At 39.6% G+C, this 288,358-nt stretch overlaps 3 protein-coding genes, 1 long non-coding RNA gene, 1 other non-coding gene and 1 pseudogene across 12 annotated transcripts; 4 read left to right on the top strand and 2 right to left on the bottom strand.

The window, feature by feature from the left end:
• The first annotated feature begins 17,803 nt into the window (after positions 1-17,803).
• TRNAG-CCC (transfer RNA glycine (anticodon CCC)) lies at positions 17,804-17,876 on the top strand. Its single transcript has one exon. It is a non-coding gene; the product is annotated as a tRNA-Gly (tRNA).
• Positions 17,877-57,302: 39,426 nt separating this feature from the next.
• Positions 57,303-193,939, bottom strand: ANAPC10 (anaphase promoting complex subunit 10). 8 transcript variants are annotated; one of them, XM_060400994.1, is made up of 5 exons: positions 193,871-193,939; positions 192,299-192,425; positions 171,462-171,552; positions 155,880-156,000; positions 57,303-59,692 (listed from the first exon to the last, which is right to left on the bottom strand). In XM_060400994.1, the coding sequence occupies exons 2-5, from the start codon at positions 192,411-192,413 to the stop codon at positions 59,660-59,662; spliced, it is 360 nt and encodes a 119-aa protein (XP_060256977.1). In that variant the 5' UTR covers positions 192,414-192,425; positions 193,871-193,939; the 3' UTR covers positions 57,303-59,659. The 8 variants fall into 8 exon arrangements, with proteins under 8 accessions (XP_060256977.1, XP_011952812.1, XP_004017272.1 ...); XM_012097422.5 differs by lacking the exon at positions 57,303-59,692 and adding an exon at positions 101,257-106,323 and having other exon boundaries at positions 193,565-193,939; XM_004017223.6 differs by lacking the exon at positions 57,303-59,692 and adding an exon at positions 101,257-106,323.
• LOC114108935 (U6 spliceosomal RNA) lies at positions 191,426-191,525 on the top strand (annotated as a pseudogene).
• A 140-nt stretch (positions 193,940-194,079) lies between the features above and the next one.
• ABCE1 (ATP binding cassette subfamily E member 1) lies at positions 194,080-224,688 on the top strand. Its single transcript, XM_004017222.5, has 18 exons — positions 194,080-194,203; positions 200,491-200,624; positions 203,054-203,139; positions 205,485-205,582; positions 206,581-206,698; positions 207,045-207,182; positions 207,345-207,414; positions 207,625-207,721; positions 208,576-208,665; positions 213,075-213,196; positions 216,177-216,398; positions 217,546-217,605; positions 217,703-217,761; positions 219,421-219,531; positions 219,614-219,756; positions 219,877-219,999; positions 221,480-221,591; positions 223,045-224,688. Exons 2-18 carry the CDS (start codon positions 200,522-200,524, stop codon positions 223,090-223,092), a joined length of 1,800 nt encoding a protein of 599 aa, XP_004017271.1. The 5' UTR covers positions 194,080-194,203; positions 200,491-200,521; the 3' UTR covers positions 223,093-224,688.
• A 3,140-nt stretch (positions 224,689-227,828) lies between these two features.
• On the bottom strand, positions 227,829-270,729 carry OTUD4 (OTU deubiquitinase 4). The gene is made up of 21 exons (XM_027956254.3): positions 270,034-270,729; positions 265,784-265,867; positions 263,297-263,347; positions 258,401-258,447; positions 257,811-257,883; positions 256,667-256,748; positions 254,722-254,854; positions 251,555-251,612; positions 251,193-251,310; positions 251,033-251,097; positions 247,561-247,655; positions 246,408-246,508; positions 246,119-246,305; positions 240,815-240,977; positions 238,747-238,870; positions 238,389-238,444; positions 237,601-237,681; positions 236,592-236,730; positions 235,773-236,033; positions 234,494-234,534; positions 227,829-232,829 (listed from the first exon to the last, which is right to left on the bottom strand). Exons 1-21 carry the CDS (start codon positions 270,190-270,192, stop codon positions 231,624-231,626), a joined length of 3,324 nt encoding a protein of 1,107 aa, XP_027812055.2. The 5' UTR covers positions 270,193-270,729; the 3' UTR covers positions 227,829-231,623.
• LOC114108785 (uncharacterized) lies at positions 238,864-245,526 on the top strand. Its single transcript, XR_003585506.3, has 2 exons — positions 238,864-239,549; positions 241,595-245,526. It is a non-coding gene; the product is annotated as an uncharacterized LOC114108785 (long non-coding RNA).
• Positions 270,730-288,358: the final 17,629 nt, after the last annotated feature.

The following is a 288,358-nucleotide window of genomic DNA, read 5'->3' as shown; positions in this document are numbered from 1 at the left end:
TTCCTTGGATCACTCAGGAACTCTCTCCAGAATGTGCTGTTGATTAGTCTCAAGCCCATTTTTATACCTGTATTATATACGTATCTCTTAGTACTGATTTCCTCTCTTTGTACTTGGCATGAAATTATCATTCTTTATGAATCCTTCTGCGGCTTGCTTTCTATGGAAAAACACTATCCTTCTAAGATACATTCCTATTCATCCATCTAGTTCCAGTTCATTCCACTTAACAGTTGAATAGGATGATTATATGAATAAACCAGTTTACTTAATTAGACATATGTCTTTCAGGGAATGCTCAGGGGTTTCCTTCTTCCTGCTTTTTTAAAATGAGAGCATCGAAAGTTTTCAATAAATGTAAGCTATTATTGCACCTCTTGTTTTTCATTCACTACCTTGGTGAACAATATCTATTCTATGCTCCTTCTGTGTGCTTCCTTTAATTCAGTTATCTTAGAAGGCTTAAAACTACATTACCTAGACTTGGGAACTTCCCTGGTGGTCCTGTGGTTAAGAATCCACCTTCCAGTGCAGGGGATGTGGGTGTGATCGCTGGTCAGGGAACTAAGATCTCACATGCCATGAGCAACTAAGCCTGGGTGCCACAACTAGGGAGCCCGTACGCTCCTCAGCCTGGGTGCCACAACTAGAGAGAGCCCATGGGCCGTAATGAAGACCGAGCACAGCCAAAATGAATAAATCACAATTTTAAAAAATTTACCAGGCTGCCTCATAGCACGAGATCCACATATGATTAGGTCTGGCCAATCAAACGCAACCGTGAAAGGAGTTCAACATGATAGTAAGACAGACTCCGTATGCCTGCCATTTCTGCTGCTGCTGATAAGTGTGGTCGTGGAGGTACTGGGTTTTCTCACACAGTGATGGAAGGGGTCCTAATGTCCAGTTACTCATGAGGTTTGAGAGGCAGGGTGTCATGTATCCGTTTTGTCAGTGTGAATCACGGCAGCTCTGCGTGGGTCTGGAACTGGCAGCGGCAGCAACTGCTTCCTGATGACGTGATCAGGTTCTGATTGTGGCAGTTTCTTGCTCAGCGGGTTGGATGGTTTGGGTTTATGGCCCAGTCGTCTCTTCTCTACTGTAGCTTTGGATGTCATACCTAAAAGTTCAACCAAGGGTCTATTTTTTCATCCTACTAATGATTTTACTCAATACTCTATCATCAGAGATGGATTTATGTGTTTTTTATAAAAACTGCAGAAGCAAGATATTTTAACGACTATAAATTAAAGCTACCGTCTCTTTCCACTCAAACTTCCCCTCAGTTGCACTTGCTTCCAGGGTTGATGGTGTGGCGTTAGGCATTTTGGGGTCTAGTTAAGAAAAAACTGAGTTAGGTGTACATTTAGATGAAGAGGCACAGTTCTGTGTTTACGATGTCTCCTAATGCCCAGTGTGTGATCTCATCTGGCTTTGTGATATGAGAAGACAGATCCAAAGATCATACCGCAGTCTGAACACGCCTGTACGTTCTGCTGAGTGGCAGAAGAGCAGCAAAGTTTAAAACTTGACAGAGCCCGAGGCCAGTCCATAGAAAACTTCCAAATCTTACAGTTCATATAAAAAAATGAGATATTTGACAGTGGTTTTCTCAGTTTTCTAAACAATTTGGCAATAGTTCTAAAACTTTACACAGCATTATCAATAATGAGTTGTAAAGATGAAAGGAATTTTCTAAACTATCAATAAAACAAAACTCCAGTTACAACAAAAAGACTAAAATACCTTATTCTCTTTATAAAAGTGATCCTACAAAATTACTATCAAATAGAGCACTATTTACAATAACCAAGATAGTTATCTTATAAAGCTTAAAACTATGTTACCTAGGCATAACCAAGACACAGAAAATAACCCAAGGGCCTATCAACAGATGATTGGCTTAAGAAGATGTGTTATACATATACAATGGAATATTACTCAGCCTTAAAAAAGAATGAAATATTGCCATTTGGAACAACATGGATGGACCTGAGAATATTATAATCAGTAAAGTAAGTCAGATAGAAAAAGACAAATATTATATGTCACTCATATGTGGAATCTAAAAATAATACAAATGAATCTACATACAAAATGGAAAGAGACCCACAGACGTGGAAAACAAACTTATGGTTGTGAAAGTGAAAGTGTTAGTCACTCAGTCGTGTCCAGCTCTTTGCAACTCCATGGACTGTAGCCCCCCAGGCTCCTCTGTCCATGGAACTGTCCAGGAGAGAATACTGGAGTGGGTATCGATTCTCTTCTCCAGAGGAGAAAGGGAAAGGATAAGTTAGGAGTATGAGATTAACAGATACAAACTACTGTACATAAAATATATAAAAAATAGCACTATACAGGGAACTATATTCAATTAGCTTATAATCATCTATAATGGAAAATCATCTGAAGAAACATACTCATAACTGAACCACGTTGCTGTACACTTGAAACTAACACAAAATTGCATGTCAGCTATACTCCAATAAAAACAAACTCATTAAATTTCAAAAAGTAAAACAAACAGATAAATACCTAGAGAATTATGAGGATGGATTCTGAGAGTGATGGTTGAGGCTGAATATAGATGCACTCACCAGAGACTCTGGATTCAGTGCTCTCCTCCTCAGAGCTGGAAGTAGTCTGAAGTGCTCACTTACCTAGTTAACTGAACCTGAACTCAACAGTGGCCTACACTAAATAAAGCTAGTTACTAGAAATTTCTTGATGTAAGGTAGAGGAAAGTTTTCAGAGACTTTGGGAGGTAGGGAAGTCGGAGAAAGCTTAACATGCCTGCATTCATATCTGTGGGCCTTGAAAGTGCTCAGAGGACCTCTCTTTACCAAAACATTGGCAATCATCACAGCCTTAGTTTTTGCAGGTTGGGGATCAAGGCAGTGATATTTCTTCAGAGACAGACATCGACAGTGACAGTGAAGTCACTCAGTTGTGTCCGACTCTTTGTGACCCCGTGGATTGTAGCCCACCAGGCTCCTCCATCCATGGGATTTTCCAGGCAAGAGTACTGGAGTGGGGTGCCATTGCCTTCTTCAGGAGATCTTCCCAACCCAGGGATTGAACCCGGGTCTCCTGCACTGTAGACAGATGCTTTACCATCTGCGCCACCAGGGAAGTCACTCAGAAATAGAACCCAAGTTAAATAAGGACAAAGCCAACCCAGGGTAGCAAAGACCAGCAGGTAACAACTAGAGATAAGGAATGGACTCATTACATAGAAAGCAAGGGTTTGATGATAGAACAGTTTGCTCTAGTCTCCATACCACTCAACAGAGTCCCAAAGCCTCTTTGACTGATAAATGGAGGCCTGGCTTGAATCAAAATGATAGAGAATGAAGGGTGCTGGCCCAGTTCCAAGACGTGAGAACCAGAGTCCCATGAATGAGGAAGCCAGGATCACCTGAAGAAGAAAAGCTGAGAGCTGAGACATGGCCATAAGCCATATTATAAATGCCAGCTAGGCTGCCCCCAAAGACCTGTTGATATTTACTATCATAATTGTGCCCTGGGAAAAGGGAACTATCTAGATTTTTATCTAAAGACTTATTGGGCTCTGACTCCAAGTAAATGCTAATCCCTGAGGTCCAGTATTGCTCCTGTGGTCAACTATTAAGAAGGGGGACTTACTGTGGTCAAGCGATACACGGAACTTTGATCCAAGTTGATCTCACACTGAGCCCAGTGTGTTCTTGAACACATCTTGTAGTTATATCTCCATACCTATATGCAGACATGAGGAAAAAAAAAAAAAACTAGAAGAATCCTCACATAGCTTTCTGACTTCTGGAGTTATGGCTATTATATATGGAGAAAAAAGTGTGTTAGTCACTAAGTCATGTCTGACTCTTTGTGGCCCTATGGACTGCAGCCTGTCAGACTCTTCTGTCCATGGAATTCTCCAGGCAAAAATACTGGAGTGGGTAGCCATTTGCTTCTCCAGGAGATCTTCCTGGCCCAGGGACTGAACCCAGGCCTCCTGCATGGCAGGTGGATTTTTTAACCATCTGAGCCACCAGGGAAGCCCATTATATGTGGCAGAAAAGCCAAATGGAAACTTCCAGAACTACCAGTCCTTTCCACAATAGCAAACCAAAGGTAATACAAATTCTCTAAGAAGAATCACAGAAATTAGTGATTATGTATAATTAATTCACATTCTGCCAATCAGATGAACTCAAGATTTGGGACACAAAAGGGAAGCAGAGCCTGCCTGTCTGTGCTCGGTATTCTCTACTGGCAAGCATGATCATGCCACGTGTGCTGGCTGCATCCCAGGGGCCAGTCATGAGCTTTGCAGGTGTCGAGAGCCGGGCAAGGTATCTGTTCTGTTGTGTGGATCACAGCAGACACAGCATTGATCTGGATCCAGCAGAAATAGCAGTAACTTTCTGACTGTGATGATTTCCTGAGTATGACAGTGACAACTTACTGACTCTGACAGCAGTGACAAGATTCTGGAGCCAGAGGTGTCTTGACCATATACGAGGTGGCCGCTCCTTTGCTGACCCAATTCCATGATTTGGGGGAGTCATTTCTGAAAGCCCAGCCTAGAGTTTTTAGCCTTCGTGAAAATTCTAAAGTCATTAAATAACTTCTAATAAACGCGTCTGCTTTATAGTTAGAATAGATTCTGTTCCTTGAAAATGAACCTTGATTGATACAGACCACACACATGTCAGTTTATCTACAGTATATACCCAGGAGTCTACTAACTGGGTCATGGCATATACCGTCAGCCCTCCATATCCATGGGTTCCACATCTGTGGATTCAAATAATCGCAGATTGAAAATATCATCCCTCCATTCCAGAAAGTTCCAAAAAGCAAAAGTTGAATTTGTCACACACCAGCAACTACTACATAGCTCAAGCTCTGTATTAACAACTATTTACACTGCATTGGGTATTACAAGTAATCTAGAGGTGATTTAAAGTATACAGGAGGATGTGTAAAGGTTTGGTGCAAATGCTATGTCATTTTATATAAGGGACTTGAGTGTCCACAGATTTTGGTACCTGCTGGGTCCTGGAACTAGTCTCCCCATAACTGAGGGACAACTGTATACATTTTAAACTGTACTAGATATTACCTGGGGAGAAGGCAATGGCAACCCACTCCAGTACTCTTGCCTGGCAAATCCTATGGATGGAGGAGCCTGGTAGGCCGCAGTCCATGGGGTCACTAGGAGTCGGACACAACTGAGCGACTTCACTTTCATTTTTCACTTTCTGTGGTCGCACAGAGTCGGACACGACTGAAGCGACTTAGCAGCAGCAGTGGATATTACCTGGAGAAGGACATGGCACCCCACTCCAGTACTCTTGCCTGGAAAATCCCATGGATGGAGGGGCCTGGTAAGCTACAGTCCATGGGGTCGTGAAGAGTCGGACACGACTGAGAGACTTCACTTTCACTTTTCACTTTCATGCATTGAAGAAGGAAATGGCAACCCACTCCAGTATTCTTGCCTAGAGAATCCCAGGGTCAGGGGAGCCTGGTGGGCTGCTGTCTATAGGGTCGCACAGAATCGGACACGACTGAAGTGACTTAGCAGCAGCGGCAGCAGATATTACCAGTTTAAACCATATAAGGTTGTCCCTCAGTTCTGGAGAAAGAAACTACTGGACTTCCGAGGTGGTGCTAGTTAAAGAACCTGCCTGCCCATGCAAGAGACACAGGAAGAGGGCATGGCAACCCACTCCAGTATTCTTGCTGGAGAATCCCATGGACAGAGGAGTCTGGCGGGCTATAGTCCACAGGAACAAATTCAGTGAATCTGCTCATTTTTGTGTTGAATTGCTTATTTCTTTATTGATTTATGTGAGTTCTTTATATAGTAAGGCTACTAAATCTTGGCTATGGCAAATATCTTCTATCTAGTGGCATGCCTTTTCATTTCACTGAAGTTATTTTTGCTAGACAACAAAGTTTCACATTAGATGTATTAAGCTTTTCCTTCACTATTCACGCTTCTTTGTCTTATCTAAGAAATCTTTTCTTACATGTCATAAAGATATTTGTCTATGTGTTCTTTTAAGGTCTTGAACTTTTTCATCCTTACCTCTGTGACTGGTCTGGAATTTACTTCTGTAGATCTAAGAGACAGAAATGTGATTTTATGTCTTGCATGTGGACAACTGACTATTCTGGAACTGTCTGCTAAATGGTCCATTCTTCCTGCACCAATTGTTATGCTGCTTCTGTCCTATTCCAGGATTCTAGATACTCACAGGACTCTTTCTGGGTCCTCTAGCTTTTGATTGCTTACTTTTCTATATTTGCAGCAGCAACCCATTGTCTTCATTTTTATAAGCCTTGTTATCTGGTAGGGTAAGTTTCACAGGATGTTCTTAAAAATTGTTTTGGCTATTCTAATGCACAAGAAGCTATAGTTGTCGACTACAGAAATGAAAGAAACTATAAAGTATCACATGACTGACTATTTAACAAATAAAATGCTGTCTTTTAGATTCTGTCAATATGTTTTTCCCTGACTAAATTTATTGTATTAAGTTTTTGACCTTCAGCTTAAATAACTTTCGTTCATATTGGTTAACAAGCAATAATTACACATCATTCATCAAGTAGATCAGAGGATACTGAAAGTCATTTTTTTAAACTTAGTTTTTCACAACCATACCATTCTACCTCCAATAAAAAGCCATATTACAAAATGACCCTTTCAATCTCTTTATCTCTGAGTATACTAATTTCCTTCAGTCCTGAAAGATGTATGTGCACTTGTCTATATTATTTATCTTTTGATTTGCTTTACCTCCAGGGAAACTATTGTAAGAGGAAGCCTGTTTCTCACTTAAATTGAAGAATGATCCCTCTTCATACAAAGCCCTCCATAGAAGAACTTCCCTACCAGTCCAGTGCTTGAGATTCCATGATTCTCCTACAGGGGCTTGGGTTTAATTCCTGGTCAGGCAACTAAGATCCCATATGCCAAGAGGTCAAAAAGTTCAAAAAATTAAAAATAAAAATAAGTAAATAAATTGGGTCAGGATATTTTTTTTTAAGACTATTTAAAAACAGCAACAACAAAGCACTCCATAGAACTGACTCAATTAGCACTCATAACATCCATATGAGAAAGGATCATATCTGAGTTTATGTTACACAGCTTCACAGCGGGCTTGGTCACCAGAAAGACTAAGAGATAACGGTCAGCCCCAGTCACCAATCTTTTTCAGAAGTGGTGGATGGAGCAGGCCTGGGAATTAAGGCCCTATAAAAACTCTTGAATGAAGAGATTTGATGAGCTTCCGGGTTGGCAAAACTCAGCTCCACAGGGACAGACGCTCCTGAACTCAGGGCCCTTTTAGACTTCGCCAGTGGACCCCTTCATCCGGTCATGCCTCTGTTTCTTTTGTAATAAAATGGGACATGCATGTGCGCTAAGTTGCTTTAGTCATTTCCAACCCTTTGCAACCCTGTGGACTGTAGCCCACCAGGCTAATTCTGTCCATGGGATTCTCCAGGGAAGAATACTGGAGTGGATTGTCATTTCCTTCTCCAAGGGATCTTCCTGACCCAGGGATAAAACTGGTGTCTCTTAAGTCTCCTGCATTAGCAAACTGGTTCTTTTCCACTAGCACCACCTGGAAAACCCAAATATATGTTTATTGGAGTTTTGTGAGCCATTGTATCATATCGCTAAGCCTGAGGAAGGGATCATGGAAACCCCAGATTTGTAGCCATGTCAGACAAAAGTTGTAGGTACCCTGGGGACCCACCAACTGTGCCTGGGTGTCTGAAATAGACATGGTCTAGTTGGACTGAGCCCTTAACTTATGAAGTTTGTGTAAATTCTGGGCAGAGTCATAACTGAGTTAAGTTGTGGGACATCCAGTAGATTTCACCTGAAAATTGAGTTGCATTGCTTTTTGTTTTAATTTTTATAATATTCATTTTTATTATTTATCTGGCTATGCCAGGTCTCAGTTGTGTCATGTGAGAGCTTTAGCTGCAGCATGAGAACTCTTAGCTGCATTAAGTGGGATCTAGTTCCCTGAGCAGTGATTGAACCCCAGGCCCCTGCATTGGGAGCATGGAGTCTTTGCCCCTCAACCACCAGGGAAGTCCCTGAGTTGTACTGTTATGGGGAGGAAAATCCCACACATCAAAAGTGATCTATTTTGACACAGAGAATAGACTTATAGACACAGGGTGGGTGGGGTGGGGGTTGGTGGAGGAAGGAGAGGGTGAGATGTATGGAGAGAACAACATGGAAACTTACATTACCATATGTAAAATAGATAGCCAATGGAAATGTGCTGTGTGACTCAGAGAACTCAAACAGGGGGTCTGTAACAACCTAGAGGGGTGAGATGGGGGGGGGACATGGGAGAGAGGTTCAAGAGAGAGGGGACATATGTATCCCTATGGCTGACTCATGCTGATATTTGGCAGAAAACAACAAAATTCTGTAAAGCAATTATCCTTCAATTAAGATAAATAAATAAAATCAGATTAAAAAGTGATCTGTTTGAGATGGGAGAGGAACAGTGATTTTCCAGAAGTAGGTACTATTATTTCATGTCCATTATTCAGAAGAGGAAAAGAAGAATACAAAGGAGAAGGGCAAGAGCTATAAAGGAGAAGGAAATGGTAACCCACTCCAGTATTCTTGCCTGGAAAATTCCATGGACAGAGGAGCCTGGCGTACTACAGTCCACGGGGTTGCAAAAAAATGGGCACAACTCAGCGACTAAACCACCACCACAAAGAGCTGTAAGAATAGTTAACAAAAGGACACGACCTAATCTGGAGGGAATGGACAGGGAGTTAGAAAAGGTTACACTGAAGAGAAATATTTAAACTGAAACCTGAAAGATGAGTAGGGTTTAGTTCCATGAAAGTCTTTTTTTCCCATCTTTTTTGAGAAGAGTGTGGGATTAGTGGAAAGAACCTTCTAGGAAAAGGGTAAATGCAAGAGTACAGTGGTGCCTTTGAGGAAGCCACGGCAGCTGGAACTCAGACAGAAGGCAGAGTGTGGTGTGAGCTGAGCGGGGGGCCTGGTAGCCCAGGTCAGCCTGGACGTGGGGGCCCCACGAAGGGATTTGGACTTGATCCTTCACCTCCACAGGGTTTTAAGCCAGGAGTGACATGAACAATTTGTGGTTTTTAAAAGGGGTGTTGAATACAGCCAAGTAGGCACAATACTAAAGTTTCATTAAGAAAGGAAAATTTGTAGTAAAAATTGCCCTAAATAATTACCTTTATTAAAATTTTCCTGAGAGGCTACAAATGTATCATCAAGTTTTACCTTCCACATGGAATCAGAATAACAGAATAAAGAGCACAGCCTTAAAAGAATTCATATCAGACTTTCGTCCCATCTGTTCAAATCTCTCACTGCATGATTCAAGGCAAGTTATGCCACTGTTAGGGGTCTCAGTTTCCTCATCAGTGAAATGGGAATAGTATTTACTCATAGGCTTTGGTTAACAGCATTTCTCTACCAATAGCAGCCCTCTAAGACTCAAGAAATTTAATTAAATGTGGTCCAACTCTTCAGCCTGTGACCATTAAAACCCCTTTCTATAACTTCCTATAATGTCCCATGGCCATAGTTGTCTCTCCTTTGATATTTCTACACCCATCAGGCAACTCCAGAATATCCCTTGCAGGTTCACCAAGTTTTCTCACCATAACATTGCATCAGTTTCACAAATGTATTTGAGATTTCGAGGGAAGGGCTAATAGACCACACTGAGCCCCAGGGTTTCCCACCTCACCAGTTCCACCTCCTGTCTGCCTCTTTACTTTGTCTCCTTTTTTCTCTGGTTCAACCATGACCTAAAAAAACCATCCCTCTACTTGTTCAGAGGCGTTCTGTCCCATCTACATCCTCCCACTGTCTTACTTGCCAGTCACTTGAGTATTATTCTAGAAAGACAGATTCTTAAGAGAATTTCTGGTAAATGACATTTTTTTCATGAACTACATGAAATTTTAAAATGACTAAGTATTGATGGTGGGCTTCCCTGGTGGGTCAGATGGTAAAAAAAAATCTTCCTGCAATACAGGATAACTGGGTTGGGAAGATCCTTTGGAGAAGGGAATGGCTACCCACTCTAGAATTCTTGCCTGGAGAATTCCATTGACAGAGGGTCACAAAGTCAGACACGACTGAATGCCTTCAAACAAGCTTACTTTACATAGACGGTAGCTGCTGTTATCAATATCTTTATTATGATTATTCATTGGTGCAGATATTCTGTTTCTTAATATATAATAAAATATGCCTTTAACTCTTTATTTAGGCTCTGGAGCCATCAGAGTCTCTCTGATTTGGATGACTGCACTAGCTAGCTTCTCTGCTTAAACAAGGAACCTCAGGACTCTCCTGGTGGTCCAGTGATTAGGACTCTGTGCTTCCACTGCAGGGGGCACAGGGTTCAACCCCTGGTTGGGGAACTAAGACTCCACAAGCTGTGCAACTCGACCAAAAAAAAAAGAAACTCAATTGATAATGGTTTATTTTCTCATTGACATTTCATGGGGACTCCAGGTCCACTGCAGCTGTGTTTCTGGCAGAGGGTAGGCAATGGCCCTGCTCCATGTGTCTTCACCTTCTGGAACCTTGATTAAAGAAGCAGCCCCTTACATCAGAAATGCCAGTCTCACAGCAGAAGGGAAAGAAGTTCAGAATAAAACACACAATGGCTCTTAAGCCTTCTGCTCAAATGTGACGTATAGGATGCTCACTCACATCCCACTGGCTGAAGAATTCCCGTTGCTAAGCTCAGTGTCAATGAGATAAAGTGGAGACTGAACACACAAGTGGATAATGGCCAGACCTACGCAATAAAACCCTGACCTCCAACCTCGGCAGCAACCAGCCCAGGAAGCCAAACCACAACATCTGTAGCAATCAGCTCCACATGGTCAGTGCTTGGTCAATGACTGCCAGATTTTTTTGCCCCTGCTTCCAACTCAGGATTGACCAGAGAAGCCAAATATCCTCCCAAACCAATCACACAACATTCCCCGTTTCCAGCGAGCCTGCCTCCAGGGTCTCTGTGCCAGCAACCTCAATCAGTATACCTGAAGCCTTCCTTTTCTTTCACTGTAAAATAGCTCTCCCGCTCCCCTGCCTGCCTTTGACTCTCTGCCAAAGGCAAGTGATGGAGGCTGACTGCCTTGCTATGTAGCAGCCTCTGAATAAATAGCCTCTGTTTGTTCTCCTTTGGGTGGTCTTTGCTTGTTTCCACAAAGTTCACCCCTCCTATGGTGGCAGGGAGGACGGGGAGGGTTCCTGCAAATCACATGGCAATGAGTGAAGGTGAATGAATCATCTTCTTTAAGGAAAAGTGAGAGTAACTAGAGAGGGGACAATGGCATAGTCTACCTTAGTCCACCCTCTGGGTCATGGAGAGTTGCTCTCGTCCTCCACACATGTGCAATTCTATCCAATAGCACTCAAAAAGTCCAGGCTCTCCTAATTGTCTCTATTCCAAAGCCTCTTGGATGAAAGTGAAAGTGGAGAGTGAAAAAGTTGGCTTAAAGCTCAACATTCAGAAAACGAAGATCATGGCATCCAGGCCCATCACTTCATGGGAAATAGATGGGGAAACAGTGGAAACAGTGTCAGACTTTATTTTGGGGGGCTCCAAAATCACTGCAGATGGTGATTGCAGCCATGAAATTAAAAGACGCTTACTCCTTGGAAGGAAAGTTATGACCAACCTAGATAGCATATTCAAAAGCAGAGACATTACTTTGCCAACTAAGGTCCGTCTAGTCAAGGCTATGGTCTTTCCTGTGGTCATGTATGGATGTGAGAGTTGGACTGTGAAGAAGGCTGAGCGCTGAAGAATTGATGCTTTTGAACTGTGGTGTTGGAGAAGACTCTTGAGAGTCCCTTGGACTGCAAGGAGATCCAACCAGTCCATTCTGAAGGAGATTAGCCCTGGGATTTCTTTGGAAGGAATGATGCTAAAGCTGAAACTCCAGTACTTTGGCCACCCCATGCAAAGAGTTGATTCATTGGAAAAGACTCTGATGCTGGGAGGGATTGGGGGCAGGAGGAGAAGGGGAGGACAGAGGATGAGATGGCTGGCTGGCATCCCTGACTCGATGGACCTGAGTCTGAGTGAACTCCGGGAGTTGGTGATGGACAGGGAGGCCTGGCGTGCTGCGATTCACGGAGTCGCAAAGAGTCGGACACGACTGAGCGACTGAACTGAGTCTCTCTTCAGAGACATGGACTAAACCACAAATTACAAACACAAGACATAGTAGTATCTCAGAAATATGATAACAGAAAGAAACACCCTTCAGAAAGAAAGGGAGATATGTTCACTTACCAATAACAATGCTAACCTCCAGGGCAAAATGTTGCAAAGGCCTCCTTCTCAGTGGAGAGTAAGTGCTCCTGGACCCAGCACGAGTTCTACTTCCTACCAGTCATTCTCAGGTCCGTGTCCTCCATGACTCTTGCCTCTGCCCTCCCAGAGGAGCTTCTTTTGTTATTATCCTCCCTGACCTCATCTGCAGAGGCCACTGGACAGTATCCCCTCCTTTGTGGTTGAGCACTGCTAAGGACACTCGCTAAAATGGTGAAGAAGACTTTATTGAGGACCACTTCGATTGTTGCTGAGACTCCTGACGTCGAGACTCCAGAAATAGGGGCGAGAAATTGGCCTCGGCTTGCAGACAGCAAGCACAAGTAGGGATTTACTGTCAGTGAGCAGAATGAGGGGGTCAGCGGGTGGAAAGTTACTAAGAGGAAGACATCAAGGCAAGAGGTACTTGCGAAAACAAGGTAACATGGTTCTTGCTGAAGGCAAGCCAGGGTGATCAGATATCAAGGGTGGGAGATGAGTGATTGTTTGACCCAGATATTGAGGGTGATTCCTCCCCAAAATGGAAGGAATTCTTGCTAGAGTGGAGGTAGGAGGGGGAACTAGTCAAAAAGAGGGCTCCTGAGGGTCTTTGTCAGCATCCTTCTCAGCCTGCTTTCTGCCTGTAGATATTTAGGGACCCAAAGGTTTGCGTTTATGTCTTGAACAGTCTTTTCTTTTTTTCTTCTAATTCAAGCTGGTAGCTCTTTTGACGATCTCTTTATCTCCCTCTCTCCCCCCCCCCTCACACTGCACATACACAAAATATTCTCCGCTTTATACCTATTTGATTCCAGTTAGATCCCTGTGCCACACCCACAGTTTTTTTTCAAGACAGTTCTCCCCACCTTCCCTTACAGGCAGTTTAAGATTGTTGGTCTTTTATCAGATAAGCATGCCCTTCTCTCTTTTCTCTGATCCACTCTGTCCAGTTGAGACAATTTCTTTGCAGGAGGGGGATGCCATAATATATTTAGAGATTTAACAAGGGATGTGGTCATCATGACCTTCGACCAAGATTAAGTTTTAATTGATTGCTGTCACTCCCAGAACTCAAAGCATTTCTAAATTTTATCCTTTACTGGTTAATGGAAGAAATGGTTATCTATTTCAACCCTGCAAATCTCAACACTGCTAAATTCTCTTTTCCCTCTCATCCCAGCTTACATAACTCTTTTCTGAGTTCACTTCTTTCGTTATTTGTCTAATCTAATCTATCTAATAGTAATTACCGCACTTCAGGGACATTCTGTTTTACCACATCTTAACCGAAAGTCATTCAGTTGTATTTCTGCCTTCAAATGATTGTGGATGGGCAATACACCTGATAGTCACCACTCCATATCATATTGGGTAGGCCAATGAGTTCATTCAGGTTTTTCCATATGATGTGACAGAAAACCCCAAAAGAACATTTTGGCCAATCCAGTAGATTGCCATTCTCCCCCATCTTTAATTAAAGTTTTCTTGCCATACGTTGACCAAAAGCCAATGCCACTTCTAGTAAGATTTTCGTTAGGACAGCTTTGCTATAATAACAAATGACCCATCAAATCTCTGTGACGTATCAAATAAAGGCTTTTTTTGGCACCAGTGTTAGATGTAGGCTGCAGGTAGGTTGCATGTCTGCTCCACAGGACTTCTCATCCTCAGATCCAGGCTAGGGAAGCAGCCCTTATAAAGGACATGTCCTCCTCAGTGGCACAGGGAAGCAAATCCGTGGCATAGGTAAGACTGTGTTGTAAATATAAATGCCAACTATTTATATCTGAGCACATCTGCCAAAGGATGTCACATGGCCAAACCCAATACCAATGCGACAAGGAAGAAGACTTCTTTTTTTCTAATTAATACTTTTTGGCTGCATGGGGTCTTTGTTGCTTAGTGTGGGCTTTCTCTAGCTGCAGTGACTGGGCGCTGGTCTCTGTTGTGTAAAGAGCTTCTCATTGCCGTGGCTTCTCTTATTGTGGAGCATGGGCTCTTGGCTCTTGGCCTTCAGTAGTTGTGGCTCAAGGGCTTAGTTGCTTCTCCATGTGTGGAATTTTCTGGGACCAGGGATCGAACCCATATCCCCTGTATTGGCAGGCAGATTCTTACCCACTGCAACACCAGGGAAGGCTGGAAGAATATTTCTTAACCAGTGGGAACTGCAGGGTAAAAATGTACAATCTTTTCATAAGGAAAGGAGACTAAACAATTGGAGAAATATTAAATAATAAAATTGACCACATTGGTAAAGAATAGAATTTGTGAGAACTGTGCCTTTTCTCAAAGCATAAGAATTAATGAAAGAGTTTTTAAAAAATCATCACTAACATTCTGATAAGGAGAAGGATGCTTACGTATTTACTTCTTTGGCTACCCCAGCTCTTAGTCACGGCATATGCGATCTAGTTCCCGAACCGGAGATCGAATGTAGGCCCTCTGCCGCAGGAGGACAGAACCTCAGCCACTGGACTACCAGGGAAGTCCTTCCTTTTGCTCTTGATTGCTTTGTCTTCACTCCTTCTCTAGTCATCCATAAAGTGTAATATGTTGCATGGAATAAAAGAAAAACTGTTCCCCATCAGCTCTGCCCATTTTGCATTCCTAAGACAACCAGACCAGGGGACACTTAGTGGCAACGGAAAGGTAATATTATAGAGTCCACATTTCAGGGACATAAGCCTATTCCTTCTTCCTGCAACTGATTAACTTTCATCAGCAGACTAGGCCAATTCCTGGAATGGCATGCACAGAGCAAGCCCATGGCTACCCTTCCAAAATAAGAGTTCTCAAAGTATAATCGTAACCTACCTACACATCAGCAGCCCCATGTCCATCGCCTATGTTAGTCTTTTCCTAGGGTCCAATTTGGGGGGCAGACTCAACTTTCTTGAACAGGGCAGCTGTTCGTTTATATGTGCCTTTGTGCCAAAGAGGGAAGAAAGGTGTCTTCTCAAGGTGGACCAATTAGAAAAAGAGCCATTAAAAAAAAAAAAAAAAGTCCCTCATTCCCATCTGGCGAATTAGTAAAAGATGCCCCTGTGGGAGAGCCCATGGCTTAACTGAAGAAAGTACCTTTGTGGGATGAAAAAAAATGCACCCCTGGCTCCCGGCAAACGCAGGGCTCAGCCAGGGTTCCGGCTTGGCAAGTGCAACGTGGCTTTGACGGCAGCCCCCACTCACCTCCTGGACCAGGCACCTTTGTTCAAGCGCACAAGAACACAATTATGAGTGACAGCCCTGCATTTGACATTAAGCATGGGATGCAAAACCCTCATGTAAAACTTGTCCAAATGAATATTTTCCCCCAATAAATTTCATTCTCAGCTGCTGCAGACCAGCGTTGAGTGGTTTAATTAAACTCCCCACTGACATGAGCTGGTCACTTGCATCCATTCTCTATTGAGAAAGGAGCCTTAGGTAACTTAGTGGTGTGGGCACAATAAGACCTTTCTCTTCCATAGAGGTAATATGTCATGTTTAGTGCCCTCTAATGGAGTTATTTATACGCTTCCTTAATACAGAAACAAGCTGGTGAGCTGGGGATTTTAGGTTTTCTTTCTTTCCCCTCTCTTTCATTATCGTTTTGCATTTTCTTCCCCTTTCTGGTCCGATCCTCCACATTCAGCTCTTCCCCCTTTTCTTGCCAATTGCCAGTAACAGTATACTTGAAAATGTTCGCAGGATTTTCTCCAGACACCTGCTGTCAAGGACCACGTGTAGGCTTGTCCAGTAAACTGCCTCTCATTAGAGAGATTTGCCATATGCTATTATAAAGAAGTCATTCTTCAGCCACTTTGCTTCACACAGCATCATTCTCAGTGCTGCAAATGTACAGATTATTTCATGTTTCACAACACTCACAAATGGAGTTTTAACAACAAAAGATCAACAAACTCAGACTATTTACTTTTGGGAGAAGCCAGTGTCAAAGCATTGCAGCAGCCTGAACTGTAACGTGAGTTCTAATTTTTCACATTTGAACAGTATCCACTCTAGCGATGTGTGTGTTCAAAGTGCAGAAAGAGTGGCTGGTGACTTGTTTTTCTTAAAATATACCTCCGCACAGTAGAAGCAGTCATGAATAATCTAGGGCCACTCATCAGGAGCCACACAAAGTACGTAAAATGGAAAATAAAAGTAAATAAATCGATGTTTTAAAAAGCTGCTTGGTTCTCAGATTTATCAGTGTAATGTGAAAATTTATTTTTAAAATAATATCTTTAGGGGGAAAACTTTGTTAACGTTCAAGAAATTCATCTATTCATCAAGCAGATGAGAATCATTGTGCTTGGTTATTTCAGTGTCACCAAACTGAGTTTCTACAGCTTTAATAAGATCGTTAGGTATTTGAGCTGCACTGTGATCCTCTTGAGGATTCAAAGAGCAAGTTATGTAGGGATGTGTGCTCCCTAGGCCTTGTCCTTCTCAACTTTATTTGGTGTGAAGATAAAAAAAAAAAAAAAGAAAGATGTTTTCAATTATTAGTAACAGAGATCTCAAACCAGACTAGGCAGAATACTACAGAATAGAAATTAGTTCACATATAAAAAGGCCCAGGAGTCAGGAGGGTTGTGAGGTTGGTTAAGTGAGTGGCTAATGATAGTATCAGTTCACTCCATCTCTCCACTGTTGTTGGCTTTATTCTCAAGCTGGTTGCAAGATGATTTCAGCAGTTTCGGAGCTTGCACCTTCATAAAATACAGAGGACAGACTTTTCTCTCCAATGGATCTCTCCTAGGAGTAAGAAAATGTGTCCAAGAGGCTCCCCTGGGAGCTTCTAGATCTCATTTCCAAGTCACAACCGGCCAAAGGAACAGGATTACCCTTCAGTGGACAAGACCCACTGCTGGAGCTGGGGAGGCATCAGTTATCCCCAAGCATGTAGCTCCATGGTATCAGGGGTAATACTTTCACAAAATTGCATTTTGATAGAAAATAAGGAAGAACATGGATGCTGAATAAGGAACCAATACAATCCTCTCTGAGAGCTAAATCTGCAAATAGCTTAATTAATCTTAGTAAAAGTGAAATCTTGATTATAAAAACAAAAAGCTCTATCTTCTCAAGAGATTGTCTAGTTTCTTCATGAGGTTTAATATTAAGAAGAAAAAGAAAAGAAAAGAAGAATCCTATACATTTTTGGGGGTGTACTTTTGGAGCCCATCAACCTCAAAACTAGGAAATTTCTCACTCACTATCTTCACAGTAGATATTTTGGCTCCTTTTAATTGCTGGATACTCACCACAGAGAAAACTAAGTGGATTTATGGTCAATATGAAGACACTGAGAGTCTAAAAAGTTGCGAATCTTCTCAAAAGATAAGGGAAACATTTCTAGCATATTATTATACATGATTTTTTTGGACCCTATATTTATAGAGCCACAAACTTTTGGATCAATGTGCAAATATTCTACAAATTTTTAAAATAGTCTGGGGACTTTCCTGGTGGTCCAGTGGTTAAGACTTTGTGCTCCCAATGCAGGGGGCCCAGGTTCAATCCCTGGTCAGGGAATTAGATTCCACATGCTGCAACTAAAGATCCCACATACTGTAACAAAAATCAAAGACCCTGAGTGCTACAACTAAGACCCAGCACAGCCAAGTAAATAAACACATATTTTTAAAAAATAGTCTAACATCTTGCTTCTCAAAATATATCCCTTGGACTAGTAGCATCAGTCATCTGGGAGCCTATTTGAAATGCAAAAATCTCAGGCCCATCCCCAAACCTACAAAATCCACATTTTAACAAGATTCCCGGGAGATTCGTGAGCACATTAAAGTTTGAGAAGCACTAACCCCAGGTTGGGCCTGGAGTGGAAGCTACAGTTGTCTCTCTACTAGTGTAAAAGGGGTTTTGTTGAGAGAATTTCCTTTAAGAATCTTTTATTCCTAAAGGAGGTTAAAGCACTATGTGTAGATTGGGGCTCAGATTTGAAGGCTTGAGACAAACCCTCCCTTAGAGGGAAAAATGGAAGAGAGTCCAAAAAGGAGAGAGAGGTGTTGAAAAGGGCCGAAGAGAAACAAGAATATTTACGGATGTCAAGGGAAGGGAATGCTTCCAAACAGACTGTCCTGAAAATTATAGAGAAGTTAGGAAGGGGACATTAAGAACTGATGATTAGATGATTATTTGTGACTATAAGAATGCAATACTGTCGGGTGGTGGGACAGGAATTGGACATTATGGAGACAAACTAGGCAAAGTAATAGTAATGAGGAGGTAGTTGTTTAGCTCCAGAATCAGATTGTCCAGGTTTGAATATGGATTTCAACCTTTAAAAACACTGCAACTTTGGGCATATTGTTTAATCCTCTGTCCAATAAAATAAGGATGATAGGGACTTCTCTGGTGGGTCAGAGGTTAAGAACCCACCTTCCGTTGCAGGGGGTTCTGGTTCGATTTCTGCTCGGGGAACTAAAATCCCACATGCTGTCAAAGGGCAACTAAGTCTGTGCCACAACTACTGAACCCAGGCTCTGGAGCCTTTATGCCATAGTTACAGAGAAGCCTGTGCACCGCGACCAAGATCCTGCGTGCACAACGGACACCCAGTGCAGCCCAAAATAAAAACAGAGCAAACAGTTTTAAATACTTGTGTGCGAAAGTCGCTCTGTCATGTTTGACTCTTTGTGACCCCGTGGACTGCAGCACGTCAGCCTTCCCTGTCCTTCACCATCTCCCGGAGTTGCTTAGACTCATGGCCATTGAGTCAGAGATGCCATCCAACCCTCTCGCCCTCTGTCGTCCCCTTCTCCTCCTGCCTTCAATCTTTCCCAGCATCAGGGTGCTTGCCAGGCTCCTCTGTCCATGGAATTCTCCAGGCAAGAATACTGGAGTGGGTAGCCATTCCCTCCTCCAGGGGATCTTCCCAACCCAGGGATAGAACCCAGGTCTCCCACATGGCAGGTGGATTCTTTACCATCTGAGTCACTAGAGAAGCCCAAAAATACTGTGCTACCAGGGAAGCCCGTTTAAAAAAACATAAGGATAATGTAAAAACGTCTACATCTTAAGTTGCTATAAAGACAGAGTAAAGACCTTGTCACAGAGTAAGTGTTCAATAAATATTAGCTATTACTAAAATTATGAAAAAAAATAAAGTTTGAGAAGCCCTCCTATAAGGTATATACAATCACTCTCTTGACTGCTGGTGCCTAGAGGACACAAACCCAGAATGTGAAATCTAGCAACTACAAGGTACTGTAATTCTCATCATTTCAGCTTTGAACTTGAGGAACCAAGAAATGAATATCATGGACTCAGACAACAAACTCTTGTTCATTTCTAATCTCTGTTCCATTAATCCGAGTATCAAGATTCCATTTAAACTCATGGACTTATAAGCAGGCCAGAAAAAATGTCTGATCCTTTCTTCTGATCATATGAAAGTCTAGACATTTGGACATGGGTTTAATGGTATACTGTGGGAAGACTCAAGATCAGAACTTGCTTGGAGTCATTTATATAAACGCTGGCACTATTTCCACCAAAATATGGACTCAGGGCAATATGGAGGCCAACACATGGCTGGTGCCCAGTAAATAGCCCCCTGTTAATTTTTTAAAATGATAATAAGGCTAAAGTTACAGACTGAAGTTTGTTCCTATGGTTTGATCATTTGGACAAGTACAGTATGTTCAGTTCAGAGGCTTATCTACCCCACAGTTAGCACACTCCCCTTCTTGGCATTTCTCTCATTTCCTCGAAAAGCCTTTTCTAGAGAAACTTTAGATCAGAAGCCAAAGAAAATGCAGCTCAATTTGCCCTGCTCCCCATGGAGCTCCCAATGACTGAAGGCTTTCATTCCCTTCTCTCCCACATTAATCCTGGCTGTGCCTTCGCCACCCAGTGTTGCCCTAGGTTTCACGGCGAGAAAGCAGTGGATTTGCTGGGCTGGTCTAGACAAAGTTAGCAGGCTGCTGCTTCGTTTTCATGGGCATTTGTTTTGCTTTTCCTTTACAACACTTTTAAAAAATAATTGTATTTGTCTATTTATTATGGGGCTGTGCTGGGTCTTCACTGCTGCGTGGATTTTCCTCTAATTGCGGAGAGTCGGGGTTACCCTTTAGTTGTGGTGTGCAGGCTTCTCGTTGCCGTTGCTTCTCTTGGGGAGCACGGGCTCCAGGGCACGGGGGCTGAGTAGCTGTGGCACATGGGCTTAGCTGCTCTGCAGCACATAGAATCTTCCCCCATCAGGGATCGAACCCATGTCTCCTGCATTGGCAGGTGGATTCTTTACCACTGAGCTACTAGAGAGCCCTGCTTTCTTTTTTTGATGCTCTAGCTGTTTTATTTTACTGCACCCTCTTGATGAAAAATATAACAAAACATGCATAAAGGTATGGTCAAGTCTACAAGTGTAAGGTCCACGAACATGTCATCCCCCACATCTCACCCTCTTCCGCCCCTTTGCCCTTCATCTGTTCTTTGTCAATGTTTCCTCCCACATCATGCCGGTTTAGGATATTTCACTTCTCTCCTATCTTCAGGCCTATCCCTACTGCAGGTCCTCTGAACATACGACCCTGTCTGCTGCTTCACAGAGACATCTGAGGCTGCTAGGTGAGAATTATTTGGGTTCCGACCACCCACTCCAATTTCTGCACATCCTTATTTCACTTCCTTTCTCCGGTTTCTTTGTAGCCTATTTTTGACTCTTCCTTCTACCTCTATTCTTGACCTCTTCTGTAGTAGGCTGTATGACAGTCACCTAAAAAGAAATTTCATGTCCTGCTCTGTGGAAGTGTAAATACTACCTTATTTGAAAAAAAAAAAGGGGGGGTCTTTAAAGATCTAATTAAGTTAGGGTCTTAAGACAAGGAGATCATTCTGGATGATCCAAGCTGCCCCAAATTCAATAACAAGTGTCCTTGTAGGATGTGTAACGAACAGAAGAGGAGAAGACACAAACGCATAGAGGAGATAGTGATGTGAAGATGCTGGTAAAGACTAAAGGGATGAGGCCACAGTCAAGGAGTGCCAAGGAAAGCCAGCCTTCTCCAGAAGCTACCAGAGACAAGCTGGGGGGACTCCTCTGGTGGTACAGTGGATAAGAATCCACCTGTCACTGCAGGGGACACGGGCTTGAGCCCTGGTTCACTGCTGTGGAGCAACTACGCCCATGTGCCACAGCTACTGAGCCTGCTCTCTAGAGCTCACAAGCCATAAGTATGGAGTCCAGGCCCCTGCAGCCTGTGCTCCGCAACAAGAAACAGCCACCAAAAAGAGAAGTCCACCCAGGGCACCTCCAAAAGGAAGAGACAGGAAGTAAGAAAAGGGTCAAGTCAAGAGGGATTGTTATGATGATTCCTTGCGGGTTGGCCTGCTCCTGTATCTTGGGAGTGTCTGTTTAGTAAAAAATCTGTCTACTTGAGCTGTACCGTGTCTGCTGTTTTAAACCCTTTTTGTCCATTGTTCCAAATTTTTGTTGCACTGAGACAAGAACCAAGGGCGAGAAATAAACTGACCTGACACTTAACCAGGAAAATGAAGATAATTTCCCCCTCATGGGCTCAGACTGGGCAGCTTTGATTGGAGGGTGTTTTCATGCAGAGTTCCTCATCTCTGACAGACTGAGACAGGCCTGAGACCTGGGTGGGACCCTTTGCTGCGGCACTGCAAAGCTTGCACATAGACACACCTTCCCTTGAGATACAAAATTCAAAAAAGCCATATGGGGCTAAAAATAAATGCGTGCATGCACTGGGGTAGTCCTGTACCAAAAGATACAAAATGACAAAAAATAAAATAAAAACCATTTCTGCCCTTTCTGAAGAGCTAGGAGCAAAAAACTGGGTGTTAGGAGCAAAAGCAGGGTACTGCTCATGCCGCCCTGAACAGAACACCACAAAAGCGGTGGGCAAACCACCTAAGCCACCTCTCCAGACCAACGTCTGGTCACACCCCTACCCTCACCCCACACAAAGAATGAGCTTGCTCCCCCTACCCTGCTGGAGAGCAAGCAAGGGAACACGTTGCTTATTTTCACTCTCTCCTGCAGCTGGCACAGGGGCCCCCGTAAAGCCTTGCTTGAATCATTCATCTGGCCTCTAGTGAATTTCTATGGATTGGGGATGGCCAAGGACCCTGGTCAGTATCAAGACCACTGAATACTTGGTGCTCACTGGGGGGTTCCATATGGTCCCTAAGACTCGGGGAATACAAGGAGGATTCAAACATGAGGCTCATTCTCCTGCTGAGCCATGAGTAAAAGCAACTGTCTCACTTGGTCTGGTTCACAGTTTCCTTCCCAGCTGCATTTACAGGAGTGTGGCCAGACAGCTTAGCAGTGGCGTTAGTCGCTGTCACTTTAGAGATTGCTTGGCCTCATGCTAATTATTTGCCTAGACAGGGAAGGAAATGGCCATGATACTGAATTTAAAAAGCTTGGCATTGGGTTAGCAGAGGCTGGAACTGGAAATGTTTGGGCAGAGTATCCATCTGAGGGCCTCAAAGGGAGACTGGCCAAGAGCAGAGGCAGCAGAACTTAGAGATCACCAGGTACTTCAGTCACTGAGGAAGACGTCCATTCTTTGTCTCGAAATGCACACTTCCTGCCGTCCCAGTGGAGGCTCTTGTGATGGAACAAGGTGTACCATTTGTGTTGGCAGAGGCAAAGACCCAGGATCAACCAGCAGATAAACAAAAATGATCTTTCTCTTGAATTAAGTTAAGGCACTATTTGCCATCCCCCACCAAAACCCCAGAATCATTCCTTTTTTTTTTATATTGCAGGATTTTAATTTTAATTTTAATTGATTAATTTTTTGAGGCTAATTACTTTACAGTATTGTAGGGGTTTTGCTATACATTGACATGAATCTGCCACAGGTGTACATGTGTTCCCCAGCATGAACCCCCCTCCCTCCTCTCTCCTCATCCCATCCCTCTGGGTCATCCCAGTGCACCTCCCACATCACACTGATGACCCAGTTCCGTCAATTCTAGCTCTGTAACATGTCCCACATATGGCCCTTCGTCTTTTTATTTTTGCCACCTGGCACGTGAGATCTTCCCCTATCAGGGATCGAACCAGTGCCCCCTGTAGTGGAAGCATGGAGCCCTAACCATTGGGCCTTCAGGGAAGTCTGATATCTTTATCCTCCATTTTATGGCTTTAGTTCAAGCCATCATCACTTTGTACCAGACTCTTATTAGAGTTACCTAACCCGTTTCTCTCCTCAAGTCTTGCTTTCCTCCATTCATTATCCGCTTTGCTATGAAACTGATCACATCAGCCCCACACCTAAAACTCTTTGGGGATTCCTATCTGTATCTGTATCAGCACAGAGACAAACTCTGTGCTGAAATATGGCAGATGAAGCCCAATACAATCTAGCATCTACCTATCTCCCATCTTATGTCTTTCCCCTCCTACTGTACCACCAAGGACTCCAAGATTGAATCATCTCCAAACTCCCAACTGTGTAAACTGTACACAATTCAATCATAGCCTTGATAGACTTTATTATATTTAAGAGTTTCCATGTTTATTTCCCCATTCCCCAGCACTAGATTATTAAATTATTAAAGAAAGAAGCTCTCTTCTTTCAGTACCTTGCACAGTGCTGAACACAGAGGAAGCACTCAAAAGAAAAAAAAAAAAAAGGAAACCATGGTCCCATTACTTCATGGGAAATAGATGGGAAAACAGTGGAAACAGTGTCAGACTTTATTTTGGGGGCTCCAAAATCACTGCAGATGGTGATTGCAGCCATGAACTTAAAAGACGCTTACTCCTTGGAAGAAAAGTTATGACCAACCTAGATAGCATATTCAAAAGCAGAGAAATTACTTTGCCGACCAAGGTTATGGTTTTTCCTGTAGTCATGTATGGATGTGAGAGTTGGACTGTGAAGAAGGCTGAGCGCTGAAGAACTGATGCTTTTGAACTGTGGTGTTGGAGAAGACTCTTGAGAGTCCCTTGAACTGCAAGGAGATCCAACCAGTCCATTCTGAAGGAGATCAGCCCTGGGATTTCTTTGGAAGGAATGATGCTAAAGCTGAAACTCCAGTACTTTGGCCACCTCATGCGAAGAGTTGACTCACTGGAAAAGACTCTGATGCTGGGAGGGATTGGGGGCAGGAGGAGAAGGGGACGACAGAGGATGAGATGGCTGGATGGCATCACGGACTCAATGGATGTGAGTCTGAGTGAACTCTGGGAGTTGGTGATGGACAGGGAGGCCTGGCGTGCTGCGATTCATGGGGTCGCAAAGAGTTGGACACGACTGAGTGACTGAACTGAACTGAACTGAACTGCTAAATATGTCAATGAATGAGTGGATAAAAATGTGAATCCTCTTTACTGTCTTAGAGCCTTGTGGGGCATGCTGGAATGAACCAAGCACCTCTTCCTAATGCACCAAATGTACACAAAGGGAAGTCATTTAAAACATTTTACATTAAAGTAAGTAAGGACTTGTTATGAATCATAGTATAAATGTTGCATTAATATTGGAGGTAAAGTATTCAAAGAAAATTTGAATATGATTTGGATCAGTTTGGGCTGGACTTCCTCAGGGCAGATGAATTCAGAGTTCATGGTAATGTACCACTGAAGGAACTTTAGTGTAAGATTTCAGAACTCATGTTAGAGGATTGTATGCATTGTAAGTAATAAAATGGAACTCATGATATAGATAATACTAGCTGCAAAGCTGGGAATCTGCAAAAGAGAAGGGCATCACCTCAGCCAGAAAGACGAAGGTCTGGATTTGTTTCCAAAATAGACTCCAATAGATTCCAAGACAGTTCTTTACACCAAGCTTCCCTGGTGGCTCAGATGGTAAACAATCTGCCTGCAATGCAGGTTACTTGGGTTTGATCCCTGGGTCAGAAACATCCCCTAGAGAAGGGAATGCCTACCAGCTTCAGTACTCTTGCCTAGAGAATTCATGGACAGAGGAGCCTGGCAGGCTACAGTCCATGGGGGTCTTAAAGAGTCTGACACGACTGAGTGACTAACACTTTCACTTTTCACTTTTTTCATGTATGTATGTATATATATATATACACACACACATATATACATATAAACATATTCACCATAGAATTCTTTTAACTATAAAATTCTATGGATTTAATGTATAGCTCAAATTACAACCATATGATCCCCTAACTTTTCCTAAACACTAACATTTTTATATCCCTGATTTCAGACCAAGTTCAGAAAGTCAGTGATGACAATTCAGAGAACCAAGTTTGTTTCGGGGACTCCAGTGTTGCCTGCATTCTTGCTTTTAAGCTGTAGATAATCATCAAACAAACTAAGGAAAAAGTTGAGCCCTAAAGTTTCTGAAAAGCCTAAGCTGAAACAGATTAAGTAAAATTTTTAAATAGTTGAGCATGTCTGTATGACACAAAATACTTTTAAGAAAAAATTTTTTGAGGTTCATCTATTGCAGAATCTTTTTAAAAAGTTCTTTTTGCTATAAGAAAAAATTATCCAAACAAGTTTAGCTCCATGAGATCAATTGTATATTCTCTCCCTGCTAGCTTAGAATTCATTCAGAGATCAATTTATGCATGAGTGGATGTGCATATATTTTCTGTATGTGTCAGTATTTATGAATATCTAGCAAGTAGCATTGCTGCTTTTATGACACTTCTTCAACCATTAGTAAATAACTAAGTGGCCACAAGAGTTCAAGAACAAAACCAATCCAAAAACAGAGGGTGGAGGCAGCCGAAAAATTTTAAGTTGCTCAGAACACTATCTTGGGTTGATGCAAGAGGAAAATCTGAGAACATTTTCTTAAAAAGAAAAAAAAATGAAAGGAAACAGAGCATGCAACTTCAGCGCTCAACTTGTGCCTAATCTCTTTGTGTGGGATTTTTTCATTCCAACACGTACCTCCCAGGACAAGCACAACAGCAGTCCCTAAATCATGTTCATCTTCTGAAGATGATATTGTAATAAACACAGCCTTCCTTAAGGAGACATGTGGGTCAGGGCAAAACAGAGTGTGTATCTCCCATCTTGCAGATCTGAAATGTTTATACAGATAATATCTAGTGGAAATTGACACTGATGGCACCTTGCTGAAGAAAAGAAAGGATGCAGATGGAACCGAAGAACACGTGACTTGGGGAATCTGGAAGGAATAAAGGGACCTTCTGTAACTGCTGCATGCTGTATAGATTTTACGTGTGGTTTATTCCCTTTTTCACTGGGTAGCAGGCACCTACCTTGCCCACTGAGAAAATTCTGGTACCAGGCCCTCACGGCATCAATATATGAACCCATCGAACGTCAAGTTCCTGTCAGAGCAATGTGCGAAACATATTTTGTGGCAAATATGGCATGTGAAGGACCCCTCAGATTTCTCATTCTATTCCATTCAACTTGTTGGGTGACACAATCTCATAGAATCAGGGTACTTTCCTGGAGATCCAGTGGTTAAGACTCCACACTGCCAATGCAGATGGGCAAGGGTTTCATTCCTGGTCAAGGAACTAAGATCCCACATGCCACACAGCGTGGCCAAAAATGAAAATAATTTTAAAAGTGCTGTTGTTGCAACCCCATGGACTGTAGCCTGCCAGGCTCCTTTGTCTACAGGATTCTCCAGGCAAGAATCCTGGAGTGGGTTGCCATTCCCTTCTCCAGGGAGTCTTCCCAACCCAGGGGTCAAACCCCAGTCTCCTGCATTGCAGGCAGATTCTTTACCATCTGAGCCACCAGGGAAGCCTTCTCTTTATCTTTTTTAATGATTTTCCAAGTATTTCAGAGCCAAAAAGAAGGGAACAAAACTTTGACTATTGTGCTTTCCCTTAGAGGAGGGACAAAGCACTGATGGAAACCTCCATTCCCGGCCACTAGGTGTTTACAGCAGCCCTTCTGTAGTCACTGGAAATCCTCTCTATGTGGTCTGAATTTGAAGCTTTAAGCTGTAAGTGCTGGAGAAAACACAGCTCTTTTCTCAATAAAATGGCCTGTTATTCTGTGGAAAGAAAGGAGGTGTTTCTCTGAGCCCACCATTACACCTGCTATGCTTTACTGAAATACAAGCCATCCCGCCCGCCCCTCCCCCCACCGCTCCCTACTCACACCTGGGCACTGGCTAGTGAAAACACACTGGCTTGGGTGTGGGGGAAGGGTTAAAATAAAACCATCTTGGTTCCTGAATAAATAATTCTTGCCAATATCTATGGTTTACTGTGGATAATTGAATTTGGGTCTAATTCTATGCTCAAAGTATCCAAACACTTGCACTTTAATTGACACACACCAAAAAAAAATTTTTTTTAAGATATTTGGCAAGGCATTTTGTTTTTAACATTAGCGCAATGCAGCCTAACAGTGTTCTTACTGTAGTCCTGCCCGAAAGTGATCACTTTTCTGTACTTTTCCTATGACAAATTTATTTTCCCTATATGCTTTTGTTGGCTAGCAGCTCTGGCATGACTTGACTGACAATGAGCCAGAAGATCTGAGTTTGAGGAAAATGCACGGCTCTCAAGGTTTGGCACATGGTAGATAAGTGCAGAGCAAATGCTCCGCATTCAGGCGGAGCCTGTGTGTTGGCCTCATCAGCCCACCAAGGACAACACAGACATCAGTTAGAAAATAATATAATACTCCTCAACCTTCAGGACAGGAATCCAGTAAAATAAAATTTAAAAAATTAGCTTTTCAATGTTAAAACAATTGGACAATTGCTAAAGCTTCCATCAGCTTTATTAACTAAGCAACAGGTCATTATGTTACCAGTTTTATTGACTTCACATGATTGCTGTCCTATCCGAGAGTTGACAAAGGTCCCTTCTGATGATTTACCTTTTTTCTGTGAAGTAGGAGGGGATCAGCTTAGAATGAGGATCCAAGTGACAAGGGATGAAAGAGCATCCTACACCATCAATTATGAAGGTATTTTAATAGCAAATTCATCAAAGAATTTATGTAACAAATGTAATCTGCAGTGGCAATCTGATTAAGCAGAGAATTAGCATTTGAAATTCATCTTTTAACCTAATTATATATCTCTAGCATTTAATTATAAGCAATGCACAAAAGACTTCAGTACTACACAATCAATGATATCAAAGATATATCACCTAGAGAAAAGACCCAAAGATTTCCAGTCCAATTGACAGAAGGTGCATGGGCATGCACACCTGTACTCACGAAATGTTTCTTTTTCTTGTTTGTCGTTTTATTCCCATTCTAATCAAAAGTTGTCTTCATCAGAATCCAAATAGTTTCATGTAACAGGTGAATGTGATTAAGTCTATCACTAAGTCAATAAGGAAGGCAATGATTTATAAAACATTTCTGGACCACAGCTGTCTGAGAACTGCTAAATGCTAAAAGTTCTTCCTATAACAACAAAAATACACGCCAAATTTTACACAAAATTTCAGAGCATTCATAGGCCTCCATGTTGCATCAGTTGGCTATGACTGACGGCATAACACACCAACCTAAAAGTAATAGCTTAAGACCACACAATTTACCTGAAAAGTCTTTGATGACAGTTTAGGCTGGATTCAGCTGAGGGATTTCTCTAGTCTTACGTGGGTTCCCTTCTACACTCTGGTGAGCCACAGGTCAATGATGGGTGTCACTTATGCTTCTGGGTGGTGGCTCTTAGAGGCAAGGACACCTTGGCCCCATTTCATACAGTTTATCATCCTCAAGCAAGCTGCTTGGACTTATTCTCATAGTGGAGACAGGTGGCCAAGAGAGAGTTGAAATAATAAAGGCCTAATTTCATAACTGTTACTACTGCTTCATTCTATTGATCAAAGCAAGTCACAAAGCCATCCCAGATTCAGAGGACTGAAGTAAGATGTTATAAAATCATATTGCAAAGGATATCACTACAAAAAGGGATACAAAATTGAGACCAATTTTTTCATCAGTTTATCACACCAATCATGAATATAGGTTAATAATTTTCTTCAACAAAAATGAAATAATAGGGGTTAAAAGAAAAAAGCAAGAGAATATTTTTATTGTGACATATGAGTGCACAAATGAAAAACTGACATTCCAGAAAATGAAGTCCAGAGCCAATCGAATACCATTTTCCTAGGGACAAGCAAGAAACCATCAATGCTTTTCCTTTCTGAAAGATAATATTTTAGAAAATAAATATACTCCACATAGCTTAAGTTCTCATTTTGGCATCAAAATAGAATACCATGGATTTTGCATATATTTAGCAGGTAAAGTTAGGAATATTGGTGGACTAGAAGAGGAAAGTGATATAGTTCAGTTCAATCGCTTCTGTCGTTCCCTTCTCCTCCTGCCTTCAATCTTTCCCAGCATCAGGGTCTCTTCTAACGACTCAGTTCCTTGCATCAGGTGGCCAAAGTATTGGAGTTTCAGCTTCAGCATCAGTCTTTTCAATGAATATTCAGGACTGGTTTCCTTCAGGATGGACTGGTTGGATCTCCTTGCAGTCCAGGGACTCTCAAGAGTCTTCTCCAACAACACAGTTCAAAAGTATCAATTCTTCAGCACTCAGCTTTCTTTACAGTCCAACTCTCACATCCATATATGACTACTGGAAAACCATAGCTTTGACTAGACAGACCTTTGCTGGCAAAATAATGTCTCTGTTCTTTAATATGTTGTCTAGGTTGGTCATAACTTTCCTTCCAAGGAGCAAGTGTCTTTTAAATTCATGGCTACAGTCACCATCTGCAGTGATTTTTGGAACCCCAAAACAATAGTCTGTCACTGTTTCCATCGTTTCCGCAACTATTTGCCATGAAATGATGGCACCAGATGCCATGATCTTAGTTTTCTGAATGCTGAGTTTTAAGCCAACATTTTCACTCTGCTCTTTCACTTTCATCAAGAGGCTCTTTAGTTGTTCTTCACTTTCTGCCATAAGGGTGGTGTCATCTGCATATCTGAGGTGATTGATATTTCTCCTGGCAGTTTTGACTCCAGCTTATGCTTCATCGAGTCCATCATTTCTCATGATGTACTCTGCATATAAGCTAAATAAGCAGGGTGACAATACACAGCCTTGACATACTCCTTTCCCTATTTGGAACCAGTCTGTTCCATGTCCAGTTTTAAATGTTGCTTCTTGACCCGCATACAGAATTCTCAGGAGGCAGGTCATGTGTTCTGGTATTCCATCTCTTTCAGAATTTTCCACAGTTTATTGTGATCCAGACAGGTAAAGGCTTTGGCATAGTCAATAAAGAGAAGTAGATGTTTTCCTGGAACTCTCTTGCTTTTTCGATGATCCAGCGGATGTTGGCAATGTGATCTCTGGTTCATCGGCCTTTTCTAAATCCAGCTTGGAGAGGGAGGGAAAGATGGCGGAGGAATAGGACGGGAAGACCACTTTCTCCGTCACAAATTCCTCAAAAGAACATTTCAACGCCAAGCAAACTCCACAAAACAACTTCTGTAGGCTGGCAGAGGACATCAGGCAACCAGAAAAGCAGACCACTGTCTTCAAAAACAGGTAGGAAAAAATATAAAAGACGAGAAAGGAGACAAAGGAGGTGGGGAGGGAGCTCCGTCCCGGGAAGGGAAGCCCGTCCCGGGAAGGGAATTTGAAGAAGAGAGGTTTCCAAACACCAGGAAACAGTCTCCCTGCCGAGTCTGTGGCGAGCCTTGGAAACACAGAGGGCAACATAACAGGACAGAAAAATAGATAAATAATTAAAACCAACAGATTACAAGCCCAACAGTAACTCCCCCAGCGGAAAAGCAGCACAGACGCCTGCATCCGCCATTGGGAAGTGGGGGCAGGGCAGGGACGCGCGGGAGGCGCGGGCTGCAGAGCTTTGCAAGAATCGGGCAGGAACGCCCCACGCGCAACCAGAACGATCTAACTTGGGCTAGCAAACCAGACTGTGGGATAGCTACCACGCGAAAAGCTCGAACATAAGACACCGCCAGGACCGAGCACAGAACAAAGGACGGAGCGGAAAAAGCCGGCTGCAGACCATTCCCCGCCGGGGACAGGCAGCCAGAGCCGTAAGGACTGGAAAGGGGCAATTGCAGACCCGGAGAGACTACTTACCTAACTGCAAGCAGGCTTCTTTGCTAAGACTTCTGGGGGTGCTGGACAGTCACAATCTGCCTCACGGGGTGCACCAGTGGTCCACCCAGAAAGCTGAGCAGCAGCAGCAGAAAAGGTGACAAGCCGTGGCGATCGTGCTCGCCAAACTCCTGAGCTACTCGGACCTGGGAAGGGCACAAAGCGCAGTCCCAGCCGCATTTGTGCCTCTGAGGGCTGCCTGAGCGCCGAACCTGAGCGGCTTGGACCGGGGAAGTGCACACAGCCTAGGGCCGGCCCCAGACGGTTCCCGGCTGAGCATCGTAGAGCCAGAGCGGTTTGTGCGCCACGAGAAAGGACAGGTCAAGCGGGGCTGAGATACTGGGTGCACACGATGGTGCTATTTGTTTGCAGCATCCCCCCTCCCCACAGCGCGACTGAACTAGTGAGCCTAAAAAACCAGCAAACAGAAGAAGTTAAACAGAGGGAACCACCTTGGAAGTGATCCCACATGGCCCATAACATCAGAGAAGGGCTAGATATATTTTTGACTATTTTTAAAATCATTCCTTTTTTTTTTTTTTTTTGCTTTTTTGTTTTTTGTTTTTCTTTTTTCTTTTTTTTTCAAACTTTTTTTTAATAGTTAAGTCTTCTATTTCTCCTCTAATTTTTATTTCTATAACCTATTATTACTATTTTTAAAAGAAAAAGACTTTTTTTTTTTTTTAAGGCAAACACCATATATAGTCTTTGGATGGTTGTTGGTGTTTTTTGTTTGTTTGTTTGTTTTTTAATAATTCTTTTTTTTTTCTTTCTCCCTTTTTCCTTCTGCTTTTCTTTAATATTGTATCTTTGAAAATCCAACCTCTACTCTAGATTTTTAATCTTTGCTCTTAGGTTTTTGTTGTCAATTTTGTACATTTAAAAACCCAAACTTCACTACCCAAGTTTACCTGAGAGCAAGATTACTGGCTTGACCACTCTCTCCTCCTCTGGACTCTCCTTTTTCTCCACCAAGTGGCCTCTGTCTCTTTTCTCCCCATCTCTTCTCTATCCAACTCTGAATCTCTGTGTGTTCCAGACAGTGGAGAACACCTAAGGAACTGGTTACTGGCAGGATTTGTCTCTCTCCTACTCATTCCTCTCTCTTATCCTCCTGGTCACCTCTGTCTACTTCCTCCCTCTCCTCTGCCCCATACAACTCTGTAAATACCTCTGAGCGGTCCAGACTATAGAGAGCACATAAGGAAGTGACTACTGGCTAGCTTGCTCTCTCCTCTTTTGATCTCACCGCATCTCATTCCAGTTACCTCTAACTACCCCCTCCATCTTCTCTTCTCCTTGTAACTCAGTGAACCTCTCTGAGTATCCCTCAATGTGGAGAAACTTTTCATCTTTAACCTAGATGTTTTATCATCGGTGCTGTATAGATGGAGAAGTCTAGAGGCTACTGTAAAAATAAAACTGAAAACCAGAAGCAGGAGGCTTAAATCCAAAGCCTGAAAACATTAGAGAACTCTTGAATCCAGGGAATATTAAGCAATAGGAGCTCATCAAATGCCTTCATACCTACACTGAAACCAAGCTCCACCCAAGGGCCAACAAGTTCCAAAACAAGACATACCACGCAAATTCTCCAGCAACACAGGAACACTCCCCTGAGCTTCAATATACAGGCAGCTCAAAATTATCCCCAAACCGTTGATGTCTCATAACCCATTACTGGTCACTCCACTGCACTCCAGAGAGAAGAAACCCAGCTCCACCCACCAAAACTCCAACACAAGCCTCCCTAAGCAGGAAACCTTGACAAGCCACTGATAGAACCCCACCCAAAGTGAGGAAGCTCCATAATAAAGAGAACTCCACAAACTACCAGAATATAAAAAGGCCACCCCAAACACAGCAATATAACCAAGATGAAGAGACAGAGGAATACTCAGCAGGTAAAGGAACAGGAGAGTTGCCCACCAAACCAAACAAAAGAGGAAGAAGTAGGGAATCTACCGGAGAAGGAATTCCGAATATTGATAGTGAAAATGATCCAAAATCTTGAAATCAAAATGGAATCACAGATAAATAGCCTAGAGACAAGGATTGAGAAGATGCAAGAAAGGTTTAACAAGGACCTAGAAGAAATAAAAAAGAGTCAAAATATAATGAATAATGCAATAAATGAGATCAGAAACACTCTGGAGGCAACAAATAGTAGAATAACAGAGGCAGAAGATAGGATTAGTGAAATAGAAGATAGAATGGTAGAAATAAATGAATCAGAGAGGAAACAAGAAAAATGAATTAAAAGAAATGAGGACAATCTCAGAGACCTCCAGGACAATATGAAACGCTCCAACATTCGAATTATAGGAGTCCCAGAAGAAGAAGACAGAAAGAAAGATCATGAGAAAATCCTTGAGGAGATAATAGTTGAAAACTTCCCTAAAATGGGGAAGGAAATAATCACCCAAGTCCAAGAAACACAGAGAGTTCCAAATAGGATAAACCCAAGGTGAAACACCCCAAGACACAGATTAATCAAATTAACAAAGATCAAACACAAAGAACAAATATTAAAAGCAGCAAGGGAAAAACAACAAATAACACACAAGGGGATTCCCATAAGGATAACAGCTGATCTTTCAATAGAAACTCTTCAGGCCAGGAGGGAATGGCAAGACATACTTAAAGTGATGAAAGACAATAACCTACAGCCCAGATTACTGTACCCAGCAAGGATCTCATTCAAATACGAAGGAGAAATCAAAAGCTTTACAGACAAGCAAAAGCTGAGAGAATTCAGCACCACCAAACCAGCTCTCCAACAAATTCTGAAGGATATTCTCTAGACAGGAAACACGAAAGGGTGTATAAACCTGAACCCAAAACAATAAAGTAAATGGTAACGGGATCATACATATCAATAACTACCTTAAACGTAAATGGGTTGAACGCCCCAACCAAAAGACAAAGACTGGCCAAATGGATACAAAAATAAGACCCCTCTATATGCTGCTTACAAGAGACCCACCTCAAAACAAGGGACACATACAGACTGAAAGTGAAGGGCTGGAAAAGATATACCACGCAAATAGAGACCAAAAGAAAGCAGGAGTGGCAATACTCATATCCGATAAAATAGACTTTAAAACAAAGGCTGTGAAAAGAGACAAAGAAGGCCACTACATAATGATCAAAGGATCAATCCAAGAAGAAGATATAACAATTATAAATATATATGCACCCAATATAGGAGCACCGCAATATGTAAGACAAATGCTAACAAGTATGAAAGGGGAAATCAACAATAACACAATAATAGTGGGAGACTTTAATACCCCACTCACACCTATGGACAGATCAACTCAACAGAAAATTAACAAAGAAACGCAAACTTTAAATGATACATTAGATCAGTTAGACCTAATTGATATCTATAGGACATTTCACCCCAAAACAATGAATTTCACCTTTTTTCAAGTGCTCATGGAACCTTCTCCAGGATAGATCACATCCTGGGCCATAAATCTAAACTTGATAAATTCAAAAAAATCGAAATCATCCCAAGCATCTTTTCTGACCATAATGCATTAAGATTAGAGCTCAATTACAGGAGAAAAACTATTAAAAATTCCAACATATGGAGGTTGAACAACACACTTCTGAATAACCAACAAATCACAGAAGAAATCAAAAAGAAATCAAAATATGCATAGAAACTAATGAAAATGAAAACACAACAACCCAAAACCTGTGGGACACTATAAAAGCAGTGCTAAGAGGAAAGTTCATAGCAATACAGGCATACCTCAAGAAACAAGAAAAAGTCAAATAAATAACCTAACTCTACACCTAAAGCAACTAGAAAAGGAAGAGTTGGAGAACCCCAGAGTTAGTAGAAGGAAAGAAATCTTAAAAATTAGGGCAGAAATAAATGCAAAAGAAACAAAAGAGACCATAGCAAAAATCAACAAAGCCAAAAGCTGGTTCTTTGAAAGGATAAATAAAATTGACAAACCATTAGCCAGACTCATCAAGAAGCAAAGAGAGAAAAATCAAATCAATAAAATTAGAAATGAAAATGGAGAGATCACAACAGACAACACAGAAATACAAAGGATCATACGAGACTACTATCAGCAGTTGTATGCCAATAAAATGGACAATGTGGAAGAAATGGACAAATTCTTAGAATAGTACAATTTTCCAAAACTGAACCAGGAAGAAATAGAAAATCTTAACAGACCCATCACAAGCACGGAAATTGAAACTATAATCAGAAATCCTCCAGCAAACAAAAGCCCAGGTCCAGACGGCTTCACAGCTGAATTCTACCAAAAATTTCAAGAAGAGCTAACACCTATCCTCCTCAAACTCTTCCAGAAAATTGCAGAGGAAGGTAAACTTCCAAACTCATTCTATGAGGCCACCATTACCCTAATACCAAAACCTGACAAAGATGTCACAAAAAAAGAAAACTACAGGCCAATATCACTGATGAACATAGATGCAAAAATCCTCAACAAAATTCTAGCAATCAGAATCCAACAACACATTAAAAAGATCATACACCGTGACCAAGTGGGCTTTATCCCAGGGATGCAAGGATTCTTCAATATCCGCAAATCAATCAATGTAATTCACCACATTAACAAATTGAAAAATAAAAACCATATGATTATCTCAATAGATGCGGAGAAGGCCTTTGACAAAATTCAACATCCATTTATGATAAAAACTCTCCAGAAAGCAGGAATAGAAGGAACATACCTCAACATAATAAAAGCTATATATGACAAACCCACAGCAAACATTATCCTCAATGGTGAAAAATTGAAAGCATTTCCCTAAAGTCAGGAACAAGACAAGGGTGTCCACTTTCACCGCTACTATTCAACATAGTTCTGGAAGTTTTGGCCACAGCAATCAGAGCAGAAAAAGAAATAAAAGGAATCCAAACTGGAAAAGAAGTAAAACTCTCACTGTTTGCAGATGACATGATCCTCTACATGGAAAACCCTAAAGACTCCACCAGAAAATTACTAGAGCTCATCAATGAATATAGTAAAGTTGCAGGATATAAAATCAACACACAGAAATCCCTTGCATTCCTATACACGAATAATGAGAAAGTAGAAAAGAAATTAAGGAAACAATTCCATTCACCATTGCAATGAAAAGAATAAAATACCTAGGAATATATCTACCTAAAGAAACTAAAGACCTATATATAGAAAACTATAAAACACTGATGAAAGAAATCAAAGAGGACACTAATAGATGGAGAAATATACCATGTTCATGGATCGGAAGAATCAATATAGTGAAAATGAGTATACTACCCAAAGCAATTTACAAATTCAATGCAATCCCTATCAAGCTACCAGCCACATTTTTCACAGAACTAGAACAAATAATTTCAAGATTTGTATGGAAATACAAAAAACCTCGAATAGCCAAAGCAATCTTGAGAAAGAAGAATGGAACTGGAGGAATCAACTTGCCTGACTTCAGGCTCTACTACAAAGCCACAGTCATCAAGACAGTATGGTACTGGCACAAAGACAGACATATAGATCAATGGAACAAAATAGAAAGCCCAGAGATAAATCCACACACCTATGGACACCTTATCTTTGACAAAGGAGGCAAGAATATACAATGGAGTAAAGACAATCTCTTTAACAAGTGGTGCTGGGAAAACTGGTCAACCACTTGTAAAAGAATGAAACTAGATCACTTTCTAACACTGCACACAAAAATAAACTCAAAATGGATTAAAGATCTAAATATAAGACCAGAAAACATAAAACTCCTAGAGGAGAACATAGGCAAAACACTCTCAGACATAAATCACAGCAGGATCCTCTATGATCCACCTCCCAGAATTCTGGAAATAAAAGCAAAAATAAACAAATGGGATCTAATTAAAATTAAAAGCTTCTGCACAACAAAGGAAAATATAAGCAAGGTGAAAAGACAGCCTTCTGAATGGGAGAAAATAATAGGAAATGAAGCAACTGACAAAAACTAATCTCAAAAATATACAAGCAACTTATGCAGCTCAATTCCAGAAAATAAACGACCCAATCAAAAAATGGGCCAAAGAACTAAATAGACATTTCTCCAAAGAAGACATACGGATGGCTAACAAACACATGAAAAGATGCTCAACATCACTCATTATTAGAGAAATGCAAATCAAAACCACAATGAGGTACCACTTCACACCAGTCAGAATGTCTGCGATCCAAAAATCTGCAAGCAATAAATCCTGGAGAGGGTGTGGAGAAAGGGAACCCTCCTACACTGTTGGTGGGAATGCAAACTAGTACAGCCACTATGGAGAACAGTGTGGAGATTCCTTAAAAATTGCAAATAGAACTACCTTATGACCCAGCAATCCCACCGCTGGGCATACACACCAAGGAAACCAGAATTGAAAGAGACACATGTACCCCAATGTTCATTGCAGCACTGTTTATAATAGCCAGGACATGGAAACAACCTAGATGTCCATCAGCAGATGAATGGATAAGAAAGCTGTGGTACATATACACAATGGAGTATTACTCAGCCGTTAAAAAGAATTCATTTGAATCAGTTCTGATGAGATGGATGAAACTAGAGCCGATTATACAGAGTGAAGTAAGCCAGAAAGAAAAACACCAATACAGTATACTAACACATATATATGGAATATAGGAAGATGGCAATGACGACCCTGTATGCAAGACAGGAAAAAAGACACAGATGTGTATAACGGACTTTTGGACTCAGAGGGAGAGGGAGAGGGTGGGATGATTTGGGAGAATGGCATTCTAACATGTATAGTATCATGTACGAATTGAATCGCCAGTCTATGTCTGACGCAGGATACAGCATGCTTGGGGCTGGTGCATGGGGATGACCCAGAGAGATGTTATGGGGAGGGAGGTGGGAGGGGGTTCATGTTTGGGAACGCATGTAAGAAATAAAGATTTTAAAATTTAAAAAATAAAAGACTAAAAAAATAAAAAATAAAATAAAATAAATCCAGCTTGAACATCTGGAAGTTCACAGTTCATGTACTGTTGAAGCCTGGTTTGGAGAATTTTGAGCATTACTTTGCTAGTGTGTGAAATGAGTGCAATTGTATGGTAGTTTGAGCATTCTTTGGCATTGCCTTTCTTTGGGATTGGAATGAAAACGGACCTTTTCCAGTCCTGTGGCCACTGCTGAGTTTTTCCAAATTTGCTGGCATACTGAGTGCAGCAGCATCTTTTAGCATTTGAAATAGCTCAACTAGAATTCCATCACTTCCACTAGCTTTGTTCATAGTGATGCTTCCTAAGGCATTCACATTCCAGGATGTTTGGCTCTAGTTGAGTGATCACACCATCGTGATTATCTGGGTCATGAAGATCTTGTTTGTATAGTTCTTCTGTGTATTCTTGCCACCTCTTCTTAACATTGTCTGCTTCTGTTCGGTCCATACCATTTCTGTCCTTTATTGAGCCCATCTTTGCATGAAATGTTCCCTTGGTATCTCTAATTTTCCTGAAGAGATATCTAATCTTTCCTATTCTATTGCTTTCCTCCATTTCTTTGCATTGATCACTGAGGAAGGCTTTCTTATCTCTTTGCTATTCTTTGAACTCTCCATTCAAACGGGTATATCTTTCCTTTTCCCCTTTGCCTTTCACTTCTCTTCTTTTGACAGCTATTTGTAAGGCCTCCTCAGACAGCCATTTAGCTTTTTTGCATTTCTTTTTCTTAGGGATGGTCTTAATCCCTGCCTCCTGTCCAATCTCATGAACCTCCGTCCATAGTTCATCAGGCACTCTGTCTATCAGATCTAATCTTTTGAATCTATTTGTCACTTCCACTGTATAATTGTAAGGGATTTGATTTAGGTCATACCTGAATGGCCTAGTGGTTTTCCCTACTTTCTTCAATTTAAGTCTGAATTTGGCAATAAGGAGTTCATGATCTGAGCCACAGTCAGCTCCTGGTCTTGTTTTTGCTGACTGTATAGAGCTTCTCCATCTTTGGCTGCAAAGAATATAATCAATCTGATTTCGGTGTTGACCCCTGATGATGTCCATGTGTAGAGTCTTCTCTTGTGTTGTTGGAAGAGGGTGTTTGCTATGACCAGTGTGTTCTCTTGGCAAAACTCTGTTAGTTTTTGCCCTGCTTTATTCTGTACTCCAGAGCCAAATTTGCCTGTTACTCCAGGTGTTTCTTGACTTCCTACTTTTGCATTCCAGTCCCCTATCATGAAAAGGACATCTTTTTTGGGTGTTAGTTCTAGAAGGTCTTGTAGGTCTTCATAGAACCATTCAACTTCAGCTTCTTCAGCATTACTGGTCAAGGCATAGGCTTGGATTATTGTGACATTGAATGGTTTGCCTTGGAAAGGAACAGAGATCATTCTGTCGTTTTTGAGATTGCATCCAAGTACTGCATTTTGGATTCTTTTGTGGACTATGATGGCTACTTTTCTTTTTTTCACTTCTTTTGAGGGATTCTTACCCACAGAAGTAGATACAATGATCATCTAAGTTAAATTCACCCATTCCTGTCCATTTTCATTCACTGGTTGCTGAAGTGTCGATGTTCACTCTTCCCATCTCGTGGTTGACCACTTCCAATTTGCCTTGATTCATGGACCTAATTCCAGTTTCCTATGCAATATTGCTCTTTACAGCATGAGACTTTACTAAACGTTATTCTAAATGTTTGTGTCAGTTTTTATGCCCAACTCTATGGAAATCGTAAAGGAATTTACATTTTTCCATGGAAGATGGATCCTATAGCAAATAACAAAAACATCTTCTACTAAACCAGAATCCTAGAAAGCAGTACTTCCATAAAGCACGGGAAAACCTTAGGACAAAAATTCCAAACAGGAAATATTGAACTCATAACATACTCTGAGTCTGTGACAATTGATCCAGTGATTGCTATAGCATCATGAAAAAGTCAGTTGTTGGGGTTTCCCTGGTCGCTCTGTGGTAAAGAATCTGCCTGCCAGTGCACAGACATGGGTTTGATCCCTCATCCAGGAAGATCCCACATGCCACAGAGCAACTAAGCCATGTGCCACAACTACTGAGCCTGCGTTCTAGAACCCAAGCGCTGCAACTACTAACGCCCCTGAGCCTAGAGCCTGTGCTCCACGACAAGCCACCGGAATGAGGAACTCACACACAACTAGAGAGTAGCCCCTCTCCCTACAACTAGAGGAAAGTCCATGCAGCAGTGAAGATCCAAGACCGCCACAAATAAACAAATGTTTTAGAAAATTGGCTATCAATATGTTGAGTGTAATCTTATTTTTACCCCCTAGAAAGAATAGCCAAAAAAGAACTGACGATAGGAAATTTAGTATATAATTGAGAATAATTGATTGGATTTAGCAAATTGTGAGTTCTTTATTCAGATGCATTGAGTTTACATCAGACTTTGCCATTACCAAATGCTGCTGCTGCTGCTAAAAAATCATCCAATGATCTCAATTATTCTGTATATTATTGATAAATTATATGCAGAGTCAATTCAAAGCATCATGCTTGATTATTGATAGATTCTTTGATTTACTCCTTAATCTCTGTAGGACCACTGCTTATTTTACATCTTCCCTTGTCTGCAAAGTGTAGGATAATAATTTTGAGGTAGTTATCCATTTTGGGGTTTAATTTTTTTAATTACTAAATAAAGATGAGCAAGATTAGTCTCTGCTTTCAACTTAAAATAAACTGGTATAAAAACGATTCTGCCCATCTACAAGCAAATATGAAGATTATTTATTATCTATGATCTAATTCTTTATTCCCTTAAAGAACAGCCAGCATAGTCTAGTCATATATAACAAGATATGGTAGGATGAAGGCAAGAGTTCTAAAGCCAGAGATAAAGAAAGAATGAATTAGAAAATAAGGAATGAGAAAAGAAAAAAGACGTAGAAAGAAAAGAGAGCATCACTATTGTGAATAAGTGAAAGAGAATGTTTATTTCCTTGGGATTTAAACAGTGGTTATATAGTGTCTACCTTCTTTTCTCACTAGGCATGACAATTAAAACTACTGGCATAAAATAGCATAATGTGGTATTATTTTATTCTCATAGAGAAATAGGAGAATAAATTAATGCCAACTTGAAAGTCAGCATCATGTCAAGCAACAGTGTTTTAGCTGATACTCCATTAGAAAAAACCATCTATGTCTCCATAAAGAAATATCCACTCAAAAATGATGTGACAATTTTTAGATATTCCCATTGCCAGTAGACACTTGGGAGGAAAAAACAAATAGTCATGAGCTGTGGACACTAACTATATTTACATAAATCACAGGTGGTCTATATTCAGTGTCTCCTCCTCAATTTATTTCTGATGAAAGAGGAGAACTCTCTATCAAGACTGAATCATTTGTATTTCCCCAATCATGCCTTCTTTCATTCCCCTCCTATAACCTGGAATATCTTTCCCACTTTTTCTCCAGAGCAATTCCTAATTCTGAATTTAGAGATCACTCTGAGAAGCACTCTCTGGCACCACCTCTCCTGCACATTCCTCTAATAGAATACAAGCATATATCACCACATACAATACACTGCAATACAGATAACTGTTCACTTGTCTCCTTCACACGTTGTGTCTGTGTGCTTAGTCGTGTCCAACTCTTTGTGACCACATGGACTACAGCCCGCCAGTCTCCTCTGTCCATGGAATTTTCCAGGCAAGAATCCTGGCGCGGGTTGTCATGTCTTTCCCCAGCAGACCTTTCTGACCTAAGGATCAAACCCATGTCTCTTGCATCTCCTGCAATGGCAGATGCATTCTTTTACCTCTAGCACCTCTCTCCTTCACTCCACTCCTTGAGCCTGTCTCTCTGCTATGTGAAACCAAGGTCCCTACTGTTTTCCTCACTGTGTTCTTAATGCCTGGTGCACAGTGAGTAATCAGTAATTGTTAGTTGACTAAATAGGTCAATGGACAATAAACAAGTGAAGGAAGAATGGGAGGGATGGAAGCAGGCTGGGAGAAAAGATGATTGACAATGCTTGAAAAGTGAGAGCCTTAGTGCTCGGTCATGTCTGATTCTGCGATCCCACGAACTGTAGCCTCCAGGCTCCTCTGTCAATGGAATTCTCCAGGCAAGATTACTGGAGTGGGTTGCCATGCCCTTCTCCAGGGGATCTTCCTGACCCAGGGGATTGAACCTGCATCTCTCATGTCTCCTGCATTGACAGCTGATTCCTTGCCACTGCACCACCTACCACATAGGTTTTCTTGTCTATAAGAGAAGCGCCACTCCTCACCATCTGTGACTTATAAAAATGTGTTTATCGCCTGATGTTGACCATCCTCAGTATACCCCATTTTCAAAGAATAGCGCAGACTGTACAGTGCCCTCCTCTGTAATTCAAGAAAGATTCCACTCACTCACTAGCAAGCAACCAATGTGACTGTGTGAAAAAGAAGCTCTGAGAGACAATCAAATGGAGTAAGTTCAGATGTAATCTTTCCTGATTTTGATAGGGCATTCTGATTGTTTCACAAAACAAAGTTAAAGACATTTAGAAAAGTAGGCTAGGGGCCATGTCATATTAAAGAAATGAATGACTGATTTGGGGGTCACATTCAAAGGGCAATTACTAGTGATACATTATCAATTTGGAGAACACTTCCAAGTTGTGCTTCACAGGGATAATCCCTACATTTCTTATCTTTACTAATGTTCGAAATTTTTAAACATTGAATATATAAAATTGTTTGTATTCTGTTAAAGATAAGTTTCAAATGACTTTGATGAGATGGGTAAATTTCTTATACAATGAGGTGAAAATGAAGACAAAATGTGTATGCTTAGAAAGTAAAATAAATCATTCATACGCAGAATAAAGCATAGTTGACAGGTAAACTTGACAGGTATTAAGGACAAAACACCTGGGAGTGAGTCAAGACTAGATTTGATCACAAGCAGAATGAGTTAGCAATACAATGCCCTAAACCAGTTGTGCTCAACGAGAGATGGTTTTATCACACAAGACGCATTTGGCAGTTTGTCTGGAGACATTTTTGACTGTCATGATTGAGGAGGGTGCTACTGGCATCTAGTGGATAGAAACCAGGGGAACTACTACATATCCTACACACAACAAAAGCTGTCCACAACAGAGAATTGTCTGGTCCAAACTTTCAGTGGAACTGAAATTGAGAAGCAAATAAGTAAAAACATTATGTGATATAAGGATGTATTAAAATGAATAACACTAGGAATTTAAAATTCCCCTCAATAATATTCTGTACCAAATCCTTATCAGAATATTGGGTTCTGTTTAGGATGTTACCATTTAGAAAGTATAGCCGTGAAGGATTAGAAATAGTATCATGACTGCCCAAGGCTTGCACTTCTGCTGGTGCAAGGCACATTAGGCTGTTACCCTCTCTCACCTATTAGAATATCTGGAAATAATTCATGTTGTCTGTTTTGAAGCTCAGTTCTATGTCTTGGGTTAGAATCAAGAAAATCTAAGATTCTCGGATTAAAAAATGCCCATTAATACACCGTCTGATAAACAGACTGAAAAAGAAAACTGAATGAAATTTAAGTTGAATGTTTTAGAGAATTAAGCCAGTTCTCAACTATGTACTAAAAGAAAATCTCTAAAAGTTAAAACACATAGAAAAAAATATCAGCTATACTGAAAATATAAATACCACAAAATTCTAAGTGAATGAGCCAAAAGTCTTACATTACCAACATCAAACTATCCCCAAAGCTTAACATGTTTTAATAATATGCATTTTATAGTTAGAAATGTGGTTTAAAAAAAAATTGAAGAGTGAGGGATTCCAGAGCAAAAGAAACAAATCACTTTAGAGTAGACAACGGTTAGAAAAGGGATAAGGTGCTGGAAATAAAGTTAAAAGTGATCATTTTAAAAAGTGGGAAACGACAAGCAAGTTTTTGTGGTGAGAAAAGTTTATTTTCTTGAAGCCACATTGAACAAAATGACACAGTGGAACCGTTTTGTGTGGTCCTGTTCATATTTCCATTGGATCGGCACTGTGCTGATTCTAGTATATGCTTTGCAGCCAAATATGACAAAATGTGACTTTAAGCAAAAATGTGTATAAAATATTGTTTATTGTTTGAATTTCAAAACAAGAATTACATTCAGAATAAGAACTACATGCTAGCTAACATTATAATCCATACCCTAAGAATGTATGTCCATAGCTTCAAGTCTAAACATTTTCTAAATTTTCTTTAAGGGAAAAGTTGAACTTAATATATTATTTAATTCATTAACCTGCTCAATATCACAAAATGCACTAAATTCTAGTTTGATGCTATATCATTCAAAAACTAAAAGGGCATAATTTTTATCATTGTCATTAATATGAGTTGGAAATGAAGAAAATGTAAGAAGGCTTCAGATAAGTATTTTTTACCTCATAGCCAGTGGTTTCAAACTCTTCCACAACAAAATCTTTTCCCAGAGATACCAACACAAAATTAAAAATCTTCCTTTGCGTTTTCTTACCTAGGCAGTGGGGCAAGTGTCAACTCTTGAATAATTAGGAATTAACCACAGTTGACATTTTCTAAATCAATGCCTTTCTCAATTCTGAAAAAGTCCCTGCTTTATCTCTTCATATATGGGAATTTCTAGTTCTCTCTATTCCTCTCATATTTTCTGGAGCTCCTCGTGAAGCAAACATCTGATCTCATTTTAACTTTTAAGTTAAAACTATATTAATTTTAAATTAGAATTCATCTTTCAACCCCTCTTTCTTACTCTTTTCTTCTTGCCTTTTCTCCCGTTTTCCCCCTCTGTGCTGCATTATTGTCACCTTCTCAGATCAGTCTTTCAGTTCACGAACTCTTTCTTCAGTTGGGTCTAGCATACAGTTTAATGTATCCATTGAATTTTGCATTTTGAATATCTATAGTTTTCATTGCTAGAAGCTCTGTTATTTTTCAAATCTACCTTTTCTTATCGATAATATCTTTTTTACATTTTATGTTCCTTCTTTTATGCCCTTAATTATTTAATTTTCTGTAAAATATTAGTTGGTGATTCTTTTTTAATTTTCTTACCATTTAAATCATGGAAAAACAAAAGTCCAGTCAATTTGTGGATTTTATTGATTTGGGACATTGCCCCCTCGCTTCAAATAAAGTACACGCTTTTTTTTTATTTATTTGAGTACTCGCTGAACAAAATAGTACAACCAAACAAAATTAAATAACTGAGTTGTAAATTTATAAAAGAAAACATGCAGATGCTAGGAACGAGGAAGGAACTTGAAGAGTGGTGTTATGGGTTGAATTGTGCCTTCCCCAAAACTCATACACTGAAGTCCTAGCCCACAGTACCTCAAAATACAATCTGATTTGGAATTGGTTTCTCTGAAAATGCAACTATTTGAGTTAGGATAGGAGTAGGGCAAGCCTCTAATCCAATATAGCTGGTATCTTTATAAAACCAAGAAGTTTAGACACAGACACACACGTGTAAAAGACATCATGTGAAGATGCAGGCAGAGGTTAGGGTGATGTTCTTACATGCTAAACAACATCAAAGATAGCCAACAAAGCACCAGAAGCTGGGTGAGAAGCACAGAACAGATTTTCTTTCCAGGCCCTTAGAAAAAACTAAGCCTGCTGACACCTTGATCTCAGACTTCTAACCTCTAGAACTACGAGACAATACATTTTCACTGTTTAAGTCACTCAGTCTGGGGTACTGTGTTACAGCAGCCCCATCAAACTAATGAAAGCGGTAAGCTGAAGCAAAAAAAAAATGAGGTTCACTAAGTAATGAGGACAGTGATAAGCCTTACTATCTAAGAGCTAGAGTGTCAAACCAGAGAAAGAAAAGGAATTCAAGGCTAGACTTTTATCCCAGGAGGTAAAACAGAACTGCATACATAAGATCAGGGATCCAAGACTGCTCCTAGTAACTAAAAAAAAAAAAAAAAAAAAAAAGACTAGACAAAATCTACTAACTGAGCTGTGGAAATAAAAGTGTATGTACCTAAAGCTCTGGGCAGAAAAAGAGTCTCCATATAAGATCTTATCATCTACAAATGGAGATAATCTTACTTGCTTCTTTCAAATGGATGTCTTTTATTTCTTTGTCTCGCCTAATTTCTCTTGATAAGATTTTCAGTACTATACTGAATTGTTTTTGCTCAGTTGCTAAGTCATGTCCAACTCTTTGGGACCCAGTGGACTGTAGCATTCCAGGCTTCCCTGTCCTTCACCATCTCCCGGAGTTTGTTCAAACTCATGTCCATTGAGTTGATGATGCCATCCAACCATCTCATCCTCTGTCACCCTCTCCTCCTCCTGCCATCAGTCTTTCCTAACATCACGGTCTTTTCCAATGAGTCAGCTCTACGCATCAGGTGGCCAAAGTATTGGAGCATCAGTTTCAGCATCAGTCCTGCCAGTGAATATTCAGGGTCAATTTCATTTAGGATTGACTGGTTGGATCTCCTTGCAGTCCAAGGGACTCTCAAGAATCTTCTCCAGCACTACAGTTCAAAAGCATCAATTCTTCAGTGCTCAGCCTTCTTTATGGACCAACTCTCACATCCATACATGACTACTGGAAAAACCATAGCTTTGACTTTTGACTATATGGATCTTTGTCAGCAAAGTGATGTCTCTGCTTTTCAGACATCGAACAGACGTAGCAAAGCAGGAATGCTTACTGTTTTCCTGATCTCTAGAGGAAAACCATCCAGCCTTTCATGACTGAGAATGTTTGCTGTGGGGTTTTTCATATATTTATATTATTTTTATTATGTTTTTTGGGTAGTCTCCTTTTGTTACTAGTTTGTTGAATGGTTTCATCATGAAAGGGTATTGAATTTTGTCAGTTGCTTTTTCTGCATCAATTGAGATGATCATATGGATTTTCTTCCCCTTCATTCTGTTAATGTGGTATATTACATTGATTTTCATATCTTAAATTATTCTTGTACTTCAGAAATAATCCGACTTGGTGACAGTGTATAATCCTTTTAATATGCTATTGAATTCAGTTTCTTAGTATATTGTTGACAATTTTTGCAGCAGCATTCATAAGATATTGGTCTACTTTCCTTTTTTTTTTGTAGTTTCTTTTTTCTGGCTTTGTTATCAGGGTAATGGTAGCTTCATAGAATGAATTATGAAGTATTTCCTTCTCATCAATTTTTGGAAAAGTTTGAGGATGATATTAATTCTTATTTAAATGTTTGGTAGAATTCATCTGTGTAGTCACCAACTCCAGGGATTCCCTTGTTAGGAAATTTTTGATTAGTGATTCAATTTCATTACGAGTTACAGGTCTATTCAGATTTCCTAATCCTCCATGGTTCAGTCTTGGTAGGTTTTGTGTTTCTAAGAATTTGTTCATTTCATTTAAATTATCTAATTTGTTGGCATACAATCACTTAACAGTACTCTCTTATAATCCTTTTAATTCTAAGAAAGTCATTAGCTATGTTCCCACTTTCAATTCTGATTTTAGTAATTTGACTCTTCTCTCTTATTTTCTTAGTCAGTCTAGCTAACAGTTTGTACATTTTGTTGATCATTTTGAAGAATCAACTTTTTGTTCTGTTTTGTTTTTTGCTTTTAATGAGAACATTTATTGAAACATTTTATTTGAATGTATCACACCCATTTTCATACCCATTTCCACACTATAGATAACTTTTTGTTTTGTTGATTTTCTTTATTGCTTTTCTATTCTCAATTTCATTTATCTCTGCTCTACTTCGTATTACTTCCTTCCTTCTTCTAACTTTGGGTTTAGTTTATTCTTCTTTTTCTAGTTTCATAAGTTGTAAAATTGTTTATTTGATTTATAATTTTTTTGGTTTTTTAATGTAAGTGTTTATAACCATAATTTTCCCCCTTAGCACAATTTTCACAGCATTCCATAAATGGCATGCTGTGCTTTCATTTTGATTTGTCTCTGTCTTAGTGAGCTTGGGATGTTGTAACAGAAAATCATTGACTGGGTGGCTTAAGCAAAAAAAAAAATTTATTTTCTCACAGTTTTGGGGAGTGATCAAGTACCTGCAGAGCTGGTATCTGGTAAGAACTTTCCCTTTGGGTTTTATCCTTACTATGTGCTAATATGAACTCTTCTTATGCATGTGGAGAGAGGGAGAGAGAGAGAGAGAGACATAGAGAGAGAGACAGGAAGAACTCTCTGATATCTCTTTTTATAAGGCACTAATCCTATTGGATCATGACACTGCCTTCTTACCTCATTTAACCTTAGTTCTTCCCTAGAGGCCCAGTCTCCAAATATAGTCACACCAGGGTTAGGGCTTCAACATATGAATTTTGAGAGGACATAAACCTCGTCCATAACATTATGCCCTCAAAATTCATGTCCTCCTCACATGCAAAATACATTTATTCCATTTCAACAGCCCCAAAAGTCTTAACACCAAATTCTAAAGTTTAAACTCCAAAGCCTTATCTGAAAATTATCTAAATCATATATGGGTGAAACTCCAGGTACAATGTGTACTGAGGCAAAATTCCTGTCCAACTATAAACCAGACAGGTCATGTTCCTCCAAAATGAAACTGGTGGGACAGGCATAGAATAGACATTCTCATTCCAAAAGAGAAAAGCTGGAAGGAAGAAAGGGGTGATAGCTCCCAAGCAAGTTCAAAATCTAGCAAGGCAAATTCCATTAGATCTTAAGGCCCAGTTATAACCCTATTTTGTCTTATGCTCTGCCTTCTGGACCCACTGTGATGGTTGACCCACCTTCTGGACTCACTGGGGCAGGGACCCCAACTCCACAGCTCTACTGGGCAAGAGTCATGCCCTTGCAGTTCTGCCAGGCAGGAACTTGTCCCCACACCTCTGCTGGGAAGAGGCTGTCTGGCCCACTGAAACTGAGGCTCTGACCCTGATAATCTCTGAATTACCTTCTGAAACATTCTTCCCTTTTCTTGAAGAATAGCACATGTTCACAGCCAAACAGCCATACTGTCCTTTCCTGTAAAATCCAAGAATTCCAAAAGCCTTCCTTCATTTAGTTCACCCCTTCCACTTCCATTCAAACTGGTAGTGTTTCTGCTCTTATAATCCCATAATCTTTTCACTGAGTTACAGTCTAACCACACTCTTGGTGTTCTCTTTACAACATGCTTTCTTGTTTTTTGCAATATGAAAAGGCTAAGAATTTTCCAGATCTTTAAGTTCTGGTTCTTTTTTGTTGAACAATCCCTTCTTTAATTCATAGCTCTCCTCTTGCATTTTACTGTAAGCAGTCAAGAGGCCCTGGTTTCACTTTCAACATTATGCTTAGAAATCTCCTCAGCTAAATATCCAATTTCATCATTCACAACTTCCATGTTCCACAAAATACTAGAACACAAGTCAGTCAAACTTCTTTGCCATTTTATAACAAGGATCTCCTTTCTTCCAATTTCCAATAACCTGTTTTTCATTTCCATCTAAGATCACCCTGGAATGGCCTTTAACATCTATATTTCTATCAACATTCTCTTTATGATTATTTATGTATTCCCTACGAAGGTGGAGGCTCTCCTCTTTGCTTTAAGATTCCTCAGCAGAACACATTTAACATCAATATTTCTACCAACAGCCCCTTCATGGCAATCGAGGCTTATTTCTCTTTAGCATGTATCCCCAAATCTTCCAGCCTCTACCCTTTACCCAGTTCCAAAGCCACTTCTATATTTTCAGGTATTTTTTTTTTACAGCAGCAACCTACTTCATGGTACCAAAATCTGTTTGCTAGGGCAGCTGTTAACAAAATATCACAGACTCTGTGGCTCAAATAACAATAATTTATTTTCTCACAATTCTGGAAGCTGGAAGGATAAAAGTGAGAGCTCTCTTCCTGGTTTACACCTTCTCAGCATGTCCTCACATGGCCTTTCTCTGATGAGTGAAGAAAGAGAGGAAGACAGAACTCTCTAGTGTTTCTTCTTATAAGGATACTAATTCTATCAGCTCAAGGCCCCACACTTACTACATCATTTAACCATAATTACTTCCTAAAATTCTCATCTCAAAATACAGACACATTGGTGCTTGAATTTTCAATATATGGATTTGAGGGGGACACAAACATTCAGTCTATAATAGTCACTAGAAGACAAACACACACACACACAAAATGTGGTTAACTCAGTCTTATCCAACTCATTGTAACTCCATGGACTAAAGCCCACCAGGGTCCTCTGTTCATGGAATTCTCCAGGCAAGAATACTGGAGTGGGGGAGGGGGTTCAGAATGGGAGACACATGTACATCCAAGGCTGATTCATGTCAATGTATGGCAAAAACCACCACGATATTGTAAAGTAATTATCCTCCAATTAAAATAAGTAACTTAAAATAAAAAGAAATAAAAAATATTATAATACTGCATAATACATTATTATCAATACAAATGGTACCAAAATTTATCATCATTAAAAAAAAAAAGAATACTGGAGTGGGTTGTCATTTGCTTATTGTCCCAGTGATCAAACCCAAGCCTCCTGCATTGCAGGTGGATTCTTTACCATCTGAGCTACCAGGGAAACCCATAATAATAGGCTCTAAGCACTTTTCATTCAAATCCCAAAGAAAGGCAATGCCAAAGAATGCTCAAACTACCGCACCATTGCACTCATCTCACACGCGCGTAAAGTAATGCTCAAAATCCTCCAACCCAGGCTTCAGCAATACGTGAACCGTGAACCCCCAGATGTTCAAGCTGGTTTTAGAAAAGGCAGAGGAACCAGAGATCAAATTGCCAACATCCACTGGATCATGGAAAAAGCAAGAGAGTTCCAGAAAAACATCTATTTCTGCTTGATTGACTATGCCAAAGCCTTTGACTGTGTGGATCACAATAAACTGTGGAAAATTCTGAAAGAGATGGGAATACAGACCACCTGACCTGCCTCTTGAGAAACCTATATGCAGGTCAGGAAGCAACAGTTAGAACTGGACATGGAACAACAGACTGGTTCCAAATAGGAAAAGGAGTACGTCAAGGCTGTATATTGTCACCCTGCTTATTTAACTTATATGCAGAGTACATCATGAGAAACGCTGGGCTGAAAGAAGCACCAGCTGGAATCAAGATTGCCAGGAGAAATCTCAATAACCTCAGATATGCAGATGACACCACCCTTATGGCAGAAAGTGAAGAGGAACTAAAAAGCCTCTTGATGAAAGTGAAAGTGGAAAGTGAAAAAGTTGGCTTAAAGCTCAACATTCAGAAAACAAATATCATGGCATCTGGTCCCATAACTTCATGGGAAATAGATGGGGAAACAGTGGAAACAGTGTCAGACTTTATTTTGGGGGGCTCCAAAATTGCTGCAGATTGTGACTGCAGCCATGAAATTAAAAGATGCTTACTCCTTGGAAGACAAGTTATGACCAACCTAGATAGCATATTCAAAAGCAGAGACATTACTTTGCCAACAAAGGTCCGTCTAGTCAAGGCTATGGTTTTTCCAGTGGTCCTGTATGGTGGATGTGAGAGTTGGGCCATGAAGAAGGCTGAGCGCCGAAGAATTGATGCTGATGCTTTTGAACTGTGGTGTTGGAGAAGACTCTTAAGAGTCCCTTGGACTGCAAGGAGATCCAACCAGTCCATTCTGAAGAAGATCAGCCCTGGGATTTCTTTGGAAGGAATGATGCCAAGGCTGAAACTCCAGTACTTTGGCCACCTCATGCGAAGAGTTGACTCATTGGAAAAGACTCTGATGCTGGGAGGGATTGGGGGCAGGAGGAGAAGGGGACGACAGAGGATGAGATGGCTGGATGGCATCACCGACTAGATGGACGTGAGTCTTCATGAACTCCGGGAGTTGGTGATGGACAGGGAGGCCTGGCATGCCGCGATTCATGGGGTTGCCAAGAGTCAGACACGACTGAGCAACTGAACTGAACTGAACTGAAGCACTTTCTAATTTCCCTTGTGATTATTTTCTTTAATCCAGTAGTTGTTTAATTTCCACAAATTTGTGAATTTTTCAGTTTTTCTTGTTATTGATTTTTAACTTCATTATACTGTGGTCAGAGAAGATACTTTGTGTTGTTGTTTTTGTTCAGTTGCCCAGTCATGTTCAATTCTTTGCGACTCCATAGATTGTAGCATACCAAACTTCCCTGTCCTTCGTCATCTCCTGGATTTTGCTCAAACTCATGTCCGTTGAGTCAATGACACCATCCAACCATCCATCCTCTGTCGTGCTCGTCTCCTCCTGTGTTCAATCTTTCCCAGCATCAGGGTCTTTTCTAATGAGTCAGCTCTTCACATCAAGTGGCCAAAGTATTGGAGCTTCAGCTTCAGCACCAGTCCTTCCAATGAATATTGAGGGTTAATTTCCTTTAGGACTGACTGGTTTGGTCTCTTGCAGTCCAAGGGACTCCTAAGAGTCTTCTCCAGCACCACAGTTTGAATGCATCAGTTCTTTAGCACTCAGCCTTTTTTATGGTCTAGCTCTCATGTCCATACATGACTACTGGAAAAACCATAGCTTTGACTATGTGGACCTTTGTAGGCAAAATAATTTTTCTGTTTTTTAATATGCTGTCTAGGTTTGCCATTGCTTTTCTTCCAAGGGAGCAAGTGTTTTTTTTAATTTCATGGCTGAATTCACTGTCCACAGTGATTTTGGAGCCCAGGAAAATAAAGTCAGCCACTGTTTCCATTGTTTCCCCATCTATTTGCCATGAAGTGATGGGACCAGATCCCATGATCTTCGTTTTTTTAATGTTGAGCTTTAAGCCAGCTTTTTCACTCTCTCCTTTCACCTTCATCAGGAGGCTCTTTAATTCCTCTTTGCACCATAAGGGTAGTGTCATCTGCATATCTGAGGTTATTGATATTTCTCCCCTCAACCTTCATTCCAACTTGTGCTTTGTCCAGCCTGGCATTTTGTGTGATGTACTCTGCATATATGTTAAATAAGCAGGGTGACAATATACAGCCTTGCTGTATTCCTTTCCCAGTTTTTAACCAGTGCATTTTTCCATGTTCAGTTCTAACTGTTGCCTCTTGATCTGCATACAGGTTTCTCAGGAGGCAGGTAGAGTGGTCTTATATTCCCATCTCTTTAAGAATTTTCCAGTTTGTTGTGATCCACCCAGTCAAAGGCTTTAGCGAAGTCAATGAAGCAGAAGTAAAGGTTTTTCTGGAATTCTGTTTGTTTGTTTTGATCCAATAGATGTTGGCAATTTGATCTCTGGTTCCTCTTCCTTTTCTAAATCCAGCTTGTACATCTGGAAGTTCTTGGTTCACATACTATTGAACCCTAGCTTGAAGGATTTTGAGCATTACTTTGCTAGCATGTCAAATGAGTGCAAGATAATTGTATGATATCTTTATCTTTAGATCTATTGAGATTTCATTTGTGATGTAACATCTGTCCATTCTGGAGAATACTCATCTCAAATTCACTTGACAAGAATGTGCATTTCATTGTTATTAAATAGAGGGTCCTGTATTACACCTATTATTATGGCTTACTGCATTGTTTAAGTCCTCTATTTCCTTAGTGTCTGGTTGTTCTATACAGTGTTGAGAGTTAAATATCTTTGGCCACCTGATGGCAATGAGCCAACTTATTGGAAAAGACTCTGATGATGGGCAAGATTGAAGGCAAAAGGAGAAGGGGGCGGCAGAGGATGAGATGGTCAGATGGCATCACTGACTCAATGACATGAATTTGAGCAAAATCCAGGAGATAGTGGAGGACAGAGTAGCCTGGCATGCTGCAGTCCATGAGGTTGCAAAGAGTCAGACATGACTTAGAGATTGAAAAACAACATTGTTGTCTCTAACTGTTATTGTAGAAAATGTCTCTCTTCAATTCTGTCAATTTTTGCCTCATATATTTTGATGGTCCATTATTGGGTGCATAAGTATTTATAATGGTAATATCTTATTGATGTACTGAATCTTTTATTAATATACAATGTCTTCATTTGTCTTTTATACCTTTTTGATTTAAAGTCAATTTTGTCTAATATTAATATAGCCACCCCTGTTAAATTTTGATTAGTATTTGCATGGAATAACTTTTTCCATCCTTTCATTTTCAACCTATTTGTGTCTTTGGATCTAAAATGAGTTTCTTGTCAACAGCAATTAGTTGGCTCTGTTTATTAACACATTCTTCCAATCTCTGTCTTTTGATTGGAGAGTTTAATCAATTTACATTTAAAGTCTTTGTTGATAAGAGGGACTCACTTCTGTCATTTTGCTATTTGTTTTCTATATGCTCTATAGCTTTCTTGTCCCTCATTTCCTGCATTACAGTCTCTTTTGTAAAAATTTAGCTAATTCTTCTATAGTGAAATGCTTTCATTCTTTTATAATTTCCTTTTATGCATATTCTATACGTATTTTCTTTGTGGTTATCATGATAATTACACTTGACATCCTAAAGTTATAATACTCTAATTTGAATTCATACTGACTTAACTCCAAAAACATTAAAAAACTCTGCTCATTTATAGGTATGTCCCCACTTCTTTCAGTTATTGGTGTCACAAAATTTTATCTTTGTATACTGTGTGTCCAAAACTTAAACTAATAATTTGTTTTTTGAATGCATTAGCCTCTAGAAATTATGTAGAAAACAAAATGTGAAGTTACAGACAAAAGTTACAATACTTTTACACCAAGAAAATTTTAAAATGTACTAGCCTCTTAAATCATGAGGAAAACAAAAAAATAAAAAATAAAAGGAATCATAGACTATCGTTCAGTTCAGTTCAGTCGCTCAGTCGTGTCCGACTCTTTGCGACCCCATGAATTGCAGCACGCCAGGCCTCCCTGTCCATCACCAGCTCCTGGAGTTTACCCAAACTCATGTCCATTGAGTCGGTGATACCATCTAACCATCTCATACTCTGTCGTCCCCTTCTCCTCCTGCCTTCAATCTTTCCCAATATCAAGGTCTTTTCAAATGAGTCAGCTCTTCACACCAGGTGGCCAAAATATTGAAGTTTCAGCTTCAACATCAGTCCTTCCAATGAACACCCAGGACTGATTTCCTTTAGGATGGACTGGTTGGATCTCCTTGCAGACTATTGTTACAGTAATGCTAACTTTAACAAATATTGATATGCTTACCTTTACTAAGATCTCTATTTCTTCATAAAGTTTCAAGCTATTGTCTAGTATCTTTTTGTTTCAACATGCAGGACTCCCTTTAGGATTTCTTGCAAGGCAGGTCTCCTGGCAAAGAAATAGCTCAGATTTTGGGAATGTCTTAATTTCTCTTTCACTTTTCAAGGACAGTTTTGCTGGATATAGGATTCTTGGTTGACAAATTCTTTCTTTTAACACTTGAAAATATACCCCCTTTGCTTTCCTGCCTCCAAATTTTCCAGTAATAAAACTGCTGATAATCTTATTGAGGACACTTTGTGTGTTACCAATTGCTTTCCTCTTGTTGCATTTAAGATTCTCTTTGTCTTTGACTTTTGACTGTTTCTTAAAATGTATGTATCAGTGTGAACCTCTTTCAATCCATGCTAGTTGAATTTCATCAACCTTAGATATTTATCTTCTGTCTTTCACCAAGTTTTAGAGATTTCTGGCCTTTATTTCTTCAAATACTCTCTCCTTCCCTTTTGCTTTTCTCCTTGTTGTACTCCCACAATGTGTAAGTTGTTCCACATGATGATATCCCACAGGTCCCTTAGGATCCGTTCACTTTTCTTGAACTTTCTTATTTTTTTTCCTGTTCCTCAGACTTGATAATTCCCATTTTCTTATTTTCAAGTTTGCTGACTCTTCCTTCTGCCTGTTCAAATATGACTTTGAATTCTTCCAGTGAATTTTTCATTTCAGTTACTGTACTTTTCAACTCTAGAATTTCTTTGGGGCATCTTTTTAAATTTTCTCTTTATTGGCATTTGCATTTTGTTCATACCTTGTTCTTATGATTTTGCCCACATCTTTCTTTAGTTCTTTATTATTATAGCAGTTGTTTTAAAATCTTTGTCCAGTATATCTTTCTTGTCTATCTCAATGATAGTTTCTGTTTATTTCTTTCCTTTGATTGGCCAATATGTCCCTGTTTCTTTATATTTCTTGAGATTTTATTTTGTTGAAAATGGATATTTGAATCTAATAATGTGGTTCTTTCAAAATTAGATTCTCCTCCTTTCTAAAGGGTCTGCTTGTTTTAGTTTTTGTCTTATTTTGATTAAGCTTGCCCTGAAGTGTAAACTTATGGTCTTTGCAGGGCTTTTCTGAGCCTGTGCCTTTCCCTAGGCATGTGTAATGACTTTCTAATTTCCCTGGATATGCAGTTCAGTTTGAATGTGGTTTTCTTCTATGTCTGACTTCAAAAGAGGAAAAAGAAAAATGAAGGAGGGAAAAAAAAGGAAGGTGCCAACTCATTACCTTCCCTGGAATTCACTTGAACCAGAGGCAGAAAGGCTTTCAACATTGGAGAGGGGTGGTACAAATAATTGTTGTCTGTGTGCCTCTGTGTCTGAACTTCCATGATCAGGCAATCAGAAGCAATCAGAACACATCTTCAATACTTAGAGCACAGAGTCCTCAATGCCTACCTTTGCTCTTGCAAACTGCATTCAAGCTGCTCCAAGATCAAGTACACAGCTGCCTACCTTGGCTGGTGCTTTGGAGAGGGAGGAGCCGCTACAGTGCTAACAGTTGAAATCAATTAAAATTAACTTCAGTTTACTGTCCAAGCCTTTCCCTGGAAGCTGCAAGCTTTCTATAGACTCCAGATTACAAAATAATTGCATCTTCTAGTGCAGTTGTTTTCTAGGTGAGAGGACAGATTTCTGGTGCTTTCTACTCTGCCATCTTCCCAGAATCCCCCTCCTCAGTTAAATGGTTTTTAAAAATACAGAGTCTGCAAATATCAACATTGCTGTAACTGAGGTGTTTTCTTTCTTTTAAAGTAAAAAAAAGAAAAAAGAAAAAGTTAACATGACCACCTGTTTTTACTTGGAAGAAATTCTAGAGTGCAAATGTATTTATATGGAATAGTGCTTCATGACATCATCAAAAAACCATGATCTGACTTCACGTGATTCCTATAAACATACAAATATTATTCCTAATGTTGCCAAGATTCTGTGATTCAAAATGTGGAGTGAAAGGGGAGAGAAATTAGATCTTTATGAGAAACTTACATGCATATGAAATCTGGACTCAGAGAGCTGACATTCATGCTACACCTTGGAAAACAAATAGAATGTGATTTATCCATTCACTCCTTTACTCATTCATTCATTCATTCATTCAGGGAATATTTATTGCATGCCATTATGTCCCAAGCACTGTCCTAGACAGTAAAAATATACAACAGTGAACAAAAAGACAAAGTCCATTTCTCATAAATCTTACATTCTGACAGACACAAAAATAGTAAACACAAAAAATGTTATACATCATTTTCAAAGGCAGGGATCTTAAAGCAGGGAAAGGGAATTAGAAGTGTCAAGGTGGGGAAAAGTGCTGCTATTTCTTCTGCAATGTTGGAAGCCCTCACAGTAGTAAATAATCTAATACAGTTGAATTATAGTTAATTCAGTCAGTAGTCAAGCCTTCCTTTCAATCAGTTAATATGCAACACCCAAATTAGCCTAACTTTCTCCACCTGGAGATTCTTTTGATCTTTTTTTCTTATTAAATTAAAGTGTACCAAAATGCTGTGCTTGTTGCTTAGTGGATCAGGCAGTGTGATGTACAAAAACCTGAATAAATACCCCTCCACCCCGACTCAGAGGTGTATGCAATTATTAGAGTGATTCTTTAAAGAACTTGTTAAAATGCCAAAATAGTGCCACAGAAAACACGTCAAATAAAGATTGAAGTTTTCTTTATGAAAAAAAAAAGTGTTTAACGAGGGTTTATGGGGTTTTATAAAAACACCTTAACACCTTACAGACCTAAAGGGGAAAAAGCTCTATTTAAGTATCATGCACCAAGAGCAGACCACCCAATGCTGATGACTAGGAGCCTCAAACAGACCCATCCTTGGGAGCCTGTGTGGAGACCCTAATTTTATGGTCATTTTAATTGTATTTGGGTTATTACCTCATGCCCCAGCAAACACCTACAGTATTTAATAAAAATGAGCATAGAACACTGTTCTAGTTAAAGTACGTATTAACCAAAATCATAAACTAAGTATGCTTTGCCATAAATTAACTGGGTGTTTAGTGTTTCTTTGCCTTTAAGTTATATTTGTTTTTTTATAACATGGTAGGCTTCACTATGTACCAAATCAACGTTAATTGATTTAGCATTTGACACAATCTCCTATCTCTAGCTCATAAGCCACAAACACACCTGTCCTGCATACTATAAAGTGATAAATACAGTTAATCAACCCTCCATATATAAAAAGAATGACTATAAAAATCACTGGGAAAAAATTTTAATTCAAAAAAGTTTTAACATAAAAAATAAAAAGTTAATCACTGGGACTGAAAAATCAAACAAATCTTTTTTTTTTTTTTTAAGAATAGGGTTGGGGGAAACTTCATTTTTCATTTGTCTAGAGTCTAGTTGTAGTGGTACTACTTACATCAAAGTTGATTCTCATTCAGAGAGTTGTGGTCTTCCTCTGTAGAACAAAATGAAGTACCTTGAAAACCTGAATGCCTTCATTTTACATTTGTCTAGAGTCTAGAAAATGGATTCTTAATAATTTTTTGCTTCAGTTTTCTGCAGAAAGTAAATTATCAGATGAAGACAACGTAGACAATACAGAACTGATGTTCTCTACCACCTCCACTGGCTAAATATTTCAGCAAAACTGCTTCAAATACTAATTTGTAGGTTCTTCTATATCCTTACCTGGTCATCCCATAATCCATTAAATTTAGATCTGTGCGTTCCTTGCCCTGAACCATCACACCAAAGGAGTTCTTCAGTTCAGTTCAGTTCATTCCCTCAGTTGTGTCAGACTCTTTGCGACCCCATGAACCACAGCACACCACGCCTCCCTGTCCATTACCAACCCCCAGAGTCCACCCAAACCCACGTCCATTGAGTCAATGATGCCATCCAACCATCTCACCCTCTGTCGTCCCCTTCTCTTCCTGCCCTCAATCTTTTCCAGCATCAGGGTCTTTTCCAGTGAGTCAGTTCTTCACATCAGTTGGCCAAAATATTGGGGTTTCAGCTTCAGCAGCAGTCCTTCCAATGGATATTCAGGACTGATTTCCTTTAGGATTGACTGGCTGGATCTCCTTGCAGTCCAAGGGACTCTCAAGAGTCTTCTCCAACACCACAGTTCAAAAGCATCAATTCTTCAGTGCTCAGCCTTCTTTATAGTCCAACTCTCACATCCATACGTGACTGCTGGAAAAACCATAGCCTTGATTAGACAGACCTTTGTCGACAAAGTAATGTCTCTGCTTTTTAATATTCTGACTAGATTGGTCATAACTTTCCTTCCAAGGAGTAAGCATCTTAATTTCATGGCTGCAATCACCACCTGCAGTGATTTTGGAGCCCAGAAAAATAAAGTCAGCCACTGTTTCCACTGTTTCCTCATCCATTTGCCATGAAGTGATGGGACAGGATGTAGTTCTTAAGTATTCCCAAATCTCCTAATTGACAAAAACTGCTAGTCTTTTTTCAGTCAAAAGTGATTTGACTTCTCTGTAACTTCTACTTTATAAGGTAGAGCACTTTTTCCTCCATGAAACCCTTTCCAACTTGGGTTTCCACACAATCACCATCCTGGATCTCATCCTCCAGGGTTTTAGATCCTTCTCAGTTTCCTTTGCAGACTTCTTTTTCTCTGATCATCTTTTAATTACAGATGAGCCTATAACATCCTGGACATTCTTCTCTTTTCATTCTGCAAACACTCCTTGAGTGATTCTGTAAATCTTATTAGTCTACTGACTATACAGTTACTTTCAAATTGAATGTGTGATGTCTTCCTCCTCCTCCAAGAAAAATCTATGCCTCCCCCAGTGTTCCTAGTCTCAGTAAGAACAGATATCACCTGCCAGGTGCTGGCGCCAGAAATCAAAATGTCAGAATTCTCTCTTTCCTTTACCTTCCATGTAGAGTTACCCGATTTAGCAATTAAAAATACAGGACACTCAACTGAATTTTAATTTCAGTAAGCAATGAAGGGACTTCCCTGGTGGTCCAGAGGTTAAGACTGCCTTGTCTTGCAGGGGGTGAGGGTCCTATCCCTGGTTGGAGAGCTAAGATCCCACGTGCCTCATGGCCAAAACAAACAAAACATAAAACAGAAGCAATACTGTAACAAATTCAATAAAGACTTTAAAAATGATCCACATCAAAAAATATTTTTAAAAAACAAGCAATGAATAATTTTGTTTTGTTGTTGATGTTCAGTCACTCAATCGTGTCCGACTCTGCAACCCCATGGACTGCAGCATGAGAGGCTTCCCTGTCCCTCAACATCTCCTAAAGTTAAATTTTTGTATTAATATTTCCCAAATAATTAAATGTAACTGTATTTGGCAATCCTATCTCTATATCTGGGTTTCCCAGGTGACACTAGTGGCAAAGAATCCACCTACCAAAGCAGGAGATGCAAGATACGCAGGTCTGATTCCTGGGTTAAGAAGATCCCCTGGAGAAGGAAATGGCTACCCACTCCAGTATTCTTGCCTGAAGAATCCCATGCACAGAGAAGCCTGTTGGGCTACAGTCTATGGGTCACAAAGAGTCAGACACAACTGAGCACAGCACAGCACCTCTAAATCTAATCAAACATTTAGCTCCTAAATATTTCTCAAATCTTTTCATGTCCCCTTATTTCCCATCACTTTCATCCTAGATTTAGCCACCATTGTCTCTTGCTTCGGAGAAGGCACTGGCACCCCACTCTAGTACTCTTGCCTGGAAAATCCCATGGATGGAGGAGCCTGGTAGGCTGCAGTCCATGGGGTCGCTAAGAGTCGGACACAACTGAGTGACTTGACTTTCACGTTTCACTTTCATGCATTGGAGAAGGAAATGGCAACCCACTCCAGTGTTCTTGCCTGGAGAATCCCAGGGACAGCAGAGCCAGGTGGGCTGCCGTCTATGGGGTCGCACAGAGTCGGACACGACTGAAGTGACTTAGCAGTAGCAGTAGTCTCTTGCTTAGATCTCTAACATAACCTCTCAAACAGACTCCCTGAATGCTCCACGACCCCGTAAAATCTACTCTCTACACACCAGAGAAAATTTCTAAAAGACATGAATTATATATCATGACGACATATCCTTATTTCCTCTCAACAAATTCCTTATTATTAACACCTCAATATTCGCCTCTGTCTACCCCCTCCAGCCTACTTTTTAGTTCTCCTATTGAGTTTATTACATTTTGGCCACAATTATCTTATTTCAATGCTTCAGACTCTTTTAGAATCTTCCTGCCTTCACACAGACAATTTCCACTGCCCCAGCTTTATAGACCACTGATAACATAATTTTTAAAGAAATTTACTGAGGTGAAATTGACATAGGACAAAATTAACCATTTTAAAATGATTAATTCAGTGGTATTAAGTACATTCACACTGTTGTACAAGCGCTACCTCTGTATCGTTCTAGAATATCTCCATCGCACCATCGTAAAAGCCTTTAGGGAAATCCCTGGTAGACCCGTGGTAGGGCTCCATGCTTTCACTCTGTGCTGTCAGTTTTTGGTTGGGAAACTAAGATCTGCAAGCCCCTGAAAAAAAAGTCAAAGTAAAGCCCTTTACTCAGTAAGCAGTTTCTCTTCCCTGTTCTCCTCAACTCCCAGCATCCATCAACCTGCTCTCTGTCTCTGTGTATTTGCATATTTCAGACATTTCATGTAAATATAATAGAACCATACAATATGTGGCCTTTAGGGTCTGGTTTCTCTCATTTAACATAATGTTGTGGAGGTTCATTAATTTCGTGGTAAGTATCGGTTCTTCATTCCCTTTTGTTGATAAACAATATTCCATTGTACATATATACTACAACTTGTTTATTCATTCATTTGTCAGTGAACATCTGGGCTATTTCCATCTTTTGGATATTGTGAATAATACAGCCTGAATGTGCTTGTACGTGCACTTGTTCGAACACCTGTTTTTTGCTACTTTGGGGTATACATCTAAGCATGGAATTTCAAGTCATATGGTAACTCTGTAGCTTAACTACTAACTTTTTGAAGAACCACTAAACGGTTTTCCACAGCAGCTGAACTATTTTACATTCCTATCAGCAATGAATGAGGGTTCCAATTTCTTCATATCCTCATCAACTCTTTTTAAAAATTTTTTATTGAAGGGTAATTGCTTTACAGAATTTTGTTGTTTTCTGTCAAACCTCAACCTGAATCAGCCATCAGTATATATATATTCCCTCTCTTTTGAACTTCCCTCCCATCTCCCTCCCCATCCCAACCCTCTAAGTTGATACAGAGCCCCTGTTTGAGTTTCTTAGCCATACAGCAAATTCCCGTTGGCTATCTATTTTACATATGGTAATGTAAGTTTCCATCTTACTCTTTCCATGCATCTCACCCTCTCCTCCCCTCTCCCCATGTCCATAAGTCTCTTCCCTATGTCTGTTTCCCCATTGCTGCCCTGTAAATAAATTCTTCAGTACCATTTTTCTAGATTCTGTATATATGCATTAGAATATGATATCTATCTTTTTCTTTCTGACTTACTTCACTCTGTATAATAGGTTCTAGTTTCATCCATCTCATTAGAACTGACTCAAATGCATTCCTTTTTATGGCTGAGTAATATTCCATTGTGTATATGTACCAAAACTTCATTATCCATTCATCTGTTTATGGACATCTAGGTTGCTTCCATGTTCTAGCTATTATAGATAGTGCTGTAATGAACAATGGGATATATGTGTCTCTTTCAATTTTGGTTTCCGCAGGGTATATGCCTAGGAATGGGATTGCTGGGTCATATGGTGATTTTATTCTTAGTGTTTTAAGGAATCTCCATACTGTCTTCCCTAGTGGCTGTATCAATTTACATTCCCACCAACAGTGCAAGAGTGTTCCATTTTCTCCACACCCTCTCTAGCATTTATTGTTTGTAGACTTTTGACTCATCAATTCTTGTTATTATCTAATATTTTGATTATACCCTTTGCATATGCTAGTTGGTCATTTGTATATTTGTTTTACTGATATTGTTTTAAACTGGGCTGTCTGTCTTTCTGTTGTGGAGCTGTAAGAGCTCTTTATATATTCTGGATACTAAACCCTCATGAGATAAATATTTTGCAAATACTTTCTCCCATTCTGTAGGCTGTCTTTTCACTTTCTTGATAATGCCCTTTGATATACAAAAGTTTTTAATTTTCATGAAGTCTGCTTATTTTTTTTCTTTTGTTGCTTGTGCTTTTGGTGTCATATCTAAGAATCAATTGTCAAATCCCCGGCCATGAAGATTTATTCCTACATTTTCTTCAAAGAATGAAACATTTTCTTCACCTAGAACCAGACATCCTGGAATGGGAAGTAAAGTGGGTCTTAAAGAAGCATCACTATGAACAAAGCTAGTGGAGGTGATGGAATTCCAGTTGAGCTCTTTCAAATCCTAAAAGATGATGCTGTGAAAGTACTGCACTCAGTATGCCAACAAATTTGGAAAACTTAGCAGTGGCCACAGGACTGGAAAAGGTCCGCTTTTATTCTAATCCCAAAGAAAGGCAATGCCAAAGAATGCTCAAACTAACTCACAATTGCACTCATCTCACACACTAGCAAAGTAATGCTCAAAATTCTCCAAACCAGGCTTCAACAGTATGTGAACTGCGAAATTCCAGATGTTCAAGTTAGATTTAGAAAAGGCAGAAGAACCAGAGATCAAATTGCCAACATCCATTAGATCATCAAAAAAGCAAGAGAGTTCCAGAAAAACTTCTGCTTTATTGACTGTGCCAAAGCCTTTGACTGTGTGGATCACAACAAACTGTGGAAAATTCTTCAAGGGATGGGAACACAAGACCACCTGACCTGCCTCCTGAGAAATCTGCATGCAGGTCAAGAAGCAACTGTTAGAACTGAACATGGAACAACAGACTGGTTCCAAATAGGAAAAGGAGTACGTCAAGGCTGTATATTGTCACCCTGCTTATTTAACTTCTATGCAGAGTACATCATGAGAAACGCTGGACTGGATGAAGCATAAGCTGGAATCAAGATTGCCGGGAGAAATCTCAATAACCTCAGATATGCAGATGACACCACCCTTATGGCAGAAAGTGAAGAAGAACTAAAGAGCCTCTTGAAAATGAAAGAGGAGAGTGAAAAAGCTGGCTTAAAGCTCAACATTCAGAAAACGAAGATCATGGCATCTGGTCCCATCACTTTATGGGAATAGATGGGGAAACAGTGGAAACAGTTACAGACTGTATTTTGTTGGTGCAGATGGTGTCACTGCAGATGGTGACTGAAGCTATTAAATTAAAAGACACTTGCTCCTTGGAAGAAAAGTTATGACCTACCTAGTCAGCATATTAAAAGCAGAGACATTACTTTGTCAACAAGGGTCTATCTAGTCAAAGCTATGGTTTTTCCAGTAGTCATGTACGGATGTGAGAGATGGACTACAAAGAAAACTGAGCACAGAAAAATTGATGCTTTTGAACTGCGGTGTTGGAGAAGACTCTTGAGAGTCCCTTGGACTGCAAGGAGATCCAACCAGTCAATCCTAAAGGAGATCAGTACCGAATATTCATTGGAAGGACTGGTGCTGAAGCTGAAGCTCCAATATTTTGGCCAACTGATGTGAAGAACTGACTCACTGGAAAAGATCTTGATGCTGGGAAATGTTGAAGGTGGGAGGAGAAGGGGACAACAGAGGATGAGATGGTTGGATGGTATCATCGACTTGATGGGCATGAATTTGAGCAAGCTCCAGGAGCTGGTGATGGACAGGGAATCCTGGCATGCTGCAGTTCATGGGATCACAAAGAGTCAGACACGACTGAGCAACTGAACTGAATTGAATTTTTCTTCAAAGAGTTTTACAAGCATTTAACTTATATTCATGTCATTGGTCCATTTTGAGTTAATTTTTATATACGGTGTGAGGTAAAAGTCCAATTTGATTCTTTTGCATGTGAATATTCAGTTGTCCCAGAATTGTAACAGAATTTTTTTCTGTCTTTTCCCCCATCTCTTCTTACCTCTCCTGTCCAGCCACTCTATGTATATCTTTTAAGGCTTAGCTTACCTTCCTTGGATACCTGCTCCCTCCCTCTCAGAGTAAGTAAGGTTCCGTATTAAATGCCCACATTGCACTGTGTCTTTAACTTCTGCCCTCTCTGCTACATTGTAAGTTTCAGATGATAAAGGTTTATGTCAGTCTGATTCACCAAATGTCAAATGTCACCTCTTCTATAAATACGTACAGGATTCTGTAGCTACTTATTCACTCTTTTTTTTTTTTTTTTTTTTACTTATTCACTCTTGGATAACATCCTGAAGCTAGTTCCGTAACAGTACTCAGCATAGTGCATTACAGTTCATTGTTACAGGTCTGGTCCTACACTAGGCTATAAACTCTTCAATGACAGGGAACAACCATCTTCTTTTTTCTTTAGTGCCTTAGACAGCGCCAGATACAGAATAGAAACCCAACAAGTATTTGTTAAATTAATCAATGAATGAATATGTAGGCAGTGAAAAAAACATGAGTCAAATTAATAATTCTTTTCTTGTATTCCCATAAGTGTAAGGACCTGAAAGTTGCCTTAGAAGGATGTAGTAGCTGTTCGGGTCTCCATCATATCCACCAGGCCACTTGTGGCTCTGCCCTTCACACTTCTGTTCAAGTATATAGAAATTAAATTCCTAGGTCAATGAGCCAGTGAGACAAGCCAATTAACAGACTTCTTTTTAAATTTTCTAGATGCAAGGCACTGTGCTGGGTATTATACGACAAAGAAAAGGAACATAGGGCATGATCTTTGTCCTTACAATCCAGATTAGTGTACAAGAAACGAAAATGAAATAATGAATTATACAACAATTAGTGGATAATATAAAAATAGTCTATAACTAAGTACGAATTATCTAACACTTTAAAGCTATACATGGAATGGAATTCAGAAATAAATAAGCTTTATTTATCTAAGAAATCTTTATTGCATACCTATTATTGTAACATGGTCTGTTGTAGATATTGGGAATCTAGACACGAAGAAGGCTTCCCTGTCTTAGTCAAAAACTCTTTTGAGTATCTGAATAAAATTATGCTCCTCTCTCTAGGAAAGTGCTCACACCTTACACATACAATCATACATATTCACGATGATATTGTGAACAATATCATGAGACCAGGAGTCAAGAATGTCTCACCTGGAGGATCTCTCTAGGAAACAGAAAATTACTGAAACCTAAAATAAATTATGCTTATCAGTTTTTCTTTTTTTTAATGTACTTTATTATATCCATGTGTTTAAAAATAAAAGATTAGAAAACAGGCCTCTTAGTGTGTATCTCAGAAAAAATTTAATGAACTCAGATTCCTACATCTTCCCATACACAGAAAAGCACTAAAATCATTAACTAGAGATGTTTGTTCCTTCTGAGTGGCAGTAATCTCTTACTGAGATATATGCCTGACTGCATTGCAATGTGGGAAACCTGGGTTCAATCCCTGGGTCAGGAAGATCCCCTGGAAAAGGGGATAGATAGCTACCCACTCCAGTATTCTTGCTTGGAGAATCCCATGGACAAGGAACCTGGCAGGCTACAGTCCATGGGGTCGCAGAGTCCGACATGACTGAGGCATTAACACTTTCACTCACTTATGTCTGACTGCATGTATTCCCTAGCCGAAAATCATCTAGAAGCTGGCTTTCCTTCTAAGTCTCAGGTGGTTAGTCTAAAACTAAGTGGTTTCCTCAGAGCTATTGAGAGACTGTCTCTTTGGCTACTGTCCACTAAAAGACCCTAAATAAAACTTAAGCTCCCAACTCTCACATTGCGCATTTTTCTTTAAGCTGACATAGCCATTTAGTCAGGAGCACAGTTTAACAGCCTGGACTTGGGATTGGCATCTGAAGCGAGGGGTAGTGTTGTACGTCAGAGCACTTGATTTGTGGGGTCTCTGCTAACTTCAGGTAGTTAGCATTATAATTGAATTATAACACATCCAGTTGGGTGTCCAGACAGATAGAGAATTGCTTGGGGTGGAAAACCCACAGATCTGGTGTCAGAGCATCTCTGTGAATAGAGAAAACAGTTTTCCTTTAATAGGTTAACGGTTATACTAACATATTATTCTTTATATCAACACTATGCTATTCATTTCTTTTTTTTTAAGGAATGAACTATTTTTTAAAATTTTTATTTATGTATTTGTCCGTGCCTGGTCTAAGTTGTGGCAAGTGGGGTTTTGTTTTGTTTTGTTTTTCAGTTGCCACATGCAGAACTCCTAGTTGCAGCATGTGTCATCTAGTTCCCTTACCAGGGATCGAACCTGGGCCTCCCTACATTGGGAGTGTGGAGTCTTAGCCACCGGACCACCGGCGAAGTCCCTCATTTTTAATAGAGTTGGCTACTCTATTGGCTGTCAATTAAATAGATTAATAGATTTAATAGATTAACATCTATTAAATGTTTCATACAACATTTCTAGAAAAATTGTCTTTTCAAATAATTTTTAAGTACATCCCTGACAATGGGGATCTTTGAGTGACTAATGTTATCCTGTGGTGATGACCTCAGACCTATATATAAAATGCCCTGAAATAATATTAAATATTTTGTGAAGTAGGCCATAGATGATACAAGTAAAGTTTAAGAAAAATCTACTGGTGAGACAGAAAGATTGGAAAGGAGGAGGGTCATGGTTAGGTAATGAGAAAGGATAAGGATTTGCATTCTGGTTGGCAGCAAGGATGCAAGGGAGATATTGAAGAAATTCACATTTTAAAGTTCAGGATTTGGCATTTGAAAAAATAAGGAAGGAGGCACAGATGCTAGTTATCATGGAAAACAGTCACATCTTGATAAAAATAAAGAAATTGAGAAGGACATATGATGAACTCAGTTTTGGCCCTGTTGAACTTTAAGTAGTGACAGAACATTTGGAGATAGGAGGCTGGAGCTCAGAAAAGAGATTCAAGCTGGAGGCACATTTGGGTGTCATCAGCAAAATGTTAATTGCTGAAATCAGTAGAATGTATGCTCTCATTGATGGAAAAATTGCAACAATGAAAGTAAGAGAAACAGGGGCTGCAGGGGTAGAAAGACTAGAAATACTTTTATGCCCAATTATTTATGGATGTGACCACTTTGGTTTAAAAATTACAGCAGGCAACTTTGGTAATGATAACCGTCTCTTCACCGTCTCCCGTCTCCGGGAATGTATCACAGCTATAGCAATGAGGTCCAGCGGCCATGCTGCAACAGGACCCTGCACCTTGGTCACTGATCAAGAGAACATAAAACCTAAACAAAAATATTCTCTTTCTCTCCATCTCTCTCTCTTTCCCTCCATCTCTCTCTCTCTTTCCCTCATCGCCCCCTAACTCTCACATGCGTACATTTAAAACTTACATAGTCAGTGCTAGTGGCTCAGTTGTGCCCGATTCTTTGTGACCCCAAAGCCCACCAGGCTCCTCTGTCCATGGAATTCTCCAGGCAAGAGTACTGTTGTGGGTCAGTTCAGTCAGTTCAGTTGCTCAGTCGTGTTCGACTGTTTGCAACCCCATGAATCGCAGCACGCCAGGCCTCCCTGTCCATCACCAACTCCCAGAGTTCACTCAGACTCACATCCATCGAGTCGGTGATGCCATCCAGCCATCTCATCCTCTGTCGTCCCCTTTTCCTCCTGCCCCCAATCCCTCCCAGCATCAGAGTCTTTTCCAATGAGTCAACTCTTCACATGAAGTGGCCAAAGTACTGGAGTTTCAGCTTTAGCATCATTCCTTCCAAGGAACCCCTGGGCTGATCTCCTTCAGAATGGACAGGTTGGATCTCCTTGCAGTCCAAGGAACTCTCAAGACTCTTCTCCAACACCACAGTTCAAAAGCATCAATTCTTCGGCACTCAGCTTTCTTCACAGTCCAACTCTCACATCCATACATGACCACTGGAAAACCATAGCCTTGACTAGACGGATCTTAGTCGGCAAAGTAATGTCTGCTTTTGAATACGCTTTCTAGGTTGGTCATAACTTGTCTTCCAAGGAGTGTCTTTTAATTTCATGGCTGCAGTCACCATCTGCAGTGATTTTGGAGCCCCCCCACAATAAAGTCTGACACTGTTTCCACTGTTTCCCCATCTATTTCCCATGAAGTGATGGGCCCGGATACCATGATCTTCGTTTTCTGAATGTTGAGCTTTAAGCCAACTTTTTCACTCTCCACTTTCACTTTCATCAAGAGGCTCTTTAGTTCCTCTTCACTTTCTGCCATAAGGGTGGTGTCATCTGCATATCTGAGGTTATTGAGATTTCTCCCGGCAATCTTGATTCCAGCTTGTGCTTCTTCCAGCTCAGCGTTTCTCATGATGTACTCTGCATAGAAGTTAAATAAGCAGGGTGACAATATACAGCCTTGATGTACTCCTTTTCCTATGTGGAACCAGTCTGTTGTTCCATGTCCAGTTCTAACTATTGCTTCCTGACCTGCATATAGGTTTCTCAAGAGGCAGGTTAGGTGGTCTGGTATTCCCATCTCTTTCAGAATTTTCCACAGTTTATTGTGATCCACAAAGTCAAAGGCTTCAACTATAATTTAGCCAAATTTAATTTATTGGTTGACCAGAGTACGGAGTGCTTTTGCCGGCAGTAGCATTATAGGCTGTATATTGTCACCCTGCTTATATAACTTATATGCAGAGTACATCATAAGAAACGCTGGACTGGAGGAAACACAAGCTGGAATCAAGGTTGTGGGGAGAAATATCAATAACCTCAGATATGCAGATGACACCACCCTTACGGCAGAAAGTGAAGAGGAACTAAAAAGCCTATTGATGAAAGTGAAAGCGGAGAGTGAAAAAGTTGGCTTAAAGCTCAACATTCAGAAAACGAAGATCATGGTATCTGGGCCCATCACTTCATGGGAAATAGATGGGAAACAGTGGAAACAGTGTCAGACTTTATTTTATGGGGGCTCCAAAATCACTGCAGATGGTGATTGCAGCCATGAAATTAAAAGACACTTACTCCTTGGAAGAAAAATTATGACCAACCTAGATAGCATATTCAAAAGCAGAGACATTACTTTGCCGACTAAGGTCCGTCTAGTCAAGGCTATGGTTTTCCAGTGGTCATGTATGGATGTGAGAGTTGGACTGTGAAGAAGGCTGAGTGCCAAAGAATTAATGCTTTTGAACTGCGGTGTTGGAGAAGAGTCTTGAGAGTCCCTTGGACTGCAAGGAGATCCAACCAGTCCATTCTGAAGGAGATCAGCCCTGGGATTTCTTTGGAAGGAATGATGCTAAAGCTGAAACTCCAGTACTTTGGCCACCTCATGCGAAGAGTTGACTCATTGGAAAAGACTCTGATGCTGGGAGGGATTGGGGGCAGGAGGAGAAGGGATGACAGAGGATGAGATGGCTGGATGGCATCACCGACTCGATGGATGTGAGTCTGAGTTAACTCCGGGACTTGGTGATGGACAGTGAGGCCTGGCGTGCTGTGATTCATGGGGTCGCAAAGAGTCGGACACGACTGAGTGACTGAACTGAACTGAACTGAGCATTATGACAATTATTCTGAGAATCATAAAATATTAGGCAAAAAAACTTTAAAATCTCAAAATAGGAATTCAAATTCATTAATCATGTATCTAGTGTATACTTAACAGTAAGTACTGTACTAGTTGTGGAGTACAAGGATGATTAAAGCATGGTCTTACTCATGGAAGAATATTGTGGGTAGCCTTTCTCTTCTCAGGGGATCTTGCCGACCTAGGGATTGGACCCAGGTCTCCTGCACTGCAGGCAGATTCTTTACCATCTGAGCCACCAGGAAAGCCCAAAACTTTTGTAAAGCCACTGAAACTGGGCATCAGGCTTATGGGAGAGCTCCCCAACAGGGTCAACCAAGTTCCACTTCTAATGTCCTTTAGCAGCTTAATCTCTAAGGTTTGGTTTTCAGTACACCTGTCTCTTTCTAACAAATACTATCACACCTGTTTCTGCTTTAATGTACTTGGAGTCAGTTTCCATTGCTATTAACAAAAGACTCATGTAATACCATTGTCTTAATCTGTTCAGGATGCTATGACAAAATAACAGATATCAACAACAGAAGTGTATCTCTCATCAATCTGGAGGCTGGATAGTCTAAGATCAAGGTGCAAGGAGATTTGGTATTTGGTGAAGACCCACTTCCTGATTCACAGATGGAAGGCTCAACCCTGGTGACTTAATCATCTCCCAAAGACCCTCCTCCAAGCCCCATCACACCGGGGTTTAGGTCTCAACCTATGAAGTTGGTGGGGTCAGACACCATAGCAACCACGGATATTTAATGATCATTCCTCCAGGGCTACTCAAGCTTTAGCGTGGATATGAATCACCCAGGCCCATGGTTAGAGGTAGGTTCTGATTCATAAGGCCTGGGGTGGAGCCCAGGAATCTGCATTAAGGCTGGCAGACACACTTGAAGTAGCAAGGCATCACATAACACTATCTCTGGCAAAGCAGACAAGCCATACACACAGGAAATAAATAATTCAGGGTATCACTATACCGCAGAAAGTACCCTGGAGTGTCTTTAGCCTTGTTTCTGTTTAAACCTGCTGTGTTTAAACTTGCAAATCACTCAATCAAATTGGACCTCGGTTTCTGCATCTGTGGGAGAGTGACAGGATGACTATCACATCCCTCGCAACTCTTAGATTCTCTCCATGATTAGGGTTATAATTAATTATACAAACAGGGAGAAGATCAGTTTAGACAACTGTCCATTATATTTGTGTACTAAGAAAAGTTATTTCCAATAAAAAATAGATGCTCAGTAATTTCAAAAATGTGTGCAAAATATTGCATGGAAAAACAATAATACTACATACAATATTATCTTCATTTGTTATATATGTGTGTATACACCCATACGTAGAAAAGCCTGAAAGTATTTGAATTCATTGTTCATTATAAATTTTCCTTTTTTTTTCCTGTACTTTCTATCAACAGGTATATTTTTTATATAAGAAACCCCAAGTCTATGACAGATCATGCTCATCCTTGCCAATCCCCGAGGGTCCCGACACTACCCAGCTGCTCCCCATCTCAGCTGGGAATTGCTCAGCTGGTCCACATGTCAGAGGCTTCCATCTCATGAGTGCGCAGAATCTGGAAGCAGTTTGTCCAGTGCTCCTGGAGGTGAATTGAGACTCCTGGGAATGAGCTACCATTTGATCTCACTGGCCTTCTGCCCAGCTTCTGGTTTTCACCCTAGCTCCCTGCTGGGATAGGAGCCCAGCCTTGAACTTCAGCCAGAAAAGCTGTAGCCCTCACTCTGCCTAATTCTTGCTAGCCCAGGAGGCAGACGCTGCCAGGGGTACCACCACCACTACCATCCCAACCTCCCCAGACATTGGACTGTCCGCTTAGCCCAGGGAGACCTCCCAAGACTGCAGCTCAGATAACAGCTCAGATAACAGTAAAATCTCCCCCAGGCCTGGGACATTAGCCTGCCAAAAGTCGTTTACAAATGACTCCTTTACATTCAGAAGTAGTCTGGAAACAGAGCAACCCACTTTGCAGGTCAATTCACTGTATGGAAGAAATAGCAGCTCTAGTTTAAGAGTGGAAATGTACATGCTATTCAGTCATCTTGCGATCACCCACTATATCTGTTACCTATGCTTACATTATGGATGAATTGTGATCCTATAGCATTTGGGGGACTTGGTTTCCTCATCTGTAAAGTGACTGGACAATCCTTCAATTAAAATTGTTGATAAATTTCTTTACCAAGCAATCATATTCACTTTTCGGACCCATTTTGTTTCTCCCGTGGCATTCATACTGCTAAGTATTTTAAGGTTAGTTGCGCACGTGTGTTTTTCTTCTGCGAGCTCCTTGAAGGCAGAGATTTTGTTTTACTTGGTCTGTGCTTCTTGCAGAGGTATTAGCTCACAGTGGGCCTCAGTAAGCACTGACTGGACTACAGTTATTACTGTATAATAATAACTAAGTCACAATACCCCCAAATACTCTGCTCTTGAGCAAAATAAGTTTTCCTTATAGTTCTTAACAGTTCCTTACACAGGGAAAATGTCATCTTAAGATATGATTTGTCATTTTCAACTTTATCAGGGAAACTTTCAGCTCTTTTGGCTCTTTAATAGTTGGGAAATGGAGGTGGGGAGGGGAAGCCATTATATTTAATGGATTAATATAATCCAGCTTCTGCAAAAAAGCTCTAGGGCAGTTTGCAACACACCCAAATAGGCAGAAATTGGCAAGTTTTGCATTATGGATGCCTAGAAGCTCTGATGCTACTTCTCCATGGAGAGAACAAGCCTACAAGACTCTGGGTGATGAGGAAAGGACATAGGTACCAGAGAGAGCACCCGAATGTCTAGATAAACAATAAAAGTGTCAGGCTAGTGGCAGGACTTGAGCTAGGCTGGAGTACAAATTTGCTTCAGAGATTCCTTGGGTCACTTGAACATATTATAAAATATGTAACTATTAGTGTCCCTTCTTAACCCTAGTTGATAAACAGGGGTAAGAGTCTAGCTTTGAGAGTCTAGCAGAAAAGACTAAATGATAATTTTAGAAAAAGGTAAATTCAAGACTCCCACAGAGGTATAAAAATAAACATGTGTTAAAGATTTTTTAACAAATTATATAATATGAAAGAACCAGACAGATGTTATAACCATTCAAAGGAAAAATCTAAACACAAATTTATAAGGAGTAAACTAGTCCTGAGTTTATAGGGCCAAAACTAGCTTTTCCATGTGGGAGAGGAAATAAAATCACTAGTAGAATAAACATAACACACATCTATCAGTTACCTAAAACTTACAGGGACTCTTAAAACAGCTCCATGACAACAAACCAGGCTAGAAACAGATTATTTGGAAAGGTAGGCTACAGGTGATACACAATTTTCCATTAAAATAGACTTTTTTTCTACAGTATTTACTTGATCTTTCTAACCTAACAGATATTTCAGCCATGCGTTGGCGATTGAATCATTGTCATTTCATAACTGAATTCTCTCCTGGTATCTGAGACACCACTAATCCACAGTGCTCGCTAAAAAAAGCCCCATTTTTACATCAGAGATCCCTGTGTGATAGAACTGACCTTATGTTTTCGAAATTTTTGACAACCTGATCAAAAATTTGAATGCAGAAATGGGACCTGGGTTTTCCTTATAATCAAGGCCAAATTATTTTCTCAAAAAAGTAACCATGGGGACTTCCCTGGCAGTCCAGCAGCTTCTAAGCATCCATAAGCCAAAACTTGCCAATTCCTGCCTATTTGGGTATGTTGCAAACTGCCCTAAAGCTTTTTTGCAGAAGCTGGATTATATTAATCCATTAAATATAATGGCTTCCCCTCCCCACCTCCATTTCCCAACTATTAAAGAGCCAAAAGAGCTGAAATTTTCCCTGATAAAGTTGAAAATGACAAATCATATCTTAAGATGACATTTTCCCGGTGTAAAGAACTGTTAAGAACTATAAAGAAAACTTATTTTACTCTGCCTTCCAGGGCAGGGGATGCAGGTTTGATCCCTGGTCAGGGAACAAGGATCCCGCATGCTGGGGGGCGGTGAGGGGCAGCACGGGGGGAGGGTGGTTAGCCCATATGCGGCAACTAAGACCCGAGGCAGTGAAATAAACAAATATTTCTTTAAAGAAAGTATTGTTGACTCTGCTCATATCCTGAGATGAGTACTCAGTCGAGACCCTAGGGTTCTGTGCCATAAACATGAAAGATAATTTGGGCCTGAGACATTCTGAAGCCTGGTGTTACCAGTCACCGAGCTTCATTCTTGGCAATAATTCCTTTAGGAACAGCATCATCCCTCTGACTGCTCAGAGTGTTTCCACAGGTTGAGAGCCAGTCTCGGTGGTGTCTGTGCTCTTCTGTGTCAGTCACCCCATCGGCAGAGCCTTCTCCAGCACCACAGTTCAAAAGCATCAATTTTTTGTTGCTCAGACTTCTTTTTTTTAAATTGGAGGCTAATTACTTTATAATATTGCAGTGGGTTTTGCCATACATTCACATGAATCAGCCATGGGTGTACATGTGTTCCCCATCCTGAATCCCCTCCCACCTTCCTCCCCATCCCATCCCTCAGGGTCATCCCAGTGCACCAGCCCTGAGCGCCCTGTCTCATGCATCGAGCCTGGACTGGCGATCTGTTTCACATATGATAATATACATGTTTCAATGCTATTCTCTCAAATCATCCCACCCTCTCTCCCACAGAGTCCAAAACTCTGTTCTTTACATCTGTGTCTCTTTTGCTGTTTCACATATAGAGTCATTGTTACCATCTTTCTAAATTCCATATATGTATGTTAATATACTGTATTGGTGTTTTTCTTTCTGACTTACTTCACTCTGTATAATAGGCTCGTTTCATCCACCTCATTAGAACTGATTCAAATGCATTCTCTTTATAGTTGAGTAATACTCCATTGTGTATTTGTATCACAGCTTTCTTATCCAGTCATCTGCTGATGGACATCTATGTTGCTTCCATGTCCTGGCTATTATAAACAGTGCTGCGATGAACATTGGGGTACACGTGGCTCTTTCAATTCTGGTTTCCTCAGTGTGTATGCCCAGCAGTGGGATTGCTGGGTCATATGGCAGTTCTATTTCCAGTTTTTAAGGAATCTCCACACTGTTCTTCATAATGGCTGTACTAGTTTGCATTCCCACCAAGAGTGTGAGAGGGTTCCCTTTTCTCCACACCCTCTCCAGCATTTATTGTTTGTAGACTTTTTGATAGCAGCCATTCTGACTGGTGTGAGATGGTACCTCACTGTGGTTTTGATTTGCATTTCTCTGATAATGAGTGATGTTGAGCATCTTTCCATGTGTTTATTAGCCATCTGTATGTCTTCTTTGGAGAGATGTCTGTTTAGTTCTTAGGCCCATTTTTTGATTGGGTCATTTATTTTTCCGGAATTGAGCTGCATGAGCTGCTTATATATTTTTGAGATTAATTCTTGGTCAGTTGCTTCATTTGCTATTATTTTCTCCCATTCTGAAGGCTGTCTTTTCACCTTGCTTATAGTTTCCTTCTTTATGGTATAATTCTCACATCCATACGACTACTGGAAAAACCATAGCTTTGATTATATGGACCTTTGTTAGCAAAGTGATGTCTCTACCTCTTAATATGCTCTTGAGAATTCCTTGTTTTACAAGGAGATCAAACCAGTGAATCCTAAAGGAAGTCAAGCCTGAATGTTCATTAGAAGGACTGATGCTGAAGCTCCCAGGCTTTAGCCACCTGATTCGTAGAGCCAACTGATTGGAAAAGACCCTGATGCTGGGAAAGATTGATGGCAAAAGTAGAAGGGGGAGGTAGGGGATGAGACAGTTGGATGGGATCACTGACTCAATGGACATGAATCTGAGCAAACTCCGGGAGATTAGAGGAGGATAGAAGAAGCCTGGTGTGCTGCAATCCATGAGGTCACAAAGAGTCGGACATAACTCAGCGACCAAACAACAACAAATTAGTAGAGCAATGGTTTCTCCCTGTGAGTTAGGCCCTAGAGGCAAAGGCAAAAACGGGGTGGGTAGCTGAGCCCTTTCCTCCTGAGGCTCTCTCCCATGACACACATGCACAGTGAGTTACCCCTTGGCCGTCCTCCGGCGCCACCCTGGTGGTCTCTCCTATCTTGACCCAGGCTCTGCGCTGTCTTTGTTCACTTCTCTGAACTTGTTCTGGGGGTGTGTTTCTTCTTTTGGTTTTATCCCCTCAGCTCCCTCCCAGAACCCTACTCCATTCCCTGCTACCCCAGGCCACTCCCTCTTCTCAGGAATGCTTCTCTTATCTCTATTTCTGTCAAGACAGCTGGCAGTTTTATTCAGAATCAGAAGACTCCTGTAATCTTGAGCAAGCAGCAGGCTGGGAGGAGGGATTAGGATCCCCTTGGCTAAGCCGGGAGGAGGGGAGGTTCCTACCAAGCAGCCACTCTTAAAAACTACCAGTTGGCTGCCTTGACCATAAAAGCAGTTCAGCCTAGCCTTTGGTGAATGTCTGCTTTTTTTTTTTTTTTTTTTTTAATAGAATTGTGTCTGCATGGACCCACCCGGGTAGGTTGGCTGCAAAATATACATTCCAATAGCTGAATGAGTTGACCTGTTGTATGGGGTTACTTAGTATTGTTCATTTAAATACTGGAGAATGTCTGTCAAATACAATGGTTTTCCTTGTAGCACAGCTGATGTTAAACTGTTCTGACAGTAAGTAGGCAACAACAGGTTCTGCAGCTTCTAAAGGAAAATCCTAGTTTGTGTTAATAAAACCATGTCATCAGCCTGGATAGGGACGCATACTTCATTGTTTCTTATGCTTTGCAGCATCCACCCTGTTTATTTAACAGCAGTATCAAGTTATACAGAAGTGAGCTATGATGCCAAATAAGGATACTACCCTGTTTTATACATTTAGAATTGGAATTTTATGCTCCTCAGAGGAAACTCAGAAGGGACACCAGGATTATAGAGCTTAATTCACAGATTCATCCAAAAGATATTCTTTGAGTGCATCACTGTTTTATAAACTGGAGGCATAAAGATGAGTAAGACATGGTCTGTGTCCTGGGACAACTTAAGATACAGTGGAGAAGAGAGTGCAAATGAATATTATATAGTTTTACAGGACTGACAGGGCTATCAGCCACTGTTGTATTCCTGATGCCTAGGATCCCTAGAAATGTGTGCACTTGAATAGAAATGAAATTCAGTGGTGGTATTATGGCATGGTATTATGGAAGCTCTAACAAGGGATCTGATCAGAAAATAAAATAACCATAAAATGTCGCTTATTGGTTTTTATTTCTGATATTTTAAAAATTGAAATAATAAAACTAACAAACAAATAAAATGCAAAAACATCATTCAAAATCCCATGACTTCATTATTCTTAACTATTATATTTCTGAATAATAAATACCTGAAACCTGCTCATTTTTCAGATAAAATATATCCTGAGAGCTAATTAGGGAAAAAGGGGTTTGCCTAAGAGCGATGGCTTTTGTTTGGTTTGGTTGTTTCAACTGTAAGTGATAGTAAGAATTACTAGATCCGAACTTGGGGCTTCCCCGGTGGCTCAGCTGGTAAAGAACATGCCTGCAATGCACGAGACTTGGGTTCAGTCCTTGGGTTGGGAAGATCCCCTTGAGAAGGAAATGGCAACCCACTCCAGTACTCTTGCCTGGAGAATCCCATGGACAGAGGAGCCTGGAGGGCTGCAGTCCATGGGGTCGCAAAGAGTCAGACAGGACTTAGTGACTGAACAACAACAGTAACTTGGTGAATGAGTTGAATCTGTAGAATACATAGTGATCATTACATGATGAGGCAGACAGCTTCTTACATGACTGGATATTAGCACCACAAGAGCTCCTTTCAAGAGGCTCTCCGTGGACACTTTTCCTACATCCACATCCATTATTGGTTCTGTCAATTTAGCCTAAAGTCATTCACTGGAGTCAATCATAACCACCCCTTCCTCTCAACAAAGACAAGAGAGCTATAAAATTATCTGCAGTTAATAAGTCCACGTGTCTTTCCAGGTGAGCCATTTGAAAGACTGTTCTACAAAATTTGCAGGATGTATCTGACTCTCAGAAGACTTTCTTGAACCACAGAAAATATTAAAGATCAATGTGAAAATGCAGATTTTTAATTTTCTTTAAATATCAAAAGGAATGAGTATAAACCTTTTTTAAAAAGCGTCTCTCCTCAGGATTAGCACCCCAAAATTCAACACCAAATTTTTCTCTATCTTACCTCAGTCTCTGACTTTGCCAAGTCATCTCTTTGTTTCTAAGTTTTCACACCTAATACATTATATCAATCACTAGAAGGTGATGAAAACCAAATTGTGACTAAGGATTAGAGAGGATAAATAAATTCATAGTTTTCAGAAAAGAATAAGCCACAGATGCCAAACTCCTTTATGACAAAAAGGCAACACGAAAATTGTGCCTTCACAGTTCTGATCTATGATTTCTTCACCTCTAAAATGAAGAGTTGAGTTAAATATCTCTTGAGTCCAATGTGGTCTAAAATTCTTCTATCATGTTATTCTATTATTGTAAGGATTATGTCAAGAAAAGAAATAAAATAGCAGAGAACAAAACAGTACGTCTAGGGACTTCCCTGGTGGTCCAGTGGTTAAGACTTTCCCTTCCAGCACTGGGGGTGCGGGTTCAATCCCTGGTCAGGGAGTTAAGATCCCTCAGGCCTTGTAGCCAAAAATCCAAAAAAACATAACAGAAGCAATACGGTAACAAATTCAATAAAGATTTTAAAAATGGTCCACATAAAAAACAACAACAACAAAAAGTACATTCACAGTAAAATCTCTAAAATCCTTCAAATTTAGCTTCTTCAATAAGAAAGCGAAATCTCAAAAAGGCTTAGTTGGTGGTGAAAAGGCTAAAGCCTTTAGCCTGACTCAGGCCCAAGGTCAAGGAATTAATGTAGTCAGAACCACAACAAAGTAGACATTTAGAGTAGTTTGGAAAGGAATTTGCTATTGTATCCACTTTGGTTTTATTCAAAGCCACAGAAAAATTACTTCAGAGCAATGTTTACACTGTGTTTAATAATGAAATATCAACATAGATACAGCACTAGGCATTCCTCTAGGCTATTCATATGCTTGCTTCTTGGGTGGCTGAAGGCCCTCAGCTTCCAGTGTCTTTGAGGTGTGTGTTAATGGCTTAGTACAATGAAGTATCTTAATGGCACATTTACTGAGGCTCTTAATCTACTCCTTGAGGGTGAAGAGATCAAGTGCATCCCTGTTAAAGCAAGAGGCTTGCTAGAGGTGGCAGAATGGCTGCTGCAGCCTGGGATCCATAGACTCACCCTGTGGCTTGATGATAACCTCAACTTGTCAAAGTTATAACTTGTCACTCCCGCATTTTGAGTTAGAACCAAGATGTTTCATCAATACCTGTCAATCCACACCCAGCAAAGAAAGCAATACAGTGTCAAGCGAAGGATTTAATTTAACGAGCTGGCCATAAAGCTGTCATGGGTTGTTTTTCCTTAGCCTCCCTTCTTTCACCACTTCTCAAGCCAAATCCAACCAAATACACAGGGTTCAACAGAATCGCTCTGAGTTGAAAGAAACCCCCACAGACTTCTACCCATCTGTATAACCTACTAGAGAACTGGCTGGCCAATAGGGCTCCAGCTTCTTTGACTGTTAAGAGATTAAACTAAATAGTGCCTAGAGCTAACATTCTATAATTCTCTCTCTTTTTTTTCCCTTTGGGTAACTAGTAGCTTGAAGAACCCTGAGTAAAGCTGAATTTTCAACTTTTGCCTCAAGGAAATTTGACTTGACTATTTTTGAAATAAAATCTCGACGGTACAAAAAAGTTGAAGGTATCTATTTTAGCTTTATTTCTTAAGGTGGTATTTAAAGAAGGAAACAAGAAATGGCTGCTATTTAAAGAAGTGGTCATATAGAAAAAAAGAATAAAAGTTATAACTGAAAATGAAAACTGTTCTCAATGAAATAAGGCCACGTATGAGTGCATCTTTTTAATGTAGGTATAAATATAATGCCTGTGTCCCTATGTTAGAAATGGGCTTACAAAGAAGGGGCCCCTGTAAGGGAACTGCTTTCTTTCTTTTTCCTTTCTTTACTTTCTCATATATATTTTTTTTAGTACAGTTGATTAACAATGTTGTATTTGCTTTAGGTATATAGCAAAATCATTCCATTATACATATACATGTATCTGTCCTTTTTCAAATTATTTTCCCATTCAGGTTATCACAGAATATTGAGCAGAGTTCCTTGTGCTATATGGTAGGTCTTTGTTGGTTACCTAGTATAAATATAACAGTCAAAATAATGTTAATTTCAAACTCCCAGTCTATCCCAATCCATCTAGAGGGGTAGTATACAAGAAAGTTGGTTTTATAAAAAGGGTCTAATGTGGAGATAGAATGGGTTTAAAGAGTGGAATCTGTAACCAAGTTGAGTAACTTAACTTTTAAGCTGCAAAGGACAGTGAAGTTAAGCTAAGTCGTACAGAAGCAATTGAATGCCTTCTCCATGAAATGGCCTACTCTTCAGTTGCAGTAGGATTAAACTAGTTATTTCAAAGTTTCTTCAACTCTCCTTTTTCAGTGATTCCTGGAACTTTCAAAGACTTGCCCAAATGAAACACATGCCCAGTTTGAAGGCAAATCTACCACAGAAAAAGCCTCCTTTCACACCCAGATCTATCTCACCTCAGACAGTTTATGCAAGATTCTGGCCTTTCAGATTTCTGAGATCAAATTTTCATTTCAACTACTCCACCTCCTAGAAATACCTAATGGACTATTAAAGAATTGGCAATGAGTAAAAGAAATATTTCATAACTAGTATTTGTATTTTGGTCAGAAAAATTCACAGGTTATTTTAATTCCCAGCTATAGAGCAGTTGGGACTAGAATTTTTTTTTTCCTTTAAATCTAGCTTTTCCCTAAACTTCCTGCAAATCATTAAAAATGTATCCCCAGTTGGGACTACAGTTAATTAACGGTGCTTTGCAAAATCCATCTGTAAAGATTCAGTATAAAATACATTTCCCATTTTGCTTGGTTTTGTCGCTAAGTTGTGTCCGACTCTTGCGACCTCATGGACTGTAGCCTGCCAGGTTCCTCTGTCCATGGGATTCTCCAGGCAAGAATATTGGAGTGGGTTGCCATTTCCTTCTCCAGGGGATCTTCCCAACCCAGGAATCGAACCTGGGTCTCCTGCATTACAGGCAGATTCTTCACCAACTGAACTACTAGGGAAGCCCTCCCACTTTGCTTGTGATCCTAAATGATTTGATGCCTTTGCTTAGGCTAATCTGGACCTAATTCTCATAAAAATAAACATAATGGTGTTAAGAGTTCACCACCTTTGGGTATCACGGTTGCATTCTTGGAGCTAACACTGCTCTGCGTAATGACACAGGAATATCAAGAACACCAAAGATCTGGAAAGAAGCACCAGAAGTGAGCTCAGCCCCACATAACTCCCACTAATGAAGCTGCTGACGCCTTATAATTCTGAACTAAGAATCTCCCTCTGTATCATGTTGAAATAGTCTTTGAAGCTGTCATTTATTATATGCTTACCATTCAGCAGGAATCAGTTAAATGCTTGTTTAGTGATGAAGGGTCCCCTTACCCCATTCATACTTGGTCTTGTACTTCTGAGACCCAGAACATATACAGAAAAAGAAAGCAAAGTCAGTTAACGGAGGTAGACTGTTATCAACTACTGATCGTCCCTCAAACAACCCTTATAGTTCCAATGATTCCATAAAGTTTCAAAAAATCAGTATTAGAGATGGGCTTCCAGGTGGTGTTAATGGTAAAGAACCCATCTGCCAATGCAGAAGATGCAAGAGATGCAGGTTTGACCCCTGGGTTGGGAAGATCCCCTGGAGGAGGGCATGGCAACGCATTCCAGTATTCTTGCCTGGAGAATCCCATGGACAGAGCAGCCTGGCAGACAGAGGGCCCTATACGGTCTATAGGATAGGGTCTAAAGAGTTGAACACGACTGAGCATGCACACACACATGCATGAAAACCCAAGGATCTATATTTAAATGGAAGTCTTTCATTGGCAGTTGGTCAAGGAATAAGTTGAAATAAGGAAAAAGTGCTAGATGAACAGTCAGAAGACCTAGGTCATTTACTACCTGCAGTTCCAGCTTCCTCTGTATTATGGGGTGACCTACCTTATCTACCTGACAAATTTGCTTTAAACATCTACATGAGGCAATGGGCATAAAATTCTTTGTAAACAATAAAGGACCTTATAAAATATTTGAATAATTCACTTCCTGTGTACAGAAAATGGAATAAATTTTTAAAAGAAATTTTTATTAAAGATTTTCAAAAGAACTGCAAAAGATTCCTCATAAAATTTTGTACTCTTCTTATTGGAAACATAAGGGAAGAGGGTAGTGAAGGAGCAGCTGCCCAAGAAATTAAATAGAGCTCAAAATGTAGCTTCAGGGAGCACCCTGAAAATACCTGAATCTTTCTAAGAAAGTTTGGAGAAAAGAGATTAGTTTTCCACAAGACGTAATTTTAATTTAATTACAGATTTCTAAAACTGCAAAACAGTAAAATATTCATGCAAGCAGAACTATTTATTGGTCACCCCAGGGCACTTGTCCTTAGACTGGCCCCTTCTCACATTTACAATGTTGTTGGACACCTGTGAAATTCTGAAGGCTAAAGAAAACATCTGCTCACACCCCTAAATCATGCTTCTGGGTCCTATGAGCCAATGTTATTATTAACTTGTTAATAATTATTATATTATTGCAGCAGGATTTAGCTTAGATCACATATAGATGCCAGTGGTAAACTGGATAGAGGAAGCCTTATTGTAATTGAGATTATACTTACTCGTTTATGATTTATTGCTAATCTAATGAAGGGCCCCTAAATGTCTAAGTGCCCCCAAGCCCAGAATTATGGAAACAGGCCAACATAATTAAACACAAGCCCCAGTCAGAAATAGAAATAAAATTTCAAGATGAAATTTGGAGATATGTGAATTTCTCTAAGAAAACTTGAGGGAAAGCAATCCCTTGCTCTTTACAAGGCTCCATTAAAATGAAATCACTTGATTTCAAAGTTGTAAGTTCACAAACTAGCCATGCAAGCATCTTCTCTAAGTCACAGAGAGAAATATAAGTGAATAATTTTTTCTGCATTGGATCAATTTTTTCTCCTGCCTCTCTCTCGGTCCCTCCATTCTCCCTTCTTTCTTTTGCCTTTTCTGAAAAGCAATGAGTTTAATCTCCAAAGAAATAGGATGTTTCCTGTAGCCTAGGCAATTCATTATATTCTTTATCTTTGTGTCCCAATCCTGCACACACCCCTCTCCCTTAACATTAGTGATGTGGGGAGGGTTTTATTTGGTTAGGTCAAAGGTGAGAATCCCAGGACAATATTGTCCTTTTAATAGTCTTTGGTATGACAGAAAACATAGAACCAGAGGCTACATATCTATCTTATCCACACATACCATCAGAAGCAATAGATATTCTACCATGGTCAGAGGCAGCTTATTTTTACAAGTATTCTACCCTCCAGCCACTCTTGTATCCTGATGAACCAGCCTGCTTTCCACTGCTCATCCATCCTGTCTTTTCCTGTTTCACATTTTACTGTTTGTAAATAGAAATCAGTTAAATCCTGCATTTTATAACAGCTACATCAATCTTTCTGATGCTCTAGTAATATTAAGTTACTGCTTTGTGGTATTCAGAGACCCTGATGCTGGAAAGGATTGAAGGCAAAAAGAGAAGAGGGTGGCAGAGGACGAGATGATTAGATAGCATTACCGACTCAATGGACATGATTCAGAGCAACCTCTGGGAGATAAGTGAAGGACAGGGAAGCCTGGTGTGCTACAGTCCTTGGGGTCTCAAAGTGTTGGACATGACTTAGCGACTGAACAACAATAAATCCAAACTAGAGGATATAATATAGAACAATGGAATCTCCCCCCACCTCTGTTTCTAACATACATACACACACACACACACACACACACACACACACACATGCACACGCATGCATGCTAAGTCATTTCAGTCATGTCCAACTCTTTGCAATCCTGGAGACTACAGCCCACCAGGCTCCTCTGTCCATGGGATTCTCCAGGCAAGAATACTAGAGTGGGTTGCCATCTCCTCCTCCAGGGAATCTTCCTGATCCAGGGATCGAACCCACATCTCTTAAGTCTCCTGCATAGGTAGGCAGGGTCTTTCCCACTAGTGCCACCTGGGCTGCATCACCTGTTATATACGTATATGTGTATATATACATATATGACAGAGAGAAGACAGCTCCTTCATAATTACTTAGAATATTCAACTTAGTTCTAGTAATTATGAAATCTTGTCAAGCTAATCAATCTGTTTCCCTCATTCTAAAAAGGGGATAATGATAAGATATAGTGGGGATTAACTACAATAATACATCAAGAATGTTTTATAATAACCACTAGCAGAAAGAAGGAGAAGGCAATGGCGACCCACTCCAGTACTTTTGCCTGGGAAATCCCATGGACGGAGGAGCCTGGTAGGCTGCAGTCCATGAGGTCGCTAGAGTCAGGCACGACTGAGCGACTTCACTTTCACTTTTCACTTCCATGCATTGGGGAAAGAAATGGCAACCCACTCCAGTGTTCTTGCCTGGAGAATCCCAGGGATGGGGGAGCCTGGAGGGCTGCCGTCTATGGGGTCGCACAAAGTTGGACACGACTGAAGCGACTTGGCAGTAGCAGTAGCAGCAGCACAAAGAAGGAGAAGGCAATGGCACCCCACTCCAGTATTCTTGCCTGGAAAATCCCATGGACGGAGGAGCCTGGTAGGATGCAGTCCATGGGGTCGCCAACTTTTCCCTTTCATGCATTGGAGAAGGAAATGGCAACCCACTCCAGGGTTCTTGCCTGGAGAATCCCAGGGGCAGGGGAGCCTCATGGGCTGCCGTCTCTGGGGTCGCACAGAGTCAGACATGACTGAAGTGACTTAGCAGCAGCAGCAGCAGCAGAAAGAAAGTGCTCAGTGATTATTAAGTTTTTTATTTTTTGGCCATGCTGAACAGCTTGAATGATCTTAGTTCCCTGACCAGGGATTGAACTGGTGTCCCCTGCAGTGGAAGCACAGAGCCCTAACCTCTAGTCCACCAGGGGAGCCCCAAATGTTAACTATTTTTAATGCTGTGAGGACAAGAGGGAGTCTATACAAGGAGTCAAGTCGAGCACCCAGCCTAAGTAAACAAGCGAAAGAATCTGGGCCCTCTATAAGCCAACCCTTCCTTCCTCTTTGCCTATTCCAAGATTAAGAGATATGCGTGAACAAGATCACTAAACAGTAATGCTTGTAACCAGCATGAACAAAGAACGTCCACAGAATATTTGGTTGCAGAAACATTTAATAGGGACTTTTTAACACAAAAGAGGATTCAGATATATCTTGCTGCTATTCTGGATAATCTAGAATTATTCCCCACGTTGGAAATAGCATGATCACTGGGTAGGTTAAAATTTATGGTCAGTCATGCGACATTTTTAACAGGCAGGAGGAAAGAGAGTCTAATATGGAAATGACTAAAGCTTAGCAGTAGTTGAAGTAACTTACTCCTTTCTTTATCTCATTAGGATGGAAAACTATCTTTTCGCTTGACAAACAGGCATGACAATGACAAACGCCCTGGGTATCTTCCATTAAATGAAATAAAATACACAGTACAACTTCATTATGGTGACAATCTCTTTCATACTCATTCCTATGATGAAGTGTCTCAGATATATACTTTTAAAATTATAAAGAACATAATAAGCCTCTGGGTATACACTACGCAGCTTAAGTAATAAAACGTTACAAACATAACTGAAGGCCTAACGATCTCGTTTCTCAGTTCCTCTTTCCCCTGCACCCCAACGTACTCACCACACCGAATTTGGCATTATTTATTCATGTGGGATGTATTTTCAGGGTTACTTTCTCAGACCTAGATAAAAGAGCTGTGCTTTTATCAGCCTTCAGAGTGAGTAAGTCTCCTTGTGCCTCTGAGTTGAATTTACGACGTGGCAAAGGTCTAGGAGTATCAGAATCAGGTACTATTTTTTAAATTAAATCAAAAGAGGGAAAATATGTCATTTTAAGGCCACTCCAACTGTGGAAAGTCAATGATATTGATAAAAAACTTTGTAGATGTGGAAAGAATTCAAGATTTGAGTTTCAGCAATATGGCAGACTATACATTAAAAACCCTCCTGCTAGATCAACTGGAAGTGCTGGAAAAATTTGCATAAACTTAAAAAAAATGCACAGCTAAGCTCATATATTATAAAAGAAAAATATCCAGGTGCCACGAATAATGAAGCTACTTCAAACTGGACTGGCAATGAGGTTACCCTGTGCTTGCCTCAGAGGGGAGTGGTGAGGAACAGTTGCAATCTAGGACTTCGGTTTTTAAAGGAAAGCAAAGGATAGATAACTTGGCTCCTGAAAATAGAGAACTGAAACTAAGATCCCCACATAAAACTGGAAGGTCTAAGCACTCAGTTGAAGGGAAGAATTCTGCCCACACACCAAAAGAAGGCAACAGACAATAGGGAAACCCGTTTTCCTGGGCTTGGGCTCTGAGTGGGTAAAATAAATCTCATAAGAATTCAGAATATGGTCTTGCACAACAGAGGGTTGAATTTATATCACGTGTCATCTAGGAAGCCAGAAGCCATATACATATGTTGTTGTAGCTTAGTCCTCAGTCGTGTCCGACTCTGAGACCCTATGGACTGCAGTCCACCGGGCTCCTCTGTCCATGCGATTCTCCAGGCAAGAATACTGGAGTGGGTTGCCATGCCCTCCTCCAGGGTACCTTCCCGCCCCAGGGACTGAACCTGCCTCTCCCGTGTATCCTGCACTGGCAGGCAGGTTCTTTACCAGTGAGCCATGAGGGAACCATATATATAACAGGCAGATTCAGTAGCCAAATAACAGATTAAAACTGAAGACATTAACACAATAGAAATAGCTGATAGAGACTACTAAAGAATTATGACTAAAAGAATTATCACATAACTAATTCGTCCAAGTGAAAAAGTAAAAGTGTTAGTTGCTCAGTTGTGTCTGACTCTTTGTGACCCCATGGACTACAGCCCAGCAGGCTACTCTGTCCATGGAATTCACCAGGCAAGAATACTGGAGTGGGTTGCCATTACCTTCTCCGGAGGATCTTCCTGACCCAGGGTCCACACTGCAGGCAGATTCTTTACAGTCTGAGCCACCAGGGAAGCCCAATTAGTCTAAATCTCCTCCAAATTTTGATAACTACTACAAATTCTGCATTCCTTAACATATAATGAAAAGTGGATGAGCAGCTGTTAAGGGAAAGATTAATAAGTGCATTTTGAGAAAAGGTCAGAGCAAAACCAGAAATTCAGTTCAGTTCAGTTGCTCAGTTGTATCCGACTCTGTACGACCCCATGGACTGCAGCACGCCAGGCTTCCCTGTCCATCACCAACTCCTGGAGCTTACTCAAACTCATGTCCATTGCGTCGGTGATGCCATCCAACCATCTCTGTCGTGCCCTTCTCTTCCCACCTTCAATCTTTCCCAGCATCAGGGTCTTTACCAACAAGTAGGTTCTTCACATCAGGTGGCCAAAATATTGGAGCTCCACCTTCAGCATCAGTCCTTCCAATGAATATTCAGGACTGATTTCCTTTAGGATAGACTGCTTGGATCTCCCTGCAGTCCTAGGGACTCTCAAGAGTCTTCTCCAACACCACAGTTCAAAAGTATCAACTCTTCGGCGCTCAGCTTTCTTTATAGTCCAGTTCTCACATCCTTACATGACTACTGGAAAAACCATAGCTTTGACTAGATGGACTTCTGTTGGTGAAGTAATGTCTTTGCTTTTTAATATGTTGTCTAGGTTGGTCATAGCTTTTCTTCCAAGAAGCAAGCGTCTTTTAATTTCATGGCTGCAGTCACCATCTGCAGTGATTCTGGAGCCCCCCAAAATAAAGTCTCTTACTGTTTCCATTGTTTCACCATCTATTTGCCATGAATTGATGGAACCAGATGCCATGATGTTAATTTTTTGAATGTTGAGTTTTAAGCCAGCCTGGTGGCTCGGTCGGTAAAGCATCTGTCTACGATGAGGGAGACCTGGGTTTGATCCCTGAGTCGGGAAGAATCCCTGGAGAAGGAAATAGCAACCCACTCCAGTACTCTTGCCTAGAAAATCCCATGGACGGAGGAGCCTGATGTCCATGGGGTTGTAAAGAGTTGGACACTACTGAGTGATTTCACTTTCACTTTTTCACTCTCCTCTTTCATTTTCAAGAGGCTCTTTAGTTCCTCTTCAGTTCAGTTCAGTTCAGTTCAGTCGCTCAGTTGTGTCCGACTCTTTGTGACCCCATGAATTGCAGCATGCCAGGCCTTCCTGTCCACCACCAACTCCCGGAGTTCACTCAGACTCACGTCCATTGAGTCAGTGATGCCATCCAGCCATCTCATCCTCAGTCGTCCCCTTCTCCTCCTGCCCTCAATCCCTCCCAGCATCAGAGTCTTTTTCCAGTGAGTCAACTCTTCGCATGAGGTGGCCAAAGTACTGGAGCTTCAGCTTTAGCATCATTCCTTCCAAAGAAATCCCAGGTTGATCTCCTTCAGAATGGACTGGTTGGATCTCCTTGCAGTCCAAGGGACTCTCAAGAGTCTTCTCCAACACAACAGTTCAAACGCATCAATTCTTTGGCACTCAGCCTTCTTCACGGTCCAACTCTCACATCCATACATGACCACAGGAAAAACCATAGCCTTGACTAGATGGACCTTAGTCGGCAAAGTAATGAATGTCTCTGCTTTTGAATATGCTATCTAGGTTGGTCATAACTTGTCTTCCAAGGAGTAAGTGTCTTTTAATTTCATGGCTGCAGTCACCATCTGCAGTGATTTTGAAGCCCCCCAAAATAACGTCTGACACTGTTTCTACTGTTTCCCCATCTATTTCCCATGAAGTGATGGGACCAGATGCCATGATCTTCGTTTTCTGAATGTTGAGCTTTAAGCCAACTTTTTCACTCTGCTCTTTCACTTTCATCAAGAGGCTTTTTAGTTCCTCTTCACTTTCTGCCATAAGGGTGGTGTCATCTGCATATCTGAGGTTATTGAGATTTCTCCTAGCAATCTTGATTCCAGCTTGTGTTTCTTCCAGTCCAGCGTTTCTCATGATGTACTCTGCATAGAAGTTAAATAAGCAGGGTGACAATATACAGCCTTGACGTACTCCTTTTCCTATTCGGAACCAGTCTGTTGTTCCATGTCCAGTTCTAACTGTTGCTTCCTGACCTGCATATAGGTTTCTGAAGAGGCAGGTTAGGTGGTCTGGTATTCCCATCTCTTTCAGAATTTTCCAGTTTATTGTGATCCACACTTTCTGCCATAAGGGTGGGGTCATCTGCATATTTGAGGTTATTGATATTTCTCCCAGCAATCTTGATTCCAGCTTGTGTTTCATCCAACCCAGCATTTTGCATGATATACTCCGCATAGAAGTTAAGTGAGCAGGGTGACAATACACCACCTTGACCTACTCCTTTCCCAATTTGGAACCAGTCCATTGTTCCATGTCCAGTTCTGACTGTTGCTTCTTGACCTGCATACAGGCTTCTCAGGAGGCAGGTAAAGTGGTCTGGTATATAAAGAACTAAATTTTTACCACTGAATTATTTTGAAACCATGTAATAATATACAGTTGTGAAAGCACTTGAGTTAACTACTGCAGGGAAAATGGCCTCCTCTTGGAAATGTGTAAATTGAGGCTCTTTGTTCAAAAGTACTTGAAAAATACAGAGCAAGCAACCACCTATACAGGATCTGGAGAATATAATCTATAAATCAGAACTAACATGGTAGTTTGAAAGTTGGGAGAGGTAGTGAAGGAAAGTGTTATACTCTCCTTTAAAATTTTCCCTATATATAACTATTTTTAATGCTTATAAATTAATGATTAATATATTCACCATTTTTTCCTTGCCTAATTTATTCTTCTGAGGTCCTCATATAATAGACACCTATATAAATATCTCAGCATGATATCAATATGTTTAAATCAATGTCTACACTTCAAATTTCTGCCTAGCCACATTTAAAACAGACAATGAATCTTGTCTGTTTTATATTTCCAGTCATTTCCTGTCACTTCCTATTTTGGTCTCTCATCACAGTACTCCTGGGTTTCTCATTTAGTAATCAAATATTTGACTGTAGGCTTATCATTTATTAAGCACCCTTGTTATAGACACTATGTTATTTTAAAGCATACAGAACCTATCTTTATTACCTCCAGTGCTTCCTGCTCCAGTTGAATCTTACCGATTTAATCCTCATAAAACATGTACCTATCTATTCAATATTCAAAATGTACCTATCTATATAAAACATGTACCTATCTATTCTACACTCACCTATCTGTTCAAAATTCGTCAGTTGTTTCCCTGAAGGAAGATACAGGTCAAACTTCCTACTTGCATTGTTTGGGCTGCAATTCATGGGGTCACAAAGAGTCGGACACGACTGAGTGACTGAGCTGATCTTTCAAATAAGCCATATAGATTTTTTCCTACCAGAGAGTCAAAGTGTATGAAAAAAAATATATTTACAAAAAACATAAGAAATATAAGGATATGAAATGACAGAAAGAAAAGGAATGGAAAAAGACATAACATTTAAATACGAATCAAAGGAAAACAAGCATAGCTTTATTAAATCAGACAAAGCAGACTTTATGGCAAAAAAAAAAAAAAGACTAGAGACAAAGAAGTACACTTTATAATACATGGTTTGATTGTTCAGAGAGAAATAATAATTCTAAGTGTGTATGTACTTAGTAACAGAGCCTCAAAATATATAAAGATAAAATTGACAGGATTACTAGAAAGAGTAGGCAAGTCCACAATCACGTGGAAGATTTTCATACAACTTTCTTATTAATCAATAGAATTAGCAGACAAAATAATCAGAATATATAATATTGGACAACACAATTAATAAACTTGACCAAATATATATATATATGGGACATATATGATATATATGGAGCACTATATATATATATATGTATACATATATATATATATATACATAATTTGTATGAAACATGAATAAAAATTTGAGCACATGCTGGGCTATTAAAGCAAGTTTCACCAAACTTCAAAAAATGTTTTCCTTTCACAGAGTGACTGTGCTAGAAATGAATGATAAAAGAATATTTTGAAAATTACCATATATTTGGACAGAAAATTAAGCAACGTACTTCTAAATAAATGATGGGTCAAAGAGAAACCTTTTTACAAATGTTAGAAAATATTCTAACTGAAGATAAGGGATATGTATTAAAACATATTAAACCAACCAGAACTGTGCAAGTCCAAAGAAAATAGAAGAAAATAATAAAAAGCAGAAATTAATAAAATAGAACAAATATACATAATAGAGAGGATAAAACTAAAATTTAAGTCTTAGAAAAGACTAACAGAACTGATAAGTTTCTACTGAGGCTGACAAGAAGAAAATTGAGACGCCACAAATGACAAAGTCAGGAATGATGAGGGATCTACCACCACAGATCCTGCAGACATTCTAAATATCATAAAATGACACTATGAATAACTTAGCCCAATAAATTTGAAAATATAGATAAAAGGATAAATTCCCAATAAGATACAAATTAGCAAAACTTACACAAAAAGAAGTACAAAAATCTGAATAGTTCTCCATCTATTTAAAATTAAAAATCAAACCTATAATTATGCCTTCACAGTGAATTTTATAAAGCATTTAAGAAATCATTAGTCTTATACAAACTCTTCCAAAAAACAGAAAAATTTAAAAACTTTCCCATTTGTTTTATGAAACCAAAAACATGACAAGGACAGTACAAAGAAAGGAATATCACAGGTCAACTCACTCATGATGAAAAAGTCTTAAACTAATTTTTAGCAAACCCAGTGATTCACATGTAGGATTTATCCCAAGAAAGATGATTACTTTAACATTCAAAAATCATCCAATATAATTCAACATACTATAAAATAGAGGAAAAAAATCGCAAGGTTATTTCAATAGGTGCAAGGAAAGCATCTTATACATTCAATATTCATTCATGATTTAAAAATAAAAGAATTATCAAACTAGAAATACAAGGGACTAACATTGATTTTATCAATATTAAGTATTTCTAAAAAAAAAAAAAAAAACCTAAGCAAACATACGAAACAGAGAAATCTTGAAAGCTTTGCCATTGGGACTGGAAACAAGATAAGAATGACTGCTCTCAATGTTTTCAATTTAATATCTCAGACTTCAATACACCACAGGAGGATGCAGCTAGTATAAAAAGGAAATAAAATAAGTAAAAGTATAAGAAAAAGAAAAGAAATAAAATAGCCATCACTTAGAAATGTAAAAAGAATCTACAGAAAATTCTAATTAGAGGTAAGTAACAAATTTGGTAGATATAAAGTGAAAATAAAAAATTAATTTTACTATTTACCAAAATAAAAATTTTAAAAGTATCATCCATAATATCATCAAAAATATCAAATTCTTAGAAGTAAATCTACAAAACATGTACAAGATGTCTCCCTAAAAATGTATAAAACATCATCGAAAGAAATTAAAGACTCAAATAGATGGGAGTTTTTAGTGACTTAGAAGACAATATGGTAAAAGCATGTTGTTGCTGTTGTTCAGTCACTAAGTCATGTCTGACCCTTCGTGATCCCATGAAGTGCAGCATAAATTATCAAACTGATCTATAGATTCATAGCAATCCCAAGAAAAATTCTATCCAGTTTGTGTTTGTGTCCACACATGCACGCATGTACCCTGATAAGGTGAATTCAAAATGTATATAATAATAATAATGAAAAATGTCAAGAATACTTGAGAGAGTGTTAAGAAGGAACAGACTGAACTTGATATACCTATACCTGATATCAAACTGTGTTACAAATCAACAGTGATAAGACAGAATGTTTTTGGTACAAGAGACAAACTGTATTGTGTAGGGAACGCAAAAACATACCATACACATATAGACACTTGATTTGAAATAAAGGTGACATTGTACAGCAACAGGAAATTATGATCTTCAGTGAATGGTGCTGGGTCAATGTATACGAAAAAAAAACCCTGAAATTTAACTCTTATCATCTAAGATGGATTGTACACTTAAGTCTGCACAACAAAGCAAATAAAGCTTTTAGAAGATAATATAAGAAAATATCTGTACAATTCTCAGGTTTGAAAAGCCTTCTTACTGCACAAAAATCACTAACCGTCATGGAAAAGATTAATAAATTGGTTTATATTAAAAGTAAGAATTTCTGTTCATTAAGAGATCCCATCTTTAAGAGAATGAAAAAGGCAATAGAGTAGAGGACGGATGCAACACTGATAACTGTCAAAGCATTTATAACCAGAATATGTGAAGCACTTTTATAAATCAACAAGGAAAACAAGATAGAATTTGTAAGTGAACAAAAGACTAGAACACTTCACAAAAGACATTATCCAAATTGACAACATATGAAAAGTGGCTTGATCTCATTAACTACTACGAACAGAAAATTAAAACTATAATAAGACAACACTACATTCATCAACGTGGCTAAAATTTAAAAGACCAGCAATACTACATTGGTGAGTATATGGAGAAGCAGGGACTCATGGCCTGCTGTTGACATGTGAATGATTACACGCACTTTGGAAAATGATGAAGCATTATCTATAAACAATGAGCATACATGTACCCTTTGTGTGAGGTATACGGCTCTTATATACATACGTAACAGGAATACACATGTGATAAGAGTCAAAAGACAAGTAGCAGAATTTCATAACAGCATTATTTGTAATAGCTTCAAATGGGAAAACACAATAACAAACATCAGTAGAATGAGTAAATAAATTATTGTAGATTCCTACAAGAGGCGCTTCCTTAGTAGCTCAGCAGTAAAGAATCTGCCAGTGCAAGAGATGTGGGCTTGATCCCTGGGTCGCGAAGAGCCCCTGGAAAAGGAAATGGCAACCCATTCCAGTATTCTTGCCTGGGAAATCCTATGGAAAGAGAGGCCTAGCAAGCTACAGTCCATGGGGTCACAAAGCAGTTGGATACAACTTAGAGACTAAACAAAAACAATATTTCTACAATAGAATACTAGATATATAGCGGCAAAAATGAACAGACTACAGCTATAAGATACAGTAATACGAATATATATTACAAAAAATCATGCTGAGTAAAAGGAAACCAACACAAAAGAAAATATACTGCACACTGTATATACTAATACATATGGATATTACATTAGGGGTAGAGGTCAATCTTAGAGGGAAGGAAGGGAACAGTGGTTGAGATGGCACATGAAGAGGGCTTCCAAGGAGGTATTTTAGCCTTTGGCATGGACATGGGTGTCCACTTTGACCTAATTCATTGAGCCAGTGTTTGGTGCATTTCACTGTATATACATTATGCTACACACACACACACACACACACACACACACACACACAACTAAAAAGGGAAAAAGCTGATAAAATCTTTAGCCAAAGATTACACAGATAGGGTTTAGGTGCTCATATAATTCCTACATTACTGAGTTACTTCCTTTTAGCTTGCAAATAATAGAAAACTTCACACACATTAAAAATTTCTTGTATTCACTAGCTATACAAAGCGGAGAAGGCAATGGCACCCCACTCTAGTACTCTTGCCTGGAAAATCCCATGGACGGAGGAGCCTGGTGGGCTGCAGTCCCTGGGGTCGCTAAGAGTAGGACACAACTGAGCGACTTCACTTTCACTTTTCACTTTCATGCATTGGAGAAGGAAATGGCAACCCACTCCAGTGTGCTTGCCTCGAGAATCCCAGGGACAGAGGAGCCTAGTAGGAGGCCATCTATGGGGTCGCACAGAGCCAGACACGACTGAAGCAACTTAGCAGCAGCAGCAGCTAATACAAAGAGCATATGCAAAATTGTTTCTATTATTTAAATCAAGAAACTGTGCTTACACTATACCATTCTTCATATCACTAGTATATTTCATGATATAAATCTTAAAAGATATTTCATATCTTTAAAAGTGATTATAGCATGAATGGGTTTCCCTGGTAGCTCAGGCAGTAAAGAATCTGCCTGCAATGCAGGAGATCCAGGTTTGATCCCTGGGTCTGGAAGATCCCCTGGAGAAGGGGACAGCAACCCACTCTAGTATTCCTGCCTGGAGAATTCCATGGACAGAGGAGCCTGGTGGGCTACAGTCCATGGGGTTGCAAAGAGTCAGACACGACTGAGTGATTAACACACACACATAGTATGAATAATACTGCTTCAAAGACTTCTTCATTTCTAAGTCTTTATTTTTGAATCTAAAAGTAATTAGATGTAAGACAAGCACAAATTGGACCCAAAGGACTCAGGTTGTATTTCTACTAAATGATGACTTTGTTTAAACACATAACACATCCAAAAACCTAAATATTTTTATAATGGCCATTTGAGAGCCTTATTTGGAGCTGTGTATAATTTCTGATAGTTTTGCTTTTAAGTGGATTTTTCTAAGAATTCTCTTTATTATCTAAATCTCTGGAAGGAAAGGAGAGAACCTGGAACAATGAATCCAAATTGAGTGGACATTCCTGTGGTTCCACAAGACTCATCCACTGAGCAATTCCCTTTGGAAAAGCACAAATTTCCACCCTACTGTTCATCCCAGGAAAACTTCTGATAGTCTTCTTCAAGGTCCAATCTTAATTAAGACAAGTGTTAAACAAATCTTTTGATCTACATAAAATTAGTTTAAAAAACAGTTTAGTTCCATAGTCTCCTTCACAACTTACAATGGTGGTAGGTGTTAGGCTACCATATTGCATCTTTTCTCTTCCAAAGTTTTAATAAAAATATAGCATTTGGAAACGACATGGAGAAAAGGGAACCCTCTTGTTCTGTTGGTGGGAATGTACACTGAAACAGTTACTATGAAGAAGAGTATGGTGATTCCTTAAAAAACTAGGAATAAGACTACCATATGACCAAATAATGCCAGTACTGGGCATATAATACACTGAGAAAAACATAATTGAAAGAGTTGTATGCACCTCAGTGTTCACTGCAGCACTTTTTACAATAGCTAGGACATGGAAGCAGAGAAGGCAGTGGCACCCCACTCTAGCACTCTTGCCTGGAAAATCCCATGGGCGGAGGAGCCTGGCAGGCTGCAGTCCATGCGGTTGCTAGGAGTCAGACACAACTGAGCGACTTCACTTTCACTTTTCATTTTCATGCATTGGAGAAGGAAATGGCAACCCACTTGTGTTCTTGCCTGGAGAATCCCAGGGACGGGGGAGCCTGGTGGGCTGCCGTCTCTGGGGTTGCACAGAGTCGGACACGGCTGAAGCAACTTAGCAGCAGCAGCAGTAGCAGGACATGGAAGATGCTTCATCCATTGACAGACGAACAGATAAATTGTGGTACATATACACAATGGAGTATTACTCAGCTATAAAAAGAATGCATTTGAGTCAGTCCTAACGAGGTAGATGAACCTAGAGCTACTGTAGAGAGAGAAAGTAAAGACAAATACTGCATATTAAAGCACGTGTATGGAATCTAGAAAGACAAAACTGATGAACCTATTGTTGCAGGGCAGCAGTGGAGATGCAGACATAGGGCACAGACTTGTGGGCACAGTGGGGGAAGGGGAGGGTGGGATGAACGGAGGCAGCATGGAAACATGCATGTTACTATATGCAGAACAGATAGCCAGCAGGAGTTTGCTGTGTGACACAGGGAGCTCAACCCAGTGCTCTGGAATGAGGCGGGAGATAGGAGGCAAGTTCAAGAGGGAGGAGACAGATGCATACCTGTGACTGGTTCAGGTTGATGTACGGCAGAAACCAGCATATTTTTAAAGCAATTATCCACCAATACATTTTTCAAAAAATAATATAGCATTAAGTATAATAGGAATATAAGGGTATAAAACTAGTTACCCATACCTAACAGGGTAAGATTTAACTTTCACTCCATTCTCCCCTACCTTTCTTTCATCCTAAATTAACACGTCACTAAAATTAAAAACCCTGCTTACTGTAATCTGAATATAATCTCCTCATTCCTCCACAAATGCATAGTTTTCCATGCCTAAAATGCCCTCTCATTTATCTCTACTTAAAACTGCATGCTGTTCTGGAACCAGAGTGTAAATTTAGAAACACTTCCTCCCTACTCCTGATGACTCCCAACTGAAAGGAAACTTGGTTCCTTTACTCTGAGCCACTCTCCACCCCAATACTCCATCCCTGAGGAGGCAAACATTTGATTTGTAAATATAGGAAAAATAAAATTCCATCCTCCTTCTAGGGAGCCAGTTATGACCTTAATCTTAACGATCCATTATTAGAAAAGCCCCAATTAGCTAAGACTTAAAAACACATCCATGAATCTGTGGTCTGTCAAGAAAGAAGGTGATACTCTGACCTTTACCTTCACTATTTCTCAACGCGTACATAAGCTGGCAAGAGGGCCTCTTTAGATACCCTATGAGCATGAATTTCTCTTTCATAAGAACCTTACTGACTACCTGGGCATTGGTGCTATTTATCCTTATTAAAAAGATACTTATCTGTTTAACTCAATACTACCTTCCTTTAAGTATGCATGAGTGTCTGTTCCTAGCTATCATCAGCTAGATTATAAATTCTTTCTAAATAGGAAATATGTTTTCTACTTACTTAAATTCTACACAGGATATAAGGAATATAATTGTACATGTTGTTTGAAAAAAGATAATTTTTCTCTTGGAAACTATTACTATATGCAGTACAATTGACCACAGCATTGTAGAGTCAACATCTTTTTTATTTAATAGGGATAAGTAATCAAGTATTCTTAATAACAAAAAAATGACAGTTGATTATTTCCGTCTAAATAAATCTTTATAAAATGTGTTGCATGCTTGCCAACCTTAGTAAATGTTATATGTCAAACTGTATTTCTCTCTCTTCGTTGGCACAGTGTTACTAAAATGATCAGCTTTGTTATAAGGGATAGTCTAGGACAGTGACTATTATTCAATTGATTAAAACAGAGAAAATGTACCCAAAAAAGAATACAACATTTCTGTTAAAAAATTAATCTTCATCATGAAATTCCAAAGGGGCAAGAACAAACAAACAGAAGTGGCTAAAAGCAGCTAAGGAGTTCAGAACTAGAATCAGCAGGAAGAGTGGGTCTAGGAGACTGGCTTAGAACTAGTTAGACAGGGTAAGAGAACACTGAAGCTTCCTGTTTAGTGTGATACTCATTTCCTACCAATGGGAATGCACATGTGTATTAAAGTACAGGGCTGTGAGCATCTATTCCAGTTTGCAAGATTAGAAAGTTTTATCTGGTACCTTTTCTTTTTTTGTTAAGACTGAATTGACCTAGAAAGATGTGAATGAGGTGAAACTGAAAGTGATAATTCATGTGGAGAAAGAATCTTCAGGGTTTACAGTTACTGAGTATAGAAAGATGAAGGAGAAGATTCAAAAGTACAACCAAATACCAGCCTAGCAGTTGAAGATTTCAAGAAAGAAATGAATTTTGTTCCAAATAGCCCAGATGATGGGCAAAAAATGAAAGAAGACTTCTGAAGAATAAGTTCCTTGCATCTCTTATCAGTTACTGAATGTTACCTTAAGAAATAAAAGTTTTAAAATAAACATTAAAATCCCTTTCCTTTGTCTTGATAGACACCTGAGTGTGTTATAAGTTAACAGCTGTTGTAACTTAACGGCTTGTAATCATCCTTCTCTTTACTAAGCCTACAGTCAGTCTATTTCGTTTTGTCTTCACATCCATTTAACCTGTGATTTTCATGAATTTTAACAGCTGAAAAACAAACAGCTGGCTGAACGCTCTACTTCAGTCTTTTGAATACTTTGCTTTTTGGTAAGCGATCAGCATTTTGATACTGCTGTAGTAATAACAGGAAATGATCTGTTAAAATCTGGATCTCCAGCTATAGATGAATGCCAGGGTAAAGAGGAGAGCCAGTCTCAGAATAAAGTCTATAAAAATAGTTGGGGGAGTTACTTCTAGGACCACAGGGAGAGAATCATAATTTGCTCTCAACATTGGAAAAGTAAATGCCCAGTGGAAAAACATCTTATGATGATCACTGAATTCCATCAGTGGAAAGTTTACAGCCACAAGTGCAATAATTAAAACAACTGAGATGGTAAATACTAGAGCTTCAGTGATACATGATGTGAAATATCATTTCCTGAAATATTAATTCACTCAGAAAAAGATTTCATAAGCAGGTAGATTACCTTTAAATTGGTGTAATTTTGCTTATGTTGGCAAAATAGTCAATCGGTTCTATTAACCAGAAAGGACAAGAGAAAATAAACAACCATGGTAGGATTAGCCATAGAAAAAAGGGAGGGTACTTACACATAAAACTAAAATATAGACTGGTTAATATTACTAAAGAATGATTTCAACTTTTCATATAATATTGCCATGGATTATAGACATTTTCTTGAATTTATAGTGGGGGGAGTCCTAATTAATTAGCCTTTGGATATGTCCTGTTAATAGAATAAGTCATTATTGTGGATAATTAATAAAGTAATCCCTGAGGCTTTTGTTGTTGTTGTCTTCTCTCTAACGCTTTCTAGACACCACTGCACAGAGGCAGGCTCAACTAAATGGCGGATCATGAAGCAGAGAGAGCCTCCTTGTAGATGGCTGGTAAACAGCCTTGCACAGTGAACATTTCCAAACACCATACCCCAGGGAGTCACAGCAGAAGTGAGGAAAGCCAAACAACGTGGGCAAAAGAAGGTAATCTTGGTTTAAAAGATCCACAAAGCAAAAGTGTCTCCAAATAACCACAACTGCAAAGTATTATTTCCCCTAATGCTTTACCATATTCTGCAACTCGTCATTTTAAAAAGTAACTGATAAAACAAGCTAGTAACCAAGAAATCAATTAAAAATGGCATATAAGAAGACATTAAGAATTTAAAGCAAAATTTTCTAACACTAGAAACACATCAAATATCTGTATCTGAGTCAAAACTTTATACTCATAAAAATTTGTAACTAGTAGTCATAATAACAAAAAGAACAGAGCCATGGAGTCAAAAATTACTTTTCAAGACTGGCCTGTGTTTTAATCATTGGAAGCTTTCAAACGTACGAAACATCACTGGATTCCTTACATACACATCATCTGTTTCAAATTAATCATTGTTATTCATGTAAAAACGACGATAGCTTGGATTTGAGAATAAGCTTGGAAAGTGAGGAAGCTGGCTGATGTTACAAACAGTCTTTCTTTCCGGAATTCCACCTCCTTCACAGTGCCTTCTCCAACTTTACCTCTAACTTCTGAACAGGACGTCAACTCTCTTTTCTACAGAGTGATCTTACCGCTCTAAATTCTGACCTGGTTATCAGAGACCTATTATTTCCCTCAGTAGACTAAAAGCAACTGGAAAGCAAAGTCTGCATCAGAGTTACTTTGGTTTTATTATTACATCTAATTCAACACTCAATACACGTTAGTGTTTTCATAAGTTGGGTGTTTACTACTCTTCAATGAACTGTTGTATTTCATAATTCCACAGTTTTATGGAGTGTTTCTTGTGACAATATTTCCTCAGGTGATAAACTGATTTAAAGTGTCCAATACTTTGATTACATGTAAAATGAAAACATTTAAATCTCACAACTGCAGTTTTATCAATACTCAAAAATGTATACTGACTACAGATGGACCCATGAATTTGCTGTCACTGTTTTAACTGTTAAAATGGATTTTCAATGCTAGTTTTATATTCTCAGATTTTATACAGTAAGAAATATAACTACATTGAGTTTAGCATTTTGGGTGATTCCTATGTGAAACAGGTAGAATAAGCTATTTTTTTAAAGTAAGCTTTATTAAGGCATTTTAAATGTGTAACTTGGCAAATTTTGCTGTATGTACATAGCTGTGAAACCAGTACCACAGTCAAGATAATGAACATTTCTGTCATCCGCTCAAGTAATTCATCCCTCTGACTTCTCTCTATACCCCATCTGAGAATCACTGATATGCTTTCTATCACTTGATGAGTATGTGCTGCTGCTGCTGCTAAGTCACTTCAGTCGGGTCTGACTCTGTGTGACCCCACAGATGGCAGCCTACCAGGTTCCCCCATCCCTGGGATTCTCCAGTCAAGAACACTGGAGTGGGTTGCCATTACCTTCTCCAATGCATGAAAGTGAAAAGTGAAAGTGAAGTCGCTCAGTCGTGTCTGACTCTTAGTGACCCCATGGACTGCAGCCCACCAGGCTCCTCCGTCCATGGGATTCTCTAGGCAAGAGTACTGGAGTGGGGTGCCATTGCCTTCTCCAGAGTATGTGCTAGAATTAAAAAAAAATGGAATCATACAGACTGTAGTCATTTTAGTGGCTTCTTTCAGCATAATTATTTGGAAATTTATCCACGTTGTTGTGTATTAATTAACTTCATTTATTTGTATTACTGAGTAGTATTCTATTACATGGATTTACCACAATTTGTTTATACCCTCTCCTGTTAAACAACATATGCTTTGCTTCCAATTTTTAGGTACTACAAATAAAACTGCTATGAACACTCATGTGCAAGTCTTTGTATAGACATACACTTTCTTTTTTCTTTGGTAAATACCTGTAAGAGGAATGATTGGTCATATAGTATGTATCTGTTAAACTTAAAAAAAAAATTACCAAATTCCTTATCAACGTGTTTATATATCAATTACATCCTTATCAGCAATCTGACATGAGGTCCAGTTCCTCCATACCTTTACTAACACTTGCAATTGTCTTTTTAATCACAGACATTCTAGTGGCTATGAAATGGTATCTCATTAAGATTTCAATTTGCATTTCACTAACATCCAATGAAGTTGAACATCTTTTCATATGCTTATTTTCCAATCATATGTCTTCTTTGGTGAAATGTTGGCTTAATCTTTTGTTCACTTTAACTGGATTTTTTTCTTCCTATTCAGTTATAAGAGTTCTTTATATATTCTAGATACAAATCTTTTATTGGATATATAATTTACACTTTCAAAAGAGAAATAAAACTGCTTCAGGTAATTATGCATTGCTATCCTTAAAATAAGGGGACCCATTACCTCCATAATCTTCCACTACCAAGTTATCCTATGCCTAATGATGTAGTCAGCCAGCTGGCTTATGGAAAACAGGGAAAGGGAACAGAAGCAGAAAACGTACTGATTTTCCCAACAATCTCCTTCAGTTCAGTTCAGTCGCTCAGTCGTGTCCGACTCTTTGCGACCCCATGAATCGCAGCACGCCAGGCCTCCCTGTCCGTCACCAACTCCTGGAGTTCACCCAAACTCAAGCCCATCAAGTCAGTGATGCCATCCCGCCATCTCATCCTCTGTCGTCCCCTTCTCCTCCTGCCCCCAATCCCTCCCAGCATCAAGAGTCTTTTCCAGTGAGTCAACTCCTCGCATGAGGTGGCCAAAGTATTGGAGTTTCAGCTTCAGCATCAGTCCTTCCAATGAAAACCCAGGACTGATCTCCTTCAGAATGGACTGGTTGGTTTTCCTTGCAGTCCAAGGGACTCTCAAGAGTCTTCTTCAACACCACAGTTCAAAAGCATCAATTCTTTGGCACTCAGCTTTCTTCACAGTCCAACTCTCACATCCATACATGACCACAGGAAAAACCATAACCTTGACTAGATGGACCTTTGTTGGCAAAGTAATGTCTCTGCTTTTGAATATGCTATCTAGGTTGGTCATAACTTTCCTTCCAAGGAGTAAGCGTCTTTTAATTTCATGGCTGCAATCACCATCTGCAGTGATTTTGGAGCCCCCAAAATAAAGTCTGACAGTGTTTCCACCGTTTCCCCATCCATTTCCCATGAAGTGATGGGACCAGATGCCATGATCTTTGTTTTCTGAATGTTGAGCTTTAAGCCAACTTTTTCACTCTCCACTTTCACTTTCATCAAGAGGCTTTTTAGTTCCTCTTCACTCTCTGCCATAAGGGTGGTGTCATCTGCATATTCGAGGTTATTGATATTTCTCCTGGCAATGTTAATCCCTACTACTTTTAGGAGTTTCTTTACAAGCTATTAGGATAGTAGGAAATAACAGACTGCATCTGATAAATTATAATTATTACTATTAAAACCTCCTGTACCTTTTATTAGATTTCTCTATATCTTAGATGAAGACCTTGTGTTTACATGAACGTTTTCCTTATCAGACTAACACAGAACATCTAATACAGTGCCAACTATATATTACTCTTCTTACTTCCTTGATTAGCTCCTGTTTTAAAACTCCTATCCATGTTTTTCTTCAGCTGTCTCTTCTTTCCCTCCCAGTACCTCACATCTGTATTCAGGATTAATTTGCTGATCTCAAATGAGTTTTGGTTACAGACTTCTTGCTGACCATATAGTCACCTACCATGCTTCTTACTCTAATGAGAAAATGAAAATAACAAACTCTTTGTGGAACTCATAGAAGAAGAGCTGAGATTCTGCTGAGTGAAAAATATGAAACCTTCATTTTTTATAGAATCCACATAAATCAGTGGCCACAATAAATCAAATCTGCCACAATAAAATCAAACACATAATTATTTTTTAAACTTTGCTAACTTAAGACTTCAGTCTACCCAGTAATGCAAGAACCTCTGAGGAATCTTTCCCAAATAAGGGCCAATAAGGGGTGGGAATTCCCTGGTGGTCTAGTGGTTAGGACTCCATGCTTTCACTGCCAAGGGTCCAGGTTTGAGCCCTGACTGGGGAACTAAGAGCTCACAAGCATGTAGCACAGCCAAAAAAAAGAAAAACAATTAGCCAATATAGGGAAGTTCTGTCTCCCCCAAAGTAAGAGATATGGGGCAGCAAGTAGCGTTGGGGAAGACATACAGAATCAAATGGATTCATGTTAAACCATGGAAAGAAAACTCATTTAAGCACCTTTAAATATTTTTATATGTAAAGAATAATTTCATATATTTTAAAAAATTTTGTGAGCTACATTATCCCTTAGGGAATGGGACTTCAGTGTCAGACACAAATTTGAAATTAACTATCCTATAAGCACCATCAGAACTAGGATAAACAGTAGATTATAGTAGCAATCTGATACAATATTAGGATATAGACAACTTGGGTTAAAAATATTTCATGAAAGTACAACAATTATGATACAATTAATAACACTCCCCAAATCAGAGTGGCTCTCATAAGACACTGAATGCTAAGCTTATTTTGACAGGTTTCTAAAAGGCCTAGTATTGGGACTTCTCCAGTGGTCCAGGGGTTAAGAATCTGCCTTGCAATGCAGAGGCTCACAGGTTCGATCCCTGGCTGGGGACCTAAGATCCCACATGCTGTGGAACAACTAAACCCATGTCACAACTAGAGTCCGTGTGCCACAAAGGAAGATCCTGTGTGCTGCAACTAAGACTCGAACCAACCAAATAAACAAATTTAAAAAAAAAAATTTTTAAGGCCTAGCATTAATATAAGACATTCCTCTGGATAGAAAAAACTAATAATAATTTTGACTTATTAAAGATAATACCTATAGATAAAACATAGTTTTTTTCCCCAAACATGCAATACATCATTACTCTAATGCATGATCACTATATAAAATAATTACCTAGTTAGTAAAAATACTTGTATATACCTTAAAATTTTTCAGTTCAATTGATTTTCTTTTGGTATAAGGAAAATTAAATCATTGGTTCATTTTTAATAATTATAAAATATGTGAGCCTTATTATATGTTAAAGAAAATAAAGATATTATGACCCAAAATGTATTTATTAAAGTTACAATAAAATACTTTTCAATGTATACCAAATTGCAAAATAATTAGTTTATTTTTCAATAAAGATAACCAGATTTAATATGTACTGATAAGATGTTTAATGACTTTTGTTCTAAGGTCACCTTATTGAGCGATACATCATGAAATCAATAGTTGTACATCTAGGAAATTTACCAATGGAGCTCTCTTCCACTGGTGTGTATATTTTAATCTGTCTCATGTGGGTATCTCTTCCATTTTGGTGATTGGCTAGAACAGCAATCTGTATCATGAAAGTGCGAGTTGGCTTCTTGTGATTATCAGTTAAGGGAACGTGAATCCAGCCACTTGGTTCCACCAATTCAAGTTGCTGTCAAGAAAAGAAGAGTCAGATTATGTTTTCACCCAACAAACATAATTTATTACAACAAATGCATTCTAAAGTTGACTTATAATTAACATTTTTCTCACTGAGAACATGACAATATAATAAACTATCAGTTATTTGGCACTTCTGGCATGGTCCACGGTTTTACAGTTGTTATGCACCTATATGTACCATCTTAGAAGACAAAATAAAAACAGAATTATTTGAAATTCAGTATTTAATGAAACTTGTATAACATACAAGTTTAGATTTAGACATGTATAGATGTATAGGGTCAATGGAAAACCATAGTGATACAAGTAAGAAAAGACTGATTATGCTTCTGGTATATTTTATTTTAAGAACCATGCCTAATATATCCAAACTCACCTAACAATAAATCAGATTCTATATAAACTACAAGAATATCAAAAGAAAATTAGTCATTGCATAAGCATCAGACAAAGCTTTTTTTCTTGGAAAACAGTAAGTCATTTATCTAGTATGAATGACAACCTAAACCTAAAATCTAGATTTTTAAAATGTTTTCCAGATAAACTTAAAAAAATTTTCATTTTATTTTAACCAAGAGTCTAAGCTATCCTTCTGTAACAAGAGAAAAAAAATCATAATTCAAAAAATTAACCTAAATTTTAAAAAGTTTTCCTAAATTTATGAAATAGTTTTTATAAGATAAACACTAATTTTTAAATTATCTTAGTTATTGAATGGGCTTCCCTGTGGCTCAGCAGGTAAAGAATCTCCCTGCAATGTGGGAGACCTGGGTTCCATCCCTGGGTTGAATACACATGAAAGATACGCATTACAGATAATACATGATATTATTACAGATAGTATATTAATCCATCTCAATAGCAATGAATATCAATGAAACTCAATCCAGATTCCATGAGTTACTCTAGGAAAACTATTAAGTGAACACCACTGTCCCTTTTTTCCTTCTCTCCCTTCTTTTCTTTCTTCTCTGTTTCTTTCTTTCGTCTTTCATTTTTTATGAAGCAGGGTGAGCAGACAAAAGGAGAGTTGGGCAAGAGACAGAGAATTGGCATCTTAAAAAAGGTAGTCATTTTTAAGATGGAATAACTTCTTTCTTTTAATTTTAAAATATAAGAATAAATGAATCCCTACCCTTCATGGTATTTTCAGTCACTTTCTATAAACTTCCATTAGCAGTAATTTAAAATAGCTGAGTCAGAAATAAGATATACCTGGTTTCTATGACTTACCTTTTAATTACTCAGGCAGTAAATATTGTATACTTATGATAAAAGTACAGTTAAGCACAAAAAAACATAACTAAGGCCTTATTTCAAATCTTTCAATAGAGCTTTAGAGGCAGACAAAGACAAACAGCCTTTTGGTTTCATTCAGTTTTTCACGTATAAGTAAAGGGACTGGACAAGTTTTCATCCAATGCCCCTTTTAGCTCTGACATCCGATGATTCTAAATAAAAGGAGAAAGATGTGGTAGGAAGAATAATGGGTCCCTAGGGATGTCCATGCCCTTCCCCAACTTCCCTGAATATGTTAACTGCCATGGCAAAATGACTTTGCAGATGTGATTACGTTACAGACCTGGGGATGGAAGATTGTCCTGGATGACCTGGGTAGGTGAACCTAATCGCAGGGTCATTATAAGGGGAAGGCCAAGACAGGCTGAAAAGGAGATGTGGTGACGCAAGCAAACACTGAGTAAGGCAACCAAAAGCCAAGGAATGTGGGCAGCCTCCAAAGGATGGAACAGGCAATGAACAGCTCTCCCTCGCAATCTCCAGAAAAGAACCCACCTTGCTGACACCTGATTTTAATCCATTAGGTCCATTCTGCACTTCCTTTTTTTTTTTTTTAATTATTATAACTAGGCTCACAACTTTATTAATCAAAATAGGAACCGTTACAATCAACACATTTTTGCCAATGAGAAATAAGTTTGCTTATTCCTATACAAAGAAAAAAAAATCATGCTTTGGGGTTTGACGAACTCTTGGAAAGCATTTTCTGTGTCCTGTTGGTTGTGGAAGCATTTTCCCTTCCAAAAGTAGTTGAGATGCTTGACCAGAGGTCAGTGAATATGGTGGATAAGGCAAAACTTTGTAGCTCAATTCATTCAACTTTTGAAGCATTGGTTATATGATGTGCAGTCAAGCATTGTTGTGGAAAAGAACCGGGCCCTTTCTGTTGACCAATGCAGGCTGTAGGTATTGCCATTTTCAGAGCATCTCATCAATTTGCTGAGCGTACTTCTCAGACATAATGGTTTCGCCAGGATTCAAAAAGCTGTAGTGCATCAGACCAGCAGTAGGCCACCAAACAGTGACCGTGATCCTTTTTTGGGTGCAAGTTTAGCTTTGGGAAGTGCTCTGGAGCTTCTTCTCGGTCCAATTACTGAACTGGTCACCGCTGGTTATATAAAATTCACTTTCCATCGCACATCATAGTCGGATCGAGAAATGGTTCATTGCTGTTGTGTAGAAAAAGAGAACACTTCAAAAACAATAATTTTTTGATTTGGGATCAGTTCTTCAGGCATTCACTTATCGAGCTTTCTCACTTTTTCAATTTGCTTCTAAGGCCAAAGGAGGACAGAATGGTCAACGTGGAGTTCTTGTACAACTTCTCATGTAGCTGTACGAGGATAAGCTTCAATGATGCTCTCAGTTGGCCATTGTCAACTTCTGACAGCTGGCCACTGAGCTCATCCTCAAGGCTCTTGTCTCCTTTGCAAAACTTTTTGACCACCACTGCTCTGTTTCTGGGCCAAACGTGTTGTTGATGTTGAAGTTGTCTTCGATGCTTTATGACTCATTCCCGAGCCATCTCGCTCCTTTATTGGCAGCCTGTTGAATCTGAACTCTCTTGAGGGTGACATGGTAAACAGCTCCTTCCTCTACCTCTTCACCCCAGTCCTGAATCGAGCTCAGTTTAGCTTGCCAAAGCAATTTCATTCTCAGTTTTCTCTCCGGTGTGTGGACGCGGCATGATGCGCCTCGCTCCCAGGTGAACGCGATCCCCGCGCGTCTCCGCCATGGCGTCTCCAAGCCCCAGCCCATTCTGCACTTCTGACCTTCAGAACTGTAAGATAATAACCGTGTGTTTTAAGCCACTAAGTGTGTGGCTATATGCTATAGCAACAATAGGAAACTACTATAATGGATACCCACAGGAGTTCAGAGGAGGGGAAAAGCACTCCCGGCTAGAATAATCTATTTTCCAGGTAAGTATGCAATAATGAATCTCAATAATGACAAAAAAGTAGAACTAAGATTCTGTTCAACTCCTTACTGTTGTTGTTTAGTTACTAAGTTGGGTTCAACACTGTGACCCCATGGACTTAGCTCGCCAGGTTTTCCTATCTTTCACCATCTCCTGGAGTCTGCTCTCACATCCATTGAGTTGGTGATGCCAACTACCTACCTATCCTCTGTCACCTCCTTCTTCTCCTGCCCTCAATCTTTCCCAGCATCAGGGCCTTTTCCAAGGAGTTGGCTATTCACATCAGGTGGTCAAAGTATGGGAGCTTTAGCATCAATCCTTCGAATCAATATTAAGGGTTGATTTCCTTTAAGGTAGACTTTTGATCTCATTGCTGTCGAAGGGCCTTCAAGAGTCTTCTCTATCACCACAATTCAAAAGCATCAATTCTTTGGCTCTCAGCCATCTTTATGGCCCAACTCTCACATCTGTACATGACTACTGGAAACAACACAGCTTTGACCATATGAACCTTTGCTGGCAAAGTGATGTCTCTGCTTTTAATACCCTGTCTAGGTTTGTCATAGCTTTTCTTCCAAGGAGCAAGTGTCTTTTGATTTCATGGTTGCAGTCACCATCCACAGTGGTTTTCAAGCCCAGGAAAATAAAATCTGTCGTTGCTTCCACTTTTCCCCCTTCTATTTGCCATGAAGTGATGGGACCAGATACCATGATCTTCGTTTTTCAAATGTTGGGTTTTAAGTCAGCTTTTTCACTCTCCTCTTTAACCTTCATCAAGAGGTTCTTGAGCTCCTCTTCACTTTCTGCCATAAGGGTGGTATCATTTGCATATCTGAGGTTACTGATATTTCTCCCATCAACCTTGATTCCAGCTTGTGATTCATCCAGCCTGGCATTTCACATGATGTACTCTGCATATAAGCTAAATAAGCAGGAGGACAATATACAGCCTTGACATTTTCCTTTCCCAATTTTGAGCCAGTCTGTTGTTCTATGTATGGTTCTAACTGTTGTTTCTTGACCTGCCTACAAGTCTCTTGGGGGACAGGGAAGGTGGTCTGATATTCTCATCTCTTTAAGAATTTTCCACAGTTTGTCATGATTCACACAGTCAAAGACTTTAGCAGAGTCAATGAAGCAGACGTTTTTCCGAATTTCCTTGCCTTTCTATGAGCCAACAAATGTTAGCAATTTGATCTCTGGTTCCTCTGCCTTTTCTAAACCCAGCTTGTACATTTGGAAGTTCTTGCTTCACATACTGTTACAGCCTAGCTGGAAGGATTTTTAGCATTACTTGCTAGTATGTGAAATGAACACAATGGTACCCAATGGTACACAAAAGTCTGAACATTTTTTGGCATTGCCCTTCTTTGGGATTGGAATGAAAACTGACCTTTTCCAGTCCTGTGGCCACTGCTGAGTTCTCCAAATTTGCTGACATGTTGAGACATACTGAATGCAGCACTTTAATAGCATCATGTTTTGAATAAATTTAACCAAATTAATTATCTATCTACTTCTACTTCTGATAGACTCAATGCTATTACTGGAGTATTTTTTAAATGCTTCAATGTAATGGAAGTTATACTAAGATTCTGTAGTGTATAATTTGGGGCATGATAGTACAGAATTGTAAACACAGTAAATTATTCAATAAATATTATTAGTATATTATTTCTTCAAAACATAAGAAAATTACTGATCTCAGTCACTAAAAGTATATTACAAAGTATGTATAGCTATTAACATCTCTCAAATAGCTTCACAATCAACTACATTGCCTGAGAATAATAAAAAACTCATGTATCGACTTCAGTTCTATTGTCTCCTGTTTAAACTTCTCAGTCATCTCGAAAGAGTTATTACTCTGATCCTGCCATATTTTAACTTATTTCATGGATTAAACAAAAACATGTGTAGTAGATATAATTTTAATGCCTTTTTTATAACAATAATTAAAAGACTAACATAGTTTAAGTGAAAAATATTTACACTATTGTTTGTATTTTTAAATAGAAAATTAATAAAAGATAAAATTCTGCCAATTTAACTTTCTTCTTTTCCCCATTTCTGATTTTGATGTCAATAAATAAAATTTCCATGACCATTAAAATGTAAATTTTTCTATATTCCTGCTCATTCTTTCTTCTTACCAACTCCCCTTTTGGCTCTTTTTCCATATATACCCTCATTTAACATTTTTTACTGGCTAGATACCCCCAATTCTGCTAACTATAGATGTAGGGCAGGGGTTGGCAAACTTCTCTTATGAAGAGTTTCTCTCAAGTGATCTCTCAGCCTGGCTCCAAGATCTTCTGCTTCCTATCAGTAACCTCTAAGTCACTAGCTCTACTCTGGCTCCGATTTATTTCAGGATATCCTCTAAGGATATGTTGATTTAAAGGATTAACTCCACCATAAACAAAGCTTACCTTAAAAAGGAAAAAAAAATAATTTGTTAATGAAAATCACATCAAATATCAAATACAAAGCTGCTCATATGTCGTTTCCTATTGCTAATCACAAATCCCTGGAAAATAAATGAGAGAAGGAACAATGACTTGAAAGTTGCTTCAAGAAAGTGGCCCTCTGCTCTCCTCTCTCACCACCTTGTGCTCCTTCATTAACCACAGCTGTGAGTTGATAAAATTCTACAGACTCTCAATATGAGAACTGTTGTACATGAAGCAGCAGATTCCGGCATTTTAACCATCCTTTCATTTCGGAAGGAATACAACCAGTTAACTGCAATGATGACCTACTTGTAGAGAAAGAAAGTCTAACAGGATCCAAAAGAAACTTCAGAAGTTCCAAATTTGTTGAAAGTAAGGATACCACAAAGGCAGCTTAACAAGAAAGACAGAAGCCAACTAAAAGAGCTCACTATGGAAAGCAAGCTCTTTGACCCTAGTGAAGAAGGTGACCCCACCTAAGAAAGTCACCCTGAGGTCAAAATCAGTCACTCTGCTACAGAGGGTCAAGACATTAATTCTGGACTTGTAAGTCGGCAAGAGTTTTTATATAGAGACATTTCCTCCAGAAAGAGTTCCTGGAGAGTCAAGCTTACACAGTTTTTAACGGTTTAAATCTTAAAGTTACCTGTTTGAAAAAAAAAAGAGGCATAACAAAGATAAGAACTAGATAGACTGTTCTACTAATCTACAGGAACAATTCTGAATTAAATTTGAAGTGAATGTCAAAAACAATAATTTCACCAAAAGGCCAAAATGGTGAAGAAGTGTTAAGAAATTGCAGAAAATCTCTGGAGGACAAGAACAAGTTAGCCACACTTAAGTATCACTGAAAAGAAAAACCGATAAGGTAAGTACTAGGGATGCAATGTATACCATGATGACTATAGCTAACACTGCTATACGATACCTTGGAAAGTTGTTAAAAGAGTAGGTCCTAAGAGTTCTCATCACAAGGAAAATTTTTTTTCTTCTTTTCATTATCAGACAATTCAGTTCAGTTCATTTCAGTCGCTCAGTTGTGTCCAACTCTTTGTGACCCCCATGAACTGCAGCATGCCAGGCCTCCCTGTCCATTACCAACTCCGGGAGTTCACCCAAACCCATTGAGTCAGTGATGCCATCCAACCATCTCATCTTCTGTCGTCCCCTTCTCCTCCTGCCTCCAATCTTTCCCAGCATTAGGGTCTTTTTGAATGAATCAACTCTTCGCATCAGGTGGCCAAAGTATTGGAGTTTCAGCTTCAACATCAGTCCTTCCAATGAACACCCAGGACTGATCTCCTTTAGGATGGACTGGTTGGATCTCCTTGAAGTCTAAGGGACTCTCAAGAGTCTTCTCCAACACCACAAGTCAAAAGCATCAATTTTTCAGCGCTCAGCCTTCTTCACAGTCCAACTCTCACATCCATACACGACCACTGGAAAACCATAGCCTTGACTAAATGGACTTTTCTTGACAAAGTAATGTCTCTGCTTTTGAATATGCTATCTAGGTTGGTCATAACTTTCCTTCCAAGGAGTAAGCATCTTTTAATTTCATGGCTGTACTCACCATCTGCAGTGATTTTGGAGCATCAAAAAAATAGAGTCAGCTGCTGTTTCCCCATCTATTTGCCATGAAGTGATGGGACTGGATGCCATGATCTTTGTTTTCTGAATGTTGAGCTTTAAGCCAACTTTTTCACTCTCCTCTTTCACTTTCATCAAGAGGCTCTTTAGTTCTTCTTCACTTTCTGCCATAAGGGTGGTGTCATCTGCATATCTGAGGTGATTGGTATTTCTCCCAGCAATCTTGATTCCAGCTTGTGCTTCCTCCAGCCCAGCATTTCCCATGATGTACTCTGCATAGAAGTTAAATAAGCAGGGTGACAATATACAGCCTTGACATACTCCTTTTCCTATTTGGAACCAGTCTGTTGTTCCATGTCCAGTTCTAACTGTTGCTTCCTGACCTGCATATAGGTTTCTGAAGAGGCATGTCAGGTGGTCTGGTATTCCCATCTCTTTCAGAATTTTCCACATTTTGTTGTGATCCACACAGTCAAAGGCTTTGGCATAGTCAATAAAGCAGAAATAGATGTTTTTCTGGAACTCTCTTGCTTTTTTGATGATCCAGCATCTCTTCAAATCATCATTTTAGAGTTGTCAGAGAACCACTAAAACAAAGAGGACTATAGGAGGCCACAGTCTGGGGAGGGGAGAACCTCAGGGAGGTAACTTGTCTTTCTGTACTCACCTGAAGCATGGGGGTGTTTGCCGATTCTAGGACAAGGTGAGATGTTACAAATCATAGTTTTGCCTAAATAGAGAGGTGCTTCTTGAAACACATGGAACTATGACTAGTGTGGTCTTTCAGAGAAGACACGCTTAGAAACCTCAAGATCTTTAAGCACACGCCCTATTTTCCCTTCAAAATATCTGCTAAATTGTGAAGTTATTTAGAACAGGAGGGTGAACGGATAAGCAAAGGGTCTCTCAGAAGAAAAGCAGAGTGTCTGGCAATCTCTGAGGGCTGAGAACTACATTTTAAACAACACAGGTGAATTAATTTCATTTTAGTATCATTTCAACATGTGATCTATGTAAAGTTACTGAGCTATTTTACATACTTTTTTTGGTACCAAATCACTAAAATCTGACATTTTACACTTATACCATACATATCTCAATTAAGATTAGCCGAAAGCCACATGTGGCTAAACAGCACAGATCTAGAGTCTAGCCTAGCAATGAATCAAAAAATCATTACTATTATTAACCAAGCTAAGAAGAGGGAAAGATGAATAAATGAAATGATAATTTCATCTGAGAATTAGAATATACTTTTAAAATAGAAATGGTAGAGCTGAAAATAAAATATCTGAAATTAAGAATTTATCAGATTGACTCAACAGATTATACATATATATAATATATATATACACACACATATATCAGAAGACAAAGTTGACAGGCTCCTTGAAGAATACAACTTATCAAAAATAACAAAAAGAAGACATCGAAAATCTGAATAGAACTATATCTATTTAAAAAATTGCCTTGTAATTTAAAATCCACTGCAAAACTCCAGATCCAGATGGCATTACCATTCAATTCTTCCAAATATTTAATGAAGAAATGGTATCAACTCTGTACAAATGCTTAGAGAATAGAAAAGGGAGGGATATTTTTTAAAAAATTTAATGAGGCCAGAACAACTTTGGTTCCAACAAGTTGTTCCGGCCTCATAAAACATTATAAAAATATCCCTCCCTTAAGAAAAAAAAATTATAGACCACTTTTTCTTATGAAACATAAGAAGATCTAAAACAAGAGAGTAGCAAGTCCAACCAAGTGGAGTTTAGCACAGGTACACAAAGTTGGATTATCACTTAAAAATTAATCAATGTAATTGACTTTTATTAAGGAAGGTTATGACCAACCTAGATAGCATATTGAAAAGCAGAGACATTACTTTGCCAACAAAGGTCCGTCTAGTCAAGGCTATGGTTTTTCCAGTGGTCATGTATGGATGTGAGAGTTGGACTGTGAAGAAGGCTGAGCATTGAAGAATTGATGCTTTTGAACTGTGGTGTTGGAGAAGACTCTTGAGAGTTCCTTGGACTGCAAGGATATCCAATCAATCCATCCTAAAGGAAATCAGTCCTGAGTGTTCACTGGAAGGACTGATGCTGAGGCTGAAACTCCAATACTTTGGCCACCTCATGCGAAGAGTTGACTCATTGGAAAAGATCCTGATGCTGGGAGGGATTGGAGGCAGGAGGAGAAGGGGAGCACAGAGGATGAGATGGCTGGATGGCATCACCAACTCGATGAGCATGAGTTTGGGTGAACTCCGGGAGTTGGTGATAGACAGGGAGGCCTGGCGTGCTGCAATTCATGCGGTCGCAAAGAGTCGGACACGACTGAGCGACTGAACTGAACTGAACTGAATAGAAAAAAGAGAGAAACTCATATAATCATTGTCAGACACAAAAAAGGTATTTGACAAATTCAACATCCATTTATGACTTTAACTTTTAGCAAATAGGAACAGATTACAGTCTCTTTAATATGAAAGGGAATCTTTCAAACAAATAACCTACCCTCATCATATAGAATGGAGAAATATTAAAATCTTTTCCAAAGAGATTATAAAAAGACAATCATCCACTATGACCCCTTCTATTCAACATTGTACTGGAGGTCATGAACAGCACAATAATGCAAGGAAAATGGAAGGGAACAGAGGAGGGAGGGACAGAAGGAAAGGGAGAAGATGAATAGGTTTGGAAGGGAAGAAAAAATAATATTACTTGTAAATTATATGACTATACATCTAGAAAATTAAGAAAGAATCTATAAACTATTAGAATTAATAAGAAAGTTTAATTAGCAAGGCCACTGGATACAAGGTCAACCTAAGTGATAACCGCAGCAGTACAGATTTCGTGCAAAGACAGACTAACAACCCAAGAGATCAGAGTTGAGGAATAAACCCACAAATTAACAAGACATCTGATTTTTGTCAAAGATGACACTCACTGGTGCAGTAGGGAAAAGATGAACAAAAAGAAGAAACAGAGGGTTTAAAATCCATCACAAAACTATGTATATTTTTGTTATATATAGGTTTGTTATTTATATAAGTTTCTTTAAGCAATGATGCTGGATGAACTGGATTTCCATTTTGAGGGAAAAATAATAATCTTGATTTCTTCACTTCGCACCATAAACAAAAAATCAGTTCCAGACGAATTTGAATTTAAATGTCAAAGTCAGAAACTAAAGCTTCCAAAAGAAAATATCTTTGTAACTCTGGATTAGGTAAAATTTTCTTAAACAGGACACAAAAAGCATCAATCAACAAATAGTGGTCAACTATTTCAGAATTAAGAACTTCTGTTCATCAAAAGATATAATCAAGAGCGTGGAGAAAACAAGTCACAGATTGGGAAATATGCCTATGCCTATGTGTAGAAAAGGAATCCTATCTTAACTATTTAAAGAACTACTACAAATCAAAGAGATATACACCCAACAGAAATGCATACATATATTCAACAGTGTGTATATGAAAATATTCACAGGAGCCCCAGCTAGCCAAACCACCCAAATACATAACAACAGTCAAATGAATAAGTTGGAGTACATTCACAAAACATAATGTTCTACAGGAATGAAAATGAACAATCTGTAGCTACCCAAATATACAGATGACTCTTACAAACATGCTGAATAAAACAGACAGACAAACAAAGTTAGCCACTCAGTCGCATTTGCCTCCTCTGTCCATGGGATTCTCCAGGCGAAAATACCTGGAGTGGGTAGCCATTCCCTTCTCTAGGTGATCTTTCCAACCCAGGGATCAAACCCGGGTCTCCTGCACTACAGGCGGAGTCTTAACCATCTGAGCTACCACGGAAACCCAAGTAAAAGCAAGCCAGACCCCAAGAGTATATACAAAATATGATGCCATCTCCTAATGCAAAACACTGAAAGATGAAAACAAAAACAAAACAGATTTTTTTAAAAATCCAAGTGAAAGTAATCCATATTGTCAGAATAATGATTAACCTTGAGAGCACATAAGAAAGCATAAGGAGGGTTTCTGGATTTTTATTGGTTGCTGATTATATAGATTTCTTTAATTCACGAAAACTCAATGAGCCTTTCACACAGTATGTGGACTTTTTGCATCCATGTAAAAATAAAAAGTTGAAAAAAAAAAAAGGCCCAGACCTTTCTGCTGTCATACATACTCTGTTGTCCATGATCTCTGCAGCAGCTGCAAGCATCATGTTCTCACACACCAAATGTCCAAAAAGGCTTTCTCCTGTTTTAATTATAGAGGAAAATGTTTTCCTGAAGCTATCAGATTTCCCATTGGCCATTTCTGGATCACATGCCTCTCTGCACTAACTGCAAGGGAAGCTGGAAATGGAGTACCAGGCGTTTTCTGTCTTTACTGTGGGAAGTGGTCTCTCTGGGCAAGGAAAGGAGATGGGGGCATGTGGCATTGGTAAGCAGCAATACCTGCTGCCCAGGACTGTTTCTAGTGACCTCTCAACCAATTTTACCGTAGCTGCTTCTGTCCTCCTCCAGTCTAAGCTCAGATTAGCAGCAGAGTCATCAGGCAAAACTGTAAACCTGAAAAACCTTTCATTAGTTTCTTGTTATAGTTAAGAATAAATCCATGATCCTTAACACTGTAAGCATGATCTAGACTCTGCTTATCTCCTCTGCCTAATGTTGAATGGCCCTTGACCCACATTTTAGCCATATAACCTGCAGTCGGGCAAAAGCAAATTTACACTGTGCAGGAAACTGACTGAAAATATACCAGAGATCACGAGTGGGCAAAGGGACATCGACTATATGTCATCTAAAATGGGTCAAGTGTCTTGGATATGCTCCAGTTTAGTGAATTCTTTTTATATTTTTAAATATAAGAATAATACAAGCACTTCTAGTCTGTCACATGAGAGCCTGGCCCCCCTAACTCTAATTTTTCTTTACATCTGAAGTTCACTAACTACATAACCTTTTACCAAGATTTTATTTCATTTTCAAAACCCTAGCACTCATGGTTAATGTGAACAACTATTCCAACTTATGGCCCTCTGCTTTTCAGTCCCCACACTCTACTCCTTAAATGCTAACTGTAGATTCCAATTAAGTTTACATCTTTTTTCACATCTCTCCTGACACGAGAAAACACACAAGTATACAAACACATATATACAAAGTACTTTTAAACTTTCCAAAGAGGATATTTAAATGCCATCGTACTACTGCTCGAATCTAGTAGAATCTGTTCATCAGTCAACAAAGTATGGACTTAACTGTGTCCTGGATTACTGGAAACTGTGACCGGTGTAGTAAAAGGAAATTATCAATTTATTGGAAATTTATTTATGTTCAGGAGTTATAGCTAATCATCCATTATTTCTCATGCACATACTATTTTGATGAATATAATTTATAAATCCTTTGCAAAATAGTTTAGGAAATAATAGACTCCCAGACACCAACAAAAATGACAGCTAAAGAATTTGAAAAATGTATAAATCCACAAAAGCAGGCAGGATGGGAGAAGTCAAGAAGCGCGGTGCACTGTAACCTAATATCTCTGAAAGTGAAAGCACCAGGTAGTTCTGAAGGTAGGAGGGTCAGGTTAGGTTAAAAATAAACAAATATGCAAACAGGAAAACAAGTTATCCAATTAGGAAACAGTTTGATGTCAAGATTCACACCAGTCCCCAGCTTAAGTAGGCAGGTGACCCTCCCTTTCCTACTCCCATAGAAAACTAAAAGTTCATATTATCTGTACAGGTTAAAGAAGGGAGGATCTAGATTGAGGTAAAACAAGACAAGATGGCAGCATATATACATATATTTTTAATGGAGTGAATGTCTAGACATTTAACAGTGAACCTCAGCTCTCTTCATCTTGCTCAGCTACAGGGCTGCTGAATCCCAGGCAGATCACCCTGGAGCCCCTTCCACATCCCATCTCCTATCCTTCACCCTATGCCTCTAGGCCAATGAATGAACTGCTATTTTCTGGGAAAAAATAAGACCATAAGAAAAAGAGAAAAGCGAAAAAAGAACAAATCCGTAAGATGAGAGGTACACACAGTGATGTGAGTATACCCAATTTAATTAAATATTTATTGAATGCCTATTTTGTGCTAGGCACTATTCCAGGTGGTTGGAAGATATCAGTGAAAATAAAAATAATAAAATCTCCGCTCTTATGGAGCCAATACTCTATGGAGGGAAGACGGAAAATGAATAACAAATATAATAAATAAGGTATTATATAAGTACTAGGTAATAAAAGTGCTCTGAGGGGAAAAAAAGCTTTGGGGAAAATACAGAGCAGGAAAAGAAGGATCAGAAGCACCAGAGGGCAGGTGTGTGCAGTTTTAAATACGGTAGTCACAACAGGCCTCATTGAGAAGGTGGCCTGTATGCACAGAGGTGGGGGTGCCAGCCTGGCCACACTGCTCTAAGGCCTGGTAAGCATCAAATTCCATCACGAGCAGGAAACAGCTCCCCAACTGCTAATCTGTGCCTCACGCCTAGGCTATGAGAAAATAGCCAAGGCTCTCCATGCATGTAAAAAAAAAAATGAAAATAAAAACAAAAAACAAAAATTGAAAAAAAGCAAAAACAAAAAAGGAAATCTGACGAGAAGCAATAAAGGGAGGACAAGAAATTTAAAAACAAAGCAAAGCTTTATTAGTATCTTCAGCTTCATAAAGGAAAGCGTCCTTAAAACAAGAATAGAATGCTATTTTATAAAAAAGACCAAGAAGCAAAAATAGGTCTTAGAAATATACATATACACTGTTGCATCCAACTCTTTGCGACCCCATTAACTGCAGCACGCCAGGCTTCCCAATCCTTTACCATCTCCCTGAGTTTGCTCAAACTGGTGTCCACTAAGTCAGTAACGCCATCCAACCATCTCATCTTCTGTCACCCCCTTCTCTTCTTGGCCTCAATCTTCCCAGTATCAGGATCTTTGTCAATGAATCAGTTCTTTGCATGCATGCACATGTGCACGCACACACACACGTGTGTGTATGTATATATGTATGCGTATATGTATGAATGTACATACATATACACACACATACAGGGCTTCCATGGTGGCTCAGACAGTCAAGAGTCTGCTTGCAATGCAGGAGACCCAGGTTTGATCCCTGGTTCTGGAGGATCCCCTGGAGAAGAAAACGGCAACCCACTCTAGTACTCTTGCCTCGGAAATCCCACGAACAGAGGAGCCTGGAAGGCTATAGTCCATGGAGTCGCAAAGAGTTGGACACGACTGAGCAACTAACACACACACACACACACATTTAATTATACAAAGTTATATGAACTGCTTGGAATTTGAGAACAAAAGAGAAAGAAAATAAGAAAATCAGTGGCTCAATGCAGGAAGAATCACTGCTAACAAATGTGAATTCAGAAAGAGAGAACAGAGAAAATAGAGGAAAACTATGAAGGAACATAAGAGCACTTCCCAGAACTAAAGGACAGGTGTTTCCACACTGACGCGAACCACAAACACTCAGTAAGATGAAGGAAACACACACACACACCATGGCAGAACCATCATAAAATTTCTGAACATCAAAGGTACAGCAATTTTAAAAGCCTCTACAGAGAAAAACAGGTCACAGGCAAAGCATCAGAAATCAAAAGTGGCATTGTATTTCTCAACATTTATACAGAAAACTATGAGGCAATGGAGAATGTGCTTAAAATTCTGATGAAAAATTATTTCCAAACAAGAATTCCATACCCAGCCAAATCATCCCTCGAGGGTGAGATTAAAATAAAGTTTTCAGTCATGCAAGGTTTCAGCAGTTTTACCTCCCATATGGAGGATACATTTCACCAAAAGAGGAAGAAAGTCAAGAAAAATGAAGACCTGGGACCCAAAGAACAAGGAATATACCAAAAAAGATGAAGGAAATTCCCAAGATGATGTTGAAGGGATGTCTTAAGAAGATAGTTGTTTGTCCAAGTCCTCTGAACAGACACCAAGACAGAAACAGATATACAAGAAACTTATTAAAGGAAACATCTGTGAGAGAAAGTGGGGAGGGAGCCAGGGAAGGCTGGAAGAGCTGTTAGGCAGCAGTGCAGGTCTGAGCCCAGGAGAAGGAGATGGGGGAAGGAGGAGGGTGGGGTCATGTGTGATACTGCAGTGCAGTTCTCGTGAAAGTCTGGCATGGCTGTCCAGGAGTCCTTAGGCCACGGCTGCCCGTCAGAGGACTCCTGTCAGCTCACTCCAGGAGTGAGCCTCAGTTAGTATCCCTGCCGTGCTCACTCTGGGGCACTGATGGGGTGCTGGATACCGAAAAGCAGCAGCTGGGGCCATCAGTCAGAGGTCTAAGAGAAACGGCCTCCAGGCCACCACGGTGGCTCCCTACCATGCCAGCTGTGCTAACCCAAACTGCATTTTCTGGAATCCCCTTCCTGGCATGTTTCCGGTTAGGTGAGACATGAGAGAGATTTTCGTGCAAGGTTTGGACAGCAGGAGTGAAGCAGCGGCCATTCTGCCTTTGGAGGTAGGTGAGTCTACAGGCTTTGTAGATCATCAAACTAGGGACCCACGTAAGTTGTCACTACATGCGGACACACCCCGCTGTCATGGGTTGGCAGCCAGGCCTACAACTGCTCCATCTTCCCCTGAGTCTTCCTGTGGGTTCTCTGCCTCCCAAGACGAGTGTGTGTCTGCTCCATGAGAAAGGGCATCACTCCTTCCACAGCACACTGACATCACAAGGTGAGGGGCAGTGAGAACTGATGTGGATCTCAGTTCCTCGAGTTGGTGTATGGGTTCTAGCTCGGCCCTGCCCTTCACCACTTTATCATCTTCACTTCTGACTTCCTGCCCTGTGGATTTCAAGCTCCAGCATTCAGATGTGAAAGCAACAGCCTTGCAGAATTTATTTAACCAACGCTTACTTGTGTAAGACAATATCCTTCAAACAAAACTACTCTATACAATACCAGCCCTCACACACACACACACACACACACACACACACACACACACACACGCATACACCAGTGCTCTGCTTCTCTGAATGTACTTCCACTGACTGACACATGGACACAGTAGCCAGGCTGAAGGTACAGTAGGGATGCTTACATGAAAAAAAAAATGTGAAACTGAGAAAGGATGTATGACTGTTCCCGGAAGTTTTCAAAAGATCTGTCAGAGAACTTAGGGATATATCAATAGCTGATAACATTTTTAAAATTCAGATGAAAAAATGAGGCAATCATTAATTCTACAAAAATAATGATTTTGACTAATGTGGTCATGACAGCGAAAATGGGTATGATGACTTAGTAAATAGCAAGAAAAACTATATTAGGAAAATACAGAAAAGTTTTTGAGAGAAGAAATAGGATTACAGGGCTAAATCCTAATATTTCATAGTAGGAACCTGCCTGCCAATGCAGGAGACACAAGAGATGCAAGTTCGCTTCCTGGGTCAGGAAGATACCCTGGAGGAGGAAATGGCAACCCACTCTAGTATTCTTGCCTGAAAATTTCCAAGGACAGAGGAATCTGGTGGGCTACAGTCCACGGGCTTGCAGAGTCAGACATGACTGAGCAACTGAGCAGAGCACAAGACCTCATTAGACCATGTCTTTATAGATACGTACACACACACTATGTGAGATTATATGAAACTAAAAGATGCTGACTCCTTGCAAGGAAAGTTATGACCAACCTAGATAGCATATTCAAAAGCAGAGACATTCCTTTGCTGACTAAGGTCCGTCTAGTCAAGGCTATGGTTTTTCCTATGGTCATGTATGGATGTGAGAGTTGGACTGTGAAGAAAGCTGAGTGCCGAAGAACTGATGCTTTTGAACTGTGGTGTTGGAGAAGACTCTTGAGAGTCCCTTGGACTGCAAGGAGTTCCAACCAGTCCATTCTGAAGGAGATCAGCCCTGGGATTTCTTTGGAAGGAATGATGCTAAAGCTGAAACTCCAGTACTTTGGCCACCGCATGTGAAGAGTTGACTCATTGGAAAAGACTCTGATGCTGGGAGGGATTGGGGGCAGGAGGAAAAGGGGACGACTGAGGATGAGATGGCTGGATGGCATCACGGACTCGATGGACGTGAGTCTGAGTGAACTCCGGGAGTTGGTGATGGACAAGGAGGCCTGGCGTGCTGTGATTCATGGGGTTGCAAAGAGTTGGACACGACTGAGCGACTGAACTGGACACATATTATGTAGATCTGCACATATGCCATTTAGAAATATGAAAGCGAATACCAGAGAGAACTCCCCCAAATGGCTAAAATAACTCAGAATAAGAGCTGTGCTCCTGAGGAGCAGGATGGAGGTGTGGGGTAGAGAGAGAAGCGCTGTTCCTGTAAGTGCTGTCACGGTCCTTTCAGACTTCTAACTTACACGCATATTTTACGGTAGCAAAAATAAACTAAAAAAATAAAACTTAAGACAATTTGCAGTATAACTGAAAATTAAAGAACAAGTTGGCCAAAAAAAAAAAAAAAAAAGAAAGGAAGAGGGGGAAGGGAGAAATCTGACAATACCAAATAAACCAGTTAAGAGATCAAAAACAGACACGAATCTATTGCTTAGGGATGCAGGCAAAGATGGGAAAACTAATTTTTTTAAACTAAAGAAATTATCATAAAAGGTTATGACAGTGATTACCTCTAAAAGATATGGAAAGGATTATGACAGGGATGGGAAGAGGTACACTTTAGCTTTGGGATGCGCATAAAGCTCTTTTTCTTGCATTAAGTAAGCTACATGTGCACATGGACGATCTGTGGTGCTTTCCTGACCTGGGGGAGGAGGGAGAGCCAAGCACACAGAGAAACAACTGCAGCAATGCCTGCACATAGTTGCAGGGCTTCTCTTGCCATACGAGGCTCAGCTTTTTCCCAGGCCTTGAGCTCCCAAATAAATTATGATGTGCTATTAAATGAGCTCTAAAATAAACAAATGCACATTTCATTTACATTTTACATTAGTTTATCTTTTATCCTAGAACACAACTGAGAAACAGAATTTGTATGCATGGTAGACATGTTAAAACCTTGTGTTTGTACATCTAGCATACTAAGACTTTTCACATATGTGAGTAATTTTTAAATAGCAAATTTAAAACATATATTGTCGTTTTAACACCATAAATCTTACTAGTAAACAAATACTCAAAACAAGGAAAGGTTAAAGATAGCCTTTAAATATACATGGCAGAATTACATCTAAGGAGACAGGCAGTTTGACGGCTTACGGCTAGATTACAAACCACTGGAAAAGAGATGGGGGGATCAGTAATTTAAGATAACAAAGAATCACTATAAAATACTTTTCATATAAATCACTTAACCACTAAGTGAATAATTACTTATTTAAGAAAATCCAATTGAAGTAGAAGGATACACGGAGACCCAACTACCTTCTAAAAAATAGTTTAGAGAAATACAAATATGGTATGTTCTCATGTAGAATGTAAAAATGCCAAACCCATTGAAATAGGGAATACAATGGTGGCTGCCAGGGGCTGGAGTTGAAGGAACTGGGGAGATATTGGCTAAAAGGAACAAACTTCTAGCTGTCAAATGAACAACTTCCGGGAACCTAATGTCCAGCATGGTGACTATAATGAACCACACTAAAATATAGTTCAAAGCTGTTAACAGAGCAGATCCTAAATGTTCTTGCCCACACAGAAAATGGCAATTATGTGAGAACATGTGGGTGTTAACTGACTTTGCTGGGGGTAATCGTTTCACAATAATACATGTGTATCAAATCATCACACTGTACATCGCTCAATTTGTCAACAGAATTGACATACAATTCTATCTCAATAAAGCAGTAAATAAATATATAACTAAATAAGAAAAAAAGATGTTTAGAATCTCCATGGAGCCTTTAAAAGGTCTTTTCACGGGAGGTGGGAGGGGGGTTCATGTTTGGGAACGCATGTAAGAATTAAAGATTTTAAAATTAAAAACTAAAAAACAAAAAACAAAAAAGGTCTTTTCACAATCAAGTTATCTTTAAAAGGACTGTTTAAAAAACTAACCCAAGACCTAAAGTGGAAGGTGATAAACTCAACAAATACTTTCTGATCAAGAGACATGTAAACATTTTTCCTGCAAGTAGGTCACAATTCTATGGAGTAAATAACTAAAAAGTAGAATTCGGATTGCATTATAATCCTATAGACACTTTCAGGAGATGTGGAGCTCTAAAGGGGACTAGAAAGCAAAGTAATGGGGATTATCTGGGAGTGGATGAAAGAGACATCACTAATTAAGGCTGACTTCAAGTTTTCTGGCTCTGCGATTTTTCCTCTTCTATGAGATAATATCGGAGAAGGCAATGCCACCCCATTCCAGTACTCTTGTCTAGAGAATCCCATGGACGGAGGAGCCTGGTAGGCTGCAGTCCATGGGGTCGCAAAGAGTTGGACATGACTGAGCGACTTCGCTTTCACTTTTCACTTTCATGCATTGGAGAAGGAGATGGCAACCCACTCCAGTGTTCTTGCCTGGAGAATCCCAGGGATGGGGGAGCCTGGTGGCCTGCCTTCTATGGGGTTGCACAGAGTTGGACACGATTGAAGCGACTTAGCAGTAGCAGCAGCATGAAATAACGTAACAATTAATAGCAATGAACATGTTTGGAGCACTTACTCTTTGCCAAATATTGTTTTGACAATTTTACAGGTACTGAGTCATTCCAGCTTTGCAACAGCCATATGAGATACACTAATTTCACGTTCATTTGATACACAAGAAATTTGAGGCCCAGAGAAGCTAACTTTCCAAGGTTTAGAGTTAAGCGGCAAAACAGGAAGGAACCCAAACCCAAGCAGAAGACTCCAAAGCCCATGCTCTTAGTATGTTTATCAACTCAAATATACAAATGCATATCCAACAGCTATGTGTAACTGAAGCTCTTAGTTTCATGAGATTTTATAGAAAGGCACTGAAGCGCACGCTTTCACAGCCTAGGAGAACACTACTTGTTTCCAAGGCTTTGCTCCCTACAGCTACCATTTAGTGACCTCTACCATGTGTCAGGAAATTAACTGATCTTTGATTTAATCATCCCAATGCCACAGGCCCGATTTACAGCTGAGGAAGTTGAAGTTCATAGAGAGGTTATATAATTTGCTGAGGGTCACCTAGTTCGTGAAGGATGAAGCCAGGACTTGAAAGTAATTTCCCTGCCCAAACTCTGAATATCACCGAAGGAATAATGTAGTCTTGAAGTATGTCTCTCTGGAATAAAAAATGAGGCTATGATATATTCTGAGATGAGTACAAGGGGATAAATTATTTGCAGTTCAAGTATAACCCTACATGTGCTTTAAAGAGATGTGGAACTCTGAAGCGGATTGGGAGGAAAAGAAAGTAACTCAAGTGCATGCAAGACGCACAACACTCATCGTTTCCTATTAGTTACGGTGCCTAGAAGTAGAGCATGATGTTGGGAACAAATGAAGTTCTTCTTACAGGTCCAAGCAGAGGTAAAAACCCAATATACACCTCCAGGTACATTGAAAATTACAATGCAAACATCTCTAATATTCTCAATAAAGGATTTTCAAAATAAGTGAAGTAGTCCCTCATACACTTTGCAAGAACAGTGATTTCCATTGGCCCAGTAACTCATATATGTAACAGATACTGTTAGCAAAAGTACAAAAAAGAACCACTCTTTACTTTCAAAACTGTCTACCCAAATCTAGAACATCTGTCTTGAACAGTTAAGGTGAAGACTACAAGATTAATATTATAGGGTAAGAAGTAATGAATTTTATTTCACGTTATTTTTAAAAGCACTGAACTAATTCTACTGCTTATTGCTTAGATATATAAAGTTTGACTTCACCTTGGCCTGAATGGCTATCATCTGAAGAAAAATGTTAACTTGTTCCCTAAAACTGCGATCAGCGGCAACTGAGTAGAGAAAGCAAAGACATTTCTGTTCTATTCACAAGCACCAACAAACAGCCCAGTGGGGGAATGGCAGTGTGCCAGGCTGCTCTGTGAGCAATTAGGCTTTGTGGCAATCAGCACACTCAGGAGTCTTAGGCCCTTAGGAAACTAGCATGTTAAGGACTTGGTGCTCTTACGCCCCTTTCTTGGAGGCATGTTGAGATATACCTTGTTTAAATGACAATCTCTTCCATCTATAAGACTGAAAGAAAGATTAAGACGACTAATAAGTAGCAAATCGAGGAGAACATGTGAGAGATTTGAATGCAAGCATCACTGCTTACTGGACTAAGCATGATAACTGATTTCAGACAGTAATCTCATTTTAATAGTCAGAAGAATCAATAATTAGAAGGTTCATACAATTACTATAAAATGTGAAAGTGCATTTTAATTGGTGAAGAAACTCAGTGAAATTCAAAGGCAAAACCACCTGAAATTCTCTCTTGATAAAAAAGTTGGATAAAAATTCAGTTTCAGCAAAAACATGTGTATCATTACTCCTTTACTAATTTTTACATGAAAAGTTTCTAAGGGGAAAAAAAAAACCTTATGGGAGACTGGGCATCAACTTCCATTTCACCAAATTTAAACCTGAAGCTCCCTAGTATTTCATAAATACTTTCTCTTTTTGATATTTTATGAGTCTGAAAGAAAGGTTGAAGCTGTCAACACTCTGGATTATATTCTGTAAATCTGCTATCTATGTCTAAGAAACCAGCAGAATAATAAGAATAAAAATAAATGAAGTATATAAGATTAAAAGTGAAAAAATTAATCTAAGGACCCATAAATATATTTTCCAATATATTTCTTGATTAGAGCAATTAGGTAAGGTCAGTTTAAAGATTTTACTAAATCAATATTGTCAGGAAGCCACCATATTTAAGTATTTGAATATTAAACATCTGAATTTGTCCTGAAGTACAGGACATGTTTATGATATTTGTATATTCATCTTGCCAAGATACACTTTACTTTATAAATAAAATAGGTTTTGAAGGGCAAAAGTCAATATTTAAATCAATCCTTCATATATCTCTTCAACAAAAGCTCGTTATTTCTCACCTTTACTGCTTTATAATTTCATTTAAAGCTTTTCATTATTTTATAGTCCATAAACATACACGCCTTTTCTCTACTTCCCGATGTGCCAGAAACAATCGTGTAATATACATCTATGACAACTTAGCCCATAAACAGAATTCCTCACAAATTTAAAATATAAGGACCAACAAATGTTTCACTACACTCAGAAAACACAGAGTCTTTATTCTGAGAGGAATTTTCAGTAAAAAAAATGATGTGTGAACAGCAGACACTGATGTTCACACAAGCATACTGCAGACAACCCAGCAGGCGGTTTTCTGTTTTTTTTGGATTATGCTCTGGAGGTGCTGGCACAATGGAATTTCAATACCATAATTGCTTATTTCTCTGTGTATCTTTAAAATAGCAGGTAAAGAAGAAAAAAAAAATCAACTACGAAAATAACAAAACAAAATTGTTTTTCATTCTTCCTTTCAAAGGATGTAATTTATAACCATTACACAAATAGAGAAGCAGCACAAAGGGGGGGAGAGAAATAAAGTAATGTTCCAAAGGTTCAGTTTACAAGGACCTCACACTAAGCTTTTTTTTTCTCTCTGCAACTCTTACTAGAAACAGTATTATTTGCTAAAAATGCACTAGCTGCCAAGAGCCATGGTCCATCTAAAGCAAAATGCTTAAGATGGAAATAGAGTGTTAAGACAGAAAAAAAGGGCAAGATTCAGTATACAAATTGCTGTAAAAATCTATTAAAAAAAAGAATAAGATGAATTTGATTTGCTATTTTCTTCCTGAAACATAATTGCAATACTAGATAAAATACTAAAATATATATATTACTGTATTAAAACAATAAGACGTAATCAAATTCCAAACTTTCTAATTAAAACGTTTTTTTTTTTAAGTTATTGGGAATTCAACACTAGCCTTGGTTCACATGATAGAACAATGGGAAAATTTTCCGAGTGGTTGAACACTAACCCTGACAAGTGTGGAGAGCCAACTACAATACATTATATGGTAGCATAACCTGCCACCCACGTTGCTGAGAGAACAGCTTTCAAACACATGCACTGAGCTGTAAAACCACAAAATCCCTTATTACACATTGTCTTTTTTACTCTAGGTGAAATATACCATCAACTCTTTCCATTATAAATCTTTTTTTATTACTATTTTTCAAGCCCATTTAACAATTTGTCTTTTTCTTATAATGAAAAAGATACCTTTTTAAAAAAGGAAAATGAGACAGGAATGTTATCACTTTCCTACAGTATTACAATGAAGGCTGATATCGGCTGCACAGTTTCGCAGGGCTGATTTTGTAAATCCCTATTACCCCAAATGAGTTTTAAGCTAAGTTCTTTTTTTGTTGTTTTTTCCCCTTTAAAGACCAAGGCCTGATACTGGTTCACTAGCATTTGAAAAACACTTGCATTCTTTAAGACAGATGGATATATTGCTTTGGTTCTTTAATAAAATACATGGTCTTCATCATTACTCTCCTCCATCCCCACCCCCAAAAGAGAGAGAGAGAAAACAAAAACATCAAAATCTGTCATGAAATGAGTGTTCTCTCTTATTCTGCATCTCTTTCCACATTGCTCCCTGCCCCAACTCTGGCACAAATCCAAACCTGTACCAAAAAACAAACAAACAAAAACAGAGTTATTTTAGAATCCAGGATATAACAGTGCCCCAGATAATCTCTTTCTTATGTTGCTGGTAAAACATGTAAATAAATCAAGACAGTAGCATGGCAAACATGTTTCATCCTTGTATTACAGAGCTGTGCTTCCTCAAAGATGTGTTCTTCCTGCTCAGAACTCACTGCAATAATGACTATCAGATCTATAAAAAAAGAGCCAGACATACAGAAGAAGGGTGAAAAAAAAAAACTTAAAGACACTAATTCACAGAAATTCAAAGACACCCGTTTTTAGAGATTCAAGATGGTTAAAATTGCCATGGGCAGAGTTCCGCTCATTCTGAAACTGTGTGTTTCTCTCTAATGTTTTACCTGATTAGCTTCCCTCCAAAATTCTCCCTCCTATCCCTTATACCCCTCACCTCCCCAACTTCGACACTCCATGACCCACCTCCATCCACAGTCTGCTAACTGAATCACAGCATTATAGGACATAACAGTTTCTTCTGGGGTTTTCATTTGCAATGTTGTTAGCAAAGAGAATTTTATCTGTAAGTGTTTCTATTATACTGACAAGGTCAATTAGTTCCGTGAACTATTGGTCTTTCTGCCTGATAGCTCAGTGGATTATTCAAGTGGAACCATTCATAATCTATAACTGAATGCAGCCAATTAACCTCTAGAAACATGACAATACTGGTATCTAATGGGATTTTAAGTTTATCTTAATAACATGTCACAGTAACGTCATTTTCCCCAAAACTGGCTGTTGATTATATGATAGAAACTCTACATTTGTCTAAAATTGAATTAATTTATAAATTATGATTTATAAATTAGATACAGCAACTTCTATCTTATAGAAGTTTACCATAAAAATGTCAAAGCTTTTGAAAAACAATACTCAGCTATGTCTACATTTGCTTATATGGTTTATACAACTAAATATAGAATAGGAGAACCCTTTAAATGCAACATCCAGTACTTTTATCAAGATTTCTAACAAGGTGCAGAAAGCACTACTACTCCCCCCACGGAAGATACTGCGGAAATTAGTTTGTATTTTACTTCAAATACTTACAAAAGCTTTAAGTTGCCAAATATTGCTTATTTTTAAAAAACACAAAAGAGAATTTGCATTAATTGAGTGTTTGCTACATGACAAGCAACATAAATAAGCACTTTGCAAACTTTATCTTGTCTCAGAAGCCCACTGGAAAACACTGCTATCCTTATCCTATGCATTAGGAAGCTAGTAAGCAGCAAAATTGACGTATGAAGCCAGATCTATCCAGTCTGCCAAAGTGTGGTCTTTCAACATCACTTGGGCAGAAAAATATGAGATAATCCCCCATCATCTCACAGTATCATCTTGTAGTATCTGGACCACAGAGTATTGCCAGCTTCAAAACTGTCCTGTAAAAGAATGATGCCCTGTTATTATGGAGCAACAACTAGAAAAAGATGAATGAATATGGGTAACTGATACCCATATAATTATATCGACACTAAGTTTTACTAACAGTAAGTCAATCCTCTAGTTTTTTTCATTTCACTTCCAACCCAAACGTACTCCCACGTGTATGAATGTATAAGTGATCCACATACAGGCCTGGGCCCATATATTTCCTGCTCATACATACAAAATCATCTAAAATGTCACACTCAATACTCCCAGTTTCTAAGCCAAAGGTATTGTCTATTATGCTGGGCCACAAAGAAGTAAAAAGCTATCTTAATACTATATCAAGATATCAATTTCTTTCCAAAGGATTTTTAAAATGAGTTTTAAGTTTTAAATAACTTTTTCATAGAGTAATTTTTAAATCATTTGACCTAGCGAGTCAACTTAATGTATGTTCTAGCAAAAATTGTATTGTGATTAACTCCATTTTTGCTTTATGAATTTCAAAAAGAAGCAATCTGTTCAATTGTTTGGCCAAACTGCCCTAAAAGCAAAAGCCTCCCAGCTCGAGGAGCACACTGTGCATTTCCAAAGTCAAATACTGCTCTCAAATTCTCTGTTCTAGGAGCCTTCAGATTGGCAAGAGTGACTTTCAGGGCTTCATTCACTGCTCAGTGGAAATGTTTGCAAAAATATTTATGCAATCAGGACAGACAGAGCTTTTTTGAAAATACTGGCTTGGCTAAAATTCATGGCAGTTAAGATGTACATAAATACATTTTTTAAATGGCATTTATACCCTCCTACTCTATACATGTATTACTACAAATACTGTATTAATTCAAAAGAATACGTTCTCCAGAGAAAGGATTTATAAGGACCAAGAAGCAGAATTCAGAGTCATCAGTATTAAGTCAGCTTTGCTTATTTTTTTTTTTTTGCTTATTTTTTTAAATAAATCAAAATAAATGTCATAAGCACAAAAAGTTTCAAGAACAAAATACAAACTCAAAGGAAGTATCCACATTAGTGAGCTGTTACCTTAGTTAGTAAAGAAAGCTCCAATATTTTGACACAATGGCTCAACATGTGCTCCAACAGATTTTACACTATTAACTGGATCATATCAGAAAGATTAAAACTGCTAAACTATTCTTTTACAAAAAGCACAAAATAATGCTGTAGTTTTAAAGGATTACTCTGTATGTTTAATCCAATGCCAATGAAAATTTCATTAAGGTTTAAACAAAAACAAAACAAAACAAAAACAAATAGAAAATGGCATGGAATATATGCTCTATGTATCTTTGGACAATTGATACACAAATACCAAATATCAACACTAAATTTTTAAAAAGCAACATGTCATGTTTAGGTCTGACAGTGAGGAACTGAATCCAAGACAACCTGTCTACTCTCCATTACTAGCACGTGTGTGTGTGTGAAAGTTGCTCAGTCATGTCCGACTCTTTATGACCCCATGGACTATAGAGTCCATGGAATTCTCCAGGCCAAAATACTGGAGTGGGTAGCCTTGCCCTTCTCCAGGGGATCTTCCCAACCCAGGGATCGAACCCAGGTCTCCCACATTGCAGGTGAGTTCTTTATCAGCTGAGCCACAAGGGAAGCCTTATATAAGACACATTTATCTAGCACTTTCCAACCTTGTGCAATCTTGGAAAGGAGTATCCTTACTATGAGTAAGGATAAAGCAAGCAGCCATTATAAAACTTGAGAAAAAAGGAGAATGGAAGGACATAAACTTGAGAAACTTAGTATCTGACACACTGCAGATGTTGTTACACAGTTTATCTTCTTTAATCTTCATGACCACCCAAACAAGAGAGGTATTGTGATTCTCATTTTTTAAAGTAAATAAACAAAGGCTCCAAGAGGACAGAGGAAATGCACTGTATCACAAAATAAGAATAGTACCACGATTTCAACTCTGATCTGACAGCCTCCAAAACCTACGATTAAAGCAGCATGTGGCAAAGACAATCCAGAAACATGTTGCTTCCTCTGGCTTAAGTCTCATCCTTCTGCCCCACTTTAAATACAGTATTTAAAACCCAGGCTGCAGATTATGAAACAGACTGGGTTTCTGCCCCCATAAGCCAAGGTTAGAGAACTCTGTGTTCAGTGGCAAGTACAATATGACTCTGGGGGAATAACAAGTTTCAAATGACTATGACTTCAGGTTAAATGGAGTTCAGTGAGTCATGGTAATTTCATGCCACTGATAATCCTGATCCTAGTCAACAGAAATTTTAAATCTGAATTCCATATTTGCCTTTGATAATTCTCTCTCAACATAAGGCAACTCTTCATTCAAAATAAGTATTTTACAGCCAGGAACATCTCTCAACGCCTTTCATTATTCATTCACAGAGAAATGACAAAAATTTTTAATGGATAAAGCTAAAGCTAACGTTTAACAACTAGATTTTACAAACTAGCTACGAATGATTTTGAGTTTATTTTTATCCTTTCATTATCTTAAATGTGACACAACCTCCCAAATACTACAGTTGAAAAGTGAAGGCAGGCAGAGATTTCTTTTCATTCATCAGCCTGTTCTTACTCCCTAAGTGCCTCTCTTATCCTACTTAACCTGAGCTTATCACCATTGGGCCAGGAATAAGAGGTAAATTACAAGTCTCCTAGATTCTCCTAGGAGGTAAATTATATTCCCTGTAGTCATCATCTTCTCTAGGAGCATACACCTACACCAAAAAGTGGGGCTGCCAGGGTGGAATCAGTTTAAGAACTAATCTGCCTAGAATTCTTTTCTTTAGTAAAGATAAAACAGATGTCCCTCCGCTATCTTTAAAATAAATACTAGGACCATTGCAGAAGAAAAAAAATTGCACAAATAGTAACTGAGCACCTGTGCGCCACATACTTAGGCATGAGGGTGATTGAGACAGATACTGTCCCTGTGCTAGTGGAAGCTATCAAAGATTTGTGGCAGCTGATAAGAAATATAGCTTAAAATTATTAAATGGCAGAAAGGAAAGACTAGGGCACAGAAATACACTCGGAATTGTTATTAAGTAGGTCACAAATTTGGCTACACAGTTCCTGGCAGTCAAAGAAGAGTGGGTGTCATTATTGGTTCTGACAGTACAGAGATTCTTCTACTTAATTATAGTCCAAAGAGCTATTATTAAGTCCATTTAGTCATATGTGTGTTTTTTAACTATAAAAATCAACTGCTAATACCACATATTGGTAACTAACAGAGCTGATGAACTTCTTCCCCTACTCACTGCTCTCTTACAACAGTCAGATCTTCATATCTATCAAAGTCCTTAAGTTGAAAAGTTCTTCAGTAGAGGAACTTGTGTGTGTGGGCGCATGCATGCGTAATAAGAACCAAAACGCTTTTCCTGAATTCAGATCTGGAGGAAATTTTTCCTCTGGATCTGTACAAAAAGGCCACTTTGTGATACAGTAGACGACATTCTCAAAAATATTCCTAACAGAATTACAACAAATTTCATAATTTCTTATGTGTCTCAAAGTAGGTCTATTGGTTAATACTAAAGAGAAATTGTATTAAAGCAATTTTATAAAATAATGCAGCCAAAGTATAATGGTTTTAATAGCCAGAGAACATGCATGTCTTCAAGAAATTCGCAATTTTAAAAAATGAGGAAACTCAACTCTTGGAAAATTAGTCCGAAGATCTAAAAATAAGCTTTAGAGACTACTGGTAACTCAGTCACTTTTTACGTAAGTTTTATGTGTAATATCTCTTTATTGTAATTCACAAAACATAGGAAAAGAAAGCTTTCATATTAAGTTTTAAGAGGTTAGCAATATCTAAAATGAGTATAATACTTAGTGAACAATGCAACCAAATGCAACCTTTTTTTTTAAAGGACTGTTCATTTAAAGGGTACTTCATGGCAAATAGAAGGGGAAAAAGTAGAAGCAGTGACAGATTTTACTTTTTTGGGCTCCCAAATCACTGCAGACAGTGACTGCCATGAAATTAAAAGATGCTTGCTCCTTGGAAGAAAAGCTAGGACAAACCTAGACACCATAATAAAAAGCAGAGGCATCACTTTGCCAACAAAGGTTCGTACAGTCGAAGCTATGGTTTTTGCCAGTAGTCACGTACAGACGTGAGAGTTGGCACTGTACCATTAAGAAGGCTGAGCGCCAAAGAATTGATCCTTTCAAATTGTGGTGCTGGAGACGACTTTACTCTTAAGAGCCCTCTGGACTTCAAGGAGATCAAACCAGTCCATTCTAAAGGAAATGAACTCTGAAAATTCACTGGAAGGACTGATGCTGAAGCTGAAGCTCCAATACTTTGGCCACCTGATGCGAAGAGCTGACTCATTGGAAAAGACCCTGATGCTGGGAAAGATTGAAAGTTGGAGGAGAAGGGGACGACAGAGGATGAGATGGTTAGATAGCATCACTCATTCAATGGACACGAATTTGAGCAAGTTCTAAGAGAAAGTGGAGGACAGAGGAGCCTGGCGTGCTGCAGTCTGCGGGGTTGCAAACGACTGGACACAACTTATTGACCGAACAACAATATTCAATTTCCTCACAAATCTCAAAGAAAGTACAATTAAGGGAATAAGTCAAAGGTCACAGTTTTTATTGTATAAGGTTCGTGTAGAAGAAACACTATGTAAAAACCCATATTGATTGGCAAGATTCACTACAATTAAGTGAAATGGGAGAAAAAGCAAAAACAGAATCTTGAAGGATGATATACTCTGCCTGAAAAACTTAATTTACTCTGTATCTACCATTAAATAATCACAGAATACCTTTTCCTCAACTTCAGAGGAATCTACCAAATCTGAACACTTAGGTAAACTCACACAAAACTGAAATTCAGTAAGTTAAAAAATACAAGATTATCTGAACAGGGATTCTTTGAAAATTATAGACACTAAACACACTAATGAGTCTAAATATTTTAGGGTTAGAATCTATGTATTTTCAAAGTTGCTTTCTAAATAAGAATAAATGTATATACTAAAATAGCATTTTAAATAATTACTGGCTATAAGTCTGTTAATAATTATTTTATTGATTTCTCTTATAAAATTGAAGATGTTTTCTACAGAAAAAAATATCAGGGTACTTATTATGAAATCTCATCTGTTTACTCAGCAAGCATGTTCTTCTTCAGGGAAGAAGTAGGGAAAACATTAGTTGTCAGTTTGTTATAATTACTATTTTACATGAGTTCAGTGTGTCAATTAAACCCTAAGAAAACTGCTTACTCTCAGTGGTAGGGAGATAAAGAATATACTATTTTTCACAAAGATTATTTTTTCAAGCAGTTTTTCGTTCACAGCAAAAGAGAGACAAATGTATAGATTTCCCATATACCCCTGCCCCACACAAGCATCAGTTCAGTTCAGTTCAGTTCAGTCGCTCAGTCGTGTCCGACTCTTTGCGACCCCATGAATCACAGCACACCAGACCTCCCTGTCCATCACCATCTCCCGGAGTTCACTCAGACTCACGTCCATCAAGTCCGTGATGCCCTCCAGCCATCTCATCCTCTGTCGTCCCCTTCTCCTCCTGCCCTCAATCCCTCCCAGCATCAGAGTCTTTTCCAATGAGTCAACTCTTTGCATGAGGTGGCCAAAGTACTGGAGCTTCAGCTTTAGCATCATTCTTTCCAAAGAAATCCCAGGGCTGATCTCCTTCAGAATGGACTGGATGGATCTCCTTGCAGTCCAAGGGACTCTCAAGAGTCTTCTTCAACACCACAGTTCAAAAGCATCAATTCTTCGGTGCTCAGCCTTCTTCACAGTCCAACTCTCACATCCATACATGACCACAGGAAAGACCATAGCCTTGACTAGATGGACCTTAGTCAGCAAAGTAATGTCTCTGCTTTTGAATATGCTATCTAGGTTGGTCGTAACTTTTATTCCAAGGAGTAAGCGTCTTTTAATTTCATGGCTGCAATCACCATCTGCAGTGATTTTGGAGCCCAAAAACATAAAGTCTGACACAGTTTCCACTGTTTCCCATCTATTTCCCATGAAGTGATGGGACTGGTTGCCATGATCTTCGTTTTCTGAATGTTGAGCTTTAAGCCAACTTTTTCACTCTTCTCTTTCACTTTCATCAAGAGGCTTTTTAGTTCCTCTTCACTTTCTGCCATAAGGGTGGTATCATCTGCATAGCTGAGGTTACTGAGATTTCTCCCAGCAATCTTGATTCCAGCTTGTGTTTCTTTCAGTCCAGCGTTTCTCATGATGTACTCTGCATAGAAATTAAATAAGCAGGGTGACAATATACCGCCTTGACGTACTCCTTTTCCTATTTGGAACCAGTCTGTTGTTCCATGTCCAGTTCTAACTGCTGCTTCCTGTTCTGCATACAGATTTCTCAAGAGGCAGGTCAGGTGGTCTGGTATTCCCATCTCTTCCAGAATTTTCCACAGTTTATTGTGATCCACATAGTCAAAGGCTTTGGCATAGTCAATAAAGCAGAAAGAGATGTTTTTCTGGAACTCTCTTGCTTTTTCCATGATCCAGTGGATGTTGGCAATTTGATCTCTGGTTCCTCTGCCTTTTCTAAAACCAGCTTGAACATCTGGAAGTTCACGGTTCACATATTGCTGAAGCCTGGCTTGGGGAATTTTGAGCATTACTTTACGCGTGTGTGAGATGAGTGCAATTGTGCGGTAGTTGGAGCATTCTTTGGCATTGCCTTTCTTTGGGATTGGAATGAAAACTGACCTTTTCCAGTCCTGTGGCCACTGCTGAGTTTTCCAAATTTGCTGGCATATTGAGTGCAGCACTTTCACAGCATCATCTTTCAGGATTAGAAACAGCTCAACTGGAATTCCATCACCTCCACTAGCTTTGTTCGTAGTGATGCTTTCCAAGGCCTACTTGACTTCACATTCCAGGTTGTCTGGCTGTAGATTAGTGATCACACCATCATGATTATCTGGGTTGTGAAGATCTCTTTTGTACAGTTCTCCTCGGTATTCTTGCCACTTCTGCTTCTGTTAGGTCCATACCATTTCTGTCCTTTATCGAGCCCATCTTTGCATGAAATGTTCCCTTGGTATCTCTAATTTTCTTGAAGAGATCTCTAGTCTTTCCCATTCTGTTGTTTTCCTCTATTTCTTTGCACTGATTGCTGAAGAAGGTTTCTTATCTCTTCTTGCTATTCTTTGGAACTCTGCATTCAGATGCTTATAGCTTTCCTTTTCTCCTTTGCTTTTCGCCTCTCTTCTTTTCACAGCTATTTGTAAGGCCTCCCCAGACAGCCATTTTGCTTTTTTGCATTTCTTTTCCATGGGGATGGTCTTGATCCTTGTCTCCTGTACAATGTCACAAACCTCATTCGATAGTTCATCAGGCACTCTATCTATCAGATCTAGGCCCTTAAATCTATTTCTCACTTCCACTGTATAATCATAAGGGATTTCATTTAGGTCATACCTGAATGGTCTAGCGGTTTTCCCTACTTTCTTCAATTTCAGTCTGAATTTGGTAATAAGGAGCTCATGATCTGAGCCACAGTCAGCTCCTCGTCTTGTTTTTGTTGACTGTATAGAGCTTCTCCATCTTTGGCTGCAAAGAATATAATCAATCTGATTTCATTGTTGACCATCTGGTGATGTCCATGTGCAGAGTCTTCTCTTGTGTTGTTGGAAGAGGGTGTTTGCTATGACCAGCGCACTTTCTTGGCAAAACTCTATTAGTCTTTGCCCTGCTTCATTCCACATTCCAAGGCCAAATTTGCCTGTTACTCCAGGTGTTTCCTGACTTCCTGCTTTTGCATTCCAGTCCCCTATAATGAAAAGGACATCTTTTTTGGGTGTTAGTTCTAAAAGGGCTTGTAGGTCTTCATAAAGCCATTCAACTTCAGCTTCCCCTGTTATCAACATCCAGCACCAGAGTGCTACATATGTTACAAAGGGTGAACCTCTACTGACACATCATAATCATCTGAAGTCCAAAGTTTACATTCAGAGTTCTACTCCTACCTTATATATTCTGTGGAATTGGACACATGTATTAGGTTGGAGCAGAACTGTGGTTTTGCACTGTTGAACTTTGCATCCGATACTGGAATACATTCTTGTGGTATTTGCTCAGCATTCAAATGATCTTTCGATGAATTTGTGGGGAAGAAAGTGGTCTCTCCATCCTACTCCTCTGCCATCTTAGGACCGCCCCCTGGAATACTTTCTTAAATAAATGTGGTTATGTTATACATCATTTTAATGCCCATTTCTCACTTTACGTGTTTTCTTTTTTTTTTTTTTTTTGCTAGTGACATTACTTGCTATTTATTTTAGACTAGGGGAATGACAGACAAAAAGCAAATTTAAGCGATTTTCTTATTTGAGTTCAAAATGGGTCATAAAGCGGCACTGACAACTTGCAACATCAATAGTGCATTTGGCCCAGGAACTGCTAACGAACATACAGCGCAGTGGTGGTCCAAGAAGTTTTACAAAGAAAACAAGGGCCTTCAAGATGAGGAGCGTAGTAGCCAGCTACTGGAAGTTGACAATGATCAATCAAGAAGACAGTCGAAGCCGATCCTCTTCCAACTACACAGGAAGTTGCCAAAGAACTCAGCATCAACCATTCTATGGTCATACAGCATTTGAAGCAAATTGGAAAGATTAAAAAGCTCAGTAAGTGGGTGCCTCATGAGCTGACCAAAAAAAAAAATCGTCATTTTGAAGTGTCGTCTTCTCCTATTCTACGCCAACAATAATGAACCATTTCTCGATTGGATTGTGACATGTGAGAAAAGTGGATTTTATACGACATCCAGCGAAGACCAGCTTAGTGGCTGGACAGAGAAGAAGCTTTAAAGTACTTCCCAAAGCCAAGTGAAAGTTGCTCAGTCGTGTCCAACTCTTGGTGAGCCCGTGGACTACATAGTCCATGAAATTCTCCAGGACAGAAAACTGGAGTGGGTAGCCGTTCCCTTCTCCCGGGCATCTTCCCAGCTCAGGGATTGATCCCAGGTCTCCTACATTGCAGGCGATTCTTTACCAGCTGAGCCACCAGGGAAGCCCCTCATAGCCAAATTAGCACCAAAAAATGGTCATGGCCACTATTTGGTATGTTCTGTTGCCAGTCTGATCCACTACAGCTTTCTGAATCCTAGCGAAACCATTACATCTGAGAAGCATGCTCAGCAAACCAATGAGATGCACTAAAAACTGCAATGCCTGCAGCCAGCATTGGTCTTCAGAAAGGGCCCAATTCTTTTGCATGACAATGCCCGATCACACGTCACACAACTAACACTTCAACTTTTTAATCAACACTCAAAAGCTGAATGAATTGGGCTATGAAGTTTTGCCTCACCTGACCTCTCGCCAACTGACTACCATTCTTCAAGCATCTTGACAAGTTTTTGCATGGAAAATGCTTCCACAAATAGCAGAAAGTGCTTTCTAAGAGTTTGTTGAACCCTGGAGCACAGATTTTTATGCCATATGAATAAACAAACTTATTTCTCATTGGCAAGAATGTGTTGATTCTAATGATCCCTATCTTGATTAATAAAGATGTGTTTGAGCCTAGATATATGACAAAAATTCACCATCCAAAACCACAATTATGCTTGCACCAACCTGATACCATGACATGTATCCATCTTTATAGTATCACCAAGAGTATCTTCACAGCTCTAAAAATCTTCTCAGTCCCAGCTATTCATCTTCCCATCACACCCAACTCCTGGCAATCTGTGATCTTCTTATTCCCCTCTCCAGTGTGTCTCTTCTAGAATGTCACACAGTTAATGTTATACAATATGTAGCCTTTCAAGATTGAAATCTTTCCACTAGCACTATACATTTAAGGTTCCTCCATGTCTTTTCATGGGATGAGAGTCCATTTCGTTTTAACACTGAATAACATTCCATTGTCAGTTTATTTATCCATTTACCTACGGAGGGATGCCTTGGTTGCTTCCATTTTAGCAATAGTGAATAAAACTGCTATAAACATCTGGGTGCAGGATTTTGTGTGGAAATAAGTTTTCAAGATTTTATGTGGATTTTTCAGGATTTCGTGTGGCTGTAACTTTACACGACTTTTTAGAACTAACACCCCCAAAAGATGTCCTTTTCATTATAGGGTACTGAAATGCAAAAGTAGGAAGTCAGGAAACACCTGGAGTAACAGGCAAATTTGGCCTTGGAATATGGAATGAAGCAGGACAAAGGCTAATAGAGTTTTGCCAAGAGAACACACTGGTCATAGCAAACACCCTCTTCCAACAACACAAGAGAAGACTCTACACATGGACATCACCAGATGGTCAACAACGAAATCAGATTGATTATATTCTTTGCAGCCAAAGATGGAGAAGCTCTATACAGTCAACAAAAACAAGACGAGGAGCTGACTGTGGCTCAGATCATGAGCTCCTTATTACCAAATTCAGACTGAAATTGAAGAAAGTAGGGAAAACCACTCACCATTTAAGTATGACCTAAATGAAATCCCTTATGATTATACAGTGGAAGTGAGAAATAGATTTAAGGGCCTAGATCTGATAGATAGAGTGCCTGATGAACTATGGATGGAGATTCGTGACACTGCACAAGAGACAGGGATTGAGACCATCCCCATGGAAAAGAAATGCCAAAAAGCAAAATGGCTGTCTGGGGAGGCCTTACAAATAGCTGTGAAAAGAAGAGAGGCGAAAAGCAAAGGAGAAAAGGAAAGCTATAAGCATCTGAATGCAGAGTTCCAAAGAATAGCAAGAAGAGATAAGAAAGCCTTCCTCAGCAATCAATGCAAAGAAATAGAGGAAAACAACAGAATGGGAAAGACTAGAGATCTCTTCAAGAAAATTAGAGATACCAAGGGAACATTTCATGCAAAGATGGGCTCGATAAAGGACAGAAATGGTATGGACCTAACAGAAGCAGAAGTGGCAAGAATACCGAGGAGAACTGTACCAAAAAGATCTTCACAATCCAGATAATCATGATGGTGTGATCACTAATCTACAGCCAGACAACCTGGAATGTGAAGTCAAGTAGGCCTTGGAAAGCATCACTACGAACAAAGCTAGTGGAGGTGATGGAATTCCAGTTGAGCTGTTTCTAATCCTGAAAGATGATGCTGTGAAAGTGCTGCACTCAATATGCCAGCAAATTTGGAAAACTCAGCAGTGGCCACAGGACTGGAAAAGGTCAGTTTTCATTCCAATCCCAAAGAAAGGCAATGCCAAAGAATGCTCCAACTACCGCACAATTGCACTCATCTCACACACGCGTAAAGTAATGCTCAAAATTCCCCAAGCCAGGCTTCAGCAATATGTGAACCGTGAACTTCCAGATGTTCAAGCTGGTTTTAGAAAAGGCAGAGGAACCAGAGATCAAATTGCCAACATCCACTGGATCATGGAAAAAGCAAGAGAGTTCCAGAAAAACATCTCTTTCTGCTTTATTGACTATGCCAAAGCCTTTGACTATGTGGATCACAATAAACTGTGGAAAATTCTGGAAGAGATGGGAATACCAGACCACCTGACCTGCCTCTTGAGAAACCTATATGCAGGTGAGGAAGCAACAATCAGAACTGGACATGGAACAACAGACTGGTTCCAAATAGGAAAAGGAGTATGTCAAGGCGGTATATTGCCACCCTGCTTATTTAATTTCTATGCAGAGTACATCATGAGAAACGCTGGACTGGAAGAAACACAAGCTGGAATCAAGATTGCCGGGGGAAATATCAATTACCTCAGATATGCAGATGACACCACCCTTATGGCAGAAAGTGAAGAGGAACTAAAAAGCCTATTGATGAAAGTGAAAGAGAAGAGTGAAAAAGTTGGCTTAAAGCTCAACATTCAGAAAACGAAGATCATGGCTAGAGGTCCCATCACTTCACGGCAAACAGATGGGGAAACAGTGGAAACAGTGGCTGATTTTATTTTTTGGGGCTCCAAAATCACTGCAGATTGTGACTGCAGCCATGAAATTAAAAGACGCTTACTCCTTGGAAGAAAAGTTATGACCAACCTAGATAGCATATTCAAAAGTAGAGATATCATTTTGCCAACACAGGTTCAACTAGTCAAGGCTATGGTTTTTCCACTGGTTCATGTATGGATGTGAGAGTTGGACTGTAAAGAAAGCTGAGTGCCCAAGAATTGATGTTTTTGAACTGTGGTGTTGGAGAAGACTCTTGAGAGTCCCTTGGACTGCAAGGAGATCCAACCAGTCCATTCTAAAGGAGATCAGCCCTGGGATTTCTTTGGAAAGAATGATGCTAAAGCTGAAACTCCAGTACTTTGGCCACCTCATGTGAAGAGTTGATTCATTGGAAAAGATTCTGATGCTGGGAAGGATTGGGGGTAGGAGGAGAAGGGGACGACAGAGGATGAGATGGCTGGATGGCATCACCGACTTGATGGACATGAGTTTGGGTGAACTCCGGAAGTTGGTGACGGACAGGGAGGCCTGGGCGTGCTGCGATTCATGAGGTCGCAAAGAGTCGGAGACGATGAGTGACTGAACTGAATTGAAGTTTTCAACTCCTTTGAGTAAATTTCAAAGTGCAAGGCTGCTGGATCATATGGTATGAGTACATTTAGTTTTTTAAGAAACCACCAAACTGTCTTCCAACGTGAAAGCGAACGTGGCTCAGTCGTGTCTGACTCCTTGTAACCCCAGGCTCCTCAGTCCATGGATTTCTCCAGGCAAAAATATTGGAGAGAGTAGCCACTCTCTTCTCCAGTGGCTCTTTCCAACCAGGAACTGAGCGCAGGTCTTCTGCATGGCAGGTGGACTCTCTACAGTCTGAGCCACCAGGGACGTGGCTGCACTATCTTGCCTTCCAACCAGCAGTGAGTGAGAGTTCCTTCTGTCCCACGTCCTTGTGAGGACTGGGTTCACTAAGTGCTCAGGACTCTTGCCATCCTAGTAAAATGTGTACTATCATCTGCTTTTAGTTCGCATGTCCCCGGTTACATATGATGCAGACCATGTTTTCATATGCTTAGGTGCCATTCGTGTATCTTCTTTGGCGAGATGTTTGGTAAGCTCTTTGGCCTATTATTAAAATCAGGTTGTTTGTTTCCTTATTGAGTTTTTAAAGTTCTCTGTATATTTTGGATAACAGTGCTTTACGAGAGGTATCTTTTGCAAATATTTTCTCCCAGTCTGTGGCTTGTCTTCTCATTCTCTTAGCATTATATATTTCAATCTGAGGTATCTGTAACTATATGATAATTTTGTTCATTTGGTGGCAAAGAATGGGAACCTACAGATTATGTAAGATCCAGAATAAGAATTTATAATCTTCATTATCAAAAATAAGGCAGTAGCAATTTTACACAGCTATTTAAGAAGCACCGTATTAATTTAGAACAAGATAAGGCTTCAGACAATAAGAATTGTTAGATAGCGAACATCTAAACAATTTCCCTACTACTGTCTCAAAGTTACAGTATCATTCAGTCTGATTCTAGATCTTTTCTTATGAGAAGTACTTTGAAGGTCGCCTCTCCCCTACTTAATTAAGCACCAGAGACCAAGATTAGTTATGGACCATTTTAGCTAATTATCATTTTTAAGCTAATTACAAAGTAGACAATTTGTTCTGAAAATAGTACTGAGATAGTTGAACTACTGTTTCTGTTTTCCACCATCAACTATAATTGTAAATATAAGAGGAAAGATATCCTGTCCCCCAAAACCTACAAATGCTTGTGGCCACAGAAGAAAGTATCAATTGGCTTATATTCCCAGGGTTCCTATTCCAATAATCTCACTCTTTTATTCTTAAACTTGGAGGTTTTTTTCTTTTCTCCTTAGGAATCTTACTCTCTAAATTACCCTGATTAAAGGTCTTTATAAAATCATTAAGCAAAAGCAATCAGCAAAAAGAAAAGCAAATATTTATAAACATGTATGCCAACAACGGGCTTCCCAGGTGGTGCCAGCAGTAAAGAACTTGCCTGCCAATGCAGGAAACCTAAGAGTCACAGGTTCAATCCCTGGGTCAGGAAGATGCTCTGGAGGAGAACACAGCAACGCACTCCACTATTCTTACCTGGAGAATCCCATGGACAGAGGAGACTGGTGGGCTACAGTTCACACACAACCAAAGTGACCTAACATGCACGCACACACGCCAACAACTTTAGCATTACATGTATCAATAATTTTCAAGAGGATATACCAAGGGAGTAAACAATTTTTAAATACATTTCAAAAATCAATAATCAATCTATCCCACCACTTACTAGTTAGTACTAACTAGTTCACTTCCTCAGGTACAGATTTCAATTTTTCTTTAAAACTTGATGAAATGTCTTGGTAACTTGTAATCTAATGTGATTTTTTTTTAAGGAGAAAAATGAAAGAAATACATAATGTTTGTTGGTTCCCAGCTAAAAACTGCTTTGTTGTGTGACCCTGGGCAGCTTACTTCACCTCGTGGTGTATTGCTTGTAAGTAATGGCATTGTACTTGGTAAGAAGCTGCTAACTGGTGGCCACATCCAGCAGTAAATATACCTTGTTTGCCCAGCATGTTTTAAAAATTGGGAAATTTCATATTCAAATCCAGATTTAGGATTTCTCTTTAAAAACTGCAAGACTGGCAACCCTGCACCTATATTCCCTGAGGTAAGAAAGGCTGCAACTGAGTTTGTTCAGCATCTGAGTTTCTAATGAACTAAATGACCTCTAAAGTTCCATTCAGTTCTCACGTTCTCATGTTGAGCGTGAGCCCTACAGCACAAGATCTACTTCGCCTCTCTAAGTCTCAGCTTGATTTGAACATGGGGATGATATCTGACCACCACGTGAGCTTCGGAGAGAAAAAAACGTACTGTGACTGTGACTGCTTAGCACAGGGACGTGTGTAAGAAGTACTTAATGAACCACAAAGCTAACGATAAACACAAATAATAGTGAACACAACAACTCAAAAACGATTCTAGGATGGTCAATCCAATCTGAATCGAAACTGAGGGACTTCTCTGGTGGTCCAGAGGCTAAGACTCTGCACTCCCAATGCAGGGCACCCGGGTTCAATCCCTGGTCAGGGAACTAGATCCCATATGCTGCAACTAAGAGTTTGCATTCCTCAACTAAGACCAGGAGCAGCAGATTTAAAAAAATAAATATTTTTTAAAAAATCAAAATTGACACGCCAATTCTTTTCTTCCAAATGCAACACTGGTCCTATAAAAAAATCAACTATTTGCCCTAATATTTGGAGAATATGAATTCTTCATTTAACACATGTGAAATAAGAGGCTGACAAAAAAAAAATGAAAGTCTCTGAGTAGGCTCACCTCAATTCAATATATATTTAAATTATGAAAAATATTTTCAGCAGGTATCTCTTAGCAAGAAACACTGCAGCTCTTTCTGTTGCTACTACTGTTCTGATCAGGGTCATTTTAGTAGCCAGAGATAAAAACGCAATCAAAAGTCTACAGGAAGCAGGAGATTATGGAAAAGTTTATATATACATGGGAAACCAGGAGAAAATAAACACCCAGGTATCAGAAAGGTCAGGAAACGAAAAATGCTGGGGCAGCAGCCACTTGTCCCACCCTACCTGTCTCTCTCCTGGTGTCTCTGTCCTTATACCCACTCCATTCATACGCCATCCTGCCCACTCCTGAACCTCACAGCTTATAATCTAACTTCAAAGCTTCAATGGTACATGGCCCTTCACCTTACCCCTCCTTCTTCAAATTACTATGTTTTTCCATCAAGTCTTACTGCTAACTTGCCTGTTTCTTACAAGCCATCCTTTAGAGAGAGGCCAAAAATTAAAAAATAGAACTACCATATGATTCTGCGATTCCACTTCTGGATTTATACTCCAAAGAACTGAAAGTAGGGTTTCAAAGAAATATTTGCCCACCCGTGTTCAAAGCAGCATTATTCACAATAATCTCGAGGTAGAGGCAACTGAGTGTCCATTGTCAGGGGGATGGGTAAACATAACGTGGTCTATATATACAACGGAATATGACTTCGCCTTAGACAGGAAAGGGATCCTGTCACATGCTACAACTTGGATGAACCTCGAAGACATCGTGCTAGCTGAAATATGCTAGTCACAAAACGACATAGACTGTATGACTTCACTCCTATGAGGTATCAAAGGCAGTCAAATTCAGAGACAGAGAGCAGACTGGTGGTTACTGGGGTCTGAGGGGAGGGAAATGACAAGGACTTGTTTTAATGGACACAGATTTTCAGTTTGGCAAGATGAAAACACTCTGGAGATCTGCTATATAGCAATGTGAATATACTTAATGCTACTCGACTATATACTTAAAAATGTTAAGATGACAAACTCTATGGGGTTATTTTTTTATCACAATTAAAACTTTTTTTTTCTGAGAAGGAATCGGCTGGATTTATTTAGATAACCTTTTTGAAGTGAAGTATACAAACATGGGTCAGTGGCAAGTCTATGGACTGACTGCTGGTTTGACTTTTCTATTAAAGTCTACTGTTTCCGACACCTACTGGGTTTTCAGTCAGGTGCTCAGTCCTGGCTCATTCAGCTGCTCACACTCAGTAAGCGTTCTTTACATAACAGGGGTTGATAATCCATATCTCACTTTCATATTTGTAAGTAAAGCACATAATAAAGTGCACTTTATTGCATTTTTGTGTTACATCCTGCCATGCGTGTGTGTGTGTGTGAAGTCGCTTCAGTCGTGTCTCTTATGTCTCCTGCACTGGCAAGCAGGTTCTTTACCAGCAGCACCACCTGGGAAACCCACATCCTGCCGTATGATTAAATAAAGTGAAAGTGTTAGTTGCTCGGCTGTGTCCAACTCTTTGCGACCCCATGGACGGCAGCCCTCCAGGCTCCATGGAATTCTCCAGGCAAGAATACTGCAGTAGGTTGCCATTCCCTTCTCCAGGGAACCTTCCTGACCCAGGGATCAAACCCAGGTCTCCTGCATTGCAGGCAGATTCCTTACTGAGCCATCACGGAAGCCCAGGGTTAAATAAAGGGCTTTCTAATTCTGTTTTTTCGTTGTTGTTTTCTTTGCCCTTGACTGTTACTACTGTCACTCTGCCTAAAAAAAATTTTTTTAAGTGCAGTTTTTCCATAACTGCTGTGAAAATGCTCTTGAAAAAAGCAACTATACAGCACAATGCTCTTGAAAGAAACCCCGTCGACTTCACAGTTTCTTTCAAGTATGCATCAGCAGGACAAAACCTTCCAATTTAAAGACTTATGAAACAAGAATACCCATCAGAATCTTCTTAGCACAAATACTATGACAGGAAAACTTAGAATTCTTGCTACAAAAGCAAATTAATTTCATTAGTCTCCAATCTATTAATAGAAATTTAGAAACTATCCCTCCAAAGAGTGACTAAACTACTTGCAAGAACTGCTTTAGTTCAGAGCTGCATTAAATACATTGCCTATTACAACGTGTCACACAGGCTTAGGAAGGAAACTCTTCAGTCCCTATCTAACTGAGTTCTTGACCATTATCAGTTCTGTGACATTATATTTTCTTGATTTTTATTTTCATCTCTGGCAGTTCCTCTCAGCATTTGTCACTGGATGACCTTTTACTACCCAATCCTTGAATATCGGCATTTCCCAGTTTCAGCTCTGGTATTCTTTTCAACCATACGCACTCCTTGAATGACATCGAAACTCACACCTAAGCTGATACTTACACATGGATGATTCCCAAACCTATACCTCTAACCTAGACTTTTTCCCTCGGGTTCAGCTTCATGGACCTGACTACCCACTGAAAAAGTCTTCCATCTGAAAAGATACAAGAAATCAGAGGCAAAATTAATCTCATTAGCTTAAACTTTCTCTCCATCCCCACCTCTATGGTCCTTACTCTATATTCCATTTCCAATTAAATCGCAATATTCAACCAGATGCCAGACATGAAAAGAATGCTAGATGTCCCGTTCCACCTACTCGAATCACCTGCGGATACTCCCAGGTAGCAATCATTCACAAGTCCTTTGCATTCTACTTCAAACACATCCCTTCCTCTTGGACCCAACTGCTCTCACTTTAGGTAAATCCTCGTAATTTGTACCCTGATCCCCTGGAGGAGGAAATGGAGGCCCACCAGTTTTCTTGCCTGAAAAATTCCATGGACAGATGAGTCTGGTAGGCTACAGTTCAAAGGGTGGCAAAAGAGTCGGACACGACTGAGCGAGTAAGCCTGCACTCACAGGACTACATGCCTGGTTTTCACATTGCTTCAGTCCCACCATAGCCAGGATTTCTCTTTATCAATGTTTCCTCATTTCAAGCCTAAGCTCCCTAGAAGTCTGACAGCAGGCACAATCTGACTTCACCCATATCATTTTCAGTGGAACAAATGTATTTACTCTACAAAAAAAAGGTAAACTACTACGTACACAGGCCATACAGTAAGTATGCTGAAAGAATAAACACTCTTCCCGTCTTTCCTGAGATGCCTCACACCTACCCAGCTGTCGGGCATGCTAAACTCCCGGCAGTTCTGCCACCAGGCCAGAGCTGCATGCCTCCATACCTTTGTATGGAGCCTCTATGTTGGAACAGCTCCGCTTTATCCTCCACCTGAGGAGGCTTCACATCTATCCTTCAGATTCAGTTGAACCATCACCTCTTTTAGAAAAAATGTTCAAACTATCATTATCATTAAATTAAAAAAACTTTAAACTATTGTGTTCTCATTCACGCTGCGTGTATTTACTAAATTGTAATTGTTGATTTATTTGCCTGTCTCTTCCACCAGACTGCAAAGTGCTTGAAGGCAGAAATAGTGACTATCTCTGCTGTATCCCTTGTACCTAATACAGTGTCTGGCACTTAACAGCCTCTAAATAAATATTTACTCAACAAAGCATGAATCTGTCTTACATGGGAATTGCCAGGCTATGCAAAAAATCTATAGTTTAAGTTTGAGGTCAAACAAAAAATAAGAGATACAAGAATGTTCCTCTCCTAAAAATATATATACTATTCTATTCTGTAATATATTTTAGTTTCAAGATGAAACATACGCCAAATGCATAGTTATCTCAACTCCATTTTAGAAATAAGTAATGTATGTACTGATGATTATGAATATTTTTCATTATATTCAGAAAGGGATAAAAGACAACACTATTTCAAAAAACTGTGTGTACCACAGCAAAATATTCTACACTCATTTCAAAATGTCCTAAAATTAGTTATAAAAACTGATTTTTAAAGATATTTTCTTTCCAATTAGCTAAATTCAATAAAAACTATTTTTTCCAAAGGCTTGGTAAATTAAACACTGTCTTATCGAACCAAATTGTGTCTGTAGATACTGCCTAAATCATTCTACTTTATATCAAGTTGTTTAAAATAGGCCTCTCATAAGAAAGTAAATGAAAGTAGATTTTAAGATCAATGGAGAGAGTCAGAGCCTTTGTCTGCGTCTCTGCACTCTACCACACACATTAATGGAACGCAAATTATAATAGTAAATGTTATTTTAACAGAAGAGCTGACTTATTAACCACTTCTGTCAAAGTACCATATATGGACTCTCATAGCCATGCTACTGATTTAAGACACAAGGTAGACAGCCAAAATGCTCGCCCACATGGAAGAAAAGGAAAATATCATTATGGCTCTCTTAACATTAAAGACTTGTTTCAAGCCTCCTCTTAAAAAAAGAAAAAAAGAAAAAAACACTTGGTAAGAGCTTTATTATCTGAAGACAAAAGCAAGGCTTAAAATTCACTTAAGCACTCAATTTTGGGCTCTATCAGTACTTTATCCTCTTGTGGCTACAAATTTTAGAAGTAAAATACTAACAATGAACCAAAGAACAACTTTCACATATGCTGAAAACATCTGCTTAACCTTAAATTAGCAAGTTGTTTTTCATAAACTGTGTAGAAGTAATTTTGAGAGTTGCCACTATATGTCTAATAAACGACTTTCGTTTTATATTTGAGAACAAAAATTCCTACAATAGCTTTTTTTTATGGGAATGAGAATACACACAGAGATAAAAAGAGAACTGTCTTTAGTAATTTTTTAAAAAACTTTTTATCTTGTATTGGAGTATAGCCGATTAACAACGTTGTAATAGCTTCAGGTAAACAGCAAAGGGACTCAGCCATACATATACATGTATCTATTCACCCAGTTAGAAAACTTAGATTTTAAATTTTCTTAGATTTTAGCTGGGGATGTATTCTAAAATGATCACATTTAATACATAGTAGTATTCTGGTTCCTCACGCTAAACAACAAAAAATTTCCTTCTCACAGATTTTCCCTTCTGAGAGCAAAGAAAAAGAACAACATCAAACCAAAACATAATGCTAAAATACAAAGGATTTAAACAGTTAAAAAGAAACTATATCTTTATTTGAAAACATCTCTAGAATAACTTCCTGGACAGCATGAACATGATTTCTTGCATAAAAGTAACAGAACTGAGATGAAATATATTGAAAAGATAATGACACAGACTCTGAAATGCTAAATTCTTACTTCCATATAGAAATAGTCTCTTCTGCAGAAGCAATCAATTATAAACATAAAATGTTCTTAGGCTGTTGGTTTCCAATCTGTGTAGGATACATAATGTTGAAAACAGGAAAGCAGAATGAGCAACATAAATAGATTCAACTCTGGTACAAAAAATGTTCCAATTGGTCAAACCTAGAGTCAGTATCTTGCGTCCATTAAACAGAAAGTCTAAACTTAATTTCGGTGTTAACTTTCTCTTCAGGAATACAGGTTAAAATATGCATTCTAGAATAGTAAAGGAAGGGCCTGATCTTTTTGCAGAGATTTTTCAACAGAGGAAACAAAGATCTACATATAATGTCATACTTTATAACTGAGATGAAAGAAAATATATGCTAGAAAACTAGAAATCCTGGTTAAACAGGATGACCGATAAGTTTTTCTTACCCTGAGCTATAATTTTTTTCAAAGTTGCTATTTCAAATCAATAACAAAGTTACAGAAAATAGGCTTTAGAGTGTTTCAAGTAAACAAATCCATAATTTCTAGTAAAAAAGGAAAACCTATTAAAACACTCCAATACACACTACACCCTCCGGTGGGCAAGCATCCATGGAAAAATATAAAAAGATTTAGTTGGATTTTCCACTCAGTTAAATCAGTCCTATAACTAATAAAATGATGGTTCTAAAAACCTCATAAAAGTTCACACTATTTTAATCACTTGTCTTAGTATCTGAGTTAGAAAAAGCAAAGATTTTTTAAAAGTAAAAATTTAGATGTTACAGAAGAGTAACATTAAGAAAATAAAATATCCTTTGCTTATCTTTCCTTTAAAAACAAAGTGCTATCAAATTCTTAACTTCTTCAACTTACAAAAGAAAAAAGGTAAACAGAATAAATCACATATAAAGATGTATAATTAAAGATAAAAGTATTCTTTATACTATGAGCTGCAAAGGCAGCACTAATATTTTAAAGCAAAATCCAAAAATTATGGTTCCTTAGCGAGAACTGTGGCAGAGAAACAGTATGTTCATTAAGTTTTTCAGGAAAACAACTTACATTATCACCTGGTAATATTTATTATTATTGGTCTCATGAGGCTATGTGGTCACTACACAGAAATATAAACACACTTAGAGACTATTTAAAAGAGCCCTTATTCTATATGGCTAATGTTTCATGACTTAAATGATATAATAAAAGCAAAGACTAGATTAAAAGTATTCTACAATGGTCCAAATATTCTTTAAAGTTTCTATAATTTACAAATACAAACATATATTTAACACATATCTAGAAATCAGACATGAAGACTACAGTTCCCAAAATGCATTAAAGAATTTTTTAATACACTCTTGAAAAAACGAGTGCAACTAGGACTACTTGAGGTATTCGACTTAATCTCTAAGTTTAGGAGAACAGCAATTAAAGGACAACAGTGACATCTAGTGGACGTTATAAATATATGCCATACATGCTGCTGCCGCTGCTGCTGCTGCTAAGTCGCTTCAGTCATGTCCGACTCGTAGGACCCCATAGACGGCAGCCCACCAGGCTCCCCCGTCCCTGGGATTCTCCAGGCAAGAACACTGGAGTGGGTTGCCATTGCCTTCTCCAATGCATGAAAGTGAAAAGTGAAAGTGAAGTCGCTCAGTCGTGTCCGACTCTTAGCGACCCCATGGACTGCAGCCTACCATGCTCCTCTGTCCATGGGATTTTCCAGGCAACAGTGCTGAATTGGGGTGCCATTGCCTTCTTCAAAATGCAAGCTAACATTATACAAATGTGCTTTGAACCCCAATTCTGACTACATCATTTCCTTTTAGAAGTCTCTGTAACAATTCTGAGATAAGAAAAGTAGCAGTGTTGTAACAGGCTCTTTTTGGAGGATTCAACCATACATACCTTGGATCAAAACCTTTTCTTCCTAGTGTTTCACTTATTTCAACCTGTCTGAAGAACTGTATGACAAATCTTTAATTCTAAATCAAAACAAGCTGACTCTGCTCCCAAAGGCTTCTCAATGTGAGTGACCCAATCATGTGATAAATATAAAATGTTTAATAATTGAAGTATAAGAAGTAAATATCTCAAGGCTTTAAGCACTGTTAGTTACACGACTAACTGACTAATAAAAGTCTAGCAAATGGTCCAATATGACTATGATAATAAAATTTTTAATGATTTTGAATGAAAAAAGTAAAAATTGAAAAAAATTTAAACGAAGAAAATTCAGAGCTGATCTATTTATGAATTTATTCAAGCACAGGAAGTACAAATTAACAGTATGGTCTATCAAGAGAAAACAAGAAATGTTTTTAAACTAGAACAAGACTACCTTTTTTATGGCAATTTTTCAAAACCAAATTAGTCCTTGAGAAAATTTACAGAATTACTCTTTAAAAATAAAGGAAGATAACTTCGGAAGAAGACCAAGTATTCATCTCAAAAAGCAACGAATTTATTTCAAAGAAGATCAAACAACAATAATACCTGTGGACAATGTACTTACTTATTATTTGTTAATATATAAGCAAGTTTCACAAGAGAAAAACACTGTGCTTACTGAGAAAACAATGAAAGTACATATGATTTTTATTAAGTATTCTACTACTAACTCAGGGAAGAAATATAAATGTAGATAGATCTAAATATAAACACCAAGTCAAATAAGAGTCCAGGCCACAATTTAACTAGAAATCTTTCTCAGAACCACCCAATTTAAAAGATTTTAATGACTATTTGAGCTCAAAGATTTTCTGAAAAGAAAAAATGCTAATAAGGGTCACAATTTTCCAAGTGTACATTTCAAAATCACTGAAAATATCTCTGGAATGTAAATATTTGGGGATTAATAAAATTCAGGTCACAAAAGCACGGTCCTATTGGCTTCAGAAAGTTGTCATAAGATAAATAAATTGTAGTTTATTCAAACAATGGATTACAACTCAGGAATCCAAAAAATGAAGTACTGATACACGCAACAACATAGATGAATCTCAAAACAATTAGGCTGAGCGAAAGAATCTTCACATAAATGTATACTCTGTATGACTCCATTTATATGACATTCTAGAAGAGGCAAAACTGATTTGTGGTATGAATGAATGAACAAACAAAATCTCAACAGTTGCCACTGAGGGTAAGACAGATATGGGGACTGACTAGAAAGAAATATGCGGGAATTTTCTGGGTAATGGAAGTTCTATATCTTAACAGGAGTTGGGGCTGTACAGATGTATTATACATTTGTCAAAACTTACCAAATAATATAATTAAGATCTGTGCAAAATTTACATAAATTTTACCTTAACAAATGAACCTTTAGAAATATTAAAGACTCTAGTTATCATATACCATGCTAAAGTATTTGGAGTGACTACAACCTATTTTGAAATGCACATAAAAATTAGATAATGGACAGATTATAACAAAGCAAATATAGCAGAACACTAACAATTGTATAATCTAGAATATGAGTAAGAGTATGTTGGGGTTCACTGTTTTGTTCTTTCAGCTTTTCTGTATATCTGAAATTTTCCGTAATAAAATACTGGAGAAAAAATACAGATGACAATCAGAATTCAGAAGAAAATGAAAAATATAAGAAATATAAAGTGTTTTCTAAAATATTAACACTTTCCCTTTTATAAATTAACATTTTAATCTGTTCAGTGTCAAAAGTGACCATCTTCTAAACAGCAAATGTTACTGGACAAAATATTTTTAAAAATTTTAAAGACATACCCGAATTTCTTGAAGGTTGTGAAAATTATTTCCTACTCTGACTGAGATCTTGCTTGGAGTGTAGCTTTCATCAGATTTATAATCCGCATAAATACATAATGTCTTCACTGTTGTTTTTCTTCTAAAAGCAATAAAGTAAAAACAACATGCTTTAATCATGTGCAAAGATTATATCCCAAACATCTTATCTTCTGATTTTAAAAGTCATATTTTGCTAAAATGAGTATTTGGATCAATGATTTCCATGTCCTTTAACAATAATAAAAATGAAGAACATGTCACAAAACAGATACACGTTACTTTTATAGACATCTCTCACCTAGAACATGGTCAAGAGCCAGATGCTAAAGAAGGACCAGTTAAGCCAAAATAGGTACCTTAGAGTACAAATAAGCATTGGGAGTTTCAGTTCTCCTCATTTGTGTTTTAGACAAAGATTATTCTAACAAGCTTGGTTTTCTTTTCTAGTTAGTACTTACTTAATTTCCTATGTTAAAATACTTGAAAATAACTAGCTAAATGAGAAACCAAGTCTAGCAAAGAGAAAAATGTTTAAAAATTAGAAAGCATAATCTTACTTAGTTCAAGAAATAAACCTCTACTCTTTTAAAATATACATCTTAGAAAAATAAGTAAAGACTATGTAATAAAAATTAATCTCAGAAAACTGCTAGTGGCCAAAAAAAAATTAAAAGATGTTCAATCGCCAATAATCAAAGAAACAGGAAATTAAAACATAGACTTTTTTTTATCATATTGGAAAATATGAAAATAACTGATAATACCCAAATATGATTAGGGAAACGTACATTCATTGCCATTTAGTAGAGGCAAAGTCTTTGACTCACAAAGAACTTCTAAGAATTCATTAAAAGACAATAATAACACAACTACTCTAAAACAGATAAAGAGAAATGTTCATGGTCCTGCAGTTAAGTCACTGAATAATTATAAATAACCAAATGTCCATCTCAATAGAGAATTAAACAAATTATAATACACCAATTCAATGAAATATTACACAACTATTTAAGATACACACAGATATATAGTTAAAGAAGGGGGAAAAGTAGATTATAAAACAGACTGAAAAAAAGGATGTCATTTTGGGAAAAACAAAAAATTTTAAAGTCATATAAACCTACATACGTACAAAAAAAGGCCTATATAGAACCATACAAAAACAGTAAAACTGAGAATTCTGATGGCATAGAGCTTATTTTCTTTTTTATGATTTCTATATTTTCTGATTAATGTTTTAAAATAAGCATGTATTATTTTGGTCATTGGGGGAAAAAACAGACAATTTAAACATCAAACAAAATAATCATTAAGAAGTCTATTTCAACGTGATTTAAAAGTTAAGATCTGGTATAAACTGGCACTCACTTAATAACAATGAGCTACTTGAACAGAAGCAGTCTGTGTCAAAAGTCGGTCTATAAAAACAGCAGGGGATCTGTAGCTTAGTGAGCTCACCAAACTTCTATAGCCTAAGCTTTTCATCAGAAAGGAATGGGGAAAGTTAAGGGCTGTTCCTCAAGTAATAAAGACAGATCAAGATGTAAAACGCTAAATACTCAGGAATTGCTGACAGGATAAATGCCATTACCAGATTTTCAAAAGAGGCCAGCGGCATCAAACAGACATCATTCTCTGTCTGCTGGGCCAGGAAGGAGACAGGAGGGGAAACACAGGAGGAAGGGGAAATTTTGAAGGGCGTACAAAAGATCTTTTGCCTGATACACCAGCCGTAAACAGGCAGTGAAAGGTCTTTCTTATAGTGGCAAGATCAAAGACCATGAAGACAACTCTTAAGGATTCCTTTTTCTTTCTTAACAAAAGCAGATCTAAAGGACCAAACTTTCTGCTCAGAATAATTTCATCTCTGTTATTAAATTCAGGATAATTTAGTCATTGAACCTAAAGATAATCAGAGTTAGGTTACAAAGGCAAAGGATAATAACAACACTAATAATTATAAACACAACAGCAACAGCAGAAACAGTGAGTGAATAACTGAATATGCTCTGTGTCTGGCCCAGAATCAATGTTTTATATATAAATTATCTCATTGACTCCTCAACTCTGTGATAGAGGAACTATTACCATCTCAATTTTACTGATTAAAGGGAAAAAAAGTAACCCTCAGGTTAGTAACTGGCTTAAGGTAACAAAGCTAGTAAGTCGGCAGAGTAGGAGTTCACACATGTGTCTGCCAGCCTCACAGGATCTTAACTACCATCACCTTTCTATTAATTGTATTTTAGCTTATTCAACATTGCTGTTGACATCATTTAACAGTAGCATGTAGATGTTTATAATTCTTTAAATTTGATCTACATCATGGGTTCTTACCCTCAGGTCTATGATTTAACGGCTCAGTTATGTCTGACTCTTTGCAACTCCATGGACTGTAGCCCACCAGGCTCCTCTCTCCATGGGATTTCCCAGGCAAGAACACTGGAGTGGGTTGCCATTTTCTTTTCCAGGGGATCTTCCCCACCCAGGGATGGGACCTGGGTCTCCTGCACTGCAGGCAGATTCTTTACCAACTGAGCTACCAGTAAGCCAGGTCTAGGTAGCACCAGAAATCATAGGTATCAGTTCAGTTCAGTTCAGTCACTCAGTCGTGTCCGGCTCTTTGCAATCCTGTGAATCACAGCACACCAGGCCTCCCTGTCCATCACCAACTCCCGGAGTTCACTCAAACTCATGTCCATCGAGTCGGTGATGCCATCCAGCCATCTCATCCTCTGTCATCCTCTTTTCCTCCTGCCTCCAATCCTTCCCAGCATCAGAGTCTTTTCCAATGAGCCAACTCTTCACATGAGGTAGCCGAAGTATTGGAGTTTCAGCTTTAGCATCATTCCTTCCAAAAGAACACCCAGGGCTGATCTCCTTCAGAATGGACTGGATGGATCTCCTTGCAGTCCAAGGGACTCTCAAGAGTCTTCTCAAACACCATAGTCCAAAAGCATCAATTCCTCAGTGCTCAGCTTTCTTCACAGTCCAACTCTCACATCCATACATGACCACAGGGAAAACCATAGCCTTGACTAGATGGACCTCTGTTGGCACAATAATGTCTCTGCTTTTGAATATGCTATCTAGGTTGGTCATAACTTTCCTTCCAAGCAGTAAGCGTCTTTTAATTTCATGGCTGCAGTCACCATCTGCAGTGATTTTAGAGGCCCCCCAAAAATAAAGTCTGACACTATTTCCACTGTTTCCCCATCTATTTGCCATGAAGTGATGGGACCAGATGCCATGATCTTAGTTTTCTGAATGTTGAACAGTAAGCCAACTTTTTCACTCTCCACTTCACTTTCATCAAGAGGCTTTTTAGTTCCTCTTCACTTTCTGCCATAAGGGTGGTGTCATCTCCATATGATATTTCTCCCGGCAATCTTGATTCCAGCTTGTGTTTCTTCCAGCCCAGCATTTCTTATGATGTACTCTGCATAGAAGTTAAGTAAGCAGGGTGACAATATACAGCCTTGACATACTCCTTTTCCTATTTGGAACCAGTCTGTTGTTCCATGTCCAGTTCATAGTTATAACTTATACTATATAGGTAGTTTCATTAGATTTGCAAAGTAAACTGTGCCTCACCAAAAATTTAAAACTATTACTCCATAAAGCCTTTTAAACTTATTTATAAATTTTATCTCGTGGCAAATTTAAAAACTAATATTGCATACAAAATCATGCTGTTTGTCCAGTGGCAATGCATGTGGGAAGGGTAAATGCATAGATTATGAAACAGTGACAGCTACTCAAATTGCTCAGATCATCATAATAATAATCACCATAACTGAATGCTTACTATATACCAGGCATCTTAGGATAAAGTACTGTAAGAAAGGAGAAGAAAGAGTGTAATGCTTTCATTCTGATGACGTAAGTAATCTTCCCAGCCTTTCTCTATCCCCTCACCCACTACTCTCCCCTTCCTCTGAGAAACAGTCTTTCAGGAAGCAAACATGAGCTTAGATCCTTCACATCACACATTTAATAGGGGCTGGCTCCACCCGTCTAGCACTTTCATGACTGGATGGGTAAGTCTGTTTAATTTTAGGGTTCAATATTATTGAGCCCTAAATATAGTTTGCCAGGCCTAAAATATTTACTGTCTACCCCTTTACAAAGAGTTTGCTGACTTCCACCCTAAAGTAAAAGGTACTCTAAGTTCCCGATAAAGAGGCTTAAAGTCAAGCCTAAAAAAGACCAAGTTGATTCTTTTTTTTAATAAAGAAACTAGGTTTGTTTTTTTTTTTTTTCCTTTTGCTCTGCTGGGTCTCTATTGCTGCTTGGGGTTTTCTCTAATTGCAGTGCACAGGCTTCTCAGTGCAGTGCCTTCTCTTTTGCGGAGTACAGGCTCTAGGGTGCACAGGCTTCAGGAGCTATGGCATGTGGGCTGAGCAGTTGTGGGGCCCGGGCTCTAGAGTGTGGTGCATAGCAGGGGGTACCTTTTCGGACCCAGGATCAAACCCATGTCTCCTGCATTGGCAGGTGGATTCTTTACCAGTGAGCCACCAGGGAAACCCCATCAACTTTATTCCTGAGTAACTTAGCTGACTGCCAGAGCAAAGTCTAATTCTCTTAGAAAAAAAAAAATCCAACACTCACCTTGGTAAAATTTACTATATTCAGCATCTAATAAAAAATTACTATGAAGAATCAGAAAAACCACTCTTATGGCAGAAAGTGAAGAGGAACTAAAAAGCCTCTCGATGAAAGTGAAAGTGGAGAGTGAAAAAGCTGGCTTAAAGCTCAACATTCAGAAAACGAAGATCATGGCATCTGTTCCCATCACTTCATGGCAAATAGATGGGGAACCAGTGGAAACAGTGGCAGACTTTATTTTTCTGGGCTCAAAAATCACTGCAGATGGTGAGTGCAGCCATGAAATTAAAAGACGCTTACTCCTTGGAAGGAAAGTTATGACCAACCTAGATAGCATATTCAAAAGCAGAGACATTACTTTGCTAACAGAGGTCCGTCTAGTCAAGGCTGTGGTTTTTCCAGGGGTCATGTATGGATGAGAGAGTTGGACTGTGAAGAAAGCCGAGCACCGAAGAATTGATGCTTTTGAACTGTGGTGTTGGAGAAGACTCTTGAGAGTCCCTTGGACTGCAAGGAGATCCAACCAGTCCATCCTAAAGGAGACCAGTCCTGGGTGTTCACTGGAAGGACTGATGCTAAAGCTGAAACTCCAGTACTTTGGCCACCTCATGTGAAGAGCTGACTCGTTGGAAAAGACTCTGATGCTGGGAGGGATTGGGGGCCGGAGGAGAAGGGGACAACAGAGGATGAGATGGCTGGATGGCATCACCGACTCAATGGACACGAGTTTGAGTAAACTCTGGGAGTTGGTGATGGACAGGGAGGCCCGGCGTGCTACAATTCATGGGGTCACAGAGTCAGACACAACTGAGCAACTGAACTGAACTGAATGAGGAAAAATCAGTCAATTAAGGCAGCTAAAGAAAAGACAGAAATGATGGAATTAAAAAATAGTAACTTCCAAAGAGAAAACATAAATATGTACCTATAAGTATATAACAAACCATGTCAAAACTTAGTGACTTAAAAAAATAATTTTTTTGTTTGTTTATGAATCTGGAATTTGGACAGGACCCAGAAGGGAAGGCTCCACATAGCACTGGGTGTGACTACTTGACTTGAGAGCTGAAGGATGAGCTTCTAGGTGGCTCACCCATACAGCTGGCAAGCTGTGCCACTTGTCAGCTGGGAGCTTAGCCGAGGACTTGGGTTATGATTCATTTTTTTTAATGGGTTTCTCTATTTGATATAGGTTTTCTCACAGCACGGTAAATGAGTACCAAGGGAAAGAACCCATTAAAAAAAACAGAGAACAAGGAAGAAACTGACTTTTATGACCAGGTCTTAGAAAGAACAGTATTATAACATCCATATTCTATTAGACAAGAAATCCACAAAGGCCTGACTAGTTTCAAGAAAGGAGTCATAGATGCCATCTCTTGATTAGGAAGTAGCAAAGCTGAAGAAGAGCATATGCAATGGGAAATAATGATGTGAAGCGTCAGTCACTCAGTCGTGTCTGATTCTTTGCGACCCCATGGACTGTAGCCTGCCAGGCTCCTCTGTCCATGGGATTCTCCAGGCAAGAATACTGGAGTGGGTTGCCATTTCCTTCTTCAGAATAATGTGAACATACTGGAAAATACTGTCTCCCTTTCCTGGAAATCACGGGGTGGGACTGCAAGTTCCAACCTTCTTGTCACATGGCTGATTCTCTCCACAACTAGCTCCCACCCTTGAGCGGAATCCAAAAGTCCCCTTCCCTTAAGTGTTTTCAAGAACCTGAGAGCAAGAAGTCAAATATCATCCCATTGCTCTTATCATTCAGGAAATCCCAAGAGTTTAGGGAGCTCTCAGCCAGGAAGTATGAATGAAGACCAAATATATATGAGACATCTGAATAACCAAGTATGTATTTTTCTTACAAATCACACTACTGTGATAACGGAATATTGGTAACAGCTTTGGGCCAATAAATTAGATGAATTTTGAAAACAACTTATCAAAACTGATTCAATAAAACAGATCATCAGCAAGAACCTACTATTTTACTCAATATTCTGTAATAACCCATATAGGAAAAGAATCTGAAAAAAATATATATATATATGTGTAAAACAATCACTTAGCTGTACATCTGAAACTAACACAACATTGTAAATCAACTATACCCATATATAAAATAAAAATTACACTGAAAAGTAATTTTAAAACCTGCTGACAACTGAGGCATAAAAAACTATTTTTCTGGAGGGAGAAATGTAGCAATGAAATGGGAGAGAAAACTGGTAATTAAAGAGAAAATCTGTGCTATGGCAAAAAAGAAAGCTGATTCAGGCATAGAAAATAAATTAAAGAAATAATAAATTGTATGTTTAAAAAAACACAACTCCCTATAAAAACACACTGGGAACAGACAGCTTCAATGGTTGATTTTATCAAATACCTAAGCAAGTGCTGTGCTGTACTTAGTTGTGCAGTCATATCCGACTCTGCAACCCCATGGACTGAGCCCATGACGCACCTCTGTCCACGGGGATTCTCCAAGTGAGAATATTGGAGTGGGTTGCCATGCCCTCCTCCAGGGATCTTCCCATCCAGGAACCAAACCCAGGCGTCCTGCACTGCAGGCAGATTCTTTATCATCTGAGCCGCCAAGGAAGCCCATCTAAGCAAGAAATAACAGCAGTTCTATGTGAATCCTAGCGAACCTGCCTGCCACTGCTAAAGACATACGAGATGCAGGTTTGATCCCTGGATCGGGGGAGATCCCTGGAGAAGGGCATGGCAACCCACTCCAGCAGTCTTGCCTGGAAGATCCCACGGACAGAGGAGCCTGGTGGGCTATAGCCCATGGGGTCACACAGAGTTGGACATGACTGAAGCAGCTTAGCATGCAAGTAGACTAAAAAGCAACAGAAAAGAACAATGAAACTAAAAGCTGTTTCTTTGAAAAGATAAACAAAATTGATAAATCCTTAGCCAAACTCATCAAGAAAAAAAGGCGAAGGGACCAAATCAATAAAATCAGAAATGAAAAAGGAAAAGTTACAACCAACAGCACAAAATACAAAGAATTTAAAGAGACCACTATTAGCAACTAATAAAAGGGACAACCTAGAAGAAATGGACAGATTCTTAGAAAGGTACAACCTCCCAAGACTGAACCAAGGAGAAACAGAAAATATGAGCAGAGGAATTACCAGTACTGAAATGGAATCAGCAATTTAAAAACGCCCAGCAAGGAGAAGTCTAGGACCAGATGGCTGCAGAGGTGAGCCAGGAACTATGAACTTCATTTGGAGAAGAGTTAACACATCTTTCTTAAACTATTCCAAAAAATTTCAGAGGGAGAAATACTACTAAACTCATTCTATGAGGACACCATCACTCTGATACCAAAACTGGACAAAGATACCACAAAAAAGGAAAATTACAGGCCAATATCACTGATGAACAGGGTGCAAAAATTCTCAATAAAATATTAGCAATCCGAAACCAACAATACAGTAAAAGGATCATACACCACGATCAAGTGGGATTTATCCCAGAGATGCAAGGATATTTCAATATCCTCAAATTAATCAATGAAATACACATTAACAAACTGAAGAATAAAACAATATCATCACCTTAAGAGATGTAGTAAAGTTTTTGATAAAATTCAATATCCAGTTATGATAAAAACTCCAGAAAGTGGGCATAGAGGGAACATACCTTAACAGAATAAAGGACATATACAACAAAACCACAGCTAACATCATAGTCAATAGCAAAAAGCTGAAAGCATTTCCTTTAAGATCAGGAACAAGACAAGGATGCCCACTCTCACCACTTTTATTTAACATAGTTTTGGAAGTCCTGGCCACAGCAGTAATAGAAGAAAAAGAAATTAAAATAATTCAAATTGGAAAAGAAATTGTTACTGTTTGCAAAATTACATGATGTTAGACCTAGAAAATCCCAAAGACACTACTAAAAAACTACTACAGCTCATCAGTGAATTCAGTAAAGTTGCTGGATACTAAGTTAACAGACAGAAATCTGTTGCATTTCTACATACTGCAATGAAATATCAGAAGAGAAATTAAGGAAATAATCTCATTTACCATCACATCAAACAAGAATAAAATACCTAAAAATAAACCTACCTAAGGAGGCAAACCCTGCTTATTTAACTTATATGCAGAGTACATCATGAGAAACGCTGGGCTGGATGAAGCACAAGCTGGAATCAAGATTGCCGGGAGAAATATCAATAACTTCAGATATGCAGATGACACCACCCTTATGGCAGAAAGTGAAGAGGAACTAAAAAGCCTCTCGATGAAAGTGCAAGTGGAGGGTGAAAAAGCTAGCTTAAAGCTCAACATTCAGAAAACGAAGATCATGGCATCTGGTCCCATCACTTCATGGGAAATAGATGGGGAAACAGTGGAAACAGTGTCAGACTTTATTTTTCTGGGCTCAAAAATCACTGCAGATGGTGACTGCAGCCATGAAATTAAAAGACGCTTATTCCTTGGAAGGAAAGTTATGACCAACCTAGACAGCATATTCGAAAGCAGAGACATTACTTTGCCAACAGAGGTCCGTCTAGTCAAGGCTGTGGTTTTTCCAGGGGTCATGTATGGATGAGAGAGTTGAACTGTGAAGAAAGCTGAGCGCTGAAGAATTGATGCTTTTGAACTGTGGTGTTGGAGAAGACTCTGGAGAGTCCCTTGGACTGCAAGGAGATCCAACCAGTCCATTCTAAAGGAGACTAGTCCTAGGAGTTCATTGGAAGGACTGATGCTGAAGCTGAAACTCCAATACTTTGGCTACCTCATGCAAAGAGTTGACTCATTGGAAAAGACCCTGATGCTGGGAGGGATTGGGGGCAGGAGAAGGGGACAACAGAGGATGAGATGGCTGGATGGCATCACCAACTCGATGGACATGAGTTTGAGTGAACTCGAGGAGCTGGTGATGGACAGAGAGGCCTGGCGTGCTGCAATTCACGGGGTCGCAAAGAGTCGGACACGACTGAGCGACTGAACTGAATTGACTGAAGGAGGCAAAAGACCTGTACTCCAAAAACTGATCATCATAAGATGGTGATGAAAAAAGAACACACACAGATGGAAAGATATACTGTGTTCCTGGACTGGAAGAATCATTATTGTTAAAATTACCATAATACCCAAGGCAATCTACAGATTCAATGCTATCCCTATCAGATTACCAATGGCATTTTTCAAAGAACTAGAATAAAATATTTTTAAAACTTGTATGGAAACACAAAGATGCTGAATAGTCAAAACAATCTTCAGAAAGAAGAATGGAGCTGGAGCAATCACGCTCCTTGACTTTAGACTACTACAAAGCTATAGTCATCAAAACAGTACAGTACCAGGACAGAAACAGACATACAGATCACTGAAACAGGACAGAAAGCCCAGAAACAAATCAATGTGTGACTGTGTGTGTGCTAAGTCACTTCAGTCATGTCCGACTCTGTGACCCTATGGACTGCAAGGCTCCTCTGTGCATGGGATTCTCCAGGCAAGAATACTGGAGTGGGATACCATGCCCTCCCTCCAGGGGATCTTTCTGATCCAGGGATCGAACCTGCATCTCTTGCATCTTCTGCATTGGCAGATGGGTTTTTTACCACTAGCACTACCTGGGAAGCTCTAAATCCATGCACTTATGGTCAATTAATCTGCAGCAAAGGAGGCAAGAATATACAATGGAGAAAAGATGGTCTGTTCAATACATGGTGTTGGGAAAACTGGACACCTATATGTAAAAGGATGAGATTAGAATAGTCTCTAACACAACACACAAAAATAAATTCAAAATGGATTAAAGACCTAAATTTAAGACCAGATACTATAAAACTCCTAGAGGAAAACATAAGCAGAACACTCTGTGACATATATTGCCACAATATATTTTTGGATCTGTCTCCTACAGGAAATTAAAAAATATACAAAAGAAACCTAATAAAAGCTTTTGCACAGCAAAGGAAACTATATACAAAATGAAAAAACAACCTACAGATGGAGAAAATATTTGCAAATGATGTTACCAACATGGGATTAATTTCCAAAATACACAAACAGTTCATAAGGCTTAATTTTTTAAAAAAATCAAAAAATGAGCAGAATACTTAAACAGATATTTCTCCAAAGAAGACACACAGATGCCCAACAGGCACATGAAAAGATTCTCAATATCGCTAATTATGAGAAATCAAATCTACAATGAGGTATCACCTCATACCAGTTGGAATGGCTATCATTAAAAAGTCTACAAACAATAAATGCTGGAGAGGGTGTGGAGAAAAAGGAACCCTCCTACATGGCTGGTGGGAATGTAAATTGGTGCAGCCACTATGCAGAATAATATGAGGAAGGAAGTGAAAGTTGCTCAGTCGTGTCCGACTCTCCATACAGTCCATGGACTTCTCCACTCCAGAAGGGATCTTCCCAACCCAGGGATCAAACCCAGGTCTCCCGCACTGCAGGTGGATTCTTTACCATCTGAGCCACCAGAGAAGCCCAAGAATACTGGAATGGGTAGCCTATTGCTTCTCCAGGGGATCTTCCCAACCCAGGAATTGAACTGGGGTTCCCTGCACTGCAGGCAGATTCTCTACCAACTGAGCTATCAGGGAAGCCCTAGAGAACAATATAAAGGTTCCTCAAAAAAGCTAAAACTTGAGTTACCATATGATCCAGGAACCCCAATCATGGGCATATATCTGGAGAAAACTATAATTCAAAAAGAGTACCAAAACCTGACAAAGATACTACAAAAAAGGAAAACTACAGGCCAATATCACTGATGAACATAGATGCTAAAATCCTCAACAAAATTCTAGCAATTAGAATCCAACAACACATTAAAAAGATCATACACCATGACCAAGTGGGCTTTATCCCAGGGATGCAAGGATTCTTCAATATCTGCAAATCAATCAATGTAATTCACCACATTAACAAATTAAAAAATAAAAGCCATATGATTATCTCAATAGATGCAGAGAAGGCCTTTGACAAAATTCAACATCCATTTATGATAAAAACTCTCCAGAAAACAGGAATAGAAGGAACATACCTCAACATAATAAAAGCTATATATGACAAACCCACAGCAAACATTATCCTCAATGGTGAAAAATTGAAAGCATTTCCCCTAAAGTCAGGAACAAGACAAGGGTGCCCACTTTCACCGCTACTATTCAACATAGTTCTGGAAGTTTTGGCCATAGCAATCAGAACAGAAAAAGAAATAAAAGGAATCCAAACTGGAAAAGAAGAAGTAAAACTCTCATTATTTGCAGATGACATGATCCTCTACATGGAAAACCCTAAAGACTCCACCAGAAAATTACTAGAGCTAATTAATGAATATAGTAAAGTTTCAGGATATAAAATCAACACACAGAAATCCCTTGCATTCCTATACACTAATAATGAGAAAGTAGAAAAAGAAATTAAGGAAACAATTCCATTCACCATTGCAATGAAAAGAATAAAATACTTAGGAATATAGCTACCTAAAGAAACTAAAGACCTATATATAGAAAACTATAAAACACTGATGAAAGAAATCAAAGAGGACACTAATAGATGGAGAAATATACCATGTTCGTGGATTGGAAGAATCAATATAGTGAAAATGAGTATACTACCCAAAGCAATTTACAAATTCAATGCAATCCCTATCAAGCTACCAGCCACATTTTTCACAGAACTAGAACAAATCATTTCAAGATTTGTATGGAAATACAAAAAACTTCGAATAGGCAAAGCAATCTTGAGAAAGAAGAATGGAACTGGAAGAATCAACTTGCCTGACTTCAGGCTCTACTACAAAGCCACAGTCATCAAGACAGTATGGTACTGGCACAAAGACAGAAATATAGATCAATGGAACAAAATAGAAAGCCCAGAGATAAATCCACACACCTATGGACACCTTATCTTTGACAAAGGAGGCAAGAATATACAATGGAATAAAGACAATCTCTTTAACAAGTGGTGCTGGGAAAACTGGTCAACCACTTGTAAAAGAATGAAATTAGATCACTTTCTAACACCGCACACAAAAATAAACTCAAAATGGATTAAAGATCTAAATGTAAGACCAGAATCTATAAAACTCCTAGAGGAGAACATAGGCAAAACACTCTCCGACATAAATCACAGCAGGATCCTCTATGATCCACCTCCCAGAATTCTGGAAATAAAAGCAAAAATAAACAAATGGGATCTAATTAAAATTAAAAGCTTCTGCACAACAAAGGAAAATATAAGCAAGGTGAAACGACAGCCTTCTGAATGGGAGAAAATAATAGCAAATGAAGCAACTGACAAACAACTAATCTCAAAAATATACAAGCAACTTATGCAGCTCAATTCCAGAAAAATAAACGACCCAATCAAAAAATGGGCCAAAGAACTAAATAGACATTTCTCCAAAGAAGACATACGGATGGCTAACAAACACATGAAGAGATGCTCAACATCACTCATTATTAGAGAAATGCAAATCAAAACCACAATGAGGTACCACTTCACACCAGTCAGAATGTCTGTGATCCAAAAATCTGCAAGCAATAAATGCTGGAGAGGGTGTGGAGAAAAGGGAACCCTCCTACACTGTTGGTGGGAATGCAAACTAGTGCAACCACTATGGAAAACAGTGTGGAGATTCCTTAAAAAATTGCAAATAGAACTGCCATATGACCCAGCAATCCCACTGCTGGGCATACACACCGAAGAAACCAGAATTGAAAGAGACACATGTACCCCAATGTTCATCGCAGCACTGTTTATAATAGCCAGGACATGGAAATAACCTAGATGTCCATCAGCAGATGAATGGATAAGAAAGCTGTGGTACATATACACAATGGAGTATTACTCAGCCGTTAAAAAGAATACATTTGAATCAGTTCTGTTGAGATGGATGAAACTGGAGCCGATTATACAGAGTGAAATAAGCCAGAAAGAAAAACATCAATACAGTATACTAACACATATATATGGAATTTAGAAAGATGGCAATGATGACCCTGTATGTAAGACAGCAAAAAAGACACAGATGTGTATAGCAGACTTTGGGACTCAGAGGGAGAGGGAGAGGGTCGGATGATTTGGGAGAATGGCATTGAAACATGTATGTATACTATCATGTAAGAATCGAATCACCAGTCTATATCTGATGCAGGATACAGCATGCTTGGGGCTGGTGTATGGGGATGACCCAGAGGGACGTTGTAGGGAGGGAGGTGGGAGGGGGGTTCATGTTGGGATCACATGTACACCCGTGGTGGATTCAGGTAAATGTAATTCGAAACCAATACAGTATCGTAAAGTAAAATAAAGTAAAAATAAATTAAAAAAAAAAAAAAAAGAGTGAGGCACCCCAATGTTCACTGCAGCACAATTTAAATAGTCAAAAGATGGAAGAAACTTAAATGTCCAAGGACAAATGGATAAAGAAGACATGGTATATATGCACAATGGAATATTACTCATTCGTAAAGCAGCACGAAATAATGCCATTTGCAGCAATATGGATGAACCTAGAGATTAAGTGAAGTAAGTCAGACAAAGACAAATATCAAATATCACTCACAACTAGAATCTAACAAAATGATATAAATGAACTCATTTACAAAACAAATCCACGTATTGACAGAAAACAAATGTATGGCTGCCAGAGATAGTAGCAGGGCGGTGGGGAAGGGGAGGGCAGACAGATAAATTAGGAGTTTGGGATTAACATACACGTACTATCGTGTATAAAATAAATAAACAAGGACCTTTACCTGGTGGCTCAGACGGTAAAGTGTCTGCCTGCAATGCAGGAGACGTGGGTTCAATCCCTGGGTCGGGAAGATCCCCTGGAGAAGGAAATGGCAAGCCACTCCAGTACTCTTACCTGGAAAATCCCATGGACGGAGAAGCCTGGTAGGCTACAGTCCATGGGGTCGCAAAGAGTCAGACACGACTGAGCCACTTCACTTCACTTTACAATTACTAATTGGAACAGCTAAATTCAGTGATTAGGCACTGCCTACAGCTGCTTTCACGCTATAATGGCATTAATGAGTAGTTGCAACAGAGAGCAGACGGCACAAAAGGCCTAAAATATTTACTACTGGGTTTTTTCATAAGAAATGTGTTGATCTGTATTCTAGGACAATGAAAACAAACTAAAAATACTATATACAGAATGTTAAAATAGATGGTGTATATGGAGCAAGATAAGCAAGTTAACTGGTTTCTATCTATCAATAAATTCAAAGCAACTGACAAACATACGGCTGTTTTTCATTTACAGCAAAATTAAGCATTTCAAAACTGAAAGTGTCCTTAAACGTAATAAGTTAGAATAAAGTTTTCTTCCAAATGGAAGTACAAATATGAGAAGTTACATGAACAGTTTATACCTAACGAACTTAACATCATCACTTCTGGTATACTTAAAGCAATTCACTAAGGCGTAAGCAAAGCATATTTTTCTAATATAAATCATACTGCAAAGTACATCTGACAAATATCTACATAAAAGGAACTGTGTAAATACGATGAAAAATACATAAAGAAAACAAGGTCCTACTATATATAGCACAGAGACCTATTCAATATCCTATGATAAATCATAATGGAAAAGGATAGTCTAAAAAAAGATGTGTGTATATATATATATATATATATATATATAAGTGAATCACTATGCTGTATGGCAGAAATTAACACAATGTTGTAAATCAACTATACTTCAACAAAAAGTACTGATTTAACGGGAAAAAAAAGAATCCATAACGGATAAGACAGAGTAAACTTAAAACACAGAATCTGAGTAGAAAAGGAATCTCTGAGGCTTATAAAGAGCAGAGTTAAGTGTACTTCACTATAATTTCTGTATTTCTTTAAATTTTCTGTCAATAAAATCAACTTCTTTGTCCACTTATAACCTATACAAATTGAAAAAAATTTTTAAATGTATTACCTGAATTGTATGTTCACTAAATGAGGCTGGGATCCATCTGATTGCCAATAAGTTTCTAGATTGTCATCTCGTAACTGATCCACTCCAAATCCTAAAATCACAAGCAACAATGCATTCTCATGAAAAAGAGCCATATATTCAAAATATAAAACTACTATGTATATTTGTCCAGCAAGTTTGATAAAGAGGATGGTCAGTACTGTGTAATTTAAATTAACCAAAATTATCCTGTCCTCTTAACCAGACCTCAATTCTTAGAAGCATAAAAAATTAATAAACAGAAATTTCAATTAAACAGAGTTGGGAGACCAGAGGGGGAGTTCTGACACCCTGTGACCATAGCAGAACCAAAACGAAGAAGAAAGACTCCTCTCCTTTCCTGGCAAGGACTCAGCCAGTGAAAAGCCATGGGCTTTCTGTTTATTAAAGCCCTCTCCACTTCTTTTTCCTCCCTATAAAGGGTACTACTTCCCTTCACTGTGGGAACTTGCACATGATTTACTGTGGTTGCAGACCCTGAATTGCAATACTCTGCTGATCCTAAGCAAACCCATCCTTGCTGGAGAAATATCTGGCAGAATATTTATTTCAGAACAAATATTCTGAAATATTTGTTCTGAGAAGTGGCCCACACAGGGACTGGGGAAGAGCCCCCAAAGGTCCAGGACTGGTGAGCAAACAGGTGCAATACCCACCGTGAACCCACTCACTGCTTTCTTGCTGACCCTGGAGTATGAAAGTAAGTCTCTCTCTTGGATTCTGAGCACATGCCCTTTGCATTTGAAGCTCTCCAGGCTTTATTTGGGATCTATCTTAAGGTTTCATCTCTTTGGTTAAGGCTTCATCTCTTCGGTTAAGGCTTCATCTCTTCAGTTAAGGCTTTGTTTTATATACAAGTATTCATTTGGCAAGTCACTCTAATTTTGAGATCAGACTGTTTCAACCAAAGCTGGCTGAAAATACCTTTGGCCCATTCATTTGGGAACAGGGGCTGTTTCCCTGAAACTGTTCCAGTTTTCTTCATCCTACTCCTTTGGAAGGGGCTTTCCTCTGGAAACTGGCTTAAAAAAAGTCTTTGGCCTGTCTCCTCCAAACCAAGCTGTCTCCTTCAAACTGGCTGGAATTAGCCTGCAAGTTGTTTGAATTGAGCTGTCTGTGCTGTAAGCTGTTTGGAAATTGTTCTTTTACTCCAGAGAAAAACTTCAGAGAAATGAGATCCTAGCTATTTAAATATTTTGAGTGTGTCCGCCCCCTGGGAGGACTCCAGATGATTTTATGTTTAAAAGCCCAAGTCCTTCCTCAGGCACATTTCTAACTAAATGGACCAACTTGACCAAAGGCAATTTAGAATATTAACGGCCATTACAGAGAACTTTTGAGATTCCTAACTTAATTTCCTTAAGAGCCGAATTGGACTACAATAGCTCAAAAATTTCCAGAACTGAGTGTAATGCTTATTTTGGTTGGTATTTTGAGGCTCCGCAACATTATGAGGAGTCTAAAATGGTCTCTCTGCAAAATCAAATTTTAAGGTGAACTGAGGCAAATAAATGATTAAAGAAAGATAAAATGGCTCCTGAGGCCTCAGGCTCTTCTTCCTTGGCTGCTCATAGGCACCACTTCAGACACCATCTTGTCACCCTCCCGCAGCTCCTGTGGCTAGACTCCATCTCTGGTGCCATCTTCCTCTTTCTCTTCTGTGTTGACGACACCTCCTCTGTTCCTTTAGTTCCCCCATACTAATTCTCTCGCCAACCTTCCCCTTGTCTCTTAAACTCTGCCAACTCCCTTTTCTTTAGAATTTGTCAGAATGTTCCTCTTTAAGCCGCCTAAGGATCTAGAGGCTAAACCCCTAATTTCTCTGTCTTCTCTTTATTTTTTTTAAAATTTATTTTAACTGGAGGCTAACTACAATATTGTGGTGGGTTTTGCCATACATTGACATGAATCAGCCCTGGGTGTACATGTGTTCCCCATCCTGAGCCCCCCTCCCACCTCCCTCCCCATCCCATCCCTCTGGGTCATCCCAGTGTACCAGCCCCAAGCACCTGGCCTCATGCATCGAACCTGGACTGGTGATCTATTTCACATATAATATACATTAAACCCTTAATTTCTTATATTCCCCAGACCAAAACTGAACTGCAAGCCAAACTGATCCCAAGCCAAAAATGATCCCAAAGTAATTGAAGATTCTTACATATTCGCTAAGGAATTTAATACAGTCATTAAAATTTACCAACCTGGTTTCTCTGATTCCTATCAACTAGTTCAAAGATAACTGGTGAAGGCCAGGGCCAGCACTGGATGAAAACCACTAACTGGGAAAATCCTGAAAGGTCTCTAGAATTACAACTGGGAGACCATCCTGACAACTTATTATGTGACCAGCCTCAAGCAACCGATAAACAGCTTCACTGAGCCAGTCCCGGGGCTTTTCCAAAGCCTGTTGATTGGAACAAAATTCAGACTTGCACACAAAAATCTGATGAACCTCCTTATGATTATTATAATCAACTTCTAATTGTTTCTAAAGAAAATTCTGGCCTTCCATCTGAATGTTGATCCCACTCAGGTCACCTCTACTTCTGTTTAACGGGCTGACTCTGGCCCTTCTAGTAAAAAGGACCAGGATAGAATGTAAAACTATGTTCACTCCAGATACAGTTAATCTGGTGAGCTAGTTCTCTTGCATTTTAGATGAGTCATCTCAAAGGAAGACTGCCTAAATTCTTAATTTTCAATTCTAGCAAATGAAGGCTCCCAGACAGGACCAAAACCCTCCAAGTTTCTGCTACTATTGCAAAGAGCTACAACACTGGAAAAAAGACTATTCCAAATGTAAGCACTTTAGGTGCTTTCCGCCCTCTAATCAGCCTTTCCAGTGTCCTCCCAATTTTCCATGATAGGGGTCTGAGGAGCTACAGGGACTCTTCTCAATCCTCTCAGTCAGTCTGGAGAAACATTTCTCCAGAATGGAAAGGAATCTCTTCCAGTCCTGACAGTGGAGCCACTCTCTATACCCTACTACTATAAAACAGCCTCTGTCTCAGAGAACTAATAAACCAGTTCAAATAATGGGGATCTCTGATCATCCTCAGGAGGTTCCTGAACTTTTCCCTTTTGTCTAGGCCCTTTGAAGAGTTAAGACTTTTTTTCCCCTCAGTTCCTCCACCACTATTCATTTATTAGGGGCCAAGACTTCTTAGACAGTTATCATGCCAAGATTTCTTTCTTTTTTCCAAAAGGGAAAAATTATTAGACACTGACAGCAGCAAAATAACAAAGTATTATTTAATTTAATTAATAATTCAATTATTATTTCAATTATTATTATTTCAATTCAGTTATTTAATTCAAAATAATTACATTTTGAATTTAAATGACCCTTTGACCCTTAACAGTTAATTAAATGACCCTTTAATTAAATGATTTAATTAAATGACCCTTTGACATCTTTTGTTTGCTCCATCTCTGATGGTACTAGAGCAGATTTCAAAAATACCGAGCATTTTATCCCTATTAAATCAACTACTACCTTCCTTATGGGCAAAATCGTCAACTGATACTAACGAATTCCTAGCATATCTCCCATCAAGATTCAAACAACTCCTCAAAACCTCTTCCTAGAATTAATCAATACCTTGTAAGTAAAAATGTCTTTCAAGGCATAAAGTCTAATACAAGATTATAAGGTTCAAGACCTCATTATCTCTGTAAAACTCCCATTTTATTGGTAGAGGTTTGTCCAGGACCTACTAGCAATAAGCAACACTGTTATTTATCCCTGAACATCTTGCTGTTTTTAATCCTTGTATGTTACTAACATCCATTCCCATCAGGAATAAATTCTTTAACTGTAACTGATTTATGCTGTAGAAGGCAATGGCACCCCACTCCAGTACTCTTGCCTGGAAAATCCCATGGATGGAGGAGCCTGGTAGGTTGCAGTCCATGGGGTCACCAAGAGTCAGACACGACTGAGCGACTTCACTTTCACTTTTCACTTTCATGCACTGGAGAAGGAAATGGCAATCCACTCCAGTGTTCTTGCCTGGAGAATCCCAGGGATGGTGGAGCCTGGTGGGCTGCTGTCTATGGGGTCGCACAGAGTCGGACACGACTAAAGTGACTTAGCAGCATCAACTGATTTATGCAGTGCACTCCAGCTGATGAAGTGAGCCAATACCTTTTTGCCTTCATTTGGGAAGAAATACAAGTCACCTAGATAATAAAGCCTCAGGGTTTTACTAAGGGTCCTTCTTTTTTTCTCACAAATCCCAAAGGCTGGTCTGGATGACATAAAATTCCCTGGGGGTTCTGAATGATTTGCTTCTTTGCGCTCCTTCTCAAGATTTCTCACAGGAAAAGAGCCACCACTTAAAGCTCTCAGCCTTAACCCCTGTGGCAGAGGGACACTCTCCACTTGCCTTACAGCAACTGCAGCCACTGCCCTTTTGGTTCAGGTCAGCAAAACAATCACTGTGGAATCCCCTTCAACCACTTTGGTACCTGATGCAGTAGGAGCGCTCCTGAATTCTCAATCCGCTGCCTCACCTTCTAAAAAGTCCTTTGTACACTGTTCCTCACACAACTCTCTTGCACTGTAAAAGCCTGAACCCAGGACTCTTTGCTCCTGTCACTAATGAAGTCCTTCACAACTGCTTAATGCTGACAGACCACATCCTGACTCCTTATGATGACCTACAGTAAATTCCTCTAGGTAACTCTGACTTCTCATGGTTCACTGATGGCTATTTAAAGGGTGACAATGGGAAATACTGTGCTGGGTAAGCAATTACAATTCCTCTTGATGCTGCTGAGGCAGCATCTTTACTATGGCTACTTCAGCCCCAAAGGCTGAATTCTCTACTCTTACATGATCCCGTACTTTAACCGAGGACAAAGCTGCCGATATTTAGTGACAGTAGATATGCTTTCAGAGTAGCTCATGATTCTGAAATGTTGTGAAACCAACATGATTTCCTTAATTACAGCAGAAATAAAATTTAAAATGGCCCCTAAGTTCAGAAATTATTGAATGCAATACTTACCTCTGCTTTAGCTATTAAGATTTGGGGGAATTCTAAATATGACTCTCTGGAAACGAAGGGAGATCACCTTGCTGATATTTTTGCAGGAATGCTGCCATTGCAGTCAGCCCTCTGTCATAGTTTACAAGGATATTTCTCCAAATGGTAATTTAGAAAAACTGTCTAGAAAAGCCCAACAGTTGGCCTCAGAAAAGAAAAAAACAAGACTGAAAATTCAGTAACTGTTTGATAACAAGAGAAAGCTCTGGTTTCAACCAAACAATAATCCAGTTTTACTAGAGACTCAAATTCTCACTCCCCACCACTGTAGCATTGATCTACTGACACAATGAGAGTCTTCATGCATCAATACTGGTGAGAACACATTAAGAAGGCTACAAAGAGTGCCTACCTCACTTGTCCCACTTGTTTGAAGTACAATCCAGGGAAGCTTGTTTGTACTGCTCCTACACATATTAAACTGCTTAATGGACCATTTGAGGTCTAGCAAATGGGTCACATATAACTTCTTCTGTCTCACTGATATAAATGTTTTAGTCATGGTCTGTATGTTTTTTTATAAGACTGAAGCCTTGCATATAAGCTACTCCTTTTCTGTGGCTTAAGCCATTTAGCAAATGATTATCCCTACCTTAGAGGTTCTTCTCAATTTTACAGTGAGTGAAGAACCCAATATACTGGCCTGGTATTTCAACAAGTCGACATGGCTTGGTCAGTCTTATAGCACTCGTATCATGCTTACCACCCTCAATCATCTAGTTTAGTTGAATGCACAAAAGGCATTAAGACTCAACTGGCAAAATCTGTACAGTCCCTCCAAATACTGTGGCCAGAAGCACTGTGATTGGTCCTTCTAAGTCTGAGACCCACTCATAAACTCTCGCCCTCTGACATAATCATGAGATGCCCAGTGCACTTGGCTCCTGCATCTTCTGACCCACAACCAATATAAGGAGAGGCGCTCCAGTACTGCAAAGGCCTAACTGCTTCTATTAAGAATAACCCTGCTTTGGTACAGCAACCTTTCCACAGTGTGCTCCTGGGAGACGAAGACCTTAAGCATCATACCTTACAACTTAAAGATTTCATCTATTGCAAAACATACCTCCAGAATAACTCTCTTAGACATTGCTGGAAAGGACCCTATCAGGTACTGCTAACCAATCTTTGCGCCAACAAACTCTAAGAAACAGACTCTTGGATTCGTATGATTCACCTTGCGCCACCAAACGGGAAAGAGCTCAATCAAAAGAGGGAAATGTGAAACATTAAACAGAAACCTCAATTAAACAGAGCTGGGGGACCAGAAGGGAGAGCTGACATGCCCTGGGACCACAGCAGAGCCAAAGAGGAAGAAGAAAGACTCTCGCTCTTCCCTGGCAGGGACTCAGCCAATGAAAAGCCATGGATTCTTCGTTTACTATAGACTCCCCCCGCTTCCTTTTCTTTACTAAAGTATGCTCCTTCCCCTGTCACATGGGAACTTACATGTGGCTTGCCATGGCTGCAGACCCCCAAACTGCAATTTTCTGCTAATGCTGAATAAACCCCTTTGTTGGAGAAATATCTAACAGTCCATTCCTTTCAGGTCAAAAGAAAACATATTTGCACACAAAAGTTATTAGGACCACCTTTTCTTGGTTGTTGGTTTTAATTTTTTAAGAAAAACTTCTAAATATATTCTAAAGTATGTATTCAAACCCAGTTTCTTAAACTTTTTACAAGCTGATAATAAGAATGACCCACATGTCCTACAAAATCCTCAGAAATAAAACAGGTTTTATTAAGTTTACTATGTCAAGAAGCAACAGTTAGAACCAGATATGAACAACAGACTTGTTCAAAATTGGGAAAGGAGTACTTCAAGTCTGTATATTCTCACCCTGCTTATTTAACTTCTATGCAGAGTACATCATGCAAAATGCTGGGATGGATGAAGCACAAGCTGGAATCAAGATTGCCAGGAGAAATATCAATAATCTCAGATATGCAGATGACACTCCCCTTATGGCAGAAAGCGATGGAGAACTAAAGAGCCTCCTAATGAAGGTAAAAGAGAACAGTGAAAAAGCTGACTTAAAACTCAACATTTAAAAAAACTAAGATTATGGCATCCAGTCCCATCACTTCATGGCAAACAGATGGGGAAACAATGGAAACAGTAAGAGACTTTATTTTCCCAGGCTCCGAAATCACTGCAGATGGTAACTGCAGCCATGAAATTAAAAGACACTTGCTCCTTGGAAGAAAAGCTATGACAAAACTAGACAGCGTATTAAAAGCAGAGACATTACTTTGCAGACCAAGGTCCGTATAGTCAAAGTTATCATTTTTTCAGTAGTCATGTATGGATGTGAGAGCTGGACCATAAACAAGGCTGAGAGCCCACAAACTGATGCTTTTGCATTATGGTGTTGGAGAAGATTCTTGAGAGTCCCCTGGAGTGCAAAGAGATCAAACCAGTCAATGCTAAAGGAAATCAATTCTGAAAATTCATTGGAAGGACTGATGCTGAAGCTGAAACTTCAATACTTCAGCCACCTGATGCGAAGAGCAGACTCATTAGAAAAGACTCTGATGCTGGGAAAGATTGAGGGCAGGAGAAGGGGTTGACAGAGGATGAGCGAGTTGGATGGCATCACTGACTCAATGGATGGTATGAGTTTGAGCAAGCTCTGGAAGATGGTGAAGGATAGGGAAACCTATCAGGCTGAAGTCCACGGGGTCACAAAAAGTCAGACTGAACAACTGAACAACAACTACAGTGCCATACTTAATGTGACAAGAAAAAGAGACAACTTAAAAATACTGTCAAAAGTCGTATACATTTTGAAACCAAGTGTTTCTGATTAACATCTGATTAATCAAAAATTAAATTTACCCAGAATTCTAAATTATCCAGTCATTCCAGATAATGGAAAACTATCCTATGTAGTTCTTCCTGATTAAAATCACAATAACTTATACTAATTAAAATGTAATTTTCTCATGGCTGATTCATGTTACTGTATGGCAAAAACCACTACAATACTGTAATTACCCTCCAATTAAAATAAATAATTTTTAAAAAAACATAATTTTCTGATATGTATTAAGCTGAATCTACTAAATCCATTTCAACTATCATCTGAGTGAGATACTGAATATTTCCAAAGAAAACAATGACAGTTTTGCAAAGCCATCTACCACCAACCATGCTACAGCAGTGAGGTAAACCTGTATCTCCCGAAGACTGATACTAACATTTTGGAAGTTTATTAAAATTCTCCCTTCTATCAGTGCTCTCCTGAATTACCACATGTCTCTTAACTCAGTTCTTTACCTCGAATCTTGCCTCACTTCAGGCCATCCTCCACAATTCTCAAATTGTGAACACTGTGCTGCTGTGCTAAAATTGTTCAGCGGCACATACTGTATATACAATGAGATGCAGAAAATGAAGATCATGGCATCGGGTCCCATCACTCCATGGGAAATAGATGGGGAGACAGTGGAAACAGTGGCAGACTTTATTTTTGGGGGGCTCCAAAATCACTGCAGATGGTGACTGCAGCCATGAAATTAAAAGACGCTTACTCCTTGGAAGAAAAGTTATGACCAACCTAGATAGCATATTCAAAAGCAGAGACATTACTTTGCCAACTAAGGTCCGTCTAGTCAAGGCTATGGTTTTTCCAGTGGTCATGTATGGATGTGAGAGTTGGACTGTGAAGAAGGCTGAGTGCCGAAGAACTGATGCTTTTGAACTGTGGTGTTGGAGAAGACTCTTGAGGGTCCCTTGGACTGCAAGGAGATCCAACCAGTCCATTCTGAAGGAGATCAGCCCTGGGATTTCTTTGGAAGGAATGATGCTAAAGCTGGAACTCCAGTACCTCGGCCACATCATGTGAAGAGCTGACTCATTGGAAAAGACTCTGATGCTGGGAGGGATTGGGGGCAGGAGGAGAAGGGGACGACAGAGGATGAGATGGCTGGGTGGCATCACCGACTAGATGGACCTGAGTCTGAGTGAACTCCAGGAGTTGGTGATGGACAGGGAGGCCTGGCGTGCTGCGATTCATGGGGTCGCAAAGAGTCGGACACGACCGAGTGACTGAACTGAACTGATGAACAGTTTAATAAAGTCCCCTCTGATCAGGTCTCTTCCTAACTAGTTCCACCTATGCTCCTCTGCTCTGTTCTGCTCTGCTCTCTCGCTGACTATTCACAATTCTTTGAAAGCACCATGTATTCATAGCAGCTAGGCTGTACATCTTTGCACAGACCGTTCCTCTTGCCCTCAGGTCCTTCCTCAGTGACATTCTACCTTACCCCCTCACTCCAGATGTGAGTCATCTCCATGAACACGTCCCTGATCCTCCTGGCCCCTTCTCTGGCCACCCTGCACTGAGCCCACTTAGTGGAAAGCAGTACGACCCAGTGCAGACTGGCTGCCTTGAATCCCAGCATCCCCACTTACCAGGTGATATTTGCCAGGTTACTTAATTTTTCTGGTCTCTAGTTTCCTGATTTGGAAAATGATTTTAGAAAATAACAGTAAATAATACTTCATATGACTTTCAGAGACTTTATTGAGATGGTTTATACATGCAAAGTACTTAAAACAGAACCTCACTCTAAAAGTTATACATGACTACATTGTATAATAATGACTAATTATTACTTTCTCCACTAGACTGTGAACTCCTTGACAATAAGGTCTTTTTTTATTTTTTAATCTCTAACACTGTTAGAGATTTCAGCAACTGTCTACAGACTTAAACTGAAAAACATCTTACTATAAAGAACCAAACTGAAAGTTAAACAACTTTCTCAGGCTGTTTCTCATTAATGAGTATTCAGTCATTCATACCATATAAAACGATAATCATATAATTATATCTCACTGATGAGCCCAAAGCCGGAAGTCACAGAAACGAAACACGCGACAGTGCACTGATGAATTTCATGCCCTTCCCACCCAACACGATTTCAAGCGATCTCACCATTCTTCCGGCAGTGTCAGCTATTGTTCTGCCCTGCAGCCCCAAGACGTCAGACAGTGGGGGCATCTCCAGGGAACTAATGACCTCCATGTGCTGCCCTCTGCCAAGCCCAGCATAAAACAGTGTGAACTGGCACTGATTTCTACCCTGTCACTGAGATTGGCATGGCACCAGCTGAATTATGCTACTAAGGAAAGCAACAGAAGATACTCAATTTGAGCAAATTCACAGAAACATTTGGTGTTAGAAAGAATGTTAGAAACTTCTGAAGCAGTCTAGAACTTATGAAGCTATAAAAAGGCACAACCCTTACTCAAACAACAAAAAATGGCTAGATAAACTAAAATCTCATAAATTTTCTTGGAGACATGAGCACTTAAAACTATGCAGCAACCAAATACCCTGAAACCCAAGAAGGATCAGTTTGCAGGTTGAGAGAGAAAGGATGGACAGCCACTCCCAACTGTGGTAGAGCATGGGAGGAAGGAACAGCGACTCAATACACACATGAAACGGGAATCAGGTAGAACTTTAACAAACTGCTAGAGGCTAAGTATGGGTTATCATAAAAGAACAGCAGCCCTGGGAGTCTCAAACACAAGGTGAATTCACACTCTCAGATTCTTTTCTAAGAGCCCTCACTGTGCACATAAGAGGACACTTTGCGGGGAGAACAGGAAATTGGGAAGTCAGTGGTGCAAGCATGGAGGACGGGACTGACTGCCACTGCAGGAAAAGCAAAAACCATCCTCCCCTCAAAGCCTTCTCTCCTACAGAAAAGAACTTAAGCTGCTAAGGGAAGAGAATCAGACCTGCTGACTCCAGCACACAGAACAGATCCAGACTTGCTGGGAGAGAAGGAAAGGAAAAAACCCTATATGCTTGGAAAAGGAGCAGGAAACACTCCTTCCTCTGGGACAGGACAGAAAACTCTCCCCTAGGAAAGATCGGAGTTTCCCTATCGTAGGTGAAAGTAAGGTGAGAGTCGCTCAGTTGTGCCAGCTCTTTACGAGCCCATGGACTGTACAGCCCATGGAATTCTCCAGGCAAGAACACTGGAGTGGGTAGCCTTTCCCTTCTCTAGGAGATCTTCCAACCCAGGGATCGAACCCAGGTGTCCCAAGTTGCAGGCGGATTCTTTACCAGCTGAGCCACAAAGACCAGAGTTTCGCTATCATAGGTAGGAGGAACCAAAACACTGAGAAGGTCCCACTCTGGAGACCAGGCACCCAAGAGCTATCTAGGATTGAAGTTGGACTAGAAAAACAGGGAAGTCCTGCCTCTGAGCCTCTGCACTGAGTAACAGCTATCACATTTTACCACTGGAGGCAGGGCAAGAGCATGGAGACAGACACCCTTGAAGCCCAGGGATAGAGAGAGAACTGAAAACGATTACGGAAGAGGAACACTAAGAAAACTCCTCTGGCACAACTGCCCCTGCCACAAACTGGAATCTTTAGAGGAATCTGAAGGTAACTATAACAAAACAGACCGAAAAAAAAAAAAAACAAAAAACCAACAATCTAAAACCCAGGTCAATTCCTTACTCAACTTCCACTATAAAAGTCTGACAGTAGAAAAGAGGTTATCATTTCAGAGTGTAAATACCATTTTTTTCAATAGCTACTAATGTTTCAGTTCAGCTTAGTTCAGTCGCTCAGTTGTGTCCGACTCTCTGTGACCCCATGGAACATAGCATGCCAAGCCTCCCTGTCCATCACCAACTCCTGGAAGTTACTCAGACTCACGTCCATTGAGTCAGTGATACCATCCAACTATCTCATCCTCTGTCATCTCCTTCTCCTTCCGCCTTCAATCTTTCCCAGCATCAGAGTCTTTTCAAATGAGTCAGTTCTTCACATCAGGTGGCCAAAGTACTGGAGTTTCAGCTTCAGCATCAATCTTTTCAATGAATATTCAGCACTGATTTCCTTTAGATGGACTGGTTGGATCTCCTTGCAGTCCAAGGGACTCTCAAGAGTCTTCCCTAACACCATAGTTCAAAAGCATCAACTCTTTGGAGCTCAGCTTTCTTTAGAGTCCAACTCTCACATCCATACATGACCACTGGAAAAACCATAGCTTTGACTAGATGGACCTTTGTTAGCAAAGTAATGTCTCTGCTTTTGAATATGCTGTCTAGGTTGGTCATAGCTTTTCTTCCAAGGAGCCAGTGCCTTTTGATTTCATGGCTGCAGTCACCATCTGCATTTTAGAGCCCAAAAAAATAAAGTCTGTCACTGTTTCCTCATCTATTTGCCATAAAGTGATGGGACCAGATGCCATGATCTTAGTTTTCTGAATGTTGAGTTTTAAGCCAACTTTTTCACTCTCCTCTTTCACTTCCATCAAGAGGTTCTTTAGTTCCTCTTCACTTTCTGCCTTAAGGATGATGTCATCTGCATATCTGAGGTTATTGATATTTCTCCCGGCAATCTTGATTCTAGCTTGTGCTTCCTCCAGCCCAGCGTTTCTCATGATGTACTTTGCATATAAATTAAATAAGCAAGGTGACAATATACAGCCTTGACACTCCTTTTCCTATTTGGAACCAGTCTGTTGTTCCATGTCCAGTTTTAACTCTTGCTTCCTGACTTACATACAGATTTCTCAAGAGGCAGGTCAGGTGGTCTGGTATTCCCATCCCTTTCAGAATTTTCCACAGTTTAGCATTTGGTAAACATTTATGACAGACTTCCTAGGTGGTGATAGTGGTAAAGAACCCACCTGCCAATGCAGGACACTTAGGAGATGAGGGTTCGATCCCTGGGTCGGGAAGATCCCCTGGAGGAGGGCACAGCAATCCACTCCATATTTCTGCCTGGAGAATCCCATAGACAGAAGAGCCTGGCAGGCTACAGTCCATAGGGTCACAAAGAATCAGACACGACTGAAGTTGGACATGACTTAGCACAAATGTCACACTTACACTTTAGCATTTATGACACACAAACAAACAAGAGAAACAAACATTATCAAGAGATAAAGCAATCACTAGAAATAGACTCAGAGATGAACACGATGCTTAAAATAACAAAAAGGGACTTTAAATAGCTATGACCAATATGTTAAGGAATTTAGGGGAAAAAGTGGATGAAACAAAGAAACAGGGAATTTCAACACAGGAAAAATTCCTTTAAGGGTCAAATGAAAAAGCCATAAATAAAAAACATAGCAAAGATGAAAGATTCCTCAGAATCATTAGTAGATTCAATAAAGCCAAAGAGAGAAGTAGTAGACTCAATGAAGCTAGACCAATTAAAAAACCCAAAGCAAAACACTAAGAGGAAAAACAGGGGGAAAAATAGAGCACCTAAAGCAAAGGGACAAATACCAACTGGTTTACCAAAATTAACTGCTCTGCTGCTTTAAAACTCAACATTCGAAAAAACTAAGATCATGGCATCCAGTCCCATCACTTCATGGCAAACAGATGGGGAAACAATGGAATCAGTGATAGACTTTATTTTCTTGGGCTCCAAAACCACTGTGGTTGGTGACTGCAGCCATGAAATTAAAAGATGCTTGCTCCCTGGAAGAAAAGCTATCATAAATCTAGATAGTGTCTTAAAAAGTAGAGATACCACTTTGCCGACAAAGGTCCTGTCTAATCAAACCTATGTTTTTTTCCAGTAGTCATGCACGGATGTGAGAGTTGGACCATAAAGAAGGCTGAGCACTGAAAAGTTTATGTTTTCAAACTGTGGTGCTGGAGAAGACTCTTGAGAGTCCGTTGGACTGCAAGGAAATCAAACTAGTTAATCCTAAAGGAAATCAACCCTGAATATTTATTGGAAGGACTGATGGTGAAGCTGAAGCTCCAACACTATGGCCACCTGATGTGAAGAGCCACGTCACTGAAAAAGACCCCGATGCTAGGAAAGATTTGAGGGCAGAAGAAGAAGGGGGCGACAGAAGATGAGATGGTTGGATGGCATCATCGACTCAATGGACATGAGTTTGCGCTAACTCTGAGAGGTAGTGAAGGACAGTGAAGCCTGGTGAGCTGCAATCCATGGGGTTGTAAAGAGTTGGATACAACTGAGTAACTGAACAACAACAATAACAAGCATATGTATAATTAGATTCCCAGAAAGATGAGGATGGGGCAAAAGAAAAACCAGAAGAAATAATGGCACTGAATTTTCAAAATAATGCAGGACATCAAACTAGAAGATCCAAGAATCTCAATGAATCTCAAGCAGGATTAAACACATACACACACTTCATATCTTTACTGCTAAATATTAAAGATAAAATCTTAAAAGAAGGCAGGGGGGAAAAGCCACATTGACTAGAGCAGACTTTTCTTCAGAAACTACGTAATCCAGAAGATATAGAATATCATCTCTAAAACAGAGAGATGATAACCTAGAATGCTAGATGATAGATAACCTAGATGCTAACCTAGAATTTCATGCAAGGGAAAATATACCACAGTAATAAAAAGAAAAATGAAAATTTTTTCAACCAAACATTACTACTAGACCTGCAATATAAAAACTGTAAAGAACGTTCTTCAGGCAGGAAGAACACGATACCATGATAGAAACCTGGATCTGTTCAAAGAAATAAAAAGTTCTACAAATTGAAAAAGTTAGAGGTTTTGTTTTTAAATCACTCCAAAACATAACTGACCTTTTAAAACAAAAGTAGCATCAATGTATCCTGAAGGTTTTAAATGTGCAAAAAATAAAATGTATCTCAAAATAGTGTAAAGGATGGGAGAGAGAAATTGGAAGTATACTGTTAAAAGATCTGTATGCCTTATCTATAGCAGTAGTATATTACTTGAAGATAAACTGTGACAAAGATATATAGTGAAATCCGTAAGGCAGTTCCTCAAAAAATTTCAAAAAGGAGGTATAACTTATGAGTCAGTTAAAAGATAAAAGAGTCGCAAAAAATACTGAATTTATCCAAAATCAGGTTAAAAAGGAGAGGAAAAAATGGACAAATCCCCCAATTTCAAGACAGTAGTTTTAAATCTAATTTCACCAATAGGTATATTAGGTGTAATGATCTAAACACTTTCAGTTATAAGACAAAGAATGTCAGACTAGATTTTTACAAAAAACGTCTATATTAAATCCACTTCAAATAAAACGATACACATATTTTAAAGGAAAAAGGAGAAAGAGCCTGACTTGTAAAGAGCAAGGAGAATGTTATTCTCACTCTCACAACAACAAAAATAAAAAAGCTGAATTAACTGAACATTCAAAAAACTCAACATTAAAAAAGCTAAGATCATGGCAAATGGTTGGTTCACTTCATGGCAAATAGATAGGGAAACAGTTGAAACAGTGACAGACTATTTTTGGGGGGCTCCAAAATCAATGCAGATGGTGACTGCAACCATGAAATTAAAAGACATTTGCTCCTTGGAAGGAAAGCTATGACAAACCTAGACAGCATATTAAAAAGCAGAGATAGTACTTTGCCAACAAAGGTCCATCTAGTCAAAGCTACGGTTTTTCCAGTAGTCATGCATGGAGAGTTGGACCATAAAGAAAGCTGAGCGCTGAAGAACTGATGCTTTTGAACTGTGGTGTTACAGAAGACTGTTGAGAGTCCCTTGGACTGCAAGGAGATCAAACCAGTCAATCCCAAAGGAAAACAGCCCTGAATACTCATCGGAAGGACTGATGCTAAAGCTGAAACTCCAATACTTTGGCCACCTGATGCGAAGAGCTGACTCATTTAAAAAGACCCTGATGCTGGGAAAGACTGAAGGCGGGAGGAGAAGGGGATGACAGAGGATGAGATGGTTGGATGGCATCACAGATTCGTTGGACATGAATTTGAGTATGCTCCGGGAGTTGGTGATGGACAGGGAAGCCTGGAGTGCTGTAGTCCATGGGGTCACAAAGAGTCAGACACGACTGAGTGACTGAACTAAACTGAACTGAAAACCAATAATTATTTAGGTCCAACAGAGGTCACAAGGCAAACCACCACCCAGAAAACTGAAGAAACAGAAAATAGAAAATCACATCTTACCAGGAGCAGAAACTATCACTGGAGTTAGCAACTGGTAGGAAAACTGAACAACAGGGAAAATTTAAGAGTAATTCCTAATTGACTAATTGCTGGAGACTGAGCACAGACTAGCCTGAAAGAGTGCAAACACCTGGATGCCCAGCCTCAGAGAGCGCTCCACATGTTCAGGAATGTTACCTCTAGGAGCGCCACAAGGTTCTTTCTCTTCATGGGAAACATCTGGGAAAATTCTCCAGGAAATTCTACAGAAGGCAGACAGAGGAGGAAGGTAATCATTGTGAATCACACCAAAAGCATTCTCTTTCCTGTAACAAAGGCCTGACTTAAAGGAAAACTGTTTTAACAGAGCCTAACCAATATGTTTTTTTGTTGCTGTTGTTTTATCACCGGAGCCCAACACAGGGGGCTTCCTTGGTGGCTCAGACAGTGAAGAATTCACCTGCAATGCGGGAGACCTGGGTTTGATTCCTGGGTTGGGAAGATTTCCTGGAGGAGGGAATGGCAACCCACTCCAGTATTCTTGCCTGGAGAATCCCATGGACAGAGGAGCCTGGAGAGCTGCAGGCTATGGGGTCACAAAGAATCAGACACAACTGAGCAACTAAGCAAAGCACGGCACCACTGATGCAGGGAAAGGAAAACACCTGACTCCATCCTCCTCTAGCCTTTTTGTCTCACCAAAGTGGGGTAAGGAAAGGTGAGAAGCACTTGAAAAGGTACAGGCACAGACATAGGCCCACTAAAAGACTGAGATCTAATCACAGGATTACGGAACATTTCCATTCTCCCCATAACTTAACACCATATCAACAGGACTCCAATATAGTATCAGTGGGTTAAATTCAAAGAACTGCAAGCTTAGGTGCCATTTAAGGAGTCTCTAGAGAAATTCAAAGATAACTAGGGAGACAAAATCAAGGACACTAAAGGAATTTTTGCCTCTGAATCTTAAGCCTTTATCCATTAGGCAGAAAATCAGTAAGCGTATGATTGAACTGAACCAGCACCATCAATCGGCTATATTAATTCGATATTTATAGATTGCTTCATCCAATGACAGCAGAATGCATGGTTATTCTCAAGTCTATGTGTAACATTAACCAAAATGGACCACATTTTGTGCTATAAAACACACATAAAAACATTCAAACAAATAGATACCATACAAATTGTACTCCCAGACCACAACAAAATTAAACTAAAAATCAATAACAGAAAGCAGTGCTTTCTGAAATTTACTGCATTTATAGCATGAGATATATATATATATTAGAAAAGAAGAAAGCTCTAAAGTCAATAATTTAAGTGTTCACCTTAGAAAACTAGAAAAAGAGGAGCAAATTAAATTCAAAATAAGCAGGAGAAAGAAATAATAAAAATCAGAAAAGAAATAAAAATCAATGAAACTAAAAACAGGAAATTAATAGAGAAAAATCACCAATACTGCAAACTTGGTTCTTGGAAAAGGTCAATAAAAGCAATAAACCTCTAACCAGGCTAAATATGAAAAGAAGAAAGAAGACATAAATTACTAATATAAGAAACAAAAAAGGGGCCATCACTATTGACCCCATGGATAAAAAGGTAATAAAAGAGTATTATAAGGAGCTCCAAGCCCACAAACTTGATAAATATAATGGACCAATTCCTTGAAAGATGCAATCCACCAAAACTTACACAAGGAGGAACAGATAATCTGAATAAAGCCTATATCTATTATAAAAATTGAATCAAAAGTTAATAACCTTTCAAAAAAATCACTAGGCCTAAGTGGTTTCACCGGTGACTTCTGTCAAACTTAAGGAAGAAATAATACCAAGTATCCAGAATTTTCTTCAGAAAATAGAAGCAGAGGGAATACTTTCTGACTGGTTCCATAAAGGTAGCATTACTCTAAAAATGAAACCAGACAAAGACATTACAAGAAAGGAAAATTAAAGAATAATATCTCTCATGAACACAGATGCAAAAATTCACAAGAAAATATTAGCAAACTGAATGTAAGTATAGACAAAATTATTCACCATAATCAACTGGAATTTATTCCAGGTATACAAAGTTGGTTTAATGTTCTAAAATTAATATAATCCATCAAAACAACAGGCTAAATGAGAAAAACCATATTATCATACTAAGAGATGTTGAGAAAGCACCTGACAGATTCAACATTCATTCACGGCAAAACTCTATCAGCACATCTACCGAAATTAGGGGGACTTCCTCAACTTTATATATCCATAAGAAGCAACAGCTAACACTGTACTTGGGGCTTCCCTGGTGGCTCAGCGGTAAAAGGTCCACATCTAAAGGCAGGAGATACTGGTTCAATCCCCGAGTTGGGTAGATCCCTTGGAGAAAGAAATGGCAACTCCAGTATTCCTGTCTGGAAAATCCCATGGTCAGAGAAGCCTGGGGGGGCTACAGTCCATAGGATTGCAAAAAAAGAAAGTCGGACACTACTTGTGACTAAACAACAACAACCCTTTTTGCCATTTCTATGTAAAATCATATTGAAAGTCTTAGCTCATGCAATAAGACAAGAGAAGGAAATAAAAGGTATAGACTGGAAAGGAAGAAATAAAAATAAATTAACCCAGCCACTCTACTCCTAAGTATCAAGAAAAATAAAAATATATGTCTACATAAAAACCTACACATGAATGTTTATGGTAGCTTCCTCCATAATCCCCAAACATTGGAAGCAACCTTATCTTAGTTAACTTAGCACCTTGAAACAGCAAACATGCATTACTTCACAATCCATTCTAAGGTGGTTTAATCATATGACTATTGCCAAGAGGCCCCAGTTCTCCACTGGCTATTGTCAGAAGGCCATGTCTCTCGCCACATCCACCTCTCCACGGGTCCCCTTGCTCCCTCTCAGAATGGGAGCTGGTTCCCCTAGACGGTGTGATCCAAACAAGAGCAGGCAGAGCCACGATGTCGTTTATGATCTAGTCTCAGAAACTGCACACTGAGACTGCGATCTGCCATGTTCTCCTGGTCCCAGAGACTAACCCTGACACAGTGTGGGAGAGGTCATCAGAGGGGCATGAAAACCAGGAAACAGGAATCACTGGTACTGTTTGGGAAGCTGACTACCACAAATCTAAAGGTCCATTAACTGGTGAATAGGTAACAAAATGTGATACATCCATACAATGGAATAGTAATCAGCAATAAAAAGCAACCAACTCCTAAAGGAACAATCACAAATGTACTATACTAAGTGGAAGAAGTAAGACCTCAAAAGCTACATAAAATATGATTACATTTATATGGCATTCTGAGAAAGGTAAAAACCAAAGAGACACAAAACAGATCAAGTTGTCAGTGGTCTGGGACGGGGCAAAAGATTGATTACAAAGAGACATGAGGAAATTTCTTTAAATGATGAAAATAATCTATGTTTAATTGTGATGGTGCTTTAATTTGTGATGTGCTTGTTAAAATTCATATAACTATACACACAAAAAGGGTGAGATTTTCTTAACTAAATTATACCTCAAATTACTCATAAAAAGAGAGAGAAAAGAATCTTAAGGGGAAACAGAAGAGGCTGGGTTGGGAAGATGGTTTCAGGAGTCTTAATGTGTAAATAGTAGAGCTCTCTGAGAGAAATATAACTACTGAATCAATACCATTATCATTGAAATTCCTTAAGCTAAAAAACTTTCTCTGAGCTTGAGTCTACAGATTGAAAATGCCTATCATATTACAGGCTATATGGATGAGAAAAGATACACATGTATACTGGCAAAAGTCTTGAACTCTAAGAATCAATAGAAAGAAAGAACAAGTTACTTAGCAAGTAAGACAGATATACACCATCTTACTTGCAACATGATAAAAAGGAAGTGGTAAACTAGCACGCCCAACTTTTTGAGAGAAGGACTGCCACTCAAGAATTCTATCCCAGGGCTTGCTTTGACAGCACATACGCTAAAATTGGAATGATAGCCAGATTAGCATGGCCCCTGTATAAGGATGACACGCAAATGTGTAAAGCACTATGGATTTATTTTGCTTTAGGTCCAGGAAAAGGATGCAGTGTTAAATCCATAAAGAAATTCTCAGTCTCTGGTGATGTGAGTTCTAGCTTCAATACTACACATTAAATGGGGAGAATTAATTCAACTTCATCCTAGCCAAAGTCTGAAGTGACACCTTTCTCAAAATAGAAAAAAAAAAAAAAACTTTATCACACTAGGGGGAAAAAAAGAGAGAAAGAGAATTCTATTGCAACCAAGAGTAAAATAGTTATTTGGGGATATATAATCACGCAAAAAAAATGTATCATTCATTTATCCCATCCAGAGAAATAGTCAAAAAAATGCTAACCAAGTAACTAAATCATAGCAAAAAGAGGAGAGGATAAAGGGACCTTATAACATGTGCAGTTAAACTGAAGTGGATACTAGTAAAGCAATTAAGAAGAGATATGTAACAAATGAAAATCCAATTAGACTTTAAAATTAAAATAAAGCCTCTGAACAAAGGGCTTCCCTGGTGGCTGAGACTGTAAAGAATCTGCATTTAATGCAGGAGACGTGGGTTCAATCCCTGGGTTAGGAAGATGCCCTGGAGAAGGGAATAGCAATCCACTCCAGTATTCTTGCCTGGAGAATTCCATGGACAGAGGAGCCTGGCGAGCTAAGGGTCACCAAGAGTCAAACACGACTGAGTGACTCACATACACACACACACATCTAAACAAAATGAATATTAAAGTCAGTCCAGTGTACAAGGAAACTTTCAGCAGTTAACACAACAGTTTCTTTCTGTTTTGTTTTACCTGGTTTACAAGATGAGAGTGACCAAACAGCTTGTGACCCAATTTCCCGTACTGTTCCAGTCCTTTCCAACTGCTTAGGGTCAGCACCAGGAGGTGTCTTGTTTGGTGTGGTCATTTTAAAAATATTCTATGCAGAAAAAAAGAATATTCACATTACACCAGGACCTGAGCATCTTTCTACAAATGGTAAAAGTTTAACAGCCAGTGTATCACTAATGTAACCTGGATAGTAACCATCTATTTTCGAAAGCAGTTGACATAACCACTGCAATTTAAAAGGCCTTAGAATTCAGTCTTGTTTCTACAATGCAACATTTTGTTTCTACAATGTAACTTACAAGTTGTGCAAAGCAGCAAAATACAGTAGTCAGAACGCTATAGGATCAGGATGTCAACTCAAGGCTCGCCTTTAACTAGTCTAGACTTTCAAGGGGTCTGGGCTTTCCCCTTTCCTGCTAAAGGGGCTGATGTGTAACTCTATAATGCTGTGCAGTTCTGTACCTCCATGAGCAAAAATTTCAATTCAAATGCAGTTTTTTCCCTAAAAAAGACTGAAATCTTAATCCTGGAGTATGTAAATATTGGTCTACATCTTATATAATCCATTAAGTGATGCAGAGAAAAATCGCATCTCTTCATTAATTGTCAAAAATTCCAATTACATGTGCTCTTACCATAGAACATAAAGTTAGAAGAATGCCTTTAATGCCTAGAAGTAACGGGCCTATTCTAAACCACAAGTTTACTTCATCCTTCACACCTTTTGTTAGTTAATCTTGGTAACTGTGTCCAAATGTGTGTGTGTGGGGCGGGGGGACCATCCAGGATAGTGAACAACATGTAAGATTGCTTCAGCAATGCAAAGTTTCAACTACTAAACATCGTTATACATACATGCTATTATGAACGTGGCCCAGAAGGTTTGCACAGTGTCTCTTTGATATTCACCTTCTGTCAGATCTCAGTTGTTCCCTAACTCTTCAAACTTGATACTCTTTAAATAATACCAGACACTGAACTACAAACTGGAAAGGACTGAGGCTTAAACGATCTGTTAGCAGTTTTCTGAATGAGTACATGGATGAATGGATAGGTTCAATAATAAACTAAAGTATTCCCACCTACAAGTTAAGTAAGATCTAAGATGAGGCAATTAAACCTACGGTCACATGTTCAAATGTCCAAAAATGTCAAACTGTCCCCCCAAAAGGCCCATCTCTATTTTGGAGCAGAAAAGGCCCATCTCTATTTCGGAGCAGAATTCACCTGCCGAACTTGGCACTGGATGCCACCAAGTGGAAAAAACACGGAGCTCGAAGAAGAATGGGTTCCGGGCCATTCCGTTCAGGAGCTAAGGTCAAGGAGAGAAAGCCACCGCGAGCAGTGTCTGGTCCAGACTCTGTCGGTTCTGCTTGACACCTCTGCCAGAAGTGCTAAAATGGGCCACCTCTAAAGATCCATTTCTGACCCAAGGGCCTTCAGGAAATGGCGTAAAAGAAGACTGACAATGCAGAAGAGGTGTTCGCTTAAGCTAGAACCATTCTCCCCGTCGGGGAAAGTCCACACACTTACAGCTTGCGGACTCTGCTTGCCGCCACTCGGTTTTCCTGGATCCGCCGCAGCTCCGCGCCACTCCCACTCGGCTTCCCAGGCCCGCCTAGCTTCCCCAGAGATGTCCCTGGGGTCGCAGTACAATGACGTCAGTCCCAGCCGCCTCTTTCCACAGCTCCGCCTGGCGCGCCCTGGCGCGCACGCGCGTTACGTCCTTGTGGCATGCGTGAGGCGGCGGCTGGGCACCGCCATTTTGGCCGGTGGCCGCAGGAACACGCTGTGTGGCTGTGAAGTGAAAAGCGAGCGCCGATTTGATCTCTGCGTTCCCCTCGCCAGGGGAATCTGTTTCTCCAGGTACGTGAATAGCCTGGAGGGGTTTGGCCTTTAGCTGCAGTCAGCCACGGTCTGAACACCGTGGGGACATTCTCCGAGAGCCTTTGGTTAGGCCTCAGGTGGCGGCGGCAGCGGCGCGTGGCAGCCGGCTTGGACGAGACAGCTGGGACCGCCGGAGCGCGGGTGCCGCCGAGCGCTGGGGGCGCCTCGCCCTCTCCCTGCAGCTGACCCGGCTCTCGGCCGCTATGGCCCGCCACCCCCGCCAGGGGACATGGAAGTGGATATAGGTGCCATTCTCTCGGTGGTCCACTCCCCGCCGCCTCCACTCCCGCCTTGACCCCGCGCCGCCCCTAGCCCTGAGTCTGTATGAAAGCCGCCTTTATAACTTAGAGCGTCCCCTATTGCCCCGGCTCTTCTGGCACAGGTGGAAGCCTTTTCTTCGCGGTTTGGGGATTGTGGAATGAGTCACGGCATCTTACCGCCAAGAAGTCGGATCCTCCTCGTCCACTCCCAGTCTTTATAGAAATGATGGCCAGACTTTTCTCACAGCGGCTTGTACTCTGCTGTCACCATGGTGATCTCAAATAATCTCCCAGTTGAACGCATTTTGCATTTCGCAGTAGTTTTTATGACACTTGGTGATTTCTTCGATTTCCCCGTTATCATATCTTAAACCCCTGGAGATCAGGTTCTATGTCTTTACTGAAAGTACCTTTATTTCCCCTTCAGTGGTTCTTGCATCGTGGGCGCGACGGCTAAAGTCAATTCCCACATCCCATAAACTACCTAAGCAGGCTTTCTCATTTTTTATGGTAAAATCGGTGAGAGAAGTAACTGTCAAAATACTGTATTTGGTTTTATTGGGGGGAGGGGTGCTTTCTCTTCCGCGGGACTGCTAACTGCGTTTATGAGAGTGGCATCTGTTTTGCAGTCCTCAGTACTTTTGTCCCTGATTCTGAAAATATGCATTCTATACCAGCTACTTGACGATAATGCTTCGTTTTTGTCAGTATTAACCAAGGGCTCTTGTCTTATCTGAACCAAAAAGTGTTGTTTGTTTTTGTTTAAGTTAAAATCCGTGTTCCCCCTGTAAAAAATATTTTTAGGAAGAATATTTAATGCAATTGCTGGTATGGGGCAAGGATAAAGTTATATTAATTTAGCGTCCCTTCTAATTGTCTTCAGTTTAAGACTCTGAAATCAGATTTGTGCCCCACTCCCGACTTGCACGTTTTATAAATTTAATAACCTGCAATAGCATAGAATTTTATAATATTTCACATGACATAAGCATCATTCGTTTTCATATGCTTTCACAGGGTGTTAAAATAATTTTGGTTTTAGACTACAAAGTGAAAAGTCGCTCAGTCCTGTCCGATTCCATGGGCTGGTTCTTGAGGCCAGACTGGAGTGGGTAGCTTTTTCCATTCTCCAGCGGATCTTCCCAACCCTGGAATCGAACCAGGGTCTCCTGCATTGTAGGTGGATCCTTTACCAGCTGAGCTATCGGGAAAATTCCTGGGACTTCCTTGGTGGTCCAGTGGTTAAGACTTTGCTTCCCTGGTGGCTCAGACGGTAAAGCAGATGGATGATTCAATCCCTGGGTCGGGAAGATCCCCTGGAGAAGGAAATGGCAACCCACTCCAGTACTCCTGCCTGGGGAATCTCATGGACGGAGGAGCCTGATAGACTACAATCCATGGGATTGCAAAGAATCGGACATGACTGTTCAACTTAAGTTTCTTTAGACTACAAATGCTTTCTATAAATGTCTCACTTCCTTTTTTCCTTTCAGCTGGAAGGATGATAGAGGTCATTGTTTAAGTACCTGTTTTCAACAGTTTGTTTTCAGATTTGAGATAGCTTCAGATCCCTGTTTGCTCCTAGGAGTCTGTAACTACAGTCTTCCCCTCCAAGCTTTCCTGTACTGTAGCTTTCTCACTGAAAAAGAAAGGAGGGGATCCTTCTTCCCAATTCTTGAAACTTACATAGAAATTTAATTAACAATAGTGTCTACACTTTGCTCTGTTAATTAATAGTTCTACAAAGAATCTGTATTCATTTTTCTTAACTGCATTATAATTTATCATTTTAAAATATAAATCAGCTTATTAACCATCTCTGCTGCTGCTGCTAAGTCACTTCAGTCGTGTCCGACTCTGTGTGACTCCATAGACGGCAGCCCACCAGGCTCCCCCGTCCCTGGGATTCTCCAGGCAAGAACACTGGAGTGGGGTGCCATTGCCTTCTCCAATGCATGAAAGTGAAAAGGAAAGTGACATCGCTCAGTCTTGTCTGACTCTTAGCGACCCCATGGACTGCAGCCCACCAGGCTCCTCCATCCATGGGATTGTCCAGGCAAGAGTACAGCAGTGGGGTGCCATTGCCTTCTCCATTAACCATCTCTAGTATGTTTTATTTTATAAAAATCATCTTCTACAGTCATTTGGTTTTTTAAATGGTTTGAAATAGCAGTTAAAACAATTTGGTAGTTTGGCAGAAATAAACCTTATTGTAAACAGTTTCATTGATAAATCAATGAAGATTTATCCCCTGCAGGGGAATTCATCATGCTCATTCACCATAATTTGTATGATCTCTAGTTTTATTATTTTTAATAGCTGAAGAATCTTCAGTCTCTTGGGAGTTGTCTCTTCTAGAATGATAGCTTTTTTGGTAGCAGTCCGTAAATCACTTATTTTCTTATGCTGATCTTTAGATGAGTTTCTAAAAGTTATAAAGAGGTAAAGTGAACCTATCCATTAATGTAACTCTGTTACATACGATGTTTGTCTCATTTTGGGTGATTTTTAAAAATAATATACTTTAGTGTTTAACTGTCACTATAATGTATTGGTAACTTGCAAAGACTCCTAAAGTTGTTATAACCTGTAGGAAATTTATTTACTATATTTAAATTCATTTTCACATTTCATTCAATAGAAATGTTTGCTTTCCTACTACGTAGACACTGGGCCAGCCACTGAAATGAACGAACAAAATTCCTACACTCGTGATGGGGTACTTTGTAGTTGGCAAGGGAAAAATATTGTCTGTGTGTGTGTAGAGAGAGAATACATAAATGCATATACACACACAGTAAATTGTCGTGTCAGACTCTTTGCGACCCCATGGACTATACAAGGGGAATTCTCTAGGCCAGAATACTGGGGTGGGTAGCCGTTCCCTTTTCCAGGGGATCTTCCCAACCCAAGGATCTAACCCAGGTCTTCCTCATTGCAGGGATTCTTTACCAGCCGAGCCACAAGGGAAACCCAGGAATACTGGAGAGGGTAGCCTATCCCTTCTCCAGCAAATCTTCCTAATCCAGGAATCAAACCAAGGTCTCCTGCAATGCAGGCAGTTTCTTTACCAACTGAGCTATGAGGGAAACCCTATATGTACCGTATACGTACATGTATATGAAATATATACTATGTAATATAGTAGACAGAGCTAAGAAGAAGAAGAAAACAAGGCAGTTTTATAGCTAGAGAAGACTCACTGAGAATCAACATTAAAGACTTGAAGGAGTGAGCCACTAGTGGGAGTAGCATTACCTGCAAAGGGAGCAGAAAATGCTAAGACCCTGAAGCAAATACCGGCAACCATTTGCTTTAGTCATGTAAAATACAGTGATGACCTGACAGGCTGTTAGAGATGATGGACACTAATGTCTGCAGTGGATTCCGCAGAAAATACCTAGAGAAATGTGAACTCTTTTACATCTGAGTGTAGGCAGTTCGTTTACGTCTGAGGTTATTGATATTTCTCCTGGCAGTCTTGGTGGAGAAATGAAGCAGTGGGGGAGGTTGGGGTCAGGTAATGAAGTGTTTGAATGCTGGGAATAAGCTGGTGGAAAGACTGAATAATTGATGATGTTAAAGACAGGAAAAAATTGTTGTAACCTTTTCCTTGGTGGATGGATATCTTTTAGTTTGCAAAGGGACTTAGCTATGGAAATACATATAGTGTGATGGCTAATTGGCACAAAGGTTCACTTGAGATAATACTAGTCAGCATGGCTTTATTTTTTCTCTTGCCATCTGTGTGCATGTGAGTTGAATTTAACCAGAATTATAGATAAGGGTGTAAGTGACTGACAATTTTAGGTGGGTACAGAAGAAATTGAAGATACAAAGGGATGAAGGACAGTGGAAATTTAATAGAATCTAGAGACAGTTACTGGAGAAGGCACTGCCAACCCACTCCAGTATTCTTGCCTGGAAAATCCCGTGGACGGGGGAGCCTGATGGGCTGCCGTCTATGGGGTCGCACAGAGTTGGACACGACTGAAGCAACTTAGCAGCAGCAGCAGCAAAGACAGTTACAGGTCTGAGGAGTGAGGGGAGTTCAAAGGGTTGTTGGATTGTTGTATATGTGAGTGGTGAAGTGAAAAGATAGAAATGGTGGTTGGAGAATGTCGTATTTGAAAGGTTGGTTATAGAAAAATGCAGTTATTCAAAATGATGAGGTAAAGGATTTGGCCAAAGGAAGAAGGGCTAGGTAGGGTAGGGTAAAAGACAAGCTCACTAGAGGAAAGTGGTTAATACACTGAGAGGACAGGCTATTAATAGAAGGATCATCTATGAACATATTGAAATCACTAAGTATTATGACAAGAGTTGGTAAAGAGTGAACATTAGCCAAGGGCTGGAGTCTTCAAAGGATATGAGGGACTGATATGGTTGGAAATGACTAAAGCAGCTGGATGACCTAACAAGCAAAAGCTGGCTGTTTTTAATGAGAAGGGAGAGATAATAATTGTCTGGGAGCAGCACTAAGAGCAACATCTCTTAGTCCTCTCCAAACCTAACGATATTGAAGGGATGTGTGAAAGACTGGAGAGTAATATAAGAGGAAGCTTTCAGTCAAGAAAAATCTGGATGGGGGTTCATAGTCATGATAGAAAAAGCCAGCAGAATGTCTTTGTTGATCAATAATCTGTTGGCTTGAGGTTCTTTCATTACATATTGGAATAAACTGGAGTAGAAAGGCGCTTTTTGGAATTACTTTGATCACATTCTAAGAAAATTAATTTCTATCACTAAGCCCAGTATATAGAAGATTATGTTAACTTTGACCTCAGCTCTGTAATTTATGGTGCTGTTAAATATCAAGACTTTAAAAGCTCCAAAATTATATACGTATAGTTAATGGCACCCCACTCCAGCACTCTTGTGGAAAATCCCATGGACGGAGGAGCCTGGTAGTCTATAACCCATGGGGTCACGAAGAGTCAGAAACAACTGAGCAACTAAGCTTTCAAACTTTCAGCTACTTGGTTACTTGGTCTCTCTTTTGTGTGTGTGGATCAGTTTTAAAGTCTTTATTGAATTTGTTACTGTATTGCTTCTGTCTTATGTTTTGGTTTTTTGGCTGCAAGGCATATTGGAATCTTAGCTCTCCGACCAAGGATCAACCCTCACCCCCTTACGCTGGAAGGCAAAATCCTAACCTCTGGACCTCCAGGGAAGTCCCTGGTCTCCTTTTCATATCAGCGCAGTTAACATAAAATTCATCTTGACCATATTTTCAGTTCCCAGCGAAAGCAGTTTTTACTTTTTTTTCCAATTGACCAACATAATGGTTAAACCCTTACTAATTGCCACTTCCATCAGTAGTATCATAGTCAAATAGATAAGACATGAAGTGATGATTAGTTTGAGGGAGGAAGTAAACATCTTTATCATATGTATGTTTCATGTCAAGTCTTTCTGTTCTGTTTTATTGGTCAGTATTCATCCACTGGTATCTGCATTAATTACTTAGGCCTTATGTCAATTTTTTCCGTATGTCAAGTATAGGTTCCCCTGACCCCTTACTCTTTTCCCATTTTCCTGGCTATTACTACTTTTTGCCTAAGAGCTTTAGATTTTATTTGTCTGATTCAGTTTTTTCCCTTTGAGATTGAATTAAATGGATAAATTCAGGGAAGATTGAAAACTATGATATTGACTATTCTCTTGTGAAAATTGAGACAGCATACCATTCTATTTGTTCAGGTCTTTTGTCTTTCAGTGGTAATTTTGAGTTTCATCACATTTGTATATACTGTTGAGAGTAGTATTTTTTTCCTTCTTCATATAAATTTTCTGATTAATGATATATAAGTAAAATTTTGTTTTTCCAGACATAACAAGTTATTTTATTGCTTTCACTAGTTTGTTTGTTTTTTTAATTAGTTCCAGGTATTAATATCTGAAATAGTGATATCTCCTCCTCTCAAACTTTTTATACCTGTGACTTACTTATCTTAATAAACTGCATTGACTATGCCATAATTTTGTTAATCTTTTCTTTAATAGAGGAACTGGATAGTCTTACTTCTTTAGAATCATGGCGGATAAATTAACAAGAATTGCTATTGTCAACCATGACAAATGTAAACCTAAGAAATGTCGGCAGGAGTGCAAGAAGAGTTGCCCTGTGGTTCGAATGGGTAAGCTGTTTTGTGGATCATTTAAGGATAAGAGAAAGTTTTAAAAGAATGCATTATCATCATGGTTCTCTAGGCTTTAGTGTACTCTTTTCACCCCTGTTGGTTTCTTTAAAATGTAAAAATAAGACCAGATTTTATTCTAAATTTCTTTAAATACTTTGTGACTAAATGCTCCCGTTTAAGCTCAGTTCAGTCGCTCAGTGGTGTCCGACTCTGCGACCCCATGAACCACACACAGCATGCCAGGCCTCCCTGTCCATCACCAACTCCTGGAGTTCACCCAAACCCATGTCCATCGAGTCGGTAATGCCATCCAGCCATCTCATCCTCTGTCGTCCCCTTCTCCTCCTGCCCCCAATCCCTCCCAGCATCAAGGTCTTTTCAAATGAATCACCCCTTTGCATCATGTGGCCAAAGTATTGGAGTTCAGATTCAACATCAGTCCTTCCAGTGAACATCCAGGACCAATCTCCTTTAGGATGGACTGGTTGGATCTCCTTGCAGTCCAGGGGACTCTCAAGAGTCTTCTCCAACACCACAGTTCAAAAGCATCACTTCTTCAGCGCTCAGCTTTCTTTATAGTCCAACTGTCACATACATACATGACTACTGGAAAAATCATAGCTTTGATTAGACAGACCTTTGTTGACAAAATAATGTCTCTGCTTTTTAATATGCTGTCTAGGTTGTCATAACTTTCCTTTCAGGGAGTAAGCATCTATTAATTGCATGGCTGCAATCACCATCTGCAGTGACTTTGGAGCCTGCCACTGTTTCCTCATCTATTTGCCATGAAGTGATGGGACCTTTTGCCGTGATCTTAGTTTTCTGAATGTTGAGCTTTAAGCCAACCCTTTCACTTCCATCAAGAGGCTCTTTGGTTCTCTTTCACTTTCTGCCATAAGGATGGTGTCATCTGCATATCTGAGGTTATTGATATTTCTCCCAGCAATCTTGATTCCAGCTTGTGCTTCTTCCAGTCCAGTGTTTCTCATGATGTACTCTGCATATAAGTTAAATAAGCAGGGTGACAATATACAGCCTTGACGTACTCCTTTTCCTATTTGGAACCAGTCTGTTGTTCCATGTCCAGTTCTAACTGTTGCTTCCTGACCTGCATACAGGTTTCTGAAGAGGCAGGTCAGGTGGTCTGGTATTCCCATCTCTTTCAGAATTTTCCACATTTTGTTGTGATCCACACAGTCAAAGTCTTTGGCATAGTCAATAAAGCAGAAACAGATGTTTTTCTGGAACTCTCTTGCTTTCTCAGTGATCCAGCGGATGTTGGAAATTTGATCTCTGGTTCCTCTGCCTTTTCTAAAACCAGTTTGAACATCTGAAGTTCACAGTTCACGAATTGTTTAAGTTCACTGACTGTAAAATCAAACCAGTGTTCAAATTAGTGAGAGTCTTACATTTCTGCAAAATCCTATAGTTACTTTAAGTCATGAAGAAAGAACTACCAAGATGTTTGTGTTTGATAATATTCTTTTTAAAAACAGCTTAGTATGAATGACTGTTCATGAGCTTTTGCTACATTTTCAAGATTAAATAAATTCTCAAAAACTCAGAATTAGTAGTCTTTAAAAGCTATGCTAAATAATTATTACTTTAAATATGCTAGTGAGAAATAAACTTACTAAATCTTAAAAGAAACTTTAGATGTCATGTCTTACAGTCTACTGTGCTATTCAGAAATGCCATTATTGATATTCTTAATGCTAAATTTAATTTAGTCTGTGTATTAGATGCGTGTCTTTGGGGAGCTTTCCTGATCTAGCTAATGTATTTCATTCTCCTGTCAGGTATATAATACCATTGTCAAGGCATATTTGATGGATTAAATATTCAGGTTAGTCAACTTTTAAGATCAGAAATAGCAACCCCTAGGACTTCCCTGGTGGTCCAGTGGCTAAGACTACATGCTCCCAATGCAGGGGGCCATGGTTTGAACCCTGGTCAAGAAATTAGATCCCACGTGCCACAGCTAAGATCCAGCACAGCCAAATAAAAAATAAGTAAATATTAAAAAAATAAAGAAGAAATGGCAATCCACTCCAGTATTCTTGCCTGGAAAATTCCATGGATGGAGTCTGGAGGGCTACAGTCCATGGGGTCACAAAGAGTTGGACATGACTTAGTGACCCAATAACAACAAATACTTTAACCAGCATCTTCTTGCAGTAAATTAAAATAAGCATATTAGTCACCTCTGTCTTACATGACGAATATTCATATAAGTAAATAAGTCGAGCAGTCTATCCATACAAAGCACTGATTTAAGATATTATCTCACATGTATTTCTTTTTGTGATCTTTGAAAATTTGATTCTGTATGGAAATTTGGAACCAGAATTGCTGAAATAACAGTGTTGTCAGAAAATTAGACTATCAGAAGAAATGACTTAATTCTGTCTTTTCCTTTGCAGGAAAATTATGCATAGAGGTTACCGCCCAGAGCAAAATAGCCTGGATTTCTGAAACTCTTTGTATTGGCTGTGGTATTTGTATTAAAGTAAGTGATATTATTTATTGTATTAAATTATAACCTAAAAATGAAATTTAAAAATTTTGAATACATTATAACTGTTTGTAAAGACCCAAGTATGAAACAGTGAAAAAATCATACAAATTTAGAAAAATGGTTTTCTTATATTAGTAATATTATTGCAATTTCAATTAAGCCACCCCATTTAAACGTTATCCTTTAAAAAAATAAAAGTTATCCTTGCTGTATGCAATTTTGTAAAGCCATTTCCAACCAAAATTAATTTCTCTTTTTTACCCTCTTATGAGAAGAACATTCTCCAGATCTTTACCAGAACTTTTTGGAAATATAAAGACAAAAAATATGAGTTATATTATATATTATTTTTTTCAAATCTGTCTAATTTTAAATTCACACTTTTAAATAAAAATGGACACAGCCAAAAACTTTTCTTACTTTAACCTAATCCTGAAGTGCTGCTTTTGCTGTATTCTTTTATTGTTGAATTTATCCCAGTAGTGTAATTTTTCAAAATGCTTCAGTTTTTGTTATATTGAATAGTTTGATTAGGGCTTATTTTCAAGAGTGATGGGTTTCCAACTTTGGTTCTTAAAAGATATTTAGGAGCCAGAGTATAAAGGTCTTAAATTAGTTATTTTTTATTTGCACATAATGTATTTTAGAAAGGACCTTTCCTGGAATATGGCTACCACCTATTATTTTTTCTAATTAGGCTCAAGTATATTTTAAATTGGTTTCTGAATTTTCAGGTAAGTATCCAGAAGTACCAAGCTTGGTACCTGAAAGCGTTTTTTCTTCTTTTAATAGTATAAGCAGGAGACATTTCTTCTAGCAAATATTTTTTGCCTGCCAATGTTGTGGGTGCTGGAAATCTTATCTTGAACACTGTATTTGATTTTATTTTCTTTCTTGGCCACTATAGCATATTGAGATTCCAGAATTTGGGTATGTACTCCATGGCAGAAAAGATACTGATGTAATGAATCTCTTTGGGGAGAAGGGTAGTGTATACTTCCTGAACACTTAGGATACTTGTAATGCAGCATGTATATGAACAACACGGATATTTTTTCTTTGAAGATTAAGAGAAGTTTAAATTACCTGAAGCCTATAAGCATTTTATGTACATTGATGGAATAATAGAGAAGTCTGTAAATGGCAGTGACTCCATTTGTTTAAAAAAAAAAATCTTGCTTAAGGAATTAATACTCTTTGTTAGAGGTTGATTATTTTGCTTGAAAATAAGAGTTGTGTTTTTTAAACTTCTGTGTTCTTATAACTTAGAAAATGGGAATTCACTGAAATCTTTGTATATAGACTTTTGAATTAATTCCTTAAGCTCATTGAACAGTTCTATCAAACAGATTTCTAATCTGCATTTATACATTTTGCTTGTATCCTTTTGGTTTTATCTGTACTTCTGAGGAATTTTTCTAGCCACATTACCACTCTTAAATCACCTTCCAATTTTTACCATTCTTATTCCTTGGGCATTTATCTGATTGACAGTCACCATTTGAATAAGTTTTTCTATGAATAAATGTTTTTCTTTTTATGTGAATTTACTCACTTGGAATATGGATATCTTTTTCATGTGGGATGGTTAAAAATCACAATGGAAAGACTTTAGTCCTTGCTCTGTTGCAGATACTATGCTCTGTTGAGACGTAAATAGACCAAGAAAAGTACAAACTTAAAGGACTTTACAAAGTTGAAAAGGAAGCATACAGAAGACAGGAAGAAGGAAATAAAGGGAGGACATTTCTCACTGACTGTGTATCAAATTGTACGCTCAATAGAAAGAAAAGAAAGATAGCACCAAATCGTGTCCGACTCTTGCCATCCCATGAGCTGTGTAGCCTGCCAGGCTCATCTGTCCATGGGATTCTCCAGGCAAGAATACTGGAGTGGGTTGTCATTTCCTTCTCCAGGGGAACTTCCTGACCCAGGAATTGAACCCAGGTCTCCAGCATTGCAGACAGAAGCGTTACTGGCTGAGCTACGCCAGATAATCAAGTTTTATCTTGCTCTTAACCTTCTTTTATCTAATAATATTTTTTTTTTAACGCAAAAATCTATCTCCAGGTCTGTAAGGTTTTTCACTAAGTGTTAAACAGACTAAATCTCCAGCATTTTGCCAGTTGCTAAGGGGAATACAGATTTATTAGTTACAATTCTTGCCTTTGAGTAACTTAACTTTTTTAAGGAAAGGAAGTAAAACAGTACTTAACGTCTGTGTGAAACTCCCACATTTGGAAAATTAATTGTAAAAACTTCTTAATCTGTTCATTTTAGTCATGCATATGTTTCTAAAAGTTAACGGAAACTTAATTCTTTATTTTAAATAACAGAAATGCCCCTTTGGCGCCTTATCAATTGTCAACTTACCAAGCAACTTGGAAAAAGAAACAACACACCGATATTGTGCCAATGCCTTCAAACTTCACAGGTATATTTCCAAGTCAACATTTTTCTTTACTTCAGTCAAGAGTAAAATACATTTGAAATTTTCAGAGAAATAAAAAAATGGAAAAAAAGTGGTAATAACTTTTGCATCCACTAAAGCAAAATATAATAACATCGTGCAGAATAGCATTGTATATGTCAGTGGTTCATTCAGGCTGACATTAAAATTACCTGAGAGTCTTTAAAAGTACTCATGCCCAGGTAATTTCAACCCAGTTGAATTAGTCTTATCTCTGGATGTATATTCTGGACGTTCGTAAGCTGAAAGGCTCCCAGGTGATTCTAGTATACAACTGGGGTGAGAATCATTGTTGTTATAAAATCCTTCTCCCCAAAATAATTTTTAAGGGACCTTGTGTTGATTTTATTTATCTATTAATCTCATGATCTACAGAGAATATTACTCTGAGCTTCAACATATATTGTTATTGACATTCTTTGAGGTTTTTAATCTGCTGAACACTAATATTTTGAATCTAGGAGTCTAGATTTAACTAATAAAAAGGTATTTCTCAACCTGCCAGCTTTAAGGGGCCCTACTGCAGCAGGGAGTATGAAGTGGAATATTTCTGGTTCATGTGGCACTTCTCTCCTTGTAAGTAAATGGCAGGCCAAAAAAAAGAAAGAAGGAGAAAGACTGAGGTTGCACCTGCTCTGCAGTTTTGTACCAAAGCATTTTACTGTACATTAAAGCTGAGCCCTATATGTAAAGAAAAATTGTTACTTTAGACTTTGAGTGAAAGTTGAATAAATAAAATTTGGAGTAATATTGGTCATGGATGCATTTCTAACAATTAACAGTTAATCTTGGCTGCCGTTTTTGTTTTTTCCTAATAGCCAATAATATCTGACATATTTCTCTTTTGGCTTATTAATGAATGTGTGTGGAGTGCAAGTGCATCAGAAGACATCGTTCTGGTATTATGTAGTTTTTTCTACCTAAGTCTGAGTTGTTTCATTATTTTTGTACACTTGTGACAGGTTGCCTATTCCTCGTCCGGGTGAAGTTTTGGGATTAGTTGGAACTAATGGTATTGGAAAGTCAACTGCTTTAAAAATTTTAGCAGGAAAGCAAAAGCCAAACCTTGGGAAGTATGATGTATGTATTACCACCTTATAAAAATGAGTATCTTGGGTCAGTTTTATGAGGCTGTGAAGGAGAGAGTATGTGTGATTTTATTTTTAATGTTCTTATTTTCAAGATTATTTGTGTAATTAGTGCTGAGAAACTATAAATGAAACTCCTTTTTAGTTAAAAATGTATTAATACTACTTAATTGATAATTCTGAGATTTTGTAAACTTATGTTCCTTGATTTGAAAAAAAAAAATCCACCTCTGGTATTATTAGTATGTTAGAAGCAAAAGTATTCTACTATTTTGTATAACATTTATCCTCTTTGCAATTGTATTACTAAATTCAGATAACTGTACATACATTTCTAGGATCCACCTGATTGGCAAGAAATCCTGACTTACTTCCGAGGATCTGAATTGCAAAATTACTTTACCAAGATTCTTGAAGATGACCTAAAAGCCATTATCAAACCTCAGTACGTAGACCAGATTCCCAAGGCTGCAAAGGTCAGTTGCTTTTTAGGAGATGTGTAGTGGGTATTACAAATATTGGTGGACATATGAAAGATAAATCAAAGTAAACTTGTTTTACTTTGTGACTCTTCTTAATATTGAAGGGATTAGTATTGAAGGAAAATAATAGTAACTGTTACTGATATATTGTGACAGGGGACAGTGGGGTCTATTTTGGACCGAAAAGATGAAACAAAGACACAAGCAATTGTATGTCAGCAGCTTGGTAAGTGTTTATTTTGTGTATATGTTTTAATAGGCCATGAACTTAACTCTTAAGGACTGATATCTTTATATGGATTACTGAAATAAATGGGTAAATCTCTAGTAATTGTCATACTTTCAGCTGAAATATTCAAATGCAGGATGATTTGCAATGCACATTTTACCCTGAAGAGGTAAAACAGAATAACGCTAAAGACAATTCCTCTTATAGATTTAACCCATCTGAAAGAACGCAATGTTGAAGATCTTTCAGGAGGAGAGTTGCAGAGATTCGCCTGTGCTGTCGTTTGCATACAGAAAGCTGATATGTAGGTCACTTTATATTCTTGTAAATCTTATCCTTACTTTAGAGTTTTTATTTATAATGCTGCTAAACGAGCAGTGGTTTGGGATAAATTGTTAATAATAGAAGGAGTAGTGAATGTTTTAACTTTTGAGTTCAGATGTTGAAGCAGCTGTGCATCCATTGCCCATTCCCCTGTTACTCCATCAGGGGTAAAAACTTTACAACTTACGAATTCTAGAGCTTTTTAATGTAAAGTCAGTTATTTTGTGAACTCTCTTTATACATAGGAAGATTATTTTTTTAAGATATAAGCTCTCCAACCAGGCTGGCAAGGTTTTTAATAGTCAAGTGGAACATGAGGTCTTCTAGGTTATCCTAAATCAGGGTGGCGTGCCATGTGAGAGACAAATGTAAAGGCGAGTTTCCTTCCTACCTTTTAATGCCTCTCTTTTCCCAGATATTTTTTGCTCTCATCTTTTTCCACACTTCTACTCTGGCATCCAGTGTAGGCTAGTTTTTCTTCGTAAAGTATTCTATAATTCTGTGCAAGGCCCTCCTTTCCAAAAACTGTTTGCTTTAGTGCAACTGACTTCAGCCAATAAGGGAAGCACTCTGAATTACTTTGGAATATATCAGAATAGTTTTCTTGAGGAGATAACAGTTTGTAAGTTAGCCTAATCTATGAGTCTCTCCCCAGACTTGATATGCCGTCCTGCTTTTCATAATTTCTTCCTTCTGCTTGTGAACAGAATACAGACATTTTTACCGTTACGGGATTTTTGTTGTTAAATCAGAAATATTTCAGTGCTTTAATGTGCAAGATAGAATTATTATCATACTTGCCTTTTATATTATGTTTGCTTTTCTTTTTCATAGTTTCATGTTTGACGAACCCTCTAGTTACCTAGATGTCAAGCAGCGTTTAAAGGCTGCTATTACTATACGATCTCTAATAAATCCAGACAGGTAAGTAAAATTTGCCATATGCCTATGCCGTTCTGTTTGAAAAGTTTTAGAAATTTCTAAAGATTCAACACCAGGACCATCCATGTCGTATACACGTGCATATATTCCGTCTTGGTTTTTGAAGCTATCACTTGAACTTAAGTTTCCTCTGTACTACCATACCTGTTTCCAGGGAGCCTAAGAATACCCTATAGTGATATACAAAGTTTTGACATATATTTATGGATTTTCAGGAAGCAGATCCTTAGCTTTTGTCAGATCCTCAAATGGATATGTCGCTTCTACACATCATTTAGAACAGAGAAATTCCAGTTGTCCCAGGACTTTACTGAGCACAGGAGCTCTTAAAAACTTCTCACTAGTCACAACATGATGTATTTATAGAGTGCTGTTGTAGTCTGAAGAGTTTCTGTGTCCGTTATCTCATCTGAGCCTCATTAATCTTACAAGTTAGAATCTTTAGGTGGTATTACCATATTGCAGATGAGGAAGCTTTCAAAAAATTTAGTTGTTTCTAGGTTTTGAATTTATGATGTGGTAAGACTATGGCCAGAACACAGAGTGTTTTTCCTGCATAGCATTTCTGTTCCTCTCTTTAGTAGTTGATGTCATAATTTCTTTCATATGAGAAATCCCTGGGGATCAAAAAGCAAACAGAGAACTATAAATTACAGGGGAGAAACAAGGATGGCTTTCCTAAAGGGTTGTGCTTGTCTCTGTAATAAGTCTTGAGCTTTAACAACCATTTGTGGGCAGGTAGCAGGGCCTTCTTTTGAATTGTCACACAAAATGCCAGGACTCTCAAACAACTGCTTTCTCAGCAAAAGAGCAAACACATGAGGATGTTAAGGAAACATACTCCTGTCACTCAGTGAGAGCCTTGGGAATGGAGAGATGGTTCCCCTTCATATCTGTTTATGGACTGGCAGCTCACATGGATATGGAATTGAAATTTATGTAATCAGGGATGTCTAAAAACCCTCCATGCTAAGAAAGTAACACAAAGAGAGTCCTGGAATCGTCAGTTCTATGGTATATAGACAATGCAAATATGAAAACACTCCAGAGACATACGCTCTCAACCCTGGTCACACAGGGTTTCTACAGGTAAAGACCGAGAGCTTTAAACCCAGGGTTATCACTGGTGGAAGAAAACTGTACAAGTGAGTCAGTAAACACAACAAACAGCAGGACTTAGATCGTGAAGAACTGAAAGTAGCATTCTCAGAGACTGTAAGGCAGTATTTCAGACCATTCAAAACATAAAAATTTAAAGCTCTAAGAATATAATACTACAAAAAAAGTAACAGGTACATGTTTTAAAAACCCAAAAAAATCTAGAAATTAAAAATATAGTCATGACATTGAAAACTCACTAGACAGATTAGACAGGTTAGGACAACAGAAGAGTATCAGAAACTTTAAAAGTTGACCTGAGCAAGCTACCAGAGTACAACAGAGAATGAGATGGAAAAACAGGAGGAGATTCAGGGACATGGAGAATAGAATGAGACAGAGAACAGAATGAGAAGATGATTTCATATGTCTTTATAGGCATCTGAAAAAATCAAACTGAAAAGATAATGGCCAGGTATTTTCCAGACTTGAAAAACTTGACTCCTTAGATTCAAGGAACAAATGATTCCTGTACATACTTTGAAGGAAAACTTAGACTGTCAGTAATAAAGAGACAGTCTTAGTTGAGGTAAATGGTGACCATCATTTTCACTCCATGCATAGGTCAGGGCATTATGATAGGCTCTTTGGGAAATTGTTGCTGTTGTTTAGTCACCAAGTCATGCCCCACTCTTTGCGACCCCATGGACTATACCCGACCAGACTCTTCTGTCTGTGGGATTTCCCAGGTGAGAATACTGGGGTAGGGTACCCATTTCCTTCTCCAGGAGATATTCCTGACCCAGGGATTGAATCCATAGCTTCCTGCATTGGCAGTTAGGTTCTTTACCACTGTGCCACCAGGGCAGAAGCCCCTTTGGAGAATGTAAGAGTATAAAATGCGGTCCCAATATTCAGGGACCTTAGGATCTGGTAAATTAAAGAATACATAAGCAGAGAAATAAAAGGATAATAATTTACAACCAGGTGACATGTATTCATTCAAGTCACTACTTTCTACGTTATGAGAGGGCAGTACATAGTGGTAAAAGGGATACCATACCAAAACAGATTAGATTGACAAAGTGAAGAAAATGATTGTTAGATATTTTCTCAGTTGTGCTGGGTCTTGATTTTATAGGCAGAGGGTCAAAATAATCTCTCTGTAGTGATAGACTTGGTAATAAAAAGTTTTAGGAAGTATGTCTGCATTCTGAAATTCTGTGATGTATCAAGGCACCCATTCAGTCTTTAATACTGTAAAAAGATTTTGAAGATTGTATCCTTTAGGAAACAACAAGAAATAGAGGATGGATTAGTGAGAGGAACAATAATGCAAGAGGAATATTAAAATCCAACAGATAACCCAAAATTAAGTGTAGGGTATAAATTTTCACAGCATAGATTTCTCATTATGCTGTAGATTATTGTTTGAAACCCTCTGAAAATAGAGTGAGTCTTCTAAATATTTTTTAATAACATTTAGGACTTTTGCATAAGATTCATATGAAAGTAGGGAAAGCAGAAGGTATGACTTTTTTTTTTCTTTTCAAAAGTACATTAAAAACCACTAGATAAAACTATGCTGCCATATACTGGGCCTTGAAGATTTCAGTGGTAAAAAAGCAGAGAACTATTCCAAGTCATGGAACATTGCCAGTAAAGATACCAAGGCAGGATAAGTATTGGGTCCTTTGGGTGATTTGCTATTTTCATTGATGCTTAGCACTGTTCAACAGTGGGGGAAAGTTTATTTATTTGCACATTAAGAAGGGTGTTTCTGTTGGAGGTAGAATTTGAGGTGAACCTTAAAGAGTTATATAGGACTTCAACAGATGAGGATTGTAGGCAGGAGACCCATTCGATCATAGACTATCCCTTAGACACACAGAGATAGAAGAGTAGATTATTCAGGAAACAAAGATCCATTTTTCAGTATATCCTATATACAAATGTAATAAAAGAATGTACAGATACTGTGGTTCAATTCAAGATTTTTTGACTTTACAGTGTTGGGAAGGCAGTACATATCCAGTAGAACTATACTTCAGCTTTTGGTATTCTCTTGGTTTGTGGTGCTGAGCAGCAGCAGCAAGCCGCAGCTTTCAGTCAGCCACGTGTTGAGAGGACAGACAGCTGGCACCCTTGCCGCCATTCTGTTGCTCACTTGCAGTGTAGCCTCCAGCACATTACATGTGGCAGTCAACACTGTATTTGAAAATAGGCATTATGTAAGTGTTCTGAACACATGTCAGGTGGGCTAGGCCAAATTTGTTAGATTAGGTTAAGTATGATGGATTTATCAGAGTGTAACTTTATAAATTGAATATCTGTAGTAGCTATAGTTTTGGAAGGTCTTAAAAGAAGGTCTGAGGATGTTAAATTTGTTCCATCTGGAACTAAGAGCCTTATCTGGGGCCCTGAAGAAAAAAATGAGATTTGTTAAAAGCATATAGCAATATTAAATAGAAATATGACACCCTGAATTAAAAATCTCGATAGAGAAAGAAAACAATGAATTAGACATGCTTGACAATCTAAACAGTATATCATTGTGAATCAAATTGAGTCAGTTTTTATGGGAGTAATGATTTCATTAAATGATTAAATGATCTCATTAAAATAAAAATATGGCTGGTTTTTGTACAGAAAGCTGATAAATTGGAATTTGATGTCTGCAGGTCATTGCTTTTTGAAAATCTTAAACTGAGTTGACTAGGAATGAAATACTGCATAAAAGCTTTATGACTATTATTTATTTACCTGACAGTTTCTACTAGAAGTACTTTTTTTCTTACTAATTAAAAAGTCATCTCCTGTTCTATCTCATTTATTAAGTGCTCCAGTACCCACACTAACCTGTTTCCTTCCTTTCATTAGGTTTTTATCACCTGTAAACATTTTGCTACGTAGTCTTTTTGGTATTGTTTCATATCAATTCCTAGTCTGTGCAGCTAATACTGAAAGTTCTCAGATTGAGGATTATGTCATATTCTCTATGCATCCCCTACTACAACTATATTGCAACTAGTGTGGCATAGGACAAGTAGAAGGGTTCAATACATAAATTGAATAGCATAGTAAACAGTTTAGGTCTATTATAATTATATTTCTGCTTTGTAAAGTTTTAAAATGCCTTTAAACATTTTTAGTTAAACATTTAGTAAAAAATGCTTTTTTATTAGCAAAACATTTATTTCTTATATTCATAAACTTTCATGTTAACCTTTTTCTTTTAGTTTAGGAAAACAATTTGAAATATGAACATTGATTTAATCTATATTGATTTTCAGATATATCATTGTGGTGGAGCATGATCTAAGTGTATTAGACTATCTCTCTGACTTCATCTGCTGTTTATATGGCGTACCAAGTGCTTATGGTGTTGTCACTATGCCTTTTAGTGTAAGAGAAGGTAACTTGAAAAACTTTTCACAATGCTCTTTCACATTAATGCTTAGAAAATGTATTGTTGATACTAAGTAAAGTGTTGCTGTCATATTACTTATCCAAAACTCTGGCCTTATTAAATTTAATCTCACAATAGAATATAAATATATAAGGTTCTATATGCCAGTTGTTAAACATAACCTATTTCTTTTTGGAGAAGTTTTTATTGTGGCTAAAAATATTCTATCAGTTTCACTATTTATTTGCTATACTAAAATGTTCTTTTATATTTTAGCCTCTGTAGCATCCCTGCATTATTAGTCATCTTCAACTTTATCTTTGATAGGCCAGTACCAGTGGGAAAACTCTTGAAATTCATTCAGTGCTCATATTGTTTTCATGTTTCACATTTATCTTTAATCTGGAGCCTAAGTTTGTGGAACTAAGGTTATCCAAAAGTCTAATAAAATAGTTAAACATATTATAGTCTGGTGAGTGACTAAATTCGAATACAACAGCTCAGTATGTGTATTTTTCACTTATTCCTACTACTTGCAGGAAAGAGGGACTAGGGACTGTCTCTCTGTTTCATGTGTTTTCCCTGCCTAAGCAAGTTGCTGCTGCTGCTAAGTCGCTTCAGTTGTGTCCGACTCTGCGACCCCATAGATGGGGGAGCCCACCAGGCTCCCCCATCCCTGGGATTCTCCAGGCAATAATACTGGAGTGGGTTGCCATTTCCTTCTCCAGTGCGTGAAAGTGAAAGTGAAGTCGCTCAGTCGTGTCCGACTCTTAGTGACCCCATGGACTGCAGCCTACCAGGCTCCTCCGTCCATGGGATTTTCCAGGCAAGAGTACTGGGTGGGGTGCCATTGGGCAAAAGTAAAAACTAGTCTACCACTAAGTGGCTCCTAAAGCAAAATCACTACACTCTCCACCTTTTAATTTCTTTCCTGTTTTCCTTCACTGCTTCCTCACTCCTATTTTTACTTTTTATGTTTCTTCTCTCCAGCTATGCCTTAAACTGATAATCTAGACATGAAAGGTCTCCTTAGTCCATATCTTGAAAATCTGCCATATTCTACAATAAGTATTCATGTAGCTTTGTAGTTAACCTCAGTTGGACAGGCTTTTCTTTTTTAAAAGCTATAAAAAGGGTATAAATAATTTAAGATGTGGGGAAGGACTTACTATCCCTTTTCTACCTATATATTTGAGATAGATACTATCCATCTATTGAGATAATATATTTTAAGAAAAAACTTGTGAGTGTGCCGTTTTCTTACAGTAGTCTTAAGAGATGATTGCAGTAGCAATTACTGTTTTTTTCTCCTCAGTTAGCAACTAATATCAGAGTATCTACTCTCTGAAATATTAAGTAGTTCTAGAGTCATATTGATAATAACGACACGGATACATGGCAGTCACTTTTCATAATTTTAATTAGAGAAAAGGGAAAGTCGCTCAGTCATGTCCGCCTCTTTGCAACCCCATGAACTATATACATATACTGTCCGTGGAATTCTGCAGGCAGAATACTGGAGTGGGTAGTCCTCCCAACCCAGGGATTGAACCCCGGTCTCCCGCATTGCGGGTAGATTCTCTACCAGCTAAGCCACAAGGGAGGACCTGAAGGTGAAAGGCGCTCAGTCGTGTCTGCCTCTTTGTGATCCATGGTTGCTAACTCTATTTAACTGTATAATAGATGCCTTGTCTAAAGCATATACTAGGAAATAGTTCCTGGTGAGGTTTTAATGTTCCCTATCCGCTAAAACTATTTAACTAACAAACTGCACTTAATCTTTCTGCTTTCCTTTAATATGCTGAAATTAAAATGTTATATGTAAAATTCTTTATGAACTATAAAGGAATTTTAGCTTAAACTCATTTTTAAATAGAGAAACATTGCAGTTGGAGTGTATACAGCTGACGTGGTTTTTTTTGTTGTTTTTTTTTTAACAAAGTCACTTCTCTGAGCTTTTGTTTTCTTACCTAATGGATTGGGCAGTTGTACTAAATGGTCACTTAGGTTCCTTTGAGTTTATACTTTTATTTAATGTTTGGTTTTAATTTTTTAACCTCACGTTATTCTTAACATGAATTCTTAATTCGTAAATGGCTTAAGATCAAAAATGCTCATTTGGGCAGAATAAATGGATCTGTTGATTTGTTCTGTCAGTATATATTTATTGAGCACCTGTGTTCTAGACTGAGAAGGCCTAGATTTGGTTCTTAATTGCAAATGAAATGAATAACATCCTAGACTTTCTTTCAAGACCTTCTGAAACTTCAGCTACTGTTTCTTCTGTTACACATAGTAAACACAAAAACAGATCTTTTCATTGTTTCCCAAATAACCCACTTTTCCACTTCTGTGCATCTGCCATTGTGGTTCTTAACAACCTTAGTGTGGAGGGATTTTCATGTACCAGTATGTTAGTTTTTGTTCGGTTATTAAAATCTGTTTAGATTATGTTGTTTGCACAATAAAGCCAAGAAAAGTTCAATGAAGTTCTTAAAAATCTGCAAAGCTAATCTGAAAACAAATGCAGTAAATCGTAAGTTCCGCATATGGTTATGTCTCACAGGAAAGTGAATGCTTATAACTTAACTTCTTAACTGTGTTACTTCATTTTATATCACTGTGAAAATACTCCATTTTACTTGTCATTTTTTAAAGAAAAATTACATTTTTTTATTTTAAAATACAGAATAAATGGCATCAGAGCCTTTCACATAAAATCTGATGGGAAAAGTCTTATAAAAATCACATAATAATGAAAAGATGTGCTTTGTGTATGTGTGTTTGTATATATAGGCATGTGTGTGTGCATGAATTAAACCTGGTATTAGGTATGTGAAACACCATGTCGCACTGCTTGCTATTTAAATCTATGTATAGATTACTCACAAGAGAGCCTAGGGTTTGGTTTTTATATAATTTATTGCTGTGGGAAAAGTTTAGTCTAACTGATCTTTGCTAATCTATTTCAATAACTTTCCAATAGGCATAAACATTTTTTTGGATGGCTACGTTCCAACAGAAAACTTGAGATTCAGAGATGCATCACTTGTTTTTAAAGTGGCTGAGACAGCAAATGAAGAAGAAGTTAAAAAGATGTGTATGTATAAATATCCTGGAATGAAGAAAAAGATGGGAGAGTTTGAGTTAGCGATTGTAGCTGGAGAGTTTACAGATTCTGAAATCATGGTGATGCTGGGGGAAAATGGTAAGTTTTCCTTATTCTGTGATATTTGAAAGTTGATTCTGTTTATCCAGGGGCTTCCCTGGTGGCTCAGACGGTAAAGCGTCTGTCTGCAATGCAGGAGACCTGGGTTCGATCCCTGGGTTGGGAAGATCCCCTGGAGAAGGAAATGGCAGCCCATTCCAGTATTCTTGCCTGGAAAATCCCATGGACAGCAGAGCCTGGTAGGCTACTGTCCATGGGGTGGCAAAGAGTTGGACATGACTGAGCAACTTCACTTTCACTTTGTTTATCCAGTAACTGAATTTTAATTACTCTGAACAATTTTGACTCAGTTATATTATAGGTCTGGGAACAAGACTGAATTCCTGTATTTCTCATTGTGGCTCACATTTTGTGACAGCGTATGGTATAATTTGTCATTTTTGTTAACCTTCAGGGAGAATTAGATCTTTTTCTAAGCTGGTTTTTCTATGTATATTGATACAGTGACATTTATTCATCCTAGAAACTGACCAGAAAGGAAAGAATTGGTAATTCTAAAGCAGTCTAGTTTAAAATGTTTTCCATTCAACTTTGTAAATAGTTACATTACTGACATTTTTTAATAATAGGTTATTGTCATAAATATAGTTATGAGATGATTTTGAGTGCTGATGATTCTGAGATGATTTTGGAATTTTATGCTTACAACTTACAAAACTGTAGAAGAAAAAAATTTTTCTGGAGATTGTTGCAGTATATCAGTCTTTAGTCAATGTATTTGTCTTTAGTTAATATATGTCTTCAGCTTGGTAGCAATTAAATATTTCATGTTAAATGGCCTTTGTGATGACGGTGTCAGTCATAACAGTTATTGTCCTGTTTTAACAATAAATTGTGTTCATCAGTACTTTAGCTAAAAAAGTCTTTTCAAGAACCAACCCAAGACTTTATAGACCCATTTAAAATGGCCATTATAAACTTTAAATAGTATGTATTCCTCCTAATGAGTTTAGAATGATGCTTGAGAGGTGAATCAGGAAAGTTCAAGTAATTTTCTATATAGCCTTCAGAATTCTGTAGTGTCAGTGTATTTTTTCAAAACTAGTTTCCAGGTTACAACCCAGTAATGCAGTGATTTACTCTAAATGTGAAACATTTTTCACATCAATTTGTTTTCTGTTGCCAGGTACTGGTAAAACGACATTTATCAGAATGCTTGCTGGAAGGCTTAAACCTGATGAAGGAGGTACTGTTGTAATCTTGAGGTTTTTTACTCTTTTCCATGTAGTAGACTAAAGATTTGAGCAGTTTTCAGTGTCTTATTTATTTGCATTATTCTGCAGGGGAAGTTCCAGTTCTAAACGTCAGTTATAAGCCACAGAAAATCAGTCCCAAATCAACCGTGAGTTATACTGGTATTTTTTTTTATTATTATTAAAGAAGAGTTTATATGTATATATACCTAGAGCATTACTGTTACACTATATCAGAATGTTTCTCCAAATCAGTTTGTGTCTGTCCCCCCTCTCCCCAAGTGGCTCAGTGGTTAAGAATCCACCTACCAATGCAGGAAACAAGGGTCTGATCCCTGGGTGGGGAAGATCCCCTGGAGAAGGAAATGGCAACCCACTCCAGTATTCTTGCCTGGCAAATCCCATGGACAGAGGAGCCTGCTGCTGCTGCTGCTAAGTCACTTTAGTCATGTCCAACTCTGTGCGACCCCATAGATGGCAGCCCACCAGGCTCCCACCATCCCTGGGATTCTCCAGGCAAGAACGCTGGAGTGGGTTGCCATTTCCTTCTCCAGTGCGTGAAAGTGAAAAGTGAAAGTGAAGTTGCTCAGTCGTGTCTGACTCTTAGCGACCCCGTGGACTGCAGCCCACCAGGCTCCTCTGTCCATGGGATTTTCCAGGCAAGAGCACTGGAGTGGGGTGCCACTGCCTTCTCCAACAGAGGAGCCTAGTGGGCTACAAGTCCATGGGGTCGCAAAGAGTTAGGCATGACTGAGCGACTGAGCACACACACAGGTGTAATAAGGTGGCTAAGGAAGATATTAAGACTACTGCAGTCCTTAATTTCATTTCCACTACTGGGAAAACTATTTTAAGTCTGTTTGGCATCTTTTTACAAAATAAATCTTCAAAAACCTAATGTGTTTGGTGGTGCAGATGACATCAGGGAAGTGAAAGGCTACTCACAAGACTGGAGAAACTGTTTGCAAATTATATATCTAATAAGGTACTCATATCCATATATATCTAATAAGGTACTCATTAATAAAGAACTCTTAAAACTTGATTTTTATATACCCAAAGGATTTGAATAGACATTTTTTCAAAGAAAGGAAACAAATGGCCAATAAGCACATGAAAAGATGCTCAGCATTGTTAGTCATAAGGGAAATGCAAATTAAAGCCACTGTGAGACACCACATCACACCCACTAAAATGACTTCAATCAGACAAGAACAAGTATTACTGAGAATATGGAGAAATTTGAACCTTACAGATTGCTGGTAGGAACAAAAACCAGTAGAGCCACAGTTATTCAGCCATAAAAGGAAGACATTGATATATATTACAATATGGATGAGACTTAAAACATTGTGAAATTAACTTCTTTTGATTTCTGCAGGTGTTGTAATGAACTTATTTATTAGCTTCTGTACCTCAGTACTCATATTGAAAACATTTATGATGACTTGGCTTACATTAAAAATTTCATCATTGATGTTTTCTATAAACTTAGCTTTTTAAGTTCTCAAGACATCTTATATTCATCCCTGTCATACTGTTGCACATTTGTGTTACCTCCCAGATTGCCTGAGATTACTTGATACACATATTGACCTTTAGAAGTATTCCTAGTTTAATGATTTGTCCCTTGAAGCAGTCATTTATTTCTTCCAGATTTTAAGATTATTGCTTTATTTTTCTTTACGTGGACATGATGGGTTTTCAGTTTTGTAAATCTCAAAACATAACCTAGCTGATAGATAAGGTGCATAATCAGAGTAGTTTTGTACTGAAATAAAATTTGAATACTTTTCCCTTAAAAACAGGGCAGTGTTCGCCAGCTACTGCATGAAAAGATCAGAGATGCTTACACTCATCCACAGTTTGTGACTGATGTAATGAAGCCTCTGCAAATTGAAAACATCATCGATCAAGAGGTACTCTTAAGATAATTTTTGTTGTTTTCATTTTAAATGGTGGGTATCTCTACATGGTATATTGAACTTCTTCTGCAAATAGGTGCAGACATTATCTGGTGGTGAACTGCAGCGAGTAGCATTAGCTCTTTGTTTGGGCAAACCTGCTGATGTCTATTTAATTGATGAACCATCCGCATATTTGGATTCTGAGCAAAGATTGATGGCTGCTCGAGTTGTCAAACGGTAATATCCTGCTTATAAGTGTATTACATGTGATCATGTGTACTAGCAGACAAATGTGCTTAATATAGCATTTGACTATTTGATGATATAAAACTAAGATCTCAAAATCATGTGTTTTAGTTTCATACTCCATGCTAAGAAGACAGCCTTTGTTGTGGAGCATGACTTCATCATGGCAACCTATCTAGCAGATCGAGTCATCGTTTTTGATGGTGTTCCATCCAAGAACACAGTTGCAAACAGGTAAACTATTTTCTAAACCATTCAACCTGATTATAAGTTCCAACACTTTTCCAATCAGCATATAAACATTAGTCATACTATTGTAATTTTTAGTAAGGAAAACTCTTGAAGTGATTTTGTAACTCCCAAGAGTATTCATGTACCATATTGGATGACATTAGAATAGTGGGTTTTAGACTGTGGTATAGCCCTGACCCAGGGGAATAGGGATGCAGAGCTTTGGGGCCTCACCTTCTCTTTCTGGTTATGTTTTGTCTGCTTCATTATTTGGGTACGTGACTTGCCCAGTTTACAGTGTTAGTGGTAAAGCTTACTAACCCCCAAATATCTGCTATAAATGTACAGTCGAGTTTAAAATGAATGATTTTACCTCTCCTTTTTCTTTCATTTCTCCTTATTGGCTTGATAGCACTTGAAATATAAAGAAGCCTAACTTTCACAGTTCATGAGAAAATTCTTTCTTTAATGAGAAATTCATTATGCTTTTAGTGCTTAAATCTTAGTAGGTTGAACTATATGAATTATGGATATTCAACCATTTGGCCTATAAAAACAGTAAGTTCATGTGATTCCAATGCAATATTTCCTGGTTTAGGGAGGAATGGGTTTGCTGTTTAAATAATGCATCCAAGAAATAAAAGTAAACTTCTTAAAATTCTTCTTTTTTTTAATTTAAAAATTGTCAATTATTGAAAATAATGTACTTTGTTAGGGAAATTTCTTAGACTCTGTGAAAAGAAAAGTGAATGTGTTAGTTGTTCAGCTGTGTCAAACTCCACGATCCCGTGGACTGTATAGCTTGCAAGTCTCCTTTGTCCATGGGATTCTCCAGACAGAATACTGGAGTGGGTAGCTATTCCTTTCTCCAGGGGATCTTCCCAACCCAGGTCTTCCCCATGGCAGGTGGATTCTTTACCATCTGAGCCACCAGGGAAGCCTTCAAATAATGATCCACCCTTTGTATTTAAAAAATACTTAAAATGTTCCACAAGTATGATATGGTTTAGGATGATTTTAGTAGTAGTTTAGGTGAGCAAAAATGATTAGTATAGAAATAGTATGGAAATTTTAAAAGGAATTATTACTAAAAACCATTATGTTGCACATACTTTTTCAGTGCCAAGTTTCTAACATAATTGTACCTTCTCTGTTAAATTTTCTTCTCCCCTAAAAGTCTTAGATTTGAAATTCTGCATCACCTAATTTTTCTAAAGTAGTACTTCTGGCTAAATGTTTTTTTCCATATCAGATACATTTTAAACTCTATTTGTTTTGCACAAAAATACAGCCAAACTAGTCAAGCAAAGACATTTTTAATATAGATTTATAATATACTGATTATACTATTATTGAAATGACTTAAGATTGAGGAATTAGAGGAAACAGTTGTTCTTAATATTATTCTTCCTAAAAAGTAATTAAATTGGGGAGGGGGCAGTAAAAATCAATTGTAATTGATAGACTCTATTTTTCACCTTAGTCCTCAAACCCTTTTGGCCGGCATGAATAAATTTTTGTCTCAGCTTGAAATTACATTCAGAAGAGACCCAAACAACTACAGGCCAAGAATAAACAAGCTCAATTCAATCAAGGTATGTAAAAAGCTATCTGGAGTCACAGGTACTTCTCAGTGTGGATAGTTGGAGAGTATGTTTTGAAGTGAAGACTGTGTCATTAAAATTCCATCATTCCCTTAGTCCTGAGATTCATGTTTTCCGCGTTTTAGTCTCTGATGGCACACATCAGTCTGGAAGCATTATCTCTTTGAGTCACAGCCACTGTACTACTTGTGTTGAGGGTACTTGCCATTTAAAGTGTTTTCAGGGAAACTACACTTAATAGAGAAGTTTTTACAGTTTTTTTTATACATTTTTTGTGCTTATATAAGAACAACACGATTAAAATGTATATTTTAAGAGTCTTAAACAGACTTCTTCAGTGAACATTAAATTCTAAACAATGAAACAAAAAATTTGGTTAAATCTGCAGTCTTTTAATAGGCAGGGTTTTTTCCCTTTGTGGTATATAAAGTAATTGTGCACCCTATACTTGATGTTAAATATGGTTTTTAGAAAGCAGTCATTTCTTCATCACCCCCCAAAAAATGCTAAAAAAGTGTTTCTGTGTTTCTAGTATGCCTGCAATGAATGCCTCCTTAAAGCACAGCTTCCGTTTCATGGCCCTCTAGCCATCGCCCTTTCATATTTTATTCCCCTAGCTTGGCTACTAAAACGTGAGGCCTTGGAAAGCAAGAGACACAGAGCATATCACTTATTCTTAAGCACCTAACACTGTGTCTGGATGCCTTTAGCCTTCACTATATTTTATGTTTACTGTCTAGCCAGGATAATGAAATGCAAGTTTTAAATTAAAACTGAATAGTTCCTCGGTTTTGAAAAGTGAATTAAGCAGAAGAAAGGAACTAAATTTTAGAGCACTTTTATAAGAATCTCTTCTGAAGCCTTACCCTTTATGTTGTAGTTTTCTTGGGTAGAGACTCAGTTCAGTCCCCAAGGACACTTATTCAGGATAGTCTCTGTATCAATTCATCGTAGACAACCACACCTGAGTTCTAATAAGGGAGCTGCTAGGCACTGGCCAGTCTGCAAATGGTACTGGGAAAAACTATTTTTATATATATTTTGTATACTAGGCAGTTCCCAAACTGACATGGTTACATTTTTATCAGGAGCTTAAAGTTAGAAGGATGAAAATGGAATTTTAATAGTTTTTTTGGAAACAATTTTATATAGCAAAATTTTGTATGTGTAAGGTATTTTATGTAAAGGAATTTTGTGTGAGGTGTACACCAAGGAAGGTGTCCTTGGTAGGTAGTGGAGGTGGGTAGCAGAATAGTAACCTTGCCTGTGAGCAGTGGGATGAGGAATTTCCAGAAGCAGCCAGTGAGTGCAGAGGAGATTGTGTGACACTGCTGTAAGCACCGGTAATACTGTGGGTAATCCAGCCCTGGCATACCAGAGAATAGTGTTGATTTCTGTTGCATCTGTGTTTGTTGATTTCTGTTTGCTTCTCTTTGTTTTTTAGGATGTAGAACAAAAGAAGAGTGGAAACTACTTTTTCTTGGATGATTAAAGTGAATTGGAGAATATTGATAAGCCATTTATTAAGCGAAACATTTATTGGGATTTTTGTCATATAAAATTTAAATCAGGTTTTATACGCCACATGCTCTAGAGCTTGAAGTATAACTTACTATAACATCAAAAGCCAGTTGTGTTGTAAATTGTTGTCTGAATACAGAAAATGCCACTTTTCTGATCTTGATGATAGAACCCTTTTTGTGCATAAGATTCTAAAATGAAGACATTTCAAGCTATACAAATTACCTCCAGGTTTCCATAATGTATAGGAAGATTTTCAGTAGGTTTATTATATATTCATGTACCAAATGCTGAGCAGTGTTGCCCCCTTTTAAAAATCTTAAAAAAGGTTTCTGCACTTACCTGGTTTGCCAAGTATGCAATTATAATGAAACTGCCCTTATTTTAAAATCCAATTGATTACTTCACTGATTAAATTTGATAAATAAACATCAGGATTATATTTGTTTTCAGTCTTTGCATTAAATTGTCAGTATGTTTAGACTTTCAAAGGAAGATTACTGTGGAACACCACTGCTGGAAACAAACTATTACCAACTTTAGCATTGTTTACAGTGTTTTTGGTGCTTATAAATATCTTCAGCAAAAATCATTTCAACACACCCTCCTCTTCCCTACCCAAAAAGAAAAACCTAGCTTGATTCTGAATTAGATGTAGCATTCCCTAAGATTCTATATTCTGTAGTCATTCTCAAGGTAATGTCATTCTTTAAACATACCTTTGTGTAATCACTGATCAAGATTTAGGAAAAAGTTTTTTAAAGAATGTTTGTTTCCCTTAAAAGTACAGTACAAGCTCAAAATCTTTAGAGTTGGTCCCTAAGCATCTATATTTTTAAACTTCCACAGATTTCTGATGGGCAGCCAAGGACTGTGAGCCACTTGCCTAAAGGCAGCAATACCGCCAAGGAATGCCCAGATAGCAATACAAAGTATCCCTTGGTACCAAATATATTTATTTCTAGGTTTTGAATATAGAGGATATTATCTAAATCTGTTTGACTTTTTTTTTTTTTTTTTAAGTTTTAGATAGTGTGTAGTAGGAGTTCTAAAAACTGATCCAGATTTCTTGAACAGTGGGATACCTGTAGTGTGAAACCACTTTCAGGTATACTTCCGCCTAATGCCCTGAACTGGGACTAACTCATACTACAAGTGAGAAAAGGAGTTTAGGACATAGAAAAACTTTTAGAGCTCCCTGAAACTACAGAAGCTTTAATTAACATGCAAACAGTTGGTGACGAGTGGTTTAACTAAGACCCATTAGGCCTTTTAAAACATTAATTTATGTGAGTAATCTATAATGTTTGTTGTGAAAATTTCAAATATACAGAAATAAATGGAATAAAGAATTATGATTTCCCTTCATTTTACCCTCCCAGAAGTTACCCAGTGTTTGTTTAATAATATATATCCTTTTATGCTTTTTAACTAAGTGTGAATATGTAAAGGGTTTGCTTTGTACATAAATGGGATTATATTAAAATAAGTAGTGCCTATTTTTAAGGATAGGTTAAACTTGTGAATGATTATTTCAAATATATTGAATAAAATAAGACAGAATCTATTTTTAATTACTTATTCTGTACTATGTCCTTAAAGTATTTTTGATATAAGAACCCAGTTCTTTTCTACTTATTCCTGATAGAGAATGTGTATCAATTGTAGTACTTTTCATCTAAATGAAAATTTTAAAAAGGAATTCGATGTTACTTAAAATTTTGTACAGCAATAGAAAAGGACTTAAAATATTAATACGAAGAAAAGTGTTTTATAAAATCTGTTACCAACTCAAATACCTCAGTGCAGATGTTAACTCTTCAAAAGAATGAGACTGCTCAACTATATCATTATATCCTGATTAGAAAAAATTTCTAAGCAAAAAAGCATGGTGCAACGTAAGTTTATTGCAAGACACCGCTATTTATAAAAATGCATGAAGTACTAAAATACATAGAAGGATACTCAAAAACAACGCTTTTGAGAAGGATAACTTGATGGTTAGGAACAGAACAAAGGAAACACATACATACACACACACACCTACTGCCTTTTGAATTCTACATTTTGTACATATCAGCTGTTCGTAGTTAACATAGCATGCAGCAGTCTAAAGAAGTAGTGTATATGCAACTTAACCTAATTTCACACCATAGCATCTCGAAGTCCAGTACCTTCTCTTGCTTACAAATTCAGTGTGTAGTTTGGTGTCTTGACATGTAGTTTTGCCTACTGCTGTGTTGAAGGGATCAATCAGAGGTTCTGTTTCCATAGGAAGACTAGGCAACTACTTACTTTGTTACGTAATTTCACTTCCTCATTGGTATTTCGTGTACATATGTGAAAAGCCTTGAACCCCAGTGTCTGGTGAGTTATGAGTACCACGTGGTTCTGAAGAGAGTTCTGGGTTGGAGAGTCAGAAAGGACTACAAAAGAGGAGGCAGCTGCCAGGGAAATAGAACCTATAAAGATGGTAAGATAATCCTTGTGAACCAGAAGACAGGTCAGGTCACATATATCAGCGTGGGCACCCAAGAGCTTGGTGAGAGGGAAGGATACAGGCAAAAGTGTGGTGAACTTTCAGTGCCTCCAAGATTTAAGGTGGAAGTTTTTACATGGTCTGAGTAGGAATAAATGAGAAAACAAAACCAGCTAGAGAAACAGGTTTGTCAAATAATCAGTTCAGCAGCTTACAATTCTTTAATTTTCATCTTATTATTACTCACCAGTACCTCCTCCTCTGCCTAATTGGTAGGATAAGCCGTGTGCTCAGCTGCAGCTGGTGGATCATAATTGGGCTAAGGCCATGACAGTCCTCTTCCTACATCCCTGTTGCTTGCAGCTCAGCATGCCATGTTGACCAGTTCTAGCCAATAAGCTGAAAGAAGCCTCTTGAGTTTCTGGAAGCCCTTTTGCTTTCCTAACAAAAAGAGATATGTATCTGGCACACTTTTTTGTGGCTGTGTTGTGCCCACAAGGTGACAAAAGGGAAATGCTTAGAAAGTCACAAGGATGCTAGCCCTGCCGTCAAACACCACACAATGCCAGCAGCCACATTCCTTCCAGATTTCTTAGGAAAACAAATCCCTGTTTAAGCTGATAAAACTCATGGATTTCTCTTGAGGTTAAGAACCTTGGCTCTGAGGTCTCTTCAAAGGCTTCCCATTTACTTGTGCCAGACCAGCTCAGAACCACTTTTCATCTTAGCTTGCAGATTCCTGGACATCAAACCTAACTAAACAAGTATGACTACAGTCAGTTGGGTTTTGTTTTTTGCTTAAGAATCTGGAAACCAGGCAAGGAGAGGCTTGTCTGTAGGAAATGTTTAGTTACCACTATTGCCCCTCTGACCGGGGTGCTCCTGGTGGTGGTGGTGTAGTTGCTCAGTCGTGTCTCACTCCTGCGACCCCATGGACTGTAGTATCCGGCCAGGCTCTTCTGTCCATGGAATTCTCCAGGCAGGAACACTGGAGTGGGCTGCCATCTCCTTCTCCAGGGGTGCTCCTGATGCGAATGCAAACGTAGGAGTCCCAGCTTCCAACGGCACATGCCTAAAGTCTGCCTCCCATATCTATTCATCTTCACCTAATGAGACGGGCAACCACGCACATCTATCCCCTCGTGGAGCAGAGCCTTGTGTCATTTCATGTCTAACTCTGGTTTCTAGTCTCCATTTTTGGCCCCCGATTTCTGAACATATAAAAGTATAAAGGACTAAGTTATACCACTAGTAAGAGGCATATCCCCTAGGTAAGTACTAAAAACAGCATTACTTTCTTAGCCTAGCTGAAGGCATTTAATCCAAAGCCAAATTTTTCATTTTTAAAAAACTAGCTTACTACAAAGATTTTTGTTATTGAAATCAGTTAATAATTCCCTAGTTCAGTATTTCAGTAATTTCCTAGTTCAACATTCTAAGAGAGATGAGGCCTAAAACCCACACTGTTTACTATACTTAACATCCCTAAGATTTTTTCTAAATGTGAAAAATAAAATGTGATCCTAGTAGTGACACATATTTTAAAAGTCGATTTTTTAAAAAAATAAAATTTTATTTTTAAGCTCCAGTTTCTCTAATGAACTCAAAGGATCAATCTAAAAAATTGACATTCATACCAACATCTGTAGCTTGATGATTCTGAGGAGTGCATGGTTCACTTTTGGTAGAGCTTATAAATTAGTTAAGGTCTGTGAAGGGAAATTGTACTTCTTCTTTTGCAGTTTATTCACATTCTTGTATCATTCCCTAGAACTGCACTTAATTCAGTTAGGAGAAAAGTAGAAACTTAGGCTTAAAAGTATTTAAGTATACTGGCTACATTTTCAAATAAAACTTTCAAACAATGCTTTATCTAACTTAAAAATTCATTTAATCTATAAATTATTCTCAGATATTCTATACATTCCCATTTCATTTAATGACTGCTGAGAAAGAGAATAGGACTAGCTCTCAAACCACTTGGGGCTAGGTTCAAAACTAAATTCTACCACCTACTAGTCGCATGACCCCAGCTTTATTATGTATGTAATGTAAGGAAAAGAACAGTACTTACCCCCACAGATTATAAATCCCATGTGGTGTTTAATTGCACGTTACTATTTTCTGCATGGAAACTCTTAAGAATTCCACTTAAATTCTCCTAAGATTTATATGCTATATTATATATTACTGGTTAAAACCCTAGAGCCAAAGAATCACAAGTGGAATCGAGAGACAAAATTTAATATATGCACACGGTTTTATATATAATGCAGCATCACACCATGTAGGGCATTTACTCTTATTTTATACATTCAGATATGTTTGAAACACTTCTTAAGGCTACAAAACAGAACATAGAAAAATAAACAGGAATATATTCAACACTTACAAAAAGTGATATGATAAAGAATATAAAGTACTATTTTCCTTTCAACACTTCAAAAGATGTATATATACTTTTTTTTACAAGTAACATCACAAATAATCACATCTTCACATGCTTTAAGTATTATTTGTACTCAGTGTAAGGCTATTATCATTTTTCATACATAAATTTTTTTCTAGCTCTGTAACAATGCAATTTTTTATCCATTCAAGTAAATTCAACCCCAAAGTTGCTGTTTCCCAGCATTAAGACATGCACCCACCCCTCTTGTAGGATTTTCTAAACTTTGTATTTCAGGGGAGAAAAAAACCTAAATTAGTGGTAATTCCCAGTTAGTGAGAGAGTAACTGGCTTACACTAACAGCAAAACCTTAGTTCTTTGAAACTAACATACTGGAACTGAGCCATTATTAAGATCTGAAACAACACAATAGCATTTAGACGTTAAATAGGAAGCAAAATACAGTAAACAGAAATAGTGTAGCCAAATATGCATTCTTTTCAGCTACACTAAAATGGACCTTGCTTAGTACCCATAAGTGAAAGACTAAGGTAAAATAAACGAGGCATAAATAAATATTGCTAGTTCTAGGATGGCTGAATGTTTTCTAAACCAGAAATGGTTAGAAAGGAACTATATTGCACCAAGTCAATCATAAGCAAGTTTGCAGTTCACAGGCATTATTCCACCTTGAGTCACAAAGGAAACACACTGCAAGAATATAGAGTTGGCATCAAATAGGATGACATATCAGTAGGGAAAACCTACACCAGCCAGGCCCCAGCAGGGTCTGAGCTTAGGTCAGCCGTGACAACGCACACACAGGATAACAGGGAACAACAGGATGAGGACTGCCCAGATGCTAGCATTCTGCCGCCAAGGGGTATGTGGAACAAGAACTGAAGATCTATCTGAGAGGAAATGAAGAGAAGAAATATACACAATACTAAAAGGAAAGGGGCTGGAATCAAGTTTAGCAAAAGCCAACAAAAATGAGAAGTGAGCTTTGGTCATGCTAAATGTTTGTTCTTCAAAATGTGTATGATCATTAAGAGAGTAAGTCATAATTTCCAACTCAAAGTACAAATGATTCTCATTTCTAAGCTTTTGCTTTTCTCTGAAACATTTTTATCTCATGTCAACATACTATATAACTCAGTTAAAATGGAGGAGGACAAAGCTTGCTTGGCCCTAGTTTGACCTCAGCATAAGGCAAACCCCTGGACTGATACGCTGAAAACAAACCTAAAGGGAAAACAAAACAGACCTTCCTGCAAAGACTGATCATTTTAAAGCCTAATAATCAGAAGTCAGAGTTCTTTCTTCTTATTCCAGAGGTCACTGACTCAAGTACCAACTGCTCCGAGTTCTCCTTCAGCAGTCTCCACCACGTCCTGGAGGGAAGTATGGGAAAACAGGAAGCAACTCGGCATTTCCTTCAGGAACTATAGAGTGTTCTGTTACTCAACTGAGGTAAGACAGAGTAACAGCGAAGAAACAAAACAGTATTCTCTCCTATCCAATTTTAAAACACTTCCAGAAGAAACGGAGATCAAATCCCAGTCAAGAAAACCAAGGACACAGGAAAAGAATGAATTTTTTTTTTTTTTTTTTTGGACTCCTGAGATCAAACATACACTGCTGAACTTTTAAATCTTGTCACTATACCTAATATAATTTGCATTAAAATGATCAGGTAAGCTAATCTTACATATAAAAGCATGAGCTGAAAGTGGAGGACCCTCTCATCTTCTCATTCCATAACAACTACTGATGGTGACTAAGAAAAAAATTCTTAAGCAGTACCTTCCCTAGTTATCTGGCTTAGGTGACAACAGAAATTCCTTTCAACAGGTTCTCTCAAGAATCTTTTTCTTTTCCACACAATCCCAGTCTACAAATTTCTACCTAGCACCATCATAATAAAATGTTATCTTCCAAAGTGCTCTCTAAAATCCTATGTTACAAAACATCTACACACTAATCACTACTCAAATCAGCAGTTACACAGACATCAGGTAATTAAAACAAAGAGGTAAATAACCATTACAGTACAGCGGAGATTCACTGAGCCGAGCTGGCATCCAAACATTCCCGTAGGTTAGCAGAGAACCCAGAAAACTCATCTGCTTCAGTTTGTCAAATTCAAGTGAATTGTATTTGCTTTTAAAGGAATTTGCTTAAAAAAAAAACTACTTTTGGCTAGGTGTACTACACACGGCATGCAAAGAGAAATTACTACATTATTTGCATAGCACTCAAACTTCCTGATCAAAGGAGAACATAAAAAAGGTTAGAATTTCACATTGATATGTACAAATAAGAAATACAAGCTACAGCAATTTTTTTACACAGTAACATAGATGAATGAATGCTGTGCTAATTCAGAGGATCGAATCTCCTCAAAAGGGACAGAGTGCAACGCGCAGAGGGAAGTTCTAAATGAATACTGCAGAGACCGGAAGGAAGCAGGGTCAGAGACACGCTACCAAAGGGGCATCAAGCGACTCAATGCAAAGCAAATCCACAGTCTAGCAGCACCCTCTAGAAAAGGAACTCACAGTCACCATCATCCTTTTTTGCACAACAGTTCCAGCTGAGACAAACTGAACATGCAAGTATCGAGTGGCACACGTAAACGGGTGGTGCAAAAGAGGAAAACCAAACACAGTAACTCTATAGAAACCTGTCAGGCTAAAAATTTTTTAACATTTCTTCTCACAAAATACTTAAATCTGTCAGTGCATTAGTGTTAAAGTGGCATTAAAAAACTTCTGCAGTTTTAACAGATGCAGATTATTTTCAAAATGCATAGCATCGACATTTCTTTCGAGTAGGCACCATGATATTTACACCAGTGCTAAGAATTCTTGGTGGGAACAGCCATTTCATTAGATTTCCTATGATTTCTTAAACATCTATTCTTGTATGCAATCTCAAGTTCAACAAATACTCACCAAAATTCAAAAATATACCCTATGAATATTAAAAGAACTATATACAACATTTCTAAGACACAGGTTAATAGGCTGCCTTATGTGTAATATTAAAGAGAAGACATCATTCAAGTTTGACAGATATTGAGATGAAAGGCCTTTGGGTTGGAAGCGTTTCAAAAGACAACAGTGTTTTAGGCTAAGACCTGTTTGAGCCCAGTTTATGACTAAGGCATTGCATAATAAAATATACGTTTCTATTTGGTGCGATGTTATGTTTTGGAATCTATAGTGTGTCGAATGGTGTATTTGTCACTTTAGTAAACACTACAAAGCACACATTTCCAACATCCGAAATTAAACTTATATAAGGAAAAACAGAAATCAAACACTAAATCTATAATGGTTCATATTAAGCTGTTTATAAAAAATACTTTAACAAACTTATTTCCTACTTTTTATAGGGGCAGTCACCCGATAAATAGACAGGTTTTGTACGCAGAAAAATGGCAACACCAGGAATTCACCTGCCCCCGTGAACACATATCCAAAATCTCCTGTCCAGAATGAGCATGAAGGTAAAGGGGAGGGGTGGAGAGAGCTCCAATCTGGGTTTTTATTGGTTTTTGTTGTTTTGTTTAAAGCCTTCAGAGACAGCCCAGCTAAGCAAGGGCTTCCGCCCTAAGCAGCAACGGCGTCAGGTGTGCTGCCCCCGATGGCTGTCCCCCGTCCCCGACCTCCTCCTGTCCCCCCGGTAGGGCCGGCCGCGGGCGTTCCGGTGGTACTGGTAACCCTCGTCGCGGCTCCTACTCGGCTGCCCCTTCCAGGACTCCTCGCCTCGCACGTGCGGGTACCCGCCGCGGCCCGAGTAGCCCCAGTCGCTCTTGTACTTCCTGCCCCCGAAAGTCTGGTTATAGAACTGCTTGGACCGACCGCTCCTCAGAATGTGAGACACCTCGTTTTCATCCTCTGAGCTCTCTTCTTTTGGTCTCTGCACCCTGCTGTCCACAGAGTTGGCCCCGCTGACCACATCAGCAGCAGTCTTGGGCTCTTTCCCTTTTTCTGGTTTTTCTTTCAGGCTTGGAATGGTCCTTTTGGGCTCAGCGGGCCCAGCTTCCCTCTCTCTGTTTAGAAGCGGAGCAGGAACATGTGCCTCGCCCTCGGCTGCAGGAGGGCCGGGAGCCGGGGCCGGCTCCACCTTCGGCGTCTGCGAGGAGCGCTCAGCCCGGCCATCCGACTTGCTCGCGCTAGCTTCAGGGGGAGCATGGGGGTCCTCGCCCCCGGCCTCGGGAAACTCCTCTGCTGCTGACACAGAAGCGCACTCTTTAGAGAGATCCAGGTTTTCCAGGGGCAGATCCAATTCTCCTTTCTCATCAGAGGGCAGAACGATATTCTGCCTCATGACTGGATTCTCGATGAATCCCTGAAAAGGGTACCCATACCAAACGTGAGGGAAGAAAGGTGGTGCGATGGGGACCGGGCCTAGGAACGGGTTCGGGCCAAAGGACGGCTGCGGGAACATGTTCTTGCCACTTAGCGACTCCTCATAGTCGGCGTGAAGGAGCTGCCCCGCATTCTCTGACTCTAGGTCCGCCTGGTAGGACAGCTGTCCGTGACTGTCAGACACCTGAGACGGAGGGATGACCAGGGGTGAAGGAAACGCGGGCGGGCCCATCTCTGCCTGTGGCATCTGGCCATTCACGCTGCCCTCCGGCTCCATGGGGAAGTGAGCATCTGAACACGTACAGTCACTCTCGTTCTGAGCAGAAGGAGCTTCTTGGAACCACGGGTTTTGAGGATACATAGGGACAGGGACCTTTGGGTACATCCTGCAGGCTGCCAGGTAGGCCTGGTGCAGAGGGTACAGGTAAGAGTGTGGGGCCCACATAGGACAACTATATGCCTAAAAGAGACACACACACACAAAAAAAAACAGTAAGATAAACTACATGGCAGGTGGTTTGGAGGGGGAGAAGTTTGAGTGGGCTCAAGGTAAGTTTCTCGCGTCTGCAAAGACCAAAGACGAGACCCCTCTGACACACAGCAGGCAGAGGAATCACCAAATTAAGTCACTGCCAAGACTGCATTCCTTGTTCCTAGCCTGAAACCAACTCACAGCCCTGATACAGATGCTTGACCGGAGACAGTAATGAGCCTACCCACAGACCATTGTGATCAATAATTCCACCCTACAGATCTAACTGCACAGAAGGAGTCTGCGGTGACAGAGATCTCAGAAACCACCAGCAGCAATCAAGCCTCCAACTTGCAACACCTCAATCACTGGCTGTTTGGGATGACCTCCACTCATGTTCTGGCCCTACCACTAACTCAGTATGTGACCCCATTAGCCAACTAGCTACCTAGACTGGACAGGTTCTATCATTAAAAACGCTGGTACAGAAGTAGGTGATCCCCAACATTTGGACTCCATGGTTACAGGTACCCCCAGAGCAATCCAACTGCAAGGATTAAATTTAGACCTCTGCTGCTAAGTTGCTAAGTCACGCCAGTCATGTCCGACTCTGTGCGACCCCGCAGACGGCAGCCCATCAGGCTCCCGTCCCTGGGACCCTCCAGGCAAGAACACTGGAGTGGGCTGCCATTTCCTTCTCCAGTGCACGAAAGTGAAAAGTGAAAGTGAAGTCGCTCAGTCATGTCCAACTCTTTGCGACCCCATGGACTACAGCCCACCAGGCTCCTCCGTCCATGGGATTTTCCAGGCAAGAGTACTGGACTGGGTTGCCACTGCCCTCTCCAGACCTCTAGTCAAGTAAGGCTAAATAATGAAATGAAATATTCCAAATTGTTGCCCCGCAAAAAGTTCAGCCCAAACAACAAAACAAAGAAAAATTTACCAGATTACTGGCTAATCAATCAATTAGCTGTACAGCCAACATTAACTAGAGAAATATAAACTAGGCAATGAATGTAGCAGATGAAGAAATTGATCAAGTCTGTTTTTATGAACTGTCTGTAGGCCATGGTAGCACTTGATGTTCTAACCGTCCAGAACCCACAGAAACGAATCCAGACAGGAGACAACACAGCGCTGACAAGAACAGAGCTCTCCAGCTCTTTCTGAGACGAGCCACCTCCAGGCTGGTCACCTCCGGCAGGAACCTCTGCTCTGCCAGGGAGCCCTGCCTTCCACGGCTGGCTTCCTCTCAGCCTTTCAACAACTGAGTCAGGGAAGAAGAGCCCCACCCCGTTCCATAAACGCCAACAGGCAGGCTCCAACACACTCCAGAATTCGCCCAGGGCCCAAAGTGCAGACCTCTCACCTAACTCAAGAAGCACTTCCGCTAGGCTGGTTCCCAAACACACCACAGGGTTAAATCACTGTCAATTACAAGGAAAAGCAGGCAATTGGTGGAGCCTCAATCACCACAAAAAACAAACTGTAAGGCATTAAAAATGCTAGTTCTTAAAATAATAAGATTAAGTAAGCCTTAGGTTATTGACCAACAGGTTAGAATTAGTAATTTAAAACAGTATTAAAAAAAAAGGTTTATTTTTTAAGTTATTTTAACTTAAAATAACTTTAAAATAATAAAATGTAAATACCTTTACACCAAGATTGAAGAAGAATCGAAGAATGTTCTTATCTGAAAATAAGTAACATCAACACTAAAATTATACATTCACAAAAAGCTTTTTCTCATTATCCTCAAATGATACATAGTTCTAAGGACAATTTTGCCTACTTGAACTGTTTTCTCTCACCTGTAATACAAAACATGGATTAAAAATTATAACCAAAACCAGGCTCCATTACTATAGGGTGATTCCGGGTTCAACACACTTTTTCTACTCTAACATGCAAGTCCCAACATGGCTTAAACTGAGATTTTTCGTGTCCGACTCTCTGCGACCCCATGGACTGTAGCCTATCAGGCTCCTCCATCCATGGGATTTTCTAGGCAAGAGTGCTGGAGTGGATTGCCATTTCCTTCTCCAGGGGAATCTTCCTGAGCCAGGAATCGAACCCGGGTCTCCCGCATTGAAGGCAGACACTTTGCCGTCTGAGCCACCAGGGAAGCCCTGACTAAAAGCAAATCTGTACAAAGAAAACCCACATGTTCACTGCATTTTTTTTTTTCAACTTCTCTGTGGGGTTTAAAACATGAAATAAAAATGTTGGGGGATAAGAGTAAAAATCAACATAAAACTCATCAACTAGATTAGTAGCATAAGAGTAGCTCGGGTATTCATTTAACATTAGCCAGTTACCCACAGACTCAAACATCAAACCGCTAATAAAATTATCTACAACTATCCAGGTAAAGAGCAGTCACTGCATTACTCTTTCAGTTTTGCTGATAGGAAAGTTCACAAACACAAACTAAAATCTCTTTAGAAAACAGGACAAATTTAAAAGGAATTCCTTTAAAATATACATACATATACATATATACATGATTGCATGCAGCACTATAATGACAGCTATTATGTGTTATACTCGTTTCTTATAATCGTTTCATGGACATGAAAAGAGTAGTTCCAAACACCAAACCACTGATATGAAAAACAGTAATGTTTAGTTGTCTGGTTAGTAACACTATTAAGACTTAATTCAAAATACATTCAGGCTTTTTGCAAACATGATGGGGGATGCTGCAGTTACTAGACGTATAAAAACATATCCCATCATAGAGAAGCTGAAACAAGAGTGGGTGATAGACAGACAGCCGCACCTCTGCTGTCCTCCCCAAGCAAGTCTTCCCCAAGCAAGTCCTCCAGCTTACTCAGCAACCTGACCTCTGCCCTCTACCTACAGTTCTCACTGAACTCACAGCAGTATTTCGTAAATAAAGTTAACCTGAACTTGGGAGGAGGCACTCACCTTTAGGCAGGTCCTCCCCTGTGTGACACAGTGAGTAAGGTGGTGCGATGGCTCGATCTCCCTTTTCGTTACAAGGAAACCCAGGATACAGTGGGTCCTGGTAAAGGCTCAATGTCTGAGGCAAAGGCATCAAGGGCTGGTTCACGGCCTGTATTGACACAGGAACTGGAGAGGGTGTCAAATGAGCTTGGGACACAGCAGAATCAGGTCCGGTAGTCAGAGTCTGTGTCACTGACAAGACAGGAATTTGGGCAGGGACACCTACAAAAGAAAGGGAAAGGAATCAAAAGCTATGAAGAGGTAAAAGATAATTCTCCTTTGCAAATAAAAGGTAATGTTAGGCTAAAAGGAAAGGAATGCTGTATCATTACACAGCTGGGAAAACAGCATGCGCTTAAGCAATCTAAAGAAGTACTTATGTCAACCAAGCACCCTCCCGGCCATGCAGGAGGAAATGAGGCCAAAAAACCAGCTCTGAGCCAGTAACAGCTCTTACAGACACATGTAAGACACACAGCCTGTGTCTTGTGGGGCCATAAAGAGCTGAAGGGGTTGGAGCGGACTGAAAACAACACTGCCAGCGCCGGGCAACCAGAGCTCACAGGCCTTGCTCCCAAGACCATTGAGGGCGGTTCTTCAATGAGCACCACGTGAACCCAGCCCTCCACCACGGGAAACAGAGCAGTATGGAGGATCACAGAAAGTTCTGAGGCTCCGTGCACCTGATCCCGCTCTGAGGTCAAGCTCACACTCAAGAATGTCAAGATTTGGAGGACTTTTGCTGCTTGGTTCCATCAACTTTTAAAATTTTTATCTAACCTGTTGGTCCAAACGTTGTAGGTTCGCTCGGCCAGGCGGGCACAGTGGCTGGTAAGGAAGGCACCGCAGGAGTTAGATGTACCTCTGGAGAAACTAGAAGGGGAGCTGGATTTGACAGAGACACATGTTCTGCTGGCTTCTTCAAGAAGAAGGGGTGCAAAAAGACAAGAGTTCATTGTGCTTAACACTAATTCATCCACCGAATGCATCATGAGTTGCCTGCCTCTTACACACCTGCAGTTTCTACATAAATGGTCTTTCTTCTGGTCTTCGAAATGAAAGAAAAATTACAGGAGCTAAAAATTCCATACTAACAAATTTGATCCAGTGATTGCCCACCAAAAGTCACAGAACTCACCAGTGGGGTTAAAAACAAACTATAAAGCAACTTGAACCAAATGCTTTAAGGCAAAGAAGCAAAGTCATGGAAATCACCCTGAAATTCATGAGTCTAGAACAGCTCCTCACACAAAGAGCAAACATAAAATCATACGTTTTCTACCCGACACAAAGGATGTTAACTGAAAGACAAAGGACAAAAACTTTCTCTACTCCTGTATTAGACCAAGAACCAAACCAATCTGTTAGAACTCAGGTTCTTCCGTCGTTAAATCTGTAAGCTGGCAGTACTGCCCTTTAGACATATGTCCTTTCTAATCTCTTCAATCATTACATTCCTTCCCTTCTATGAAATGATTGGTAAGCATACAGAGATGTCTCTTTAAGTTCTGAAAGAAAACAAATTTCCCTTCAAGAATCTTATTTTCAAGCCAGCTCATCACAAAGACAACATAATGTACCCAGATAAACACTTATTCAAATTCAATTCAGAAGAATGGTTTCTATGTCCAGGAAACATTCCACTGAGACCATTCCAAACTAACCAAGAACAGAATTAGAGAAAAATTGTAATTGCATTCCAAATTATGATCTATTAATAAGTTCTCTCATTTCCTATTAATTTCTGTTTTTAAATAGCATTCAGTGTCAAATGCAACAATGTACTTACTTGCTCTGTAGGAGGTGGGCACTCTAATTTCTTTGTTTTTGATGGTGATGAAATTCTTGCACACTTATCATTGCTAATATTCTTTGGAAGCAAAAAAAAACAAAAACGGGGGGTTATGTTCTATTTCAAACACCCATATTCTGGGATAACTGTGCTAGCTTTATAGCTCACCCATCTGCACCTGACTGACTCCTCTAACAACTGAGCATTTTTTTCAATTGTATCTGGTCTTCAACAGGTAGGTAATTTTGCCTGCATGTCTTTATCACATCAAATTATATGGCAGTTTCTACCAGGAGCATGGTTCCATAATAGCATTTTTCCCTTAAAAATCTGTAACACCATGGAGTAATGGAAAGTAAAGGTCATCATAATGTACCCTAGATGAAATGGTTATAATTTGTGAGTGCATCAGTTTTCCTCAAGCACTGTAACTTTCTCCCAAATTTTTTTTCTGCTTTTCTACTTCCATAATACTTTGTTGCAGCTTCCCTGATGGCTCTAGTAGAAAATCTGCTTGTTGATGTCGAACCCAGGGGGTTCCACCCCTGGGTTTGGAAGATCCCCCAGAGAAGGAAACGGCAACCCACTCCAGTATTCTTGCCTGGGAAATCCCATAGACGGAGGAGCCTGGTGGGCTACAGTCCATGGGGTCACAAAAGAGTTAGACACGACTTAGTGACTAAACACCACTTGTTATAAAATGATGAAATCATCTCCATCTTTTTCTGCACTACCACAGTGTTAAGGGAGAAGAAAAAGACGTAATCAGTATTTAAAACATTTACCTCCAGTGTGCCTGGCTCAGGTTTTTTATCCAAGGAAATATGTCCATGGACAGAGTCTATAACAGATCAAGATTAAAAAAAAGACAGCATCAGCCACTAGTCAGGTGTGAAGACAGAACAACAAAGCATGAAGGCAGAGAAAGCTGGAAATTCCATGTTAACCATGATCAGTCAGCGAATAATAGTTTTCACAATTACACACCATGCTTTACTTGGCCTGAGTCAAGGCTTCTCTGCAAGAGTGAGATGTGACAGTACATTGCTCAATCATTAAAAAGTGAGCATTCTTTTCCCCATGCCTGACTTTAGGCCAGAAACAGATCTCCAGCATCTGCTTTCAAATGATGGAATAACATACCTTTATCTTTCCGTTCTTCAGTGTCCATTCTCCGCCTGCTTCCTTTTCGATCGCTTCCATGGGATGATTTTCTCTGGACGCCTGGGTTGCTACTCTGAGAAGCTGACTGGCTGACTAATGAACTCTTAAACAAAACCCAACATTTTGTGTTAAAAGATTTACTCACAAGTATATGAACAGAAGTCTTTTAATTAATCTTACTGTTCACACATCTGACTAAAAATCTCTTGTATCTATAAACTTCCCAGAGTACAAAAAAAATACAATCTAGGGTTCCTATTAAATACTCTACAGTAACTGGCTTATTAATAAGCCAAAGGATGAGGCAGTCAGACTCTTGGCCTAGTAGTTAAGACTTCATATGCCCACATTTCAAGAAGCCACTGTGACCAAACCTGTACTATGCAACTTGTATTTCCAGTCTCTGTATGAAAAATAGCACCCTTCACACCAACCTTCAAAAGCAGCCACTGCAGAGCCACAGTCCTTTGGGGAAGTGGGGGAGGCCCCAAGGGCAAGGGGCAGATACAGTCACTAGGACTCTTCCCACTAAAATACCGCTGTCAGCAAACCCCTCCAAGCCCCGCATGAGCTCCAGCTTCTATCTGGTGAAGCACAGGGGCTAGAATAAGTCTGGCTTTTCAGCTCGATTACCACTGAAGGCCTCTGCTCTCCTGGATCTGTGAGGAAACGCTACACACAGCTGAGAAGAGATCTCAGCCAAGGTGGCAGGTGTTTTCTAGAAGACAAACCTGAGTCACTATCAAGTCCAAGACAGGATCAAAAAAGCCTGTTTAAACACAGTGAGTATGAAAACCTCATTTTAACAATCAAAACATTTCAGCCATCTATTCCCACATTATAGTAGTTCTCACCATTCACTAACTGAAAAAAAGACAAAAAGCTGTGAGTAGAAGCTTGAAAGATCAGTAGTTTTGTATTATCTAAATATTATGGGAAAATAACATATCACAGAGATAAACTACACTCAGAGTAGAGACCATGCCTGATTCACATATGAATTTGGGCACGTCTTCCAACGATTCCTAAACACCAATCCCTGTGCCAGCCTGAACTATACTACTCCAGGTGAGCTGGTTTCAGCTCGGCCTCTCCACCTGTTTAAGAATTCCACAGAGGCCAGAAAACAATGCGTGGAGATTTAATGTTTTATATTGATGTAAATATACATACCAACATATAATATACATACACATATACACATACATATATATACTATAAGGTAGCTTCTGCAACATTCCATTTTGCTTGTTTATTCCACTGTTAAGAAAGTGTTCAACCACAGCTCAGGTGCCTCACAGGTGCTCACAGCTGCGTCACAAGTCACTTAGTGCCACTCACCATTACACCAGACCACAGGCTCAGGGAGCCCAGTGCCCCCACACTCAAGCTGCTACCCTGCCCCTGTGTGCCAATGACCTTCCTCACACAGCATTACTGTTTTCCCTTCTGACTCAAAAGAATTAAGACTTCTTAATTCTCAAAAGAATTAAGACACTTAAAGGCAGAGAACGTTTGTCTCTTGTCTCATCAAGAAGTCACAGCTCAGCATCTGACACAGGAAGCAAGGGCGAAGCCACAGGGCTGCACCCACCACCATCTCTAGCACTGACCGCTCCGAATCACAGCGCTCATTTGCATGTACCAGATTTTTCTTAATAGGTCCTGGATATGTTTAATAAGGAACACTGAAAAGAATGTCCCAATTTTACAGAAGTATCCTGTTAACTAAATCGTACACCTCCACTGCTTAGGGTAAGTCACTGGCTTTGGCTAGCAAAAACAAACAAGCTTCAGTTCAAAACAAAATACTCAACTTGAAGTTAGATAAACAATCAACTCGCCTCAACTCTGCCACCAACTAGAAATGTCTTTAGACCTCATTTGCCTCATGAAGATGAAAAGGAGGGGCAGCTACGTCATCCCCAAGGTAACCTTCAGTGTAAAAATGATTCATCTCCCATTAGAAACTATGGTTGAGTACAAAAACTGGATTAAGGAGAGACTTCTGAAGGGTAACTTTTCCAATTCCTTTTTATATACATACAGAAAGGGCTGGGAAAGCCTGTTCATCTCTGTTCTGAATCTCATAGAGTAAGCGAGACTCTTCTATGGCTTGCTTCTCTCTGCGCTCTTCTGGAGAGAGGCCGAAATAGTTAGGTTCTCGAGTCGTGGCATCAAAATCCTCAGTTCTCTCACGATCAGGTTTTCTGTCAAATAAGACATTCTTGGATGAAAAAAAGACAATGTACTGTGTACCTAAAATAATCTAAAATAACATTTTTAGCAATACAAATATTTGCTATCTTAGCTACACTGTCACATTACAGAACTTTTAGCTGCCCGAGTAATAAATGCTTAGCAAAAGGAAGCACCTCAATTCTTAGGGTTTCAGAGTCAAGATGACAAACTCACAATGCAGGAAAAGAAAAATATAACTCGCTTCCAAACGATACATATGATCAGATTTTTCTTCTCACTGGAGCGTAAATACAAGCATTGTATCTTTTCTTTAGGCCATATTCAATATTTTCATAAGACTTCTCTTTCAAAGGAAAGGGAAAGTTACTAGTTTAGGCCTCAAAAGCATTCTAATTTTCTGTTCTAAGTAAAGGACAATGTTAAAAGAAACACCAGGACCACCTTCCTGCTTTTTAATGACACTATCAAGAGAAGATGAAAGCTGGTGGGGGGGGGGGGGCGGAAATGCACAAGGCGAGATACTAACTGCACTGCTATCCTTTCAACATAACTTTGGTCAGAGGAGACAAGAGTTCATGAATAGTCGAGTAGCCCATAACGTGACCCTAACATTTCACTATTACAGGCAATATGAGTACTGCTTCCTCCATGTCTGACGGTTTCACAACAGTGGGAAACGACAATCCAAAGCCTACAAGAAAACGTGTGAAGAGATACCATCTCCCTCAAAAGACTGGGAAGGACACAACTGACAGCATCTGATCCTTCTCCTCTGAAGGAAAGAACGGCCATGTCCTGCCCTCAGTCCCACTGAAAACCACAGCCTAACGCCAATGGGGCGGATGTCAACCCCAGAGCCTTAGGGGAAAACAAGAGGGGAGCATCTTAGACCGCTCCTTCTCAAACCCCTGTGGTGAAAGACTCCTAAGACAACTCAGCAACAGCCAGGAGTCTCTGCACAATCAACCACTGTGCACGCCTCCTCACCCGAAGGCGCCAGCCCACCCCGCCCATCAGCCACAGAGCACCAAACCCGCCCTGCCTGGGCCGAGCTGGAGGGGCCTATCCAGCCTGGCAAGCCGATCACTCTCAGCACCTGCGTACTGAAAGCCCACAACGCAATCCCGCTGGTTTCTGTTATACTCTGTTTTCTTCTCAAAAGGAAGAGATAATATCAATAAGAAATTTTAAAAGAGTGAGAGCTCACAAGGTCTCATGTCCAACATCACTGATCTTTTATTCTATAATGAGTGTTCCAAATTACTGTTAAATATTAGAAATAAAGTCAAGATGAATTCTAATGAACATTAAATCAAGTATTTAGCTATAAAATTCTAAATTTTGACCATAATTTTTTAAAATCTTACTTTATTCAATCATCTGCAGTCTCTAAATTTAATACATTAGCAAAATTCATTCTCACACCTACATCCGTGCAGGCTTACTCACTGCAAATACAAGTGGGTCCCTACACCATCAATCACAACGTCAAAAATTCTCCCAAGTTTCACATCTATGCACTATCCACTGCCTTCTGCCATCAAGTGTTTTTATAAACCAAGTAACACATGCCTAAGGTAAACAAGAAAAGGGCAACATCTGTAGGATCACTCAAATTCCTATCAGACCGGACAAACCACTAGAAAACACACTGGATAAAAATTCAGTTTGTGGTAAACAAAAGTGCATTTGAGTCAGCCATTTGGGAGTCTCTGTATTTACTCCTCTTAGGCATTCTGCCTGTAGTGAGGAAGCCTTCAGATGCTGGTGGAGTCTGGTCAGTGTCCACATGTCAGACTTAAGCCACAACTAGGCGATTAAGGGCATCAGTTTCATCTTTGGGGGGAGGTAACCCACCACAGGCCCCTATCGCCCCTTCCCAGCATCCCTGGATATGCCAAGAATGCAAGGCCCTGATTACTCTATAATCAGGTCATTTCTCAGGGCTGTGTATGTACTGACCACCCTTGAGACATGAGGTAATCCTCTCTTATGATTGATTTTTAATCATTTGTTCGCATTAGAATTTCTGGACAATCAGATTATGCATACATACATACTTTTTACACATGCTCAAATATCCCTGCCCTTAGGATACACAAGAATCTGTTAACACTGCCTCTGCAGAAAGAGAAGGAGAAGACTCTTGAGAGTCCCTGCTGCTGCGGCTAAGTCGCTTCAGTCGTGTCCGACTCTGTGCGACTCCATAGACAGCAGTCCACCAGGCTCCCCCATCCCTGGGACCCTCCAGGCAAGAACACTGGAGTGGGTTGCCATTGCCTTCTCCAATGTACGGAAGTGAAAAGTGAAAGTGAAGTCGCTCAGTCGTGTCTGACTCTTTGCAACCCCATGGACTGCAGCCCACCAGGCTCCTCCGTCCATGGGATTCTCCAGGCAAGAGTAATGGAGTGGGTTGCCCCTGCCTTCTCCTTAAGAGTCCCTAGGACAGCAAGATGATCAAACCAGTCCATCCTAAAGGAAATCAACCCTGAATATTCACTGGAAGGACTGATGTTGAAGCTGAAACTCCAATACTCTGGCCAGCTGATTCGAAGAACTGACTCACTAAAAAAGACCCTGATGCTGGGAGAGAGGGAGGACAGGGGGAGCAGGGGACAACAGACGATGAGATGGCTGGATGGCATCACTGGCTCAATGGACATAAGTTTGAGCAAATTCTGGGAGATGGTGAAGGACAGGGGCGCCTTGTCTCTCGGTCCACGAGGTCCCAAAGAGTTGGACACAACTTAGTGACTGAACAACAGCAACTGCAGAAGGAAGCTAGACAGTCTGAATGAACAGGGATGGCAAGGAGAATTATCACAACAAATTTTGGAGTGTTCTGGATTTTGAACGATATCAATTTTCTATCCTAAACAGTCTGTTCAAGTAAAAAGAAAAATGTAATGGATGTGAGGTACTGGTATGAGTTATGAATTGGAACTGTGTCTCCCAAAAAGGTTATGCTCAAGTCCTGCCCCTTGGGGTCTGTGCATGTGACTTTATAAACAAGGTCTCTGCAAGCAAGAGTAATCACATCAAAATGAAGTCACTGTGCAGCAGGGTAGGCCCTAAACCCACTGTAAGCGGTATCCTCCCTAGAAGAGACACCCAGGGAGAACGCATGATGGTGGCGGCAGAGACTTATACCCACAAGCCAAGGAGGGCCCAGGACTGTGGACCACACCAAAAGCAGGAGGCGCCTGCAACAGACTCGCCCCTAGAACCTTCAGAGGGCAGGGCCCCACCACACCTGACTTCAGACTTCCAGCCCCCAATACTGTAACTCACTTCTGTTGTTTTAAGCCTGTCTGGGGTAGCAGAATGCCACAGCCCCAGGAAACCACACAGTACTGGCATCATGCCAGCCTAAGAACCCACAACTCTGTCCTAGAGACGGTACATGAACCATCTTCAATGACAACGTGTTAAGGACTTTCCCAAGAAAGGGGAATGCCCAAAAGCCAAAAATAAAGAAGCTGAAGACCAGAGCTTGGCAAGCACATGAGCCAGTGCTACAGCGGTTCAGGTAACTGGGGAAGTCGACATTGGATGGGGAAGGTATCAGCCACAAGCACCCACAGGAGACACGGACAAGGCTGCAGGACAAGGGTGGCCTCCGCTGCAGACACACTCTCAAACAAAGCCCCTCTGAAGAACAGGAGCTACTCTACAGCTCCATAAGCCACTCGGAGGAAAAGCAGATTAGGGAAAACTCGAAATCAACAACACAGGAAACCATGACCCGGAAGTATATTCAGAAGCACATGCCTGTGCACATTCGGTCAGAATGCTGATCGTGATCACAACAACCTGTTCAGCATTAGACACGTGACCGCAACCGGTCATAACCTACCAGAACAAAGCACGCTGGCCATTTTGGCTGATTTAAGTTCATATATAAAAGAAAACTAACCTTACCCTGCAGGGAACTAGCAGTGTGAGCTGGAATTCAGTATTTAACACATTACAGACTACCAGAAAACTATGCGGTGCCAGGAGATCTGTCTTGGCTAAGATCTAAATCACTGAAAAAAGTTATTCAAAAGTAAAGATGTCTAATTTCTAATCCAATCCTGAGAATATAAAGAAATACTATGTTATTTAAAAAGAAAAAACTTAACGTGATACAGTATTATTAACTATACTACAGATTTTGTTCAAATTTCACAAAATTTTCTGCTAGTGTCCATTATCTGCCTTCATACTTTACTCAAGATTCCACACTGTGTTTAGCTGCACTGAGCAGCTTCAGCTGCATGCAAAAAATTCTGATAAATTCTTTTCTTTTTTTTTCTCCTACAAATATTTTTTAATTTTCCTTCTTTTAGCTTCTTAGACACACCCATCATTTCAAAGTGGACATTGAAGTTTCCGAATACATGGGGTTTTAAAAGTATCATTGAAATTAATTTCTCATTTTGATATTAATTTTTCATTTAAAATGCTTTCTTCTCTGCAATCACCCTCTTGTGTTTTTCAGTCTTTTAGCTTTACTGAGGCTTTCAATGGCTAAATCAAAGATCTCTCTTAGTAAATGTCACATTGCACTTGAAAGTATGTGGTGTTGTTCAGTCACTAAGTCGTGTCCGACTCTGCAACCCCATGAACTGCAGCACACCAGGCTTCCCTGTTCTTCATGGTCTCCCAGAGCTTGCCCAAATTCACGTCCATTGTGTCAATGATGCTTTCCAACCATCTCATTCTCTGAAAATATGTGGGTTATTTTCAAACATCTTTTGATATTGATTTCCAATAGAATTCCACCATGATAAGAGAACAGACTCTGTATGATTTCAATACCTTTAGACCATGAAATTTCTGCACCTCACTGTATGTCCCTAGGTATGTTCCAGCGTCTCCTGGTTTATAATCTATGGTAACTCGAACACAATTTGTATCCTGCTGTTGTATGAAAAATGAAAAAATCAAAATGTCTTAAACTATAAAATCACTTTGATTTGTGTGATGAGAGTAATGAAGAACTGAAATTCTCACATTATTTATCAACAATACTCTTACTATTAAATATTAAGGCTTTAGACAAGTATATGAACAAAAAATTGAAACTTTCTAAATGCATGGAACACAGCAAATAAGAAATGCTGGCTCTCTTGACTTTCAGCTCTCTTGCATTCAGGAAGGTTACCTTACGATCTGTGAGGGTGTTCTGCTGAGACTTTTGTGCTCGCTGGAGGTTTTCTGGGCCTGCGGCGCAGCAGAGTGGCTGGAGGACGCGTGCTGTCTCGCTCCTGAAGGGTGCTGCAGGCGAGGAGGTAGGGCTGACGGGGCTTTCACTGGCTTGCTGGAGTTCTTTGGGCCTCTGTAATCCACGTCTGTGACACGAAGCCAAAAGTCCTTTGTAACCCTCCACCTACTGTCAACAACTCCAAGTGCCATCCCCTCCCCCAAAGGAGGCTAGCTTGCTGAGCTCCTACCAGAATGGAAGCTCTGTCCTGAAGGGGGCTTCTTCATCTTCTTCCCTGACAGTGTGCTCCAGCTTTCTGAGGGAGGCGGCCTGAGGCTCTTCGGTGAGTATCTTTAAAAAGAAGAGAGAGACTTGAAGTAACGAAAGTGCTCTACTGAGACTGTGCACTTAAGTATTCTACATAAATCTTTTATGTTCAATTTACCTGAGAATTTCTAGTCTTAGTTCTTATAGTAAAAACACCCTATCAAGTACAAAGCATTCAGCAATCCACATGTAATTATAATCAAGTGACTAAGGTCAAAAACATATTTTCTAACCTAAAAGAACAGAAGATTGAGAGGTCTTAATCACAGTCTAAGCAAAAGATTAGGTAAGGAAGGAAAGAACACTATTCTGTGAGGTGTGATGACAGCACTGAGGCTAAGGGTGGGGAATGGAGAAGCCTTTACTGTGTTAGAGAGGCACACAGACGCACAGCATCTATGAGAAATGGCGTGACCTTACTTTGAATGGGATTTACTTTCAAATATTCCAATTCTGCTCCTTTCTTCTGCTTTAAGGGGTTAGACAGAAGAGATTAGAAAAGACGGCAAACCTGCTGTTAGCTATGAAGCTAGGGTGACAGTTATCTTGGGGTTTACTTGACAACCCTCCTCAGCTGTGTATGTTTGAAGTTCGCCATGGTAAAGTCTAGGTGGAGCTTACTACCTTTCCCTCAAATAAAGGCTGCAGCAGCTGAAACAAAAGTTGCTCTAAAGTAACACTGGATCGTGGCAAGAATTTCACTCCACCAGATAATCATTTACTGAAAACTACATGCAAGGCAGCAATGAATGAAATCAGAAATGAATACTGCCCCTGTCCTCCAAAGCTTCAGTTACAATAGGTTAATTTTCTAAACTGCCGTAGTGAAGAATGGCACATTTTAAACAGTAAGCAATGAAATAAGTATCTTTTATTTAAAGCACCTTAACACATAAACACTAAATTTGAACTCAAACTATTTTTCTAAGAGATCTAAAAAAGTATATTTCTGTATACACCCGCAACACATTTAACCGAATTCGCAAATACACAGGGACGTTTAGAAATGCTCGTGATTACATCAGGCTAAGTGGAAGAGAAAGTGAATTAACACCTTAGCTGCGAACAGTACGTACTTCTTTCCAAGCTCTGCGACCAAAACTGGCCCATTCTCAGAATGAACCCCTTGAAAGTCTGCATTAGAAAATTTTCCATTGTGATCCAACCTAACCTGTTGAACAAATTCGCAAAGAAAAATCAGTCACCTGATTCGTTTTTAAACTGCCATTTCATTTTCAACTCAAGCGTCGATGAACATACATAGTTAAAAACAAAACTAAGTTCAAAAGAGTACACCATAATGCCTCTAATCTCCCAGACCTGTGTATCTCGTTCCAAAATACTTTCCTTTGCTTACTTTTCCATGTTTTTTCTAAACTGTCAAGGTTCTGAAGGCAGGGCTGTGGCACCATACACACACCAGGATTCCAGGTGCCGCTTTTCTACTCAGCAGCAATATGACCTCAGGCAAGTAACTTATCTGGTGCTTCACTGCGCTCGTGTGCAAGACAGGGCTAATTATAGTGTCTGCATCACAGGCACCACAGAGTCGCAATGAGGCACACAGGATGCATATAAAGGACACCAGCCTGCACACAGCGACCGCTCAACAAAGGCGAGCACCTGCTATGAAAATTATATTATCTTCTCACTTTTCCAGTATTTCAAATGTTGTAATATGTAAATGTGACCTTTTTGCTCCCTAAAAATAGATGCATCGTCTCCTCTCTAAAATACAGTTGGTTATTACACAATGGCACACCAGGACAGGAGAGTCAGCCTTTTACTTTCCTTCTGGCAGAGGGCGCCCCCAACCCCGCTCTAGCAGCCAGATGGACACAGCCTTGCTCAAAGCCATCTCCCGTTATCGGTACCACTAGCCCTCAGCATCCACAGGGGGACAAGGTCCAGAACTCAAGAACACCAGAACTCCTGGATGGGTACTGAAATGGCACAGTACAGTCACCCTCCCCAGCCAGAGGTGGAGGGTCAGCAGCCGCCCATTCCAAGCCCTCAAGCTGACATTTCATTCTTTGGTCACAGCAGGACACTGCTTCCCTCTCCTCAAGAGCTGAACAATAAAAAGGATTTTCTGAAGCTAATTTTTATTTAAAACTGAAACTACATTTACATGCTTACTCAGATATGCAGATGATACCACCCTTATGGCAGAAAGTGAAGAAGAACTGAAAAGAACTAAAACTTGATGAAAGTGAAAGAGTGAAAAAGTTGGCTTAAAGCGCAACATTCAGAAAACTACGGTCATGGCATCTGGTCCCATCACTTCATGGGAAACAGCTGGGGAAACAGTGTCAGACTTTATTTTTTGGGCTCCAAAATCACTGCAATGGTGACTGCAGCCATGAAATTACAGACGCTTACTCCTTGGAAGGAAAGTTATGACCAACCTAGAAGCATATTCAAAAGCAGAGACATTACTTTCTCAACAAAGGTCCTTCTAGTCAAGGCTATGGTTTTTCCAGCAGTCATGTATGGATGTGAGAGTTGGACTGTGAAGAAAAGCTGAGCACTGAAGAATTGATGCTTTTGAACTGTGGTGTTGGAGAAGACTCTTGAGAGTCCCTTGGACTGCAAGGAGATCCAACCAGTCCATCCTAAAGGAAATTAGCCCTGGGTATTCACTGGAAGGACTGACGTTGAAGCTGAAACTCCAATACTTTGGCAACCTGATGAGAAGAGATGACTCATCTGAAAAGACCCTGATGCTGGGAAAGATTGAGGGCAGGAAGAAAAGGGGATTACAGAGGATAAGATGTTGGATGCATCACCAACTCAATGGACATGGGTTTGGGTGAACTCTGGGAGTTAGTGATGGACAGGGAGACCTGGCGTGCCGTGATTCACGGGGTTGCAAAGAGTCAGCGACTGAACTGAGTAAATAAAAGGCACCTTTGAGTCTGAAACTCTGGTGGCTCAGATGGTAAAGAGTCCACCTGCCAATTCAGGAGACCTGGGTTTGATCCCTGGGTCAGAAAGATCCCCTGGAGGAGGAAATGGCAACCCACTCCAGTATTATTGCCTGGGGAATCCCATGGATAGAGGAGCCTGGTGGGCTACAGTCAGTCCATGGGGTTTCAAAGAGTCAGACATAACTAAATGACTAACACTTTCACTTTCACACTTTCCGTAATAAAATTTCAATTAAATTTTATCCAAGTGAAATAGTCAAGTAGTAGAAAAGGAAAATACTCTAAAAAATAAAAAATTAAAACAAGTACCTGCTTTACCTTCTGCTTTACCAAGAACTGAAAGCTCAAATGAAATATGCTCAGTTTAAAATAATGAATAAAACAATTTTAGCGAGAGTATAAACTAAGTACTTTCTCTTCTCCACTGAGGAGGGTGGGGAGGGCGGGCCCTCTTCTCTTTTGTTCTCTGCCAAGTTCCCCAAATCACTATAGCAAAAGATTCCCAGATTCGGTTCTGTGCTTAGAGCACATTTCTGACAACCTTAAAAGAATCACATCTTCTTCCGCTACTTTCAAAACACCCTCGAATCAAAACACTGCTCAAAGTTCTTAAGGTAAAGTCTGTCACTGATACCCAGAAACAATCCTGGTCCCCCAGATACTTTTCACAAACCACTTTAACATGAAGGAATGACTATTTCCTCCACAAGTCAAGAAGAAATGTCTGTCAATGGCGATTTCAAAATAGTTTTTAAAAGGTAACACTTTTTATGAGAACCATTCTTGATGACAATTATCTTCCAAATAACAGTATTTTTGGTGTATGGGGTTTTTTTTGTTTTAGAGTCATATTTTTTCACAGAAGTTTCTCCAGTCTTGGCATTAGTAACACTTTGGACCAGATGATTCCTTGCTATGTGTGTGTTGGGGGTGGGGGGGTGGGGAAGGGGGGGGAGGTGTCCTATGCATTCTAGGATGTCTGGCACCATGCCTGGCCTCTACCCACTAGGTATCAGTAGTACCTTCCCAGGTGTAATGACCAAAAATGTCTGCAGACATTGCTAGAGGGGAGGCAGGGATGCAATATCACTCCATGGAAGAAACGCTGACATAACTCAACTTTCCCCTTTAAGAGTCAGCCGCAGTAAGCCCAGAGCAGCAGCTTATTCAAAGTAAAAGGCAAAACTTCTCTAACTGTTCCCTTTCTTTTTCTCAATCCAACAAAAGAACTACGTGTTGTATCAAAATTTTCCAGGATGACTTTCATAAAACAAACTGACCTGTAGTGTCAAGTCTGAATCAATGTCAGTACATTATCTGCCAGCTATGAAGAAAATATCTAAAAATCTAAAAGGTTACTGCTACGCCTTTGAAGCAAGTACTATCAAAGACTGAACTGCTTTAAAGATCATGGGAAGGGTCTCACAGTTTTAGATATACATGATTTTGGTAACGTATTCAAAAGCTAAATATTTTTAACTATTAAAATGTATACATGATAAAATATATTCTGAAATCTCAAACTAACAACACATCCAAACTTGAGCTGTTTTTTAGTTCCTATTAGAATAAGGAAGATTTCAAGTAAAATCTTTTCTTCCTCTACATAATCACTTACCTGGCATTTATCTCCAACTTCATACTGTAAGCCAGCAGCAATGGAATAATCATGTTTTTGTTGAGCTGTAAAGAATATCAGCATAATATCAAGTTGATGTAATTATTTTCAAGGGCCTCAAAGTAAATTTCTGGAAAATACAGGTTTTTTTTTAACTCACCTTGTTTAGACTTCAGCCAAATTTCATATTCCACATTTCTGTAGACTGCTGGACTGAGCGACTTAAGAACCTTTCTAGACAAAGGGAGGCTAGGAGAGTTTCCACTGCTTTTCGGATGCTAAGTAAACAAAGTCAAGAAGCCCAATCAACCAAGAAATGCTTTTAAAACATGTCTGAGATACGTGTAAGAGAAAAATCAAAAGAATAAAGCTTTAAAAATTAGGAAGTCACCAAAAACATGTTTTACGAGATGATCCTGACTCTATTGGAAATGTACCAGAAAAGAGAAAAAAAATTAAGGCTATAAACTTGTATGCTTTCTTATATTGAAGAGATAGTTAAAAACCATTAAATAAAAATACCTGATCACTTGACAAAGTTTTAAATCCATTCACATCATTAACAGTGGTAGATTTACTCCTGCAAAGGAAGAAATACAGGTATCATTAGGAGTACAAAAACGTTCACACACATTTCACTTACTCTAACCTCACAGAAGAATCTCAGAGTTACAGTCCACGAAGTCGAAACCATATTCCAAGGAGCCCAAGCAAACGGAAGTGTGCACGTGTGTATGTAAGCACAGACAGAGTGCACATGTGCATATGTGTACACACATATAAGGCGAAGTTTCCTTTCCTTTAAGTTTACCAGTTTATTGCTGCCAACCCATCTCCTCCACTCTCCTCAAGCATGCGTGCTCAGCCATACAACCCCCAGGACTGCAGCCCGCCAGACTCCTCTGCCCATAGACTTTTCCAGGCAGGAATACTGCCTGGGTTGCCATTTCCTTCTCCAGTCAAAGATTTTTATCAGTACTTCGTACTGACTTACTCAACAAGAAGACAGGAACAGAAATAAACTGTGAAATGTGGGATGATAGAGTAAGTGAGTTTATAAAAACACTTAATGTAAAAACTTCCTTTCAAAAGTGTATCAGTAGATACGTGTGTGTGTATGTGTGGGCACTCAGTCATGTCCGACTCCATGTGATCCCAGGGACTGTAGCCCGCCAGACTACTCTCTGTCCATGGGATTCTTCAGGCACGAATACAGCAGTGGATTGCCATTTCCTTCTCCAGAGGGATCTTTCAGACCCGGGGATCGAACCGGGTGTCTCTTGTGTCTCCTGTTTACCTGCTGAGCCACCAGGAAAGTCCATCAATAGATGAGGCTCCATTAAACAAAATACTCCACTACAAGATATACAATCCGGTGAAGTAGATACAAGCTAAATAAGTTATCAGTCGTCATTAACGCTGGTAGGTGCTTTGGGGGAAGAAAGGTAGAAAAACTACAGTGTTAAGGCCCTGCTCAAATAATAAAAAATGGGATAAAGAATGGTGTCTTTTTGAATAAAGAATTAAAGGTGACGAGGGAGCAAACCATAGGCTGTTTAGTACTGCAAGCAGACGGGAAGCAAGTGCAAAGAGCCTGGGGCAGCCAAGGGGCTGGTGAGGCTGGGCAGAGCGATGGCACACGACTGGGTGAGAAGGTGAGAAGCCACCTGGATTCTTCTGCCATATAATTCCTCCTCCTTCATAAATCAATCTCTAGTCTTTAGGAGTCACACCCCTAAATGCAGCAATAATTAAGAGACTCCCACTATCTAGAGTCTGGATTTTAAAAGCACCCTAATTGCTAATACTCCCAGATTCACCGATATGAATGTGGAAGGAATCCAGGCACAGAAGCACAGTGGCATCCTTGCTTTCTCCTCATTACGATACCATGCCTATCTGTCTTGCCATGATTACAGAGCCGTCTCCCCTAAATGAAGCTTTGTCTTCCCTAAGCCAGACACGACACTAGTAAAGGAAACCTTAATAAAGCAACAAAAAACTCATCAGAAAGGCTTTCCTGCTCCCAGGGCTACAGCAATGCGGTATAAAGAGGAAAACTGACCACGACAATGTACACACCATCCCTGGCAGACCTCTACAAGCCTACCAGCCTCCAATCCGCACTCCTCCCACTTCACCAGCCAGCTGCCATCCCAGACCCGGATTGCTAAAGCCATCAGCAGCACCAACCACAGGGCATGTGCTCAAGTCCCCCCACATCAACTCGTGGTGAAAAGCTAAACCAGCGAGTAGTCATTCTCCCTCCCAGCTTCCCGTTTGCTCCATAACAGGCCTTAATCACACTGGGCACCTGGAGAAAACCGCGCAGCACAATTCCCCATCTGTGCAAAGCCCCTCAATCAATTCTAGGATTAATTTACAATGGTAGACCCAGATTTTAATCTGGCTCATTTCTTTCTCATGTAGAAACAGTGGTCAATCAAACTTTCAATCAGGATCAACCATTTAATTCAAGAAATGTGTGGAATTACAGATACAAGGAGATATATTTTATAAGTCTTTAATAAAGAATTAGATATCCTGAGGCTTCATTTCATCTTCCTCTAGTTTCACAGTACGTAACATCATAGGATACATTCATACTCTCATAAAAAAGGAATAATATACTTTTAGCTTCACTGAGGATGAAATTGGTTGGTTCTTAGAACACACAAAGTACATTTCTTAATATCATTGATAAAAATTCATACACATTGGACACTATACCTAGGAACTGGGCTGTGCATTGTACATTTCATTTCATTCTTATACATTATCTACTTTAAAGAAAGACTGACATATCCTCATTTATACCTATGGGATTGAGGCTTTAAGCAACTTCCCCTAAGTTCAGTTAGTTGGCAGGAACCCAGGAATGAAATCAAGTCAGAATGTCCACAGCCCAAGCTCTTAGCCACTACCCTGTATGTCTTAAGTGGAAAAGAAAAATAAGTTTCAGACTCTAAGTTAAAAGGTGTTTATTCACACCATAAACAAACACAAATAAATAATATTATTATCCAGAGCTGTTGACATATACTTATATTCGAACTTGGGATTTGTATTATATAAGAACAAGGGGAGGCATTATCTAAGAAAGAAACAATAAAAGAAAGTCAAGGAAGTCAAAACGGCCATTTTTCACCACTGGTTATGTAAGCAGTTGACAGCCTAATCTGAAAACTTTAGAATATACACACGTGAAGTGAAAGTCGCTCAGTCGCTTCCAACCCTTTGCGACCATGGAGATCTCCAGGCCAGAATACTGGAGTGGGTAGCCTTTCCCTTCTCCAGGGGATCTTCCCAAACCAGGGATCGAACCCAGGCCTCCCGCACTGCAGGTGGACTCTTTATCAACTGAGCAGTGAGGGAACGCCCCCGCACACACACATAGGTAGAACCAACTCTATTTCAGAGATACACGCATGATTACGCAGGAATAGATGCTTACCAAAAACAAACAAAAATAAACAAAACAAACAAACAAAAAAATCAAATTCCAAAAGAAACAGTCCCATAATAGAAATGAGGTAACAGGAGCGGCAGGAAAAAAGAAACTTCTGCCGCAGATTGCTGTACTTCAGAAATACCGTAATACCTAAGTGAGGCAGCCCCATAAAAGACAGTTGCTGAGCTGTTTCCTTGCACGGCACTACAAAGGTACTTTAGGGCAAAGCCACGCTTACTTGCAACTGTCATCCTCTGAATCTGATATTTCACTGCTGTCTTCGTCCGCTACTTCAGAGCTGTCTAGGCCCATCAAGATCTTACTGACATCAGTTTTAAATACCTTCTCATACAGCAATTCATAAAGCAGAGCTGCAGGTAACAAGAAAGAGATGTTACAAAGCATTAATTTTATGTTCTAACATAAAACTGAGACACCCAAGCTTCTAAAACCTTAACTAAATACCTTCTAACACCTTATGATCAATAACACAATTTAATCAGAAAATTACCTAGAGAGCAACTAGACTTCTGTCTTTGCAGTCAGTTAGTTCAAAATCATCACTGCCTGTTGTCTGGATGATACTGAGGTAGATACAAGGTGGTGAGAAAGGGGGTCTCTTGGGGACTCGTTTGAGGGGTAGACACCACTGTGATGAATTCTTAGCGCACTTGTTTTCGTAAGGTTTGCTGTAATTAACACAAATGAGAGGTCTGAACTCCTGCAGGGGTTCTGAGCATTTGGTAATGTATTTCTATGCTTTCTGGAGTGTGGGTTTGTTTTTGTTTTCCTCTTTTTGTAAAGCAGAAACATTGTCTCAATATGTTTCAGTGGTTGCTGAGAACACATTTTACAATGGTTTCTTTTTAGTCCATTATGAAAAGGTATCTTCTTTCTAGCAAACTTAGTGTTCCTTAAGTTTTCCATCCAAGCCTCTTCCGGTTGGGGAGGTTGTATGACCTCTCTAGTTCTCAGTTTCTTCATGAGAACAGCTGGAATAAGAGCACTTCACTGTGCTAGGATTAAATATGAAAGCAGTATGGAGAGGCTTAGCACAGTGTGTGCACCCATAGTTAAGTCATTGCTCACTGTGCGTGTTGAACTTTATCAACTTTGGCTCACAGCTGTGATACCTTTTTGTATTATTGTTAGCTTTAAATACACCAATACATTAAATACAAGTCATATAAAATTGTGAACTGATCTGTCTCGAGATGTGAGGTTTGGCTGTCTGCATCCTGGGCTATGTTCTCTGCCGCTTCAGTCAATCAAAAGCTGGACATTCCAGCTTTGAAAAGGTCGGCGCCATGTGCTGTCTTTACTGGTCCCCCTTAGCTAAAGAACAGGGGAGAGGAGGCTGTCACGTGCCCGGCACAGCGCTCCACACAGGTCGTGTGCACTTTGTCGGAACAGATGATAAAGGAGATAGAGAAGGGAGGAAGGCGCCGCCACAGCAGTCACTCCCCACTGGGAGAGGTGGAGAGGCTTTTATCCTCCCAGGAAGCACCTGGCAATGTCTGGAGACATCTGCGGTTGTCACGGGGGAGACAGGGAGCGCTACTGGCATGTCAGAAGGCCAGTCACTCAGCTGCGTCCAACTCTGCGACTTCGCGGACTCCCCTTCCACGGAATTCTCCAGGCAAGAATGCTGAGTGTGTTGCCGTTCCCTTCTCTAGGGTCTTCCTGACCCAGGGACCAAACTCAGGTCTCTGGCACTGCAGGCAGATTCTTTACCATTGGAGCCACCAGGGAAGGCCCACTATTGGCATAATAGATGCTAAACATTCTACAACCCCCAAAACAAAGAATTCTGTGCCCTGTATATTAATAGCAAAAGGTCAAGAAACCCTGGTCAAGTGACAAATACAATCAAATACTGATTTCCTGAATCACTGAGATTTTCAAGCTATGCAACTAAAAGCTTTAAAAATATACAAATCTTTATTAATGATACTGATTACCACAGGAAAATATAACTTTGTATTTACAAGCCAAACTCTAATCTACTAGCACCTTTTTCCTACTGAAACACGTTTTTACTAGAGTATTAAGATTTTTGGTAACCTAAAGTTCTCAGAAATATATTTTTACACAACAAAACAGTGTATCTGCCCTGAGTTGTTTGCTCGAGACCATAAAGCTTAGGAAGAAAATTTCTAAACCAACACAAGGGTGATACTTACACTGACACATAGCCGAGCTCTCTTTATACTTTATGGGATAGACAATATCATAGTGATTTCCATTTGAAAAACACAGGAATACCTGAAAGGAAAAAATAGAATACATCCTTCAGCCCTTCACACACAACATTTACACAGCTACTTACATCTCTAATATCTCTGAGTTACTAGTTAATAAATTTCCACATAGAATGTTTTAGAAATAACCTAAAGCTGTAATGTGGTCATGGTACATCCATACGTTGAAATGGATACAAAGCCAGGAATCAGAAATTCCTAATGACTTGGGGAAACGCTTACTGCATCACAAAAATCACACACAATCTGTAAGAACAAATGATTTCAGCTATTGAAAGAGAAGGGTTAGAAGACTGTAAGAAAATATTCTAAAACTTTAAAGATGCTTACCTCTAAGGAGCAGAATCAAAAGTACATTTTTTTCTGCTTTACAGCTTCATGTACCTTCTAAATAATCAATCACTTATGCAAACAGCAACGCACGCTGACTTTGCTTAGACTACATCATATTCCAAAAATTACACTGTAAAGGCCAGATCCAGAGCCAGGCACCTCGGACACCCACAAGTCCTTACGAAGGCATATTTACCTCGGCTCCCTTCCCCTTGCCACCGTAAACATGGTGACAAGACACTTCAACTTGGGCTGCGTAACCCAATGCGGATCATGAAAACAAAATTCTCTAGTAATGAATCGTGGTGTTTTTCCCCCTCCTTTCTGGGCTTTACATCATTTTCCAGTTGTTTCTGCCTGGTGACTAGATAATAACAACGTACCCAGTAAACTACCTCTGTAATGGGAAATACATCACAGTTAAGTGTTTCTGGATGCAACAGTAGAACCTATTTTCACAAGTTATGTTTCTATCTAATGTATATATTGATGTAAAACAGTAATAGTCTAGTTAATCACATACACTGGCATCTCAATTATTTTTCTCTAAAAAAAGGTCACAAGAGAGTTCAACATTTGTACAGAAAAGCAAATACAAAAAAATAAAACTTGTGAATGATTAATAAGAACTTAAAAAAAAAAGTCACTTAAAAATTATAGCTCAGGCAGTCAAGATGGCAAGTGAGCGGTTCCTTTACTTAAATCCTTTAGAAAAACTTAGAACAATTCTTACCTTTTCAGGAAAATTATTTTCAGTTACTTGTGAAGGAGAAACATTTGGTTTCTGGTAAATTATAAAATCTTTCCTGAAAATAACATTTAGAAATTATTTCTGATGAAATACACTTCACAAATTGAGATTCAGTCCTTCATTCATTCACTCACTCAAGAGTCAAGTGCACCAAGCAACATTCTAGGTGCTGGAGAAAGAGCAGTAAACAGAAGGCAGTAACGGATAACTAAGCGGCAACATACTTAAGCAAAAAGTATCCTTTTAAACAAGTAAACTTTTAAATATAATTTTCTATATAACTTCTAAAAGTAGACCTCAAAACCACAGAAAGCGTGGAGATGAAATTTATAAAGACATTTTGAAAAGAAAAAATTAAGCATTCCCCTGATCAGACAAAAAGCTGTAAAACTGACAATATGGTGCTTTGCCCTTGTTCTAGCCATTCAACGCTAGCAGCCTTGAGAAAGGAGGAAATCATCTCTCTAGAAGGTTTGTAAGTGATTCTGCTATTTTAACAACTGCGTTACAATGGAACATGTTAACTTCCCATTGGCTTTATTTTTGTTTACCTATGTGATTACAGGGCTTACCTGTACAGAAGAGAAAGGGCACTTATTTCCACTTGTCCAACCCATTCCTGTATTGAAGAAAAAACATTGGCCCATAAGTGTCTACTTTCTATATCTTAATACACATCTTTATGTATGATACACCTAATTAGCTAGAGTAGCTCATTAATATTTTTTAAATTTATTTAATTTCAGGATAATTGCTTTACAATATTGTGTTGTTTTCTGCTATGTGTCACCATGAACCAATCACAGGTACATTTATGTCCCCTCCCTCTTGAAACTCCCTCCCACCCTCCACCCCAGCCCACCCTTCTAAGCTGTCACAGCGCACCAGTTTGAGCTCGCTGCCTCCCACAGCAAATTCCCACTGGCTATCTATTTTACATACAGGAATATATATATGCTTCCACTCTACTCTCAATTCTTCCCACCCTTTCCTTTCCCCAGTGTCCACAAATCTTTCGTCTCTGTCTGCATCTCCACTGCTGCCCTGCAAATAGGTTCATCAGTACCATTTTTCTAGACTGCATATATATGTGTTAATATATGGTATTTGTTTCTCTCTCTCTAACTTACTTGGCTCTAGGTTCATCCTGGAACTGACTCAAATGCATTCTCCTTAATGGCCCAAAGAGCTCATTATTAGTTGTACTGAGAATACTATACAAATATTTTTATAAAACAGGCTATAATATACACTAAAAAGCAGCCCAAGTCTTGGTAACAAATATCCTTAGTAACAGGGCTGGAATAAGAATTCCTGTTGATGTGGCAGGATGACAGAGTAGTGTCTCTAAGTTGAGAACTCACAGAAGGCAGAGTTCCAGCGGAGCACTCAGGACAGAGCCCAGCACACAGTGTGTGCCCAGGAAACAGGACACTGCCTAGAAGCAGAGCTCAAGGACCAGAGAGGGGGAGAAAGGGCGGGCCAAGTCTCTGCAGAATAATCGAAGGTACAAAGAAAGCAGTGTGCCAGGAAGCACTTTAACACGTGGTAGAAGTTTTAGTACTAAAGGAGTCACTTTAAGTCCTTAAGCTTTTCAGAAGGAAATGGCCAGTATTTATCAAAAATTTAAATACTCTTTAAGGTAACCTAGCAATTCAACTTCTATAAAACTATCCTAAAGAAATATTTCATATGTCCAAAAAGTGTATATAAACAGGATGGCCACTACAGCTATCTGTAATAATTTTAAAAGATTTTTTAAAGATAGCCCCAAGGTTCCACTAATAGATAAGGAATAATTAAATAATTTATCATTCACCCAAACTATGTATGGAAATATCATGCAATCACCAAAAAGAATGAGCTATATTCCTATGAAATGACCTGAAAAGATCACTCAGACTATTAAGTAGGAAAAGTTAAGTCAGTAAAATAATCCTATTGTGCAAAACAAAATAAATATATATAGACACATACACGCAGAGAGGGAACTAGAAGGACACATCCTAAATTGACAGTGGAAACAGGAATTTAAAGATGACGGGAAAAGTAAGGATTTTCACTCTTCATTCTGTAATAAATCTTTGACCATGAGAATGTATTCCTAAACTACCTGTGAAATTAGTAAAGACTTAATACCAAGAGTTACTAAAAATAAGAACTACAGTAAATGAATGCTGCCACTTCCACCTTCAAAGAAGAGAGATTTGAGATAAGGAGAGGATTTTGGATGATGGTTTGAAATCCTCTCCGAAAAGGATCATCTTTCCCCACAGACTTTGCACTTCAATTCATCTTAAAGTTGGCTCTGTTTTTCAAAATGAAATAGGTGCCATGCATTAAAACAGATTTATTAAAATAGGCCTCTGCCTAACAATCACAGCCTCTCAAAACTCCACAAGCAATACCTTCTGGCATAGAGGAAATCCTTCCCTGAAACCGTCTGCTGAGATCATAAACCCAAGCTATTCCATTCTGTGCAGAATGCATCGCGTCACTCCTAGCATCAACAAGACACTACATCCCAAATAAGGTACCATTTTGTAAGTATTTAATCTTCAGGATAAGTTCTATCGTAGTCTGGTTAAGTAGACAATGGCCATTATAGCTTGCCTTCGCTAACAATTTTGACTTTTTTCTTAATTTATGTTCTATCACTGTCTTCCACCTGAACGCTATAGTTTTTACTTACTCAACACTCTATGTTTAGCCTACTTTCTCCTTGTGGCTTAAGAGCACAGCATTTCTACAAAATCTGTTTTTAATCTTGTAAAGAACCACACTGTATCAAAAACACAAATTAAATATTCTTAGATAGTCATCAAAAGCAAACTTTTGTTCCTCAAAAGACACTATTAAGAACACTAAAAGACAAGATACAAATAGGAAGAAAGTACTGGAAAATACATACCCAATACAGAATGCATTATGCTCGGTATAAAATACTCTTATAATTCAACAAAACCAAAATAATGAAGCGCAGAATCTATGAGCAAGACATTTCACCAACAAAGACATGCGGATGGCAAGTAAGCACATGAAAAGGCTCTCAACATTACTAGAGAAATGCAAGTTAAGATCGCAAGGACACCACCGCACGGCCACTACCTGGGTAGCCACAGCTACAATTTTAAAAGGCTGAGGATCCTGAGTGTTGATGAAGATGCAGAGCAGCTGGAATTCTCACTTATCGCTAATGACAAAGCAAAGCCGCACAGCCACTTTGGAAAACAGATTAGCAATTTCTCATTAAGTTAAACATGAATTTACCGTATGACCCAGGAATTCCACTCTCAATAATATTAACAATATTAATTAAAAGAAAATAAAACATCTGTCCATAGAAAGACCTGCAACCAAATAGTCTTAGCAGCTTTAATAACAGCAGCAAACTTGGAAGAAACCATATATCCATCAACCTGTAAATTGCTAAAACAAGCTGCAGTACATCCATACAAGGAATGGCCACTCAGCAATAAAAATGAACTGTCACACAAAGGACAACACAGATGAATCTCAAAATGCTTCCATTATGCTAAGTGAAAGAAGCCAGACATGTTAAGACTACAAGCTATACCATTCTATCTGTTCAAGTCTCGAGAAGGCAAAACTTCGCACATGGGTGGGTGTAAGGGGAGCAGAGATCAACTGCCAAAACGCATGAGACACTTCTGGAGTGACGGAAACGCCCGGTGTGGTGTCTGTGGGGGGAATCACACAGCTACATGCCTCCGTCAGATTTCATAAACTTAAAGCATCTACTATATGTCCATTTTACCTCTGTAAAGCTGACAAAAATATATTCTTTTTGAGGCATTTTTCAAAATGCTCCATTGATATTTTTAAGAAAAAAAGGAGGAAGTTCTCTTTCTCTGAGAAACATGGGTGAGGCAATGGAGCTTATCAGTTGACTACGCTCCTCTTCCTTTCATACATTCCATGTATCGGGGAGAAAGAGAAACAGAAATATTTATCGCTAATAAGAGCACACACCTGTTCTGTTTGGAAGGCACCTGCCAACATCTGGAGAAGGCCTGCCCAGCATGGGGAGGCGAGTGTCCTGGGAATAACACACCTGGCCGGCCAGCACCCTGGGAAGGAGAGGGCTGTTCCCAGGCGCTCTGCAGCACCTGCCGCCCCTCTCCTGCAGGTCCCCGAATCAGTCTCCAGTCCCCTTCCACCGCCTCACTCCCCTCCCTGTCCCCTTCTCTCTCGGAATGTCTCTTCTACCCTTTCTCAGCCCAAGAGCCAGAACTGTTCACAAAGATCAGCATAAAATGGTATTGTGGGTTTCTTCCTGACTAAAAATTAAGAAATGGTCTTTGTCGTTCCCTTCATCTTCTACAAAGGAAATAACAATCACCAGTAATAGCTGGCGAGAACTGCTAACCTTCTGGTGTTTAATCTTCTCTATCTGCGACACAGGCTTCCCAGGTGGCAGAGCGGTAAAGAACCCACCTGCCAATGCAGGAGACTCAGGTTCAATCCCTGGGTCAAGAAGATCCCCTGGAGAGGAGAACGGCACCCCACTCCAGTGTTCCTGACTGGGAAATCCCATGGACAGAGGAGACTGGTGGGCTTACAGTCCACAGGGTCACAAAAAGGCAGATGATGACTGAAGTGACGGAACAGGGACGCAACTGTAGCATCACACCTACACTTCTTAGGACACACGTGCCTTCTCACTGGTACTAGACACCCTTCCCTACTGCAGGGACACTCCTGGGAACAGCATCCAAAGCCCAGTGACTTCTGCATCCCCGGGGCCTGGCCGTTCTTAGCCCACAACAAGCACTCAACTTAGCGTCAGGGAATCAAAGAGACCCCACACAATGATCAAACACCTTACTCCTGTTAGTATACCCTTTCCTCCCCATGTGACTCCTCTTGGCGTCTTCTTTGTTGTCGTTTTAAATCTAACAGTGATTATCTCTGGGGATAAGGGAACATTCTACATGGCCTTCCGTTAACATTTGGATTTCTACACGAAGAGCATTAGTTTTCTCAGCAGGAAAGGAGAAAATAGGAAACAGAAAATTTCTTTTAATTTCCAAGTGACTGAGAAAGTGCTGGCAGGGGGAGTCGGTGGGGAGGGGCTGTCCTCTAACCCTCAGCAGCCTCTTCCTGCTTCTCATGCGGACCATGTTAAGGGGAATGGATGCAACCCATCTCGTCAGCTGCCTAATAAGGAAGCAATCGAATACCGCCCTGTCCACCAAGCCGGATACACACAACCGCACCACACTCTGGAAATCCTCGGCGGTGCTATTTGAGGTCTTTTATACTACGTTAAAGGGCGTCACGACAGATCAAGAAAGCATGACTGTGCCGAGTGAGGCAATGCTCGTGGCAGCAGCTGTCTTCCAATTACACATGCACCTAAGGCAGGAGCTCCTCCATACACTCTAATACCAACCTCACCATATTTAATGTATTAAAACATAGAAACATCTCAGAGTACTACATACCTGTGGATTTTCCAAACGTTTTAAATATTCTTCAAATGACCCTTCTATAAACTGCAAAAAGGGAAAAAGGCCTATTAGAAATCCACCAAAAGTTAATCTCTTCACTGTGAATTACTGAATTTTTACACAAACCTTGGATACAATAGTTATATATATACACACACACACAGAAAAAAATCCAATTATGAAAATATGTACAAAATATTAAGAAAACATCCTAAAGATACAGCAGAATTTAAGAAGGAAACACTGTCAGGAAGCGTTTCCTGGACAGGGTCTGGAGGGTGGGCGGCACCCTGTGAGGAGGAGGCAGTGGGGAGGAATCACCTGAGCAGCCAGAGTGGGGTGAGCACACCTGCCTGTGGCTGGAGCAGAGGCAGGACCAGCAGGCCGAGGGAGGGGGCAGTGCCAGGTCATGGCAGGTGACGTCAACAGAGAATTTACATGATTATAGCAGCACTTAAAGACTAACTGGGCAAAGGCCAACGCTTAGAAGAGAGCTAAAGACAGATGCAAGAGCTAAGAAATATTAGTTTCCTAACAAATATGAATAGTCATTGTCTCAGATCAATTATACTAAAAACAAAGACAAGAACTAATAATGCTAAAGATATTTTGAAGAATCAACAACATTTTTCTAATCCAGCTTGTCTCATTGTTATTTTAACAAAAACACAAAAAAATTCTGATTTGATTCAAGCTATATGATTACATTTTTTGCTTTTCTCATAGCAGTTGCACTAATTTAATTGAGAAAGCTCTAAAAGACATTCATCTGAAATACCAATTTCAATTTTATTTCAATTAAAGTCTCGGTTAATTTAGCAAAGTGATATACTTAAAAACATTAAAATATACTGCTTGGTCTATAAAAATCTTTTAAATGCCCTTTTTTTAAGATAGAGATCAATTATTTTATAGATGATATACTCTAATTTCCAAAAGTATCCTAAGTTTAAATACATACTTGCACTAACACAGCCACATATTTGAAATATTCCACCAATCAGAGGCTACTGTTCTCTATTAGTTTATTATTTACAGAATTTAAAAAAATAAAACAACCCCACAGAAACATTCAAAGTTGCAAAAGACTTAAGCTGTGGTCTGACACAAGCCTCCATCCAACTGATTCTTCTTAATAATCAGAAACTACTTACCTAGGCCCTGACTAAACATTTTCAACAAAAAGGCACACCCTTCGACCCTAGACTTTTTTCCACTTCTGGTCAATTGAAACTGGTAGAGGTAGTCATTGTAAAGAAAGTGAAACTTTCCCCCTCAGAACTTTCAACTTCTGATCGTAGTGCCTAAGACTGTAAGAGCTGAATCAAGATATGCAAAGCACTTTAAACAATGCTGCTGACATTTCCACTACTGATAACAGAGCTTTACCCTCTGGAGCCAATATTAACTAATTCACTTGTAGTTTCTTCAAATAGTTTAAAACTATCTATCCTACCTTCCTCTCTGCCATAATACTCTCTTATCTAGCCTCCACATTACCAGCTTTTTAAAATAAGACAAGTTTTCAAATCTTCTGATCAAGCAGGCTCTCCTTCCTGGAATATATTACTCTTCTTCTTAAAACATGGCATCCAGAAAAATGTCACCAGTAATAAAATTTTGCTTAAAAATAGGAATTCCAACCCAAGAGCACCTTTAAACACTATTTACCTATTAAGTCTTAGAACTGAGTTACATGCAAAGTGTCAATGTTCTTTTGGCAGTCAGCGGAGAGAAAATACCACTAAAGATTGTCAGATGATAATTCTACATCATAAAACCAATAACCAGTACGTCTTACAAGGCTTTCAATGTAAAGTGAAAATAGGTCACCGTGGTATCTATTTCACAGCCTACTACATACTAAGGAAATTACAGTCAGTTGATAAGATATTCTGTACTAATTAACTATACTACATTCTATTAACTACTAATCATTATTTATATAATTACAATATTCTGATACGTGGTTCATAATGATGAACCCTGTAAATTAAAAATCTATAAAAAAAATAAAAATAAAAAAAAAATCTATAAATACCTCTTGATAAAATCAGAGGCTCAACATTAGCTATGCTCAGTGTATTTCTTATACTCCAAGGTCTGCAATGTTTTTACAGTTCACAGGGGGTCACCAATCACGGAAACCAGTAGCCTCCCTGATCATGTCAGACAAGGCTCCATAGTAATATGCTCAGGTCCTGCCCAAGTCACCCTTCCAGCCTCCACGGCTGTGATCCATCTGTCACAGAAGCTTTCTAAATGTCTGAATAAATGAACACAAGATGACCTTTAAAAAAAAAAAAAATCACAGCTGACTATGGATTTGAATTTGAATTCAAAAAAGCAGTTCATTTTTATAAGGTTTATCTTCATAACCTACAATCCGATCCAACCTGCGAAATTCCCACTAGACCACTCAAATGGGTATCGTGTACCTCTAAGTCAAGGCACCGTTACATGGTTAAAATCATCAATCACCTCTTCGAATCTCTCCCGGTTCTCCCGAAGGTAATGAATGCAGGCCATCCTGACTTCACCATGGCGAGACTGGGAGTGCAGCACCTGTGGGGAGAGCAGCACACGCGCAAGCCCTGTCAGAAGACGCTGCGAGGGTGCGGCCCACACCTTCCACACCCAACACAGCCTCACCACCAACAGACGGCAGTCTCCATTTCCCCTTCCGTCATTTCTAACTCTGCGCTCACTCTCACCTCTCCCACTCACCTGGGAGCTGACACACCACGTGCCAGCAACAGTGCCTCTTAATCCAGAGTCACTCGATGGAGAGCTTGTCACCATTTCCCCTTTAGGTCACTGAGACCACGCCTTTGGGGAAATCTTTGCAAGCTTACACTTTCCTCTCCCGGCCACCCCTCTACTATTACTTCACTTGTCACAAAGCAGAGCTGACACAATCCCCGCCACGCAGCGCTCAGCTCCAACCTCAGCTTGTTGGAAGAGAGAACGAAGAGGTGACTTCAACAAAAAAATAAGTCTTTGAGGCTTTCTGCCCGTAATAGAGAAATTGCTTTTTCCCAGTAACTTTGAATTACTTGCCTTATGTATAAATGTAAGTCCACCGTGGTTTGAGAAAAATTAAGGCACTCATTCTCAAATCCTCAGCTTACACGATTCGGGAAAGAACATCCAGGGAGCAGCACAGAGGATGCAATCGTGTTTCTGTGTGTTATCATCCCAATGGCTTTCAAACGTGCTCTTCTGCCCCAAATCTTAAAGCACCAACTGAAATAAGCCATACTACGAAAATGATCCACACCCTCTCACTCTGCAGCCTCCGCTGTCTTCTGTTAAACAACTAGTTCAACCAAAGAATAACTTACTGGCATTTTGCCTCTTAATAAAAGTCTAAAGCTTTGTTTTGAAACCCTTTGGCCAGTCTCTAATACTTTACCATGCTAAAAAAAAAAAAGGAGATTAAAACTGTTTTCTACTACTAGGTGTCTTAAACGAAGGTGCTCCTGCTTCCCTACAAGGTCAAGGTAGGAGGGAAAAAACTGACATTTAAAATAACATCTCAAAACTACTATCCAGGCTCTTGAGAATTTCTATTATTATAAAGCCACTCTAAGAGTTACAGTTTCAACTGAGTGAGTCTCCCTTATGTTCAGGATGAGCAGAGAATTCAGGAAAAGGGAAGCTCCGGTTGCACCTGCTACAGGTCTCTCTGGATAACAGCCAAGGCTCATTTATACCCACGGAACCAAGAGGCGCAACTGCCTGGAGAGCTAGCAGGTCCCCTTACATTCAATTCAGATACTCTGACGATGCACTAACTGAGGTTAGCAATGCAGCATACTAGCTGGCTTTCAGCTTAACAAGTATGCGAACACTGCTGTCTTTAGGAACTACAAAAAAGCATTCATCCTTACTGGAAGGACTATCCAAATGCAAAAATCACCACCACACAATTTTTTTGCCCATTCAACACATGACATTTAGTAACATTTCCTACACAGAAGCTACGCTAGACGCTATTATGAATCAACATATTAGTCTGAGTAAACCAGTGTCATCCGATAGGGCATTTCTGCCATTAGCACAGTGAAGCTAGTCTTATAGCCATTTACCTAGCAACAGGTGGCAGACATAAGTGAATAAAGCTTATGATTTTACAACAAACACAATGACAGGCATGTTTTTTTCTCCTTTAACAAACATTTCACTAGCACATGAAATCTGAACCCATTACTCAGAAGTAAAATTCTCAGTACGAGGTGCCCAGGGTGCTGGGGCTTTATAGAGCAAAGGAATGTCAAGAGAAAGGAGGCTAAATCACAACTGTTGAAAAGCAAGTTCAAGGGCACTCAGGAAAAATTCAAATGGTATGACAAATATCTTTGCAAATCATTACATACAAGAAAATAACCTAGAAATAGGAGGCTTTCCAATCTTAGGGCAGACAGATAATAAACAGAGAAAGGCTGAGACACTCTGCTTCACCAAGCCCTCTAAGAGGGCCCTATTTTTAGCTCCAGGGCCACAGAGCTGATTCAGGTCAGGCCTCCTGCAGGCCACAGGCCAGAAGCGTAAAAAGGGAAGGGGTTATTTAAATCAGGTAATTTGGAGGGGAAGACTCTGGCTAAATCAAGTCTCTCCCCCTGCATTTTCCCCGCCAAAGGCTGCCATTTAGATCACTTACTGTGACTCCCTGGTAGAAATGGTAGTTATTCTAATATTACTGGAGAAATTGTTGGCAAAAAGTAAATCCTTTGTGCACACTGTTGAAGGGCAGCCTGAGGATGCCGTTACTTCCCTCCCCACCACCAACACACACGCCACCTTTGGCCATGAAGACTACACCTGTGGTCCATGTCTACCGAAGAACAGAGTTTGCTCCAAGAGTCACCGCAACAAACTTTCTATAAGCTCAGTGTACTAAAAGTCAGCCTTCCGTAAGTGGAAGGGACATTCCCTCACGCCTAATTTAAATCCCATCACAGTGAGATATAATAAAATGCATTAACTATTGTTAGCAATGAGCTCTTCGTGTAACCAGCTAGCTATTGTTCATTTCTACTTAAAAAGAGAGTCTATACAATCGAGTTTGCCAATTACCTGTGGTATGTAGTTCTGAAACCAGCCACACCTTTCTGCTTCAATATAAACTATGATGTGTATAATCCAACTCCAAATAAGCACCATACTTCTCGTATTTCTATTTGCTTCCACCTCTTTCCTTACCAAACTCTTGCTAGAGCCAATAATATGTTTCAATAGGGACTGAATTCACTTCCACATCTTCCCTCTGCTTCTGGAGGTGATGAGGAGACTCAGGAGGCTGAGGCGGATGAAGCAGGACAGATGGTGATCCCGAAAACTCAACAATGGGACAGACTGTTTACCTACTAATAGTAAGGACTGGGATCTGTTTGTGTAAACATCTCCCAAAGCAACATTAGAACATCTTAAAAAATTCCAAAAATAAGAGAAATCAATTGAACTGAAAAAGACACAGCTCAGTTTGGGGAGCTTTGCGAAGAATGAATGACAATGCCAGCCGCAAAATGCAAAGGTTTGGACCAGCTACACCAATTTCTTGTTTCCAAAAAAAAAAAAAAAAAAAGAATATCTTATGCTACTGATGTGAAAACGAGGGCCTTTGGAAAATAAGTGGCAGGCCTTTGGACTTTGAAAAAAAACAATAGACTGGTCTATAGATGTTTAGGAAAACATTTACTCACAAAAAGAAATTCCGAAAGCTACTTAGCATTAAAAAGGGTGAGAGAAACAGAAAAACTCCAAAGGGGGGCAGGAGAGGAAAGGGGTAGATCTTAGGCCAAAGGAAAGCAAAGGAAAACGGTAGGAAATACACACCAGGACAGCAATATGAAATTTATGTCCAACTAATTCAACAGCTATTTCTTAATACAGGATGGATCTGGGTGGCTGCATACCTACCAACTACAGTGTTACATAATAGGGAATAAGCTCTCTTACCAAAAAAATAAATCAGAAACATCCTCCCAAGGACTATATTACAAAGTGATTTTAATCAGTAAGGGGGAAAAATTCGGCCAAAGACCTAAAGGACCCCAGATACAGTCTTCCTTCCCACTAGCAACTTTAAAACACTTTTTCTAAGTCAATTATTTGCTTTTAGTTCACCTACACTGCCTTGCAGGACATTAAAACAAGGTGAAATCTACTCAAAGACAATTCTGTGCAAACATTCTACATTTTCTAAAGTCTGGTTTTCCCAAACTGCACATTTCCCCCACTCCTGACTCAGGCGGACATCCGCGGGCTTGGCTACCCCACGCTCCAAAGTCCAGTAACCGGGCGGGGCGGGGGGGGGGGGGCTGGATCATGATCCCACGAGTCGAGTCTGGTGCACCACCTCCTCTAGTAAACATTCTGCTTACTGGTGTGAACGCTGTGCTTGTAAAGCCAAAAGGGGAGGCGAAAAACAGCATTTCGCCAAGTTCCCACCCCTTCAGCTAGGGTGCAGACTCTCCGGCAGGCCTCACGGGCTAGCTTCAACTCATTACCTCTTCGCCAGGAGGGACGACACCCAGATCATTTACAGGTTTTTAAGTTTCGATTCGGAGCTCCCAGTCCCAGGGCAGCGTCCGGTTCCGGGGCGACAATGGGCCGCTGTGACGCCTGCGGGGCCACGCGCAGCCCGGGTTGAGGGGGGGCGGGCAGCCCGCCCGCCACTTCCCACCCGGCCCCCCGCCGATCGCCCCCTCCGGCCCCCGCCCCGTTACCTGCTCCGCCACGGCTCGGAACAAGCACGACCCGTCCTTGGCGACCAGTTTCCGATACAAGCCCAGGGTCCGCAGATAGGCGTCCATGGGAGTCGCGTCCTCGCGGGGCGCCGCGCCGCCCCGGTCGCCGCCGTCGGGGGCGCCGACGGCAGCCTCCATGTTGCCGGTCGCGCAGCAGGCCCGGCGCGGCGCGGGCTAGCCCCACATGGCCGCGCCGCCGGCTCCTGGACGCCCCGGCCGGGGGCGGGCAGCGGCTGGGGCTCGGGCTCGGGCTCGGGCTCCGGCTCGCGCTGGGCGGGCGGCGGCAGGCGGCGGCGGCGGCCCGAGGCGGCGGTCCGCGCGCATAGGGAGCCCTGCCTAGTGCATGGCCGGGCGCACGCGGCCGCCTCCCGCGGGGCCACGCGCCCGGGGGAAACGAGGCGGGGAATTCACCAAAACCCGCAAGCGAGCAGTCACTTGACGCGGGCCTCGCCGCTCGGCTCAGCCACTGGGGCCCCGGGGTCCCGCCCCCACACACACACAGAAGTTTCCTCGCCAGACCCGGCGGAAGCGAGGAAGCCCCCGCAACCCGAGCGCGCCGGCCCAGACTCTTGGTGAAAGCGAGGCCTGTGGGCCCCACACCGGGAGCCGAAGAAGCCGAGAGAGAAAGGCGCGGCCTGACCGTCTCCCCACCTCGCAGGAGGGCGCCGGAGGGGCGGGGAGTGGGCGGGGGCGCCCGGCGGGAGGGCAGCACCCTCGCAGCCCAGAATGTGTTTTCGCTTTCGGCCCCGACCGCGGAGAGGACGGCGGGAGGTGTAGTTTGGGCAGCGGCAGGAAGTCGGCCTGCGGCGGGCGGGGACGCGCTGCCGGCCTACCCGGCGGGGGGAGGCGCCCGGGAGGCGCGCGGACTACAAGTCCCTACAGCGCGGCCGCCGCCGCCGCCCGGAGCCGGCTTCACGCTTCCCGGGCACCGCGCGTCCTCCAGCAGGCCGAGGGTCTGCGCGGAGACCTGCGCGCGCCGCCCCGCCCGGCCGGCCGCCCGCCCTCTGCGCCGCGGGCCTGCGGGATGTGCGCGCGCTCTGCGTGCGTGGAGTTGCCAGGGACACGGAGGCCGCTGGGTCGGCCCTTTGTGTATTTCCAAACAGAGGGCGCACCTGTCTGCTCCCCTCCCCCCGGCCTCTTCCCCTGACGTTTCCATGGAGGTGGCTTTAACGGCTTAAGCAGAAAATAGACCTAATTGGCGAAGGCTCCTGGAACTCGCATCGTGCGGGGCGATACAGGCTGTCCATAAATCAGCCGTGGACTGCTGATTCCTATTCGAGACTAGAAGTACAGCTCTGGCGGTATATCGCAAGATGATGCCTTTGCCACAAACATTTTGGTTCACCCTGCCACTATAGCTGCCCACCCCAGCACAAAGGGGTGTCGCTAGTCGGAAAAACTTAAGATTTTTTTTTTTTTTTCCTTTTTAGAAAACCATCTTGTAATTAATTGTTGGATAGCGTGCTGGACGTGCCCTGGGATCCAGCGGTGTTTGCTGGAGGATTCCTGTTCAGCTTCCCACCCTGAGAAGTTGAATGAGAGTGTATGCCTTTAGAACCTAGAATTTATCCGGCTTGTTTTTGTGACACCAGAATTTTATTTTTATTCAAGTACAACAGCATCTGGTATCCCAATCTTTTAAATACACGGTTAATCATAAAATCTGCTCTTGAAGCCATGGTGCGGCAGGGTGGGGCTGGGGAGATGGAAGAATTACTGTAGATGTAGACATGTGGTCAAACAGATTCTTTGGAATGGGGGGCAAGGCAGGCCAGATGGTGAGAGTCCAGTGCAAATTACTGAAAATTCTATTTGAGAAATCTGTTTTCAGTATTTGGTGCAAACAATGACTCGTGTGTTCACTCTCCTTGGAACGTTTAGATTTGATTTCTTAAGGTTTAAAAATTCAAATATCCAATGGTGCTGTTTTTAGAGAAAGCAAAAAAAGGATTCTGACCTAAATGAATTTTCTTGTCCCACTATTGAATTTTGTACATTTTGTAGAGAAATACACTGCAGAATCCCTTTTAGAAAAACCTAGTTTCAAGTCAAACCTGTTGCTTTTCCTTCTTTAATATATATATAATTTAAAACATACGATTGCACTCTCATTCCACTCAGAAAGAACTGCCCAGTTTTACCACTACTTACAATATGGCACTTTCTTTTTATAAACAATGACTTGCCTTTTAAACCCACAGAGGAATGGAAAGTAAAAGTGAAAGTGAAGTCGCTCAGTCCTGTCCAACTCTTTGCGACCCCATGGACTATAGCCCACCAGGTTCCTCTGTCCATGGGATTTCCCAGGCAAGAATACTGGAGTGGGTTGCCATTTCCTTCTCCAGAGGATCTTCCCAACCCAGGGATTGAACCTGGGTCTCCCACATTGCCAGCAGACGCTTTACCATCTGAGCCACCAGGGAAAACCCGGAAAGTAAAGTAATATCTAAAGAATAGCTTAAGTATTGAATTCTTAAAATAAGTAGATTCTGTAGTATTAATAAGCAACAGACTTTCTTATATGCCAAAAGAAAACCATGCCTTTCCTTACATTTATGTAATTTAGAAATAAGAGTTCTGAAGCTAATCTCCAAATCAATAGGTATTTATGGGAAATCTACTGTGTCTAGCATGCTAGACAACTGCATTCCTAATTATCTTGAGAACATATTAGAAATATATTTCCAGGGGCCTCACGTTTGAAAATTTATCAAACCTTATTTTGTAATTGAAATGTTCATGACTACATTGTTCGTGATTACATTAATTTTTAGAAGTCATTAAAAAGCTTTGCTCACCTTTTATATGTCCAGTAATTTCATTTTGAGTGGCTAATAGTGTTTCAAGCATATTTTCTATTTTAAGCCTTATCTATTTTTTAATGGAATATCACTATGTTTTTTAAGCCCCCAGATTCCTTTGAAACACTTTGAAAAGGAAACCAAATACATCATTAACACTATAATGTCTTTATTTTCCATTACAAACATGTAATTCACTCACAATTGTGCAAATAAATAAATACAATCATTTAAATAAGTACTCTAGTTGACACTACAGTTGACTTAACAGTATTTTTTAAATGAATCATTAAACACTAACAAAACAGAGGCTCTAATCAGAATTCATCACCATTCTATGTAATCTTATAAAAATATGGTTTATTATCAGAATACTAGAAGAATAACACATTTCCAGTCATTTGTACACTTGATGTCCTGACAAAATTACTTATTATCCTCATTCCTGCTGAATGAGTGCAGATCAGCCTCACTCTAAACTGCCTGCTTCTGCTTCCAAAATTAGAAGTAAAACACCTGTTGTATCTGACCAGGGGGCCTGTTTAAGGAAATCCTTTAGGTATTTTGAGACCTGATCCCAGACAGACCCTCTGTATGCCAAATCCCCAAATATAGCTCCCTGTTTAGGCAACATTAAAGGATCCTATGACTTTAAACTGAACCAATGCTTGTAGAAATTCACTTGCTAACATTAACCTCTGAAAGTTTTCAAGAAACTACATCTGACTGACCATGTTCGCTCTGAGGAAGCCGTTTCTGATTAGCAAAAGTGAAGAGCAGACAATTTCATCAAATATAATCTGAAGGAACGAAATTAGTCATCCCAGGCAAATGTGTCAACTGTTTTTCTTGTACACAGTTAAATACCTCAAGTCCGTTGGCTCTGACAAACTTTGGAGCTAATAATTGTAGCTGGTGAAATTTTTTTGTTTTAAAAATGATAGATTTTCTGCAGTTTTTTTTTCCAATAAAAAGGTGTTATGGTGGTGGTGTTTAGTCACTCAGTTGTGTCCAACTCTGCGACCCCATAGGCTGTAGCCCACCAGGCTCCTTTGTCCATGGTATTTCCCAGGTAAGAATGCTTCAGTGGGTTGACATTTCCTTCTCCAAGTAGGCATTCTCCAGTATTCATTTACGGTAGGCATTCTCAAAGATGGCCCCCAATGATTCCTGCCTCCTGATATTCACTCTCCTATACAGTCGCCTCCACTTTATAGCAGGATTGGTCTCTGTGATCCATAGAATAGAGCAAATTGTACAAATTTAATATATTGCTGCTGAGATCAGGTTATAAGAGATGTTTTTGGTTGTTCTCTTATATTTCCTCTTTTGTGGGTGACTCACTCTAGCGAAAGCTGGTTGCTATGGGGAAAACTTAGAAGTTCTCCTGGTGGGGAACCGGAGCCTCAGCCAACAGCCACGTAAGTCAGCTTTGAAGTGAGTCCTCCAACCCAATCAAGCTTTCAGATGACTGCAACTCCATGAGAAACCCCTCATCCAGCCAAGGTCTGAGATTATTTTTTTCTTTGAATTCAACCCCTGCCCCCACCCCCATCCCCTACCAAGGATGCAACCCAAGCCCTGCCAGTGAAAGCGCAGAGCCCTAACCACTGGGCCACCAGGGAATTCCCCAGGGCTGAGCTTCTTAACTCTAAGATTCTTGATCTCACAAGCTATGTGAGTTAATGCATATTTCTTGTGTTAAGCTCCTAAATGTTAGAATAACATTCCCAAAGTAAGTAAGACAAACATAACACCCCATTGTTTCTCTTTACTACGTGTGTATGTCACTTCAGTTGTGTCCAGCTCTTTGTGACCCCACGGACTGTAGCTCGCCAGGCTCCTCTGTTCATGGGATTTCCCAGCAAGAATCCTGGAATGGGTTGCCATTCCCTTCCCCAGGAGATCTTCCCAACCCAGGGATCAAACACATTGCAGGTAGATTCTTTACCCACTGAGCCACCTGGGAAGCCCCTTTACTAGGTAGACATAGAATACATGTCAATAATTCATGAAAATAATCACTAATTTAATATCTTTTGTGCTAAGCAAAGTTGCCAGTAAGCAGATTTTTTTTTTAATTCATAAAATCCTTTACAAAATACAAAATCCTAAGAAAGTCTGAGGTTTATTGCCACATAACATGTGGGTTTGTTTTCTACAAAAATTCAAGTAATTAAATCCTACAAAAAACCTATTTTCAAAAAAAGAACTATTTCTCTCAGACCCTATGTGCTAGGCTAACTGTCCTCTAGCTTACACTTTGTTGCTCCTGAATATTACCTGCATGGTCCTGCACACATTTCCTACCTTGGAACTAAATGTGACCGTGTCACTACTCTAGGCCAATGAGATGCGAACAGAATCCATGAGTTTAACTTTCAGTCTGTTTGTGTTAGCTGCTCAGTCATGTCTGAGCAAGTTTGTGACCCCATGTATATGCAGCCCGCCAGGCTTCTCTTTCATGGGATTCTCCAGGCAAGAATACTGGAGCGGGTAGGCATTCGCTTTTCCGGGGTTATCTTCCTGAGCTGGGGACTGAACCCTGGTCTTCTGCATTGCAGGCAGATTCTTTACCATCTGAGCCACCAGCAAAGCCCTTAACTCCTAGTTCATTTCCTTAAAGGTGAAGCCTCCTGCCCTCGACAGTCTTCCCTGCTTTTCTTCTGCTCATTTGAAAACATGGTTGAAACAAAGCCAACACTAACTACAAAGACAACACTCTTAAGAGAACAGATGAAGAAGCTGAAAGAAAACAGAGTCCTTCAATGCTTCAAGGCCGGAAGGCGTGGACTGTTTTATGAGAGAAAAATGAACTTACTTAACCAAGCATTTTTTGTTGTTGTTCTTGTTACAACTTGTCTATGTATCCTGGCATGTTTTTCTTTCAATATTAAATAATGGTGAGTGAAAGTTGCTCAGTCGTGTCCAACTCTTTGTGACCCCATGGACTATACAGTTCATGGAATTCTCCAGGCCAGAATACTGGAGTGGGTAGCCTTTTCTTCTCCAGGGGATTTTCCCAACCCAAGGATCGAACCCAGGTCTCCCATATTGCAGGCAATTCTTTACCAGCTGAACCACCAGGGAAGCCCAAGAACACTGGAGTGGGTAGCCTATCCTTTCTCCAATGGATCTTCCTGACCCAGGAATTGAACACAGGGTCTCCTGCATTGCAAGCAGATTCTTTACCCACAGAGCTATTTGGGGCCAAATAGAATTTAATTTACAAGAGTTACTTCCCTTAGTTGCACAGAACATTTTTTTTTTTCCTAGAAAGTTCGAAAAATTTTCTTTTTCTGAAAATTTGGGAATCCCAAATGTTAAAGGACTTCCAAAAAGGTTTCCTGATGTTATTTCTTCATCACCAATCCATATTTGCCTTCAGCTGCCACGTTGCCACTGTTGGCTACCTCCTCATTGTGAAACAGAATGAACTGAGTCCATGCTAACCCTAGAGCTCAGACTGTAGTCCTGACACCCTATTTCCAGTGTGATTGGAGGAGTCAAACTATGGTTTAGTTTCTCTCAGCAGCTGTCACTTCCTTATGAGGTCAGCACATTGCTATGTTCAAGTTGCAAAGACAAAAAACCTCACAATAGACTGAGGCTCTTATACAGCTAGTCAGAGTCCACCATCTCTGTAAATAAACCCCACCTATTTTCAGCCTTATACCACTCCTTTAACTCATCTCATAGCGTGCGTGCTTAGTCATGTCTGACTCTGTGACTCCGTGGACAGTAGCTGCCAGGCTCCTCTGTCCACGGGATTCTCTAGGCAAGGATCCTGGAATGGGTTGCCATGCCCTCCTCCAGGGGATCTTCCCCACCCAGGGATCACACTTGCGGCTCTTGTGTCTCCTGAATTGGCAGGTGGATTCTTCAGCACTGCACCACCTGGGAAGGCCCTCCTTTCACTACCACTTCTCAATTCTCACTCTGACCCAAGCAAATTTACAAAGTCACCTTACAAGGAATTTACTATGTCTTCCCAGTGTGCGATGGTAAACTTTTTGTAGGCTTGCAGAATTTATGATTATTTTGTATTTCCCACGTGTCTAAGAGTGTATTCGCTTTTATATATTCAGATCAGCAGTTTAATAAATAGTCATTAAATATTTTCCTGTGTTTCCAATAAATCTCTCAGTGAGAAAAACATTTTACATGAAAGTGTAGGGATTTCTCTGGTGGTCCAGTGGTTCCATGCTCCCAATGCAGAGGGCTTGGGTTCAATCCCTGGTCAGGGAACTAGATCCCACATGCCACAACTAAAAATCACACACACCGCAATGAAGATCAAAGATCCCGAGTGCCTCAATTAAGGCGGGTACAGCCAAATAAATAAATAATTTTTTTTTAAAGAAAAGAAAATGTATAATTCTGGAACCTGTAGTTGAGGCTTAAGTATCTTGCCAAGACTGTGTGTCTAGTTGTACATATTTTTCTTTATAAACAAAGAATTGAAGATAATCTAAATGTTAAACAATAGAAAATTGACTATATTTTAATATGCACAATTAGAATACTATTGAGCCTCTTAACTATGTGTTCGGGTCTATGTGTTGATTACAATCACCCAGAGAAATTCTGAAAAACAACAGATCAATGGTATTGAAGGGAAAAGATGGGGATAAAGACTGGGTCATGGAGATAATTACTGTTGAAATTAAGCAACATGTGTATGGGTGTTCATTATACTGTTCCTTCCACTCTGTACATGTTTGAAATGTTCTGTAATAAAAAATGGTTAGGGACTTTCCTAGTGGTCCAGTAGCTAAGACTCCCACTCACAATGCACGGGGCCTGGGTTCAATCCCTGTTCAGGAAACGAGATCCCACATGCTACAATGAAGATTGAAGATCCTGCACGTCACAGCTAGAACTAGCCCAGCCAAATGAATAAATGAATACATTTTTTAAAAGCTTAGTTTTGTGAATCCTACTCCAGGTTTCTTGAATCAGAATAGCAACAGATAGGACAGAGGAATCTGTTTTTTGAATTTCCCCAGGTGATTCTGAAGATCATCCAGCATATCCGGGAACACCTGAAAATTCGGATGGCATCAGAGAGGCAGCGCCTACTACGCATGAAAAAGGAAATTATGGATCTTTAAATTAACAAGAGAGGAGGAAATAGACAGCTGACCTGTATTCAACCCCATAATCCCTGTTCTAAACCACCACAAAAAATTCTTAAAGATTCCAGTCTTTAGGTTGCCTATTTATGTAGATAAGTACACCTCAGAGATATTGCGGGTTTGCTTCCAGACCTTTACCATAAAGTCACATGAATTTTTTGGCCTCCTAGGGCATATAAAAGTTATGCTTATACGATACAGTAGTTTATCACATGTGCAATAGCATTATGTCTAAAAAAATTCAATGTATGTACCTTAGTTTAAAAATACTTTATTGCTAAAAACTGTCAACTATCATCTGAGCCTTCGGTCAGTTGTAATCTTTTTTGCTGGAGGGCCATGTCTCAAAAATGTTTGCAAAATTGTGAGAATTGTGAAAATGTGACCCAGAGACATGAAGTAAACAATCATTCTTGGAAAAATGATGCCAAAAGACTTGTTCAACATAGGATTGCCATGAATTTTCGATTTGTAAGAAACACAGTATCTGTAAAATGCAGTAAAGGAAAATACAATAAAATGAGGGATGCCTATCACACCATTAGACAAAGACACAGAAAAATAAAATTGTATTGCTTAAGATTATTGCAACATAAAAATACCAATATTTTAAAATTAAAGTTATAAAAAAATAAAATAAAAGAGCAAAATTAAAGTTATAATAAGGAATTGTTAATAAAAATACAAAAGTGTACCATCATAATTAAAACTAACAAAGATATGGAACATACTACTGCAAAAAGCGGTGTAAAAGTTAACTCAAATCATTTAAATAGCTTCCTTGAGAATGCAAATCACACAATAAAAATATATATATTTAAAGTATACAATTTAAGAAGCCTTGATATATGTCTCTGTCTATGAAATCATCACCAAAATCCAGATAATGAACATAACCATGACCCCACTGAGTTTCCTGTCCCCCTATGTAACTGGTTTACCCCAGGCTTCCCCCGTCCTCAGCTCTCCATACTATGTTTTCCATCACTGCCTTAGTTTGCTGAAAGTGAAAAGTTAAAGTGTTATCACTCAGTCCTTTCAGACGTTTGGCGACCCCATGGACTGTAGCCCACCAAGCTTCTCTGTCCATGGAATTCTCCAGGCAAGAATACTGGAGTAGCCATTCCCTTCTCCAAGGGATCTTCCCAACCCAGGGATTGAACCCCAGTTTCCTGCTTTGCAGGCAGATGTTCTAGGACTGCTATAATAAAATACCACAGACTGGGTGACTTAATACAGAGTTTCCCAGGTGGTGCTAGTGGTAAAGAATCCACCTGCCAATACAGGTTAGACATAAGAGATGCAGGTTCAATTCCTGGGTGGGAAAGATCCCCTGGAGTAGGGCATGGCAACCCACTCCAGTATTCTTGCTTAGAGAATCCCATGCACAGAGGAGCCTGGCAGGTGGCACTCTGCAGGGTCTCACAGAGTCAGACATGACTGAAGCAACTTAACACACCCACAGCTGACCTAACAGAAATTTATTTTAGCACAGTTCTGAAGGGTAGAAGTTTGAGATCAAAGTGTTCTCAGAGTTGATTTGAGTACTGTTTCCTCAGCTTGTACATGGAAAATTTTTCCACGAGACTTCACGTGATTTTTTTCTCTGCATCCATCTGACTAAAAATGTCCTCTTAAAAGGATGCCAGTTAGATTGGATTAGAGCTAATTCGAATGGTCTCATTTTAAATGGGGTCGCAAAGAGTTGACTCGACTGAGAGCCTGAACAACAACAACCCCTTTAAAGTACTGAAAGTGTTAGTCTCAGTCACGTCTGACTTTTTGCAACTGCACGGACTGTAGTGACCCCACAGACTGTAGCCTACCAGGCTACCCTGCCCATGCAGTTCTCCAGGCAAGAAGTGAGTTGCCATTCCCTTCTCCAGGGCATCTTCCTAACCCAAGGATCAAACCTGGGTCTCCTGCATTGTAGGCAGACCATCTGAGCCACCAGGGAAACTCAAAATACTATCTCCTTAAATAGTTATATCCTGAGGTACTGAGTGTTAGAACTTCAACAGGTAAGTTTTCGGGTCCAGTTCAGTTTATAACAGAAACGGTAGATTAGTTCGCAATTTCTACAGTTTTAGATGAATTAAACTCTTTCAGAATGAACCCTCTTTTTGCCTGACTTCATTTGTGGGAAAAATTCATCTTGAGATTGATCCATTCATGGATTGGCAGTTCATTTCTTTTCATTATTGAGTAATATTCCATTCTCTGGACACACTACACATTGTTTATCCATTCACCTGTGGATGGGCATTTGGGTTATTTCCAATTTGAAGCTATTAAAAATAAAGCTGCTGTGAACTCTTTATTTCTCTTGGGCAAATTACCTAGGAATGTAATGGCTAGGTCAGTTGTTGGGCATGCATATAACCTCATAAGAAACTGCCAGTGAAATTGAGACTTATAATAAGAAATATATATATGGTCTTTGTTCCTCTCAGTTGCTGGAACAGAGCTCCTAAACTCTTGGAATTTCCTAAATGAAAAGATTGATAGAGGTGTCTTTGTTAATAGGCAGCTTTTATGGAAAAACCCTAAGTAACCTAAGGATGGGCTGGTTGCCTGGGGAACCAATTATGAATAAAGGGTTGGGACTTTTAGTCCTACCCCAGCTTCCTGGGAGGAGAGAAGAGCTAAAGGTTGAGTTCAATCACAGATGGCCAGTGATTTAATCAACTGTGCCTATGTACTGAAGCCTCCATAAAATCCCACAAGGACAAGATCTGGAGAGCTTCTGGGTTAACACTTGGAGATTCAGGGAGAGGGGAGCACTCAGAGGAGGTCGGAACTTCATGCTCCACTTCTCATATCTTGTCTTTTGCAAGACTTTGCCTGGGTTCTCTCTGTGCATGCAAGCCTACTCAGTCACGTCTGACTCCTGGCGACCCCATGGACTGTATCCCACCTGGCTCCTCTGTCCATGGCATTTCCCAGGCAAGAATACTGGAGCAGATTGCCATTTCTTCCTCCAGGGGATCTTCCTGACCCAAGGATCAAACCCGAGTCTCCTATGTTGGCAGGCGAATTCCTTACCATTGAGCTACCTGGGAAGCAACTATGGCCTAAAGCCTCTCTCCAGACATTAAGCTGGGGTGATCGTAGAACTCACAACATCTGTTTCTCATCTCTCAGTCATCACTGTCCTTTGTTTGCTAACATCCATTGTCTTGAAAACCATTGTTTCATACATTTCGCCTGGACTTTTGGTTATTTCAGGAAAGAAGGTAAATAAACTCCCTGTTATTCCCTCTTGAGTGGAATAACAGAAGTCTGAAGTAATGCTTTAAAAATAAATACAGAACAACATAATGATTGTTTTCACAGGTTTTTTTCAATTAGGGTCACAAAATATGTCTGAATTTCTCTGATTTTGACTCCAGGACTACTGTACTATCTTGACTCCTACCGGAGATTCTTTGATCCAGTCAATTCTGTATCTTTATCTCTCTTGTCTTACTGAGATGTTGCTCAGTCGCTAAGTTGTGTCCGACTCTTTACAAACCCATGGGCTGCAGCACACCAGGCTTTCCTGTCCTTCACCACCTCCCAGAGTTTGCTCAAACTCATGTCAATTGAGTCAGTGAGGTCATCCAATCATCTCATCCTCTGCTGCCCCCTTCTCCTGCCCTCAATCTCTCCCAGCATCAGGGTCTTTTCCAATCAATTGGCTCTTCCCATCAGATGGCCAAAGTATTGGAGCTTCAGCTTCAGCATCAGTCCTTCCAATGAATATTCAAGGTAATTTCCTTTAGGATTGACTGGTTTGACTTCCTTGCTGTCCAAAGGACTCTTAAGAGTCTTCTCCAGCACCATGATTCGAAATTATCAATTATACAGCGTTCAGCCTTCGTTATGGACCAATCTCACATCCATACATGACTACTGGAAAAACCATAGCTTTGACTAGATGGATCTTTGTCAACAAAGTAATGTCTCTGCTTTTTAATACTCTATCTAGGTTTTTCATTGCTTTTCTTCCAAGGAGCAAGATCTTTCAATTTCATGGCTGCAGTCACCATCCAGCGTGATTTTGGAGCCCAAGAAAATAAAGTCTCTCACTGTTTCCACTTTTCCCCCTTCTATTTGCCATGAAGTGATAGGACTGAATGCCACAATCTTGATTTTTTTGAATGGTGAGTTTTAAGCCAGCTTTTTCACTCTCCTCTTTCACACTCATCAAGAGGCTCTTCAGTTCCTCTTTGCTGGCTGCCATTAGAGTGGTATCATCTGCATATCTGAGGTTGTTGATGTTTCTTCTGGCAATCTTGATTCCAGCTTGTGATTCATCTGGTCCAGCATTTCACATGATGTGTTGTTTGTGTAAGTTAAATAAGCAGCGTGACAATATATAGCCTTGACATACTTCTTTCCCAATTTTGAACAAGTCTGTTGTTCCATGTCTGGTTCTAATTGTGGTTTATCTTTTAGAAGATGCCCTGTGCCTTCTTCCCACCATGTGGCAAGGGACACCCACAAAGTGATATACACAAAGATCATTCTTCATAAACAGCATAACTTTGAGAAATTGTTTATCTCATTACTTTTATATACTGATCTATGTTTGTTCATCTGCTTGTGTGGATATGCTTTTATTTGAAGATTTGTTCAGCAAATCTGTGTAGTGGCTGAATTTACAGGCTACACAAATGCAGCAGTACTATCAGAGGAGCAAGAGTTTAAACAAAGTTGACGATAGAATTATAAGTGAAGAGAAAGTTTTTTTAAAAGTAAAGGAAGTATATATATGTGACACATACCAGAGATACATTTTCACTCTGAAAAAATACAACAGAATCCACCAGAAAACTTAAAGAGTTAAGACACAATTCAGCAAGTTTGCAGGATACAAGATCAATGAGAAAAATCAATTGTATTTCTACACATTAGCAATGGACAATCTAAAAATGACATTAAGTAAACAACTCTATTTAAATCACATCAACACATAAAATCTTAGTAATAAATTAACAAAAGAAGCTCAAGAACTTGTGCAAAACTATATTGTTTGTTGAAAGAAATTAAATACATAAATTCACAGGAAAACATCACCTATTTATGGATCAGAAAACTTAATATTGTTAAGATGGCAATTCTCCTCACATTGATCTACACATTCAACATACCCTATTTGTTTTTCCAAAAAGATATACAAATGGCCAATAGACACATAAAAAAATGTTCTTTATTAATCATGGGTATGTAAATCATACCCATGCAATCATGTCCTGACTCAATGGACATGAACTTGAGTAAACTCCTAAAGATAGCAGAGAACAAGGAAGCCTGGCGTGCTGCAGTCCATTGGGTCGCAAAGAGTTGGACACAACTTACTGACTGAACAACAATATAAATCAAAAGAACAATGAGATGCTCAATACAAACCCAATAGGATGGTTACAATTAAAGGGACAGACAACAAATTTTGGTGAGGATGTAAAGAAAGTGAGACCCTCACACAATGCTGAAGGGGCTGTAAAACAGTGCAGCCACTTCGGAAAAACAGTTTGCCAGTTTCTCAAAATGTTAAGCTTAGAGTTACATATTATCTAGCAATTCTATTCTATTCTAAAGGTATATGATCAAGAAAATTAAAAACACATTTCCACAAGAAATCTTGTATAACTAATGTTCAAAAACAAGCCAAAAGGTGGAACTAACTCAAATGATGAATGGCTAAGTAAAATATGGTCGAGCTCTTTAATGGAATATCATTCAGCAATAAAAATGAAAAAAATACTGATACACACTACAAAATAAATGAACCTTGAAAACATGCTAAATGAAAAGAGCCTGTTACAAAATGCATGTATGTAATTCCATTCGTAGGAAATGTTCAGAATAAGCAAGTCCATAGAGACAGAGAGCAGATTTATTGGTGCCACAGGCTGCAGTGCTGGGGAAAAAATGGGAATAAAAATAGTACAGTTCTTGAGGAGAGATGGAGGTGTCTAAAATTAGATCATGGTAATGGTTTCAGAGATCTCTGATTATACTAAAAATCATGAAATCGTGTGCTTTAAAAGGGTGAATTTTATGGCGTGAGAATTATACTTCAGTGCACCTGAACCTTGTAGTTGATTTGAAGGCAAAGAGTAAAATGCATTTGTTTTGGGGTTTTTAAGTTTATGTCAGATATTGCACTCCATTTTATTTAAATAAAAACAATTGCATTTTACTCTTTGCCTTCACATCAGCTACAAGGTTCAGTTCTATAAAGTGAGGAACATTCTCTTGGGCCAAAATCTACTATGAGTTCAGTCAATTCAATTAGCGTCAGTTTCCTTTTCCTCAATTAGCAAAAGCAGTTGAAACACTTAGACTGAAAAGTTGGGTAATATAATAAGCTTATTGGGTATTATTCCTCTCAGAAACATATTTGTAACTTTACTAATACGTTCAGTCTTCTAATTAGCCATTTTAAAGAAAATCTTATCCACAGTTAATCTAAGATGCAGAACAGGAAAATAGAGTGCCAAGAAAAATTAAAACGTAATGCCAATAGAATGAGAAAAACATAACAGGGTATGAACTTCCTACTTGTTTTAATATGTTTTCTTTCTTTGCAACAAACACATTCCAGGAGGAAGGTACTTTCACTGCCACTGCTGAGAACAAATGAACACGGTATTTCCCTAATCTGTGAAAAAACTCACCAGAGGCCCATGGGCTATTGATCTAAGCATGGGGCTTTTTGTTATTGTTGTTAAGTATTTTATTTATTTATATGGCTGTGCTGGGTCCATCTTGCAGCAGGCAGAATCTTAGTTGTGGCACGTGGTATCTAATCCAGTTCCTTGACCAAGGATTGAACCCTGGCACCCTGCCTTGGCAGTGAGGAATCTTAGCTGCTGCACCACCAGAGAAGTCCTTAAGCATGGGTTTTAACAGGTCATCAAGGTCTGTTGTGAAAGAAATTTAAGAATAGGACATTTGATTTGTGTGACTATATCAATAAATACATGTGGGCTCCCCGGATGGCTCAGCAGGTAAAGAGCCCTCCTGCCAATGCAGGAGACACAGAAGATGTGGGTTCAATCCCTGGGTCAGGAAGATCCCCTGGAGGAGGAAATGACAATCCTTTCTAGTTTACTCGCCTGGAGAATCCCATGGACAGAGGAGCCTGGTGGGCTACAGTCTATAGGGTTAAAAAGAATCAGACACGATTGAGTGTCTAGGCACATGTAAATAAATATATAAAGAAAGCTGAAAGCACGTGGGGAGAGGTGAGATAGGGGCTGATTCTTGGGATACAAACATAGGAAAAAATGTCAGAGATAGTAGGATTCTCGTGCCCACGAAATGCCGGATGAATGGACTAAGGATTACTGGGAGGCCCTATGGCCAGCCAGCGCCCCAAGCCTTCAAAGAGGTAAACTTCAGGCCCCCACACACACAGATTCCCTTGGCAGGCATGCTGGCAGTGCCCCAGATTGACAGCTGACTACTAACTGAATGCAGAGGTTTCACTCCATGGCATAAGTTTAAGTAAAATAGAATAAAAAAAATTCTTAAATGATGCATTTTAGCTACCTTACTGGGTTAATTATTTACCCATAGTCTCTCAATCCCAAAGTGACCCTTTCATAGCTCCTGTAATGATGCCATGACTAGAACTCTGTGAATTCCATTTCCCAGACTCCTTTGCCAGCCGGCTGCTAAATTCTGCCAGTAGGAGGCGCTAGAATGAGACTAGAAGGTGGGAGAAAGAAAAAGAGGCTGCTTTCCTGACTTCTTTTTTTCCTGTTCTTGGCTGTGCTAACCTAGCTTCTTTCAGCACCCTCAGCTTTACCATCCCCTCAGAGATAGCCGGGCTTCCCAGGTGGCTCAGTGGTAAAGAAGCTGCCTGCCAACGCAGGGGACGCAAGAGATGCGGGTTCAGTCCCTGAGTTGGGAAGAGAAGGAAATGGCAACCTACTCCAGCATTCTTGCCTGGAGAATCCCATGGACAGAGGAGCTTGGCGGGCTACAGTCTATGGGGTCCCAGAGAGCTGGACACATGGGAGATTGAGTACGCACACATACCCACATATACAGAGCTAGCCAGGCAGCATGCACTTCTCAGACGCTGGGTCCCCAGTTCTAGAGGGACCCTCTCTCCTGGGAGTGAATGGTAATCCCAATAGCCTCCCTTCTGTCTCCCCTGACCTATAGGCAACTGCTGCCTCTACTCTCAGCTCTGGGTAAAAGTAAAGTCAAGTCAAGTCGCTCAGTCGTGTCCGACTCTTTGCAACCCCATGGACTGTAGCCTACCAGGCTCCTCCCTCCGTGGGATTCTCCAGGCAAGAGATATCTCTGTTAAATTTCCTAATGTTTTTCTTTTATCTTTCTTCCCCTGACTGGACTCCAACTGATACAATACCAAGCTCTGCTAGCTGTAACATGAAGAGCCGCCCAACTCTTCCTTTACAAAGATATGGAAAGACTGAACTGGAAAAAGGAAAACTGGCAAGTTTCGTTCCTTCGGTAGCTCAACCTACATCCTCCTCCTCCTTAAATTTTGAATTCATCTCAGTTTGAACATGCCCTATTTGTTTTTTCAACATGTATACCTCCTAAACAGCTTCCACTGCTAGTGAATGAATTCCCATATAAACATTTGAGCTTCTTTTCCTCAGAGTATGTCACACATTTTTATAAAAATAAAATTTGCTTCAGCTGTACGTCATTTCCATTGCGTCTGTAGAGCTAAAGGTCACTTAGTAATATATTTCCATGTGATTCCCCAGATCAAAGTAAGAGACTACCAAATTCTCATCATCAGTCATCTGCTCTAAATCAAAATAGCTCTTCTCATGGCAAGACTTTCAATCCTTCCTTTTATACTTTTAAGTAGTCTTTCACCTGGAGACTTGATAGAATTTCCTTGAGGCATTATATGCCCTCCTCCTTCTCTGACTAAGGTGCACTGGAGAAGAGCAGAACAAAGCTGCTGCTAAGTCGCTTCAGTCGTGTCGACTCTGTGCGACCCCATAGACGGCAGCCCACCAGGCTCCCCCGTCCCTGGGATTCTCCAGGCAAGAACACTGGAGTGGGTTGCCATTTCCTTCTCCAATGCATGAAAGTGAAAAGTGAAAGTGAAGTTGCTCAGTCATGTCCAACTCTTAGCGACCCCATGGACTGCAGCCTACCAGGCTCCTCCGTCCACGGGACTTTCCAGGCAAGAGTACTGGAGTGGGGTGCCATCGCCGTCTCCAGAACAAAGCTAATGGAGAGTATTTCTTCAAAAATGGGGACTTCAGAAAATGCCATAGATGCTTTTGTGCCTGTGACTGATTCACTGCCTCTCAGCTCCAAATTCACATTTCATTGCCTGTGCTGGTGTGCAGTCCTGTCCGACTCTTTGTGACCCCCCCACCCCAGGCTCCTCTGTTCACTTGATTAACAGAGGCAAGGATACTGGAGGGGGTTGCCATATGCTCCTCTATGGGAATGAAGCTGGACTTCCTCCTTTGTCAGTAGGGGGGGCTGGAAGAACACTGGAGCAGAAAAGTTTCTCTTGCTGCTTGCAGCGTACTCTTGTCCTCAGGCTCCCAAAGTGGTCATCGACACCCAGGACCTTTAGCAGTTGGCACCTCCCTAGGAGCGGCTTCTCACGGTACCTCTTGGGTGACCTTGCAGCAGAGTGCTGAAGGCAAGGTGTTTCCCCATGAACAAGTTCTCCTGGAAATTCCCGGGGTAGGTTTCCAACAAGTTTCACCAGTATGGCACTGGTTTTAACTTTGCCATCTGATGAGCAAAGGTTATGCTATTTTCAAAGAAGTCTGGATGTCAGTGGCTGTCCTGGTGGCTCAGCAGTGAAAAATCGCCTGCCAACACAGGAGACGTCGGTTCCATCTCTGAATCAGGAAGATCCCCCGGAGAAGGAAATGGCAAACCACTCTAGTATTCTTGCCTGGGGAGTCCCATGGACAGAGGAGCCGGGTGGGCTACAATCCACGCAGAGGCAGACACAGCTGAAGTGACTGAGTGTGCACACACACATATATATCAGAGGGGGGAGTGAGATTTTTAAAAGACTTGATTCATGTTAGTGTAGGTTTTTAGCCATTGTCCTATCCCATTCCTACTTCAACCTGACACAGACTTAGCTAGTTTTTTTGTTTGTTTGTTTTTGTTTTATTTTTAAAAATTCCTGACCAGGGACCAAGCCTACATCCCCTGCATTGGAAGGTGGATTCTTAATCACTGGACCGATAGGGAGGTCCCTTCAGCTAGCATTTCAACATCAGCTTTTGTGTTGCACATTGCAGTTTTCAGCCTGTCCTGCACTGCTGCTGTGATTCTCATTTTGGAAATTTAAGTTATTTCTCTGGTGGGTCTGCTCCCTCCCATTTCTATCCACTGTTCTAAATG

This window comes from Ovis aries, chromosome 17 (assembly GCF_016772045.2).
Source record: "Ovis aries strain OAR_USU_Benz2616 breed Rambouillet chromosome 17, ARS-UI_Ramb_v3.0, whole genome shotgun sequence".
NCBI lineage: Eukaryota > Metazoa > Chordata > Mammalia > Artiodactyla > Bovidae > Ovis > Ovis aries.
Note: the sequence above shows the minus strand (reverse complement) of the source record. Positions and strands in the feature narration are given on the sequence as shown.

Excerpts from the sequence above, each read along its gene's own strand:
- ANAPC10 (XM_012097422.5), bottom strand. The coding sequence starts at position 192,413 with ATGACCACACCAAACAAGACACCTCCTGGTGCTGACCCTAAGCAGTTG. Across the intron at positions 171,553-192,298 it reads ACTCTCATCTTGTAAACCAG|GATTTGGAGTGGATCAGTTA; the intron begins GTAAAACAAAAC and ends TTGTGATTTTAG. Across the intron at positions 106,324-155,879 it reads ACAACCTTCAAGAAATTCGG|CAACTTGAATTGGTGGAACC; the intron begins GTATGTCTTTAA and ends TTTTCTTGACAG.
- ABCE1 (XM_004017222.5), top strand. The coding sequence starts at position 200,522 with ATGGCGGATAAATTAACAAGAATTGCTATTGTCAACCATGACAAATGT. Across the intron at positions 208,666-213,074 it reads TCTCTAATAAATCCAGACAG|ATATATCATTGTGGTGGAGC; the intron begins GTAAGTAAAATT and ends ATTGATTTTCAG. Across the intron at positions 216,399-217,545 it reads GGTGATGCTGGGGGAAAATG|GTACTGGTAAAACGACATTT; the intron begins GTAAGTTTTCCT and ends TTCTGTTGCCAG.
- OTUD4 (XM_027956254.3), bottom strand. The coding sequence starts at position 270,192 with ATGGAGGCTGCCGTCGGCGCCCCCGACGGCGGCGACCGGGGCGGCGCG. Across the intron at positions 256,749-257,810 it reads AAAATAATTTTCCTGAAAAG|GTATTCCTGTGTTTTTCAAA; the intron begins GTAAGAATTGTT and ends TTTTCCTTTCAG. Across the intron at positions 251,311-251,554 it reads AAACTTTGTCAAGTGATCAG|CATCCGAAAAGCAGTGGAAA; the intron begins GTATTTTTATTT and ends TTGTTTACTTAG.